Source organism: Myodes glareolus, chromosome 21, assembly GCF_982192425.1.
Source record: "Myodes glareolus chromosome 21, mMyoGla1.1, whole genome shotgun sequence".
NCBI lineage: Eukaryota > Metazoa > Chordata > Mammalia > Rodentia > Cricetidae > Myodes > Myodes glareolus.
Window position 1 is genome coordinate 18,559,821 of NC_142046.1, and position 278,015 is coordinate 18,837,835.

General features: G+C 49.5%; 14 protein-coding genes, 1 long non-coding RNA gene and 4 other non-coding genes across 32 annotated transcripts; 8 read left to right on the top strand and 11 right to left on the bottom strand.

The window, feature by feature from the left end:
- Positions 1–601: 601 nt before the first annotated feature.
- On the bottom strand, positions 602–33,188 carry Adamtsl2 (ADAMTS like 2). 3 transcript variants are annotated; one of them, XM_048431832.3, is made up of 19 exons: positions 32,977–33,188; positions 31,027–31,117; positions 30,313–30,455; positions 29,574–29,649; positions 28,347–28,479; positions 27,574–27,719; positions 27,326–27,449; positions 24,362–24,442; positions 21,831–22,006; positions 18,008–18,350; positions 16,062–16,434; positions 11,476–11,573; positions 8,574–8,700; positions 7,004–7,217; positions 6,764–6,919; positions 6,010–6,180; positions 5,109–5,285; positions 2,088–2,232; positions 602–1,295 (listed from the first exon to the last, which is right to left on the bottom strand). In XM_048431832.3, the coding sequence occupies exons 2-19, from the start codon at positions 31,114–31,116 to the stop codon at positions 1,177–1,179; spliced, it is 2,892 nt and encodes a 963-aa protein (XP_048287789.3). In that variant the 5' UTR covers position 31,117; positions 32,977–33,188; the 3' UTR covers positions 602–1,176. The 3 variants fall into 3 exon arrangements, with proteins under 3 accessions (XP_048287789.3, XP_048287788.3, XP_048287790.3); XM_048431831.3 differs by having other exon boundaries at positions 32,972–33,188; XM_048431833.3 differs by having other exon boundaries at positions 28,377–28,479; positions 32,972–33,187.
- Positions 33,189–40,174: 6,986 nt separating this feature from the next.
- On the top strand, positions 40,175–50,068 carry Mymk (myomaker, myoblast fusion factor). The gene is made up of 5 exons (XM_048432291.3): positions 40,175–40,389; positions 44,873–44,987; positions 46,519–46,667; positions 49,315–49,431; positions 49,847–50,068. Exons 1-5 carry the CDS (start codon positions 40,255–40,257, stop codon positions 49,994–49,996), a joined length of 666 nt encoding a protein of 221 aa, XP_048288248.1. The 5' UTR covers positions 40,175–40,254; the 3' UTR covers positions 49,997–50,068.
- Positions 50,069–71,574: 21,506 nt separating this feature from the next.
- On the bottom strand, positions 71,575–72,273 carry LOC146890500 (uncharacterized). Its single transcript, XR_014998922.2, has 2 exons — positions 72,091–72,273; positions 71,575–72,021 (listed from the first exon to the last, which is right to left on the bottom strand). It is a non-coding gene; the product is annotated as an uncharacterized LOC146890500 (long non-coding RNA).
- Positions 72,274–82,826: 10,553 nt separating this feature from the next.
- Positions 82,827–89,575, top strand: Slc2a6 (solute carrier family 2 member 6). 3 transcript variants are annotated; one of them, XR_014998921.2, is made up of 10 exons: positions 82,827–83,007; positions 83,537–83,699; positions 84,661–84,867; positions 85,460–85,559; positions 85,997–86,205; positions 86,472–86,619; positions 87,231–87,339; positions 87,635–87,820; positions 88,014–88,159; positions 88,834–88,972. XR_014998921.2 is itself a non-coding variant. In XM_048431826.3 (10 exons), the coding sequence occupies exons 1-10, from the start codon at positions 82,919–82,921 to the stop codon at positions 88,987–88,989; spliced, it is 1,518 nt and encodes a 505-aa protein (XP_048287783.3). In that variant the 5' UTR covers positions 82,830–82,918; the 3' UTR covers positions 88,990–89,575. The 3 variants fall into 3 exon arrangements, 2 of the variants coding, with proteins under 2 accessions (XP_048287783.3, XP_048287786.1); XM_048431826.3 differs by having other exon boundaries at positions 82,830–83,007; positions 86,467–86,619; positions 88,834–89,575; XM_048431829.3 differs by lacking the exon at positions 83,537–83,699 and having other exon boundaries at positions 82,868–83,007; positions 86,467–86,619; positions 88,834–89,575.
- A 261-nt stretch (positions 89,576–89,836) lies between these two features.
- On the bottom strand, positions 89,837–99,644 carry Cacfd1 (calcium channel flower domain containing 1). The gene is made up of 5 exons (XM_048431830.3): positions 99,462–99,644; positions 96,571–96,643; positions 95,208–95,333; positions 92,174–92,281; positions 89,837–91,767 (listed from the first exon to the last, which is right to left on the bottom strand). The coding sequence occupies exons 1-5, from the start codon at positions 99,577–99,579 to the stop codon at positions 91,677–91,679; spliced, it is 516 nt and encodes a 171-aa protein (XP_048287787.1). The 5' UTR covers positions 99,580–99,644; the 3' UTR covers positions 89,837–91,676.
- A 311-nt stretch (positions 99,645–99,955) lies between these two features.
- On the bottom strand, positions 99,956–132,533 carry Adamts13 (ADAM metallopeptidase with thrombospondin type 1 motif 13). Of its 2 annotated transcripts, XM_087899826.1 has the most exons (29): positions 132,369–132,533; positions 132,020–132,089; positions 130,217–130,365; positions 127,984–128,067; positions 127,613–127,737; positions 127,346–127,492; positions 124,800–124,946; positions 124,187–124,349; positions 122,692–122,796; positions 121,855–122,006; positions 121,690–121,753; positions 119,488–119,614; positions 118,026–118,174; positions 117,451–117,571; positions 116,621–116,701; positions 115,660–115,841; positions 114,681–114,816; positions 114,471–114,600; positions 113,681–113,866; positions 112,016–112,202; positions 111,084–111,204; positions 108,121–108,250; positions 106,680–106,862; positions 105,298–105,502; positions 104,271–104,583; positions 103,442–103,588; positions 102,970–103,146; positions 100,936–101,120; positions 99,956–100,376 (listed from the first exon to the last, which is right to left on the bottom strand). In XM_087899826.1, exons 1-29 carry the CDS (start codon positions 132,483–132,485, stop codon positions 100,185–100,187), a joined length of 4,275 nt encoding a protein of 1,424 aa, XP_087755952.1. In that variant the 5' UTR covers positions 132,486–132,533; the 3' UTR covers positions 99,956–100,184. The 2 variants fall into 2 exon arrangements, with proteins under 2 accessions (XP_087755952.1, XP_087755953.1); XM_087899827.1 differs by lacking the exon at positions 100,936–101,120.
- A 5,890-nt stretch (positions 132,534–138,423) lies between these two features.
- On the top strand, positions 138,424–148,583 carry Rexo4 (RNA exonuclease 4). Its single transcript, XM_048431821.2, has 8 exons — positions 138,424–138,930; positions 140,685–141,028; positions 142,531–142,668; positions 142,870–143,063; positions 144,313–144,401; positions 145,997–146,071; positions 146,673–146,747; positions 147,659–148,583. Exons 1-8 carry the CDS (start codon positions 138,733–138,735, stop codon positions 147,776–147,778), a joined length of 1,233 nt encoding a protein of 410 aa, XP_048287778.1. The 5' UTR covers positions 138,424–138,732; the 3' UTR covers positions 147,779–148,583.
- An 83-nt stretch (positions 148,584–148,666) lies between these two features.
- Positions 148,667–168,191, bottom strand: Stkld1 (serine/threonine kinase like domain containing 1). 3 transcript variants are annotated; one of them, XM_085681481.2, is made up of 19 exons: positions 168,088–168,191; positions 166,580–166,672; positions 164,735–164,779; positions 162,702–162,776; positions 161,583–161,687; positions 159,639–159,709; positions 158,784–158,899; positions 157,446–157,564; positions 157,095–157,258; positions 155,906–156,036; positions 155,414–155,497; positions 153,422–153,538; positions 152,499–152,639; positions 151,795–151,923; positions 150,834–150,962; positions 150,631–150,759; positions 149,394–149,534; positions 149,140–149,219; positions 148,667–148,909 (listed from the first exon to the last, which is right to left on the bottom strand). In XM_085681481.2, the coding sequence occupies exons 2-19, from the start codon at positions 166,616–166,618 to the stop codon at positions 148,784–148,786; spliced, it is 1,941 nt and encodes a 646-aa protein (XP_085537607.1). In that variant the 5' UTR covers positions 166,619–166,672; positions 168,088–168,191; the 3' UTR covers positions 148,667–148,783. The 3 variants fall into 3 exon arrangements, with proteins under 3 accessions (XP_085537607.1, XP_085537605.1, XP_085537606.1); XM_085681479.2 differs by lacking the exon at positions 168,088–168,191 and adding an exon at positions 167,886–168,000; XM_085681480.2 differs by lacking the exon at positions 168,088–168,191 and adding an exon at positions 167,852–167,956.
- Positions 168,192–168,535: 344 nt separating this feature from the next.
- Positions 168,536–181,874, top strand: Surf4 (surfeit 4). Its single transcript, XM_048431813.3, has 6 exons — positions 168,536–168,696; positions 175,160–175,346; positions 176,277–176,353; positions 176,982–177,025; positions 177,438–177,624; positions 179,753–181,874. Exons 1-6 carry the CDS (start codon positions 168,649–168,651, stop codon positions 180,017–180,019), a joined length of 810 nt encoding a protein of 269 aa, XP_048287770.1. The 5' UTR covers positions 168,536–168,648; the 3' UTR covers positions 180,020–181,874.
- Positions 179,753–185,562, bottom strand: Surf2 (surfeit 2). 3 transcript variants are annotated; one of them, XM_085681485.2, is made up of 6 exons: positions 185,430–185,562; positions 185,078–185,236; positions 184,424–184,527; positions 182,939–183,121; positions 182,634–182,797; positions 179,753–182,190 (listed from the first exon to the last, which is right to left on the bottom strand). In XM_085681485.2, the coding sequence occupies exons 2-6, from the start codon at positions 185,212–185,214 to the stop codon at positions 182,101–182,103; spliced, it is 678 nt and encodes a 225-aa protein (XP_085537611.2). In that variant the 5' UTR covers positions 185,215–185,236; positions 185,430–185,562; the 3' UTR covers positions 179,753–182,100. The 3 variants fall into 3 exon arrangements, with proteins under 3 accessions (XP_085537611.2, XP_085537610.2, XP_048287773.3); XM_085681484.2 differs by having other exon boundaries at positions 179,753–182,187; positions 185,082–185,236; positions 185,430–185,556; XM_048431816.3 differs by having other exon boundaries at positions 185,082–185,236; positions 185,430–185,556.
- Surf1 (SURF1 cytochrome c oxidase assembly factor) lies at positions 185,491–188,345 on the top strand. 5 transcript variants are annotated; one of them, XM_085681483.2, is made up of 9 exons: positions 185,578–185,677; positions 185,914–185,965; positions 186,163–186,296; positions 186,376–186,458; positions 187,074–187,265; positions 187,560–187,632; positions 187,722–187,939; positions 188,077–188,156; positions 188,229–188,345. In XM_085681483.2, the coding sequence occupies exons 1-9, from the start codon at positions 185,603–185,605 to the stop codon at positions 188,324–188,326; spliced, it is 1,005 nt and encodes a 334-aa protein (XP_085537609.2). In that variant the 5' UTR covers positions 185,578–185,602; the 3' UTR covers positions 188,327–188,345. The 5 variants fall into 5 exon arrangements, with proteins under 5 accessions (XP_087755954.1, XP_048287766.3, XP_085537609.2 ...); XM_048431810.3 differs by having other exon boundaries at positions 187,722–187,884; positions 188,075–188,156; XM_048431809.3 differs by lacking the exon at positions 185,914–185,965 and having other exon boundaries at positions 185,558–185,677; positions 187,722–187,884; positions 188,075–188,156.
- A 56-nt stretch (positions 188,346–188,401) lies between these two features.
- Positions 188,402–191,196, bottom strand: Rpl7a (ribosomal protein L7a). The gene is made up of 8 exons (XM_087899829.1): positions 191,178–191,196; positions 190,856–190,976; positions 190,384–190,533; positions 189,621–189,761; positions 189,350–189,429; positions 188,980–189,110; positions 188,702–188,771; positions 188,402–188,558 (listed from the first exon to the last, which is right to left on the bottom strand). Exons 1-8 carry the CDS (start codon positions 191,178–191,180, stop codon positions 188,454–188,456), a joined length of 801 nt encoding a protein of 266 aa, XP_087755955.1. The 5' UTR covers positions 191,181–191,196; the 3' UTR covers positions 188,402–188,453.
- On the bottom strand, positions 188,858–188,924 carry LOC125399065 (small nucleolar RNA SNORD36). Its single transcript, XR_007231593.1, has one exon. It is a non-coding gene; the product is annotated as a small nucleolar RNA SNORD36 (small nucleolar RNA).
- LOC125399064 (small nucleolar RNA SNORD36) lies at positions 189,178–189,248 on the bottom strand. Its single transcript, XR_007231592.1, has one exon. It is a non-coding gene; the product is annotated as a small nucleolar RNA SNORD36 (small nucleolar RNA).
- LOC148118671 (small nucleolar RNA SNORD36) lies at positions 189,504–189,578 on the bottom strand. The gene has a single exon (XR_015735894.1). It is a non-coding gene; the product is annotated as a small nucleolar RNA SNORD36 (small nucleolar RNA).
- On the bottom strand, positions 190,617–190,690 carry LOC148118672 (small nucleolar RNA SNORD24). Its single transcript, XR_015735899.1, has one exon. It is a non-coding gene; the product is annotated as a small nucleolar RNA SNORD24 (small nucleolar RNA).
- Positions 191,197–191,317: 121 nt separating the features above from the next.
- On the top strand, positions 191,318–196,446 carry Med22 (mediator complex subunit 22). Its single transcript, XM_048431817.3, has 5 exons — positions 191,318–191,402; positions 191,519–191,699; positions 192,692–192,772; positions 193,483–193,691; positions 195,731–196,446. The coding sequence occupies exons 2-5, from the start codon at positions 191,577–191,579 to the stop codon at positions 195,918–195,920; spliced, it is 603 nt and encodes a 200-aa protein (XP_048287774.1). The 5' UTR covers positions 191,318–191,402; positions 191,519–191,576; the 3' UTR covers positions 195,921–196,446.
- Positions 196,447–198,348: 1,902 nt separating this feature from the next.
- Surf6 (surfeit 6) lies at positions 198,349–204,529 on the top strand. The gene is made up of 5 exons (XM_048431808.3): positions 198,349–198,521; positions 200,895–201,098; positions 201,403–201,491; positions 202,828–203,028; positions 203,173–204,529. The coding sequence occupies exons 1-5, from the start codon at positions 198,428–198,430 to the stop codon at positions 203,650–203,652; spliced, it is 1,068 nt and encodes a 355-aa protein (XP_048287765.3). The 5' UTR covers positions 198,349–198,427; the 3' UTR covers positions 203,653–204,529.
- Positions 204,530–262,969: 58,440 nt separating this feature from the next.
- LOC148118673 (histo-blood group ABO system transferase 2-like) lies at positions 262,970–273,412 on the top strand. The gene is made up of 6 exons (XM_087899830.1): positions 262,970–263,036; positions 266,932–266,998; positions 267,638–267,694; positions 268,082–268,117; positions 268,624–268,758; positions 270,819–273,412. Exons 1-6 carry the CDS (start codon positions 263,018–263,020, stop codon positions 271,507–271,509), a joined length of 1,005 nt encoding a protein of 334 aa, XP_087755956.1. The 5' UTR covers positions 262,970–263,017; the 3' UTR covers positions 271,510–273,412.
- The last annotated feature ends 4,603 nt before the right edge of the window (positions 273,413–278,015 follow it).

Consider the following 278,015-nt stretch of genomic DNA (forward strand, 5'->3'; position numbering starts at 1 on the left):
CTCTGCCCCTTCCTCGCTGCCTCCCTGGGGGCTGTGCGTGCACGTGTGTCTGCACACCCATGTGTGCTGTTTTCTCTTCCAGTCTCTACCACTCCAGAAAAACCAGTCTGAAGCAGCTCCATCCGGTAGCTCCCTGGTATCCCTGCACCCACAAGGAGCCACCCTGATGTGGGAATCTATGGCCCTGAGGATTGTGCTCAGAGAGTAGCGGATGACCATACATAAAACCTGAGCCCACAGCGGCACGTACTTTTGGTGGTCCGGTCCTGTATCTTCTAGCCTTTCTGTTCCCTCTGCTTCCCCAGCATTCCAATAGCCCCGTGTTCCATCCCCACAATAAGCCCCAGAGCAAGGGCAGCTAGAGATGGCTGGAGATTCATGTTGGATTCTATCTCAACACTGTCCTGCTGCCCATGGCACCCATCCTTGTACACTCCCCGCTCTTCTCACTGCCTTTTTTTTCTACTTTCTGTATCAGACCGCCCTGTTCCCACCCATCTCTGCACCCACTGTCCAGCAGAGGAACCCCCGTAAGTCTCCCTAAAGCTCCTGAGGCTGCCCACCATTTCTGCCCGAAGTGAATGAACCCAGCACACTGCCATAAATATAGCCACTTTATTAACATGCACCAGTGATCAGACGGCAGAGGCACCACTAGAACAGGGGCCGTCCCTTCCATCCTGCACAGGCACTCCAGGAGAGGAGGCACGGTGGCACTAATGCCTTAGGATGGGGTACCGTTGATACTTCCAGAGACGGGGCAGCCTGGGCTCCTCAGCTGACCCAAGGACCCCTCCTTGCCCAAGGCAGCCAAAGAAGGGAAACTCTCCCCTTCCTGGGTCGTCTTTAAGTCACCTCGAGAGGGTTCTTCCGCCTCAGAGAAGGGCCTGGAAAATGGGCAGGTACTGCCTACTCTGGGTTCTAGACTCTGGTCCCTCTGGTGTGGGCACAGACACAGGATCCTGGGAGTGAATGGATGGCTTCCCGCAGCAGGGTGTCTCCATATGAGAAGGGGCCTGTGGGCTCTGGAGGCTCTCCCCCAAGGCAGAGACAGGCCCACAGCGTCAAAAGTCCCTTCTTGTCGGGTGTGCTCTGTGTCACGTCCCCTCCTGCAGGGTGGGTGTCCAACGAGAGCCCCAGGATGTGGCACGCAGGTCTCGGGGGCCACAACACCAGCTAAGAGTGGGGAGGCCTGCAGGAGCGGCAGCAGGCTTTGCTGTAGTACCAGTGGCTGCAGAGGTTCACTTTGATGGCCAGTGCACAGTTGGTGCCTGGCTGGTCCTGGCAGCTGTCATCTGGGGATGGGACACAATACAAGTGGGGGAGGATGAAACTCCAGGAGGCCCCAGAGGAACTGCTCCTAGGGTCCCCAACTCTTACCATAGTATCTTCACAAAGTCAGGAGCTCACTAAGGGCATCCCAGAGTGACACAATGTATATGTCAACAGATGAGCTCCCCCCAAGCCTAGGTCCAGAGCACCCCACCTACTACAGATTTCCAGCTCTGTGTCTCTGCTACCCCTTCCCTAATCCAAGTCCCTCTCCAGGAAAATATGGATCTCACTAGGTGTTCCATCTGTTCACTTGGGGCGGGAGGTAAAACCCGGGGATTTTGGATAGTCCCTGGTCCCTCTGAGAAGTCCAAACCCTTCCAGGGCCTGTGGATTTCTCTCTCCTTGCCTCAGCATTCCCAAAATAGAATTCACCTTCCTCTACATTTTGCATCCACTTTGGAGACTGGATCTTGTCTGTCTTCCCAGGTACCCAAGCCAGAGACCATGCCTAGCTCCTACCTGCCTGTCTCCTGAGAGTCAGCACCTGCCGCTCAGGCCAGGTCATCTTGGTCCCTGGTATCCACAGCTTCCCCCAACCACATTTTAGGTCAGTGATTTTTCCAAGACACAGGTCTCTGTGTGGGGTCCCTGAACCCCATCGAGGCCCTCCCCATTAGAGAAGACCTCTCCTAAAGGCACACCTGTGTGTCTAACTGCTTCCCTTGCTAATGCCTGGTGTTCTGTCAGATCCTGGCTCTGCCCACAACTCCTTCCAGCCCCCACCACCCTGTGTCCGGCCTCTTTCTTCTCACCTGGGGGCTCTGTGGGACATGGCTGCAGGTCGCAGGCCTGCCTGCCCACAGGCTTCACCAGGGGGTCACATCCTCGGACGATGTCGGTTCCCTGATAACACTTCACGTCTCGCATCCTCACGCCTACTCCACACGTCTTGGTGCACTGGTGCGGGACAGACAGACACATAGGTCCATAGCAAGGCTCCTCATGGTAACAGAGACCGGGAATCTCATCACTCGGCACTCTCCCTTCTGCGCCCTAACCATCCACAGACTGGCCCAGGGCATGCCAGCACTTTGGAATCTAGCGCCTGAGCTGGGGCTGAACAGAGGTAACTGCCTGGCTCCACTGCCTCAGTTTTCCCAGCTTCACAATGGGAGGGTGCCAACGATGACCTACTAAGTGCTCAGGTCCCATCTGTCTGAGATTAGTGTCGCAGAGAGTTTGCCATGGGCTAATCAATGCAACTTCCAGAGCCATCACACTGAGTCCAGATGTTCCCCTCAGAAAGCCTGCTGAGCTGCCCAGAATACCAGGGACATCTGCTGACCCCAATTACCCTGCTCTTCCCCTGCCAAGATCCTGCAGGCAGTGGTTCCCTGATGTGGTAACCCCACATCACCCAGGCATGCCTTGGACCTGAGGTATGGGGAGGCCCCCGCCCCAGGCTCACCCCAGTCTGGTTACCAGACACAGAGGAGCTGATGAAGCTGGCATGAGGCCACCTGCCCGCTCACCCGCCCTGGAGAGAGGAGAGGCTGGCTTGGCACAGGCGACCAGAGGACACTTTGCCTTTGCAGATGCCTCTGACGATAAGGTCCTGACACCTGCTCCTCTGTCCAGGAGATGGATGGGACAGAACGATTGGGCGAACAAACACTGAGCTGATGCATCATGATGGGGCAGTCGTAGAGAAGGACACTGCCCCAGCCAGGAGCAGAAAGGACAGACTTCCACGTGTCCACCACTCACAGATTCCATCTGCTCCTGCTATCTCGTCTAGGTGATACGGGAAGCACCCCTTCCTTGTGGTTGCCTTGGGGATCCTCCTCATTCATTCTCTCCCCTCCCCATCATCCAACATGGTCCTTGACTTACTCGGCTGTGGCCACACAGCTACCCGAAGACCAGTGTTCTAAAAGCACATGAGGTTTTGGGCTTCCTAGACCGCAGATAGACCTCCATCTATAGTCAGACAGTTCAGAGGGGACCTTCATTCCAGAGGCACCTGTGTGTTTCTCTGCCTTGTTCCCCTAATGATACTTGTTGGTCCTCAATCTCTGCCATGCACCCTCTAGGCAATTGTGGTAGCCCTCCCTTCTTGCCTTCAGTGATTGGTTGGCATTGGTGGATACCACAGTCTCTCGGTCTCTCTCTATCTCTGTGTCTCTGTCTCTCTGTCTCTGTCTCTCTCTCTTTCTCTCTCTCGTGTGTGTGTATGTGTGTGTGTGTACAGAAGAACTCTGGAGTTCCCAAGTCCATGCTTGAGAAGGGCAACAACTAGGGCCTCACCCCATGAAGCCCTTAGACTTTCAAGTCTTGGATTTGTAACCCACCCATCCCAGCAACTGAGCCCAAGGAGGACCTATGTGTTGGGGTATTGATGCTGTACCCCCACAATGAAGACACTGGGATCCAGACCCCATCTGACACTCCACTACTGTCCCTAAGCATTCAGAGTTGAGTTATGTGGGAATCAAAACCATAGGCAGCGTGAAACCCCGGGCTATTCAGCTTGGCCACAGAAGCCCTGCGCTCATCTTGCGCATAGATGCTTAAAGATGGCTCTGGATCCCCCATGTCCTTCACAGAACAGATACTGTTGCTATGGGACAACATGGCAGATGCTGTTGCTATGGGACAACATGGCAGATACTGTTGCTACGGGACAACATGGCAGATACTGTTGCTATGGGACAACATGGCAGATGCTGTTGCTATGGGACAACATGGCAGATGCTGTTGCTATGGGGCAGCATGCAGGTGGAAATGGCTTCTAGATGTTGATGTGAGTTAATAAGAACTGACATCTAGGTGACTGCCTCTGTGATGTTAGGAAGGCTCATGATGCTGACGAGCCTCAAGGAGTGGTCTGACTTCTCAGGCAGGATGGAGAGTCGCTGAGGTGCAGTTACCTTGTTGTGCCAATCAGACACTAGAAAGGGAGCCCCACCCACCCCGTGGCTAGGGGACCTTCCCATTCCGCTTCCACGTCTCTGTCTGCCCATCACTTGCCTGTGAGTTGAGACTGCTCACACTTTAGGCTCCTTGCCCTGGACTCCTGGACTCCTGGGATGGACTGATTTGCACCTCCTTCCCATTGCAGAGTCCTCAGCCCCATGGCTAACACACCTTAAACTCTGACCTCAGGTTGGAAAACTCTCTCAACTTCAGTTTCTTCCTCTAGGTAAGTGATAATTGGAAAAGAGACCTTGGGACAAGTGCTGGGCCACAGCTGCCCTCAGTGACCTCTGTGGCAACAGGTGATGATGGCTCAGTTTCTGCTGCAGGAACGAGGGCTCAGCTCTATCCTGCCTAGCAAGCTAAGGAGCCTGTAGAACCAAACACGGAGTCAGGCTTGTGTCAGGACAACTTGCTGCTCTGCCCACTGACCTAGGACTCACCTTTTGCCGCTTGTATGCCCAAGTCTCATATCTCTGCTTTAGCTGTGACTCAGCCAACCTTACCCTCTGTGTCCACTGGGATTGGACTAACCTTTGGAGACTATCAGGTATACTTGCTACCAAACACAACACTTAAAAGCCTCAGTTTTTAAGCCAGAAGTGACCAAACCCAGACAGGCCCACAAAAAGAGTTGTAGGAACACCAGGGTAAAATCAGCAAAGGCTTCTGGGTAGTGACAGCTCTCCACCAGTGGATCTAGAAGCATCCAGGGACAAGCACCCTGGCTGACTGAGGCTTGGAGGAAGGCTTGACGGACATGGACCAAGATGGATGTTCCGTGGCAGGATCAGAGCTCAGGCCTGGTTTAAAGCAGCCTGGGGGGGGGGGGGCGGGAGAGCTTGCTGGGTACTCACCTCTGACCAGGGGCTCGTGTACCACTTGAAGCAAGGTCTCTCGAAGCATGTACTCTCCTCAGGGGGCTTCCTGGATAACCCACACTCAGGACCACTGCGCATCTGAGGCTTCCCATTGGCCAGCTCCATGCAGAGAACCAGCCGCTTTTTCACGCCACGCCCACAGGTCGTGTTGCACTGAAAGGGGCCAGCCAGGATGGGTCAGTGGGACAGAAGCCCAGAGAACCAGACCCCTGACCACAGCACCTCTGGTGGCCAAAGTTTGGTCAATGATATTTGGGTAAAAGTATAAGCGCTTTCAACTGGGGGACTGGCTGACAAGCGGTTTGTTAGGTAACCATTTGGCCCCATCCGGATCTGATCAAGAGCAATTAGGCCCCAAACCATCTGTTTTGAAACAAATTGGCTAATGTAATTTGGCCAAGGATGATTAGGCCAAAATCAATTCTGCAGAAAGCGATTTGGCCCAAGATTATTTAGTTAGCAGTGGCCGGCCTGAAACCATTGACGGAGAGCAATTGTCTGAAATGGCAAGTTGGTGACAAGGACCGGTGGGGAGAGAAGACAAATGGGTTGTGATAGCAAAAGGTCATCAAGGCCTGCGGGCTGAAAGTGTGCAGCCAGTACACCCTGTCTCTGGCTTTGTGTTCACCAGAACAGGGCCCCGTGAGAAGATACTGGGAACCTGCAGGCATCCCTGGGAGAAGGGACAGGGAGTGGTTTTACTACTTTTGGGGGAGCTTTTTATCCAGATTGTTAGTCAATTGTTCTTCATAAGTCAATTGTTCTTCATAGTTTGTCATGAATTTCTCATTGTGACCAGCCATTGGCACTCAGGTCAATTCCCCCCATCCCCTACGTGATCCAAAGATAGGCTCTATGCAGGCTCCTGGGTACTCACCCTCTCCCAGTCTTGAGCCAGCCAGTGGGCCGGGCAGTTCTTGTCCCCACAGGGGTGGATGGCCAAAGGCTTTGTCTCCATCTGGCACTGAGACTCCGGGACTACCCGTCCATCGCTGGTCTTACAGTACACGTGCCTGATCGTCCGGCCCTGCCCACAGCTTCCACTGCACTGCAAGAGAGGACAGCAGGGGCCGGTAGAATCTCAGGGGCTGTTCCACAAGCCCCCTGACCTGCATCATCCCCAAGTAAGAGAAACAGCATCCAGGGAAGTGTAGGGGAAGCAGTTTCCATGGCAACCGCTTTTTAAATAACATTTCTGTTCTAATTACAGAAATAACACGCTCCGTGCAAAACACACATGGAGGAAAAGCACAGCTCAAAAGGTCACCTGAGCCCCCACCACCGGAGACAACCCTTCCTCGCGGATGAGCAGCTCTGCTCCAGGTGAGACAGACAGATGGAGAAAGAGACAGGGAGGGAAAACAGACATGGGGAATCAGAGACGGGGAAAGACGTGCGGGCAGAAAGAAGAGACAAGGCGAGATGTATTCAGGAGAGGTGGAAACAGAGACATCATTAACGGGATAGTTATGTCCACTCTTGTTTGAGTTCCTAACAGAGTGGAAGGGAGGTCATTGTGCTTTTCTTCTCATGTCTTTATTGCAGATAGACGAGAACACCGAGGCTCGGCAAAGCAGAGTCCTCAGGTTCAGGGTCCCGTCCCTAGCCCCATGCCCCGAATCTGCCCTCACCGGTCCCCAATCTGAGACAGTCCACTGGCGGTCACAGGGAGGCCCTGTGCAATTCTTCTCTCCCACAGGCCTGGTGTTGGGGTCACACAGTTTCTCGTCCTCAGAGCAGCGGATGTCTCTGGTCACGACACTGCGCTCCCCACACTTGGCTGTGCACTGCAAGGAAGTCAGGGTGAGAGACATCCTGACACGCCCCATTCTGGGGCACAGGCCACCACCCCAGCGTCGGCAGGCTCTCACCTCTGACCACTCAGACATCTCCCACTGTGGCCCACAGGCCGGATTGCGGCATATCTTGCGCTCCTCGGGCCGCACAGCCTCTGTGGCCTCGCACAGGTCACTGTACACAGAGCTGTCGAAGCCAGGAGACAGCATCTTCCAGCAGCGCACGATGCGGAACTGATGGCCCTCACCACAGGTGCGCGAGCACTCGCTCCAGCTGCTGGTCTCCCACCTGCCTCGGGAGCGAGGACAGCCCTCAGTGGCCCCAAATCACACAGGCCAAGCCAGACTGGAAGGAGGCGAGACCAACCAGTGGGGGCTATGCCCATGATAACCCTGTGTTAGGTAGCCCCAAGCAGAATGCTGGGTGAGTGTCCTGCAAGGGCCCATGCATGGCCTTAGGGTGCCTGGCTACTTTCACCTACCCTCACCTTCAGGCCTTCTTTCTGGCCCCTTCCACACTTGCCACCCTTCAGGTCCATACTCCAGTGTCCCAGAGCCCCAGGCCTCACTTGCCCTGCTGGGTCACACAGTTGACTGTGGCCCATTCTGGACTCTGATTCTTCGTGAGCAATGGTGGAAGTGAACCTAAGGTCTGGTCCAGCTCTATACCCAGAGCAGGGCAGCTCCAGTGTGCGGGATGACCACCCATCTGCTCCCTGTGCTCTGTGGGTTATGAAAGACCAGGTTCCTCCGTGCAGGTCCTCTGAGAAGACGTACTTGGAGAAGAATCTAAATCAAGTTCAGGCCAGCTCTGTGGCCTTTTGCTCCAGCAGGGAACAAATGCTCAAACATAAGAAGTAGCCAGAAGAAAGGAACGAATGTGATCATGTTGGGGAGCCAGAAATACATGACTCCTTGGAAGCAACACCAAGGCTCTGCTTCTGCCTTGAAGACAAGATAGGAGACACAGGGACTAGAAAGATGGGGACCCACTCACATCCCAGGGTGTAATCTTCCCTCGTTAGCAAGTCAGCCCAGGCGCAGAGATATTGATCTAGTGTGGAGAGTAATGTGGAAAACACCCTGTGGTAGAAAGTGTTCAGTGGCCATCCCATGTGCTCCGCTCTGCTCCCCACATAACCCCACAGCTCAAGTCATGGCAGAGGCAAAATGGAGCCTAGTGTGAGCATGAGTGCATGCACATACACACACACATGCACACACACTCACATACATACACTCACATACACACACGCACACACACTCACATGCACACATGCGTACACACATACACACTCACACATTCACACACATTCACATACACACATGCACACACGCACACACACACACACATGCACACACACTCACATACACACACATACACACATGCACACACAGTCACACACTTACATACATACACATATACACACACATACACATACTCATACATGCTCACATACACATACACTCATACACACACTCACATGCACCACACACATACATACACTCACACACTCACATACACACATGCACACACAGTCACACACTTACATACACACACATATACACACACATACACACACACACACACACACACACATGCACACTCATTCTGACACCCAGCTGGGTGCTCGAGGACAGGTACCTGGGCTGGCACTCCCTCCCAGCGCAGAATTCGTGGACAGGCTCAGGACGAGTCAGGGCATCGCAGTAGCTGTCGTCCACCTCAACACCATCATAGCGGACACACATGGCATATGTGGACATGACTCCTAGGTTTGGGGCAAGGCAAGGGTTTGTAAACTGTGTGGTTAGCAGTACTTTGGATACCAGCAGATGGGTGAGCCTTGTGATCTTGGATGGGTCACATGACCACTCAGAGATCTGTTTCTTGGGTTGGGGTTGGTAAAAACCTAGAGCCGGATGTGGGGAAGCTCTGTGGGACAGAGTCTCAGGATCTGAGCTCTGACCTTTTTCTTTGCCCAGCCCAGGAATCTAGCTCACCTGCCATAAATCTAGATAAGCCTATGGAGGCTGAGGAAGTGCATCCCTGTACCCTGATGTACACTTGTCTGATAAACCCCACTGTAGGAGATGAACAGACAGGCAGGTAGAAAGAACAAACCACTGCCGTCCTTGACAGCCCTGCCCCCAGAAATCAGATTAGGTGTCCCAGCTCTTACTGACTTTTCCTGGGATTCCTGAACTCTAAAATCGCTTGGGGACAGGAAGGGTTACACACATAAAAGGCCAGCCTTTTCCTAACCATACGGATTCCCTGGCTACCCTGTCTCTCTTTTTCCCCTGGACCTACTTCCTACACCTAAGAGCAAACCTGCATGGCGTTCTCTAAAAGGTGAGCATCTCCTTCCCTCAAAGGAAAGTGTGCCAGGATTGTGGTTGGCTGGGGAAAGCCAGTGTGAAAGAGCCTCCTGGGGTTTTCAGTGTATCTATCTTCCCTGGGGTATCTGAGACCCAGCAGCCTTTGCTGTTTCAAACCCCAGCCCTGGACAGAACTATGGAGTCTGGAAAGAAACCATGTGTGTGTGTGTGTGTGTGTGTGTGTGTGTGTGTGTGTGTGTGTTTTCCATGAGGGCCAAGCCAGGTTGCAATTACTGGTTCCTCCCTTGCCAACCCTGGGCTGTGCAGCCTTCAGTGTGCCAGAGGAGGAGACAGCTTCCTGACCAGGTCTACTTGGAACATTTCAGGCCTCAGAGACACTAGCTCTGGGACCCAAGGATGTACAGACAGGGCTGGGGATCTGTGCAGTTGCCCCAAGTACCTGGTTATGTATTGACTTGTTATGGAATGGAAACACACAGACGAGAACCCAAGACCCACTTAGGACCACCAGACTTGTCACAGCCCCAGATTGCTCATCTTCAAAATGAGAACTTTCCAGAAAGGCTACAAGATCAAAATATCATTTTTTTGTCCTGGGCACCTTTTCCTTATACCTGTCTTGAGGAGGGAGCTTCTCAAAACTTCTTAACCACAGATGTCCATCCTCAGTAACAGTCCCACCAATTTCCTTGATCCTGGGAAGTTTTGCTGTGCCGTGGGAGACCGAGGGACAGTCTAGAAGCCACACCCCGAGTCCCAAGCAGAATCCAGGACCACTTGACAGCGTTGCTGTTCCAAAAGAACAGACTTAAGCTCCTCACCACAGCGGAGAGTTCAGGGTACAGAGAAGGCAGGCTCCACAACCTAGCACAGCCTCGAGAACAGATGTCGGCACGAGGGAAACGGAGAGAAGCAGAACACTCACAACTCCACAGAACATCTGCAGACATTGTGTGTATCCGCAGCTGGCAAAACCCACTAACATGGCCTGGCTTCTTCAGCATTAAATTTAAGCCCTGGCAACAGCAGGGCTTTCCAAACAATGAATGAGGTTACGCCAGAAGGGGCCGAGGCAGTGAATTGTCCACAGTATGGACCTTTCTCTGTCCTTTCTGCTGGTGTCATTCAATTGGGTCAGTGCCTCCTGGGCTGACAGGAGCCTCTCTGCTTTGACATCTTTGTCTAAGGCAGAGCTCATCCCTTCCCTAGTATCAGGCCTGTCCTATTTCCTTTCTTCCCGTGTCCTGCTCTGCACTGTGGGCAACCCAGAACAGCCCTGCTCCCTGTCCCGGCCACTGTCAAAGTGTTGAAAGACAATAGTGTCTTGCCGTCCCTGGAGACATCATCTAGCAGGGCTCATTCATCAGGCCCCTTGCCACCAAGGCTGCCTCAACCTGGAGACATCTCAAGTGATGTCACCTCCCCAGCCTCCAGAAAGTTTCCACTGTCACAACACACATGGGAAGCTCCCCATCCTGGATGGTTCGAAGGATCCATAGCGTGCCCACACCCAGCTTCAACAGACTCTGGGAAGTTGAGGCCACAGCACCTGCCATACAGTTTGGTCCTGACAGTCCATCCCTATGAAAGGCACCCTGCAGGGCTCATCTGACTTGCTCCTGGGCGAGGGCCAGCTTCAGCCTCGGAACCCACAGCAGGTCTGTAGCAATAGTGCTTGCTGGCTGAATTTAAACCAGACAGGTGGTTTCTTCTCATTCATCCCACAGACACCTTCGCCATGATACATTACATTTTACAGGTAGAAATCAGTAGTGGTTTGCTGAGAACCTGGTGTGTGATACAGTATGGTTTCCATGTTCCTCTACCCCAAAGTGTTTGTTTGCTTCCAGATTGTTAGGTACAGGGCAGCATTGTGTGTCTGGGGGAAGGGCCAACATGAGCAGACGCTGAAGGCTGAAGGTTCTCATCTCTACTCTGAAGAGCCCCTCTCCTGGGATGCCAGAGAATAGTTATGCCTGACAGAGGGGCCTGGACCTGCTTGTCATCCTGCATGCCATGGGAATAAGGATGCTTTTGTGACCCTCCAACACTGGCCATCCCACTCCACCTCCCAGGTCAAGAAACCATGCAAGCTCCCTGGGGTCGACTTGGGACTGCGAGTGAATAGGTGAGTCTCTAGCTAAGCCCCAGTCACTGTAAAGGTAGACTCAGCGAGGGTGGCCCAGTGGTTCCGGGCTCAGTACCTGTGGTGCACGTGGCGCTGCAGGGCTCATGGGATGAAAGCTTCCACCTGTACATGTCAGCCGGGCTCACACCTTGCTTGCGTGCCTTCGGTCTGGTCCTGCCACAAGGTCAGAGAATGGGGTGAGAGAGCTAGATGCTTATGGGCTTCATTCTTGGGTGGATGAATCCCCCACTGAGGCTATGCGCTCTCCTTAAAGACACACCTTCCTGGGCTTGAGTCAATACCCTCTTTAAAGACCTGGGCTCCCACCCTCTGGAACACACGCAAACATAAAAGGAGACATGCATATTGGCATTGAGCAAACATGGGTCATTTCCCATCTCCGGAACTGAACTGAACAGGCTGCCTGGGGGCACTCTGTTCTTTCAGAGGTGCACTAAACAGTGAGGATCTCACCAACATCGCAACCGCCCTTCAACACGGGCTCCTCGCTACATCTCACGCTGGTCAGCAGATTCCTTCTTCCCACCCCAGAAGGAATCTCAGAAGGCTCTTAGGGACTGAGATGTTCCGGAATTTTCCCCAGCTGCCTCCCTCGGCTGGGGCTCTGATGAATGGGGACACCAGCCATTCAGCTTCCAGCTTTCCAACTCACAAAGCCCAGCTGCAGGAGGCAGAGGGGTCTAGTTCCACACTGCGGCTCCGGTCAGCGATGGCTGCACAGGCCAGCTGACGGGAAGAGGCACGCTGGGGGCCGGCCAGCCAACAGCTATGATTCTTGGCCAGAGCTCTGGTGGCCACAGCCAAGTATTGTTAGGACTGTTAGCTTCTTTGAACCAGCCTCAACACCCCTTGTGCAGGCTATTTGGGACTCTGCAGGGGGAGGATGTGGCTGCTGCAGCATTACCTCCACCCAGGGTGTCTGCTTCAAGACCTAGTCACTCAAGTAAGAACACAGCCCCTGAGTCGCATGACCCCCAAAAGAAGAGCTTGGGGGACCAGCCCCACTGATAGCAGCTCCCTTAGGCTGCCTAGGCCAACTCTACTTTTCTTGGAATTAAGAGGAGTTAGCTAAGGGCTGTGCCCTGACACCTATTACAGTTCTTAAATGGACCAGTCTCTTTCCTGGGGACTACTGGAGGATTGTGGGTGTTATAGGCCATTACATTCTAAAAGCCATTCTGGCTGAATCTGTGGTAGGGACATCTGTCGGGACTGTTAGTCAAGTGGGTGAGAACTGCGCCTGTGTTTTGCTCCGATTGGCTCATGTCTCCCGAGGGAGTGCTTTGAGGATGCGCGCTGCCCCGATAGCACGTCATGCTCTGAGAACCCAGGAAATGATCCACCAACAGGAGCCCCAGTCAGGGGTTTACTGCTGTGATCTGTGAAGTCTCAGAAGGAGAGGGTGCCTGCCGAAAGGAGGGAGACAGGGGCCTGGGCCACCTCTGCGGGGAGCTCAGACCAACCCTTGAGCCAGGCTCTATGCAGGGGAAGTTCTACCCTCCTCCCTGCTTACAAACAAAACTTTAACATGGAGGGAGGGCATTCAAGACCCTTCATTTCAAAGAAAAGGATCCGGGACCTGAGCTCCACTTGGAGCACCAACTGCGGGTGGGTCAAACCTCTCAGTGGGGAAGAACTGGGGATAGGAATCAGTCCCTAAGACTTGACCCAGACAACCCTGGAGTTGTCTGTCCCCGCCCCCTACCACTGCTTTCAGCAGTCTTAAATTCCTTTCAAGAACAAAAAGAGAGAAGATGCACTTGGTGTAGAAGCTCCTCCATCTTTATATAATTACACACTTCCCAGCCACAGCCCGCATGACTCAGCCCTGACTCAAGAGCTAGCCGCCAGGTTCAAAATAACCCTTTGGATTTTAAGCCTTAAAGGTATTTCTGGAGGGGCTGTCTACACCCACTCTCCAGCACGTGTGGGGTGCTGGGTGCTGCATGAATCACAAGGCAGCATCTAACAGGTTTCCTTGCTGAAAGGTGTATCATGAAGCACCACGCCCTGGAAACCATCACCACCCCAATCTGGAAGGGCCCTGCCCTCGGCCGTGATGATTTCCAAGATACCGGTGGCCACTGCTTTTGGGTTCTTGCCCAGCGCCTGGTGGGACACAGTCTCCTGAAATCCCCCAGAGAGCAGAAGCTCTGAAATGACTGTTTATAGGTGAACCAGAAAGTCTCTTCCTACCCCGCTCCAGGCCTCAGAGAGGGATGTGTGCCTCTGCCTCCCAGACGCCTGTTCCCGAGGAGTCTGGTGACAGCCCCTCCCGGGATTGTTTGAAGCCTTGCTAGAAGATGAAAATAGCCCTTCCTTTCTGGGCCGCCCCTTTGATTTTGCCCGCTCCCAGAGCAGACTCGACTTCCTGTGTTTGGACAACACGCCGAGACGTGGCTATTTCGGCTTGGTAGTTTCCCCCACGGCCTCCCTCAGCCCATTATCTCCCCAGACCATCTTTGGTCCCCACCAGCAGCATCCTTTGATGGCAGCCGGTTGAGTATCTAACTGAGCTGCGCTTTTCCGCGTGTTGACAACCCATTTTAATGACTGGCTCTGGGAATCCAGTATGTCCCACAGGGCTAAGGGGACAGGAAAAGAAGAGACAGACACTTTGAAATGTGTCTTAGGGATTCTGGTTCCTGGGCACTCTAGTGGGACCTGCCTAGAGCACCCATTCAGATTAATCCAAACCTCTTGGGAGGTGGAGGGGAGTAACAGTCCCTAAGGCTTGATCCAAACAACATGAGACGCCTGATTGGGCCCTGCCCTGCTCTCAACAGCCTGTATGTGACATTGGTCTGTGAAGCATTGCATTGCTGAGCCACCAGGCCTCCGACAGACAGAGAAGTTGAGGCCTAGAAGAGAATGGAGATGTATCCACCTCCCAGGGATGACCTGCTTTTTCACTATGCCACACAACCACTCACGTAGCCTATATCACAGCTGAATAAAGGAGAGGGACATGGTGCCACTTGATAAATCTACATAGAGTCCTGGTTTTTGTCACCACTTGGGCTGTGGGTGACTGGGCGGTCCCTTCCCTAATCTTGGGAGGCTCAGTGACTAACAAGGAGCATCCATACCTAGGTCTTTGTTGTGTATTATATATGTATGTATATGTGTGTATGTATTAATAAATATATACATTCATACACACACACACACACACACACACACACACACATATCCTATGGTCCTCAAAGAAGATGCAGAGAGAGAGAGAGAGAGAGAGAGAGAGAGAGAGAGAGAGCCAGCAGCCCAGAGAAACTGACTGGGTACCGAAACAAGAGCTTTTTGATTCAGAACCACTTTGCCCCTCACCACTGCCTGTGACTTCTCTCAGTGTCTCTGATCCTGTCACCCCAGGGTAATAGCCTGCCATTCATTGCCAGTCACTGGGTCCCCAAAACCAGGCAGAGTTTCCCAGAAGCTTTGATGGTGCCAAGGTCAGGGTACGTGGCCAGTCCAGAATCCCATCTAGCCAGAGCTCATCAGCAGGGTCCCCGGTGTGCAGCAGCCCGTGGAAACAAGGCTTCGGAAGGCAGTGTGAGAGAAGAGGCAGCAACAGAACCTCCAGCTCTACTACCCTCAAGCCCAGAAAAGTGGGAGAGGGGACCTAAACCCTGTCACCTTAGAGTGACGGTCAAATCTCCCTTCAAGCCCCAATCTCAGCCTCCCTCCGTCTGGATAGAGTTCATCTCGAGATTTTGAGTGGGTTTCCAGAAAACAAAACACAGTTGCTGGACTGGTTCCCATCTTCAGTCCTCATCCACCCCCGGAGGCTAACAGCTCTAACCCTAGCTATTTGCACAAGCCTTGGTGCACACCCAGGCACCCAAGAAATAACTTTAGTAACTGGAGAGATTCTCTAGTACTGGTATGGAAGGACCAGGGTCACCACTAACCCAGGAGGATGAGACTTCAGGCCCCTCCAGCCTAGCCCTGGCAGTCCAGGCATCCCCAGGCACTCCTCTTGGTGGATCTCCAGCCTCGCTCTCCAGGCAGGGGTCCCCAACCCTGATTCTATAGTCCTCCTCTATCGTAGCTGCCGTCTGTCTGTGATGATGTCTTACTGCATAGACCCACCGTGCTGGCGGCTCCAGCCTACTTCTAACTTTGATTCAGGGTCTCCCTGTCAGGGGAAGAACCCCAGGTTCCGCTATCAACTTCTCTTTGGTTGGGGTGAAGGCTGCCATTGAGGCTCCACATTCACCTGCGGGCAGAGCTCATCTTGTGCCTGATAGCCATGTTTCAATGACTGTCCAGGCATACCCCAAATCCTTAGGTTCTGTGCACTTGGCATGGCCTCCCCTTCTGAGTTCGCAGGAACTAACACTTGAGGGTCGTTGTGATTACTCCCTGACCTATGCATCAGGAGGCTGCAAGCAGTGTACCTTCAGCAAGTTTCCACTCATGGTCAGCATCAGGAGTTGAAGCTCTCATAGCTTCATGAATCTACCTTTCAGAAAGGCATGTTACCATCCAGGCCCACAATCTCATGTCAGATTCATAGGGTGGCTGAAAGTGTGGTTTTCTCGCACTCACCTCCAGGTCCCTGCACCTTCTGGCTAGACCCGCCTGTAATGACTCCTACTCCATCGGAGCTAAGATGGGGCAAGGAGAAGAGCCTCTTACCTTGCCTTGTGAGTCCTGTTCCCAGCCAAGGTGGGGAGGCTGGCGCTGGTGTTGGGGAATGGGGCCTCAGAGGAGGTGTTGTTAATCCTGTCACTGTTCAGCTCCAGGTAAGACCCATTGACCAAGTAGGTAGCAGGCCCCTCATTCTCCTCATAGTCCACATAGAAGCTCTCAGCTGGGGAGCTTCTGGGGGTGCCCTGGGCAAAGATGCTGTTGATGGTCTCATTGAGAGAGAACTCTTCGGAGTCAGAGCCTGTGCCCAGGAGCTGATCAGAGATGGTGTTGGCTGAGAGAAGCTCCTGAGAGGGGAAACGTGTGTCGACTTCCCGGCCATCCTTGTCCCCCGAGAGAGCCACCCCAGTGGCATTGCGGTCTGCAGAGAGATGAGTGTTTCAACATCCAGAGCTGCTACTGTGTTGGTCTTTGCTGCCCCTCCTCCGCCACATCCCTGTGTGTGGCAGGTGAGTTACATAATGAGGATGACTTCGTGGGGTGGGGAAAACAGGCACCCCCAGATTCTACTCCATCAGACACAGTGGGCCAACATCAAGTGATGGGAAACTCAATGGCCATGGCAGATAGTTGGGCAGTATTCCCCAGAGACTAGGCTCAGCTGGAAGCTCAACCTAAGATCTGATTCAGAAAGAGGATCTTTATAGGCTCATGAAATAAAATAACCTGAATGTAGGGTGAGCCCTCAATTTATGACTAGCACCTTCCTAAAGAGAGAGAACACAGACACATAAGCCTCAAGAAGTCCAGGCCAGGAGAGAGGCATACATGAGCCAACACACCCGGGGCCATGAGCAATATCTATTTCCTGGTGCCCAGTGCTACCCAAGTGAGCCATGGAGCGGCTGCCCTTGACCTCCAGTTCCACCGGGTGGAAGAGCTGACAGGTTACCTCCTCTCTAACGCCACTCTTCTTCTTCTGTAGCTATGGGGTCAACATTCTCAGAATCAGAGAGTGAAGGACCAAAATATTTTGAAAAGGGAATTGCATACTGGCTGGGTCTGGTGGTACACGCCTTTAATCCCAGCAATGAGGAGGCGGAGGCAGATGGATCTTGATGAATCTGAGACCAGCCTGGTCTACATAGCAAGTTCCATTGAGATCCTGTCTCAAGGAGGAGGAAAATGAGGTGGAAGAGCAGAAAAAAGAGGGGAGGAGGGGGGAGGAGGAGGAAGAAGAATTGCATTTATGTTAAAGTGATTTTGACGGTTAATATTGATGGTCAGCTTGACAGGATCTAGACACGCCCAGGAGACAGTCCTCTACACTTGTTTATGAAGAATTTTTTAGATTAGGCTGATTGAGCAAGGAAGACCCACCAAAACTGTGGGCAGCACGATCCCATGTAAAAGGAGATCATGAACACCAACTTCCACCTCTCTCTGCTTCCTAACTGCGGATGCAATGTGACCAGCTGCCTCGAGCTCCTGCCGCCATGATGTACGGTATCTCCTGGCATCGTGAGCCGAAAGAAAACCTTCCTTCCTGAAGCTGCTTTTCTCAGGTTACAGAAACAAGACAGGTAACTAATCCATTGATGCACAGGGCCTGTCACGTATCACCTTGCCACAACTTGGTGCCATCACTACCCCAGCACACACACTGCATCTAGGTCAGCTGTGATGATCACTGGTACATGGAGGATAGCTTGAGTTCTATGCAAACACACCATTGTGTACGGGGATTTGAGAAGCTGAGACTTTCGGTGTCCAAGAGGAATCTACAGTCAATCTGCAGGTCACGAGCTATGGCTGTATAGCTCCGACTTCACACTGTGCTTGCCCAGAGAGAATGCAAGCAACTGGCAATTCTCTCTAGCCTCTTCTGCAGACTTCAAAGGGGACCAACAGTCCTCACTTGAGGCCTCTGTGCCTGAGGAGCCCTGGCCTTTCCCATATCCACTATTCCTCCTTCTCACCTTGGAAGCCCTTACCCCTAGGAGGTCCCTCACAGACCCCACCGCTGGCTCGCTCGCACACCTCGTTGGTCTCCTGGCCTCCGCTTGGGCCCAGCTCCACTCCAGGGGCCGGAGGCTGAAACAGCTGGTTATTCAGGCCCAGCCTCTCCGAGGAAGCCGGGCGGTAGAGTGAGCCATTATGCTGCATGAAGCCCAGGAGCCTGGCGCTGTCCAGCTCCTGGCCTTCGGTGCTCTCGGTGCTCTCGGAGGCTGGCTCGGAGAAGCTATAATAGACAGGCTGCAGGTGGTGCATGTGTGGTGGCTGCAGCAACGTGTACTCGAAGGTGATCGAGGGGCTCTTGCCGTTCTGGTTCCACACCTGGGGAAGGAGAAGAAGTGAGACCTGGCTTCTTTCCTTGCCCCTACTTAGCACCAAAAACCTCCCGAGACAAAAAGTGACCCTGATTACAGCTGAGTCTTTCCCGGGAATCACACTTGATCCAAGAATACGGCATCATGCATTCGTCTTAGGGCAGCTGGGCCCCGAAACCATGAATGAGACACACCAAAGGGGGCAGAGGGGCAAGTCACCTTAGGGACAGGGAATAGGGGACACACTGCATGTCACTGCCATCTCGGGTCAGCAATCCTAATAGCACTGGTCTCACTGCATCTGCCCAGGATTCCTAGAGCAACTAATGAGGTCTAGAACCCAGACCATGCCTCCATTCGGGACAGCATTAATGGATCAGCGCAGTCGTGGAGTTCCCGGAGATAGTTAAGGCCTCTGTAGAGACCACAAACCAGTGTGACCTCTCCCCTAGACAGACTTCAAAGCCATCCTTCAGAGTCCTAAGATCCGGAGGCTGGATTTGGCAGTGGATTTGGTAGATCTGAAGAACTGTGTGCACAAAGACCCTGAAAGGGTGACAACGAACAGACCACAGAAAGCTAAGCAGTTAACAGGACACCGGGGCAAGAATGGCCACCATTGGGATGACATCTCAAGTGTGGTTGGGGACGGGGCAGGGACTATGGAAGGCACTCCATTGGAACAAGATGGCAAAGAGAACCCAGCATCGTTTCAAGCTAACCAGATGGCTGCAGTATGGTCAAGGAACACTGATGCCTAAAGCTTCAGGGAATAAAAGGTGGAAGAAGCAAAATCCGGGTCGGCGCTTCACCCTGCTGGGTCTGCGGCACCAGACAGAGTCAGGCTGGGTCAGTGGGACCCACCGCAAAGAGAGACCTGGGTCAAGATGCTTGGAAATGGTGAAATCTCAAATGTCCCGAATGGTCTGGGACTGGGAAGGGACTGTTCTTCCTCAGCAGCTAAAGCTGTCTTAGAAGAAACAACATGAAAAGCTTCCCTTCCTAACCTTGAACTTCCCCTGGGCCTTGCCTGGCCTCTCCTGAGTGCCAGGCCAAAGGCGCTGGTAAAGGCATATCCTCCATCCAGCAGGGAAGTCTTAGAGAATCAGCGGCTCCCCCTGGGCCTTCAGGACCACCGTAGGCCTTTGAAGAATGCTCTTCTACTCTGGAATAACATGCTGGCCTGCTAACAGGGAGGGTGGACTGAGCGAGGCCCACACAGTGCAGACGCAAGGGGAGCGATTCAAGAACAGACAATTCACATTCTGTTCCCTTGGGGGTGGCCAAGTGAGAGGGACAGTGTGGCACACTCTCACATGGCAGGGCTGGTGGCAAGAGGGGTGGACAAGTTCTGAACTCCCCAGCAGTTGTAGATATGAGCAGGCCATTAATTAATAAAGGTGAACAGCAAAAAAACAGCAACAGGGCCAGAGAAATGGCTCAGAGGTTAAGAGCACTGGCTGCTCTTCCAGAGGTTCTGAGTTCAATTCCCAGCAACCACAAAGTGGCTCACATGTATCCATAATAAGATCAGATGCCCTCTTCTGGAATACACGCATACATGCAGACAGAACACTGTATATGTGTGTGTGTGTGTATATATATATATATATATATATATATATATATATATATATATATATATATATATGTGTGTGTGTGTGTATGTATGTATGTATGTATATACATCCTAAAAAAAGAAAGCAGTAACAGAGGGGCTGGATAGATGGCTCAGTAGATAAGTGTACATTTTGTGCAAGCATAGGTACCTGAGTTTAAAATCCCAACACCCATGTAAGAGCTGGGCGCTTCTGTAACACCACCGTCAGAGAACAGCAATAGGCAGATTCCTGGAGCCTGCTAGCCAACCAGCCTAATGCAAGCAATGAAGTTCAGGGTCAGTGAGACAGCCTGTCTCAAGAGAATAAGGCTAATGAAGAAGGTTCCTGAAGTCTTCCTGTGACGTCCCAATGCATTCATGTCCCCCCTACATGCCCCACTCACAAGGCAGATTCAGTATCTCAGTGGCAGTCAGTAAGAGTGACAAGACACAGAGACATGGCTAACAAAAGACAAAATGCCACACCCACACTTTGGGGATGGACAAATGGGCCAAACAAGGTCCTTCTTGATCGACACAGGTCTAAGGAGAAGGAGGCAAAAGAAGCTGTCCAGGCAAGGTTATGCTCCTTGCCCCCATTTATTGAACTAGTTTTTAGACTCAGAATCCACTCTCCAAGGGAGGGACCCACAGTTCTCCCCTAAAAGGCCAATAGCTGTCTACTTACTCAATTCCAGAGAGAAGGCTAGACATTCTGGAACCAGGTCTAAGTTGTCATTGGTGACTGTGGACCCTAACCACCACTGACTGTCGTCCTCATTGCAAGCAATTGGGTATGTGATGACCAGAAGATGGCCCAGGTCTGGCTAGCAGCGTGTTCACTGGGTCCCTCATCCCCAAATGCATAAGTGATGATCACAGCCCTCTGCTGACATTGCTAAGCCGACACACCTGACATATCCAAGAGAGCAAATCTGTGATGCCATTGATTCCTGCCATGCATAAATGTCGGTGCCATGCATCATGACCTCAAGGACAAAGGAGTAGGAAACACAGCCCACATTCAGTCTCACAGCTCAGGTGGCCCTGATAGGACTGAAATGACGTCAGTGACCTGCCATCAGAGCGCAGCTGAATGCTGTAGGCTCAACCAAGCAGTGGATACTGAGGTTTTTGGCAGGCGTGTTGACTTTTCTAGAGAAAATTAACATGGCCTTGGGTTGAGCATATTTGGCCCCGATCTCCTTCTAGTCCGCCAAGAGCCGCTTCCATCTACCTGGGTAGATCATAGCTAACGCACACACTGTGATCCAGTCCCCGTGTAATTTGAAACAACAGGGCCATTCTACAAGACACCATGCCGGTACTGCAGTGACTTGCATCTCCTGATACCAGCTGTGGCAAAACACGAGCCACAAAGCAGGTCCCAACTCTGTCCTGCTTGCTGCTCAGGGTCCTGAGAATCCAGGGGAGAAAGGGGCCACAAGCAACGAAAACACTGTAGTACCATTGGAGGCAGGATGAACCTAAGGGACATAGAGAGCCAACTGGAACATGGGAAGTGGTTCCAGCCACCTGTCCTTAGCTTCCCTTGAGGTTCCCAATGACCACAGAATGGACTGGCACAGAACAGTGGTGCTGATTGGAGGAATGAATGAATGAGAGAGAAAGTAAACAAGTGAATGGATAGATGAATTAATGAATCTATGAGAAATGAAGTAAATGAACTAAAATCCGAGTGAACGAATGAATGAGAAAGTGACCAGTGAATAGATGAATGAACAAGCCCCGTACACACACCACCACCATCCCAGGCTGCAACAATACTGATATGCGCTCAGGGTCCTCAAGCCCCAACCTGTAGCTGGGTTCTAGGAAGTCAGTACCCACAACCCTTACTGTCCCTGAAGCCTGTGGCACACGCACCATAACATTCAGGCCCTGGTTGGTGGGTCCCTGTGCCACAATGTACTCAATGCCAGTCTCATAGACATCCATGGGCCGGCGGTATTTGACCACTGTACCAGCAATGTTGAAGTTCTTGGGGCTGTCCACCTTGTAGTTACCATTGAAGAAGTAGAAGCCAGCTTCGTCTGCAAGAGCTGGAAGAGAAAAAAAAAATCACTGAGTCACATGGGCTAGACAGGCTGAGCAGAAAGGAGAGAGACATAGGGAGGAGCCAGCATACAGGTTCCAAGAATGGTGGCCAGCCTTGCCTTCCCTCTCCAAAATGACCCAAAGACAGGAAATTCAATGTCACAGGGAATCAGACAGACACTCTGCCTGGGGCCAGCATGTGGCCCTGGCCAGTGAGGGCCTAAGAGACACAAACACACTTTCCTATCAGTCTAAAACAAACAACCACAGGCCAGTCTGGGTAGTTGGAAGAGCCAACAGGGAAGGCTGGCCCTGCCCTTCTGGCTGCCTCAGATGGGCCAAAGGGATTGCAAGGTAATGAGCTAGCGCCATAGCCAAGTGACCAGTCTGGACCAGGAGGGTCTGCAATTGTGAACAACAGGTACCAGCCAGATACTAGACTAGACAGCACAGCCTGACTGGGACCCTGATTGTGGGACCAACTCGAGTTCCCTCAGCTGAGGAAGGGTCTCAGTGCCTCATCCAGGGCCCACTGACTGTGTAGCCCGCCCTGGCTAGTGTGGAGTGTTATTCAGAAGTCTTTTCCTGGGACCACCCCAAGATGACCAGCCCAGCCCTTCTTATTAGAAACAATGGCATTCAGTCATCCGACTTCACTGTTACCCGATCAATCTGTCCACTCTGCTGGGTTTAACACCTACTGGGAACTCAATCAGGCAAGGGCAGAGCTGGACACATCTGTCACCACTTCCCTTGGGCAGATATGACTTGGTACTTTCAGGACCTGGCTGGAAGCCATTGAAGCCAGGTTCAGAAAGGAATATGTCCATGACACGCTGACAGCCTATCTCTCTATTGGCCGAGGCCAAACACCAACCTGGAAGCTAGCCTTTCCAGAAGCTATGGGGACTAAGCAAAGGTCCTCTGAGCCTCCAGAGCTGGAGAAGAAAGGGAGGAGGCAGCCTCAGCACTGGGGGACATTCTGTCTTCTAGAGGGTGTCCTTAAAGCCCGTTCCAGGAACTGGCCCGCCAGAGGAGCGAGTGCTGTTTCCAAAGGCCCTGATGCAATCCGAGCAGAGGAGCCGGGGCAATTAATTTATTATCAGGCAGACGCAACAAGCAGGACGTGTCTGAAAAATACCCTTCACGTAATAACGTCAGAACATAGCGTCAAGTCCAAGTCCGGCTGGGGCCTGGTTATCCCGGCTCAGCTTCCAGATCTGCGCCCAGGGTTCAGCTCAAGGCCCACATCCAAAACCTGTTTCCTGACAGCGAGGACCCTTCCTTCCTGTGGCTTTCCCAGCCCTTGGTATTTCCAGTGTCTGCCTCAAGAATGAGAGCCTTGCAGCCAGCTCAGAGAACACAGCGTCTCCCGGCCTCCCTGCAGCCCTAGTGAGCTAGCAGACAGCAGAGCCACCGGCCTGGCTGGAGGCCCGGCTCTCTGTGCTCAACCCACAGATGTCCCCAGCAGTGTAGGCCTGGGGCCAGCCATGTGCAAACTTGCTGCGGTTGGGCCTTCAAATGCTCTAGGAGCCTGACAGGGGGCAGGAGAGCCTGGTGCTGGGCTCAACCTGAGGAGCTTCAGAACACACCCTCTCTTTCTCTACACCCCTGGAGTAGAGAGCTCCGTCATGCTCAGCTCCCTGAGGTGTGGGATGGGAGGTCGGGTGGGTAATGGGACACAGTATCAAGACTGAATTTGTTTCTGAGAACTCCTCCTTAATTAGGCTGGGCCCCAGGTCTGTCTCATACAGGGCAGAGCTAAGGGCAGAATGGCTCGTAGGTACTGGTACCTGCCCAGTGCCCTAGGGGCTTCAGCCACTAGGTCATGCCAACACTCCAGCTTCACACAGTACCCACGCAAAGGCTGTCATCAAGATGGGGCCTCATCACTGGGCACTATTTCCGGGATGTCCAAAGTAGCCATTTCTACTCTAGAGTGCCACCTCCCACAGGAAACTGGGCACGGTCAGCATGGCATCTCAGATAGATCTGTGAGCAAATCCTTCCTCAGGAGCTCATGGCCTTGGACTGACCACCCACCCACCACTCAGCTCTGTGACTGACTTCTTGAATAAACCCTACCTCTGTCTCCCTGGATTCTATCTGGGCCAGGTTCCCTAGTGATGGGGAGCTCACCACCTGATGTCAAACCCTGTCTTTGGTTTAACACCTTTAAGGACAAGGACCTTGCACACACGGGGTGAAGGAAGCATCTCCCTCCCCAGCAATCGGCTGTATCTCTGGCTTCCGAAGCTGTGCTCTGCGCTTGACTTGTCTCACTCTCCAGATAGAGGTCAAAGTGCAGGTGCTGTTCTCCACCCATCCACGCACACACACACCCAGTTCCACCTACTTACCCAGCACATCTGCTGACTTCTTCCTCTCCACGATCTGGATGTCTCGGGCCCCCGCTGGGATATGGGTCACCAAAGAGTAACCTGGGGAATAGGAGCGCCTGTGAGCAAAGCCAGGGAAGGCAGGATGCTGCAGCAGGGAGCTGCCATTTGTCCCCTGCAAAGCCACTCCTGGGTGTCAATATCATCTTTGGGCTCTGGAGAGGTAAGGGGCACCCGCCTAGAGGCTGTCCCAGCCATAGGTATGCAATCTCACCTAGTCCTGCAGAACTGCTCATATTGTTCGGGCTGACCCTCTTCCATCAGGACCATCGGCCTGCCCCAGTCCCCCAACAAGGGATACAGTGGACTGCAGAGACTTTAAACACGCTGAAGTCCACAGACAAAGATCATGCCCTACTTTATCACCTGAGAGACCTTTGGCCGTCGTTTTCTCATCTAGTCCAGAGATACGGACCCCAGAACTATGTCGACACATGGTTATTGTCAACTTGCATCTTCTCAGAACATGTGTTGATGGCCAAGGCTTGATGCATCCACACAAAGAGGATGGGTACCAGCTCTTCAGATAGAAGCCGACCACCCTGCAAGAGCTACTGTCTACAGGCCTGGGCTGTAAGAGGTGCTGCCGGCCATTTCAGATCCCATCACCCAGGTCTTGGTATAGTGGGGAGACAGTCATAGACAATTCCAAGTACAACAGGGAGTAGAGACAGGGAGCAAAGAGCCAAGGCTGCTAGTGGAAAGGGTCCTGGCAGGAAGGAGTTAAAAAGAACAGAGCCATCTCCTGGGAGATGAGAGGGATCTCAGGAGATGGTTTCGTAGAGTTGGTGTCCTATCCTAAATTCACCATAGAAGGCGGCAGAGGCCACACTCAAGCCACTGAGGGCCAGATGTTCCTGCCTTGTCCCCACCCCTCCCCTATGGGGGTCCTTGAAGAACCCACCCTGAGACAATCTCACATGGGGCTCCTTGAGAAGCAATGGTGAGGGGTCTGGTTTGTAGCACTGAGCTATTTATGTGCTACACACTGCCCCGCTGTAGCTGATGGAGGGTGCATTGTTCACGTGGTGTCTCCAGGCAGAAAGCAGGAAAAAGGTTCATAATGGCATGGCCATAAGACAAAATACCGACTGAGGCTTAAGGACTGGGAAGGGGTCACTTTGCTGAGACAGGGTCTCTCTATGTGACTCTGACTGGCCTAGAATTTGCTGGGCAGAACAAGGCAGCCTCAAACTTGCAGTGACCTTCCTGCCTCTGCCTCCCAAGTGCTGGGATTACAGGCACACACCATCATCTGGCTTTAATTTTTGGCCAACAGGGACCCACAACAGGCAACGCACCAACAGCCCCATAGGGTGCCGGCAAACTGAATGCGCGGATGAGCCAAGTGTATGGGGCGAGCCCCACAGCACCCAAGGGAGAGCTCCCACCCCTGACCACAACCAGCCTCAGAATAAAGGGATGGGAGTCTAAGGGAGCTGCTGGGTGAAGACCAGGGCCCTCCTAATGAACTCCCTATCAGCCCACGGCCTCCCACCTGGCTTTAATTTTTAAATTAGCAAGTGGTTCACAAGACTCCTGAGCGGTTAGCACTTGACTGCCGTGAGCTTCAGGACATGGCCTGGCCTTGAACATGGTTAGAGAGCACAGATCTTTCAGGGCAGACATGTGGTTCTGTAGCTAGGACCCAAGGCCCAGCTGCCCAGGTTGAGACCCAGGGCCTTCGACTCATGTCACCTTAGCCCGTTGCTTTCTCTGCAGCTTTGGGCACCAGTAGCAGCAGCTGCCTTATAGCGATGTCCCCAGAAGTGGATGAGTTAATGCTGGCCAGACCTGGCTCTGTGCCTAGTTGGGAAACACTCAGCAGCGTAAGAGGGATCTTTCTCACTTCAGCCTCAGCCTCCCCAGAAGCAGCATCACCCAGAGCACAGGCCCTGACTGGTGAGCCTTGCTATTATAGCACGTGGCATCTGACATGAGCTGAGTGCTCTAAAGGAGAGGCACTACCTGACCTCTGACCTCTGACCCCTGACTCCGTCTCTGCCTTGAGTCCAGCAGAAAATTGTGCAGCAGGCGTGTGGAAAGAAGGGAGGGACAAAGGAACAGCCCAGCTTTGCCACACCCCACCTTTCGTAGGCCTCCAAAGAAAGAGCATCTGCCCACCACACTAGGGAGACACTTGGCATGCAGATTCAACCCCGTACACACAAGCAGCTTCTGTGCCCACCTCTCCTTTGTCAGTTTCCTCCCTATGCCCTATACTGGCGCTTCATTCTTGGTGGCCTCCTGCAGGGACTCTTGGAGCCCACACTGATTCTGTGATGACCTCTCACGTGGGGGCAAGCAAGACTTCTTGGCTTCATGGGCCCTCTGGGGGTCTCAGTAGGACTCCCTTGCCTCCCTGGGAGAACTTGAGCCTTCAGTTCCCACACTGAGCCTCAGTTTCCCCATCTGCTAAGTGGATTTCAAGTTACCCTCCCTTCCTCTATAATAACTTAGTTTGACTCCACACACAGTTCTTGGGTCACAGAAATGCATTCTGTTGAGCACTGGCTATCACAAGTGATACAGGAAGGTCTGTCTCATGCGTGGATCCCAAACATAAGGGTCAGATCAGAGCCAGGTGCAAACACAAGGTCATTAAACACAACACTAGAGAGAGGAATCTCAGTCTGAACCCAGAATCCACCACGTCCAAAGTCAAGTCTCACACACTCCAAGACTTGTGCCTCAGTTTCCCCATTCAGTCCTCCCTGAAGACTGCCTCAAAGGTCTCAGATGATCCCATGCTAAGTGTCCACTGGTGTGCCGGTGATGTAAAGGGCCCCTTTTTATGGCCAGCAGGAAGGAGCCTTACACCTCGGCCTGGGCCTGGGCCGAGAAGGAGAGGACCCATGAAAGGACACCTACCTAGCAGGTGGAATGCAGGCCTACGCCCACCCAGGCTGCCACACCCTCTCTTACCAAGATGATTGTTGCCCTTCCGGTAGTTGCCCGTCACGTGGGTGCAGCTGCTCCCGTCCCCCTGGCAGACACCGCACTTGTCCAGCGTGTGGGTGGAGAAGAGCACTCCGTCACAGCCAATGGGCTGCAAGAAGCAAGGGGAGAGGCCGCTGGGGCGCTGGGACTGGCACAGGGGCGCCTCTGCCTCTGACAGGCAAGGTGGCCAGCACAGTGAGAACGGCTATACTTTTGGTACAATGTTTAACAACCTCACATTTTCCAGACACGCAAACCCCTCTCAGGTCGGTGAGCTTGCAGGAAGTGCCGTCGCGGGCGGGCACCATGAGCTGCCGCTGGCCGTCCACAGTGGTACAGTGCAGATCACATGGCTTACTGGAGATGTGGACATAGTCATCTGGGGGGATGAGGTAGAGAGTCTCAGGAGAGAGGGTGCTGGATCCGCCCCCTCCTACTAATATAGCATCTTTTCATTACACAGATGGGGCAGCTGAGGTTTGAAAAGGAAGGACCTGACAAAGTGCTGGTAGCAGAAATGACGTGAGCCCAGTCCAAGTGCTGAGTTCCTAATTCTGCCTCCTCGTGAGCAGGCGCCACACCTGAGACCCACAAAAGGGCTTCCTGTGGCAGAGGAGCTGGACACCTCAGTGTTTCCACAGGGTGGGGGAAGAACAGCTCATTTGCACTGTGCCTAAACAATTAGTTTCCTCTCCCATGGGGAGAGAGAGGGAGAAAGGTGGGCGCGGAACAACACGCAAGCCCCCAGTCCCATGAGACCTCGGCCAGTCCTCATTTGGGGTTGTCTGGGATGGTTCCTGTCTAACCCCTGGGGACAGTGGGAGAGTCCTGACCTCTGAGGGCAGCCCTGCCGGAAACTCAGCGCTATAGTCTGTCACCGGAGATGTCACAGGTCACGGGGGAGGGGAGGGGACAGATCTCCAGGCCCTCTTCTAGAGAAGCATAGATGACCACCACAGTCTTCAACAAGACCTGGCTCTAAGCCTTAGTTTCCCCACTTGCCCACCCGTAGAGCTTATTCCTGAAGCTCGGGTACCCGGGTAGAGAGGTTTCCATTGGTATGCCCGGCCGTCATACACACGGGAGTTGAAGGAGACACACTGCTCTTCGCGGAAGCTCCTCCCATCCGGTGGACACTCCTGAAAGAAGAAGGCGCACAGGCTCCAGGAGGAGCTGAGCAGGAAGTGGCTACAGATGACCCTTGGGGGAGGGCTCAGTCCATTTTGCCCCCTGCTCCCGGTCTCACTCCCCCTTACCTCCAACTACTCAGAAGGGGCAGTGATTACTCTTTCAGTACCACCGGGTACCAGCCTTCCTAATATTCTAGTTATCCCCTGACCTTGGAATAGATGGGACACTGGTGGCTCTCCCCACACTATCTTCTGGCATGTGTACATCTCCACACGTGTGCACACCTGGGCGCAACGTGCCTATAACTAATCCAGTGTACTTGGTGGCTACACACAGGGACTGGATCAGCAGGAAAGGACTCTCTAAGAAGGACCTTGGGCATACAGGGGGCAGTTGCTGATGCTGGAGCTGGACTCCAAACTAGGTTAGTGTCTGTCTCCTTCAGAAGCTCATGAATGACCTGACTCCATGATCCTGACTCCATGACTAGCCATAGCCACTAGATTCCCTTCAGTTCTCACACTCCACATGTGCACACAGCTGGGCAAGCAAGTAAGACAGGCAGACCTGGCACCTCTACCGCCATGCCCTGGTGGCTCTTAGATAGGCAGCCAAGTTTCAGACTGAGTTTGGTCCCATAGAGGGTACTCCTCAGAACCCCGGGCATGGAATCAATGCCTCCTCCCAAGCCTCGGCCATCTTGGCTTCAAGCCAAGGCTAATAAAACAGTGCCTGCGGGCACACCTAAGAGCTGGGGCAAGAGGCCTGGGATGGCTCCCAGCAAGACTGCTTCATAGGTGGGAAGAAGGGGTAACTATTGTGGCTTCCTGGTGTGCAAAAGTTCAAGGCATATTGGGACTGTGGTGGAAGACCCCAACTTCTGAAACTGTACTTAGATTTCCAGGAATAGGTGGGAGTTCAAGCCATCCTACCACTCCCAACGTGAAGGAGACAAAGCATGCAGCATCTGATGCATGATGGACCCGGTGTGAGCCTGGGCATCAGCCAGCCTATGATGGACTCTCCCTGAAAGGGTAGTGGCAGCAGAAGAATGTCTAGGCGGCAAGACCAAGACCGAAGTGTTTCAGGCATCTGGTCTCACCTGTACTCTGCAGAGCTGGTACCGTTTGGATGTGCCCACACAGGTCCTGTTCCCTGCTCCTGGAACAGACTTCCTCCTGGTGGGAAAATGCGGTACCAAGCCAGGATTGGAGTGGTAGCTATGGGTCCTGACAGCTGTTCTGCCATCTACGAGCTTCCAGTAGCTTCCCAGACTCCTAGGATGGCATCTGATTCCCCTCTGTATTCCCAGTATCCCCAGTATCAGCCACAGAGTTATACTATAACAACCTTGTTTGCTGAAGCCCGTACTAACATGCAAACACATGTGATGTCATGTGTGTCCAGAAACATGAGCTTGCTTCATGCTCTCCACATGATGCCATGGATGAGGAAACCGATGCGCAGAGATTAAGTGCTCTGTCCAAAGTCACACAGCTTAGAAGTAGCAGAGGCAAGACTCAAACCCAGGACCCTCTGAGAGCAAAGGTTCTTAAAACCTTGCCTGTGCTCTTCCCTGCTTCTATAGCTCATGCTTCAGAAGACAGGGGAGTCTCACTCCTCAGTGGTAGGGCTCTAAAAAACCAGAACTTCCTTTCTGACCCTCCCTCTCTGGCACCCCAGAACATTGTTGCTAAGGATCTCTTTGTAGCTCCATGCCCCATGAAGGCCAACGGGAAGAGGAGCCTGTATATACCAAATGCGAGCCCAGGAGAAAGGTCACCAGCTCATGGATCAGGCTGCCCCTGCTCACCCACCCTTGGGGCTTTCGACAAACGCACCTCTGTTGCAGACAGTGGCGCTCCTGGGATGTCACCCCGCCTCCACAGCTTCGGGAGCATGCTGTCCACTTGGTCCATTCCCCCCACCAGTAGGCAGTAGCATCGGCGCCACCCTCCAGGCTGTTGGATGTGGGGCTGTTGTCCTGGGTGAAAAGCCCCCCAACAGTGAGCAGAAGGTTCAACCACAACACAGGAGAACCTATACCCCAAACCCCACAAGGCATTGCTGGCAGCTGAAGGGAGCAGATGACGCATCCTCCTGAGGGGTTGCTGGCTGGGTCTCTCAGAAACCTGAGTTCAAGTTTCACAGATGACCAGGAGAGAACCCCACTGGAGACTACCTGTGGGCTGAACCTGGAGCATATCTGAACCTACCTTGCTTTCTTCCTCATAGGCCACACTACACCTGCAGGCTCCCCTCACATATACCTCCCATCCATGTGTTTTACTCTAGGCCCTTGATGGAAGGAGAGACACCAAACACACCTCACATTCTGGCTAGCTTGGCCAGGGGCTCCAGGATGGCCAAAGTCCCTGCTCGAGGGCAGGTCTTACGGGCCCTCTGTACAAGTTTCTGGAGCCTAAGGGAACACCAAGACCCCTGGGCATGTGCCCACCCTTACTGCACAATTCCCCAAAGTCAGACCACTTGAGAGGGAGCTCAACACTGACCGAGAAGCTGGTGGAGGGTGGGCACTGAACAATGCTACTCACCGATGCCTCAGTAGATGCCGTACCCCCAGCAACAACTGCCATGGCCAGCAAAGACCAAGCCCAGTGTAAATGTTGCCATCTGCCATCCATCCTACGAAGCAAGACCACCGTCACTATCAGGTGAGGCCCTGCTTTGGGAATAGACTCTCAGGGTTCTCCCAGTGCCCCATGTGGTAAGGTTATCTGGGATCCTGTGGTAGCGGCTGCCATCTGAGAGAGACTGAGCCATCCATCTGGGCTCAGCAAGCAGCTTGGTAAGTGATTACAGATGTCTGCCCGGCTTAGGCACAAAGGGATGATAGGAGTGCCAAGTCTGAGACACCCTTCATCTGAGGTCTTCTGCCAAGCTTTGCCCCTGGAGAATGGTTGTGAAGAACAGAGACAGCCAAGGAGTTTGGAGGCCCAGCCTGGTAGAGAGCGGTCATTATGAAGACAGATAGGAACTGGGCTCAGTCCATTGCCTTGTCCAGCGCATCTTGGGAGTTTTACCTGCTTAACGTGCAGGCCACGTAAGAGAATGATCACCCCATAAAGTTCGTGAGCTGTAGAAGGGGTGTCCTCCCTTTCCTCCCTGCCTTTACTTGTCCCCTGCCCCATGATCCTCAGGAAATGGCAGCCTTCCCTTGTCAGAGGAACATCCTCATAGCCGGGTATTCAGTATTCTGGTCCTCGGGTGGGGCACAATCGAAGAATCTGGGCCCTTCTCTCTAGAGAGAACATGGAAGTGGGGGAGGTGCAGGAGGCACAGCTTGTGCCTGTGTATGTAACCGGCCCAGGACCCCTGTTCTGACTCCTTCCCAGCAGGCTAACACCTGAAACCCCAACACCCACCTTCATTTGAAGGTGAATCAAATGAAGGAGAGCGTTCAGCCCTGATACCCCAACTCTCAAAACTGCTCCCCTGAGCCTCAGCATAAACCTTGTCTCTGCAGGGGAGCTAATGCCGTCTATCTAGAGTTTGTCTCAGGTGGGTGTCAGCCGCCAGTGAGTTAGACAATGGATTTCAGAAAACAGTAAGTCTAGAGAGAAAAGTCAGCATGCCCAAAGCCACACAGTCGGGCAGCCTACTGTCCCCATACCCCACAGCAAACTTAGGGGCCCAGCCCAGCGCCCACTAATTCCAGGCAAGAAAGTCTGGAGATTGTCTGCACTCTTGAAACACTGACACCAACTGTTCTCTCTCTCTTTCTCTCTCTCTCTCTCTCTCTCTCTCTCTCTCTCTCTCTCTCTCTCTGTCTCTCTCCCTCCCTCCCTCCCTTCCTTCTTTTCTCTCTCCCTCCTTCCTCTCTCTCCATTCCTTCCTCCCCAAGCACCTGCAGGTGTGTGGGAGCTAAGCCAGCAACACCCTTACACCCAGACTGCACCCAGACAGACCATGCATGCAATGATACTGTGGATCCTGAAATGGGGAGCTTCATCCTTGAGACCCCTCCATCCCACCAGCTGCCCACCACCTCCCCTACCCCATCTGTCTGCTCTTCCCCTGCAGGTCTCCATCTGCATCCCCATTTTCACTCCGACACCGAACCCCCATCCCACATAGTCCCATTGACCTCCCTGGTTCCCCAGTCCCTGCCGCCCGCCGAAGACAGGTGCCCAGTCAGTCTCACACTTGGTTTTCATTAAGACTCCCAGACACTGCTGGATTCCAGCCAAGTCCAGCTCAAACAGGATCCATCTCTCCCTAGGGTCCAAAACCTTCACTAGGCCCACAGCAGGGGTTTGCAGCACAGACAGCAATTGCTAGCACCAAGGCTGTAGCCTCAGGGCCACCCTGCCACTGTGTGGGGCAGCTCGCTCCCCCTTCCTCTGTAGATAAAGACCCTCCCCAGGGGCTGGGATATCCCCCAGCCCCATTCTGAACAGCTGTCTGGCCTGGGCTGGGCTGCATCTCACACCTCCCAGAGACCACAGTATGAGCTGGGACAAGTATGTGGCGTCCTACCTCACCCAGGGTCAGCAGGTTGTCCTCCCAGAGAAAGGGGTGAGAGCTAGCTGCCAGGTGCACCGTGCAGGAAGATGAGGGCAGAGATGTGCGGGCTCTGGCTGTCTCTTGTCCTGCTTCCCCAGCTGCCTCCCTCTCCCACTTCAAAGAGCATTCAAGGGAGGGGGTTCCCAGGAGGGGCGCTCAGCCCAGTGGCTGCTCTGTGGCCGCAGCTGCCTTTATAGCTGTCAGGCAGACGGGGAGGAACTCACACTTCCCACCGCTGCTCCCCCGCCCAGCCTGCTGGCGGCTGGCCGGGCGCACACTTTAACCCGCTCTGCGCCTCTGGAGCATGGCCAGGCTGTCCAGCTGCCTGCTGGCTGCTGCCGCCACAGTCCAGAAGCAGTGAGTGAGCCTGGGACTGGCTTGCCTGGGTCCAGAGTGACTGACCCTAATGGAGCAACTAGCCGGAGGTCACATGGAAGGAGGTTGACAAAGGTGGAGGAGAACCCCTTGCCCCACCCATCTAACTTCAGCTTCCATAGGAGCCTGGGAACCATGGGCTGTCCAGGCTGCCAACTCCCGTTCACAGGGAGACACTGAGGTCTGGAGGTTGTGTGCGTCCAGGTCGCCATCTATCCTTGGAAAACAGACTTGAGGAACTGAGGGGCATTCAGAGATCAACCAACCAATGACTCCAGGGAGAAGAAGTGGCTACAGCCTGCTGACCAGATGCCTAGGAGGATCAGGTTGAGGGTAGGCATTGGGTATTCGGCAGATGTTTGGCATCAGTTTGGCTGGACCCCCACACCAGCTGGGCAGCTAGTGGCAAACAAGCTGGACTCTAGGGTTCTGGTCCTGCTGAGCTGGAGCTGAAGGGCGCCCAACTTCAGTCCTACCTATGAATTCTAGCAGACTTTGAGATGTCTGCTCTGATGTGTCTGGGTCTCCGGAGCACCCCATCCTAGAAAAAAAGGCCCCTTCAGAGGGCAAGTGATACTAAAGCATCCCATAAGATGGCTGAGCCATTTCATCCATGCCCCTGCCTCCACAATGTAGGGACTGGAAGTCCTCTTCTTCCCTCTCTTCCTCCTTCCTCCCTCCTTCTGTGCTGGATGGTGAGCTTCTTCAGCTAACTCCTTAGGCTGCTCAGCATTGTACCCTGGGGAAGTACTGTCTGAACACCAGATAAGAGTCCAGAAACAAAGCAACCAGCAGTAACAATAAACACTCAGCCTTGTAAGGGGTTGCATTGGGGAACAAGCATCTTCATTATCTGTACTTTACGGCTGAGACACTGAGGCTGGGAAATGGAGTGACCTGCCTAAGGCCACACATGAAAGCTGGGACAGATATGAGAGCAATGCTCCTCTTCTGCCCTCTCCTTCTGCCTGCTTCTTCAAAGCTGCCAGCTGACTCTTCCATCTTAGACCCTGATAGGGGTCAAGGGATCAGGTCTCACTCTACCCTTCTTCTGTAGCAGCTGACCTTAGGGTATCCAGTTTCTGCTCGTTGGCACCCTGACCTCCCCTGACCCTTACCCAGGCCCACACTGCCCCCTGGGGCCAGCGAACTGAAGCACAGACATTCTATTACCTACCAGAAAGCGCACACGCATGAATGCACGTACACACAGGATCTCACTCAGACACAGATCAGATCTCTCTTATTCTGGAAGCCTCTGCCAGTGCTCCCCTCCATCCTGGCTGACTACCAGGCCCTGCACAACCTGGAACAGACCCAGCCTCTCCTGGCACTTCTGGCTCCCACATGCCCCAGTGCCAGGGTGACTAACAGTTTCCCTTGGGAGGGACCCCGCAGCCCAACTGACACAACCACCTAGCATCTTCCCTCATCCTGGCAAAGCACAGGCCACAGTCTGGCCACCTGGAAGACATACCCATGGGGCCAGTATTCCACTGGCCTTGTGACCTCCACCAGTGTGTGACCCTCTACACTCTGGCTCCCTGCATCAGCTGTGCCTTCTTTCCCCTACACCTGACTCTTTATGGCTTCCAGATTCAAGACTCTATAGCAGCCATGACAGAACTACCTGGTCCACAGTGGGTTGAGGATTTCAGAGAAACAGAAACAGACTCAAAGAGTCCCCCACACCGCTCTTCTTCCGCACAGTGATAACTGCTACTCTATCTTCAGTGGATTCCCTCACACTTGTGAGCGGGGATACTTTACTGTCAAGTGTCCCATATGATAAATATGTCATGATGTGCCAGGAGAGGTGCACTGAGAAAGAGAAAGTCTTGTCCTGCTATCCAAATGGGGCATTTTGTACTGAGTCCCATAAATCACCTGTCCATGTAGTCCAGGGAGCCACTGTATCCCTGTTCTTGGTTCCACCTACTAAACTTCTGGGGCCTGCGATAGCCTAGAGCTACCAAAGGAGCCAGCGGCTCCAGGCCTCTGGTTTGGCTTCTATCCGACTGCCTCAAGGCCCTGCCTCATCACTCTACCCCACATGCTGAGGCCCCCAACATGCTCCTCTGAGGCTCCTTTCCCTGGGAGGCTCCCCCTCCCCCAATTTGGCTGGAATGGCCTCTCTGACTTGAGGCTGGGACTCCCTCTGGGATTTAGCTCAAAGCAGAAGAAAGGACATTCTTGAGTGACTACCCCTCCACCCACTGTAAGCTGCCCAAGACAGACAGGAACTGCAGGCCCCTGAGTGACAAGAAGGTGAGAATGTCCTGGGTCAGACCACCACACAGACTTCTGAGTTCGCCACCCATTCCATCCAGGAATACTAGCTTTTGGGGGAGCCTACACATGAAGCTTAAGTGGAAGAACCCAGCCTCTGGCTAGGTAAGACTCCTCAGGCTACTGTGGTCTGAGATTCCACAAAAAGGGGGGTTCCTCTGCCTCTAAGCCTAATCAAAGACAGGGTTAGAAGCCCTAGGGTGACCAGAAGTGACCGGTTGCTGGCACTCCATAAACAGAAAGCTAAGAATCTGGACACCCAGGCTCATGCTAGCTGGGAAATGTTGGTAATGCATTTGCATTGCTCCTGGGACATCACAACTTGCCCATGGTCGGTATGGACACAGTAGCAAAAGTCAGGGACAGCCCAGGGGACCTGCTAATCCAGGAGAAGGTCTCCTGCCCAAGGGACCCATGGGCATTTCCACCAACTTCTATACCACTAGCCTGAATAAGGAATGATAGAAAGTTTGATTAGGCCTTCTTGGTTAGTTAGGGCTGTTGAGGCCCAAGTAGGAATGGCAGAAAGGTTTTGAAATAGTTATTTCAAGCCAGATTACATCTAGAAGCTTGAGTGCTATATTAAAACTTAGAGTTAGATCTTTTTTTTTTCCCTCGTAGAGAAGATTTACAAGTTATGTCCAAGTTCCTGGGTCCACAGAAAAACCTGGCCCGTGGCTGTCTCCTCTGGCCACATGCAGCGAGTATCATCTGCCAGACAGTCTGGGGGTTAGGTAACAGCAGGGAATCTGGAGGCGAGACCCAGCCCTGCTCCAGCACCCAGCTCCAGAAGATAGCCAGTGTCTTCCCATGGTGAGACAGGACTGGCCTGCCCTGAGCCCCTCGGCCTTGTGCAGGTGCCAGCAGAAGTTAGTGGGGCCACACAGCAGACATTTGCAGGGCCTTCTAGCATGTTAACAGGCCTCAGTGTCCTGAGGTCCTCGTGCTATGACAGCTGCCAATCACAATCCCTGTGTTGCACACAGACAGAACCCCAAAAGGCAGCCTAGGCACAGACCTCAAAGATAGAAGTAAAGAGAATTGAAGCTTTTTGTTGTTGTTGTTGTTGTTTTCCTGTCAGGTAACTTCAGTAGACCCCCAGACAAGAACAAGGCTTCTGTGCTCTGAGGTGACCCACTACTGTGGGCCGAGTGTTCAAAATTTGGAGGAGGCCAATACAGCAGCTGGCACAGCACTCCTGGGCTGGGCAGACAGACAGCTGTCCTGAAGGCTGAGAGCTCAGCATTCCATGCGTGTCAGCACCTCTATAAAACCCAGCCACTCCCTCAGCTGAGGGGCTAGGGAAGGGGGGGACCAACTGGTCAGCCCTCACTCCAGGCTTTGTGGCCTAGAGGCTGACCCTTACATCGTCCCACTGGAACCATGCCACCTGCTGGGCAGAGAAGGGATGCCACCTGGAACTCTTGGGCACTGAAGCCAGGTCATGCCAAGAACCCACTGGGCCCACCCATGAGCCAAGACAAGAAGGCAACAGCTCGGGGCCCCTCCAGTCTCACAGCACAAAGGAAAATAAGTGACAAGACCTGGCAGTCTGATGTGGCTGAGTGACCTCGAGTGAGACCTCGATCTTCCCTGGGCCTTGGTCTTTTCCTTATAAAAATGGTAAAGGCCGCAGTTGGCACCTGCTGGTTGCCAGAAGACCCATGAGGCACAGCACGAAGAGCTCTCTGTACATGGCTAACCCTGGACAAGCCCTGCGTGTATATGTGATTTTCAAGACCTATGTGCACAGGCAGAGCCATGGGCAGACAGCCACGCTCTGAACCAGGCTGTGTTCTGAAGGACACTCATGGTTTGATGGCACAGCTGTTGGGGTCTGTTGGGCTAAAGCACAGAGCAGGTAGGGAGTTGGCGGGTGGGGTGTCGAAGGTGGGAAGGACCAGGGTAGCTGACTCTGTTGGCCCTGAGCCTGCCCAGATGGACCCTTGACCCCTTCCCTAAGTCTCCAGGGGAATGCCTCCTCCCAGAGCAGCTTCCTGACTTTCCATTCTACTTACCTCAACCCCAGCCCCAGGGAAAATCACTTCCCCTGGTCCAGAGAGACCCAAGGGTCATTTCAGTCCTGTTCAAGACTGGATGCCTTCTCCAGAGTCAGCTGGTCTGCGGCCAGGCGGCCAGGCTGGGACAGGAGCCACACACGTCCACCCCCTCGGGGGGCAGCACCCCAGGCCCAGCCACCTGTCTCTCTGCTTTGGAACATCTTCTCCTCAGCACCTTCCTCTTTAATGGCTATAGCATTTGTACAGCGCCACTTCCTTCTCCTTCCCGCCCCCCACCCCCACCCCTCTCTCTCTTCCTGAAGCTTACAGCCTGGCTTGGAGTTCGTAGCTGCAACACACACACTTGTGCACATACCCACACATGTGCGCGCTCACACAGCTGTGGAATGTTTCCCTGCTTCTGGGGTTTATGGCTCCAGGGCATGCGCTCCTTGCCACCTCCCCAAGGCCGTGACATCTTGTCTATTCCTTCTCCCCCTTTGAACTCCTGCAGGGAGATGAGGCTGTGGTAGAACTGTGGACCACTGAGGGGAGACGTGGGAGGCATGGGAGACCCCACCTGAGTTGCTCAGGGGCAACCATGAACCGTCCCAGCCCCCATCACCAGTGTTCATACAGCAGGGACTGGTTTTCCCATTTGGAAAGGGAACTGGCCCCTAGAAAGCCAGACTGAAATCAGTCCCGCCTCCCTGGATTTTCATTCATTCTTTTAACAGCCATTCATTTCTCTGGTATTTGTTGAAGACCCACAAATACTAGGTTGGGCTTGAAGGGGCTATGGCAGGGAGCCAGGCAGACAGATCCCCTGCTCAAGACCCAAGCAGTTCAACACCAGCATCTCCATCAGAGTGGTGAGGGCCAGGATAGGAAGGCTGTGGGGTTGGGGGAGGGGCAGAGGAAGAGCGAAGGAATCTCTTGGCTCACTATCTGTCAGTCACAGAAGTCTTCATCTCAGACACACTGTCCAGGCTGGGAGTGAACCAGGCCTTAGCCGGAACAAGGGACTGGAAGGGCTGTCCTGAAGCGGAAGCTGGGGGAGAAGCTGTATCTGACGAGAGAGCCTAGCACGTGCAAGGGCTGGGGTGTGCATCTAGGTATGGATATGGGCAGCTTGGGATCTCTTTGAGTTGTTAAGCTTCCTCCAGGGACTGAGAGAACCTTGGAAAAGCCTTAAGCCGAAGAACGACAGGGCCAGGTGTGTCTCAAGTTGGCTATTTCATTGTGAGCAGGAGAATTGGATCTCAGACAACGTCAGGCAAGGGGCTTCCAGAAAGGGATGTGGGAGTTGGCAATTGAGTAGGGGTGGAGCAGCCAGGCCTCACAGAGACAGGAAGCCCACAACCTCTCCTAGAAAAGCCCACTAAGGGTGTATTGGTACTTGAGCCTGCTATACCCTAAGGTCTAGGTACCAGGGTGAGGGAAGTAGGGGATAGCCTTCTGGCCCATCCAGCCACCAAAGGAACTGGAGCAGAACAGCATGGACAGATCTCGGGGTCATTGTACGGGAGCCAAACTCTGAAGAACACACACTGTGGGACCCACTCTTAAGTTCTATGAAGTCAGGCCCAGGCAGAAATCAATAATGGTGGCTGCCTCTGTTAGGGAGCAGGGAATAGCTTACTAGAAAGGGCATAAAGGGATGTCCTGTTCAGGAGTCCTGGGAGTGAACGCTGAGTGCCACACAGGTGTGTGCACCTGCCAGAACCCTTCAGCCTATGGGATTAAACCCTGTGCACAAATAGCAAAAGAGGCTGATCACAAACCTGAGAAAGAGCTGGCCTGAGACGCTCAGACCACACACCCGTTGTTCCTTGGCTGGGGGTTGAGGGGTCCCTGCCAGACAGTTTCTCTAAGACATTTTGCAACAGGAGAAGGTGATTTCCTGAAGTCAGGCCAAGGAGCTGTTGTTAAAAGAGGGAAGGAGAGCTTCAAGAACAGACATCAGCTTTCGAACGGAGAAGGTCCTGTCTGCTTGCTTAAGGTAAGAAACAATGTAACTAAGCAGAGAAAGTGGTGGGTAAGCGATTGAGTAAAAAGGGCCCATGGGCAGGTGACCCGGGAAGCTTATGTGCTGGTCCTTTGAAGAGAATTGGTTACGTTTTAAGTTTTCTCACCTCCTGCACCCCTTTGACGTGTGACCCAAATAGCAGCACCCTTGACATGTTCATCCTAGGACAAAGACCTGGATGGAAAAGAACAAGAAGGTGGAGGATCTCATTTATAGGAACTTGCTCCCCCGGCCCTGAGAGTCTTACCTCTAAAGGAAGAAATACAACTTCATTGAGGGAATGAGAGAGAGAGAGAGGGGCGGGGGAGAGAAAGGAAGAGAGAGAGGGGAAGGGAATCAGAGGCAAGTGCAGGCCACATGGTACAGTGCATCAGCTGTTGGACCTTCTCCATGTGTCATTGGACACATGCTGCCTTGGGGCACTTAAGCCCTCCTTGTGGGCGCTGCCACAGCTGCAGTCAGGGCCGCTGAAGAAGCGAAGAAGTGGACTCCTTTTCTTCCGGCCCTGGAGACCGGGAAGGCCTTCACCACCTTCTCCCCAGCCAGTGCCTTCCTCCTGGTCCATGGGGGCAGTTGTAGCCAAACTGCTCCTGCCTACGCTCAGCAGCCTGGCCTTCCTCCCCACCGTGAGCATCGCGGCCAAGAGGCGGTTTTACATGGAGGCCATGGTCTATCTCTTCACCATGTTCTTCGTGGTGGTAAGTGGGAGCCTAGGAGGAAGACCTCACAGGGAGGGTCGCTACCACTGTCTTGTGCCAGGCAACGGAGTAACAGGATTTGGAAGAGAAAGGTATGGGTGGGGGTATCCCGTTGACTGGTAAGAAAGGTTTCCTAGTGTCTGTCTTCCTCTGTGGACCTCAGTTTACCCATCTGTGCCAGGAATCTGGAAGAGGGGAGTGGCTGACCTGTGACTGATGGCCCTGTGTCAGTTAGTTGAGGAAAACCTTTGCAGGCTGCTTCTTCTTGGGCTCCCCGCACCCTCCTCTCTACCACCTTTGTCCCAGGAGCTGCTGAGCCGGGGAGGACAAGGGGTGAGTGAGCAGGCCTAGCAATAGACCCACTAGGTTCAGGGAAGGTAGGTAGAGGACCTGGGTGGATCTGACTCCAGAACCGGAAGTTCCTCCATTGAGAAGGACCAGCCTCTCTCTGAGTCCTTTCTTTTTCTTCCTGTTAATGTGTCTGGCTAGCTGGCTGCCTCTCAGTTCCCTCTCCCCCCTGTTCCCTGGTAACGTCCTGGAGTGAGTCTCTTGTTTTTCAGGGGCATGTCTGGCACTGGCCAGCTTCTCTGAAGCCTGATGTCAGGGCCTCTGCCTCTCCTCATCCCCACCATGTGTCTGTCTCTCTCCCTCTGTTTCTCTCACTAGTCCGATGTCTAGTTTTCTCTCCGCCTCTGTCTCTCCTTTCTCTGGGTCTGTATCCAGCTCTTTTGATTACTAGAATTACGCCCCCATGGAGTTCACCCTCCTCTTCTCCCTGATTTGTCCTTCTCTCATTTCTTCTCCTTACCCTCTCTGCTTTATCTACCTGTCCATCCAACTTGCTTCTGTCTGTCTATCTAATCTGCCATCTATCTAATTATATATTTATCCGCCATCTATTTATTTATCTTTTGTCTTGTTCTAATATACCTATATATTCTATATAATATCTTTATTCACCATCTATCTATCATCTGTCTACCAATCCTCTCTCCCTGTCCATTCACCTACCCATCTATCCTCTCTCCATCTTAAAGCCCCCATCACTAAGCCCCTGAGTTCTTCTGAGTACCCCTCACACTGGTCCTCACTGCTGCCCTCACCAGGGGCCACGCCACCTCCCTCACTGCTCCATAGCCTCTGTTTCTCTCTATAACACCCATCCCTCAGGAGTTTGTGTGGTGTGTGGCCCACACGTTGGTAGGATATGTGCCCAGGGCTGGCAAGCAGCCTGTTAGTCTCCTCCTTAAGGTAGACAAAGCTTTGAAAAATAGTGTCCTGTCCCTAGGCCCACCTCTTCCAGCAGCAGGGTCTCAGTAGGCAAGAGCCTGGAGTATGTGGGCGTACTCAGCTGGTTGTGAGTGAGGCCACGAGCACACACACACGTGTGTTCACACATCACTCGATCTCCTGAGTAAGCCAGAGTGACTGTCTAGTAGTGGGAGAAGCCTCCAGCGCTTGTGGGCTGACAGCATTCGGAGAGGGGTTGGCACATCTCTACCTCCTGGTTGTGGTGGTCCCAGCAGTGAGTTTCTCCAAGGAACTGGAAGCTCTAGGGTTCTGAGTTCACTTTAGGAGGGGAGGATATTAGACCATGACACGCCACAGCAACCAGGGTGGGGAGGGGCTCACCATCACTCATGAGCCTAAGGTAGTGGTTTACATTTGATGTAAGAGGAAACTGAGTTTCAGAGAAGCTGGACCGCCAGTGTCACCATGAATACCACTGAGATCCTGATCTACCTACTTTCCTGCTCTGTCACTTGTTCCTTCCAAGACCCTGGTCAAGGTCAGAGCCAAGATGAGACCTAAGGTCAGGGACAGAAACCAGGTTCTTGTGGCCAAGGCCCACGTTAGATACAGCGCAGAAAACACACAGGCTCCGGTTAAGTCACCCCTGCCTGCCTGGGCTTGGGCTGGCCTGGGCTTGGGCTGGCCTACAGCTGCTTCTGTGCCAGCCTCAGAGGCCCACCCCGCCCCGCCCCACCCAGAGTGGCAGGGCCAGCTGTCTCCTATGACAAATGTCCCCTGGCCTCAAAGCCACAGTCTGTGCCTCCCAGAGTTCTGCCTTCCACGTGGCTCCTCCAGGACCCTCCATGGCAACCACCAGTCGTGTGGTGTGCTGGTGCCGAATACAAGGATGGCTCTTGGTGTCAGTTACCCAAGAGTGGGCCTGATTTATTCCATTAGGCTCCTGTCCTAATATTATAGGCATCAAGTCTAAAAGCGGGTTCTAATCTAAGAATCTCGGACAGTAGTGTCCTCTTCATATGTTGAACAGCGCAGCAAACATGCTAAAAGAAGGATCTGAGTCTTAATCTTTCCCGGGAGTCTCACAAGGGAGACAGCTGTTTCCCTGAGCCCATTGACTCAACAGCACACAAAGCCACAATCAGATATTATGAGCCTATGCCCACATGTTGCTTTCAACACGCTTTTGAGGGGCCTGGGGGATGTTTTTCAATGCTTTGCTGATTTTAACACGTGGTCTTAGCCCTGGCCACCACATCTCACACAAACATACACTGCTCTGAGTCAGGGGTGTAAAAGAATCACAAAGGAGAAACAGAGAACATAGAACAATCAAAGTTCATACGTTCACCTGAGCCTGTAGGACTCGGTTACACTAGAAATTCAAAGGTTGATTGCACTGTTTTTCCCAGAGGTGAGTTCATTCAGAGAGGAGGTGAGTACAGTGAGCTAAATGATCTCAAAGCACAATATTAACTTGGTTTTGGGTTGGGTGAAAGTTTGATTTGTAAAGGCAAACTTTAAACAGCATTTCCCAGAACAAGCATTCCCTTGTGGGGTGTTGTGCTATGCCGCTATCATCAGGGTCTCCTGGCCAGCCCCGCAGGACAGGTGTGCTCACTCCCTTGGACAGAGGAGACCCCGAGAGACCAGCCTCTTGCTTGCACCCCTCTGCTAGATCTGCTGGATGAACAGCAGGGTTGGAGCTTCTGCCACACCCCATTATGTCCTAGCCTAGCCCAGGTTGGGCCAAATCCACCTGCCCTCTGGGGAGGGAGTGTACCCATCACTGCCTTGCCTCCTCGGGCAGGAGATGCCCCAGGGAAATTCACAGTCACACATAGCCCAAAAGAACCTCAGGGCCTGAGGACAGTGAGATCCCCTGCAGGAAAACCTCTGGCCTTCCCACAGGCAAGCACTCTATGCTGGGATCCAGTCTAGCGAGGCTCTTCTCCTCCTCATGGGGGAAGGTATCGATGTTTCAGAATCTTACAGTTTTACTCGTTCACGGGGGCCTATACAACAAAAGGGAGCACAGATGTTACAGAGAGTGGGCTCTGGTTGAGTGATGCGGCTTTGTAAGGAGCCGGAAGAGCGGGAGCCCCTCCCAGAGCTGAGTTCCTTTCCTCTTCTGCTCTAGAGCCTCCATCTGGCCCCACATGAAGCTCGTCCTCCCCTGCGCTAAATAGAGCTCACTCCTAGTAGGTTAGCCTCCTCTTCCCCAGCGTCCCTTTAAAAAGGTGCAGTGCCCAAAGCTCAAGGCAGCATCAAAGCTCTGGGTGAGGCTGACCCGACCCAGAAGCTGGACCACCTGCCTCCCTCCCTTCTCCTGGATGCTCTCAATTGACTGACAGTCCACGTGCAACTGCGATCAGCAGGAGGTCTCCAAGCTTCTAAGGCGGGCCCCCGCTTGCTTGACTGACACATCCATCACCCAGGGTCCCCAGCCCCCTGTGGTGCCCCTGCTGCCTCCAGACAAGAGCTGTTTTCCAGCTTGCCTGCGCCTCCTGCTGAGTTGGGCCCAACCAAGAGTCGATTGTGTTGGCTCCCGGGCTTGTTTGTGCCGGTCGCACTTGTCAAAATAATTATGTCATGTAATTAAATATTACTTAAAACGAGGGAATGTGAAGCAAGGGGAGAGAGAGATGCTTTCTGTAAGAAATAAGTTGACTGCTTGGAAATACTTCATATAGGGCCTTTTGCTTTAGAGCAAATCTGTTCAGCTACACGTCATGAACATGCCTGCTAGAGTATCGGAGAGAGGTGGAGAAAAGAGAGTGTCAGGATCAGCGCCTGCTTGGGGGTGTCTAAGGTCCTCCTCCTTTTTGAAGGGACAAGGGTCCAAGATTAAAGGTTCACATGCAAAGATTGATGCGGGAACACGTGTGCACTTTCACGTCAGCCCAGGGGCAAAAGGTGTGTGTGTGTGTGTGTGTATGTGTGTTGCTTTAGGGTCCCCTCCTTAACAGGCTTCATCTGTGTGACTACCAGCTTTGGGCCAGTGGTACGAGAGTCTGAAAGTGATATTTAGTTCCAGGCCTCCTGAACTCACCTGTTTAATCTCCACAAGACCTAGCTGGGGAGGAGGTATCCAATTGTGTGCCCTGATAACAAGGGGAAGCTGACACACAGAGCCGCTAAGGTCTCGCAGCAAGTGAGGGGTCTGTGGCTTGGGACCAGCTCTCGCCCACCACTGATGCTCATGGCCTGCTCACCTGTGATTTTCCCGCAGTTCTCCCATGCCTGCGATGGGCCTGGCTTGTCTATGCTGTGCTTCATGCGCCGTGACATCCTGGAGTACTTCAGCATCTATGGGACGGCCCTGAGCATGTGGGTCTCACTAATGGGTGAGTGGCTGTCTCTGCCAGTGGAGGGTGGGGGGAGCCAGTCCCCAACACCAGCCAGAGCCCAGACCATCTCTGAGATCCTCTCCCTCCTTTCTGCTTTGCAAAGCCAGCAACTTAATCTACTGAAAAAAGCACGCACATTTCTTAGCTGCCTACAGTCTTGCTTTTCACGTCCTTCAACGATGCCTGTAATAAGCACTTGTGACACTGAAAAAAGCAAAGGCACACAAAGGAGAGAGAAAATGTGTCCCCACACTCAGTCCTGCAGAGACCACCATGCCCTTAGTTCCGGGACTTCATCTCCCAGAGCATCCTCCAGGCTCAAGGGAATATTTGCTTTTAGGGGTCATCATCAGCCCTGGGTTTAGGCGTGGGGTCATTCAAAATCATCATCTTGGACCTGGGGTAAGACTTAGTGGTAGAGCACTGGTCTGGTGAGCAATAGGTCTCATCCCTTGGTTCTATCTCCAGCACTGCAAAAATTTGAAAAAGAAAGAAGGAAGGTGTCCTAGTTAGGGTTTCTATGGCTGTGAAGAGACACCATGACCACAGCAGCTCTTAAAATAAAGGAAAACATCTAATTGGGGCTGGCTTACAGTTTCAGATATTTAGTCCATTATCATCGTGGTGGGAAGCATTCAGGCAAACATGGGCAGGAGAAGGAACTGAGAATTCTGCATCTGGATCTGCAGGCAGCAGGAAGAGAATGAAGCACACTGGGACTGACTTAAGATTCTAAGACCTCAAGCCTACCCACAGTGATAGGCTTCCTCCAACAAGACCACGCCTACTTCAAAAGTCACACCTCTTAATAGTGCCACTCCCTGTGAGACTATGGGGGGGGAGCTTTTTTTCAAACCACCACAGAAGGGATGGAGGGAGGAAGAAAGCAGGAAGGGAGGAGAAGGAAGGGAGAAAGGAAGGAAGCAAAGAAGGAGGGAGCAAGGGAGGAAGGGAGGAAGGGAGGAAGGAAGGAAGGAAGGAAGGAAGGAAGGAAGGAAGGGAGGAGAAGAAAAGGAGAAAGGAAGGAAGAAAAGAAGAAGGGAGGAAGGGAGGAAGGAAGGAAGGAAGGAAGGAAGGAAGGAAGGAAGGAAGGAAGGAAGGAAGGAAGGAAAGAAGAGAAAGAAATGAAAAGAGAAAGGAAATAAAGAAAAGGGAGAAACCAAACACACTCAGCCTTGCTTCTCAGGGATGCTGTGTTTCTCAGGGTGGCCGTGTTTATCTGAGGCTCCCTCCTGAGACCCAGCCCTATGCACCACTCACCACCCACTCACATATCTCTGGTCTTGAGCCTTTTGTCCCAGGATTCCCAGGAAATACTGACTACTCGATCTACCGTGTAATTCCAGCCACCCTGATCCGGGGAAGCAGCATCCCCCGTTTCCTCCAAATAAACCAAAATTCAGACCCTGTGGGGGACCAAGCTGGGCCTTTGGGTCCTTCAGACGGAGAGGACACCCAATGGGTCCCCAAGGGTGGAGGCACAGCCAAGGGGAGAGAAGCAGCTCACCATTCCCATGCCTCTCTCCAGCCCTGGCCGACTTTGATGAGCCACAGAGGTCAACCTTCACGATGTTCGGTGTCCTCACCATCGCCGTGCGGACTTTCCATGACCGCTGGGGCTATGGGGTTTACTCAGGCCCCATAGGGACAGCCATCCTCATCATCGCTATGAAGTGGGTGAGTACTGTGTGTGTCTCGGCTGACGGGGTCCAGGGACCCTACAATTCTCCCATGACCTTGCTTCCTCTTATATGGGGTCCTATATCTCATACCCCTATATGAAAGTGGACTAACATAAGAATTGAGCCAAAACCCCTAGAGTCCCTAGAAATGGTGACTTGTGCTTAAACCCTATTCCCTGATGGCTCGTCAGTAATTACTGGTCCTCAGTAAAGCCAAAACTCCTTTTTCTCTGCTCTGTGTCCAATACCCATAGAGACTGTTTCTAAACCCAGGCACACATGCATGGCTTTTAATGCACCCAGAGATGAGGAGACCACTCATCATCACGACCATCTCTGCCATTATTGTGTCAACATCATCGTTCTCATTCCGAGAGACAGTGGCTGCTTACAACACCAGTTTGGAGAGCAGCTAGGTTGAGCTGCCTGAAGGGAGCAAGCTTTGGATATTGTGAGGAAGGAAGGTTTGAGGTGGGGGTGAAGCAGAGTTTTAAGAAGGACTACCCCTGGAGAATGCCCTGGTGCCTGGCACTTACTCTGCCTTCTGTAGTTCCAAGGCAATCTTGGCTGCAAGGCTACAAGCTAGCCATCACGAACAAGGGTCCTGACGGCAGACTAGACCCAGGGATGTCTCCTCGGCCCCCCTCAGAGCAGTCAGTCCCAAAACACAGACCTGAAAGGTCAACAGGCTTTAGATGAAGCAGGTGGCAGCCCAGGCCCCACGTTCTCACCAGGCCTGTGCATATTGCCTGCAACACCACTTTGGATCTCAGGGTTCCCCTAAGTAGAGCCTCAGCAGTGCAGAGCAGGGCAGGCAGTGCTTCGGAGGGAGGGAGGGGTCCTCCAATTCATCTGCAGCAAAGGGACAGCCGGTAAAAGCAGGCAGGAAGCTTCCAAGCTGTCTCCTACTCGTGCAGGCCCGGAAGAACCCAGGCTTATTCTGCTTTTTAGTTAAGGGTGAAGCTAAGGTACACAGAGTTCAGGAGACAAACCTGCAGCCCCAGTGAGCAGTGGCTGCTGGACTTGGCCTTTACGGGGACAATAAAGAGCTTCTGCCTTACTCTGATTGGGGTGAAGCTGGCCTTGGCTGACCCTGGAGGCCAGAGCCTCCTGTGGCAAAGGTGCTGGGGTTCTGCACAGTTAATTAACAAGCTGGAATGCACAGACATGAAGGCTCCCTCTGATGTTGCTTCCTTGTCCCACCCATCATGGCTTCTTTGCTACCCATGGCTTAGTCTGGATCTGATCACATCTTTTTAAGATACGTCTCACTTTGTACCTCTGGCTGACCTCCAGCTCACAGAGATCCGCCTTCCTCTGCCTCCTGAGTGCTGGAATTAAAGCCCAGCATGCCCATCCTGACGGATAGCATACATGTGTGTTAGTGTCCCCCCACTAAATGCCAGGCTTCCCAGGTCTCCGGTGAGAATGGGAGTGAGAGAGGCTGTAGCCATCCACATCTGGGGCGCAGATCCCATCTCCTAGACCAGTAGATATGTAGGTTTGGACTTGCTTCTTAGAAAAGGGATAGCATTCCTTCTCATGTCTCACCCTTTGGGGGAATAGGTATGGGAACAACAGTTGGAGAGCAGAAGCTGAGTTAGATAGAAAACAGGGGTACCCAGGGCAAGGAAGGCCCTTGGGTGATCTTGGATATTCTTCCCCTCTCTGGGGCCCCAGTGTTACAATTGCGGGATTGGCCCCATGAAGGCTTCCCACACCACTACCGCCTGCACCCAGGCTAATTAGCTTTACCCACAGCACTGACACCATTCACTGAGTCCTCCACTCCTGTCAATAATGGCAAGTTTTAGAAAACTGGAAACAGTGTTTCGCCGCTCATTTGCTGGTAAAGCCAGCTCTGGCCAGCTGTTGATGGCCTTTGTGTTTCCGGTGTGTGCATTCAGTGGGCATTCAGTGACGGGTGCAGTCAAGGGCTGCTGCCCTGTGCCCACTGCATGCCCCGTATGGTGGTATGTATAATGGTCTACCCCCACTGAAACCTGAACCATCCTGCGTCTAAAATACCTCCGGGCCCCAGGGGTCTGCATTCCACAAAGGAACCACAGGTATTCCATCTCGTCTGTGTAATACCTCGTCTTCCCAAGCTTGAACACACAGCAGACCCTTACGTAAGGCAACGGGGCCTGAGAAATCAGGGTTAACGGAGAAGGACCACTGAGCTGGTAACGTTGATCATATTTGTCTTTGCGTCACTGAAGTCCCAGACTGCCACACAAGCCACCTGGAGAGGAGTACAGGGCTCATGGGTACCAAATAAGCTGATACCCTTTCTCTGTTAACGGTCTCCATGGAAACACCCTCTTGCTGGGAGATAAGAGTGCATCAGTGGCCTTGCTCCCTCTCAAAGAGGCAACAAGGGCAGTGGGGTCCCAGGGAGAATTGGCCTAGAGATTCCCAGCCCTATCTCTCAGGCAGAGATCTCTGTCAGTTTTACTTCAAGGAGGCCCAGTCCTTGCAGAACTGACAGAAGTGCTCAGGCATGCAGAGGAATGGGGGTGCGGCACTTCTATTTGAAGATGGTAGGGGACGGCAGTGGGATCATGCCCAGACAACTCAGGAAGGGACCCTTCTCTGTGCTGCACCTCAAAAGCCTTAATATTCTCACCTTGCACCCACAGCTGAAGAAGATGAAGGAGAAGAAGGGTTTGTACCCGGACAAGAGCATCTACACTCAGCAGATTGGTCCTGGTCTCTGCTTTGGGGCACTGGCCCTGATGCTTCGCTTCTTCTTTGAGGTACCAGGCCTGTGGGGAGGGGATGGAGCCCTCTGGAAATGGCTCAGCTTAACAGAAGGATAGGCTGGCTTTACAGGGAGGCTCTAAGCCATGCATTCTGTTGTGGTGGGAATTGAAGTTGGTACTCCCCATCCCCAGTGTGCCAGCATCATAGGCTGTGGGGACCTGAGGGTCACAGGGAGTCAAATCAGGCCCTGACTTCAGGAAGTTTGCATGTCCTAGAAGATCCAAGATGCATGTCCTGGAAGAGACCAGCGGCTGATGCCCGGAACCTAGGGGACAGGGGACAGAGGGAGGCAGAGAACCTTTCTGCCATCTTCTCAGAACGGGATGACTGACAGAGGCACCAGGTGGCTAGCAGGGCTTAGTTGAGGGAAGGGGCCAAGGCCCCAGACTGACTCTCTCTCCTCCACAGGAATGGGATTACACCTATGTCCACAGCTTCTACCACTGTGCCCTGGCCATGTCCTTCGTCCTGCTGCTGCCCAAGGTCAACAAGAAGGCTGGGAATGCGGGGGCTCCTGCAAAACTGACCTTCTCCACCCTCTGCTGCACTTGTGTCTGACCACAGTCCTTGTTCTGGCCCCACAGTCCTTTCTGTCTGGCAGCCCCACCATCTCTCTCAAGAAACTTCCTATTCTTTCCCATGTGGTGTGTCAATGAGAAATGGTCTCTTCTGCACCCCAAGAGACCAACAGACTCGCTACACTCTGCTGAGTGCTGATTAGGGACCCTTGTTCACAGACTCCTTGTTCACCAATTGCTTCATTCCAGTGCAGGAAAACAAAAAGGGAATTTTCTCCTCCAAAACCTCATAACCATAGGTGTGCCTGGCAGAGCTCTAGGTCAGTAGATACTGGTCACAGTCCCAGCCCAGTAGCATACACAACAGGGGTTATCTTGTCCCCAGATCCTGCCTGCCTGGATTTCTGCTTTCTCTAGAAAACTGGTATTGCCACTTCTACCCCCTGCCCAGGTTCTGAAACCTCCCCCACCCCACCTTTTAGGAAGCTGGAGCCAGTAAAACCAGTGTTGGCCTGGACCCAAGCTTTAGCCAGGTCTTAGATCAAGCCACTCAGAGTAAACTCCTAATCAGCCAGTAGTCATTAGCCTCCAAGAATACCTTACATACACCTGGTTCCTAGAACAAGTCTGTACGCTAAGTGTTACAGTTCCGGTCTTGGGGGAGTGCCTGTCAGAATCCCTAAGGGCAGTGCTGGTAGACACAGAGCTAAGTCTGCTGCTGGCGGGGTACACTGTTGGTCTTCAGTTTATTTTACACCGTCCTGGAGCTTCCTCTGGGGCCCTGAAGGAAAGGTGGGTGCAGGCGATATCCCTGGGCCAGGACTTGCTGGGACTGTACCGTACTGTAGGCAGTCCTGTCTGTGACAGACTGGGGACCAGGGCATGGCAGGGCATGGCAGCCACCACAACAGCTTTCAGACATCACCTCACAAGCCTGCATCTCCCCAGCACCCCCTGTCATTCCCTTTCCTGATGACCCAAGGCCCAGCTGTCATCAGGAAGTTACCTACACCTGTCTGGGACTTATTAATGTCTCCAGATGGTGCCACTTCAAGGGAGCAGCTACCCACATCCGGTCCCCACCCACGAGGCCCTGGCAATCTCTCCTAGGTCACCTCCTGTACCTCCTAAAGAAGCCAGCTCCACCACTTGGTTTGAATGTTCCTCTCTTCCTAGCTGACCCTTCAGCCTAGCCTTCTGGGGACCTACCTTCACGAACACCCACAACTCCATGTTTCTCAGCTATCTCTACCTGTCCCTTCCCTGCCACCATCCCCTCCATATGGTAGACAGAGGTTACCCATAGGCCTCACCCCATCTCTGGCACCAGAGACTTTTAATGATAGAACAGCCTATGATGTCATGGGGCACCTCAGAAAGTTCAAACCTGGCTCCTAGGGACTAGGATTCGTTTACCAGGTAAGGAAGACACGACACATAGTCTGGCCTCTGAGGCTCCTAAGAAAAGGAGTAGAGGGCTGGAGAGACAGCTCAGTGGTTCAGAGCACTTGTTACCCTTCCAGAGGACCCAAGTTCAATTCCAAGCACCCACTCAGCAGCTCACAACCATCTGTGAATCCAGATCTAGAGGATGTGATCAAGATGAGATCCCTCTTCTGGCCTCCAAAAGACCAGGCACGCATGTGGTACATATACATACTTGGAAGCAAACACCCATACACACAAAAAAGTAAAAATAAATAAACATAAAAACCAAATAAAATCAAACTCAGAGGGAGAAGACCAGGAACAGAGCAGGGAGAAGGGCCCTGAGATATGGAGGCCTCGCTCACCTTGCTGCTAAGCCCTCATCTGGTCTCCAGTCACATACAGGCTCACACCTCACAGGCAGATGTAGACACACGCCTACATGCGACATATGCCTATGTACCTTAGACACATATCACATGTGCTTAATACACCAGGGAGACACAGAGTGTCCTAGAACCCAGGCTTCCTTTGGGTCACCTCTTACTTCCATAGGACAAGCAACTGAGTCAGAGCTGCTCACCCCAGTGAGAGGCAGAGATGAAACAAGCCAGGTGAGATGTCTGGGCCCCTCCAGAAGAAGGTGCCTGCAGGGTGTCCCCAGCACATCACTTCTCTGTCTTGCCCCACCCCCAAGGCCAGCAACCCTGCCTCCAGCTCTGCAGCCACTCTTGGGAAACTAGAGGCCGCAAGATGCCCTTGAGCAGGGAGGGGCCAAAAAGGGTCATACTGCCGGGCTCTCCCCGGTGGTGCTGCTGATTTATGAGAGCCTTCTGGGCACCTGGCCAAGGCTGTAAGTCACGGAAGATTAGGAGGCGCACTCCAGCCCTCAGCCCAGCCACTGCAGCCTGTGCCTGACTTCAAGGGCTCCAGAATGAACCCTTACCCCCTCCAAGCATCTCAGATCCCATGCCTGCTTGTGAGGGCCCTGGACACAGTCCTGAGCCCAGTTTGCAGATGAGAATACTGAGGACCACAGATGCTAGTAACACGGGACAGTGGCTGCAGACCTAGCAATGGCACTCAGGGCTTCCCCTCGACACTCCACTTGTGGCCTCTTCCAAGAACTACATTGACATCTTGGGACGCTAATCAGGATCAGGAGGGGAAGACAGGAAGGAAGGAGCCACTGTGTTCCCCAGTGACTACTGGCACTTCAAAACTAGCAAGAAAGGACCAGCTCTTAGATGCCAATGACTCTGAACCCTGCTGCTGTCCAGCCCAGGGTCTCTGTATCCCTGGAATTTGGGAGTCATAGCATGTGGAGCCAAAGAGGGCTTCCAAGGTTATCCAGCTACTTAGGACTCTAGACAGAACATCCTCTCCTATCTCGCATGTTGGGGAGACCCAGAAGCATGCATCCTGATATCCCTGTCTCCAGAGTGCTTAGGAAAACCACTATGGGAGCTCCTAGGAGTTGAAGGACCACACTGCCTGAGGAAACCTGCCGCTGTATGGATATAGGGTCCCCTCATAGGGCAGCTGATCATGTGCGCTGTGGTTGTTGGTAAACTGAGTCAGAACTGTAAGTAGCAGCAGTCATAAACAGAACTGCAGAGACCAGGGGGTGCATCTGAACTAAAAGTCTATGGTACAGAATTAGACCTCCCCTCCCCCCACACCCACAGAGACGGGGAGGAGATAGTGTGTCAAGGACATGATAGAGGACCCTCTGCCTCAGTGATCGTGGAGGTGAAATGGTCACAATGCACAAACTGAATGGGCCAAGTTCTAATGGCGGCATTCAGATGGTGGAGATGGGGAGGCCACTCTGAGAGACATCAAGCCAGCCCCTGATAAAGACAGAGACGTTTTTTGTGTATGTGCAGGAGTGAGCTAACGTGGACAAGGGCAGACCCTGGCATGCTGTGAGGAAGAACCTCCAGTTCAACTGGGGAGCTGTACCCCCAGGTCCACAATGAACACTCAGCTTGTAAAAAGAATGGGCTGCTGTGGCTGCTGAGGAAAGAGTAGCGTGGATACCCTGTGCTCTCAGTGGGTAGCCTTCCCCAAGCTAAAGCCTTAGCCCTGCCCTTGGTTCCTGTGCATGTCCCCGTCTCCAGCACACTTGCCAAAGACATACTTCATTTCAAAATCAGACATGGTCCTTTTAAGCTCAGTTTGAACCTAGTGTCTTATGCTGTCCCCCAACCCCACCCCCCACACACCCACAGCCCTGTTTCTAAGTTCCCTGGATGTTCAGATTTGAGAAATCCCAAGTTAAGACAAGGGGCAGAAACAGAGAGGCTGGGACTCCCGGATCTGGCTGGGGCTTCCCTGACAGGATATGGGTGGGAGGGTGGGGCCCTCCTCCTAGTCTGTCACATCTAAATCTGGGAAGATGAGCGGGCACAGGCCCATCACAGCCATCCTGCGCCTGAGCATGACCACAAGTCATCTCAGTGTCCAGGGCAAAGGCATGCTTGGTCCCACAATAAGTGTGCACACATACCCTCCTGGCACACCCCGTTGGGGCCCCACTCAGGGCGAGAGTGTGCCCTACCTTGGACAGCGAGGCAAATGGAGAGGGATAGTGTAAACATTTACAGCTAGGTAGACACAACAGTCCATTGTGGCAGCAGCCTGGCTTCCCCCAGCAGGGGAGAGGCTGTTGGGGAGCAGGAGAGCGCCTGGGCAGCCGCCAGGACCTGCGCGCAGAGGTGTTTTTGTCTGAGGCCGTCTGCGCGCTGCCGCCTGCCTCTGTCGGTCTGCTACTGAAATTTCCTGTCTCTGTTATTCTCTTCTTCAGGAAGAGATCTGAAACCCAAAACTTTTATTGCTCCTTTAAAAGGGCTTTACAGCTCCCCACCCGCTTCCCAGACTTGTCCGGCTTGGAGAGCTGGGATTGTCGTTGGGGCAGCATGCTGGGCACTGGGTCTCTGTGGGCAGGCCAACCACAGGGTCTTGGCTGAGGAGGAACAGAAAGAAAGAAGAGGGGGGGAGCTGGGGAGCTAGAGTGGCCCAGGACAGATGGAACTGGCTTAGCTGTTCTGCGTGTCCTTCCTGATGGCTGATGAGCAGATTATGCACAGACATGGGGACCCAGAACCATGTACCCGAACACTTTAGCTGACCTCAGCCCCCTTTTCTACCTCTGCAAACTGTTTGTTTACCTTTAAAAACAGAATCAGCAGCCTCAGCCTGCCGTCCCTTGGAGAGAGTTAAGTCAGAACCAAGTCGATTTGGAAAAGGGTTAGGAAATTAAAATCAGAAAGAAGAGAGCTGGGCGGGTGGACATAGGATGTAGACTAATCCAGGCAGGTCAGGTTCCAGCCTTCTCTCTACAATCTCAGGCAAACGTCATGGGTCCTCTTAGCCTCAGTTTGCCCGTTTAAAACAGGGTCTGACATTTAAATCTTCTCAGGATTAGATGAAGCAGACAGGGGCTGGGAAATAGTGTAGTGGACTCAGGTGTGGTAGCTTTCCATTTTTAGATATTTTTATTTAGTGTGTGTGTGTGTGTGTGTGTGTGTGTGTGTGTGTGTGTGTGTGTAAGGGGGGAGAAGAGATTAATAGGCGAGCATGTAGGTGCACACACGCCACAGCACATGCATAAAGGCCAGAGGACAGCTGTTGGGGTGGGGTCCAGGGATTCCATGGATTGAATTTAGGCCATCAGGGCTGGCGAAGCAAACACTTTTGCCTACTGATTCTCTTTGCCATCCCAGAACAACATTTTTAATAACCCTTTACAATGTTTTTAAATCTCTCTCCCTCCCTCCATCCATCCTCCCTCCGTGTGTGTGTGTGTGTGTGTGTGTGTGTGTGTGTGTGTGTGTACATCACTGGAGGCCACTGGAGGTCAGAGCACAATTCAGGTGTCCACCCTCAACTTCCACCTTGCTTGCGACCGGGCTTCCGTTGTCTGCTCTGCACATCAGGTTCTCTGGCCGGTGAACGTCCAGGCTTCTTCTCAGCTCCGTTTCATTGTCTCGCATGCACCACCATGCCCTGCTTTGCAGTAAATTCCAGGGATCTGAATTCAGGAGCAGCAAGCACTCCGCCAGCTGAGCCACCTCCATGTCCCTTTGATGACACTTTTCAATGGTGACCATCACCTTCTTTCATGATCTTTGTTGTGGTGGTTTGAACAAGAAATGCTCCCCCCATAGGCTGAGGGATTTGAAGACTTGTCTTCAGCCAGTGGCACGGTTTGGGGAGGTTTAGGAGGTGTGGCCTTGCTGGAGAATGTCCATCACTGGAGGCAGGATTTGAGAGTATTTAGTGCCACCCTGTCTTCTGTTTGCTTCCTCTGCTTCGTGTCTGCTGCTAAGGACATGACCTCTCAGCTCCCTGCTCCTGCCACCAGGCCTGCCATGTGCTGCCACGCCTCCGCCTCACCGTGATGGACTCTCATCCTCTGGAACCATAAGCCAAAATAAACTCTCAATTCCTTAGGTTGCCTTTGGTCATGACTTGTTATCACAGTAACAGAAAAATAACTGACAAAATTGTCAAAGGCAAAAGGGAAATATCAGCCCCAGTGGAGGTACGAAATGCCCCATTTCCACAAAGTCAACAGGCTCTAAATTAAGAATTATAGATTGAATAACTCAGAAAGGGTACTGGGAAAGATCAGATTTGAGACTGAAGGCGGAAAAGCAAAATGGCAGGGGCGTGAGCTTTGCATGTGGGCTGTGCTGGGAATCATAAATGGACTTGGTTCCAAGGTCTGAAACTTCAGGGTGACTCTGGCCTGAGTGGAGATGTGGCCAGAAAGAGGTGTGTTCAGATACCACCAGGCAAAAGAGCAGAGAGGAGAAGAGAGTGAGAAGGGCTTCCTGGCTGCCCTCTGAACTGTGTGTGCCCTGGAGCCCAGCAGGTCCTTTGATGCTGGTGACCCATTAAAGAGATGTGTCCACACAGTGTCTCTCAGCCTTGTCCCCAGCCTTCCAGGGCTGTCCTCTACTGGGAGTACTGTTGAAGCCAGTTGTGCCCGAAGTTTTTGGAGCCAACTTGTTTTGCAAAGCACCATGGCCACTCTGTCTCTTTAGTGTCTTGTTCCCCACACCTTAATGGGGCAAAAGGGAGAGGGAAGGGATACTTCAACACAGAGCACAAATTACACACGCAGCCCACCGCCAGGCCAGGGGACATTGGAGACCTGGGGATGTCTGGAAGCTTGGTTGTCGTGAGGCCATCACCTCAATGTGACGTCCCATGTGGGTTCCGTGCTCTGGAGCGACATGTCAGGCATAGATGACCGGGAGATGGAAGGGTAAATTCTCATTCCTGCCTTGCTGAGGGTGGGCTTCTGCCGAGGCGGTGAGTCCACTCTCAGCAAATGAGCCCCTGATCACAGAGGCCTTGGTCCATCTTGACCTGTGTGCTCCCTGGCAGTTCTGAAGTGCCCACCCCATGGCCCCCAGCACCCCCAGCAGCAACACCTGCTGCTTCTTCCAGAGCCCCCCAAATCAGACAGCGGAGGTATGGGGGCCTCCTGCTGCCCCCAATACATCCAGAGAATTCATCCCAACTCTGGGCCAGGTACACATGGAACACCATCTTGTTGGCACCAAATTGTCCAGCTGCGTTTTATGCAAACTCCACCTCCCCAACCAGCATGCACCGTGACCATAGAAAGGATGGGGACTCTGGTCTGTCCACACGATAACCCCTTTGGTCGGAGTTGCTGGAAGATGGCTGAGCACCCCGCGTTCAGAGTCAAGTAGGCAGCCTGGCAAAGGCAGGAAGTCACACGAGGATGAGAAATGAGCATGGCACTGGGCTGGCCTGGTTAGGCCTCCCTTTCCTTTCCCTTCACTTCGTTTTGCTTCCTTCCCTTCCAGAAGCTGAGTCTCCCTCACCTTCACCGGGTTTTGCTTTCCTAACAGCTTGGCCAACTGGAGCCTAGGACCCCAGGCCACAGCTGGAGCCAGGCTATCGGGTGGCTGTAGCAACATCTGGAAGCTGTTCCAACACACACACACACACACACACACACACACACACACACGCAGCAGCAGCAGCAGCAGTCAGCCACAGAATAGCAGCCGATAAGCGCTGCCCCCAGTTCCAGACTCCTGGGAAGCAGTGGCCTCAGACCAAGCTACTGGAGCCACTGAGTCGGAAAGAAGAAGGGAGCAGGCTATGGAGCCTCACCCTGCCTCCAATCAGCCAACTGACTCTAGAAATCACATGACAGAGACCCTGGAAGTCTGGGTAACTCCGAGACCCTGGAGGTCTGGCTCATGACTCCTAGAGACACTGGCTCTGTTACATTGGTCCCCCAGGAACCACATCCTGCCCATCCTCATGGTCACTCCACAGTGGACCACAACCCTGAGGTTACTCACATTTGTGACCTCATTGGGCATCTCAGCCATCTTGACTGTCCCATTTTGGTGTACCTGAGACCATAACCTGACAGAGCTACAACTGGCCCTAGCTGGAGGGCATTTCTAGTCCTGGTGCTGACCCCTGCCCCCAGCGCCCTGTTCTGGTAACAAATGGAAGACGTTGCTGTGACCATCTAAGCGGCTGTGCATTGCTTACTGGATGGTGAGCACTGGGAGAAGTTGGCTGTCAAGTCTATGTCGTCATCTGGGAAGTAGCTTCTCCTCACTGGACAGGAACTGCAGTGGCCCCCTGCCCTCTGACCTGCTGCGTGTCAGGCAGTGATCTGCAAAGCCCCGAGTGCACAAACCAGAAGCGAGCAACAAAGCAGAAGTGAGCAGAAGTGAGCACAGGCGCACTCAGCTCGAGGCTGCGGGCTCTCACCAGGCCGGTGAGCTGTGTGAATGGTGTCTCTCAAGATGCCCAGCTCCCTAAGGGACTGGGTGGCCCTTGCTTAAATACCGCTGCGGTGTCTTCTTGCTTAATGTCCAGAAAAGGGAGTTCCTAAGCCATTTTACCAATGGCAGTCACTCACTTCTAACCAGGGCTGAGGTCTGGGAAGAATCTCCTAGAAGCCAGTCCTTCAGAACAGGCTACCTTGTTTGTGACTCTCTTGGCTGACAATGTGATCCCAAAAGAAGGGCTTGTTCTTCACACTGAGGATTTCTTTTACTTGTGTGTGTGTGAGTGCACGCATGGGCACACCTTGTGAGTGTAAGTGTCTGTGAAGGCCAGATGAAGGTGTTAGATCGTCCCCTGAAGCTGGGGTCATAGGCAGTTATGAGTCCCATAAATGGGTGCTGGGGACTGAACTCGGGTCCTCTGGAAGCACAGTACTAGTTCTTAACCGTGAGCCATCTCTCCGGTTCCTCTGAAGATTTTTGTTCCCTACAGAACCAGAAAAGGGTATCAACTACCATAGAGCTGTAGTTACATCAGTTGGAAACTGACTAACATGGGTGCTGAAAACTAAATTCAGGTCCCCTGCAATAGCAGTACATGCCCTTAACCACTGAGCCATCCCGCCTGCCCCATGTTGATTGCTAAGCCATCTCCCTGGTGCCATCTTAGCTGCTAAACCTTCTCTCTCGCCACTGTCCTCCACACTCTGCATGAGACCCTCCCATCGAACGTATTGCTTGTGTTGCGTTGATCCTCTATAATCTCCCCATGGAAATCCTTGCTTTCTGTAAGTGACCAGGGGAGGGCACAAGACTCCCTGCTCTGGGAAAGAAACCCTTTAAAACAAAAGATGCCAGGTTGGGTGTGATAGTATGCACCTTTAATCCCAGCACTTGGAAGGTAGAGGCAGGCAGATCTCTGTGAGTTTGAGGTCAACCTGAGGCCAATCTGGTTTCTACAGAGAATTCTAGGACAGCCGGACATAGTAAGACCCTGTCTCAAAAAGTAAAATAATAATAATAATAATAATCAAAGGATGCCAAAACCAGTGGGTGTCCTTTTGCAAAAAGAAGGGAAAGTCTGTAAACACAGCACTTGGAAATAAGAGTCAAGAACTCAGTGAGTTTGAGGTCATCCTGGCCTAAATAGTGAGTGCCAAGGCAGCCAGAGCTATACAGCAAGACCTGTCTCCAAAAATGAATGAACAAAATAGGAGAGAACTTCGAGGTGTCTCAGAGGACAAAGGCACTTCCCGTGCAAGCCTGGCCCAGAAACCACTGTAGGGGTGGAAGGGAGAGAAGTGATTCCACGAAGCTGTCCTTTGACCTCCACACAGGCACTGTGATGGGGGCACTACTCCTACATGCACGTCTGCGTGTGCACGCGCGCGCGCTCACACACACACACAACACACACACACACCAAAAATAAAGTGGAGAGTCACAGAGGAAGATAGCGTGAAACACTGACCTTCACACGCTCCCACACGCATGTATCTGTGCACACCCTCACACGCACATACATCTGTGCATACCCTCACACAATACACATCCACGCACATACACTAAAAAAACATTTTAAAGAAGCAAAGAATCCTCGCCTTTTACTTCACCCCAAACTCTAAAATTAACTTGAAAAACTAGAAACTTCTACATGAAAACATAGAGAAGAGCTTTGCGGCCTTTGATTAAGCAAAGAGTCCTAGGTAGGAGGCCAAGTGTGAATAGAAAAAAAAAATTGTTAAACTGAAGTAGCGTGATTTAAAATGTTTGCCCTTTAAAATACATTGTAACAAATTTTTTTAAAAACCTTTTAAACATTTTAGAAATTCATTTTGTGTGTATATGCACTGCATGTGTCTTAGTTAGCGGTCCATGCTGTGAGAAACACCATGGCCACAAGCACCATTTCAGCTTAGAATGTGTCGTCCATCATGAAGGGAAGCCAGGGCGGGAACTCAAAGCAGGAACCTGGAAATGGGGACTGGAGCAAAAGCTGTGGAGGAATGTTGTTAACTGGCTTGCTCCTGGTGACTTGCTTAGCCTGTTTTCTTACACAGCCTGGGACTTCCTGCCCAGGGGTAACACGACTACAGTGGGCTGAGCCCTCCACAGCAATCATTAACCAAGAAAGTGTTCCACAGGCTTCCCTCAGGCCGCTCCAGTGAGAGTATTTTCTCAGCTGAGGCTCTCTTTTTCCAAATGGGTCCAGCTTGTGTCAAGTTCACATTAAACTAACCAGTAGAGAGCGGGTGGGTGGGGGTACGCACCGGCCACCGTAGGTGTGTGGAGGTCAGAGGACAACCTTCAGGGGTTGGTGCTCTCCTTCCACCACGGAAGTCCGAGGAACTGAATCTCAGTCAACAGGATTGACAGTAGATGCTTACTGTCCTTTACTTAAGTTTTGTGGGGGGTTTTTGTTTTTGTTTGATTGTTTGTTTTGAGATACACACCAGAGAAAAACAATATTTGACAAAGGAGTTCTATACAGAACACATGAGTAAATTCTCAAAATCAATCACAAAAGATACAAAACCCAATTTTAAAATGGGCAAAAGGTTTGAACAGACATTTTGCCAAAGGCTAACAAACAGCTCGATGTGTACAGACATGGTGGAGAGCTTCTATTTTGTTCTTATGGTTCTTTTGTCCATATTTTGTTCTTATGGAGCCCACAGCCTCACACACACCGGGCCAGCCCTCCGTCCCTGAGCTACGTCTCAGCTCCAGCTCTCTTAGTCAGGGAGGAAAGCACTGAGATACAGCTTCACACCCAGCAGAGCTAACATCAGAAAGACCACTTTCTCGTGAAAGGAGGCCTCCCCAGACCAAAGCAGAGTGATGGGTGTCAGGGCTGCACAAGGATACGAGAGAACTCCCGGAGGTGACCGAAACGTCTGGAAACTGAATTGCCTCCAGTGTCATAAAAACATAGAGACCAGGTGGCTGTGGTGGTGCACGCCTTTAATCCCAGCACTCAGGTGGCAGAGGCAGACAGATTTCTGAGTTCAGGGCCACCTGGTCTACAAAGAGTTCCAAAACAGCCAGGGCTATACAGGCAAACCCTCTCTCAAAGAAAACCAAAAGAAAAAAAAAGCCAAACAAACAAAACATACAAATCCTAAAGCAATGAGTTTGTAATGTGTATTTCCATAAACCTGACTTGTAAATGACTCTCTTATTCTCACACAAAAAAAACTTAGAATCTCTTGTTTTATTATTAATTTATTGTATTATGTTAATTTAAACATTACTACATTTATGGTGCTGGAGAGATGGCTCAGATATTAAGAACACAAGCTGTTCTTCCAGAGGTCCTGAGTTCAATTCCCAGAAACCATATGGTGGCTCACAACCACCCATAATGAGACCTGGTACCCTCTACTGGCCTACAGGCATATATGCAGACAGAATACTGCATACATAATAAATAAATAAATCTTTTTAAAAATTGCTACATTTATTTGTATGTGTGTATGTGTGTATACACATGCATGTCATAGCACACATGTGAAGGCCGGAGGGCAACTAGCAGGAATCAGTTGTGTCCTTCCATGTGAATCCTGGAAATTAAACTCTAGCTGTCAAGCAAGTGCCTTACCTCACTAAACCATCTCATTGACTCAAATTTTGCTTTCCACATTTTGAGGGTTTATTCTTGAGCACACTCAAGGCAGAAAGCTATATCTTCCCAACAGATCACACTATTTTAAGTACATGAATCTGTGGTGCGCGCGTGCGTGTGTGTGTGTGTGTGTGTGTGTATACAAGTGCCCAGTGAGGCCATTGCCCAGAGCTGGAGTTACAGGTGGTTATGAGCTGCCCAAAATGGCAGCTGGGAAGTGAATCAGGTCTGCAAGAGCAGAGTGTGTTCTGAAGCTTGACGTCACATCTCCAGCTTTTCTTCTACCTTGTTCCTTTTTCTTCCCTTTCCTACTCAGTAGTTGATTCTTCTCTCTCCCGTGTTGCCTTAGTAGGTGTGCACTGTTTTCTTCACAACTATTGCTCACCAGAGTCTACAGTAGAGCAGGAGAGACGGCTCAGCGGGTAAAGGTGCTTGACGCCAACCTGAAGACCTGAGTTCAAACCTCAGGACCACATGGTGGAAGGCAGTAACTACTTTCCACAAGTTGTCTCTTGACCACCACATGTGTGTTAGGGTATGTGTATGCACAATCCATCCATCCATCAATCAATCAATCAATCAATAATGGCTGAAGAGTTGAATCAACAGTTAAGAGTATTTGTTGCTGTCTCAGAGGACCTGGGTCAGTTCCCAGCATCCCCATGGTGTCTCACCACCATCCGTAACTCCAGATCCAGGGGATCTAATGACCTCTACCAATCTCCAAAGGCACCAAGCATAGGGTGCATATACAAATACATAACACAGACACCACACAATATACACACAAACCATATACACATCCCACCCATAATTCCTACCAGATCCACACTTACCTCCCTGCCCACTCCATTTTGAATCTTCTTCTTCTATAAACCCATTGCATAAACACAAATGCAATTTGTTTTCTCCAGCTTCTCTCAGGACTGGGGGATTTTCTCAGTTCATAGATGAGGAAACAGAGGCATGGGGCATTGCCTAATTCACTAAAAGCCAACAAATCATCAGTTCAGACTTGAGAAGCCAGTCAGCCTGATGCGGGTCGTTAGTATTACTGCCATTGTCAAATGAACAATTATTGAGCCAATTCTTCAGTCATTCTTCCCAGCCAGCCTTGTTCCTAGTCCTGGAGATGCAGTTGGAAGTGGCAGCAGCATTCCCCTCTGTGTCTCCATGACTGTGGCAGTGGACGCAGGGTTGGAAGGAAGGCTCCTTAGGGACAAAGCTACTGTTGGAACACACAGCAGTGTTCAGAGGGGCCCACTAGCTACCCAGCCTCAGTCTCAACGGGGTTCCCCTCTGCTAAGTCCCCAGAGACAGATCCCAGATCCCTGGGAAATCATCACATGGAAACCCAAAGCCCAGGGGTGGCTTGCTTGTGGAGGTCCGCAGAACAGTCGAAGACTTTCCATCTTGCCTTCGAAGATAGATGCTGCAAACAAGACTGGGGGGCAGGGGAGGCTCCGACCAGAAGACTCCTCTCTGTAAGCAGAGAGGATGAAGGTCACAGTGTCTTTTCTCTGCTGTAACCTTAGAGAGTAGAGACATGAGTGGCAGGCCTTTGACTGACTTTGTAAGCCTGAGTGAAGGGTACCATCCCACAGAGCTGTAGACACAACTTCTGCCATTCCCCAAACTCCACAAGCCAAAAGATCTTGCCCTCTGTCCTATTACTCAGGGGTCGTGGGTCCCTTAAAAGGCCCGGCACCTGTGGTGGGGGACCCTTTGGTCAGCAGAGCTGCTGAGGAAGACACAGACATCTCCCACTGTCATTCAGAGAACAGCTGGGCACAGCTGCATCCAAGTACACTGCTCCAGCCCTGCCTGGAACACAGGGTCAGACACCATTCCCTTCGTGGGCCTCTCTCCAGCAAGCCAGGCCAAGGGACGGCGTGTCCTCGGGCTTGCCTGGCCCTATCCCAGCTTGACAAAGCAGTCCCCCAGCCTGTGGTGGGAGGACAGTTCTATCCCCAACCAGAGGAACGTGCATGCTTTTCTCTGAGGCCTTCCCAAACTGGGGCTGACTGTGAGGCAGGGTCAGGGTTCTGGCATTCTCCCAGAGTGGCTGGGGGATAGCTAGGGAGAGCTTGGGAGTCGTCAGAAGTCTCACTGTGGGAATTTAAGAAGTGGTCAAGCTGTCCCCAAATCCTGTCTTACATGTTCCACAATGCCCAGCCTTCTTCTGTTTATGAGCCAGGGTTCCCACTCATCCCATAGGTCACCCCAAACACCCATCCACTCTCCACTCCTGATCCCTGCTCGGAAACTTCCCTGCAGCTCTCTGCTGGCCCACTCACGTCTGGATGCCTCCTAGCGACAGAACCCTCATTGGTTCCTTTTGCTGTATCAAATACTATGACCAAAAGCAGGTTGGGGCGGAAAGGGGTTTATTTGGCTTACAGGTTACAGTCCATCATTAAAGGAAGCCAAGGCCTGAACCTGGAGGTAGGAACTGAAGCAGAGACCACAGAAGAATACTTACTCCCCATGGCTCACTTAGCGACCTTTCTTACACAGCCTAGGCCCACTGGCCCACGCTGGGCTGGGCCCTCCTGCATCTATTAGAAATCAAGAAAACACCCCCACAGACATGCCCACAGGCCAATCTGATGGAGGCAATTCTTCCGTTGACCTTCCTTCTTCCCAGGTATGTCTAGGTTTGTTTCAAGTTCACAAGAATTAAGCAGGCAGCATCACCTACTTTGTCACTGAGGCCTCACGGTCTATCCCCCTTCAGCTCACAAGCAACACAGTCGGTGACGACTCGGGGAGCTCAGAAACTTGCTCAGCTGCCATGTGTGGCAGAAAACCACAAGCACATGGACAAACGAAAGTCCACTACAGCAGCCTGCTGATGCTGGGGTCTGCCTCTTTGGTCCCTGCTGCTCCCAATCCATTGCAAGAAATGGCCCATCTTACTTCTGAGATGGCCCATCCTGGTGCGTTGAATTGCCACCCTGATTCCACAGCTAACGCTTCGAAAAGGCAGGGAAGTTGGGTGTTGTGCCCCAGGTCAGTGGCAAGTGTGACCCTAGCCGTGACTGCCTAATGTCCTTTGTTCTGACCACCACAGGCTTCCTGGCACACATGGGTGTCCTGTCCCAGCAGGGTCCCTCAAACACCCTGTGTCCCTGCAGTGTGATCTATGAGTGCTGTCTTCCCATCTGCCACTCCCAGACCACCTGGTCAGCCAGAGCAAGATGGGCAGACAGGAGTTCCCAGGAGGGCGCCTGTCTTGCAGGGATGCATGCCCTGCACTGTGGCCAGCCAGCCGCCACCACACCCCAGGCATCCTTTCCAGAGGCCTGACCACTGCTGGCCAGCAACTGGAGGAGTCAAGGGTTTCGGCTCCCGCTGGGGGGAAGGCCAAGTCAGCTGCAGCTGGGCTTCCCAGAGGCCAGGAGCTGGTTCCAGGTCATCAGGGCTGCACCAGGCCAGCCAGCTTTGGAGATGGGATGGGGGAGGGAGAAGTTCTGCAGATGCCAGTCCCGCGCAGCCCTGTGAGCAAACAGAAGCACGGGGCACTTCATACAGATTAGATGGAGCACGGGACCTTGGAGTTGGGGGTCTGAGGAATCCAAAAGAGGGCCTCCTGAGTTTCTAAAAGGTTACTTGGTATGGGCTAGCCTTCATCCGAGAACCCACAAGTTCTGGAGTATCAGTTACTCAAGACAAGTGTGTGGGGCTGTTTACATCTAGATCTGGGAGAGAAGATGTCCTTTACATAAGTCCCACATTCCACATATAGCTGGGATGGATTTTCAAGCCAGAGTACCGCTGAGCTGCAGGCCACCCCATGCAGCCATTCCGTAACCCAACCCCTAGGGCCTGAAGGGTTTAATGAAGATATGTTGTCTAGTCTTCTAAAGCTATCAGGCTGGAAGTATGGAGACGGACCCATAGTACTACCTATAAGAGAAGAGAGAAGTAAGAGAGAGACTGGCCTCTCCAGCCTGGGTGCTCAGCAGTGCTGCTCAACCCGCCACATCTCAGTGGGCCCTGTGAACTGCCAGCAGTAGCGCTCCAGGCCCAACACAGAGGCGCCCCCTGCTGGCCACAACTCCTTCTGTGGGGCCCTGCGTTGCACATGATCATAGGGGAACAGGCCCCAGCCCTGCACACCCATTTGTACAACTCACCAGCCCCTGCACACTAGGACAGGCAAGGCTCTCCCTTACAGTACAAGGAGCCTATGATTTTTTTTGTCTCCCTCTATATCTAGATAAACGGGACTCAAGAGAACAGAGAAAGCCAAGGCAGCGTCTCCACGGAGAGCTCCATGACATGCCGCATTAGTGTGGCCAGCCCACCTTTGATACTGGGATAGTATGTTCCCATGGGCGCCACCCACACAGCACTCTGGAAGACTGTGGCTGAAGGGAGAAGGCCAGGCAGCTGTGTATGCAGACGGCTGGCCTGGTGAACGCAAGGCTGGGCTCCGCTTCACCGTGGAGGCAGGAGTCCCAGCGTTCTAGTCCCTTGATGCTGCTCACAGTGACTGTCTGGATAGAGGAGACAGAAAGAGGCAGGGAGATCAGGTGGGAAGGGATTCCAGCATAGAGCGCACCCACGAGGCCAACGCAACAAATGTTCACAGTGTGTACTGCAGCCTAGGCTATCCAGGACCTGGACCAGCCTGGTGGGGCCAGCTAGTGATGCTATGTCCCAGTGTCAACATCAGGGCTACCATTACCCAGTGTGTCAGGTCACAGACCAATTCCCAGCCTTCCAGAGCCTCACTTCCAAGGGTTAAGGACGCTAATTAGTGGGTCCCTGTGGAATAATAATATTCCCTAGGGCAGCCCCCTCCTACCACTAGCCAGCTAGGATGTGCTGTCCTTTTAGATCGGGGAATTCACCCCCACCTCTACCCCAAGTAGTGTAGGTAGGCAGCAGAATCCAGCAGTGTAGACATTTAGAAGGATATGTCTGTCTGTCTGTTTGTCTGTCTTTCAGCTTGCTGATAAGGAGGAAGCTGTGGGGGTAGAAGCTGCCTGGGGCCTGGGTGAAGAAGAAGGTCTAGGACCCATTCTATCTGGGTTCTGGAGTTTTCCAGTCCCCACCTAGCTTACCCTCAGTAGGGTCAATGCTACCCATAGCTCCTGGAGCAGGGCCTGGCCTCCCTGCTAAAAGGCTTTCAGAAGTGTGGTTAAACCATGGGCACCCCAGGTTCCTCTGTGTAGGTGGGAGGCAACGCCCCCTGCTGGCACAGGACAGAGAAGAGGAAAAGTGTGGAGGCAGATTAGGCAGACAGGTCACATCACAGTTATAAATAAACAGACCTCACTTGCCCTGACCATCTCTGTCTCATCAGCCACACGAGGTCCCTTCCGGGGGAGCTAGCGCGCCCACCTCTGCTCCCCTGAAGTGCCCTCAGGCCTCCCGGCAGAACATTTTTTGGCATAATCTAAACTGTCGGCAAAACAAGATGAAAATTTAGTAATTGCTTTTGGCTAGGAGTCCACAGGCCAGCTCTAGCCAAAAATAACTCAAGAGAAATATCTCAGGCCACCTGTGGCCCCAAGCCTCCATCTGGCCTCAGTCTGAACAAGGAACCAGAGGGGTCTTGGCCTGACCCTGACATTGGCTGGTCAGGACAGCAGGAGACAGGTTGAATACTCAGGGAAGAAAGAGGAGCAGAGCTGTGGGGCTGTTGCTCAGCCCACTTCCCGCCAGGAAGTATCCAGACATCCAAAAAATGTAATGTCATTATTGAGCAAGGAAAACAGCTGCAGCTGGGTGGTGGCGGTGGTACAGGCCTTTAATCCCAGCACTCGGGAGGCAGAGGCAGGTGGATCTTGAGTTCAAGACCAGCCTGGTTTACAGAATGAGTTCCAGGACAGCCAGGACTGTTACACAGAGAAATCCTGTCTCAAAACGAAAGAAAGGAAGGAAGGAAGAAGGAAGGAAGGAAGAAGGAAGGAAGGAAGGAAGGAAGGAAGGAAGGAAGGAAGGAAGGAAGGAAGGAGAAAGAAAAAGGAGGGAGGGAGGAGGAAGAGAGGGAGGAAGGAGAGAGGGTAGAAAAAAAAGAGAAACAGTTGCTCCACTACTTAGTGGCCATAAAGAGTTGGCAGCACCCAGGAGAGGGTGTCAGCTGAGGCTACAAGGAGGTGGGCCCCAGGTGGGTATGACAGGTATTCATGAACTTTTCACCCTTTTGAAATCTGCAGGCTTGGCTGGTCCCATCTTATAAAGCAGGAAACTGAGGTTGTAGAGGGAAGACTTCACTGTGAGGGCCCCATCCTGGGTCCCCTGGCAGGGAGCTGCCCCTGGAGCCCCAGGTACAGTGATGGATGGGGCAGTGGAGGGGACAGAGGGGCCTCCCCTGTTCCCTCTTCCTGACCCTATACAGGATGTACACAGGACCTGTAAGTGGGTTGGAGTTCCATTAAGGTGCCAGGAGTGTCCAGTTTGGAGGGGACATACAAGAAAACAGAGCAGTCTCCCAGGACAGGGCTCCCAAGCCAGTCTCTGCCTTTCGAGGAAGACCATAGTCCTCCACCCCGACCACCTGCCTCTGTACAGTCGCCCACCTGCAGTTTGTATGCTGATCCCTATCCGTCCCCATCTCTACCTCCCTACAGTCTGTGCTCCTCCAGCACTATGAGTGGACCTTGCAGGTGATAGCGAGGTGACAAAATAGATGGGGACTCTACATGGTGCTTGGTATCACATGGGTCAAAGACGGGGCACTGCTTACCACCTCTCCAGGGATTCAGCTCCCTGCCTTGGGTTGTCCTCCTCCTTCTCCTCCCCCATGTCTTTCGCCTCTTGGAGGACTGCTGACCCCCTGGAGACAGGCAGCCGCATAGTCAGACTGTCCTGAGCCACCTCTGCCTGCTTCTGAAGACAGCAGCACCCCCCTCCAGTGCCCCCCGGGGTGCACAAGTGGTGCGGGGAGGGTTACCAGCTGTGGAGCACACTACAAGCACCTTACAGTGCCCACGCCCTTTGTCCCAAGGGAGAAGGAAGTCAACAGTCCTAGCCTATCAGATAGAAAAGCTCCAGGATGTTTCCAGTAAGGGCCTAGAGCCAACCCTGCCCAAGAACCCAGCCTGCTCTTCATAACTGGAAAAAGACATGGTACTGAGTGCTGCCTCCAGCCGCTCTCCTGAACAACAGAAAGCCACCTCTGCCCCCAAGGAAGCATTGGCCTTGCCCCACAGAGAGCCCCTTGAGCCCTCCCTGTAAGTGTTCTCCTGTGTTTGACCCGGCTGGTAGACAGTCTATCCGTTTCCCTCCATACCCAGCTCCTGAAGAGAGCTACACACGCCCCTCACCCCACCCCTGCTGCTGCCACCACATGGACACAAGCATACAGAAATACACATGTACACACACACACACACACACACACACACACACACACACTCAGTCTCTCTGCAAACCTCTGGAGGAGGACTCCAATCAGCCCCACTCCCGGATTCTCTGACACACCTGGTAAAGTCCCCAAGTCCATCCTGCCACCCTCTACAACCCACCAAAAGTGCATATTTTCCTAACCTCAGGCATCTGGCCGCCTGGTGCCCCCTGGAGGAACGGGAGGCAGGAGAAAGGCAGGAAAAACCCCAAGGCAGACCACAATGTTTACAGCATGGGCCACTGCATTATACAAAACAATATTTTCCTTGCAGATTCTATGTCTTTCCAGCCTGTGCTCTCTCCAGGTACTTGTGGTGATGGCCTGGGCATGTGAGAGTTCAGGAACGGGGCCAGATGGTGCAAGCTGGCCGCTGGAAACATGGAAACCACAGGACATTTTCATGAATCCTGTTACACAGTGTATGCACATGCCCTGGCCTGCATGGCGGCTTGCTGGCCCTAGGCCTATGGGTGGAGCCTGGAATTCAGGCAGACAGGTCTGGCTAATCTTTTGCCCACTGCCCAGCTCTCCTGAGCCTGGATATGCCGATACAAATGCCTGAAGTGTGCAACATTAATCTCAGCCGTCGGGAAAAAAAGGATGCTTGTCTTCTAACTCTGCCTCTGGTGGGTGGTGTCAAGAGGGAGGAGGGAATTGGGATCACACCTGACAGAAAAGTGACAACCTGCGCTAAGGTCCGAAGGGATCAGAGTTGCCATCTAACCGGCTGCACCCAAGGGGACAAGAATGAAAGCCCAGGGGACTGGAGAGATGGCTCAGTGGTTAAGAGCATTGCCTGCTCTTCCAAAGGTCCTGAGTTCAATTCCCAGCAACCACATGGTGACTCACAACCATCCGTAATGAGGTCTGGTGCCCTCTTCTGGCCTGCAGGCATATACAGAGACAGAAAGAATATTGTATACATAATAAATAAATAAATATTAAAAAAAAAAGAATGAAAGCCCAGGGAAGAGGAGCGACCAAGTGTCTTGCTGTGGCGTCTCTACTCCAGCAGGGGTAGGGGTGAGAAAGAAGAGGGTCAGCGGTACTGGAGCCATGAGACTCTGTCACTGCTCACACTCAGAGGCTTGTGGTAGGGTCAGTCCCACAGTAGCCCCTTGAGAGTCCCGCCTCCCTCTTCCCCTGGACTCCCCTCCTCAGCAGGCCACCTCTTACCCCTGGCTAGTGAAAAATATCACCCAGCCTTTGCCCTTGGAAGCCATTGCTTCAGGCACTACACCTCCACCCCTCCAAATCTCTCAGGCCTCCTAAAGCCCCTGCCCAGGCAGACAGGGCCCAAGTGTTGAACTGAGGCCTTGTTGGGTCAGAGGAGTTTGTCCCCAGGCGCTTCAATGCCCCCGGGAAAGAACAGCACCCTATGCTGGGACCCTGACATTGGCAAAGAATAGTTCAGACATCAGTGTTCAAGGCCTCTCTGCCACTCACTTCCTCCCCTCCTGCTTCTGGGAATCCCCCAAGACCCTGAGTCCCTGGAAGGAAGATCAGCATTTCGAAAGCAAGAACAGTCTCTGCCCTTCCCCCAGTCTAAGACAGGCTTCCTGGAAATACCCCCTTCATACCCCAGAACCTCCTGCCAGCCTCTGGCCACCAGGCAAGCCATAGTAGCCCTGGATTATCCAGCCCATTCTCCGCAAGCTTCAGTAAACCCTTCCTCCAGGCTTGGCAGAGCTGAGATCCTGTGGGATGCAGATGCTTGCGGGGTTCTTGAGGTAGGTTTGCTCCAAGGCTTGCACTTGCAGACCCAACCTCGGCCCTCTTGACACCACCCACTAGACGCTTGCCTGCCGATCAGTCCCAAGAGGAAGGTCCCTGGGAACCCAGGCTGCCTAAGGCAAAAAAGCACAGCGTCCTGAGAGGGGAGCCACGAAGTATTCCCTCCACGCCCTCCTTAAGATAGGAGAATTGCTCCCTCTCTAGTGGCTTTTAGAGCCATCAAGAGACAAAGAGATGGGGAACAGACATCAGTAGCTAACGTCAAAGTAATTCTCCCTGGGTAATTGGATCCATGCTCATTCAAAATCTCAAAATTTCATACCACAAAACAAAACTGTTTGCCCATCCATTCCTGGAACACCTCAAAGGGAAAACTCTATGCAGGTGCAATTCTATTTTCTACCACCAGGTGGCAACTGAGACCAGTACATCTTTTGGAAGCCTCGCCTATGCCTATGAATCTTCTGGGTAAATGCTGTAGAATCAGACAGAGACTGGCGACCTGGGGGATTATATATACAGAGGTGACGACAGAAGGCCTTCCCACTGGACATGCTCCTCAAAATACCCAGAAGCAGGCACTGCCATCCTACCTTGAAGACTGGGAAAGCTGAGGCCGCAGAATGGAGGAGTTGACCACACAATTATCCCCACTCACCGACACAAGGGACTGAAGTCATTCAGCTTTATCTGAAGTCCCCAGCATGGCTGTACAACGATGGGAAACATGACTAAAACCAGGCATCAAGGGAGCTGAACCAGGTGAGCATGAGCTGCCCAAACACAAGAGTCCAGGCTGGAGCCCCCACGGGAGTCTCCTGCCACAATTTCCTACAGCATTGAGTGTCCTTGACCCAGAGTAGGGCTAGAAGCCCAGCTGTCCTGCTGCCCTCCATTCAGGAACCCTCTTCGTAGGAGGTGTGGCAGCGTGGCCAAGCCAGCCAGAATGACATTAGGAGGAAGAGTAAGAGGAGAGCTGTACCCAAGGTGACAGAGGGCATCAAGTCTGAATCTTCTATACCGTGAATGTCGTCCTCAGGAGCGTCTCCAGGGGCGTCTGGAGCCCCGGACAGCTGGGCGTCGGAGACCTTCTCTTCTGGGAGTCCCGGGCGGCCCATCTGTGTGCGGGAAGGAGAAAGGGTGAGGGACTGGACCTCATCTAAGTAAACCCCTGCCTGTCCACTTACCACTTTCTTTCTGTCCAACTCTCCGGCTAGAGTCATAGACCAGAGTGGCCACAAGACACCCCACCACTGCCCTGGACAGTGATGCTGGACCTGTTCTCTCCTTTGTAAAGGGACTGTTGACGGCCCCTGGGAGAGCAGGTGTCAGGTGAGCCTCCTTCTCCACCACCACCACGGCTTCATGTCTTATCTTCTTACCTCCCCTTGAGGTGCTGGAGACCTTAGCCCCAGAGTCACAGTCCGGGAATGCCACCCTGCCAGTTCCTCAGGCACTTAGAGGTTGTCAGTCTGGTCTGGAAAGACCTTGGTAAAGCCTGGTAAGGAGCTACACTCCACCCTACCTCCACATACGGTGAGGATTCCAGGATACATCGACCTTATAGACAAGAAACAAGAGGTTCCAAGACTCTACAAAGGTGTTTGTGGCCACCTGAGACTTAGATTATGGCAATAGCTTCCAGGCAACTGGAAGAACCTCTCCTCTGGGCAGGATAGGACCTCGCACGGAAGGATTGTTGGGATCTAGTGCCCTGGGGTGGCTAGTGTGGGAGACAAGGAGAGGAGGTGTTTCCATTCTGGGATCTAGCTCAAGCTGGATTCCCAGGTCCCTCTCTCCTCTCACATGGACCCTGTGTGCCCCCCCCCCCAGAGCAGTTACCTTCCAGCCACAGGGGTCTCATATCCTGGGAGAGCAAGCCCCTCTTCCACCTCTTCTGAATGGATCCAGTTGAGGCCTTTGCCCAGCAGTACCCATCTCAGGGAGCATCCTGAGGAGGAGCTAGATGGAGCTGAGCTATGGGAAACTGAGAGACCAAGCTACCCGCTCCACCCTTGTGGGTGTGTCCACAGAGAGGAAGAGCCAGTGTCTCAAAGCAGAGCTGGGACCCCTCCCAGGCTAGCCTTCATCCCCTGCCTATAATCCAGAGTCTCACATTGGGGAGTGCAGGCTCAGGAAGGGAAAGAGATCGTGGGTTCAAGCGAGCAAGGGGCTTCCAGATGCTGTTGTGCCCAGGGCTGTGCAAGACACAGGGTAAGCAGAGGGAAGGAGACCTTCACACCTAACCAGAGGCTAGGTCCCCAGACACCTGACTGAGTCAGATCCAGGCAAGAGAATGCAGGAAGCCTCCTAGCAAGAGGGTTAGGACAGCCTCAAAGATCCTTGCAGAGGTCAATAACCTTCAAGATAGATGATCATCCAATTGTTAACTTAAAACAGGAAGTTTTGGATCCATGGGCCTGCCTAGGTCCTCACAGCTTGGGTAGGTGGAAAACAGCTGTAGGCCCACTTGGGCCCTCATGACCTGGACTTGCCTAGGCCCTAGCTGCAGCCAAGGGTCATATCTGGGGTTCCTGTACCACTGAAGGCTGTGCGGACGCGTGGGGACTGAGCTGCCAGTTGGAGCCATGTTGGTATCTGAAGGTCGCACTGCAGCCGGGGCCATACAGATCTGAGTGTATGGTGACATCCAGGCCCGAGCTGCAGCCAAGGGCCATGTCTGGGTTTGTGGTCGCTGCAGCTAGGGTCTGTGTGATCTCCATGGCCCATGTTACCACAGGGGTTATAGGAACCCTGCATGTTGAAATCCGAGGGCTGTGCTGAGCCAGCATTACCCTTTGCTGGCCCTGGAAGAGTTAGTCCTGCCCCTGCTTGGTCATTGCAGCAGAAGAGTTGGCTCTGCCCCGTCATGGGAGATTGACCCCATACTCAGAGAGAAAATGGTCCCACCCCTCACCACAGGTGTGGGAGAGCTGGCCTCTGTGGCATGGGGACAGATGAGCTGGCTCCACCCCTCGCCTGAGGGGAGCAACCCCAGCAGCCCAGACTAATCAAATCAGCTACAAGCCAAATCCACATCCAGGACTTTGAGTTGGTCCACCCCAGCTTCTACCCCATCGATGACCTGCCAGAGTGTGTGAAGGGACTGGTCCTGCAGAACCATAGCTGCAGAATCTCTAAGACTCAGGGCAACAGCAGGAGTTTTGGTGAGGGTCCAGTACTGATGGTGTACCAGAAGCCAGAGGCCCTGAATCTGACAAACTCAATGCAATGAACATTTGCAAGTAAAGTTGATTGGACAGAGGGGTACATTTCATGACACACTGCAGCTTTCAATACCGCTAAGATGAATGAAGAGGTGTTGGAGAGGCAGGAAAGATGGAGGAGCAAAGTGGGCTTTTTGTTTGTTTGTTTTGCTTTGCTTTTAATTAATATTTGTTAAATGTTCTTTTGGGGGAATGCTATAGGTGTGAGGGGAATGAGCAGGATTGGGGTTCGTGATATGAAATTCCCAAAGAATCAATATACATGTGTGTATGTGTGTGTGTGTGTGTGTATAAGTGTATACATACATACATACATACATATACATATATATATATATATGAAATGAACTGTGAACTGTTTAATAAATGCTCACAACAAAAGACCACTAGCAAATCAGGCGTCATTACTCAGCAGAGGCAGGCAGAGCCTGGGGCCCCTCACTGGCTTACCAGCTTCCTGTTAACCCTAAACCAGAAACACCTGTCCACCTAAAGGCAGCACCACTACACCACAAGCAAAACGAACAAACCTTAAAACCACAACACAGAAGTGGGTGCTTTCACCTTCCCCCACTCCACCCACAAGAAGCCTGAGCCAATGGGCACTGGACAGTTGCAAGCCTATGAAGCTTGCCTATTCTGAATCACAGCACACAGTCTTGGTGAGGGCTGATGGGGAGAGGGCACAGTCATGCAAAAGAATCTAAGGCAGTAGTAATGCGTGTCTTGGCTGGAAGTTTTCCCAAGTTGTCAAACTCATGAGTTAGAACCGAATGTGAGCCCTTTTTGTCGCCTATAGATTACACCTTAATAAAGTTGGGGGCTTGGAGGGTTAGTTTGGTTTGCAGCAGGGTCTTATTACATAGCCCTGGCTAGCCTAGAACTCTCTATGTAGATCAGGCTGGCCTCAAACTCAAGACATCAGCCTGTTTCTGTCTCCCAAGTGCTGGGATTAAAGGCTTGAGTCACCACACCTGACCCAATCTTATATTTTAGGAGGTTTAAAATGTTACAGAATGTTATTTCTCTACCCAGGGCCAGAGACAGAGCAGAACCCATTCCTTCCTCTTTCTTTCTTTCTTTCTTTCTTTCTTTCTTTCTTTCTTTCGTCCGTCCTTCCTTCCTTCCTTCCTTCCTTTCTCTATTCTTTCTTTTTTCTAGATCCCATTCTTTTGCCAAAAAAAAAGTCAAACCATGTAACCAAGTAGACTGAAAGGAAAGGAAAGGAGGGAGAGAGGAAGGGAGGGAGGGAGGGAGGGAGGGAGGGAGGGAGGGAGGGAGGGAGGACGTCTAAGGACAGTAAGATGGCTCAGTGGGTTAGGACACCTGATGGCTTGAGCTCAATCCCTGGGACCCATAGAGGAAAGAAGAGAACCGACTTCCACAGCTGTCCTCCGCCTGTACTCAGTCACCAAACATGCTTGCAGACATGCGTGCAAACACACACACACACACACACACACACACTCATGTAATAGTGAATAAATCTATAGACCAGCCATGTTGACAAGCAGGAAATAGTTCTCCACAGTGGGAAACAGCCCTGCTTCCACAGCCCTCCCCTTTCATACAGAATTTTCAAGCTTGAGCAGCATAAGACACTCTCCATTCTCAAAACTCAGTGTGCTGCCAGGGAAGAGGAGGTAGACTCCAAGCCTGAGTGACCAAGCCTGCTAACGTCTGGCTTTTAATAGTTGCCTAACAGTCCCACTCAAAAGATAAACACTAGAATCATCTAATAAGTTGATCTGGATTCTTCAGACTGAAACAAGGTAGAAGGGTTTAGGTCTTCAATCCTGCTGAACTTCAGGCGTTGGGGGAAGACCAGAGGACCCAGATAGCTGGACTTCGGTTCTCAAAGGACCACCTGAGGACTGATCAGCTCTAGACAGGGGATAAAGTGGCAGTTAATGGCTCCAGAGGCAAATAGGATTGGGAAAAATATTACAGTAAATAGAGGTTGCTTCAAACTTTCCAGACAACTGGGGTTTTCAAGACCAATGAGGGTGGTCCCAATTCCCTCAGATTTATCTGTAGGCTGAGGGACCTAGGAAACAAAGCTGTCACAGCTTTGATGAGGTCTTGGGAGAGACAATCCAGGGGTGATTTTAATGGCCAGCATTGGTGAGCACCAGTTAAAAGCTGATCTGGAGGTGATGTACTACTCAAGGGTCCAGGCCAGAGAAACACATTCAAGCCCCTTAATCTGCTTACTACTGGAGTGACTGTGATTAGCTACCTACCCTGTTAGTAGCCCATAATTAGGATTTGTTGGGGAGCCCTGTTCACAAAAAGGTATCTGTCACTGAGTGCCACTGATGGCCATCTCCAAGAGTCAAAGGCCAGTTGTAAACAGAGGTAGAGCTTTTCTTTTCTCCTACCAGTCCCCAATAATCACACAAAAACTTATATTAATTATAGATTGTTTGACCTATAGCTCAGGCTTATTACTAATTAGCTCTTACAACTTAAATCTACCCATTTCTATTAATCTACATTTTGTCACACATGGGAGACTTATTGCTCCTGGATCAGTTCCTGTGGGAGATTTACTGCTCCCTTGATTAGTTTTGCCCACCCTGTTGTGCTTGGCTTCTCCTGCTGTTCTGATCTGTCAAATACGAACTCTGCAAGGAGCTATTGCTCCATTGTTTCTGTGTTCTGAACATTCTGACTTTTCTGCAAGTTGTAGTTAAGGACTTTCCACTTGACCATTAGACCATGGTTAGGTTGCCTAGCAAATTGCTTAGCTACCCATATACACAAGAAGAACTTCCTCATTTCCCTTACCCTATATTTACCTGGATTATTCCCTTGAATAAACGAGACTTGATCAGAATCCTGTCTTGTCTCCATCTCTTGTGTCTCTTGTCCCATCCCATTCTCACTCCCCCTCTAGGGACTCCGTTGACTTACCTGTGGGCTGAGGGCAGTCACGTGGCTTCATGACTTTCCTTGTTCTCTAGCACATCTTGCTTCCCCTGAGGCTAACTCACCTCTCCCGGACTCCGCCCTTCTCCTCTGTATTTTCAGTTTGGCCTTCCCGCCTGACCTTATTCTGCCTTGCTATAAGCCAAAGCAGGTTCTTCATTAAACAATGAGAGTACATATTCCCAGTGTACAGAGGGATTACCCGGAAGCAGCCAGAGTCCTAAATAGAGATAAGATCTGACTTAGAGCGGTGGTGGCGCACGCCTTTAATCCCAGCACTTGGGAGGCAGAGGCAGGCGGATCTCTGTGAGTTCAAGACCAGCCTGGTGTACAAGAGCGAGTTTCAGGACATCCGGCACGACACAGAGAAACCCTGTCTGGAAAAACAAAACAAAGAACTGACTAGAGGGGTACTATCAAAGTTTACCCAAAGGTTAGAAGCTACTCAGGGATTAAGAGCATGGGGTGCTCTTCCAGCAGACCCTGGTTTGATTGCCAGCACCAACATGGTGGCTTACAACCATCTGTAACTCCAGTCTTGGAGAATTTGAGGTCCTTTTCTGGTCCCCTTGGGCACCAGGCATGGATATGGTACACAGACATACATGCAAGAAAAGAGCCCCCCAACACACACACGCACGCACGCACACATGCACGCATACTAAATTTAAATAGATAAATTTCAAAAACAAATATGGTAGTTGGCCTGCAATTCCAGCACTTAGGAGGGGAAGTGTCCTAGTCTGGGTGACTACAGTTGTGAGGAAGCCCCATGACCAAGAGAAACCTGGGGAGCAAAGGGTTTATTTGGCTTATACTTTCAGATCACTGTTCATCACTGAAGGAAGTCAGGGCAGGAACTCAAAAAAAAAAAATAGGGCAGGAACCTGGATACAGGAGCTGATGCAGAGGTCATGGAGGGGTGCTGCTTCCTGGCTCGCTCACCCTTACTTCTTATAGAACCCAGAAGCATCAGCCCAGGGATGGTCCCACCTGCTGCCAACCACTAATTGAGAAAATTCCCTACAAGCTTGTCTACAGTCCAATCTTTTGGAGGCATTTTCTCAATTGAGGTCCCCCCTCTTCTCTGATGACTCTAACATGTGACAAGTTGACATAAAACTAGCCAGCACAGGCAGGCAGGAGTGAGGATTGGCCATGCTTGACCTTGGCAATGTGGTAGTGACTCTAAGCCCAGCCTGAGCTACAGCAGACTGTCAAGAAGAGAAAAGCTCCATGAGAGGCCAACTGGGGGCCAGGGCAGAGGTGATGCTGAGATCTGTCTAAGGGTCCTTTGATTCGGGGGAGCGCAAAGTGACTTAGGAAGGTACTCTACATCAGGCAATGTCCCTTTTGGTGACCTGTGTGTCTCCTCATTTCCTCAAGAGGAGCCAGTGACCATCTCAAGTTGCCTGTTCTCACTCCATCTTTTCTTCAATAGCTTTAGCTTCCTCTTGTCTCCTCTGTTCCTTCTCTAGACCTGGATAATGAAACAGAATTTGTTTATTTACTTTATGTTTTCGGGTACCCTAGCTTTACCATTACATTATTTAAATATATTATATTAAATATTATATGTTAATTATATATAAAATTCCCAGCATACACACACACACACACACACACACACACACACACACACACAATCCATGGATCAGCTAGCCTGGACTATATACCAAAGAAAAAAAGGAAACTTATTGACCTTGTTCCATGGAGTAGGAACAGCCAGAAAATATATCGGGTACAGCCACATCTCTTTTGGGAAAGTACTTGAGTCAGGTTACTATGGGCATAGCAGGAACCAGAAGAACACTGGGAACAATAGGAAGTAACTGGAGGTGAGTCCTCCTGAAAATGGGAAAATAAGGGAGATTCCAGAGCCAGCAGAGATGGCAAAGGTGGAGGGAAGTGGTAAGCAGAAAGCAGCCTCAAGGTAAAGGAGTCCACACCTTGCCGTGATGGAGAAGGAGTTCTGCTCACAGCTAGTGGGAACAAAATGTCACCAGCACTTGCTTTGGCTTTGTCTTGGCTCCTGATCCTTGGTTTCACAAACTACCAATGGGGCAGGAGCCCACTGAAGAACAGGGAAAGAAGGGGAAGTGTGTCCTGTTTGTGACTTCACTCTTGTTTTGGGAATGCATGAAGGAACTGAGAAGAAAGTGGGCAGAGATGACCTTCTCCATGTTGGTGAGGCGGTCAAGTTCTCATAAATACACTTAACCAAAAAACATTTAACCACTGCGGAACGGTGGTGGCGCACGCCTTTAATCCTAGCACTTGGGGAAACAGAGTCAGGCGGATCTCTGAGTTAGAGGCCAGCTTGCTCTATAGTGTGAGTTCCAGGATAGTCAGGGCTACACAGAGAAACCCTGTCTCAAAACAAAACAGAAAAAAACACTTACCCATGGCTTAAAGTCTCAGCTGTCTTTTTTTAATATTTATTTTTTTATTATGTATACAATATTCTGTCTGTGTGAAGGTCTGCAGGCCAGAAGAGGGCACCAGACCTCATTACAGATGGTTGTGAGCCACCATGTGGTTGCCGGGAATTGAACTCAGGACCTCTGGAAGGTCCCTGCTATGCCCATAGTAACCTGACTCAAGTACTTTCCCAAAAGAAGTGTGGCTGTACCCGATATATTTTCTGGCTGTTCCTACTCCATGGAACAAGGTCAATAAGTTTCCTTTTTTGTCTGGAAGAGCAGGCAATGCTCTTAACCACTGAGCCATCTCTCCAGCCCCCAAAACTTTTTTTTTTCCGATTTTTGATAAGCGATCGATTGTTGATCTATCAATGTACCAATCACTATTAGCGCCAGGTGGGACTAGAACCCGGGTCCTCTGGCACAGGATTGTTAGGCGCTCTTAGCCACTGAGCCACCGCTCAAGCTGCTAGGTCTCAGTTGTCTTGTATGGGAAATGTGCTCAATTAGAAAAGCAACAGGGGCCAGTGAGATAGCTCAGTGGGTAGAGGCCCTTACTAGAAAGTATGAGGGTCTGAGTTTACGCCAGATTGGGGCAGGCTCCAGCCACTCTGTTTGCTCCCTTCCCTTCCCTAAACTTGAGCCAGGGTCATTCTAAGTCATGAGAATGGTGGATGGGGGAAGAAGAAGGCATCCCAAGGAACCAGGAAGAAGGGAGAAGAAGTTAACTGCTTTACCCACCCACATCACACTACACAGCCACTGACCACAAAGGAGCATGAGAAAGAAAAATCATAAGAGAACTTGCCTTGCCCCAGCAGAATATAGCAGCCTGCTTTGTCCTGGACTGGTGAGATGGCTCGGCGGATAAAGACACTTTCTCCTAAACCAGACAACCTGAGTTCAACCCTGGGAACCCACATGGTGGAAGAAGAGAATCAACGATCCCCAAGTTGTTCTTTGACCTCTTCAATCTCTATGGCACATGTGCACACACACACACACACACACACACAGAGAGAGAGAGAGAGAGAGAGAGAGAGAGAGAGAGAGAGAGAGAGAGAATTTAGTTTAAAAAATTTTTGAAGACGGTCTTTAAAAATATCCCTGGCAAGCCACTAAATATTTTCAATCCCCTCTCCCCAAAAAAACTACTAAACTAGGTTGATGGTGCACACCTTTAATCTCAGCATTCAGGAGGCAAAGGCAGGCATATTTCTGTATGTTCAATCCCAGACTGGTTTGTATAATGAATTCCAAGCCAGCCATAGCTAGAGAGATCTTGTCTCAATTTTTTAAAGAAGCAACTATGATACTTCCTTTAAAAACTGCATCGCCAGGATACAGGATATGTATACAGTTTGGATATGTATACAGGATATGTATACAGTTTGGATACATAATCCAAAACTGATTATGTGAGAGATGTCCTCAAAAATCACCAAGCTTGCTAATCCCAGGTACTTGGTAATCTGAGGCAGGGGTATTGAAAAGTGTCTTGGTGAAAGATGTCTCAAAGAAAGATAGGAGCTGGAATGTAGCTCGGTTGGTGTAGTGCTTGCCTGAGAACAATCCCTATCACAGAATGAAGCCAGGCCTGCAGTACCAATTGAGGCAGGGGGATAAAATTGAAGTGGTTGGCTAACTAGCAAGTTTGATGCCAGCCTGAAATACGTAAGACCCTGTCTCAAAACAGGGGGATAAAGGGTGGGGGGAGCTGAAGAGATGGCCCAGTGGTTAAATGACTAGGCTGCTTTTCCATGGGATCCAAGTTTGGTTCCCATCAGCGTTAGGTGACTCACACCTGCCTATAGCTCCTGCTCCTGGAAGTCTAACGTTTCTAGTCTCAGGAGCACAAACTCACAAACAGATAAACATACAATGGAGATAAATCTACATACCTTAAATTTTTTATGTGTGTGAGTGTTTTGTCTCCATGTATGTCTGCATCACCCACGAGCTGAAGCCAGAAGAGGGCACCAGTGACCCTGAGAATGGAGGTACAGAGTGGGCTGTGCACCAGCATGTGGTGCTGAGGGTCAAACTTGAGTCCAGTGCAGGGACTGGAGAGATGACTCATTGATTAAGAACACTGACTGTTCTTGCAGAGGGCCAGGGTTCAATTCCCAGAACCCACATGTTGACTCACAACTGTCTGCAAATTCAGTTCCAAGGGATCTGACACCTTCACACCAATGCACGTAAAATAAAGTTAAATAAAATTTTCAAAAAGAACAGCCAGTGCTCTCAACCGCTGAGCCATCTCTTCAACCCCTAAAATAAAATCCAAACAAACAAACATGCGTGTTCTGAGACTGGTATGAAGTGGAATGCCACTGAGAAGTCACACTCCCCTGTTAGGTAACAGACATGAAAGGAGATACAGGAAGGAAAGAAGAGGTCTAGCCGGGGTGGGCTGTGGGAGATGGGTGGTTTCCTGGCCTCTTGTCCTCTGTAGTACTGCTTCTACTGTGGTAAAGGGGAACTAAGACAGCTACACATTGCCCTTTACTGTTTTAATAGCCTGATCATAAAGGGCCAGTTTATAAATGTGAACGGGAAGTGAGTCCACACCCATGCCTGAAAAGACTCAAGGGAGAAACGGGCATCATGACGGTGGCTTTTTTCCACACCCTAGAATAGGCATCCAGAGAAGTTTCTGTTTCAATTTTTCTTTATTTCATTATTTTTATGCCATTACTGGAATGATTTTGAACTATACCAGGCTATTTCGACAGTCAGGAAATCCCAGAGGCTGGGAATGTAGCTCAGATTGCTTGCCTAGCAGAGAGGCCTGGGTTCTGCCCCAGCTATGGGGTGAGACACCCCATGGCACCTGCTGGAGTTTCCCCAAATTGTCTCTACTCAGGCATCCTCCCCGCACTGCACCCACCCAAATTTGTTCAGATTTAATTAGGGTCAAGACGGAAGTAGTGGGGTGACAGATATAGAAATGACATCTATATGACAGGAGAGGGCACAGAGTAAGGCTGAGTGAGACAAAAATCCGTCATGTGACCTTGGCGAGCTTCACCTCTGTGGGCTTGTTTGTGCTGGACCTGGTCACAGAGCGGTTCACGCCCTTGACACAAGCCTGGCGGAGTGGGGCTCAGAGACCTTGGTCGCTGGTCCCAGGCCACCCTAAAACAGGTGTTCGCTAGAGCTCGCCCTCCCTGCGCCTTGCCCTTGGAGCGGGTTTCCCCGGCAGAACCCAGGGCCTCAAAGCGCACGCAGATGGACGCGCCCCAGAGCCCGACCGCATCCTGCATCCGAGACAAGCGACTCCCATTGGACAGCACGGCCCTGCAGCGCCGCCCTGCAGCCAATCGTAGCCGCAGGGCGGAACTTTGCCTGACGCGCGCTGGGGGCTCGGGCGGATGCTTTAGCTCCGCTGCTCAGTCCAGCCTGCTTGTACTCCAGCGTCGGCACTGACCATGCAGGAGCCCCTGCTAGGATCCGAGGGTCTGGACTATGACACCTTCCCCGAGGCGCCCGCGTCGCCGAGAGAAAGGACGCGGGCCGGGTGAGAGTCGCAGGGCGTGGGGGGTGGGAGGTTGGAATGGCCTTATCTCCAGTAGGCTGTCGGCACACATCTTGGGCTGCCACTGACTTCTGGTGAGTGGCTACTAAGAGTCATCTGGCTCTTTCTAACCGCATGCTCGCAAGTCCTATTTAAAGAGCTGATCTACCATAAAGAAGTGGCCTTCTAAAGGAATAATGGGTGGGGACCCATCTGTCACAGATAGGAAGAGGATGAGGGTCTTGCCTGAGATTACAGAGCAAGTTTTGGGCAGCACAGCAAGAGAGAGAACCCATGATCCCTTTTCTGGAGAAAAGGGGACCCCATCCCCAGCTGGCACCCTGGGGATTTCCTAGAGCCGTTGCTCAGGCCTTAGGGAGGTACCAACTTGACTGGCCCTGGACCCAGGCTTCTCCCTGCTATCTGCTGAGCTGGATGACCACGAGGCTCAGGGAAGGCAGCAGTCTGGGAACCTAGGATCCAGCTAGAGGACTTGACCCTGGTCCTTTGGTTCCACCCCATCCTCCACCAGGGTCTTGCAAAACAGAAGGGTGTTCCTGGCCACCTTTGCTGCTGTGCTGGGCAATTTCAGCTTTGGGTATGCCCTGGTCTACACATCCCCAGTCATTCCTGCGCTGAAGCTCTCTTCTGACCCAGAACTACACCTGGACAAAAAGCAGGCATCCTGGTTTGGGGTGAGACCTGTTCTCTAAGCCAGGTGGGGTAGTAGGGGAGCATGGGCCCACTCAGCCTGTTTACCACGGAGAACTAAAATCCCTCAGTCTTGGCACCTCCCCTAAAGCCTCCCTCACACACTCCTGTCTGCTAGGGGTGATGGCAAGACCCATGAGGAAGTGACATCCTACAGAGATGTGGGGAGGGGCAGATGGGAAGATTTCCCAATAGCATACCCAAAGCCAGGCTGCCACAGCAGAACTGACATCTTCCAGGGTGTCTGGAGGCAGGAACACCAGGTGCCAGAGAGATGAGAGGTGTCATCTGGAGAAAGACATAGTATGGCCAAATAGAGAAGAGCCCAGGAGCCCAACAGACTGTAGCATTAGATGTACAGTAGACCCTGAGTTAGAACTGCAACTTGGCAACCGAGCTGGAAAGATTTAGGGTTTCTTGAGCATTTCAAATGGGGTGGGCACGTGCAGGGAACACACAGCTCAGATACTTGGTGAGACAGTTGTACTCCTGGGGTCAACCTGTGCTCTCCCCATTACACAGCTGAGAAACTGAGGCTTAGACAAGCCAAGCTGTGTAACAGAGTCCAGGCAAATCCTTTATTCTCCAGCAATTCCAATGACTCCCAAATCTTAAGTCACAGTTCTCTCGGGTAGGGTGGGAGCTATGGAGAACGGCGTTAATCTCAGGACTTGGGAGGCGGGGGCAGATGGCTGTTTCTGAGGCCTGCGTGGACACTCCTGAGCTGAGCCACTGTGGACAGGTGCCCCCCTCCCCCGCACCTCTAGAGCCGAACAGTAGCTGTGGTACCCTCCCGTACCGTTGTCCGCAGGCTGCTATACACTCTGACAGGGGGCTCTCGACCAATGAATGCCCGCCTTATGGGTCAGCCCTGGGGGAACTATCTCTAGGCGCCGATGGGGGTGAGAACGCTTAAGGCCATTGTATCTTCTCACACCCCTGCAGTCCGTGTTCACCTTGGGTGCCGCAGCTGGGGGCCTCAGTGCTATGGTACTCAATGACCTCCTGGGCCGGAAGCTCAGCATCATGTTCTCGGCTGTCCCCTCAGTCATTGGCTATGCACTCATGGCTGGTGCCCGTGGCCTCTGGATGCTCCTGCTGGGGAGAACGCTGACAGGCTTTGCCGGGGGACTCACTGCTGCCTGCATCCCGGTAAGGCCGGATGTCTCCGCTGCCTCAGGGCTGTTCTGGGCCACCCCTGCCTCTGAGCCTTTGCTCGGTAGAGCGTGTGGGGTCTCCTCACCTCCCTCCACCAAAGAAGCTGACATCATTGTCACCGAATGCTTCCTATCCTGTGTTTTGACCTCAGTTCTATGCATTGCTCAACTGAAGAAAATCTGCATTGAGCAAGGGATGTGAAGGGAAGTTCCTGCCCCCGCCTCCTCCCCCTCAGCCCCAACTGCTTACCTCATGTAGTACTCTCTACAGACACCTGTTCTCTGGTCAAACCCAGAGGGAAAAGGGGGCACTAAGAGAAATACAGGCACCTGACCTGAATACTCTGGGCTTGGTTGGGTCCCAGCATCATAGTTCATCTGTGTGTCTGCCTCCCCACCCCCACCCTATGCCCATCAGAGCTGAGTGCTTTTTCATATTTTCTTGCTAGGGAAAGGGAAGGTCAGAGCTATGGTCAGAACAAGTCCCCTGCCAGTTTCTCCAGGCTCCCAGGCCCCTCTCTCACCCCCAGTGGGCCCAGAAACATGCATTCCCACTAAAGCCCCAAGTGGAGGCGTGTGTCTTGCAGGTATATGTGTCTGAGATTGCACCCCCTGGTGTTCGTGGGGCTCTTGGGGCCACACCGCAGCTCATGTCCGTGTTTGGATCCCTGTCTCTCTACGCCCTCGGCAAGTATCATCCTGCAATTCAGCCTGCAGGTTCTGGAGGGGCGGGGGGGGGGGACTCTCCCTGAAAGAACCCAGCACTGATAGGCAGGACATCTGGCTTCCTAGCTCCCATGGGTACCATATCTCTGAGCAGTGAGGCAGGAGTCTCAAACCACCTTCCCACAGCACTAAGGTTGTCTAGTATCCTGTCAGTCATGAGGGACGCCCATACAGGAGCTTGCCTGCCTGGGTGACAGGGGTGAGAGCCCCATGCCCAGCCTGCCCTACCCTCTCCCATTATACTGTAAGAATCTCACTCTAGTACCAGGGTCCAGGCAATCCCTGCAGCCCCTCATTGCCTCTACCACAGAGACTTGGGCAAATCAGGGGAGGCTTGGCCAGGAGAGCAGTGAGGTTACTCAGAGACCCCAGCCCCTCACTAAAGCCTCTCTCACCAGGTCTTTTGCTACCTTGGAGATGGCTTGCTGTGGCCGGGGAGGGGCCTGTCCTCATCATGATCTTGCTGCTTAGCTTCATGCCCAACTCGCCTCGCTTCCTGCTCTCAAAGGGCCGAGATGAGGAGGCACTGCAGGCACTGATCTGGCTGCGAGCTGACTCTGAGGTCCACTGGGAGTTTGAGCAGATCCAGGACAATGTGCGGAGACAGGTGCAGCATGGGTGGGGCTGACTGATCCGAGTCCAGCTCGCAAGGCCCTCTGGGGCCTTGGGCATTCACTGGGCCTCTTTGAGCCTTGACTGCCTTTCCTCGGAGTGATTCTTCCTAGTGTGCAGAGCCCAGGCAGCCTCCGGTGGCTGGGTCTCTCTTGGAAGAGGGAAGGAGGTCTCTCTTAGACCCACAGGTGCCAAGACAGGGTGGCCAAGGTTGGAGAGCCTGGCACAGCTCCTCAGCAGCAGCTTTGTGTTCCAGAGTAGCCGAGTGTCGTGGTCGGAGGCCTGGGACCCCCGTGTGTACCGGCCTATTCTCATCGCAGTCCTGATGCGCTTTCTGCAGCAGCTGACAGGCATCACGCCCATCCTCGTGTACCTGCAGACCATCTTCGACAGCACGTCTGTGGTGCTGGTAAGAAACACACACACACGCACATACACACACACACACACACGCTGGCCAGCACTGTCCAGAGTCCCGTGAGGTTGCTGAGGAGAATACAAGGAGGACAACCAGGGAGCTGGGAGTTAGGTGACAGAGACCTGGAGACTTCTGATTCACACCCTGCCTCAATTACCTTTTCCTCAAGTGAAACTTAAGTGTTTTAAAATATACAAATTAACGAAGGAAAATAATTTAATAGAATGTGGGACTCTTGGGACCATGGCTCCAGACTCAGATCCCAGGTGGGGCCTATGAGGTCCCCGAGAGCCCAGTTCCACCCCCACGTTCTTCCTGCAATGAGGTTTGAAGATGAGGATGACTCCGGTTCACCATCACTGCCCAGCCAGGGGCTGTGTCCACTAGGACTAGCAGTGGACATAGTGTATATGCCTGTGCTGGGGAATGCCCCCCTCCCAGTAAAGGGTTGGGTGCAGAGAAAGTACCTAGGGCTCGGTACTTGTGATGGCTCAAGGCAAAAAAGGACAGTGACCCTGGACTTAGGTCTGAGTACCCTGAAATGAATTAGGGTCGGGGCAGGACACAGAACAGGTCTCTCAGCCCAGTGTCTTGCCCTACAGCCCTCCCAGCAGGATGCAGCCATAGTGGGTGCCGTGAGGCTCGTGTCTGTGCTGATTGCGGCTGTCACCATGGACCTGGCCGGCCGGAAAGTCCTGCTCTATGTGTCAGGTGAGTGTCCCCACTCTGATGTTTGCCTCTCGCTCCTACGGCCACTGGGTGGACTGTAATCTTTGGGCCATACCCAAGCTTCCCTAGCACATGGTAGCTGCTCCAGACAGATCTGCCAGAGCTCCAAGAGCAAAGGAGCCCCCCCCCATCTAGCTCAGGGCTGGCAAGAGACCCTGAGCTTGTCATTCCGTGTTGGGGGTGGGAGGACCTTGTTGCCCAGAAAGAGGTGCTGTGGGGCTTGGGAATGGCCTCAAGCTTGGAGAATCTTGGTCCTGAAGTGCCCGTGTGTCCACAGCATCCATCATGCTTGTTGCCAACCTGACGCTGGGGCTGTACATCCACTTTGGCCCAAGGCCTCTGACCCCCAACAGCACTCTGGGACTGGAGATCATGACGTTGGGGGGCACAGAGCAGCCCCCAGCTACATCCTTCAGTTACCTCACTCTGATACCACTGCTGGCCACCATGCTCTTCATTATGGGTAGGAACACCCTGGCAGTGGGGACACCTGGGATGGGCTGTTTGGGTGGGAGCACAGGGGTCTATTGCTGTCCTGGTTTGCCTGAGGGGTTGGGGGGTTGGAGAATAAGACTTCCTTACAACCCAAGAGACCCAGGCAAGACAGCTTGAGGGTCCCCAGGGCTTGAGCCCAACTGTTCCCCTCTTCTGGACAGGCTATGCCATGGGCTGGGGGCCCATCACCTGGCTCCTCATGTCTGAGGTTCTGCCCCTGCGTGCCCGTGGTGTTGCCTCAGGGCTCTGTGTGCTGGTCAGCTGGCTTACAGCTTTCGTCCTCACCAAGTACTTCTTGCTGGCAGTGGTGAGTGTTTGGCCCCTGGACTCCCAGCAAGGTTTCTCCATCAGCAGTCTTCCTTCACAGGTCCTTTAGCGGCTAAGAGTGGCCAAGTGATAGCACAGCCGGGGCCATGACAAGAAACGGGATCACACTGCAGGGTGGGGGGTGTTTGTGGGAGTCAAGTGACCTCCCAGCCCAGGGATACAGCCCAGACCAGCTGCACTGTCTCTTGACCTACTGGATGCTAGGCTTCTCCAGTGTAACCCTGGTACCTGATTATAGCATGGTGAGGTCCCTCCTAAATATACTTAGCTCCCAGCTCTGCCAGTCAGCAGGCCCTAAAAACACCTAAACGCTGGCCAGCTCCAGACTCTATCAAGGCAATCCAGCTGGGTCAGCACAAGCCAGAACCTGCCCTCCTCCCTCAGTGACTGGGGTTAAGAGGAAGGTTGACACACATGCTTCCCACCAGGCCCTGTAGGCAGCCTAGAGCCTGGGTGTGGTACCTAAGAGAGCAGAGTTTCCAAGGACGGCTGAGGGCAATTTGGGGATAGTAGGGAAGGCTGGGAGGTTTCAGAGCAGAGCAGTGGCCAGATGAAGGCCACCCCACAGGCTGTCAGTACTGGCTGCTGAACCCATGAAATTCTGGCTGGGGGCTGGGTCTGCTCAGTGACTCTCTCCCCAACTCCCCACTGCAGAGTGCCTTCGGCCTCCAGGTGCCTTTCTTCTTCTTCTCGGCCATCTGCGCGCTCAGCCTGCTCTTCACAGGCTGCTGTGTGCCTGAGACCAGGGGCCGCTCTCTGGAGCAGATCGAGGCCTTCTTCCAAACTCGCAGGATGTCCTTCAGGCCCTAGTCAGGGGCTTGGCTCTAAGGGACCAGATCACCCAGGCCAGGCCTTTGCACTGGCCACAGATTCACACCTGCAACCAGGAGCAGCAGCATCCCTGCCATCAGCCAGAATGCAGAACACATTTCCACGTCCGGACAGGCAGTTCACCAACTATGGGCTGGTAGGCCCCAGCTCAGGCAGCCTGCGGTGCTGTAATACCTCAACTGAGACCTGCAGGGGGAGCAGGCAGTCCAGCCCCAGACTGAGCAAAGGCTGTGCCCAAGGACAAGGCTGTCAGGGGACCTGGCGCTTAGTTTCTCACTCCTACAAGGGACACTTCCCATGCAGGGCCACGTTGAGAACAGAGAACAGGGCTGGAGGTGGCAAAGTGGCTCTGTACAGGGGCATCATCACATCCTGCTGTTCTGATCGGCTGGCCATGGGAAGGACAGGGTCCTGCACCCACAAAGGTCTGAATACCTTGGGGGGAACACTGGACTTCCAAAGGCCAGAGTACAGGACCCATTCCAACCTTTGGATACCTCTAGTCTGAAAACTGTTCACTGTTTTTCAAAATAAAGGAATTGGGCCTGCTGCCTCAGGGAGGAAAGGGGAGTGGGATCTATTCCAGGAGCTCCCTACCCCCGCAGCCAGGCTACCCTCCAACTCAGCCCAGACTGCCAGGGCACTCTGGACGTGATCATAGTGCAGAGAAAGCAGCAGCCACCATGGGGTTGAATGCCAGCTTACCCTTTACAGACAGGCTACTCAGACCCTGTGAGCAGGCTCGGGCCAGGCTCAGCCCAGCAGGCGTAGACAGGGTCTCCCTGCCAGTCCCAGGCACTGAAGACAGAAGGTGACAGACAGACTGTGCAGACCAACTATAGCTTTGCTTTACTCCAAATGTAAGCTAACCAACAAACAAACCAGGGGGTGGGTGGCAAAGGGAGCCACAGAAGACAGCCAGACACAGGCAATAGGGGGGCCTAGTCTGGGCTAGAGAGTGCCTGTGAGTGCTCAGAAGCAAAGCAATGGGCTCCAGAGCCACCGTAATTCAGGAACCTCAGGATGTAAATGTCCCACTCTGGTCTGTATCCATCTCTCTACCTTTACACCCCACCCCATGCTTTCCCAGTACAAAATCAATTTTCTTATTGGGGTCCAATCTTAACCACAGATGTAACCATTGAATTTCAATACCAGGGGCAGAAGGCCTGGGCAGAAGTGACCTGAATCTTATGCCAATACAAGTAACTAGAGGGGCAGGTAGGGCCTTTGCTCCTCCTGGGAGGTAGACAGGTCTTACTGTGAACATGGGCCCTGACACACCCCAACATACATACACAGAGCCCTTGAAGCCCATTCCTGGCTTGAGAAAAATAGCCTTAGATAAACCTTGAAGACACATGTCCCGCCAAGCCAGCTACACTGTGACATCTCTGCTACTCTGGGGTTCAGTGTGGCCAGGCTCTCTGAGAAACGAACAGAGCCCACATATCAAAGAGCCTCTCTATCCAAAATAGAATGCCCACTATTCCTGGCTCCAAAAACTGTTGAGCTAAAGATTCCCTAGAGACTCAGCAACTCCTAGGCTGGGTCCCATGGAGCAGGCCCAGCTGAAGTCCTAGTGCAGGAGGGAGGCAGGGCTTAGCATCTCTCATGCCATCTTCAGTCAGACCACCAACATGTGCCTAATGTCTAAGGTCCCACCCACCTAAGCAGCCACTAGTGCCAACATCACAGGACAGTAGGAAAAGATAGCAGTGCAGGATGGGGGACAACCAGGGTATGTGCAGGAGGACTAATTCCAGACTCGCTCTCCATACCCTAGCCATGCAGGTTTACTCACCAAGGTCTAGTACCTGAGGCAGGGCCAGCTCTGTGTGAGAGGTGACTTTAGTCTCTGCTCAGCGCTTCAAAGGCTACAGGATGCCAGGGGCAGGTTGGGAGGAATACCTGAGGTCAATCCCTACAAACAGTGAGCCTGCCATCACTGATAAAGAGGCTCTCACTGCATATTAGCAGGAGTACACGCCCCCAGCGCACAGCACACACACACACACACACACACACACACACTTCCTAGCACCAAAGCCTGAGCTGGGGGAGGGGCAGGACCTGGAGGTCAAGGTAAGGCCCATGGGAGATGGAACAACAAGGTGTCTGGAATAGCTTGTCCAAGGCACCAGGGGACTTCCACCCAGCCCTCTGGCCACTGCCAAGGCTGCTCTTCTGGCCAGGAAGCTGCATCCTGGGAGCACTGTAGATTCTCAAAAAGACCAGCCATCTCTCCTGCTCCTGGCAACAGTCGCTGGCCTCAGGACACTGCTGTATTCATCCTCTGCTCTGAGGACAGGTGCATGGGACAGAGGTGAAGCCTCAACTGCCAGCAAGCTCGGACCTGAAGTGGCAGGAGCCTGGGTGACCAGCCTTAGGTCTGGGAAGGGTGAGCAGCGCAGGAATCTGCACCATAGGCTGAGGAGTGAGTTCATCCCGTCGTACCCTATGGCCCAGGTTTTCAGGACCAGTGGGGCAGGAGCTCCAGGCTGAGTAGGTCCAGAGAACGGGGTGGGCACAAGACGACCTGAGGCATGATGACTCGCAGGGCCTCCTCTCCCAGGCCACTTTACAGACTTGGGGCTCCGCCTTCTCCAGACCTCACACAGAACCCAGTGGCAGTGGGCAATGAGGGTAGACCACCCTGGGCCACCTCACAGCTCTCCCTCCAGAGTCTCAGCCAGCTTCTCCTCATCTGCCTGCTGCCTCTGCTGCTGGATCCGAGCGTAAGAAATGGCATCACCCCTAGGGGGAGAAAAGAAGCTGTTCCATGGGCCCAGCCCTCCCACTGCCAACTCCCAGGCTGCAACCCAGATAGGACCTGTAGACGTGTTTCCCCAGAGGTCACCGTCAAAGGGACAGAGGCCTTGCTCCTCTGAGAGGGGCACATGGTCCTGGTACTGACAAAGCAGAAGGGGGGAGGTGGCAGTTGGCTAGTGTCTGGTGCATACCTGACGGAGTGCAAGCCAGGCAAGAGGGGCCACCTACATTATCCCCTGAGTTCTTGACTCTGTTCCTAAGAGCACAGGTAAGTCACTTATGGCCACTGTGCATAACTAGACAGAGGGTTCCACCCAGACCTTTCCCACTTGAGATGGGGTAGCAGGGGCAGCAAAGGAGGCCCCACCCTGGGGTTGGGCTGCAGACGCACTTTTTGCCCAGGGCAGATAGTCCGTACAGCACCCCGGTGGCAAAGGCGATGGCGTTGCCCAGCAGCGTGGTCAGGGTCAGGCTCATGACGATGGGAACGATGGCCATCCTAGGAGAGAACAGAGGTCAAGGGTGCACTCCCACCCCATGTGTTGGCCCTGTGAGGTCCTCAAATATCCCTTCTGGAAGCAGAATTTAGAACCATATCAGGTCTTCATGGCAAGATCTGTGACCCACAAATGGTTAAATAACAAACAGCTGGGTATATGACCCTGCTGTTCATTAGAACAGAGAGGCTGGGGCCAGAGGATGGGGGTATGGTCCATCCGTACAGTCCTGTGACCAAGTTAGCTTCTCAAGGCTCCATCTCCACTATATAGTGGGGTCAAACCTGAGATCCTGATGTCAGGTGAGGACTGCTGGCCACTTATCCCACACCCACCTCACACTGAATGAACACTCTCATCAGTACAGCAATCCTGGGCTAGCTGTACCTCAACAAGCACCACCATCCCACCCCACCCTGACCCCCAAACCCCGTTCATGCCCAGGAGAACACTCTCAGTGCAGCTCTAGCTGGGGCTTCAGTAGCAGGCTGGCACCACCTGGTGGTGGGTCCATTCCACCTAGGACTCCGCAGATCAGGCTTGAGGGATGGGATTTTCCAACAGGAGGTGAGTCCCAGACAGGCTGACTCAGGAAGGTTCTGGAGCCTACAGCCCAGTCCTCAGTCCAGCCACTTCTGGAGAGGAGGCACCCGGAGCAGGAAGATGACACACACTCAAAGCCAACTTCACTCCTTGAACTTCCGGTGTAGATTTCATTATAGCAGAAGTGCTTCAAAGTGTGGAGGGTCCTTGACTATAGTTGACTACGGTCCATCCATGGTTGTGCTTGCGGTACTCAGCAGACATTGGTTAGAGTTCTGAGTCCCAAGCCACCTTATGAGGCACCATACCAAGTCACAATGCCCAGTGTCAGGGCTTGAAGCATGGTGAAGCTTGGTAACAGCTGCGTTTGCTAGGTGAGGTGTGCTACCATGTTTTCAAGAGGATATCTGTTTTATCAAAACGGAAACCCGTCTTAAGTTCAGGGTTTTCTATAATAAAATAATAGTTTATCTCAGGTTTGACTCCACTTTTTCGAGGAAAAAGATCACACGAGGAAAACCATTAACACTAAAGGCAAACAGGCTGGAAAAACCAGAATGGGAAACATAGCATAGGAATCTGAGGTCTTTAATACTGAAAACACACAGCCTGCAAAGTCAAACATTAAAGCTCTCAAAAGAACAGGACCAGAGACCAGAAACCTTTTGAGAAAGAAAATGAATGAGAATATACAGGAGGGTATTTTACTTCCTAGACAATAAATATAAACATTAAAGTAGCACTGTGGGGGAGGGGGGACACCCAGATAGCCTCTTGGGAAAGAAACTGAGTCACATATGTTAAGATCTTTTGAATGACCATAGCCTTTGGCCTGGTAATTTCACACCTGGAAACATCTCCTAAGGATGTCATCATGGTAGTTTTGGCAGACAGATGTTCACCAGACTTGACTGACATCAGCTAACAAACTAAAACAAAGGCACTATGTCCAGCTGAATAAATGTGTTTAACATTAAAAGGAAGGTCATAGTCTTTGTGATGACACTGAATATGAATACTACAGCAAGTCAAAAAAGCAGGTTCAACCTTTATAAGCATGTTTAGCAGTCATAACCATGTTAAAGATGAGCTTCAAAAGTGTCTGGATTGACTGGGGAAACACAATAGGTAGTGAGGTCTGGAGTGACCATTTTCTACTTTACAAATGACTTTTGCTAAACATACTACTGTGAACATCATGACAACACATCTTAAAAACTCAAAGAAAGCCAGGTACGCTGACTCACGCCTTTAATTCCAGCACTCAGGAGGCAGAGACAGATGAATCTCTGTGAGTTCAAGGTCAGCCAGGTCTCAAATACAAAGGGTGGGGAAAAAACCGAAGGGGTGAGGAGACAGCTTAGTTGGTAAAGTGCCTGCTGCATGTGCATGAGGCCCTGCTTGGATCCCCATAAAAACCCAAGTATTCAGGGCTGGTGAGGTAGAGACAGGCAGTCGAGCCAAATTTGTGAGCTCCAGGTTCAGTGAGTAACCCTATCCTTAAAAACAAGAGAAAAGTGACTGAGAAAAATCCGCACACATGTGCACCTACATATAGGTATGCATGCGTGTGTGTGTGCGTGTGTGTGTGTGCGTGAGTGCATACACACACAAACCAAAGAACATCATGCTAGCCTGATTAGAACTTTGTGATCCTACGATCCCTTTAGATTTAGACATAACAGAAAACCGCCAGCAAGCACACACTCATTGTATATTCTCACTGCCGAAGCCGCTGAGCCTTCACCAAGCTTTGGTCTAACCTGATCGTAAAGATAAATTGTGATAAATATCACTGCCTAGCTGGGCCTCTCATGAAAAAAAAAAAAAAAAAAAAGCCCTTCTCTTAAGCTTCTGTGTATTCAATTTATCTCGGAAGTGGTGCAGTCTTATGACACTTGTCAGAACCAAAAGGAGAAAACGTATTTAGAGGAAAATGGTGTTTTCTGTTCTTCAATCTCATGTCTGAACTTCTAGGTTGGTCACACTCCTTTCAAGGCTGCATAATGCCCACACAGATCTACTATGACCTACCTGGCAACTCCCAGCTGCTTCCCTGCCCCCTCTCCCCACACTCGCGCACACACACACACACACACACACGCACACACATACACACACACACACACTGCTGCAAGCACCACAGATCTTAGAACACTTGTGTGGCCATAGCTGCCAGCTGAGCTCCGGCAGGCAAACACTGGGTCCCGCTCTTTAGCAGCTGTTACTGGGTGGGCCAGTGGCTGTGTCCACAGCTATCCAGTGAAACTCCTGCAGGAAAGAAAGGCCTCTACCTGTTCCTGCCCCGCCCACCTCTCCAATACCTGCTTTAGTCAGTAAGAGTTTGGGGAGCCATGCCATAGGTCCTGCCCAACAGCCCCTCACCCGCAGTAGAACACAGCCTTCTGCCAGGAGCGCAGCCGGTCCACCTTCTCAGCTACTGTGTTTGCAAACTCCACGAACTGGCAGCAGAAGGGTGCCTCGCACAACAGCAGGACGAAGGCATTCATGCTGCAGGGGCAAAGGCAAAAAGGACAATGACAGTTGACAACCTGGGGCTGCAAAAGCCTTCATGCCAGTGGTTCAAGGAACACCACTCTCCCACAGGCCCTCAGAAGTAAGCACCTAGATGCTACAAAGTACCTGTTTCTGTCAAGCAGTTCAACGCCCCCACCTCATCCCACTGCTGTAGTAGCATCCTTAACTGCCCAAGCATGCTGGAGGAAGAGCCTGGTATCTGATCTCCTTATCCTTCCAACTGTGAAATGAACTCAGTCCCTTGCCTTGATGTTTTCTTGAGCCAGGAGCATATTCATCCACAGAACTTAGCCATAGTGCCAGCTGCTAGGAGTATTATCATAGTCACCAACACTGCCACTGAGGGCAGGCTGCCCCCAGTCACTGAGGACCGCTCATAGCCTGAGGCCTATGAGATCTGCCTGTGGGTCAGGCAGATCGAGGCAGGGCAGTGAGCAGTCCATGCTGGGAGCTTCTTCTCAGGTGGCTTCAATCCTTGCCCAGTTGCTGGGAGCAGCTAAGCTGCTGGTGCTGAAGGCCTTGGCTTCCATTGGTGGGTAATGGTCATGACCAGACCACATTTGGAAGAAAGTGCTGTTGACATAGCTCTTGTAATTCTTGACCACTGCCTACCCACCGTGGCTGCTTGTCTTCCAAATATCAGCTCACTATTCTGCCAATCTGTACACAAGCTCTACAGTTCCCATCCTCACCACCTTGGGCCAGCACAGGCCTCTACACACATTACCACAAGACCGAAATCACCGTGGCCTAGGCCTAAGGCAGGACCTGTACCCTGCCCCAAATGACTGTGTAGGCACTAACAAATGCTAATGCTTCCCCTGCGCCTTGAGCAGCCCTCTCTCTGGCGCCCCCTCCTGGGATGCAGCTGCCAGGAAGAGGGTGATAAGGAGCGCACCAGTGGATGCTATAGCCACCAGTTACATCTGCATCTGCCCCCCTAACTAGCCCTGCTCACCGCCTCACGGCTGGTCGACCACCCTCTTCTCTCCCTCTTAGACCCCCAACTCTGACCTTACACACCATGGCTCTGGAGCTCCGAGAGGGAAGATCCCATTGCAGTGGATGAGGAGTCTACAGTGTTGAGCGGGGTAGATAAGGGCTCAGCCGGCTGTCCCCCTGGCCCATCACTGGTGGGAGCAGGGCGGGGGATAAGACCTGCATCCCAGACCTCAAGCCCCACTGGGGCGGGCCATTCCCAGCTACTCACATCATCCACACGCCAGCTGCAATATTCAGAGGGTGGATGGTGACACAGTTGAAGAGTCCAGAGATGGCACAGGCTTCAAAGCAAATGACATGGGCAGGAGTTAGCGGAGTATGTGGCAGACACGGCAGAAGGCTGTCTGGGCAGACACTGAGAACATGCTCAATAGTAGGGCTTCCCTCAGCCACCCACCCTCACCTGAGACAGCTAAGAGTAAGACTCAGTAAGCCTGTTCCTGAACCTCAAATCCAGCTACTTTCACACTTGGAGGGATGGTAAAGGCAACGCCCTTCTCAAACCTAAGGCTCTGATAGGCCAGCTCTTGGTTCCCAGCTCTTATCAAACCCCCGCTCAAGAGGTCAGGCCTGTTCTGCTCTCAACAAAAACCTTAGCAAGGGCCACCAATCACAAACTAGGCTGCTCAAAAAGCCCTCTGAACTGGAAAATTCTACTCAGATTTAGTTGAGCTTGTTTGTTGTTGTTTAGGCTTGCTTAATTAGGGTTTTGTTTTGGGGTTTTTCCTCCTGTTGAGACAGAGTCCTGCTCTGTAGCCCAAGATACACTATCCTGCTTCCTCAGCCTCCTGGGGGCTGGGATTACAGGCACGTGCCACTATGTCTGGCTACGGCTTGAATTTGGGTCAGGATAGGGATGCTTCTCATGATACACTGATGGGCATCAGGTAAGATCCAAATGACAGCTCCACATCTAAAACACCAGCCAAGTGATCCATCCTGGGCACGTAGCCCCCTAAGCTCATTTTCTCTCCTACACATGGCCATGCTGTGTCCCAATTCTAGAACAGCAAGACGCCATGCAAGGACAATGTGTCCTCTTCGTCCCCATCATAGAACTTGACTTCAGTGTGGAGCCTGAGGCTCTTCTCTGTCAGCACCTCAGGGATACAGTCTGCCACACCCACTCACAGCCTGCAGCTGGCTTCACCAGGAAGTCCCTCACCAGGAATTCTGGGAGCCTCTGAGGACATTCCTGGGAGTTGCCCAGCTTGGTAGGACACAAGCCCAGATTGTCGCCAGGGAGGGGCAGAGTGTTGGCCCTCTGAGGCTGCAATTAGCAACCAACTCATTAAACTTGCAGCAGGCCTATGGCACCTGATCCCTCCACTGGGCCTGGAATTCCACCGTTTTCCTCTTTCCTGTGTTACACTATGTAAATGGAAGCTGATGCAGGAGAATGGAACTAAGTGGCCCAGCTCCTATGCCATAAAACCTCCTTCTCTAATAAAGAACCCAAGGCAGCACTCACCATGTGTGGCTCTGGCCGCAAAGCTCCTGGGGACACAAAAGTGAGGGACTACGTACCTCCTGCCTGTGTGGAGTGGGCCTGGTCTCGCCTGAGGGGCCTACACTGCTGGCATCAGCATTCCATCTGTGGCTCCACTTCACCCAAGCTGTCCTACACAGACAGCTTTGGGGAGGACCAGGTCACAATGCAGAGAAACGAAAGTCCTCTGACAACCAAGGACTCAGATACATCCACTTGGACTGCTACTACTACGTCCTCCATAAAAGGCGGATGTCACTACGCAATCCTCTCTTCTTTATCGCTACTGTCTACAGATGCCTTTGGGACCAGAATAAAGCCCGCCAAGGCCCTTCACTCTAAGAGAAGGCAGCCCTATGCCAAAAGTGACTGGCTAAGACACAGCTCTTGTCGAAACCCCCTACTGAATTTCTAAAGCAAATACCACTTTGCCCCTCCCCCCAAATCTGTAGGCTCAGGGGACAGTTGAAGTTAGTGCCACGGGTTTCCCCTAAGATTTCAACTATGGTTCAACCCAGAAGGAGGGCTGCGTTGGGGGAGACCTTCTGGAGTAGCATAGACACCCACTTTAGGAAGCACAAGATTGGGTGGGATTTCCAAAGTCAATCTAGAAGTCACCAGGGTCACTGATGGGATCACCAAGATGGAGGGAGGGCGGTAGCACGTAAGTCATGGTCAGGATCTTCCTTGCTCCTGCATCCCCTTAACACCACCTTGAAATAGCTAACTGCACTGGAGAGGATTTGAATTCAACCTCAGCAAATTTCCTCTGGAACTGCCTTGCCAGGGCAGCACACAACTAACCCCACCCGATCCGCCTGAACTTCTAGCGGGAGCCTCTGAATAGATGGGGCTCCTAGTTACTCCTTCAGGCAAGAAAGCAGATGGGTCTGCCCTACCCACACAGTTTCGGCTCCTGTACCAGGTAGGCAATGGGATCCTCGGACCTCCCTTTCCTGAGACCAGTATTCCCCCTGCGCTTCTAGGAATTCACAATGAAAGGGACAGGCAGGATTTAGGAAACACATTCCGTTCAAAGGTCTGGTTTGGAAGGCCAGCAACACAGCTGCACATAAGAGGCAGACCTGCCTTTCTCTTTTATCCTTTTAGAGCTCTCTGGGACCTAAGCTCAGGGGGTGTGAACCACGGATTGGTGTGGAAGATTCCGTGCCGGTGAGAAGCATTAGGAGTGTGAACAGCTGAAGAGCGGGGGTCTAAATGGACAGTGAGAAACCAATGAGCTGCCTCTCCCGCAACCCCTGCCCAGCCATCCTTTAGGGCCATCTACACCCCCCCCCCCCCCCGCCCCCGGCACCGTCAGACTCTCAAGCAAACTTGCTAGCCTGTGGCGACCTGCCCCCGCCCCCACTTATGAACAAGCTTTGCCCAAAGGCTGAGAATTCGGCAGTCCCACCCCAGCCCAGGTAAGCATCGCCAGGCCGAGAAGGACCAGGAAAAAGAGAGACGCGCGTCCTCTGAGTCTCGGCTCCTCTGGACAAGGCCAGGTCAGCTCGGCCTCTGGCCACCGCACTTCGGGTGGCAGAACACAGGCCCGAGGCCAGGAGCCATGGCAACCCCGGGACGCCCGCTCCCCCGGCCGCGGTACTCACACACGGCCCCCAGCACGCCCGCCAGGCGGCACAGCCAGCGGTACCACCATGTCATGCCCTCCTCCTGCGCCGGCGGGGCAGGGCCCGTGGCCGCCCCGGCTGCGCCCGAGCCGCTCATAGTGCTGGGACGCTACGCTCTAGGCTGTGCGCAGCCCCAGGCACGCACAAAGGGACGTGTCCACCCGCGCACGGCCTTGTGGGAGAGGCAGAGATTAGCATAGGGGCGGACCCGCAGGCCTGTAGTAGGCGGAGGGCGGGGGGGGGGGGGGGACAGGCGTATATTAGCATAAGGGGCGTGTTTACAGTCGTTAGACTCTCCTTGTCGCCGAAACCCAGCAGGTACGCAGGATTCGGACTGGCCTTTTTGAGTCCCAACATTGGAAGACGTCGTTTAGAAGTGGCGAAGGCCCTACTCAAATGGCCAGGAAACCCCACCTTGCAGTAGAATGAGCTTTCAAGCCCTGCTGGGACAGGTTATGGAAGGAAAACGCCAGTCAGGTTTCCTGTATCCTTTATTAGCAACTGGGGCTGGGACTGCATTTCCCGATCTCCACCTCCCAGCCCCAGCCCTTCTGCACCTGGAAAAGCCCCTAAAAGAGATTCCCCAGGGCTGGCAGGCGTTAGAACCTCTCAAGAGGCTAGTGTTGCACTCTCCAGGGCTGGTCACTTAAGTGGAGAGTTGCCTCCCTTTCTGGCGGTTGGAGAGAACTTTCTGGCGGTTGGTCAGGACAGAGTCAAACTGTTGTCCTGTTCCCGTGTCCTTGGTGGGATGGTCCAGTACTGACCCTGGAGGCTGGTATGAGCCTCCAGGAAACCAGGACTAAACTCCAGTTCAGCCTCGCTGCCTTCAGACTCCCAAAAGAGTGCCTGCTGCCCCCAAAATGTTGTGGTCCTCAGGCTGTGGATATCTCTGATCTGGGGAGAAGCAAGTAGCCGGTAGAAACCATGAGTGACCATTATCTAAATTTATAGACTCCTGGCTACTCAGAACCATGTTTGATTCTCACAGGAGCCCCCCCTCCATGAGGGACATGCTGTTCTAACTGCAGTTCAGAGGCTTGGGCTGCTCCCCTAGGATACACAGCCAGGAGCCAGAGCTGGAATCGTGCCCAGGCCTGATTATGGGGTGATCTGATATCTTGTAGAGCACACAAATCCACAACCCTACCTATGCTCTTCTGGAAAAAAAAAATTACCAGGCCTGAACATGATGCTTCCTCCCTGATCAACAGGCAGTCTACCCCCAGGAAGGTTTTCCCTCTTGGTTCTTGTAGGTGGAGTAGCAAGCATTTGCTGGTGAGTTAGTGTGGAGGAAACCCTCTTTCCCGTTCTTTCAAGTAATTTTGAACTTTGGGGTGAGAAATAAACTGAAAGGGTTCCCTAAACCCAGCATCTCCGTTCTCCTTCCTAGAGACAGCTCTCCAGAAGCATATTAAAAGTCACCCCATTTCTGTCCCCATCCTGGTGACCTCACCGAGACATAGTTGGCATTGATCCTCTCAGAGGCAGTGCCTATGTCACTGGCCAGGGCACGGATAGCAATGCGGGCCTGTGGGGCCACACTGATGAAGAGCCGGCAGCTCCTTGCATTCCTCCCGTCTGGGCTCCGTTGGGGGCTCACAATTTCACCCCGAGGTCCAAAGAGCTGCCTGTCACATTCTACAGGCAAGAACAAGCGGATTGGCTGGCTGTGGACCTCCAGAGGGAGACTAAAGATTCCAGGGTGGTCCCTAGCAGACTCCCTCCCCCAACAGCTGCTGAGCCTTCATTCAGACCACTTCGAGCATCAGGCAGTGATCTGGAAAGGGGAGGTGAGGATGGCTCCACAGGCGAAGTGCTTTGTGCAAGCCTGACAGCTTGAGTCTGATTGGTAGGACCCTCACGGTGGGAAAGAACCTCTGACACCGCCCCCTGCCCAACAACACACACAAAACAATTTTTTTAAGGGAAAGGAGAGCTTTCCCTTAAAGGGAAAGGAGATAGCTCAGTGGGTAAAAATCTTGGTTCTTGCCACACAAGCCTGACAACCTGAGCTCAGTCCTAGGAACTCACATAAAGACAAAAGGAGAAAATCGACTCCATGGAATTGCCTCTGTCCTCCACACCCACACCATGCCATGTGCATGCCCACACACATGCATCACACACACACAATCATAATACTAATAATAAATTATAATAAATTGAAGGGACGGAAAGACTCCAAGCTTTGGTTCTCTCTGCTGTGAGGAGGAGGGAACAGTGGCATGCTTTAGGCAGGGAATTTTAAAAGAGGATTCAATGGGGACTGGAGAGATGGCTCAGAGGTTTAGAGCATTGACTGCTCTTCCAGAGGTCCTGAGCCAGCAACCACATGGTGGCTCACAACCATCTATAATGAGATCTGGTGCCCTCTTCTGGCCTGCAGGCATACATGCAGACAGAACATTATACATTTAAAAAAAAAAAAAAAAGGATTCAATGAACTTATACTCCAAAGTACTTAAAATACAAAACTGGCAGAAAAGTTGGGCTTCAGTTATGCTGTCCACAGCTATCATCGGTAGTTGGTGAACCCCACTTGCCTGCACCTAAGCTTCCTGTAAGACAGATTGTCTGCATGTGAGAAGTGAGAGGCACTGAGAAGGAAGTCAACCCAGGAGGAACCCAGCACCTGTGCCCTTAGCCACTAGCACAGCTTACTGCTGGTGGCAGCTGTGGGAAAGGGTGACACAGTCACACTAAGCTTTTGCAGAGGCCATGCCCTGTTGTACCACTTTCAGATGCGGCTTGGGCCATGCGGAAACATCTAGAATTGGCAAGGTAAAAGACATCTTCAGTCACCTTGGGCTTCTACATCAGACCTCTAAGGAGATCAAGAGGGCTCTCCGAGGACACTGTTTGGGCTCTGGGTAAAGCAGAAATCGGTGCGATGCCCTCTGTCTGAGCAGTATGTAGTGCGAGCATCTTTCTGTGGGTGCTAGCGAGCACGTATAAGTCACAGAAAGCAGGCTGAGGGAAAGTGGCTCGCCGACCTGAGAGGACCTTGTAAGCGTTGAGAACCAAGGTCGGGGGAATGGGGCAGTGGCCTGAGGGATGGAATAAGGACGTGGACCATATCAATTCCATCTATCCAGCTTCATGGCCACAGAGGAACCCCATCCTGACCTTTCGGAAGACATCACCTGCTCCCAGTTTCCAGCTTGACCAGCTCTCTCTTGGCCTGCCCATGACCCTGTTGGAAATGCTCTGTGCGTTGGCTGGAGAGATAGCTCAGAAGTTAAGAGCATGGGCTGTTCTTCCAGGGGTCCTGAGATCAATTCCCAGCAGCCACATCGTAGCTCATACCATCTAATAAGATCTGGTGCCCTTGTCCAACATCCAAATATATGTATATATATACAGGCAGAACATTGTATATATAATAAACAAATAAACCTTTTTTTAAAAGGAAAGAAAAAATGCCCTGCCACAGCAACACAGCCTAGCTCCCCAGTGAGAAGGCAGGAGGCCCAGGCACCTGGCATACCTCTGTAGAAGGTCCCTGGGGCAGGCTGGCTCCAATACCGTAGCAGTACTCCCCGTCCTGGCTGCACACGATGCTGCCTCACCACCAATGTGTTGGTTTTGGTGCTAAAAGTCATGCCAGACATCTTCCAGCATATCTTTCTCCATGTGAACCTGCCCCAAAGCAGCAACAGCTCCCCTAGAAAGGGCAGGAGAGTGAGAAACCAGCACCCCACTCAAGTCAGCAACAATGGCTCAGGGCTGAGTTCAAACCACCACTCTCTCTCTTACAGGCTAATGTGGCTACATAGGGGGCATGTCACCAAAGCTCTCATCCCCCTAGTTTCCTGCCTTATAAAGGGACATCCCCACGTGCCAGTCATGAGACAGCCTTAAAAATGCCAAACAGGGATATCCTGCCAAAAAATGGGATGTGCTGGAATTGTGCCACAGGGCCCCAAGCTCAGCAGTTGCCCACCTGCCTCTGGATGTACCTGCACTACACTTGAGGGTGCTCTCGAGGATTTGGACGGTCACCACTTCACCTAGAGGCCGCCCAATGGCCACCACACAGTCTACCTGCCCTTGACCTCGCAGGTCAATTGTTCCCGTGGGTTCCAGGTACTGCCTTCCACAGGCACCTACAGAGGGCGAGAGGGAAGTGAGGCGACCAGAGCAGAGCAGGGCTGAAAGTGAGGGCTGGCAAAGGGTGAGGAGGGGGCTGTGAGTCAGAGCACCAGTCACCATGCCGGGCACTAGGCCACTTCTGTGTGCTTCAGGGGAACGGAGGCAGTGTGCTGTGTGGGCTTGGGGCTACACGAATCTGAGCCCCTGACCCTGCAACCTTCAGGTTACTTGAAGGGGACAGAAGTAAAAGTGTGACCTCTGAACTGGAGAGATGGCTTAGTCAGTAAAGTGCTTTCTTGAAAGCATGAGGACCAGAGTCCAACCCCCAGAACATACATTTTAAAGGGCGGGTATAAAGGTGCACATTTAGTCCCAGCACTGAGGAGGCAGAGACAGGTTGATCCCTGGGGCTCAGCCGGCCAGCCTAACCTACTTGGGTAAGCTCCAAGCCAATGAGAGACCCTGTCTAAAACAAGATAGACAGCTCCTGAGGAATGACACCCAAGGTTGTCCTCTGGCCTACACACACACACCTACCTGCACCTATGTACACATAAACACAAGCGTACACATTCAAACATGAAAAGCAAAGGAGGCCCCGGACCCAGTGGCACATGGTCTAGTGCCTGAGCGCTTGCCCAGGCATGCCCGGTCAAGATGTCAACCTCCCCAACAGGAGGCAGGAAGAAACCTAACCATACTCTTCCAGGTTTTCCTGGATCCCCAGAGACTGGGAGACTGGAAAGAGGGTGTGGCCTTGGGCTTGGGTCTGGGACCACTCCAGAGAAGCAACAGTAACAGCCGCCTGCGTCTGGCTGGGAAGAGTAGCTTCCTTGTGGGCCAGTGAGCTGGGGATCTCCTGCCCTGCACAGGGTCCAGCCCAGCAGCCTCTCACTGTCACTGGCTTGGGTAGGTGCTGGCAGAAGCTGGCTGGCACAGGCACTTGGGCCTGGAGTCCAAGGCAGGTATCATGCCGGCGCTGGATGCCATCCCCACAGGAGACAGAGCACTGTCAGGAAAGAGGGGGAAGATCATGGTGACCCTCTCAGAGAGACCACAGGACAATGTGATGTGATGTCACCCCTTCATATCCTGGTAAATGGCAGGTGTCTCTGCTGTACAGATGAGGAAATTAGAGCTAAAGAGATGCTTTTGTGGGGCCTCATGTGTGTACAAGACCTGAGATTTTGGTCTCAGGGTCCAGCTATCACTGTCTCAGCCTCTTTGTCCCTCAGAGCCGTAAAGAGGGGTCCTGGGTGACCTTCTCTACCTATAGCTCATTTGACCCTAAAGTACATGTTTGTCCTGCCCTCCTGCAGTTCCTTTCTTTACCTGATGTCCAGATTCCTTCCGACTTCCGACCAAGGTCAGGTGAGGTGGGGAGCAGGCCCCCAAGGGCTGCAGTTTATCCTGTCTGTTCTGTCTGTGCTGTCTGCCACCATGAGTGAGCTCCTCCCAGGGGGACCAACCCTGATCTCTCTGGTGATTTTCTGGTGCTTGTCACAAGATAACACTGGTCTCTGGTAGTGAGGCTCCCAGTATCTGCCGATGCCAGGCTTCTCTCAGCCCAGCTGGGGGTCTCCATGCCTTGCTGTGTCCCTGGCTCAGTATGCACCACAGTAGGGTCATAATGAATCAGCACCACAGGCCCCCTCATGCACAGACCCCTTGTGGATGCCTTGCTTAGCTCCAGCTAGAACTCCTGGTATCAGACTGCCCTTACCTCTGTCCAGGTGCTGATGTGCCACCGGTAGGCACAGTCAGTAATAAGGCAGGGGACTCTGGCCTGGGGCCGCACCAGAGCCTTGCAGAAAGTTTCATCCACCTCACTGTCATGGCCTTGGTCAAGCTGCATGCAAGCCACCGTTCGTGTGGCAGTGCCAAGGCCGCAGCTGGCTGAGCACGGGCCAAGGGACAGGATTTTCCATCTGCAGGAAGAGCAGACCCCAATGACAGCTGGGGCTTTGTGAAGGCTAGGTCACTTGTGGGGGACTCTTGAAGAACCCCCCGTTCCCTCAACAATTGTCTGCACACATTCCCTGGCCACTGAAATGCCTAGCTGGCCGTGGGTTTCCACTGACCTCATGAACTACAATGTTGCCCATGTCATTGGCTGGCCCAGTACTGCTCTGGGACCCTGGGACCCAGGGCAATGGTATGAGCCACACCAAAACCCCACCTCAGGGGCATGTGGCCTACACCTTGCCACCAGTGGCATCTAACCCTGCATGGCCCTTTGTCCTGGGGGGGGGCCTGTCCTGCGCCCTGCATACAGGCATGACCAGCTTCTGCCCACTAGGAGCCAATAGCAAATGTCCCTAGTAGTGACCATTAAACTTAAGTTGTCCATGTGCTCTTTGAGGCAGAATCATGCCTGGCTGAGAAACTAGGGCCCTAGAAAGAAGAGAGACCACAGACAGATCGGTGCTCATTACAGTGGCCACACAACATCCCAGTGGTAACCAGAGTTCATGTGTGCACGCTGTTCCCATTTAAAAGACAAAGAAAGAAAGATTTAGCTGGGTGTGGTGGCACATGCCTACAATCCCAGCACTTGGGAAGTGAAGGCCTGAGGCTCAAGAATACGAAGTTTTCTTTAGCTACATAGAGAATTTGAGGCTAGCCTGGTCTACATAAGACACTGTCTTATAAAAAACAACAACAATAAAACCAAACCATAGATCATTTGTAAATATAACATGCAAGAAAAATACAGGCATACAGACTGTTTAGCAAAAACAAAGGATAAGATACATGTGCTTTGGGTATCAGGTAATTTCTAAGCTATAAAATTTTAAATCTTTGCATATACCTGATGAAAAGAAAACCTGACAGGCTGTGGTAGTAGCTCTTCCATTTCTGCAGGGAATGGTATCCCTGCCTTCCCCATACACAGAGCCTGCAGGCTTTCCCACAGCTGTGCCTGTAGAACTGACAACCCACCAGCCATTGTACTTGAACCTCAGCTCCCACATCCAGCTTGGTCTACCAAGCAGCCCTGTTGTCTGCAGTGTCTGAGCTATTACTGTGCCTTGCAATCTCCAGGAGTCCTGCCTGGAGTCTGTGCACTGGGCATACCCCTCCCACACTATACCCCACCTTCACCTGGGAGGACAGGGCTCCGGGCTGCAGGTCTCGTGGGACTCGGGACGAGGCAACCCCTGGCACTGGGTATCAGGCAGGATCTCTTCATCGTTATCCTCTCCATGAGCCTGGGCACAGTACAGGATTCTCCGTGCGAGCCCTCCTCCACAGCTCACACTACAGGCTGCCAGCTTATGACGCCACCTGGGAAAAGTTGAAGTTAGCGGAACCCAAAGGGCCACATACCTTCCCCTCATTTCTCCAATGGGAAGAAATAGGTTGGAAAGGGCATGGAGAGCTTTTGCTCCTCCAGGAGGCTCAGGACAGTGGGCAGAGTATTCAAACCAACCCACTTCACAGAAGGGGAAGCCTAGGGCAAACAGAGGTTGGATCTAAAAGGCAGGAGGGGAAAATTTGGGGTACCATAAGGAACCTGCAAAGGTGGCTGTCTGTAATGGAAATCCTAGCACCAGCCTCACCCCGGAACCTGCCATCAGCCATGCCAACTTTCCTAGCCACCACGGTTGACTCTGTTGCCCCAAACACTGTTCATCACACGGTCTCATTCATGGTCCATCACCCCCAGTGTCTGTTTCAGGAGGGCCAGGACATCTTTCTCCTTTGTCATTGCTGTGCCCTCTGGATGCAGATAGCACCTGGGCATAGCAGGTGTTCAGTAAAGAGCGTGCAATGAATCACTGTTCCATCAACATATGTGGTTGAATGGGCCAGGTCACACAAGCCTTGGGAAGCTCAGGCAGAAGGGTCATAAGTTAAAGGCCTACCTGAGATACATAATGAAGTTAGTGCGTAGCTTAGTGAGACCATGTCTTGATATAAAAGTAAAGGGGGAGCTGGGAATATAGCTCAGTGATAGAGTGCTTGTTTAGAAGTACAAGACCCCAGTATTAAAAAAAGAAAAAGTGGACATGAGTGGGGGAATACACCTTTGAGGTAAAGGTAAGTAGATCTCTGTGAGTTCTAGGCCAGCCTGGTCTACACAGCAAATTCTAGGCCAGCCAGGGCCACACAGTGAGATCCTGTCTCACAAAAAATTAAATAAATAGATTTTTTAAAAAAAATGTGCCTGCATTATTACTATCAGAGACCCCACAAATGTCCATCATCTGGGGGTGGTGGCAGAGCTGAATGCAGATCCAGGACTGCCCATCTCCCAGGCAAGGTACTCAGGGACAGGTTAGGTTAGCAGGACAGGACTCAGGGTTGCAGTCCTTGAAGGGGGATGGCCTAGCTACTGGCCAGCACTTTGAGTGAGGTAGAGATACAGGGCAGCCATGGTCCAGCTGCATACAATGAACAGGCACTGGCACCCATCCCCCTCCACAGGTCCCTGGGCATGGTGCCAAGACTTGTGCCTCCCACCCGAAGGACAATTCCAAGGCTTCATAGGAGACCAACCCCGGGGTCAGACTTCTTTCCCTGCACTCCATTCCCAGCTCACCTAGCAGGACATGGGCCAGCCTGGCAGACCTCCCACCGACTCAAAGGCTTGCTGGCCAAGTCGCATAGCTCTTCCTGGACAGGCATCTTGAGGACAGAATCCATGCACAGGAAATGCAGCTCCATCAGACCTGCCCGGGAGGAGTAGGGATGCTGTTGACCCAGTAGGCCAGCTTGTCGAGGACCACAGCATTTGTTCTCTGGTCAGCTCCAAAGCCAAGGTCCATCTGAGACTTACCAGCTGTGTGCACCTGGACAACTGATTTAACCTCTCTGATCCTCTGGTTTCCATATAACGGTATCTACCTAGCAGAATCACTTATAGAGATTGCATAATGAAGGGAGTGAGATGCCTGCTGCCCGGAGCTGCTGTTGTTATTGAAGCACATTAGCCATTGCTGTAACATTGTCTCTTGGCCTCTACCCGTGCTCATGTAAGCAATCCTACTTAAATGTGATGGCCACAAATAAACAAACAAAAATATATAAAAGTAGGAGGGGGACTTGCTATAGAAAAAATAACATATATACACGTGTGTATGTGTGAAAAAGTGGAAGAATAAGAATAAATAAAGCCAGGCAGTGGTGGCACACACCTTTAATCACAGCACCTGCAAGGCAGAGGCAGGTAGAGCTCTGTGAGCTTGAGGCTAGCCTGGTCTACAGAGCTAGTCCCAGGACAGCCAAGGTTACACAGGGAAATCCTGTCTGGAAAAAAAAGGAGAAAAAAAAGAAAGAAAAGGAAGGAAGGAAAGAAAGAAGGAAGGAAGGAAGGTAGGAAGGAAGGAAGGTAAGAAGGAAGGAAGGAAACCAAAAAAAAAAAATAAGCAAACCAAAAGGAAGAAGTTTTTTTTTTAAGAGTATCTTTTGAGGGCCAGGGTAGAGTGCTTGCCTGTCATGCACAAAGGCCTGGATTCAATCCCTAGCACTGCACAAAAACTGTATATGTAGACAGGAGAGGAGAGCGGTCTGTGGTTAAGAGCTCACTATGCTCTTTCAGAGGACCCACGTTTAATCCTCAGAACCCAAGTCAGGCAACTCATAGCAGCCTGTCACTCCAGCCCCAGGGGTTCTGATGTCCTCCTCCGGCCTCTGCTGCACCTACACTCATGTGCACAAACCCTTGCACACACACACAAAAACACACATAATTAGACATCTAATAAATAAGTACTATGCATGCTGGCACAAGTCTACAATCCCAACACTCAAGAGATGGAGGCAGGAAGGAATTCCAAGTCATCCTTGACTACATAGTTAGACAGCAGCCTGAACTACCTGAGATCCTGCTGTGTCCATCAAAAAAGTACTGTTAGGGTTGGTTTTCCCCATCCATCCCTGAGGAATCTCTTTCTGGTCAGTTCTAAACAGATGTGTTTGGGTAAGCAAGTGGTTAGGGTTGTTTCAGGACACTGTGTGTCTGCTCACACCCTTCTCAGTCCCATAGAATGGCTATTGAAAACTCAGGAAACAGCAAATATTAATAAAGATGTGAAGAAACTGGAACCCTGTGCCCTGCTGATAGGGATGTAAAATTCCATTCCAAAAACAAAAAAAAAATCCACTCCAAAAAGCAGTGCAGAGGGGTCTGCAAAACTTAAGCATGGCTTGGCAACATGACTTTGCAATCCCTCTTCCTGTGCTCACCAGAAGAACCAAGAATCAGACTGTGGGACATAGGCGCATGTCCAGAGCAGTTGTGCCAACAAAAGCGGAAGGGAGGCTGCTAGCAGGTGTCCGTCCACGCACAGGTGACAGAAACAACACAGTCCAGCTCTACAGTGGAATACTCTTTGGGGCCAAGAAGAAATTCTGACACCATTACAGCATGTATGAACCTAGGTAACAGAAGCCAGTCACAGAACGACGCATTCCACATAGCTGAGGGCTGTGAGAGTCAAATTCACAGAGAATGAAACTAAAATGTGGAAGATCAGGGGCTGGAAGGTGGTGGGTACTGGTGTTTAATGAAGACAGGGTCTAGTTTGGAAGGGTGAAATGTTCTGAATGGATGGTGATGGTGGCTTCATAACACGGTGGATATGAATGCCACTGAGTGAGACATTTAAAACATTACTGGTTGGGGCTGGTGAGATGGTTCAGTGGTTAAGAGCGCTTACTGCTCTTGCAGTGGACATGGGCTTGGTCCCTGGCGCCCCCACCCGGCAGCTTAGAGTCATCTGTAACTCCAGTTGGAGGGAATCTGATGCTTCTTTGAACCTTCATGGCTGCACATACATGATGCACAGACATATACACAGGAACATAAACACAAATAAATATTTTTACATGGCTAAGGAGTATGTGGGCGTTTTCCACAACAGGAAAGACAGAACACTTTTTTCTTGTGGGATACTTGATCACACGATGAACGCTGAGATTGTGCTAATTAAATAAAATCAGCCTCGGGTCAAGAGGTAGAGTCAGCAACTAGTTGACAGGAAATAGCCGTAGAGAGTAAGAGGGAGTCAGAAGAGCAGATAGAGACATGCGCAGGAAGTAGTAGGGAGGGACTTTGAGTTTGGTAGTCTTTCTGGTTTGGGACAGCTGAAGAGAAACTCTCTTTTCTGGGACATTGGCTAGGAAGAAGGTCAACTGACTGCTCCTCGGCCTCTCTGAGTGAGCAGGTTTCCACCCTAGCATCTGACTCCTGAGTCTTTATTGGTAAAACTGTATGACTGAGGTTTAGTTTTAGAACAACACCTTTCATTTAAATGTACCTTTAACAGCTTTCAACTTTGGTGGTTGGGTTGCGCACAGCTCTGTAGGACTTAAGGGACACACTCTTGGGTGCCAGTCTTTCTAGAATTTATCTTTCTCTTTCAGTCAGGCATGAAACACATTTAGAGGACTTACTGAGTGCCATAGTCACATAGTTTGTCTTTCTTGGTAGCCCTCCTTCAGCACTGGTCTAGGCAGGTTAGTAGATAAGAAGTAAGAGAGGTTCCGTGACTCGAGTCTCACCTCGCCCACAAGAGGTGGAACACAGCCCCCTCATAGGAGTCCACACATGCACTGCCTGAGCTCCTGGCTTGTCACTGCCCGTAGTGGTTGAAGCCTCCTCTCCCAGAGACACGGTGTCTGGCTAAAGAAAGCAATGAGCAGGTGAGTGTGGCATTTCACCTCTCCCTCTGAGCTCCCAGCTCCCCAGCTCCTCTCCATTTTGGGAGGCAAGAGGGAATATTACAGACACACCAGGGATCTCCCGCTTCTGTTCTCTAGAGAGGTTTATGTCATGTCCGGGTAAAGCCCTCACTGTGTGCCTCACTTTGGCCTGTGCAGGGTCCTTATCATTCCAAGTGTTTTCTGTGGGATGGGGCTGGAAACTAAGGATCAGGAGTGGATTTGTAAGCATGCTTGGCCCTGCAGTCCCTAGCCCATAAGAATCCAGGGCCTTTCAGCCTGAGAGCAACATCATCAGCCTGGGTGATGGGCAAAAGATAGAAGAATTACTCGCATAGCAACTGGATGAATTCTTTGTTTGCTGTGCCTGTGATCCCTACAACTCAGGAGGCCTGGGCAGGAGGATTGGAAGCTCAGTGGCTGTGTGGGCTATAGACAGTTCAAGACCAACTTGAGCAATTTAGTGAGACACTGTCTCAAAATTTAAAATAGATGAAGAAAAGGACCAGGGATATAGCTCAGTAGTAGAGTGTTTGCCTAGCATGTTGAAGGCCCTGGGTTTGGTTCAAAATGATCCCCTCTCAGATACTTCTAGCGGGCTCTATTTTTTCTTAGCCTGGCTTGCCCCTTTCGGAGGCACTCTAAGTGTGTCTGTCCTGAGAAGGACAGAGTCCTCACTCTGGCCTGCAGGAAGATGACAACCTATATTTTTCATCCTCCCAGCTAAGAAAGGACCCAGGAATCCTGGCCACCCTCCTTTCCCATCCACTCACCTGGCCCCAACCTGGAGAACATGTGGTCCTGAAACAGGGCTCCAGCGTAGGTGCAGTCTCATCTGTGAGACAGGGACCTGCAGTGGCTGCGTCCTGCAAGTCACCCACTCTGGGCACACATGTCACATTTCTTGAGGCCAGATCTTCACAGGTGGGCATGGCAGGGTCAGGGTCTGATACCTCTGGTCTGAAGATAACACGTGGCTGTCATCAGGCTATGCCCCTGCTGTCTAGTGGGAGGTGCAGCCTAACTCCTGAGGGTGAATAGGAGTATCTAGGATTCCAATACATAGACCCCATTAAAAAGCAAAGCTCAGGGGCTTTCTCTGAAGCACTGGTTCAACACACCTCAGGTTTTTCTCAACAAGAACTCTGTATCTTTGGACAGTGAGATGGCTCGGCGGGCAAAGGCATCTGCCTCTACCCCAACAGTCGTCCCAGGGTCCCAGGGTGGAAGGATAAAACTGTTGTAAGTTGTCCGCTGAGCTCCACTCTTACACCATGGCTCACTCACAGGTGTGTGTGTGTGTGCGCGCGCGCGCGTGTGTGTGCATACGTGTGCATGTGCACACATAGTTGTAATTTAAAGATTAAAAAATGAACTTAATGCATGCCAACCACACATTCCACCTGTGGCTCAAGGATGGGAAGGCAGAGCCCTACTCAGCTGCCCTGAAGAAGCAAGGGTAGCCCCTCCCAACCCACCACCACCACACTTCATGCCCAGTTGTAGAGAACAAGAAACAAACAAGTGCCATGTGCATTCACAGTACCAGTTGAGGCGTGACAAATGGTTCACTTTATGTCACCCATGTGGCTGCCTAGAACACCTTAATGTCAAGAAGGCTGAGGCTGGATCACACCTCTGCAGGTGTGGTGGCTTGAGTAGGAATGCTCCCCACCCCAGATTCGTATGTTTGAATGCTTGGCCCAAAGGGAGTGGCACTATTAGGAGGTGTGGCCTTGTTGTAGAAGTGTGTCACTGTAGGGGTGGGCTTTGAGGTCTCCTATTTTCAAGCTACACCCAATGTCACAGTTCACTTCCTGTTGCCTGTGGATGAAGATGTAGAACTCGCAGCTACCTCTCCTGCACCATGTTTGCCTGCATACTGCCATGCTCCCCGCCATGATGATAATGAACTAAACCTCTGAAACTATAAGTCAAGCCCAGTTAAATATTTTCCTTTATAAGAGTTGTCATGGTCATGGTGTCTCTTCACAGCAAGAAAACCCTAAGAGAGCAGGTAAGAGTAGGATTGCAGTGTTGGCCATGTGTGAGAGAAGAGGAAGGAGCCAGGGCCATTGGTGGGCCACCAATGATACAGGGCTCTCCCACTGGGCAGACAGATGGGGGACTCATGCTAGCCATTCAGCCCGTGATGACCGGTGATATGAGCTTTCCGTTCCCAGTGTCGTGCCATCATCACAGCCCTTATCCCCACATCACCCAGGTGTTAGAAATTCAAAGATGGAGGTAAGCAACCCAGCACCTCTTGAACAGTGAGCACCCCAGTGTTTATATAGACCAGGCCCCACCATCTGTCACCAGGATGGAGCCAGTCAGTGAGAGCCCTCAGGCAGATAGGACCTTCTACAAGGGCTGGTCTTGGTGCAGGGACAAACCCTGCCAAGGAGCCCTGCTGCACCACCCCCCAGTATGCTCACCTGGTGGGACAGGGCTGGGAGTTGCAACTTTCCACCTCTGGGGCTGGCTTCTGGGCTACTGCTTTGCACCGGGCTGGTGGCAGTGTCCTTAAGAAACCATCTTGGGTCTCCACACAGTGCACTAGCTGCTCCCGAATACCCCCGCCACAGGACACGCTACATGGGCTGAAGTCTCCAGTTGTCCAACTAAGGAGGAAAGGGACAGAACATCAGGCCCGTGGCCAGGTCCCCCAGTTGGCTCAGGGGCATTGGATGGAAGGCAAGCAGGTCTGTCTTGCTGATCCCGATGAGATGCTTCCTCTGGTCTGGTCCAGGCCCTGTGTTTCCAAGCTGCTGTTCCAAGACCAACCTTGGAGACTGCCCCTAACATACTTTTGAACCTGAGGCAAGGTATTTATAGTGATGGCTGGGGGCCTTCTTAGTCCCACACACAGTAAGATGGCCTTGTCCTATCACTAGTCTGTTACCAGGTGGCAGAAGCCAAAGGAAGCCATGTGCTGGCCCTGCCACCGTTCTCCCTGGTAGGGTACTCATCTTGCAATGAGAACCTGAGCTCAGAGAGGCCTCAGGACATCCAGACAAGGTGGCAGCGGATGTGACCACACACCTAACTGTGTCTGTGACTGTGTGTACTCATGTTTTGGTGTCCTCACTCGCAGAATGGGGACACTGACAGAGCCTGGTCCACAGAGCAGCAGCTAAAGTTGTAAAACAACCCAGAGAAGGTTCCCAGTCTGCCCAGGCCCCAGGAGTCACCACAGGCCAGGTGTCTGACCAGCTTAGTACTTACTATGGAGGGCAGGGGGCAGGGACACAGGGCTCTTGCCATGCAGGTGGCTGTGGGCTCCCTTGGCACAGGGAGCTATTCACCCCCTTGTTTTGAGCTTGATCTTGGCAGCTGTAGGTCACCCAGCGCAGCCCTGGAAGGGCAGAGCAAAGACTCAACCACCTCCACATGAGGTCCAGCAGAACTTTAGGCAAGCCTTACCCCGGGTCTCACCTGCCCCACAGCTCACTGAGCATGCTCCACGCACAGCAGTCCACACCCAAGTGGCCCGCTGCTTCGGTTGAAAGTAGGTAAAGGTGATGTCTGGGTGTGTGAGATCCCCATAGTCCCCTCTATATCGTCTGTACACCTGCACCAGGACAGGCGAGAGCTCAGGCCCTGAACAGGCACACCCTGGGGTGTCTGCCACATCCCCCTGTCCCGAAAGCATTCGATCATTTCATTTCCTCAGGTCCTATGTTTCCAGACTCCAAGAGGCAGACAGGACTTGAGTGTCAAGTAGCTCTGAGTAATGCGGAACAGAACAGGGATGTACCAAGAAGGCGGTACGTTTAGGGTGGGGGTGGTATGGGAGTGTTGATGAGGTTGGGGGCAGTCTACAGCTAAGGTCATCAGGAGTAGTGTCAGGGCAGGGAGCAATTCAGCAGAAGGGGTCCAGGTCAGGATGGAAGGTGAAGGTGAAGGTGAAGGCCATTTTAGCTTTGGTCCACTCCTACATGCATTTAGCAGAGCACACGGAATGAGGTATTTCTTGCATATCCCTACATGAAAGCTTTCGGGGCCTCATGTGCTCTGACTGCAAAGAAAAAGCAAGAGCCACCCTCGATCCCAAGAAGGGCCCCACATGCCAGCTCTTACAGGGACTCCTTGGCCCATGCATGGCCAGACCTTCAGCTCCACTGTGCTTTCCTGCTTGGAGGGCAGTCCCTGATGCCAGCATAAAGTCTACCCTCTCTTTCACTCTCAGGCCTCTGAGGCTTTCTGCGTGCCCTGGACACTGGCACATTTTATACTGATTTGCAATACACTAATCCTGTTGAGTGGCTCCTGCTGCATTTCACCTTACCCAGAGCCCGACTTGTAATAGGTCTCCAAATAACTACTGCAAGGATTAATGAGTGAGTGAATACAGATAAATAAGCAGATATCCAGAGCCACCACCCCACACCCTGCAGCCAGGCTGATCAGTGACCTGGATCTCCACGTCGTCCCGGACAGGTCCCCGGATGTGAATCTCCTCTAAGTGGGGCAGCCGGTCCTCAGTGAGGGTCACTCTGTACTCCACACGGCAGTCCTCCAGAAGGGAGGGGTGTATGATGCTAGGTGAGATGCTGGTCTTCCCTGCCACGATGTAGTGTCCCTGGGTCCTCACAGCTTTGAGAACAGGGCCATCAGCACTGTGCAGTGGCCACCATCCCTCCTCATAGACCAGCAGTCTATTTGGTGGGATGGGACCACTCTTGAAAGGACAGGGTTAAAGATGGCAGCAAGACAAGGGGCAGGAGGATTTCTGCCAACAGGGTCTAATCCCCAAATCATGACCATAGTTCCTACCAAGGTTCTAAACCTGACCCCAAGGAACGGTCCTTCTGGTGTCTCATTTAGATGGCATCTTCATGAACTAAACCCCTCCTTCAGAATGCACACCTCTGCCACATACAACCCGCCCAGGAAGCTTTCCCAGAGTGGTGGCTCCAGCCCTTTTTCTGGAAGCTGGTGAGGGCTGTGACCTCTGCCTCCACTGAGTATGCTCACATAAGGCTTCAGGCTCTAGGACCCACGGCCAAGATTCCCTCCATGGGGTCTAAGTTAGCCTCTGAGACACTCGGGACAGGATCTTCAAAAGGAGTCCTCTGAAAATAGGCCAGATTCCTGGCATGGTCATCGTCTGGGAATATGTCATATGTTCCTGGGACCTGGAGCCGACCAGCCTGGTCCCCTCCACGCTTAGCTTCCATATTCCTTTTCAGGCAATTTTAACCTACACTCTTCCCCCACCTACCAGATAGGCTTAGCTGTGAATGCATCAGCTCTCGATGGGGTCTGGGTATCTGGGGATCCCTTCCACCTTGCAGTGGTGTCAGGAGCGAAGGAATCTCAGAGACTAAGGACATGGTAGCTAAGGGCAGGGAAGGGTTCTTCAGTCCTCTCACCCAAGTGTGTGAAGAGAGGCCTGCGGTTCACAATGTGTACGCTGGTCATGTTGGGAGTAACTGTCAGGAACGTGACATATTCTAGGGATAAGCAGAGCAAGAGGGCTGCTTGGGCTTCATGGTCACCTACACCACTATCAAAGAAGACAATTCTAGATGGGACAGAGACATGAACAGTGTCGTAGGGCTGGTTTCAGTGGCAGTGAATCCCCGTCATGGTAAGAGCTCAACACCAGGCTGCAGGACCAACTGCAAAGACACTGGCAAGGCCAGGAGCATAGACCAGACCCAAGGATCTTGGCTACAGGCACAGTTAGAGAGGCAGGGCCCAAGTTCTCTGCTGATCTTGCAACTCAGTGCTGACAAACGACATAGATAGATAGATAGATAGATAGATAGATAGATAGATAGATAGATAGATAGATAGATATAGAGATAGATATATTTGAGATATATATCAAAGTCAAGCAAATTTATATCCCTGTTGTCCAGGGTACTCTCCCTGCTGAGACACCTGAGTAGGAAGGAAGAAGTGACCTGACAATTACTCAGGGTGTTACTTGTTCCCTCTTATTCCCCCCCCCCCATCACAGCTACAGTGAGGGAGTTACTGAGGTGTTACAATCCTGGTTGCCGGGGCAATGTTACTGGAGTTTGAGTCTGCCGTGAGAAGACACCAGAGAAGGAAGAATGAATTGAAACACATGGGAAGGTACCCGTAGCTGAGCCAGCATGTGGGTGCTGTGGCCTGAGTAGCCCAGGTTAACACTTTGGATGCTGGGTCCCTGTAGACTGCTGGGAAACCCACCCTCCATGCAGGGCAGGCCTACCTCTGGCTCTCCCGGCCGTGAAAGAGCCATTCTGGGAGCTGCACGTGCTGTTGTCTCCTCCACATACCTGGCACGCATCCCAAACCTTCTGGGAGTCCATCCTGCCATCACAGCCAAAGGTCTGTGCAAAGGGTGGGGTTTGAAAGGCCTGTGTTATTAGGGTGCTGTTTTCTTTGGTACCACAGCTCTGCCGGCTGTGAGACTCTGGATTGACATAACTCTCTGTAGCTTCCCTATAGAGCAATGGCACCTAGCAGGCTCCCATGATGACTTGCTTAAGGTCACAGTTTGGACTATAATATAGGCTGTCTCCAAGTTCCATCCTGTTCCCAACGATACTCCCCAGCAGACACAGGGCAGCAGGGCAGCTCTACTGACTAGCCCCATATATCACCTCCCCCTTTTCCTAGAGCCTTCTTTTGTTATTTTTTTTATTCATTTTACACACCAACCATAGTTCCCCCTCCCTCCCCTCCTCCTGCTCTCCACAGCTCCCCAACCCACTGCCCCAGAACCTTCTACTGTATCAGGAAAGCCTTGAGTTCACAAGGACACTGGGTTGTCCATATACCTACCCTGCAGCTGCCCAACACACACAGACTCAGGGTCCCATCTTCCCGAGGACCATTTGGCACACAGCGGGTCCCGTCTAGGAAACTGTTTCCACGGCTCACAATGAAGTTCTCTCCAACAGCCCAGCACATGTGTCTGCACAGAGTGTCCCCTGGGAGGGCAGAGTGACAAGGGTCTGGTGCTCAAAGGTGAACAAAGAGGCCAATGAGCTAGGTAGGAAGCTCCTCTGGGACCTGCTATCACAGCTCTGCCAGACAGGGTCAAGTGGGCTGTCCTCCTAGCAGCCTCAGCTAACTGTACGCATGTGTGGCCAGGACCACAGTTCACCTCCAAGGCCATATTATATTCTGGTCTCATAACCCTGACTCCCGGATTATGAGCCAAGAATATGCTAGGATTTCCCCTGACATATCTCCCAGAGTCTCTCTAGCGCGCCCAGAAGAAGACACGTCTAAGATAGAACCTCACTGCTTACTATCTGAGGAGGCAGACCAAGCCAGAGAGCAACATATGGCCCCTGGAATGCCAGAGCAGGAGTCAAGTCCTGCCCAGCCAGCACTGGGGTGATGGAGACTAGGATGGTTCATGCTGATTTTAACTGAACAGGATCTATAGTCACCACTTAGGAGACAAGCCTCTAGAGATGCCGTAAGAGATGATCTGGATTAGGTTCGCTTCTGGTCCCATTGTGAGGGACTCTCTTGATTAGATTAGCTGAGGGAACACCCATCCTAAAAGTAGGCAGCATCATTTTATGGACTGAGGTCCTGATCTACTGAATAAGAAGGAGAAAGCATGCTGAATACAGATTCTCTCTCTCTCTCTCTCTCTCTCTCTCTCTCTCTCTCTCTCTGTGTGTGTGTGTGTGTGTGTGTGTCTGTCTGTCTGTCTGTCTGCCTGCCTGCCTGCCTGTCTGTCTCTTTCTGTCTTTCTCTCTTGGTCCCTCTTTCTCTGTGTGAGTCTGTCTGCGTGTATCTGTCTCTTCTCTCTTGTGTATGTGTCTGCCTGTCTGTCGCTCTCTCTCTCTCTCTCTCTCTCTCTCACACACACACATACACAGAGACACACACATGTGTGTGTGTGTGTGTGTCTCTGTGTGTCTGTCTGTCTGTCTGTCTCTCTCTCTCTCACACACACACACACGTGTGTGTCTCTGTGTGTGTGTGTGTCTGTCTGTCTGTCTGTCTCTGTCTGTCAGCCTGCCTGTCTCTCTCTCTCTCTTCTTCCTGGTTTCAGGTGCAATATGACCAGCTGCCTCAATCTCCTCTGCTAGTTTCCCTGCCATGATGACTGTAACCTGGAACCATGAGTCAGAATAAACCCTTTCTTCTGGAAGTTGCTTTCGTTGGGGTGTTTTATCTTCTATCTCAGCAGTAGGACAAATAACAAAGACACTAGCCAACCCCAAAAGCTCTGTCTGGCAGAGGGCTCCAGGGCCTTGCTCCCTCAGGCCCCACAGCCCACCTTGACTATACCGCACAGCGGTGTCCCAGTGGTAGAAGGAGGCATTGCCTTGGGGAAGGTGCAGTGGCTGGCTGTCAGTCTGGGCACACTGCTCGGACATGAACTCCAGCTGAGTCTTCTCACAAGCCTGGCCAGAGGAGGCAGAGGACAGGTACAGGCAGGGTCCTTGCCAGTGGGAGACAGCATGCACCCTGCGTGCAGGGTCAAGAGATGGGGATAACTCAGCCAGCCCCGGGCTGTGCCTTATCTCAGCTCAGTAGTCTGTGGGTGACCAGATCTGCCTCTCTTTGCCCATGGGAAAACTCCAGATAATCTGTAAAGGACACAGCAGCAGCAGGAAGAAAAACAGGAAGTAGTGTGGCACTTGGGGCCTCTGGCTCCAAGTCCTCAACCTGAGGAAATGTGGTCGAGCTGTAGATTCTGTCACAGGTGCATGCGGGGCAGGAAATGAGGAACTGAGACCCAGAAATGTCACTCTGCCTCACTGTGCTGGGAAGAAAGGATTGGAGTTGACCAGCTTCGTCCTCTCAAGGTCTGAGGAGGCCTTGGGCATTTAGCAAAAGGCAAGGAGCAGGATAGGGGTGTGTCACCACACGTTGAATGCTCCAGCAGCCTGCAGACTTCTGAAGCAGAGAATACATTCTAACTCAACGGGACAAAAAAAATCATTCTCCCACCTCACGACAGCTAGGGCAACCGGAGCGAAAACCCACGTGCAGAAGAGGACATGGAGATATTGGAACCCTCACACACTGTTGGTAAAAATAGAAAAATGGCCCCTGTGTGAAGAGAAACAGTTTGTTAACTTAAAGTTAGGTGTGGTGGTGCATGCCTTTAATCTCAGCATTTGGGATGCAGAAGCAGGTGGGTCTCTGTCAGTTCAAGTCCAGCCTGATCTATATAGTGAGTTCCAGAACAGCCAGGCTAGATAGATCCAGTTTCAAAAAACAGGGAGGGGGTCTAGAGAGATGAATCAGCAGTTAGACATGCTTGGCTGCTCTTGTGGAGGATTCAGGTTCGGTTGCCAGTCATGTCAGGTGATTTGCCTGTAACTCCAGGTGATCCCACACCCTATTATGATCTTGAAAGGTAAATACACAACATGAGTGAGTATACACACACAGTCATGCACACATGCAGAAACACACTTGAAAAAGATAAACATGACCTTTTAGAAAGAGGAAAAAGTCTAAATTAAGCACAGAATTTCTATACAAGCAGCAATCCCAATTTTAGGCATTGTGGTTTTCCAAAATTCATGGATGCTCAGGGCCCCCATGAGGCAGGACCAAGAGGTGTGGCCTTGAGAGGTAGCAAGGGCTCAAGAACTCTGCCTGAATAATTAGGACTGGACTCTTATGAAAGGGCTGGAGGCTCTGTTGTAGGACTTCTGTTACTTTTGTCCCCTCTACCATGTGAGGACGATCTATTCTGAGCCTCTGGAGAACAGGGCAACAAGGACCATCTGGGAATCAGACACCAAGTGCAGGACTTCCAGAATCATAAGAAATTAATTTCTGTTGTTGATAAATTACTCTGCCCGTGGTGGTTTGTCACAGAAAACTCAAGTCAGCTAAAGTCAACTCATTGACAGCAGCTGGGTTCGCTGTAGCCAAAAAGTACAAATGACCCAAACAATAGAAATGATGACAGAAAAACAAAGCACTCTGGTCGTATCATGGACTGTTCTTCCGACCCCGAAAGGAAAGGAAGCATTGACTCATGTACAACACTGAACAATGCCATACTGTGTCAAAGGAGCCGGCTCTTGCATGACGATGTGTACACAAAGTGTTCAGAATAAGTAGATGCCGGAGAGAGAACACAGCTTGGAGTTGCTAGGGTGGGGAGGGAAGACTGCTCACTGGTGTGGGCTATTCCTCAGGGATGAAGTTTGGAACAGCACTCCCAGTGTGCTCAATGCCTCTGCACTGTGAACTTTGAAATGGTTGTCTAAACAAGATGCATTTCACATCAGCGTCTGAATGAAGTACTTCGCACTGTGTGCTCCAAGGGCCGTTCCCAGAGTCAGTTCTCATCATAGAGATGTTATCTCAAAGGTGAATAGATACTCTGGGAGGGAAGCAATCACATAGGGGCTTTGCTAAACCCCCACGGGTTAGCAAAGGGAGGCATGAGACCATGGGTCAACCATTCTGATGGCTAACTCCTATCCGCCTCCCAGCTAGGAGACCAGCCTACCTGTGTGTTGCACATCTTAGCCTGGAGGTCCTCACCCACACATGGACGTCCCCCAAAGGCAGGCCTGGAAATGCCCACAAAACAAAAGGGGGGAAAAGTGACCACAGCTGCAATGAGAGAATGGGGTGCAACCTCCCTCCCTGCGGGGAAGCCCTCTGTAGGTACCTGGGATTGTTGCACCACCGTCTCCTGGTGACCACACCTCCTCCACAGGAACGGGAGCAAGGACTATAGGGCCCCCAGCTAGACCAGCGTCCATGTACTGCTGCCACGGGGGTTAGCTCGGCTAGGGAGCGGCAGCGAGCCTTGGAGCACCACTGCAAAGCAGGGCAGCTCTGTCTCCCTCTCCCACAGGGACCCAACACACATAGGATGTGGTTAGCACGCACAGGACCGCTAACACCCGAGGGACCCTCCAGAACACAAAGTTCCCCAACACACATAGAGACTTCCAACACAGGAACAACGTTCCTCATTAGAATCCTAACACACACAGGGATCTCACTGACAGGAAGAACCCCAACAGTACATAAGGGCCGCACTCCTTATGCGGAGGATCTCCCAGTAGACATAGAGACCTCCTGAAGCATACAGGTACCTCATCCACAGGTGCCCTCCACAGAGGGACCTCCCACATTGGTCACAATGACACCTCATTCTATTTGGGAAGACAGCAGGTTGCCAACAGAGGAAGGTACCCGGTGAAAAGGGGAAATTAACCCCAAAGAGATGATTCAGGCAATGAAGGCAAGGGCAGTCTGAGTGGGGATGCTTGGACCTTGCTGTCACTCAACAAATTCATCTCTGTATGAGAGAGGGCTGGAGGATGGGGTGGGTGAGGAGTGGTCCAGTGCCTTGGAGTGAGAGCCCAATGAGACCCTACTCAGGGAAGCAGGGGAATGCAGAGCGGAGGCTCTGGGTGTTCTCTCCCCACTCTCCCCTCCCTCAGTCTCTGTCTCTCTCTCCCCCCCCCCATCTCTCCATCCTTCACACTGCTCTAACCTTCTCCACACCGCATTCTGTCCCATCCAGGAGAGGAACAAGGAGCCGGCTGCAGCTGCTATGGTCCAGCGGGTCTGTGTGGCAGGACAGAGCCTGGCATACATCCTAAGAGAGGTGGACAGGTGGTCCTCTGAGAGCTTGCCCACTTACTGTCCCTTCCAGACCAGTCAATGCCCTGCTCTCTGGGAGATCAAACCACAGCCGACTGGCTTGTCCATCAGAAGCAGGGATGGACCTTGCCAGGGCCCATCATCACACTTCTAGGGGTCATGAGAATGTCTTAATATTTAAAATCAGAAGAGAAAAACAAGCTTTTAAATAAAAAATAAGCTTTCTGGGGCTGGAAGATGGCTCAGCGGTTAAGAGCATTGGCTGCTCTGCCAGAGGACCCTGTTTTAATTCTCAGCACCTACATGGCAGCTCACAGATGTTTGTAGCTCCAGTTTCAGAGGATCTGACACCCTCCGACAGACATACACACATACAAAACACCAATGCACATAAAATAAAAACACATCATTTAAAAAGAAAAGAAAAACAAGCATCCTAACATGGATCATAAATATAATTTAGAGATTTTTTTGCATTTTCCAAAAATACTTTCAAAAATATTTTTAAAATACAATATCTGTATCCCAGGCTAGCCTTGAATTCCCTATCTAGCCAAGGATGGCCTTGACTTCTGATTCTTTTGCCTGTACCTCCAGAGTTCTAGGATTATAGGTATGTGCCACCACAGCCAGTTTGTGTGGCCCAAGGCCAAATTTGGGGTTTTGGATATACCAGGAGAGCAAGCACTTTACCTACTAAATTGCATCCTCAGCCCCTAAATACAATTCTTAATGCTTTTGTGGAGGGAGGGAGGAAGGGAAGGAGGAAAGGGCTCACCAGGGCAAAGGGGTAAGGTCCTACACCTCCCAGGCAGGAAGTCTGAATTGGAGGACCCTGGCCTTTCCATTTCCCAGCTCTTGTGAGCCACATTCCTACTCTCTGGGGAGCCTGGAGGCCTCTGCCTCCTGGAAGCCCTTATGCTGAGCCCACCCGCAGAGATTAGATGCTTTTGTGCCAGAAACCACTACATAATCTGTAAATCAAAATCAAAACTGTGGGGACTTTAGTTAAAAAAACAATATTTAATACTTCCAAAAGGAGGGGGGAGATGGGTAAAAGTGATCAGAACACAAACCTAATGACCTGAGCTTAATCCCCAGAACCAATGATGGAAGGAGAGAATCCACCCTGCAGAGTCCTCTCATCTTCACTAATGTACTGTGGCACGCTCACACATGTGTGTGCACTCGTTTCTTATTTCACGATACACTGAACACAAGCATTAGACAAGATCAGGTACCTAACTGCTGGTTGTAAACTGTGCATGTTAAACCAAGTGAGCCCTGGTGTGGTCCTCGGCTGTGCCTGGCACCCAGCAGGTGGGGTCACTGTACCAGGGGCCAGGGAGTAGGGTGTAGTGAGACTAGTGAAGGGTGGGACTTACCAGACCCTCCCTGGAGAAGGTGCAGGCGACAGCCCCGGAGCCAAAAGCCACGCGGCACTGATCATCTGCACTGTAGTAGAGGCCAGGCTGTGCCTCCAGCTGGTGCCTTGAAGGTCCTGACTGCATCCCAGGCAGGTCCCGGAAGCAGTGCATTCGCCCTGTGCTGTGACAGATCAGGCAGGGCTCAAGACCTGGGTGGACACCAGTGGGATCAGGGCAAAAGAGCAGAAGTGGAGCGGGGGCCTGTTAGCTGGGCAGAGACCCAACAGGGATGGTTGTAGAATGAAGCACGTGGAGGGCTGAAAAATGATGAAGATCAGAAATGGCCTGGCATGAAAGGGCGGAAGTAGGAGGTAGGGGAAGTAGAGAACAAGGGGGCATTGAGGGATGGGCCCGGGGTGGGATGGAATAGAGTAAGTTCAGAAAAGAATGACGGAGGAGGGATGGGAAGGGATGGAGGTAGCGACCAGGGAGCAGAGCGGGCTCTGGGACAGGAAGTACAGGGAGCAGAGCGGGCTCTGGGACAGGAAGTAATGGCAGCAGAGTGGGCTGGGGTAAAGATTGCTGTGCAGGATGAGAGTGACAGCCAGCACTGTCCAGGTGGAGGCTGTACCTGAGCAGGTGCCGCAGCTGCCTTTGGCTACAGGTAGACCACTCTAGGGCCCCTCCAGCAGGCATTGCGCCATCAGACGCCATCACATGACCACTGGCCTCACAGGTGCTGCCAGTGCCTGGAGTACCATCATGATCCAGGCCGAAGCTGTTGGGAGAAGAAACTCCGAGAAGAGCCAGCTGGGGTTGTGTCCCCTGGACCTGGACTCTGCTACAAGCTAAGTCAGCCCAACAGAAGGAGTCCTGGAGGCCCTGCCTCCGTTTCCCATCTATATGAGGAAGGGAGGAGAGCTGGTCCAACAAGGAAACTCTTTCCTCCTTTGGCTAATAAATAGCAAAATGCTTTGACCATAGACTAACTGACCTAATCCACGAATCCATGAATACAAGTCTGGGGTGTAAAGATGGGAACTGGGGACTGGGAGCCAGCAGATTGCCCTCTGGTGGCCGGCCTGGGTGTGTTCAGCTTTGGGAGAACTATCCACACTGAAGCTGTCTTGTGGTTGAGAAGCCCGGGGGCTGCTGCTGTTTTCCTTCCTACTCCTAGGGAGTGGATTATTTTCAGGCAAGGCCTGAATATCCCGGCACTTCAAGCAGAGCAGACCCTAGGAGCCTAAGAGGCTGGGGGTGGGGCAGTGGAGGAGCTGCTGGGGTCTGGTCCTCTGGGAGATCTGGAGAGCCTGGCTTCCACCCCCAGGAGCCCACACCACTTCAGAGGGAAGGTGGGCTGTCAGGAGGGAAACTTTCTTTTTTTTTTTTTTTTACTCTGCAAATTTCCATATCATTTGACATTTTTACAACAATTGGACTTTATTTGCCTAACTTAAAAAATCCTAGAAATCAACAAGAAAAGAAACATGTCACTCTAAATAAATTGATAATACACAGGAATAAAGATTTGCCTACAAGAATACACAATACACACAGCATCAAGGGATCAGAAATACCCTAGCTGTTCAACCAGAGGAGATTAAGTTGCGGAATGTACAAAACAAAATGGAACAAAATATAAGAGACCTGTGAGCTGAGAAATGTTTGGAATGTATAGCTACTTAAAAGGACTGGTAACAAATACCTGTAATCTTACCCAGCATTTGACAGTTGGCTAAGCAACCATATGAGGCCCTGTCTTAAAAATCACAATAGAATCAAAATAACAACGTATGCCACAATCCTGGTGTGTGCGCACTAATGAACAAAATAGCAAAATTAAATATAACGCTGAAGAGACATTTCTGTAAGTGGTGTGTGGTAGTTTAAATAAGAAAAAGCCCCCTGCCTCCGCCATATATTATCATGTTTATTGATGCACTGTTTGGAAGGATTAGGAGGTATGGACTTTTTAGAGAAGCTATGTCCTTGGAAGACGTGTGGGTCTGGAGGTGGACTTTGAGGTTCCAAAAGTCCATGCCAGGCCCAGTGTCTCCTCTCTCTGCTTGTCTGCCTGTGAATCAAGATATAAAGTTCTCAGCTTTTGCTGCAGCACCATGCCTGCCTGTGTGTTGCCACGTTCCCTGCATGGACTAATGACCATGGACTCACCCTCTGAAACTGTAAGCAGGACCCCAGTTAAATGCTTTCTTTTATAAGCGTTCCCGTGGTCACGATGTCTCTTCACAGCCTTAGAAAAGTAACTAAGACATGGAAGGACTTAGGATGATCTTCAGTTTTTTTCTTTTCTGTTTTTTTAAAATATTTATTTATTTATTTGTTTGTTTATTATGTATACAATATTCTGTCTGCAGGCCAGAAGAGGGCACCAGACCTCATTACAGGTGGTTGTGAGCCACCATGTGGTTGCTGGGAATTGAACTCAGGACCTTTGGAAGAGCAGGCAATGCTCTTAACCGCTGAGCCATCTCTCCAGTCCCCTTCAGTTTTTTTCTTTATTGGAATTTCCTATAAGACTTATTTTCTGACTGGTTCAGCGGGTGAAGGCACTAGCTGCACAAGTGTAATGACCTGAGTTCAGAACCTGAGTAAAAGTGAGAACCAATTCCACAAAGTTGTTCTCTGACTTTTACATGCATACTGTGGCATGACCCTCACCCCACATCATACACACACACACACACAGAAACACATACACATATACACACATACATATACACACACATACACACATGTACACACACACTTTTTTTAAATTTTAAAAATTAAATTATTTTCTAACTACTGCTTGTTTATTCAGGTTTTTTTTCAAGACAGTGTTTCTCTGTGCTACAGCTCTGGCTGTCCTGGAACTCACTTTGTAGACCAGACTTGCCCTAAATTCACAGAGATCCTCCTGCCGCTGCCTCCTGAGTGTTGGGATTAAAGGCGTGCGCCACCACCGCCTGGTTGTTTGTTCATTTGGAAAAGAAGAATTTATGTTAATCACTCAGTAATCAGAAAGCCTCAACTTTTCCCTGCCAAGACACTTGTGTTCAGGGTATAATCTTCTGACAGACTCTGCAAAAGGTTCAGGCTGCCTAGGCCACAGCCCTCCACATTGGAACTTACACCAGCTGTCTGACCAGTCTGCTGATAGCTGGTGAGGCTACATACCTGTGCCCAATCTCATGAGCAATGGTGATCCCTAGGTCGAAGCCAGTGTCCTCAGTGATGAGGCAGCTCCAGGAAGAGGAGCAGGCACCTCCCAGCTGGGTGACCCCCCGAACCTGCTTGTTACCATCAGGCAACTCCAGGTCAAACCTTGATAAGGGAAAAAGAAGCATATGGAAGGCTCCACCAGCCATGCTGCTGGTGCATAAAGAAGGGAAGATCATAGGCAGCCCTCCCAAGCAAGCAGCACCCCGTGGGGATCTCAGTTACCTGGTTATATAGAGAATCAGGTCAGCATGACTTGGATCCTGGTCATCGTGGGGGTTGATTGTCTGGCTCCACTCACAAACACTCATCAGGGATGAGGTGATGTTGGTCGTGATATTTGGAGTACTCTAGGAAGCAACCAAAGAGCCTGTCTCTGCGGAAGTGGTACCCAGGATGGCGCTGACTGTTGCCAATGTGCTTCTCAATTGGTCCACATTATAACAATCCTATTGCTATCCCACGTGACAGATGGAGAAACAGAGGCTCTGTAAAGTTTTGGGAGAGCCATCCACACAACTGAGCCCCACAGTTACCACCCCCCTACCAGTTCTGCAGGAAAGAATGAAGATCACAGAGTTAGGGGTTGTCCCCACCTCTGAGTCAGAGAGAATGATCAGCTTCACCAGGTGCACCTGAAACTGAGCCCCCAGGGATGGGTCCATCAGCAGCTCTGACCCCTGCAGAAGGCAACAACAGAGACAGTGAGGCAACACACGTGTTCAGAGTCGGTCCAGAAGCCCCAGTGGCAGGACCAGTGGTAAAGAGGGCACCCCATGGGGGCTAGGGGTGGTGGAAAATCTTGTCTGTGTGCTGGAAGCCAACTGTAGACTGTCAGAGGAGCCTCTAGGCCTCATACCTAGAGGTGGCTCTCTAGCTCATGCCTTGGGAAGACCTGAGTTTGAATCTAAACTCTGCCTCTTCCGAGCTATAGGCTCAGGTCACCAATCACTAAGCCTCAGTTTCCTTACAGGCTTTCTGTTTTATAAGGTGGAGATCAAGCCTTGCCTGGCTAGCAGATATGGAGAATAAAATTAGATACTCTGTTTCAGGTACCACCTGATCAATGGTTCTCAACATTTCTAATGCTCTGACCCTTCAATACAGTTCCTCATGTTGTGGTGACCACCCCCAGCCATAAAATTATTTCACTGTTACTTCATAACTGTCATTTTGCTACTTTATTCATCATAATGTAAATATCTGTGCTTTCCGATGGTCTCAGGCAATCCCTGTGAAAGTGTTGTTTTATCCCCTCCCCAAAGGGGTCATGACCCATAGACTGAGAACTCCTGTTCTAATGGCATGTGAAGAACTCAAGGGAGCCTGGGTTTGGCAACTTAAAATTGGAGGGAGGGACCCCAAAATTTAAAGACAATGGTTTCCAACTGGTATAAGGAATCATTTCGTTGAAAAACCATCACCCCAGGGGTTTTTAGACTAAAAGCCTACACAGGTTTCTCTGGACTTAGACCACAACTGTACGTAGGAGGGAAGGCCTGGGGTAGACAGTGTGGTCGCACACAGACAACCTTTGGCGCCGAGACTGGTGAGGTGGATTCAGAGAAGACTTTTCCTTTGACCTGAAAAGGGTGACCAGGCTGACGCCTGAGCCGTTCTAGAGAGAGTGATAGTGACTGGGACCAAATGCTGTTCCAGAACCACACCTAGGATCTCTTCATGACTCCCTGCCCAGCCCCATCTCTGTGGCAGACCTGGGAGAGGAGGAGGAGACTGCTGGGGCTGTCAGTCACTGGCCGGAACTAATTCCTAGAGTCAGTTCATTAAATTTTACACTTTTTGTAGCATACGTGCATACATATGGAAGTCAAAGGACGGCTTGAAGGAACTGGCTGTCTCCTTCCAGCATGTGGGGTCTGGGTTAAGTTCAGGTTGTTGTGTTTGGTGGCAAGCACCTTTACCTATTGAACTATTTTTTTTCCCTTCCTTTCTTTCTTCCTTCCTTCCTTCCTTCCTTCCTTCCTTCCTTCCTTCCTTCCTTCCTTCTTTCCCCTCTTTTTGGGACAGCCCAATAAGACCAAACTGGTCTCAAACTTGTGACCTTCCTGTCTGAGTCTTCTGGATGCTGGGCTGATAGTGTCTGCTACAACCCCCAGCTTAGTTCATCATTCTTTTGAAGACATTGCTCCAGCAAATAGACCCAACCACTCTTTTCACATTGGGTCTAGTGACACCATATGAATGCTCACGAATACCATTGGTCCAGTGTGAATTTCTGAAGGTCTGGAACTGTCATACCACACATATGTCTTATGTGCACTGTACGAATGTCCTCTCTGAGGAAAGCTTGATATTGCTTGTGTCTTGGCCATTCTGACATAAGGGTTAAGGGTGTGAGGCGCCTCTGCTCTCCCAACCATCAGATCACACGGAGGAGGTGCCGGTGAGAAAGGGAGCCTCACATCTCCAGGCAGAACAGCATCTGTTCACACCTAGAGTGCTCATCTTCTCTGTGCCTCTGAAGAGGGAGCAGTGTGTGCAGACTGCACTCACTGTTGGCCACATGAACACTGGGGCAGAACTGAGAGACTGGGGGGAGGAGTTATTGAAAGGGATTCCCTGATTTTGTCCATCTCTGCTGCAGTGGAAATGAGAGAAGAGGAAGACAGCAGTGACCTCCTTTTCTCTTTAGGGCCATGAGCTCCGCAGACCCTCAGCTTCTATGCGAGTTCAAACATACTGACTTTTGGTCACAATCCCCGAGGGTGGGGCATTATGTCCAGAGGCTCAGAGAGAGAGCCCACAGACCCACCAGAGACCCTGAGCCCACCTTCCTGGACCAGCCATTGCCAGCCCACCACCACTCACGATATTGAGGTTGGTAAGCACATAGCGTTCTGTGTCCTCCCGGTGAGCCTGGTAGACGTCGGGACCCACAGCTACCAGCAGTTCTAGGTGCAGAATGTCCCCCACAGTCCTTCTCCATCTCAGTCTCTGGAGGAGAGAGGAAGGATGGCCTAGAGGGAGGGGGAGGATGAGGACAAAGGTTTTGAAAAACAAGTGCTGGGAAGCTAACAGAGATGGGGTAGCTACTCCTGGAAGTCAAAAGAACAATTTCATGTCCACTCCCAGGGTCCAGTTCTCAGCCTGAGGAAGGTGGTGAAGGAGTGGGTACAAGGCCCAGTTCAGGCTGAAAAGAGAAAGCGAAGAGTTCTCCTAGGACCCCACAGCATGATTCTCCAAGGCTGCTCTCACAAAGGGGAGCAGGGCCTCAGTTAATTGAGGCACTGCAAGAGGCAAGATCCACTTCCTTTTCCCTGGCCCCTCCCACCTGGAACTCTCCTGCTAAGGCTAAGGAGTTGAGGATTCTCTCTTGGGTGAGAAGTGGGGAGGAATAAAGGCCTGGAGACAGGGTCCTGCTTTAGAATCCTGCTCTTTCAAGCTCCAGAGAGAGCAGACTGCAAGTTGTCTACTGTCTTTAGATCTTGCCTTGGGGCTGGATCAGTACTTAGCAAAGCAGTCTCAGCCTTGAAATAGGTGTTCCATAAACAAGCCAACAGGAAGGCAAACACCTCTGGTCCCTGGACCACAGGAGTCCTGCAGTGCTCACTCTCTTCTGGAATACAGAAGGACTAGAAGCCCAGGTGACATCGTCCTAGCCCTTCAGGAGTCCAGAGGCAAGAGGACCCAAGGATCCAGACAGTGTGTATCCCACCTAGGCCAGAGGAAAACCGGTTGCAGGCAGAAGCACATCCCTAACCCTCTTCAGCCTGACTGCTAGCCCCATCTGGATCTTGCCAGTGTCTGTGTGATGTTGAAGGAGGCCAGAAGTCAACTTCAGGAGCCACCCACCTTGTTTTTTAAGATAAGATTTCTCACTGAGACTCAAGGCTCTTCAAATAGGCAAGGTTGGCTGGCCAGCAAGCCCTGGGGATTTTCCTGACTTGTGGGCAGGATGGAAAGGATGAGAAGATATTCCATTGTGGCCAGTTTTTCTGTGGTCTGGGAAGGATGCACACTGTGCTCTGCCTCTATTCAGCATGGGAATTAGAAACGTGGGCTACCATGCCCAGCTTTTTTTGTATGGATGCTGGGACTAGAACTCGGGTCCTCATGTTTCCACAGAAGTACTTTACCAAGTGAGCTAGCTCCAGAGTCCATCCCCCAACCATGGTTTTAATCGAATCACCAACTGCTCTTCTGGGAAAAGGGATGGCATCCTGAGAGACAGGGTCATAGGTCATGGGAAAGCCTTTACCATGAGGAGATCTACAGGACAGGAGCCAGAACTGCTTGGCCTGGCACCTACCTTGTTCCCAAAGAAAGAATAAATATTTACAACTATGACCAGAAGTGACAAGTTCCTGAAAATCGGCCAGCTACATGAAGGCCATCCACAGGCCAAAGAGGCCAGCCGATGAACGCCCCCTCCCTTGTGATACTAAACAGAAGCCTGGAGTCAGGATTCCAGGGCAGCCAGAACACCCGAAACAGTTTTTATCAAGTTGGCAGGAAGCAGTGAAACTAATTAACAGAGAGACACAAAGCGTCTCTGACCTCGTGCATCCATGGCTACCAGAACCCTTATGGCACTGATTTGGTGAAAACTACCTTAGACCCTCACCCAAGGCTCAAGAAATCCCCCTGGCTTAGAGCGCGCAAGACAGCTACCTGTGAATGCAGCAGCACGGTGGCCAAAGTAAGAGGATGCCTCCTTGGGTTCCTGATCTTGAAGAAAACTCTGCAAAATAAAAAGACATGGAGGAGAAGGAGAAAGGAGACAAGACCAAGGGAGAGAGGATGACGGGAGATATAGAGACAGAGAATGAGGGGTCACACCTCGTCATGGAGGAGAGGAGAGAGGTCCATAGAGGTCTGCAACAAAACAGAGCCTGTCATCTTCACCAGAGTAATCAAATTTCCTTTTCTGCCAGCAGAAAGACCACAACCACTCCACCCAAGAGCTTTGGCAGCCCCCTCTCCCAAGTGATGCCAACACCTGGAGCTCATGTAATCCCACCTTCTGGAAATCAGAGACCCCGCAGCAGCTCAGAATGAAGAAGGCACCGGTGAGGGCTCCTCTGATACTGGCAGTATGAAACGTTTGGCATGTCACCGATAGGCAAAGCTGGCTCATCCTTGGAAAAGGCAGGGGATGGCTGGACAGGAGCCCTGGTGACTGGGAGTCTGGTTAGTGTGGAATGTGACAGACTTCTCTTGCTGGCTGGGCGGGACATCAGGCGGTGTTTACTCTTCTAGTGAATCTTCCTCCCAGGGCAGGGCTATGGGGCAGGCAGCAAGCAGCTTCTTCTGCTAGGAACTTGCCTGGTATGGTTCCCAGTGAAGAGCATCCCAACTATGTCCTGCACTAGGAAAGTCCTTCTGCTGTGCACACCTATCCTCCTGGGAGGGTCTGGCCTAGCAGTTCAGTCTGGACAGGAGCAAGCTCTAGATAGGACCCCTGGGTTGTGGGTTCATGTGAAGTGACAGGCCCTGGGTGGCTGGAATCGCTGACTGACCAAGGAGAGGATGCTCTAAGGATGTGACAGCTTTGGCCTCTTGGCCTGCCTTTCCTCTGGCGCCTCCATTTCCAGGCTCTCTCTAGCTCTCCTGTCCCTTTACCCTTGGCAGAGTTTGTGCCTCTCCCTGCCCTGTACTTGCAGACACCCTGTGCCCTCACCTCATCTCCCTGCCCTCATCCCTACTATTTTGACACTGTCCACCTGATCTGCAGCTGCCACCACTATCCTTTGATGACATCAGAATCCAGCTTCTTTGATCTTTTGACACAGAAGGAAGGAAGACCAGTGACTCTCTAGGAATCCTCCAGACCTTCAGTGCCATCTAAATGGCCTATTCAACCTTACAGACTAAACAGTTACCAGGTTCTCAGCCTCCTGAGTACACAGATGACCATTGTTAAACTACCTAACTGTGGGAGCTATTCTTGGTTGTCAACTTAACTACATCTGGGATTAACTAAAACCTAAGTTACAGGGCACTTCTGTGGGGGTTTTTGGTTAACTGGATAATTTGAAGTAGGAAGACCCTAAATCTGGGTCATTCCTTCTTATAGCAGCCTATAAGCTGCTATATAGCAGACAAAAAAGAAAGAGAGAGAGAGAGAGAGAGAGAGAGAGAGAGAGAGAGAGAGAGAGAGAGAAACCTTTGCTCTTTGCCTGTGCGTCTATTCTCTAGATTCTGATGGTGTATACTGAAGACCAAGACTGACTGGGACATCCAGTCTCAGGACCGAACAACTAAGACCCACCTACACCAAACTACTGTATTCTTGGACTTCCCGTTGGGAGACAGTCATTGTTGAACTGGCTGGATCACAGCTTGTAAGTCACTCTAGTAAATTCCCTTTAGATAGATATATAGAGAGATGATAGATAGATAGATAGATAGATAGATAGATAGATAGATAGATAGATAGATAGATAGATTCATTCTATCAGTTCTAGTCCTCTAGAGAGCCCTGACTAATACACTAACTCATACCATGTAAGTCAATCTACTAAATGCCCTTTGTGATATGTATTCATGCCACCCACTCTCTTCCTCTAGAGACCCCTGACTGTATAGATCTCAAATGTTTCTTGAAGGCCCATCAATTGGAGGTTTGATCACCAGTCTATAGAAGCTGGTGGACCATTTCAGATATGGGACCTAGTGGGAAGAAGTTAAGCCATTGAGACTGTGGCCTTTAAAGATATTGGGTGGCCAGTTCTTTCCTTCCCAGCGCAGGGTCTTCTGGTGGTTATGAGGCCAACAGCCTTTCTCTGTCATATCCTTCTGTCATGATTCTTTGACTCGCTACGGGCCTAAGCAGCTATGACTTAAACCACAGGCTAAAATTAACCTTCCCTCCTTATAAAGTTGATTACCTCAGATATTTTGCCACAGTGATAGGCAACTGACTATTACTTCCCAATGATGACTATCTCTGTTTCCCCAGCTAAATCTGCAGCCTCGCTTAGCCCCTCAACGGGGAGGATATGTACCGACTGTGCTGGGCTAGACTGACTCTGGGTGCTTTTCTACTCTCTTGCTTTCTTGAGGTGTATTTTTTTAATGAAAAATATTTAGTACATTTTTATTTGTGTGCATATGTGTTTCTGTTTGCTTGAATGTGTACCACCATGTGAGTGTAGAAGTCCAAAAGAGGTGTTGAATCCCCAGTGTGAGTGCCAGGACCCAAATGCTAGTCTTGTGCAAGATCAGGAAGAACTTTTGACCATTGAACCACCTCTCCAACTCCTAGGCTTTTAACTTTTATTCTTGAATTATGTGTATGTGTGTTATCACTGTGCGGGGCTGTGCGTGTGAGTGTGAGCACTCTGAACGGATGGACCAAGCCTTCAGTCCCTCTCTCTGAGGTGGTGCTCCCTCAGCACTCCTCTTTCCTGCTTGCGTTTTGCCTCTGCCCCTCCGCTAGATTCACCCACTCATTCATCCAGATGGCATACATTTATCTGAGCTCCTGCAAAGACTAAGAAAGGCACTGTGCTAGACTTCAGAAAAGTGGCTATGAGCTGATCAGAGAACCACTGTGGCTGCTTGGGGGAGAGAAGCAACAACAAACAAACAGATATACCCACCATACAGTATACATAAGAGACCTTAAATAACACCTTGCATTCTCTCTGACCATTAAGATTAAAGCTAGATGTCAACAACAAAAGAAATGACAGAGAGTATAAAAAGTCATGGAAGCTGAGTGGCTCACCACAGAACGAAATTGGGTCAAGACAGAAATCAATAAGAAAATTTAAAAACGTTTTAGAATTGAATGGAAATGAAAACACAACATACTCAAACTCAAACCTATGGAATATAATGAAGGCAGGCCTAAGAGGCAAGCAAGTTCATAGCGCTAAGTGCCTATGAAGCACAATTAGTAAAACTCAGAGATGGAAATTGGGGTTCAACCTGAAGGTCAAAAAAGCAAAGCAGCCAGCCATTGACTATTACCTTGATCTCAATCAAAAATGGCAAGCCTGCCTCCAGGATCCTCAGAATGAGACCGAGCCTGAGAGCTGTCTCTTTTTGTTTTATAATCCTCTCTAGTTCTGGGATTAAGGGCATGCACCAGTTTGCCTGGCTTCTACGGCAAACTAGTGTGGCTACTGGGATTAATGGTGTATGTTACTGCTGCCTGGTCTGTAAGGCTGGCCAGTGGGGTTGTTTTAATTTTCTGATCCTCAGGCAAGTTTTATTTATTAAAATACAAATGAAATGCCAGTACAGAGGTATCTCATGTTTGTAGTGACACATCTGAAAACTCTAAAAATACAAGAAGAAACAATTGCCAGGCAGTGGTGGCCTCCTCAGCACTCAGGAGGCAGAGATAGGTGAATCTCTGAGTTTGAGGTCAGCTTGGTCTAAAGAGTAAGTTCCAAGACAGCCAGGGCTATTCAGAATAACCCTGTCTCAAAAAACCAACCGACCAAGCAAACAAACAAACAAACAGAAAAGAAAAATAAGAAGAAGAGAAAGAATTAATCAAACTCAGGTTGAAATCACCAAAAGAGAAACAAACAAAAACAATACAAAGAGTCATAAAACAAAGAGTTGGTTCTTTGATAAAAGCAACAGATATTTTTGCCAAATTAACCAAAAGATGGAGAGAAGAGTCAAATTAATAAAATTAGAGATGAAAAGAAAAATAATACAACAGATGGCAAGGAAATTCGGAGAACCATAAAGACATTTTCTAACAAACTGGAAAACCTAAAAGAAATTGATGAATTTCTTGAAATATAAGGCCCACCAAAGTTAAATAAAGATGAAATAAACTAAACTAGTTATGAGAGAACCAACCACCTTCTGATTGGACTGAAGGCCTACTCCATGAGATGGGACCCATACAGTACACTGCTAAAGTGGCCAAGCACCTGAGACCAAATACATCATAGGCCTAGAGGAAAAACTACTACTGTTGTTCTGCCAAAGGAACATAGCAATAAAATGACTCCTAATGACACACTGCATCTCTCAGCCTCCATCAGAGACACTTCTCACAGTAAATGGGAATTAACATAGTGACCCACAATTGGACAATGTGTAGAGAGTGAGAGACTATGGAGCACTTAGCCCTCAATGCAATTCAAAATTCTCCCGTCAAGGTTCAGGGATCTATGTGGAATAGGAAGTGGAAAGATTATAAGAGCCAATGAATGACTCCGAGGAAACAGTCTCAGATTACAACATACAGACTCATACAAACTCACAAAGACTGTGACAGCAAGCGTGGGGCCTGTGCAGATTCAAGCCAGACAAAATTCCAGCACTGAGAAAGAGGAAAATGGACACAAAGTCTCATCTCTAACCAAGAAGTTATTTGCAATTGATAACCTGCTGGGAAAGGTAGAATAAGTTTTCTCTAGTGGAATGTCACACTCCAGGACAGGCCCAGTCCAGGAGTCAACACAAAATGGATTCTATGGGGTTTTCTGTGAGATTTTTGTTTCGTTTTGTTATTTGTGTTTATTTTGATTTTTTTTTGTTTTTTGTTTTGTTTTTTTTGTTTTTTTGTTTTAGGGAGAGATGGGGAAGGGAGGGAGAAAGAACTTGAAGTTTGCTGGGGAGTAAGATGTGGGGGAGGGTATGGAGGGAGATAGTGGATAGAAAAACAATAAATTGTATTGTGTAAAAATTTTTTAAAAAAGAAAATAAGGCCGGGTGGTGGTGGCACATGCCTTTAATCCCAGCACTTGGGAGGCAGAGACAGGTGGATCTCTGTGAATTTGAGGCCAGCCTGGTCTACAAGAGCTAGTTCCAGGACAGGCTCCAAAGCCACAGAGAAGCCCTGTCTTAAAACAAAACAAAACAAAACAAAACAAAAAAGAAAGAAAGAAAGAAAGAGAAAAATAAAGAAAGAAAAAAGAAAGAAAATAGGATGAAAATTAACATTGCAGGACACAGAACTCAACAAATGAGTTTAAATCTCAGTTCCTACACTGGAAGTATAGAGGTAAAGAGTACTTGATTAGCATTTATAAAGCCTTGGGTTTGTCAGCACCAACAGAAAAATGAAAATAAAGAAATCCTAGCTCTGCTATAGTAACTATGTGACCTTAAACAAAATATTTAGATTTTTTTTCTGACTTTCTATTATTCCAATCAGTAAAAGTATTAAAACAACCATTTCTGCAGGGTGTGGTGGTGACACTTTTAATTCCAGCACTTGGGATATAAAGATAGGCAGATGTATTGAGTTTGATGCCAATCTGGTCTATACTGCAAGTTCCAGGCCAGCAGAGCTATATAGTGAAACTCTGTCTCAAGGGGGAAAAAGGCACTTCATGTATTGTTGAGATTGCATAAATCAAAGTATGTAAAAGCAGTCGACACACAGTAAATGTTCAATAAATGGAAGGTTTGGTTACTACCAAGAGGTCTTAACAAGAGGGCATTCTGTATTCTGTATCATAAAATGTTTAAAAGAGATTGAGTTCTAAGCATATAGTACCTTGAGAGGGAAAAATACCCGCTTTGATTCTAGAGCTCGAACTACCACGGATAATTATGTAAGTGCAAAATTTTCAACTTACAAAACTTCTTTTCTCTCCTAGTCATTGAACTCATCTGGATCCCTTGGGTCTTTAAGAAGGAGAGGGAAGCCAATCGTGTTCAGCACATGGGTCTTCACCACCACCAAGGGGCTCCCTGACCTTCCTAAGTGGCATGTAGATTTGCTGTGCATCTTTAAACTTTGAAAACCAAGGAAGGAAAAAACTACACGATTGTGGAAGTCTCATCTGTGTTACTGTATCGCACTATCAGGGTCAAATGTGGATTTCCGGTCATTTTATCACGGAGGTTAAGAAAAATATATTTACATTATCACAATTAAAATCTTGTTTTACCATTATTATCAGAAACAGCTGGCGCGCCTTTGCAACCCTAAGATTGGGTAAACTGGGCTAGCAAGCGCAGGGAAATCCTGAGTTTCCGCAGACTGTGGTTGTACACAGGGCGACCAACACGAGCTCCTTCCGGCCTCCCGCGGGGTGCCACATCGAGAGTGGTCCCCCAAGCCTTTTCCGGTGTCCCTGCTTCTCGTCATTCCCTCCCTCTCACGACTCCTAATCTTGGTGAAGGCCTGGGTTCCCTTCTGTCAAACTCTATGTTGTCAGTCACGGGGACGATCTCCAGGTGGGTAGCAGCCTGTATGGTGTTAACTAGCGATCCGGTCGACGAGTTCGCAGACGTGCGGAACCAGAGGTGCAGACTCGGTTTCCAGCAGGTCGCGAAGAGAAACACCACCCGTGCTGCTTCAAGCACTGTAGCGGTGCGCTTGCTTTCTGTGGTGTGCTTCCGTGGTCCGTGCTGAGTTCGAGTCTTCCCTGCGGGGTCGGGCTGCTGAGACCGAGGCGATGAAGGCGAAGGCCACCACGCCGGTGCCCCAAGCGGGGCCTGCCGAGAAGCTCGCTCGGAAGAAAGCCAAGAAGAAGTTCAAGAAGAGGAAAGCGCAGGGAGGAAGCGGTGCTCCGGGAAGCAGCCCGCCAGCTATCGCAGGCCGGCCGCCGAAGGCCCCAGAGAACTTTTCTCAGAATTGGAAGGCGCTGCAAGAGGTGAGACTAGCGACAGGCCACCTTCATCCCGGACTTTTGGTCGGATAGCCACAGACCACGAAGGACTACGGGTGGTTTCAAAACGTGGAGGGGCAGCACTGCACGGACTCCCTCACGGGATCTTCGGGCTGTAGGCATGGCGGTAGTTGTGGCTGTCTGACCTGTTGACAGTTTTAGTAGTGGCCAGTGCTTCCACATTCTATAGAGTTTTCTCTCTGTTTCCCTCAAATTATTTTTCTCAATCACAAATCCCATATCTCTGTTGCCACCCTGCCAACGTGTTAAACAGTTTCCCAGAACTCTGGCCAGACTGTTCTGGAACTTGTGTAGCTCAGGATTTCCCCGCACTAGTGGTAGTCCTCCTACGTTAGGTAGCCTCCCAAATGCTGGATCATAGGTGTGAACCACTATACTCACCCTCATTCATAAATTCTTACATTCTAGTTAGATGCTGTTACTGTCCTTGTTTCTTAGAAGAGGAAATTGAGACACAGAGCTTACGGGGTTTAAGGGTGGTCACATAGCATATAAATAGCAGAACTGGGATACTGACCATGAATTTTGATCCACTGACCTCCAGGCAATCCTCTGGAGTGTATGACATGGAGCCTCAGTTCATAAGAGAGCATAGAACTTCTTGAGCTCCATAATGCTCCACCTGTTCCTTAGTGTGGATTTTTCTATCTGTACACACAGGACCAGCCAAATCCTGTGGACAGTCCCAGTTCTTGGTTTTTTGTTTTTGTTTTTTTTCTCCCAAGTTAGTAAAGTGAAATTAAATGCCTGGAATGCATATTTGCTATAGGGAACTTAGAGTTGGCTCTGGTTTCTACAAGAATCAAAACCCTTCGCATCTCTTGATTATTAGGGGAGCGGGTAAGTAGAAATCCATTGCATCGTCTCTCAGTTGGATGTCATCTTGCTTGGGTCTTAACTGGGGATTTGAATACAGGGAAGAAATAGCTTGCCTGGATCTCTGCCTCTGCCTGGATAAGATCAAAGCTATGGCTGTTCTCATCAACCATCTCTGGTTTGATAGGATTTTTTTTTTCTTTCCATTGAACTCCCTTCCCTTGGGTCTTCCTCAGACCCTGAGCTGTAGCCAGCCTCCAGAGATAGTGTAAAGGAAGTGATCATTGTGTCCCAGCATATAGACCATGGAAGTCACTCTACATGCAACTCCAGATTAAAGAAGGGAAAATGATGCTCCTGCCCCAGAATGAAATGCTCTGGGTGTTAAGCCACTCGGGTACACATGGTATAGAGTTTGAAATGCAGAGTGAAGAAGCAGATGCCAGCTTGTGCATTGAGATAAGCAAAGGAAAAGAATCTCAATGCCAGTGACTTAGTGAAAACAAGGCTTTTCCAGGGGCTGGAAAGATGGCTCAGCAATTAAGAGTGTGCATACTCTTCCAGCAGACCGTGGTTTAATTCCTTGCACCCATGTGGTGACTGATTCACAACTGTCTAACTCTAGTTGCAGGGGATCCAGTGTCCTCTTCTGCCCTCTGTGGGCACCAGGCATGCATGTGGTGCACAGACACACAGGCAAGCAAACACCCATACATATAAAAATAAATTTTAAAAGTAGAAAAAAGGGTTTTCCCAAGAATTTTCTATTGGTGATGGTGACTGGAAGTGTGTGTGGGTGGTAGATACATGTTTGTGTATGCATTTATATACATGTTTCTTTAGTCTGTGCTTTGTCAGTTCAAAATTTAAATGTGGCATATATTTAATTTTGATCCCATTAGCTGCTGAAACAAAAGTCACAGGCCCCAGAAAAACCTCTTGTCTCTCAGAAGGATGACAAAATGCATTCTCAGATAATCCAGCAGAACAAAAAAGAAACCTCAGAAAAGTCAAAGGGAGACAAGAAGAGAACAGAAAAAGACCAGCCCACTAGGGGTTCTGTTACTTCTACATCTAAGAAGGACAGGAAGATACTAGTACCTCCCACAAATACCTCTGGAACAGAACTGAAGAAAGGAGCCAAGAAGAGGACATATAGTGACATCTCTTCTCATCAAGGTGACACCAAGCATAAGCGGAAAGCTAAGGAGGCAGCTGTCGTCTTGAATCAGTCAACACCTACTGAGTGAGTATCAGCTCTGCTTTGGTGACTGGTATGTCCTTTGCTACTGGGCCACAGATACAGATGGTCCTTACTGAGCACCTAGTCTCCACGTCTTCAGCACTAAGAAAACATGGTCCTGGTGCAGTCTTCCTCTCTGACCCTATGGGGTTTGTTTACTTGTCATCTGTTTCCCCTAGAGTGTGGGCTGCTGAAGGCAGACCCTGTCCAGTCAGTGACCCCAGCGTAGAGCTTTGCACAAGGGGAAGGCCAGCAAAAACTTTGGCATAATGTGCGCTGGAACCAGGAGTCCCTGTGAAACCCAGTGCTGCCTCTTGCCAGTTGATGGCTTTGGGCATGTTTCTGCATCCTTTCTTCTTCGGTGAGGCCATCTGTATAATTAGGGGAACTGAGGTACAGCATGTGTTCGTGTCTTTTGGCTACTTAATGAGCACTGTGGTGACACTGCTCCTCGAAGGGATGTGCTTATAAGGCGGTCTGGCTCTTGCTACCTGAGCCTTTCCTTCTCTTTAGCTTAAAGAAAATCTGGGCCCTGGATTGTGGGGAAGGAAAGCATCCCCTTGGGAATCAGTATAGAAAGTATGTTTATGACAGTTTTGTCAAGTCAAACTAACTGAGACCATGACAGACTAGACTACAGGACATAGTGCTGAAGGGTAAAGGATATGGGTTTGTCTGCCTCTTCTGAGCCCTACAGGCAGGCTGGATTAGAGGGGCAACAAGGTCCCTCCTTCCTAAGGCTGATAGAAGTAGGGGAGATACTTATGTTTACTTTAGCATTTGTATGGGGGTGATCAGGGTAGCCTAGTGAAGAAGGCAAGGAACACAAAACAAGAGGCCTGTTAGTACATTGACATCGGATAGCCATGGAGCATCTAATATCGACTCTTTCTCACTCTTCCAAAATGTGGAGACAGTGCAAGGCATTGGCTTCTGTGTCATGCAGTCCTCCTGCCTGTGTATCCTGATTGATAACACATCTATTATTTAATTAGAAGATGTCAGTGGTCAACTCTATTGAAGTGGGTCACGTTTCTGTTTACATTCTTTGCGTTTTATATGTAGTCTTTTTTATATGTAGTTTTATATGTAGTTTTTAAGTCTTGGATAATAGATACATTTGCCAATATAAAAGAACAACTGTGAGGGGTTGGAGAGATGGCTCAGTGGTTAAGAGTACTGGCTACTCTTTCATAGGCCTGGATTCCCACCTGGAAGTGCACAGCCTTATTATATAACTCCGAGAGTTTCAGGGGATCCCGTGCATGCCCTCTTCTGGCCATCCCAGGTATTAGAGAAAGAAAGAACAGCAGTAAAAGGAAAGTGCAGCAGGTTCAACTAGAGTGAGTGTACAGGGGCACAGTCCTGCCAGCCCTCACGGTGCTGCCCCTCACTGCCAGCCCTCCTGCTCCTCACAACCTACCAACAGGGAGAGAGATTCTTTCAACAGGCATCCAGTGCCCCATGTCTATTCACCACCAGATACTCTCATCTTTGCCTCATAGGGAAGACATCTGGTTTGATGATGTGGATCCAGATGATATTGAAGCTGCCATAGGCCCAGAGGCAGCCATGCTGGTATGGAAGCGGCTGGGGAAGGGCAAGAGTAACATCACCCTGGAGAAGGAACAAGCCTTTAGTGGGTAAGCTGTGCTCGGGCCATGGCTGCTGGGAATGTTCTGCCTTCTGGGGCTGTAATCTCTCCGGGGAGGAGGAGCAAGCACTGAGCCATGACTGTCCAGCAGGTCTTAGTGGGTGCAAAATAGTGATGAATGGGCTTGGCTCACTGGCCTAGAATCCCAGTCCGTGATATTTATTACACTGGGGCCTTTGGTTCCCCTCAGCCTGACAAAAGCCTTGGCCCTGGACTGTGAGATGGTAGGCGTGGGCCCCAAGGGGGAAGAGAGCATCGCAGCCCGTGTGTCCATCGTGAACCAGTATGGGAAGTGTGTTTACGACAAGTACGTCAAGCCAACTGAGCCCGTGACAGACTACAGGACAGCAGTCAGTGGGATACGGCCTGAGAACCTGAAGCAGGGTATGATGCCCGTAGGATTTGAGTGTAGCGATGGAGATGGTCGCGGGACTCATTTCTCTCCTCCTTTCCCCTTTGTGTTCTGGAACAAGGTGTGACAGGGATCCTGGCACTGCTTACCTCTTCCTCAGAGTAGCATACTGTGCAGATACAAAAGGTATCTTTCCTGGCTGTTGTCTATTTGTGTCCTTGCTTCTTTGCCTCCTACCCAGGACAGTAGATTTCTTTCTGTTGGATTCTCTTGTATTTCTTTCTGTTGTATAGCAGTGGGGAATAAAATGGAGTGTGTTAGGGACCAGGAGGGAAGCCATGAAGGGTGAGTAGGGTACATGGGAGCTGGGAGACAGATCACAGGGTCTGTTTGGGAAACTCTAGTGCAGTGTTAGCAGTAAGGCCTCCAGCAGGACATTGAGAACAGGGTGGAGATCAGAAGACTGGTTCTGAGCAGGGGTTGGATAGGGAGGTGGCTGGAAGAAGTGACCTAACATAGCAGAGACTAGGTCTGATTTATAATAGGAGAGGACATCTAGGATGTTCTGAGCCTGCCTCCTAGAGAGACCTGGAGACCGCTAGAGATGCAGCCTTGTGATCTCTCCCCCACTCCTCACCACACACTGCCTGTTTGCTTCTCTTGGTATCCATGGCCAATAAGGTGTCTCTGTTGAACAGTAGGCTCTTGCGTTCTATCACAGGAGTTTGGTCCTATTAGCTCTGAACAGAGTTGGGCAGTGAAGTGGTTTTGGTAGGAGTGGGGGCAGGGTGGTCCCCAGAGGATGTCTGCTGGGAAAGAGCAGCAGACAGACTCAGGTTCATGCAGCCCTTCTTGTACTGTCTGTGGGAGAGATGTAGTCTGAATCCACTTGGGAAGTCAGAACTATGAGTTGTGTTGAATGGGAAGCATATTGTCAGGCATACCTGAGAGTCTTAAATGCTCTCAAGCTTCTCTGGGAAGTTGCTAACTGCTGCCAGTCCCCTGGTTGGTTTTGAGTAGAACTTGTCCCTTTTTTTTTTCTTTTTCTTTTTCTTTAACTGTCCTCAAAACTGGGAGCAGAGCACAAGGCACAGTGGGTCTCCTAGCCTTTTCACATCCCTGGGTCCAGCGAGACACTGTAAGGGTCTACCTCTCATCGAAGCTCTGTGTGTCATTAAGGGCCTGACCTGTTGTCATCAGTCTGACCAGGGAACAGGAGGAACTTCTGTGAGAATCTTGGTGAGTTATGTGTTGTTAACCACTTCTTTGCTTGGTTTTCAGGAGAAGAATTTGAAGTTGTGAAGAAGGAAGTGGCAGAAATACTGAAGGGCAGAATCCTGGTGGGACACGCGTTGCACAATGATTTAAAGGTGCTGGTCTTGGGGCCATAGCTCTTTCATGTGAGCCACACACGGCCTCACATGCCTGTCTCTAGAAGCACCACTCTGGGGGATTTTTCATTTTGAATTTTTATCTTGACTTGGAAGTTCTCTAGGAATAGTATCAGGTACCTGGGCTCTTGCTGTCTAAGAGACCATATTAGGTACTTGTTTTTAGAGTCCTGACTACACTGGTTCCAGTGCCAGAGTGCTGACAATTCTATGAAGAGGACTGTGAGTGTCCCCTGTCTGATCTGGCAGACGGCCTGATGTCTAGCTGTATGCCCCATGACCAGAGACAAGTTTCTCTACACTGTTAAATCCCTGGGTTTCTTGTTGTGTGTCCAGTTCTTATCTAGGCATGGCTGTGGTGCTGGAAGCCCAGCCTCCCATTCTCCCCTGGCATCTGAGGAAGACCTAGCCTGGGTTTATTACATGGGTCACTTTAAGTTCACAAGCAAACTGCTGTCTGGTCCATTGGAGGAAAATGGGAGCATAGTCTACTCGGCATACCTCTGCTGCTCTCTGGTGTAGTGGACGTCTAATGCCAGGCATCAGAACCTTACTGGATGCCACCAACAATCACACAGTGTAAGCGGATCTTGTTTAATCCTTTGGAGACAGGGATTAGGCTTATGAGTGGCAGAGCTGAGTTTTGGGGTATTGAGAGATGGCTCCATGACAGCAGTGAGTGCACACCCAGATACCTCCCCACTGATCCTCAGCATCCCAGGTTGGCAGAGCTGACCTGCTGCTGCTACTTCAGCTGTCCCTAGTGGTGAGGATCCTCTTGGGCATGTTTCCTCCATGTCATTCCAGCTAATCACCTCCCTCGAAGGCCGGCCACACATCAGCCAGTTAGGTGACTGAGCTCAGAGACCGCCCAGTGCTAGGACATCTGACTTGTAGCTGTCCCCCTTAGAAGCCTGTTGGGTATGAACTGTGGTGCCACTTTTCTCACTGTTTCAGGAACCTCTGGATGGGAGTTTAATTCCCATTCAAATGTATCGGTCTAGGCACGTAGCTCAGTGGCAGGATGCATGCGGCCCTGGGTCTCATCCCGCACCACCAATGTTTAACAATTGAAAATAAATGAAAGTTACCTGCCTGCTGATATGTTGAGTCACCTTAGAGAAGACTGTCACCAGGGACACACATGCTTCCTCTAGTGGGTTACTTTTTTTGGGCTATGTGAATCTAGAAGTCTCAGAGGTTGCAGAGTAAGCTGTTAACTTTCATTTTGTGCTTCCCCATGAACAGAATCAGCTCAGATAAAGAAGGTTGCGGGTTAATTGACTTTTTCTCAACATCTTGATGTCAAACTTCTATTCTATTCTTTTTTTTTTTTTTTATCCACGCACCCCCACCTCCGGAGTGCTAGGATTAAAAGTGTGTACCATACCTGGCCAAGATTTTATTTTTATTAGCATGGTTCTTAATATTGGGTCTCTCCTTAAGTGAGAATGATTAATTGAAGAAGCTCTGCCTTTTTCTGAGTGTTACACCTTCTGGTTCTTTGGAAAAGGGGAAAGGGGGCTCCATGACTGCGGACTGAAATGAAGATACTTGTCATCATTTTCTTCTAGGTACTGTTCCTTGATCATCCAAGAAAGAAAATCAGGGACACCCAAAAATTCAAACCTTTCAAGAGTCAAGTAAGGGTACGTAATGAACCGTGGCCGGTCCCTGGCACTGACCCCCCCGTGGCTAAAGGTTTTAGTTTGTTTTGGTTTCTCATTTTAACCTTTAAAAGAGGGCTTGCTGCCTGAGTCTGGCAACCAACCTGAGTTTGATCCCTGGAACCTGCATGAAGGCAGAAGAGAACTGGCTCCACAGGTTTCCTCAGACGTGGCTCACGGGTTAAGGGCACTTGCTGCTCTTACAGAGAACATGTGTTAAATTCTCAGCGCCCGTGTCAGGTGATCCACAGTCATCTAGAACTCCAGTCCAGGGAACCTGACACCTCTAGCCTTTTCAGGCCCTGCACTTACCTGCAGATAGACATATCTCTGTGTCACTAATAAAAATTAAAAAATTGAAAGCACTCTACCACTTGGTAGATCTCCAGCCCCCAACTCCTCCTTTATTAGCTGATAAGTAATATCATAAGCCACAGTGGGCTAATGGTTGCAACTCCTGGTGTATGCCATAGCTACTCCTGGTGGAAAGAAAACTGCAGGACTGAGGTGTGGCCAGCTGCGTCCTCCTTGGGCAGAGCCTATGAAAGCAGCACATTCAGTGATATGCACCTTCTCTCTACAGAGTGGAAGACCATCTCTGAAACAACTTTGTGAAAAAATTCTGGGGATCAGGGTCCAACAGGCAGAACATTGTTCAGTAAGTATCATTGGGTAAGCCCTGACCTTAATACCTAGGTTCGTATGTATCGCTTGACAGTAGACACAGAAGAGAGGATCCTAGGCAGATCAGGCTTAGGAAATGTTGATTATATCTTAAATATTTATATTTAACTTGAACTCAATACAAAGAATAATACTCTGTAAGAATTTGAAACAAAATTCACCAGTCTAATTGAAGACTTTTAATGTACTTACAGTATTTTACTGAATAACTGAGGTTAGGGACTTCATGGTAATGAGGCTTAGTTGATCAGAGAGATGTCAAGGAGGGAGAAGCAGCGGTTCACTCTTGGCAGAACTTATTGGTACCCCAAAAATTACCTAATGTGCTTCTAGCCCCCTTTGACCTCCCACTAGGCCCCAACGCTGCCATTACCCCTATACTGCCATATTGATGACTTACGCTCCAGCACTTGAGCCATGGAGGAACAGAGCCTTTCTAAACCTAACAAAGGTGCTTTTTAGGACTTCATGGCTCTGAGCTCTCAGTTCCAACAGTGCCCCCCACACACACACACACCGTGGCCAATCAGTTTTTTCTGGAGAGCAGGTTCCCCTGCAGTGCGGCCTCTAGTTCTTTGAGCCCTTGTGCCTATCTCAGCAGCTTCCTGCTGCTGTAAGGTGTCCCTTTCTGCCCTTATGTTTAACAGAGTGACTGAGTCTGAAGCACGGGAGTTAGCTTTTGCTCTGGTGTTCCAGCCATTTTTCATGATTTTCTCTTTCATCACCTTACCATGGTCACCCTATGAAGTATGTGCCTCTCTTGGCCATGTAGCCTCAGTGCTGTAGCTATCCTGAAGACTCAGTAGTCATAGGGTTGCTTTTGTGGCCTTTGGCCGCCATCTCTTCTCACTAGCTGGGTAGTCAACATTGCTGTGTGTCACCCAGGTCCAGGATGCCCAGGCAGCAATGAGGCTGTACATCATGGCAAAACGGCAGTGGGAGAGCATTACTGCAGACCGGCGGCCCCCAGCCACCACCCCAAAACCCTGCAGCGAGTACGCTTAGCACCAGCCTACTACTGCCACCTCCTCTACATCCTTCAGTGACTCCTCAATGGCAGCTGGGACGGGATTATGGAGCCCCATCAGATTTCTGCACAGCAGGGACTCACTCTGAGCGTTTTCAGAGCCATGGCTGCAGGGGTGTGACATGTGAGCTGCTGAACTTCCTCCTCCTGAACTCTGCTACCAGGACCTGGTCCTGCACCTGTGTGTCGAGGTAGACTAGTCAGATACCAGGACAGAAGTCCGGGTGTGGCGCAGGTTCAGAGGAAGGAGAGATTGGAATGGATGAGTGTGCTGCAGTGTCTGTGTCTGCCAACCACCTGCACTACCGCTTAACACCGAGCACAGCTGCATTCAGCCAGGGCACTCAGCACCTTCTCCTAAGGAGCAAGAAGTGTCTCCTCTTGTGGGGAAGGGAATAAGCACTGCTGGACCTAAAGGATCCAAGGGCCTTCAGTCTGCTTCAGTGAAGTGGAGGTACTTTCTCCTATGTTCCTTGCTTGGCTCAGTCATCTAAAAATGCCAACATCCAATATGGTGTTCTCCACATAGTCCTTGGGGTGAGACTTGGGGCACAGGTACCCCTGGAGGTGTAAGATCCTACCACCCTGATGCACTGCAAACAGGCATCTGCCTGCTGTCTTCTAGCAACAGGTCCAGAGTGAGCAGTAAACTTTATGGACCTACTTGACAACTCTCGGAATGGAACTGTGGACTGAGGTGTAACTCAGAGCACTTGTCTGCAGTGTACAAGACCCTGGGCCCCATTCCCAGTGCTGTCAAAAATAAATGGATGGATAAATGGAGTTTGTGAAAGCTTAGCTTCTTCCCATCATCTAGAAGTTTCTGAAACCCTGCAGTGTAGGACCACTGACACCACAGCCAGGCATGGTATGACCAACTTAGGGCTTCTTTATTCACCGTGGAGTACAAAATACAGTACTGGTGTGCTGATACTCTCCAGGGCCAGAAGGGCAGCATTTCAGGGCTAGAAGGTAGGATCTTCCTAAGGTGGGGAGGAGACCTTGGAGGCTTCTGGCTCTGAAGCAGGTTCAAGCTGCTGCTTCTGGGGATTGGGGCGTGCAGCTGCTTCCAGTGCCTGAAGTACTGTGTCAGCATAAGAAATCAGCTCCTGGAAGGAGGAAACAAGTGAACCATTTGTTCCGGGGTTGTCAGGATCCAGGAATTGCTTTGATGACATAGCCCCCTGACGGCTGGAATCTTTGAAGTGGTCTAGCTACCCTTCCCCCTTGAGATTGGATTCAGCCCTGTCACAGGAAGAGAGTAGTAGAAAAGCATGTGGAGCTCTGGGTCAGTGCCGTGCACGTGTTCTGGCTTGATAGAGGTGTCACCGTGATTTACCAGGCTAGAAGTAAAACGTCCCCGGATCGTCCGGACTATGTCCTTGATGCCTCCAGACTCCAGCTCTGGCAGGATCTCCTCTGCAGTGGAGCAGAGAAGGTGATGAGGCTAGGATCCCTACCCTCCAGCCAAATAAGGTCGGATGGGTACCACTTTTGCTTGGAGTTAATGAGTGGGAAGTCACAGGGGTTTGAGACCAAGCTCTGGGACTCCTTCCCTTCCTGCCAGGGAGAGGACAAGGAAAGGGTCCTCACTGTAGGAGGCCAGGTGGGCCAACAGCATGCAGAGGTTCTCAACCACCTCAGGGTCATCCTTGTAGAGATGGTAGATATCTTGGAGGAGGTAGAGGCCGCTGCTGCCCTCTTCCAGTACTGCTATTCGGAAGGCCACCAGTTCTAGGGAAGGGACGCAAGGGAGTCTGGGTTTTAGTATAGAGTGTAGCCCCTTTGCAGCTGCCCTTACTTCTCAGCCCCCTGTACCCACTGTCACTGGGAAGTAGCATGACCATGGTCATAAGGCTGTTGGGAGAGCTCTCTTTGACCAGGAGTCCCAGCCTCCTGTGAAGGAAGCTCCTGATCAGGGCTGTCCTCCCTTGCTCTGTAAAATTGTTCCACTTTGCCTCTCTGCACCTGTTGGCAGCGAGCCCCACGCCCAAGGGAAATATAGCACTTGTGTTCCTCTTCTCCTCAACACGGAAGCTCTGCTGTGGCACTGTGGAGAAGGGTCTCCTGTACAGGTGGCCCTAACATTCTGCATTAGTTAACAGGGTTCAGAGGGACTGAACCCTCCCCACAGGGTGCTGTGTATAAGGATGTCAGGGATAAGTCAGGAGGAGCTAAGATCCCCAACTGCTTCCTGGAGGTCCCAGCTTGGGTAGCTCAGTGGACTGGCTTGAGGAGAACCCAGCAGGAGTGAGACCAACGAGACAGTTCTTAGAGCAAGGGAAGTGGTTGTTACAGACCAAGGGTGGGAGCATCCCTACCATTCACTGCTGCTGACCGTGGCCCATTCCTGGGCCCAGAGTTCTCTACAAAGGACAACTGCCAGTGCTTAGTGTAAGAGTTGGCCTAAGCCTGGACTTGGAGACAGACCTATATGTAGGAAATCCATGCAGCTGTGGGATGTTTATAGGTGGGGAGGTGGTCCCAAGACACCAAAACAGAGAAGTCCCAGTGGTGTTTTCCGAAGACTGGTTTTTCGTGTTCCAGTTTGGGGTCACCTGGTAGACATCACTGCAGGGAGCTAGCTTTTTTTTTTTTTAAGATTATTTATTATGTATACAATGTTCTGCCTGTATGTGTCCCTGCAGGCCAGAAGAGGGCACCAGATTTTTTTATTACAGGTGGTTGTGAGCCACCATGTGGTTGCTGGGAATTGAACTCAGGAACTCTGGAAGAGCAGTCAGTGTTCTTAACCGCTGAGCCATCTCTCCAGCCCCGACTAGCTTTTGTCCCACCTCCATGGTGGCAGTCTGTCTTGTCCCAGACTTACCAGACACCTTTGCAAGGCTGGCCAGGCCACGACAAACATAGTTCACCAGCAGAACTCTGCCAGGGCACAGCTGGATGCTTCTCAGGAATAGCTCTACCACCTTCTCAAACTGACTCTCCTTTATGCAACCTACAGAGCACAAGCCTTGTTGCCTTATGGGTCCAGGGTCGCCCTCCCTGTTACCAAGACCTCAGGCTGCTCACCCAACAAGGACAGCAGCCAGAGCACCGCACAGCCAGCTTCAGCTATTTCCACGTCCTCATGGTGTATGGTCAGCACCCAGATGACCACGTCTGAGAGCTTCTGCAAGGGCTCTTTGTCCACAGTGGCAGCTAGAATTAGGACAAGGGTGGGAGACACCATGCCAGGTATAAACAGGGGTACCCGCTGCATGTGTACCCCTCCACACTACTCTTCCCCCAACAATAGCAAAGGACAATCAAGGGGAGAGAGGGCCTCAGAGATGGATACTGGGGCTTTCCAATGCCAGAGTCTACTGGAGAGTCATCAGGAGAGATGAGGACTTTCTGCACTTGTGGCATTAGCAGGATCTCTGCAGTTTTTTGGAGCTGCCGTGGCTTGGAGCCCTCTCTCCTAGAGCAAAACAGTGTCTAGAAGAGGGGGAAGGACAGGCCTCGGAACCCTCATCTTAAAACAGAAACCAGGATAGGGCATCAAGTTCTGGCTGATCTCTAAAGCCAGGGTTGCCTACTCAGTGGACAGGCATCCTGAAGGCCTTCCTCTTATCTCACTTGTGTCTCACTGTGCCCATGTGTTAGGCTCTCAGAAGAGCCCCATAGGGCTGGGGTTGCCCTCCTGTGCTTAAGGAAAAAGATAGAGAGCTGATGTTCTCAACCTGTAGGTTGTAACAGACTGAGAACTGCTGATATAGAGTCTTTACTATGGTGGCTCTCAACCTTCCTAATGCTGTGACCCTTTGATACAATTCCTTGTGTTGTGGTGACCCCTAACCATAAAGTTATTTCATTGCTACTTCATAACTAATTGTGCTGGTGTTACAAATCATCATGTATATCCATTTTCTGATGGTCTTAGACCTCTGTGAAAAGGTTGTTCAGCCCCCAGAGGGCTCACAACCCACAGGTTGAGAGCCGTTGCTTTAGCAGGCCTCATGCAGTTGGGCTAGTCAAGGGAGGGCCTCACCATCTATCAGGAGGGACCAGAGCAGGCTCAGGATAGCAAAGCAGATGTCCTTGTCCTCCTGGAAGTGGTCCAGGTGCTCTTGGGCAAGCAGAAACAACCCCTCCTCCTCCAGCTCTTCAGAGATCATCCCTGTGGACAACCACAAACACTTGGAGGAAATCTAAAAAGACATTTCCCAGTGGGCTGATGCAATCCCTAGCCTGCCTGGCTGGTCTATTTTTTTTCTTTCTTTCTTTTTTTTTAATATTTATTTATTTATTTGTTGTGTACACAATATTTTTCCTGTGTGTATGCCTGAAGGCCAGAAGAGGGCACCAGACCCCATTACAGATGGTTGTGAGCCACTATGTGGTTGCTGGGAATTGAACTCAGGACCTTTGGAAGAACAGGCAATGCTCTTAACCACTGAGCCATCTCTCCAGCCCCCCTGGCTGGTCTATTTTATACCTACCTCTAATAAGCCTCTCACCCAAGTGGGCTTAGTGTAGGTGAGAAGCCAAAGACCTGGAGTGACTCAGTGTCTAACCTTGACCTGACCTATTAACTACCCATTTGATTCTTGGCCACTGTCCTCAGCTTCCAAGTAGTACCCATGGCTGCCATTAAGAGCAGAGAACAGTATGGCTATCCATCTTGAGAATGGGCTCCTCTCCTGCTTATCTCCCAAGGCCTCTGTTCTGTCCCTGGATTTTTAGCACACTCACCTTGGCTGGAGATGATAGTGAGCAGGTTGTAAATCATGGTAATAAGCCTTTCAGAATCAGGGTGGCTCCTCAAGGCACTCATCAGGAAAGAGATGATAAAATGGTCCCTTGGGATCTCAGCTTCTGGGTCTTGTGCCAGTGCTGATGGGGCCAGACAAAGAACGTGGGTTAACTCCACACTTGTGGCTCTAAGGTAGAGCCTAGTGGGTACAGCATCATCTCTTTGAATTAAAGAAACAAATCTGCCTATTATTTAGGTACTGGTTGGGTCTTTGTAAAGATGGGGGCCTTGCTCACCAACAAGCTATAACATCTATTTCCGGTTCTGGCCTCCAAGACCTTGCTGGGTCCTTCCCAATGAATATTTAGTATAAAGTATTTGTGGGCTCTTGCTTGGTGGTTTATTAGTGCTTACCTAGTATGCAAGAAGACCTGGATTTGACTACCCCCTCTTCCTTGAAAAAAGACACAATCTGTGTGGTGGTTAGGCCCTCAGTATTAAGACTAGAAAGGTAAAGGGGTAACTAGATGCTCCAGGCTTAAAGATGTAGCTTGTTTTCTTCGTGTTCCTGGGTGCTGGGGGAGCTCAGCGGCAGAGGCTTCTACTAAGGACTTGAGTGCAGTACTGTCCCCCTGCTGGCAGTCACACCCTCCAAGCCTCTCCTGGCTAAGCCCACTAGACCATCCTGTCTAGCTCCTATGGTAGAGCTGGGGAACAGCTGAGAGAGACAGGCTTATCTAGGGTCTCTGGCCCCATGTAGACCCGGTGAATTCAAACTTTAATTATGCCCCGTCTCACTCTGAGACACAGAACGAAACAACAGACTGGAAATACAGATGCTGGGGATGAGTGGGAAGTTGGAGGAGCTGGTGAGGCAGAGGACCCAGGAGGGTGAGGCTTTTCCATCCAGTCTGGTGCCTACCTTGGCCCAGAACACGCAGCAGCAGGGAGCAGGTGCTGAGCAGAATGTCCAGGATCCTCTCATGCTGTTTGATGATGTCGAGCACCTCCTCCACCAGCTCTGTGGGCCATGGCAAGCCTGTACCACACACAGCACAGTGAGGCACAGGAGCAGCTGGGTGGTGTGACCCAGAGGCTGCTGGGAGCCCGCTAGTGAATACAGAGCATCCATGTGGGTGAGCACAAGGGCAGAGAAGGATCACCAGCCCGTGTGTTCATGGAGCTCATGAAGCAGACCGTCTGCCAAGGTCCACATCCTGTGTTGTCCAGGCTAACTTGGAGTTCCTGGGCTGTAGTGGTTTTCTTGCCTCAGCCTCTTGAGTAAAAGCACAGACACAATGACACCATGCCCAGCTCTGCCAAGGCATTTACTTGGAGCATCTTCAGGAAACAAATCTTCTCAGCTCACTTTCAGATAACAAAGCCGAGAGTCAATGATGAGCATGCAGCATTAATGGCTGTATCAGGGGGCTGGAGAGATGGCTCAGAGGTTAAGCGCACTGACTGCTCATCCAGAGGTCCTGAGTTCAAGTCCCAGCAATCACATGGTGGCTCACAACTCTCTATAGTGAGATCTGGTGCCCTCTTCTGGTGTGTATATGCATAATACATTTTTAAAAAATGGCTGTGTAAACCCAGCCCCTGTGGCTGTCACTGTTTTAAGACCTGGCTTATGAAAATGATGTCAGATTCACCCAGGAAATAGCTACAGGAAGTTCACTCTGATGAGGCTGAGGAAGAGGCAGCTCTGGGGTGGTGGATGAGGCCCACTGTTGGGCTTATAGCCCCTGTTATCCAGAAAGACAAAATCTGCCTTGTCCTGGGCTTTATCTCGGCTACAGTCTCACTATAAAAGGGACTTCGGGAGAGTAGGGAGAGTAATGGCCAATATGAGGGGTCTGTCAACTCACTAGGAGTCACACATCAGCCTCCTGTAACCTCTGCTGTCCTAACCACTCAAACAGATCTTTAGTGTCCTCTGGATGTGTTTTGTGGATGGACAGGTATGAATAAGATGGGTGAGTGAACAGATGGAAGGATGGAGGAAGGAAGGCAGTGATGAACTCGCTGGAGGGAAGGGTGTATGACATTTGAGCAGGAGAGACAGGAAAGCATGTCTTCAGATATTTAAAATTTCCCAAGAAGCTGAATTCCATCAGAGGTAATGCTGGAAAAGAGCTGTTCTCAAGCATTCTGGTAGGAAGGCAAGTTGGTGTGCTTGTGGAGGATGGGATGTAGCATTTACACTCTGATATCCAGAGGTACAAGCACGTGCACCACGCATATGCCAAGTGACCAGTATGCCAGGTGATCAATCATGGTGCTGTTTATAAAAATGGAAAATGAGAAATAACCAGATGCCCACTGTAGAGACGGTGGGACAGATGGATGAGTCTTCAACCAGGTGTGATGGTGCACACTTGTAGGAACTCTAGGGGCAGAGGCAGAAGGATCACAAGTTCAGGGACTTTTTGGACTACGTGGTGAGTTTGAGACCAGTTGAGCAGCACGAGCAACTTAGTAAGACCCTTTCTTAAACTTTAAAAACAAGCAACAACAACAAAAGCCCCCAAAGAGCTGGGGAAGTAGTTCAGCAGTGAAACAGTTAACCAGCATTGTACAAGTCTCAGTCTGTAGTACACTACAACCCCCAGAAGTGGTCCATCTTTTCTGTTTTTAAACAAGGCTTTTCTCCTATAGTTCAATTTGTCCAGATCTCAGTCCTCTTGCCTCAGCCTTCCTAATGCTAGATGGATTTCCTGTTGACCTGCTGTAATTATGCAGAGAAGCCAGTCTCTCTCCTACTCTCCTCTGCTAGTAAGCATGGGATCAGGAAGACTTCCAGTTAGCAGCCTGAAATGAAAGGCTGGTAGTTCCCACCTCCATCCACCCTGCTCCATTTCCACCTCCCAGCCTTTCCTGGGAGCCTTGGGGGAGGTGCCTGCACCTTTACCTAGATCTTCCTCTGGCATTGTCAGAAGCTTATTAAGGGCCCTGAGCTGGACCTCTGGTCGGATGGAGAAATTCTGCATGACATCTGCAGGAACAAGAACATATAGGAAGCCTACTGAGAGCCGTGCCTGCTGTCATACACTCTGGCACACAGGAAGCACACAGCCTGAGTGAGGAAGACACCCGGCGTCCAGGGTGTGGAGTCAGAGGGCATAGGACTCTGGACAACATGAGCACTGAACAGGTCTTAACCACACAGGGGATATATCCAGTGAGAGCAGGGGATGGAGGGGCGGGAAAAACACAGGCAAGGCTAGGCTGCTTAGAGCCAGGGAGAGTATACAGTGTGTACAGGGAGGGACCTGGAAACTGACTACTCACTAATCATGCATAAGCAGCAGGTCTAGGACTAAGCTGTAGGAGACACTAAGCCTCTAAAACTAGTGCCAGGGCCACAGTACCTCCCAGCACTGTCCCGTGTCCCCACTGTCACCTAAGACGTTGGCCACGTTGCCTTCCAGTAGCACATCAGTGATGAAAATGGGAACCGCCTGCCGGTTCATGTTCAGAGCCACACAGGAGTTTCTGAAGGAGTTGCTCATGAAGGTGATTCGGATCACATCCCTGGCAAAGGGACAGAGAATACAGGTGGTTTTCCGTAGGAGCCTCCCTCTGCCTTGGGCTGTGGGTGACCCATAGTGGCAGATACTAAACAGCAGTCTTCCTGGTGGATAGGGCTTCACTGTGGCTCATGTGTAGCTAGTAACCATCTTTATAGTTCCATTTATAGGAACCTGCTCTACTCTATGAAGTAACAGGACTCTATCGGTGGAAGGGCCCTCAAGGATGGTCCTGCGTCCAGAACTTTGGCTTTATGCCCCTTTCTTCCTTAAAAACATGAACATTGGGTGGTGGTTGCACACGCCTTTAATCCCAGCACTCAGGAGGTAGAGGCAGGTGAATCTCCTGAGTTCTAGACCAGCCTGGTCTACAAAGGGAGTTCCAGGACAGCCAGAGCTGCACAGAGAAACCCTGTCTTGAAAAAGAGAGAGAGAGAAAGAGAGAGAGAGAGAGAGAGAGAGAGAGAGAGAGAGAGAGAGAAGAAAATAATAAATAAGCCAGGTATGGTGGCACATACTTTTAATCCCAGTACCTGGGAGACAGAGGCAGGTGGATCTCTGAATTTGAGGACAGACTGGTCTACAAAGCGAGTTCCAGGATGGCTAGGGCAGTTACAGAGAAACTGTCTCCAAAAACCAAGCCAAAACAACAACAAAAACATGACAGGTTTTCTGATTGACATTATTAGAATAGAAACGTCCTGGGCTCCTGAAAGTGATTCGTATCCTTGAAGTTGTTCTACACTCAGTGGGAAAGTAGAGCTGCTTGCATCTTTTTTTTTTTTTAAAGAAACATATTCAAGCCAGATGCACACACCTTAATTCCAACAGTCAGGAAGCTGAGACAGGAGGATCACTATGGTTTCAAAGCTAGCCTGGGCCACAGAGTGAGACCCAATTTAAAAAACAAAACCAAAAAACCCAGCATATGCTCTTGATTAGTGGCTGCTAGGTACGTGAGGGATATATGTGGACCAATCGGGGCAGCTTTCCGTGTGCGAAGGTGGGAAGATGCTCAGAGGTACACTGATAGGCTAAAAGAAGACCCCGCCCTGGGCTCACTTGATGGTTAGTCGATCAGAGGGATTGATGTGCAGCATGAAGGGCAGAAGCAAACAGAAGACCTCTGAAACAGGGATCTGCTTTTCCTTCATAGCCTTCAGGATGGGCTTCAGGCTGCCTGGGTGATGGCGGATGGCCTTCCGCAGGTGCATGGCTTCTGTGTCCTTCAAGGGAAAAGAGAATCTGACTTGGACTTCTCTGAGCCACTGCTGCTAACAGTGTTCCCTCACCAGGCTGAGCAAGAGCTGAGGCGGGGGCCTGGGGAAAGTGAGCATCCTATAGCCTATATGGAACAGAGAGAAAAGTCAAGGTAGAAGAAGGAGGGCAGGTGACTTTCCACAAGACACTTACATCCAGGAAGGAGCAAGTAGCCATGTCTAGAATGATGCAGCCTAGGGACCAGATGTCAGATTTGCAGGTGAAAGAGAATTTGAGAGTTTCAGGAGCCATCCAGGACTTATGGCAGGGGTCTGTGGGCAAGATCAAGGTGGAAGAACCACTGAGTCCCTTGTTCCCTGGGGACAGGGAAACAGAGCAGAGCAAATCTGCCTCAGCACTACCACTCCCCTTTTGGGTGTTTTGAGAGAGGATCGCCTGTATCCCATATTGGTTTTGAACTCCCAATCTTTCTGCCTCCCAGTGCCGAGACGTCAGGCTTGCTCCACCACACTCAGCTACACTGTCCCCACTTTAGTATTCCTTTGCAAGGGCTTACGTCAGGAACCCTTCAGTCACCCTCCTTGGGCCAGATGAGAATTGCAAGCTGTAGCAGTGAGCCCACTGTTGGGACAGCCCTTCACCTCACCAGGGAGGCGTGTCCATCTGGGTGGTATCTGGCAGGCTGGCCCGAGTGGCTGCCTATCAGTGCGACAGCAAGCAAGAGATGGGAGAGACATATTCCAGAAAAACTAAAGTGTGGCCCTCTTTGAACAGCTTATCCCTTCTAAATGTCTGGACCTCAGGGCAAAGTTCTGGCTGTCCTGCCTTATTCCTAAACCTGAGCCCTGCAGAAAGAACCGGAAGTACAGGGCCCTTGCCCTGTTCTATCAGCATGCCTGGACTCAGGTAGTCACTTCATTTCCCAGTCAAACAGCAAAGGTCAGACTCCAAGGACACACACCATTGACACCTCCAAACCACCCTTCCATGTGCCCACCTAATTGCCAATCCATGCATCCATCTGTCTGCCCGTTCATCTACTCACCCATACTCTGTGTGCCAAGGACAACCTCTGCCACCACAGGACTCTGAATTCTCTTCCAGGGTTGCTCTGCCTATCTGGGGCAGCTGCTAACAGGCTTGATACTCCACCCCTTTTCCCCTACCATCTTTTTTCATCCCCTGGGCTATTTTGGGCCTCTGTGGACCCTGCATGGTCAGTGCCTACATCCCAGAGGACTTCTGTAACACTAAATGCAGCTTCTGTCCTTCTTGGATGCTCTCTTCCCCACAAGAATCAACATTTTTAGAGGCCCACAACCATTGCTCTGCTTCTGAGGGCTTCTCACATGCTGGCGTCCTTTGCGCCCTGCGCCCTACCCACAGCAGCATGTCTACTGTGTTATGTCCTAGGTAGGAGGTCTCTGGACCTTCTGAGCCATAAAGCCCAGCCCTAAGAGTAGCCATTGCCCTCTGGATGCTAAGAGTCACCACCTCCCTTGCTGCTCACCCCCACCCCTGCCCGGCCACCTTCTTCTGCTCGGACATTCCACTTGGCTTCATGTGTCATCAGTGCCTGGGAGCTCAAATCCTGCAGTTTGCAGTAGTTGTCGTTGACAAGGGCGATGTTTGAAGGCTTCAAGTTCCTGCAATTAAAAGCAGGGACCCCTGGTGCCATGTAGCAGCCTGGGTAGGGCTAACACATACCCGAGCCTTAAGCCTGTTCTCCCAAACCAGGTCCAGCCCTTTTCACTCTTCAAGAATATGCCACGCTCAGCCCACATATTAAATAATTGTTTCTTAAAATATTGGTGTGGGACAATTGTTCCAGCAGGACAGAAACCCAGACAACAAAATATGACTTCTCTTCAGCTTCTGTACATTAGGGAAGACCCCTTCTCCACTGAAAGTACAAGCACTGAGGCCCCTTATTAGAGGAGGTACCCATTATTCTATACAGCTGGTGACATTAACATGGGCTCCCATCCACTTTGCACATACGGCCCATGTTGGTGGAACCTGTTTCCCAGATCTTCCCACTGTGGATCTTGGGCCTGAAGCTGGGTGCAGGGGTCAAAGGATAGGCCTGGATTGCCCCGACTCATACTGGCCTGTCCAGAGGCTGTGCTACTGCAGGCAACCTCACCTGTCTTCGTTGGCATCTTATCTCTGTTTCCTTGCCCTTTAGAACCACCCCGCCCGGCCCCCACACTCACAGCCCTGTGACTCTGGGGTGAGTCAGGCGATCAGAGGCTTCATGGGGAGGAGCCCTGTTCTCTCAGACAAACGGAAGGGGAGTTCAAAGAAGATGCCCCATCCCTCTCAGATCTGGGCCCCGGGCCTTGGCATCTGGATCTGGGAGTTTTGGATAGTCCCCATCGTCACCTGTGAATGATGTTCAGCTGGTGCAGGTACTCGATGGCATCCAGCAACTGGCTCAGCATGGTGTGCATCCACTGAGGAAGAAGTAGGGGATGCAGTGTTGGAAGGGGCCTGGGAACTCCCTAAAGGGCGGTCTCCGCAGAGCTGGGTGCATATGACCATACAGTCAGTGGGGCAGTGACATGCTGGAAATGCTGGGTGCCCTGGGGCCGCCAGTGGCCACTCTGTGGAATGTGACCCCTGTGGGTACCGCAGATGCTAAAGTCTGCAGTGCCTGTCGGAGCTTGCACTTTATGCTGTCAGAGTGGAAAGAGCCTGTGAGAACACCATGGGAGAAACAAAATGCACCTAGTGCTCATGGCTGCCATTTTCAAACAATGTACCTAGGACTCCTGAGACCCACATTTGAGTCCAGAGACACCCTGAGGTGCCAGAGACTGGCTGGGTAGCAGGAAGTCCACATCCTCCCACTGTGGCCCCTATCCTGATAGAGGAGCTCACTTAATGGTTCTGTGAACATTTCTGTTTCCCAGATTTCTACCAATGTCAAAGGTGCAAGCTCACCCCAGAGCCTGCCCCTGAGGTGCAAGCAATGAAATGAGCTACATGCCTCCTCTGAGCCTCTCGGGGAGATGATGTCTGGCCCACAGGTGCACAGAAAGTCTCAGAGAGAAAAGCATGCTCAGATCATCTCTGGAGGGTACTAGGCCCAAAGGTAAAAGTGAAAGCTTATAAGGTTCTAGAAGAAAACTAAGGAAAGCCCTGTGATCTCTGACCAAAAGGCCCTGATCGCAGGAGGACATCCATCAACTGGCCTCCATTACACCAAGAACTACCTATCACAAGGTGGTATCAAATAAGTGAACTGGCAAGTCCCACACTGCGTAGAGATATATGGCACTGATATCTACCATATGTAAAGAATGTCTACAAATCAACAAGAAGAAAATTTGAATGGGCAGAGGAGTTAAATGTGCAGAGGAGTTAAACATGCAGAGAAGAAAAACTCTGAATGCCTAAAAATGTTGCTGGAGGCCTATAATTCCAGAACTGAGGAGGTGGAGGCAAGAGGATCAGTTCAAGATCATCCTTAACTAGTGAGTTCATGGTCACCTCAAACATAAAGCAAAACAACAACAACAACAACAAACCACAACATAACAAACAAAAGCACATATCTAAAATGTATTTTCCGGGTCTAATGATAGGAAGGTGCAAATTAAAGTCATAACAAAATGTCATAGCCCCTGAACTCTTGACAGGGAAAACGCAGGCCCCATGATAACTGACCAGAGGACCAAATGGAAGGGGAACCCTCTTTGCTTCTGGGAAAGGTAAACCCTGACCAACTAGCTTCTTCTAGAATGCTTACTGAAGCCACATCTTCTGCTGTCGGGTCCAGCAACCCAGTCCTGGATGATTAGGCAAGAAACAAGACCCTCCCCAATGCTCCTGGCAGACTTACTCGGCAGCTCTGACTGGGGGTGGCCAAAGGCCCATCTGTGCAGGAGAGGCAGACCCACTGGTCACTGCCTTGCCATGAACAAAGGTGTCTCGCTGACCACAGGGAGAAGTAAGTCATGGCTAGACCTGAAAGGCATAGGGCTGAGTGGACAACATGTATTCAGATTCGAGCCACACACGGAACTCACCTCGATGAACTCTAGGAAGTGCATTAAAGTCTCTGGAAGCAGAACCCCATCGGTTGCTTCTGCCCTGCAACCTTCTGGGTGCTAAGGATGTCTAACCCTTAGCACAGGGCTGCTGGTGGTGTGTGCACAGTGCATCAAAATATGCAACTGAGATATGTGCATATCGTGGTGTAATGCCTCCATACATGGAAGAAAAACCTAAGGCCAGACCCTTCGGCTCCTCTGTCTCCTACTGCACCAGACTTGGTGCAGACTTAGGTGGCCACCAGACTTGGTGGCTCAGAGTATCTCTTACCTCAGAGTCAATAGTCTCTTTTTTATTCCTCTTATTCTCCAAGACATCCTGGAACGTTCCTTTGATGTTATAGTCCATCAGCAGGCAGAGGAACAGAGAGGAGATCTGTCAGAACACAAGGCCCCTTAACCAACTGCCCAAAGCCTGGGTTTGGGGGCTATGTAGGACCCCTTACTCCAGGGCATCTTCCAATGGCCACCATGTATGGTGTCAATGAATGGTGGCACTGCCCAGTGGGGCCCCCTTACTTTCTTGTGCCCATTCCTATGCCATACTGCAGCGAGCCCTGTGGTTGTTCCTGGCCTCTGTGCATGTAAAGCCCTTTGTAGAACTGTCCTTACTCCTCGATTGGTGAACAATTCCTCTCTTAAGACTCTGGGAGCTCCTCTGAGGATCCCATCCTGCTCAAGGCCCAATATGTAGCCAGTGGCCAGCTCTGTTTCCTTCAATGAAACGTCCTCTCTGAAAGCAGCAGGGTGCCTGGGAAACTCTGAAGGGTGTGTGCAGTGAGTGCCCTCCCTAGCCCCTAGTTGTCAACCCAGCAGAGAAACTGATGTGGAGAAGGGACAGATTGGAGGCCCCTCAGTCCCCTCTGACCCCTCTGCAGGTGGGCTTTAGGAAATCCCTACTCATTACCAAGTCAAGAAGTCCTTTGCCAATAGGGCATAGATCTGGGAAGCCCAACTCAGGACCCACTAACTGTGAGGCACGGGGGCTTCAGACTCCATCATGAACTGAGAATAGTGTTCCCACCCTGCTCTCCTACTTAGTAACTGTTCTGGAGCCAGGGGAGTAAGGAGTCCACAGCGTTGGGACAGTCGAGGGAGGGGACAGAAGAGCAGCTTCCCAATGTCAGCCCCTTCCGGAGAAGCCAAAACCCCACCATTAAAGATGCAGTCTGGAGCCTAGCGCCTGACCTCCTGTTTTAACTGACTTCTACCCAAAGTACCCGGAAGTGGTTGCTCTTAGCCTCAGCTTCCCACTGTGTGAAAGGGGCTGATGGGGCTCCTGTGCTGAGGCTGTTAGGGGAGCATTTGAGATCACACACAGGAGCCAGGCGATGCCAGCCTCTCAGTGTTCCGTGCTGTCAGTGGCTGGGCTGTAGGTGCTCCAACCCACCTCATTGTTCCACATGATGAACATCTCACGGTACAGAGAGATGTTGGGGTGCTGGAGCTTCATCAGGAGCATCAGCTGTACAGAGAGGGAACAGAGTGTCTCAGTCAGTACTGCTCTGCTACATGTTCCAACCAAGAGGTGGGCCACCGGCTCGGGTGGGGCATGATGTGTGTGCAAGGAAGCTGTGCAGCCTGCTGGAGAGAGGCCAGGAGGCTGGTGTGGGACTCCAGAGTGGGTGCCAGGAGAGAAGAGAGCAGGCTGGGCTGGAGACGGTACTGCGCAAAGTCACAGTGAGAAAAGTACTTAGGAACCAAACCCAGTCAGGCAGCAGAAATGGCCTCCTGGACTCTGTGGCCAGATGGGCAATAGTTTTGCCTGGAAGCTGGGTGGGAAAGCACCCGGCCTGGTAGACGTGATTGAGAATGGACAACATGTCCGTGTGGTGGTGGACCCTCCCATGCTCTTTCCACATGTCAGAATGTGACTAGGTCCTTCTCTGCCCCAGTGACGTTGTGCATGACACAAGAGATGTCGACTGGCAGCGTGCAGGGACAGGCAACTCCAGGAGGAAACCAACCAGCAAGTGACCATCATGGAGGAGGAGACGCGTCTCACCTCGGGTGAGATTGCTAGCAAGGCCCAAAGAAACTGCTCACAGCCGCTGTCTATGAAGCTTGAAACTGCGGCCATCTGTGGCTGTGAGGGTAACCTACAGCCCACCGTCATCCCACCTTTCCCTGACCCTTCCTTCTTTGGTGCCTCGCGTATGTGAGGCTGGTGCTTTCCCACAGCCCCATCTCAGCCTTGCGTCTGAGCCTCACATGCAGTCCGGGGCTGCCCTCAAACTCAAGACCCACTCAATGCCAGGACTGGGTGTGCACTGGTACGCTCAGCTAACGGACTGGTTTACGTTTTCTTTGTAAATATTTTCTCTGCGTGCCTCCAAAATTTGTATTGTTCTTCTTTTATAACTAGAAGGAAAAAAAATCCCTTTCAGTGCTGGGGATAGAACCCAGGGTTCTGAGCAATTGATGCACAAACCCCGCCACTGAACTACAGACTCAACACTGAAGAAAAATATCTCCAGAAACTGTGAGATGACTCACTGAGTGAAGGTACAAGAAGAGAACCAATCCCCCAATGATGTCCTCTGAACTCCTCAGACCTGCTATGAGTCACGCATATGCACACTCACACACACACTAAACAAATGTAAAGAAAACAAGAACATTCCCCCCGCCCCCAGACAGGGTTTCTTTGTGTAGCCTTGGTTGTCCTGGAACTTGCTCTGTAGACCAGGTTAGCCTTGAACTCTGAGAGCTTCCTCAGAGTTGCTGCCCCCTGAGTGCTGGGATTAAAGGTGTGTGCCACCACCATTCAACAAGAAGATTTTTTAAAAAGATAGTTAAAGTGCTTACTTTGAAAACTTGACAATCAAGCCAGGTGTGGTGGTGCACGCTTTTAATCCTAGCACTCAGGAGGAAGCAGAGGCAGGTGGGTCTCTGTGAGTTTGAGTCCGGTTTGAGGGCTACACGGTGAGCTCCAGGACAGCCAGAACTACATGGTGAGCTCCGGGACAGCCAGAACTACATGGTGAGATCCTGTCTCAAAAACAAAACAACAACAAAAACAGAAACAAAAAAGGAGAGAAAAGAAAAAGAGAACATGACGATCTGAGTCCAGCCCTCAGAACCCACGTGAAGGTGGGGAGAGAGAACTGGCTGTGCCAAGTTGTCCTCTGACCCCCACACTGGCTGTGCAATGTGTTTTCTGTCCCCCTCCAACAATAATAAATAAATACATAAATACACACATGCATAGATATATAAATAAAATTAAAAAAGATGGTTAGGGCAGAGTAGCCATTAAGGCACAGAGTCCCAGGTGGCAATTAAGAAGTGGATGTCCTGAGCATGAACTCCCTTCATGACTACTGCAGGCTTCCTTCACCCTGTCACTCGGGAAGTGGGCTCACGGTGTGGTTCCTGTATTTGCTGAGTCCTGATCCTCTCAGGGGACCCACTCATTATTACCTCCTCCAGGGCCTCATTGGCGTGGTGCTCATCAATACACTCCACCTGGAGGGCATAGGAAGATAAGGCTCAATTAGCAGAAGTGTAGTGAACAGTGACTGCTACTTACTGTCCCTGCTGTCCCGATCACTATCACCGCCATTACCACAGGTATCAGCACCACCCCTCACCTCCAAAACCACCCTAGTCATGTACTACCACCTTCATCACCATCTCCACCACCACCAGCTCTCCCACTTTTACCTTGGTCTTCTCCTCCAGCTCCACCACTAGTATCGTCATTGCCACCACTGCCGTTTATAGGAAAGTTAGCCAAACATAGTAAAAATCTTTCACTGGGCATGGCGGCATGTGTTTATAATCCCAGTGCTTAGGAGGCAGAGGCAGGAGATCTTTGTGAGCTTGAGGCCTCCCTTATACGAAAAACTTAGTCCAGTCCTGCCTCAAAACCAAACCAAACTTATTCTAAAATAACATAAAGAACAAATTGAACCAGCGATGTTGGGGACAGGATTTAGCTCAGTGGTGTAGTTCTGCATGCTTTTAATCCCAGGATTCTAGAGGAAGAGGCAGGCTAATGGATCTCTGTGAATTTGAGGCCAGTCTGGTCTACAGGACAGCCAGGGCTACATAGAGAGGTCTTCAAACAAAGCAAAACAAAACAAACAAATTGAACCAGTAAAATCTTTCAATGGTTCCTGAACTCCTACTGCATGGATTTTTTTTTTTTCCCTAAGGAACTTATATGTGCTCAAGAGAGGAGACGCTATAAAAATCTCTAAAGATGTTTATCACAGTTGTTTATTCTGCGGAAACACAAATCTAGCTAAAGCCATATGAGAGGACAGGCTGGGCCATGTACAGTGCTGAAGCAGCACTAGCTGGGAGGAAACACAGCTGTCAGATAGGGGAGGAGGAAGCCGCGGTGAAGGCGACTGTGTCAATACATGAGATGTTATCAACCTCCGTACCCTTCTTACAAATACACAAGGGACAGGAAAGACATGCAGACTCCTGCCTATAACCCCTCACCTGATTTCTATTTAGAAAAACCAAGCTGACCTTGAACTCCAGCTCTAAGTGGTCTTCCTCCCAAATGCTGTGAGTATATAGTGTGCATCAAACCTGATGTGGCTAGCTTTAAAAAAACAAAACAAAATAAAACTCTTTTAATTGCTTAGAAGACAGGCAGCTACTTAGGCCACTGGCTTGCGAGACAAGGCAGCTGATCCCACAGCTAGCTAGCAATAAGGTACATAAATGCTCCAGCCCCCGCCCCCTGGGACTGAAGCTGTTGGGAGACCTAGCAGAATATGGTCAGGCCCTAATCCCCAAGATCCTTGTCACCACCCCAGAGGAAGGTGTACAAGGGACTTACACAGCAGCCACTCCTCGTAGGGTGCTCCTGTGGGTCTACATCCCACCCCAGCTGGGCTAGTTCTGTGTCTTTTGCTCAGTCTCTGTGACACCCCCCCCTTTTCGGTCAGATCAATGGTTCTGCACTAAGTAGTACTGTGTTACTGCTTATCAAATTCAAATCCTCTTGGAAGCTGCAACCCTGGTGAGGATGGACTCCTGACGGGGTTGATGAGGCCAGTGAGATGACAGCGGGCATGCAGACAAGCATTGGGGTTAGCAGAGCCAAACAGTGTCTCTCCTCACCAAAGCGTGTATGCGTGGGAACAGAGGGAACTCGAGAAAGTCTCACGATACAGCCTACCCCACCAGACTTCCCGGGATCCTGGGCGTCGGAGAGGCCTCTCTAACCTGGGGTGGTGAGCTTGGAACTGGAAAAGCCACGGTTACAGAACCGTACCCCATGGCTCACAGAGCTCTGTTCCTTACCTGCTTTAGCACGTACTTGTTGTCAGTTTCCGCTTCCATATCTATCACTACCAGGTTCACTCCTAAGGCCCCAGGACGGAACTTTTGCAAAATCTACCCTCGAGAAAGAGAGAGAGGCTGTGAGGAAGTGCACACTGCTCTGTTTCCCATGGGTGCTGACTGCACACTGGGCCAGCCAAAGCAAGCATCTTCTCTCAATCTTGCTGTGGAGGAAACGGTCTCAGGTGACTCGGAAACCCTCCGTAGTGGTGGAGCGAATACAATCTCCCTGGAAACTCATTCTGGAACGCTTAATTTACAGCCTCATGACCCTCTTCCAGTCTGACAATAAGAGCAAGCTGCCCTGGGACACGGGTTCTAAACCACAGCAACCCCATCTTCCAGCACCCCTCTCCAAAGAGAGCATCCCAACAAGGCTCTGTGAGCTGTGAAGCTGGTGCTGTCACAGCCTCCCTCCGCGCTCAGCACTACAGGAAGTACTGTGCGGCCACCCCTGGTGACCTGCGCTGGTGCTAGCTACCTGGGAGATACTGAGGCCCAGGGAGCAAGGTCCTTGCCTGAGTATAGCACTCTGGGGTCTGAGCCAGAGCTTGTGATGGAAGCCACACCCTCAGAACTGGCCTGCAAGGTCAGGGCTGTGGGGTAGAGGGTGGCTGAGTTCTCTGAGTGCTGAGACAGTTATCAGGGTGGGGGGAGGGGACAAGATACCTAGAGGAAGTGCTGGAAGGATAGACAGAATCAGGGAGTCCTAGGAGAGCTGACCACAACATCAAAACTATGTTATTATTTTTAATTTTTTTCTTTAAAAGTTCCTGTTTGACTAATGCCTGTAAACCTCAGAGTCTCCTGCAAAAGGGAGCAAAATCTAACCCACGAAAGCGAAGCTTTTATTGGCTGAGTCTAACTTTTAATAAGGGTGACATGGAAGGGTGGGAGGGCAGTTTTTGTGTTTTTGGTTTTTCAAGACAGGGTTTCTCAGTAACTTTGGAGCCTGCCTAGTACTAGCTCAGGCTGACTTCGAACTCACAGAGAAAAAAGGGCAGTTTTAAAAGAACATCCATTCAGGTTTTTGTTCCTAGTGTTCTGCCCCTAGACCCAAGCATACAGACACACGGGGGGGGGGGGGTAAAAGGCATATGCATCATTCTCCAACCAGAGGTCAGATTGGGGGTTGGTCATCATTTTAGAGAGGGAAAATGAAAGGCGAAGCACTCGAAGAAAGGCACTAGCGGGATTACGGGGTCAGATTGTGATAGAGGCTGGTCCTCGGACCTGTCCCCCACTGTCCACGGACGCTGGGCAGCACCTGATACTTATCCATGGTATCTTGAGGAGACTGCCTCACTGACAGTCTGCTGAGAGAAGACAGTAGACCCTCGAGCCAGGGCGGTAGACAGACCCTCAACTGAGCATGCTCAGTAGTGACTACCCCGTCTGCCCACCCAACCCCCCTCCCCCCCGCCCCCCCAGCTCCACTATCTGACTTCGCCGACCCGGGGCGGGTCTACCTAGGCCTTTGGCACGCACGCGGCGTCCTCGTACTCCGCCCCTTAAAGAAGAAGCAGCAGAGCATAGGGCTCCACGGACCGGACGGAAGGCGGGGTCCGGTGTGTTGGTAGGGTGGAGGGCGGGGCATGCACTGTAATGACAACGGTAGGCGGGGCTTCAAGGTCTAGGGGCGGGAGCTGTGAGCGGGGTCTGCTGGATGGTGAAGGTGCGATGTGGGCGGGGCTTCAGGTTCTAGGGGAGATAGGGCTGTGATGGCCCTCAAGGGCTATATGGGGCGGGGCCTGGAGCAGAGGGGGCGGGACATATGCGCGAAGGGCGGACGCAGGGGGCGGGGCCTTCCCTTGAAGGGCGGAGCACCGACGGGCGGTCCCTCGAGCGTGGCGGGCGGGGTCTGGAGCGTGAGGGCGCGCGGCAGGCGCGGCCCCTTTAAGGCTTGGCCTACGTGGCAGCTGCTAGAGCCGCCGCGGCACAGCGAGGCCGGCCGCCGGGCACTTCCTGTGGAGGCCGCAGCAGGCGCGAGCGCCGAGGACCCGCCAGCTGAGCCCGCTGCCGCCGCCGCCATGGGCCAGAACGACCTGATGGGTACGGCCGAGGACTTCGCCGACCAGGTGCGACCCGCCCCACAGCCCTCCGGCCCTTACGGCCCCACGGACGCTCGCCTTCGCCGTCCTGCCCAGCTCCACGGAGAGATCCGCGGACCTCTGGGCGGGGGTCGGCAGGGAGACTCCCAGGGCCCGCGGTGCTGCGCTCTGTCCTCTGCCCTCTGCACCGCGGCAGCCCCTTGGGGACTTCTGGGGATGGGGATACCCAGTGTGCACCCCGCTGCCCACCGTCGGGGACCATGCTGCCCCTCCCTCTTGGTGTGGACTCTGCCCTGGTTGCCCGGCCTGGGTCCACGACATCGGAGGAGAGGAGTCTACCTCTCGGCTCTCCTTCCCTAGTACAGGTGGCGAGTGAACCACAGGGAAGGCCTGGAACGAGCCTGGGCCCCAGCGACTAGCCGGGCAGGATTAGAGCCCGAAAGAGGCGCAGGTAGCACCCACTTTTTAAAATTAAGTTCGACAGGAATGGGGTGGGAGTTGTGTAGGTGTGAGCCTTTGACTTCTGAAATTGCCCCGCTAGGTCTCCGAAGTAATAATGGAGCCTGAACTAGCACTGTAGGCTGAGTGGTGCCGGGCCCACCCGCCAGCCTATTCTGGTTCAGTTAGTGTGTTCGTGGCTATCGGTGATCAAAGAAGCATTTTGTGGCCTAGACTACTGGAAGGCTTGGGTGTGTGTGAGCATCTTCAGATGAACTATGGGGCAAATAAGCTTCTTTACTCCTCCTTTTGTGGGGAGTCATCTCTCATGTTCTCATTCGGTTCTGCTGAACTACTTTCGTGTGAGCTGTTATTTTTTAAAGTCATTTTCACCCCCTTTGGAAAAGTTTTTTTTTTTTAAAGATCATGATTTGGCACTAAAGACTAACCTTAAAATTGTATTCATCACAAAGACACCAAAGTTCTCAAGGGCCAAGGTCTTCCTCACGTGCTGGGTTTCATTGACATAATTGTCAGTGACCCATTTTTATCTCCCTGAGTAGCAGCTCTCTAAGAAGGTGGCTTCATAGCCAGGAGAAGTTTGTGAGCGGCTCACCTCACAATCTTCTGCTGGAAAACACTCCATTTTGCAAGTGGATTTCACAACCTGACCCAGATAAAATATCCCCAAGCAGCTGCCAACTATTGAATGATAGGTTTCAACTAGAGGAAAAGCTCATCTTTTATGAAGTCCTCCATGAATTTTGTTTCGATTTAAGCGAATGGAGCCAGAATTTTGGCCTGGGCACACTTTTGTGGGGAACACAGTGTCCACCCCCGTGTTTGGTTGAGGCTCTTGAACTTGGCAGTGACCACCACCCCAGAAAGAAACTCTGTGGGTCTCCTACCACAAGCCTGGTGTCCAGGGCAGGTTCCATTCCTGGCCTGGAGTTGTCTTTGAGCCACACACCAGTGTGACGAATAGCACTTCAGATGGCCTGTTGCTTAAAACCAGAATTCCCAGTGAAGGTTCCTGATTGCAGGTATTAGCTTCGGAACCCACCTGGAAGATAGCAAAGGCCCACGGGTGCGTCTGAGGCTGTCGGGGCTGTGACTCCTGCTCTTCTGAACCAGTGTCAGGACCTGTGCCGCCAGGGTGTCTTCCACAGTGATGCCCTCCTGTGGCCTCAGTGTGACCAGTCCTGGGAGACTTTTGTGTTGAATATTCACCTGTAACATTGAGGAAGGTGCTGCTAGTCTGTCCAGGTTTCTAGTGAAAGGATCGAATGTGTTAGGAATAGGGTATTACCTCTAAGGTGTTGCCAGACAGTGTCACACATCCGTGTTTTCTAGCCTTGTCTTTAGAAAGCAAAAGTAGAACTGACTTTGCACAAACAGATTTGACCAGAAAATCAGGCTTCTCATCTGAAACCTGAAAAAGTGTTTCCGATAGTGATGACAACACTGAGCCATTAACTGGGCATCCCTACCTTCCTGGGGGGCTGGCCATCAAGGTTCCATCTTCCTAGAACCACAGAGAGGTTTGTCATGATCTGCACAGTCCTGGTCTTGTTACCAAGAGGTCAGCTTCCCGCTATGTTGGTAGAACTCAGCCATTCCCTTTGGTTTGGTGGAGGCTGGGCCCTGCAGGCAGGTCCCTGTGAGCTACATCTCTGCCCTGGCATCAAGCTCCTTGCCCTTGGCAGCTAGGGAACGTGTCCTCTTGCTCCCAGGAAGCCAGGCCCTGAAGAGTGCTAAGTCTAGGAGATAGGCCTTCAGAGGCCATCAGAACCCAGGTGGAAAAGAGCCAGGAACTCAAAATCAGACTTGTGTCCTGTGGCTGCTGCTTGATTCAAGGTAGGCAGATTGTAGCTTCCAAGTGAATTCACACCAGGAACATTAGTGCTTAATGGATTCTGCCTGATGGCTGTTACCAGGTGATAGGAAGGCTACAGGGGCCTTACTTTCCCAATGTGGACTTTGGTGTGTTGACTTGTCCTTAAGAGTGACAGAACTAGACCAAGGAGCTGGTGTGGGCCTTTGTTGAAGTGCCAGAGTGGGCCTGATGAGGTTCCTTGCACCTAATTTACTCATTGACTTGTAATTGACACCATATGGCCTGGGTAGGGCCTGATGTTGGGGTGGGGTTGGGGGGGGCTGAGCCTTTTATTTCCCAGTGCTTTGTCTTTTTGTACCTCTGAGACCTTTAAGGATTGGGGGAGCTGACTCACGGCTCTGCTTGCTGGTTTTGACTGGAGGTTAAACAGTGCCCCCTTCTGGGAAAGTGAGGTAGAGACATGGGAGGCTGGTTAGTGCCCGCAGGATGAGGCCCAGTTCTTACTGTCTTTGCCCTCTTTTAACTGCTCTAGTTTATAGAAAAGGAAGGTGGTCTTGCAGCCTTTCTGCCTGTGGTGCATTGGATACCTGTAACAGTGCTTGGGGATATTTTCTGGAGGTCCCAGAATCCAGGGAAGCCCCCAAACTGTTGAGCTGACCTTGCCTGCCTGTTGCTGTTCTCAGCTCCTGAGCTTGTGGGTCTTTTGAACAGAGTTCGCCGAGGCAGAAATCTAATGCAACATTTCCTTAAAGTTCTCCCAAACCGAGGGCAGCAGCTGCCCTGGAGCCCTTTCTGTCCTGAAGACGAACAAGGAGGTTGGTGTTTCTGCTCTGTGTGAGGGCAGCAGCACTCACTGTGTTATCCTGACCTGTTTCCTGGGTCCTATCTCAGGACAAATACGATTATATCCTAAATCCCCTCAGTCCTCTCCCTGAGGCAGATTTAACCATCCTCATTTTTTATTTTACTTTTGTTTTTGATTGTGTATGAGTGTTTTGCCCGAGTCTATGTCTGTACCACTTGTGTGCCTGATGCCCAAAGAAGGCTATATGAATAGGGTATTGGATCGCCAGAAACTGGAGTTACAGATGGATGGTTGTACGCTTCCATGTGGTTACTGGACCCAAACTTGGGCCCTTTGAGCTTTTCATTACTGAGACTTTTAGTTTCTTATGCTAGCTGGTTGCTTCACTGCCAGTGAGCACATCCTGCTTGTTTGCAAAGCTCACAAGAAGCCTGTTTGTCAAGGTGGGTTGATTTGTCTGCCTTTCTTTCCACAAGCTTTCCTCATCAGCATCCACCGCTGGCTTTTCAGGCCCTGCAGTGAGAACTGTGGTTATGGAGTTTCTTTGCTCTTGGTATTCATGGCCAGTGCGAGCTGGGACACTGGCAGGGCCTGCAAGCACAGAAGTGATATGGCTGTGAACAACATGCATGTGCAGGGCCCTATCTTTGTTGTTAAACTTGGCTTTTCTCCTGCCTATGTTCAGATGCACATCAAAGGAAGGCTGTTGACTGGTGCCCTGTGCCCACCTGACAGAGGCTTATCTTTGGAAAGCAGAGCCCAGCAAATGTGCTTAGTTCAGCACATATTACCTGCAGTTCTGCACTTTCCCCCAGAAGCAAATCACTGCCGTGGTCTCCCAACCATGCTGGCGTGGAAAGGAGGTGTGACTTGTCCCTCCCTCCATTACTGTCTTCTACTCTTTAATCCTCTTGACCCAGACACTCCAATTAAGAGGAGCAGACTCTTCGGGACGTTTTAACTATATCTAGTGGATTGTGCTGGATTGTGTTTGTAGCAATTGAGCATCTGTGGTGAGGTTCTTGAGGGAGGAGCAGGGCTGGGCTGGTTCACTCAGTGGGTGCAGCATCATTGTAATTGTGTCGGGTAACAGTTCTCATTTGGAAGCAAGTCAGAACACCTCCAGTGTCTGTGGCTGCCTGAGAGTCCACACCCTCCTGTGGTCTGCACAGCTTCCGTTAGGTGCTTCACAATATGAGGGTCATTTCTCAGGAGTGCGCTGAGAGCCATGGTGGTGGTCTTTACCTTTTTCATAGAATATTGGTGATTGCATCACTGCTGGCTGCTTCTAGAACACAATGGCCATGAGGCAGAAACTGGAAGGGTAAGTGGTGTCACTTGTCCCCTCACCTAACAGGATGTAGTATGTGTGTTCTCTACCAGGGCCCTAAAACTCAAGCACATTTGGAACTTATTTTCCTTTTGTATTTATTGTAAGATTGGGTCCCTATGTTGCTAAATGTGGTCTTGAAATACTAGGCTCAAGTTTAGTAATCCTCCTGCCTCAGCCTCCCTAGAAGCTGACGTCACAGGCTTTGCATCATCATACCTGGTTACTTTTCCTGTTTTAAAGCATATCTTCTCTTTTTATTCTTACAGATTTTCCACTCTGCAGATTGGGAAGGAATCTTAGCAGCCAGTGATTGTGTGGTCCTTACTTATTGAAGGGTAGCAACCCCTACCCTATCCAATAGAATGCCTGGAGCACATTGCTGGCCAGGGTCAGAAAAGATCGGTTGGACAGGGTGAAAACAGTGACCTGAGTGCCTGTGCTCAGACTCCCAGAGTTACTGACTGGTCTCTGTTGTGCCATCAGTGTGGCTTCTGCCTCTTCAGTAGGGCTGAATAAGCACCTGCAGATACATGCACATCAGGGGCATAGGCTGTGTGTCTAAAGGATGTGGGTATCAGTACTGTGACTTTGCTGTTCCTTGCCCCAGATGGAGATTGTCTGCACTGTTGACCAGGCCAGCCAGATCTGGGCAACCCATTTGTGGGCTGAAGGCTGATCTGACCATGCAGGACTTTGGAGTCTTCCTTCCTTCCTTCCTTCCTTCCTTCCTTCCTTCCTTCCTTCCTTCCTTCCTTCCTTCCTCTTTCTTTATTTCACTCTCCCCTCCCTCCTTTCTTTCCTCCCTCCCTCCCTCCGTTCTTTTCTTTTCTTTCTTTTTCTTTTTTTTCTTTCTTGACAGGGTTCTCTGTAGCTTTGGAGCCTGTCCTGGAACTAGCTCTTGTAGACCAGGCTGGCCTTGAACTCACAGAGATCCACCTGTCTCTGCCTCCTGAGTGCTGGGATTAAAGGCGTGTGCCACCACCGCCTGGCTTTTAAAATTGTAAATTTTAAATTCTTGTTTTTTTAAAGGAGAATTTGGAAGTACTCCTTATATACATCCTCATCTCTTCCAGCAGCTGGTTTAGTCACACAGCCCATGTTCACTCCGCTGCCCTGGTGAGGTCAGACTCTGCCCTTTAGACTCTTCTTGACACGTCAGTCCATGGGTGGCTCCTTGATCTTTCTCTGGGCCTCTATGATATCCTTGGATTTCTTCCACCTGCAGCTCAGCTCTGACGAAAAGTATGGAGTTCACCTACATGGCATTTGCACCTAGCTTCAATAGAGTATGCTGGCCTCCTAATCAAGCGTCTTCACAGGGACAGAAGGGAGCCATGAATGTGCATTTCAGAACTGCCCTTTGCTGGTGATTTTCACACTTGAGTTTCACTGCAATCATTGTCAGTCTCTCATATTTGGCAGTTGTAACCTTGCTTTGGTCATACAGCCTGTAGCATAACTGTTGATCTGTACCACAGTTGCCCTATAGGATAGTGAACTTTCTGTAGGGATTTTGTTGGGGTGGGAAATAGTGGCAACAATAGAGGCATTTGTTTTGGTGCTATAATTGGGAATGCTGCTTGTGGCATCTTGTGGGTGGGGATCAGCGATGCTCTGCTGATCTGTACTCTTCAGTGCTGGGGGAGATAGCCCTGGATGTGATGGGGCTGAGGTGGGAGAATCCCTGGGCTGGAAGATCTCTGAGAGCCATTCAGATAGTGTCTGTGCCTCCTACTTGTTAATGCCCCTCATTGGGCATGGAAACTGTGTGTCTTGTGGCATTTCTCCCTTGATGTCTCTGGAGGTGGAGCAATGCTGGTAAATAGTACTGGACATTGCCTTATGGTTCTGTGCCAGATGCATGTGATGATGTCTTTGTCTCTGGGGCTGAGTGTTGGATCATCACATATCCAGATTTAAGAGTGGGGCACCTAGGGCAGGTGCTGAGCATCTGCCCTGGGAAGGCACTGGCACTGCTGAAGGCCTCTGCCTTGCACAGAGCTGGCTTGTTCCTTCGTCCTGTTGCCTACATATTGAGGGTACAGCCACCTCACCAGTGTGTTTTGTGGTCCTGCAGTTCCTGCGAGTCACCAAGCAGTACCTGCCTCATGTGGCACGACTCTGCCTGATTAGCACCTTCTTGGAGGATGGCATCCGTATGTGGTTCCAGTGGAGTGAGCAACGTGACTATATTGACACCACCTGGAGCTGTGGCTACCTGTTGGCCTCATCCTTCGTGTTCCTCAACCTCCTGGGACAGTTGAGTAAGTGGCTCTGAGCCTCTCTAATATACTTCTGGGGCATCTTGTTCCCTTGAATGATACTCCCAAAACTTGTGGTTGTTGGCCATTGAGAGGCTGTGTGTGAACTTGAGGCCTGAGTACCCCCTTCTCAGGCTGTAGACTGATGGTGATGAAGACCCAGGTGCTTGTCATCTGAGATTACAGCTTTAGCCATGCCCTGGGCTTTGAAGCATGACAGCCATGGTTCATTTCTGTGACCTTTTGGATGCATGATCCTTACCCAGTCTTGTGCTCATTTATTTTGCTATAGAAATTGGACACAAGCCTGGTGTGGTGACTCACACCTTTAATGCCAGCATTCAGGAGGCAAAGGCAGAGGCTGCCTCTTTTGAGCTCAGGGTCAACCTGGCCTATGTAATAAAGCAAGTTCCAGGGAAGCTGGGTCTATATAGTGAGACTATAAATAAAGAAAAAAGTTGGACACGGTCTCTGCTTTGTAAATGCAGGAGCATATGCTAGAGCCAGGGCAGTTAAGGTAATCAAAGAAGGAGGTATCCAGAAAGGATAAAGGGTTTTAGTCAGCAGAGAATCAGGGCTTTTGGATTCACATTGATCTTCTGACATCCCATCTTCTGGTGACAGCTTTCTTGCCTTTGCTTGTTAGGGGGTGAGAAAGGACTTGTGCTTTTTAAGCATTTTGGATGGGCTCCATAGTGGAGCAGTCAGTCCTGCACTGGTGGCCCTTGGCACAAAGAGCTATGGCTCTCCACAGCAAAGTATGACCTGGACCAGTGTGGTTCAGAAGCTGGGCAGGCTCCAGGGCATGGGCTTTGCCTGCCATCAAGGCTCTGGGAAGGTGCTTTGCTTGGGGTGCTGCAGCTCAGCAGCACTGGAACAGAGGTGTTGTCTTGTCCTGGATACATGCAGCCCCTAACTCTGTCCTCTTTCTAGCTGGCTGTGTTTTGGTGCTGAGCAGGAACTTCGTGCAGTACGCCTGCTTTGGGCTGTTTGGAATCATCGCACTGCAGGTACACAGACACCTAGTGCTTCTCTTGTTAAGTACATGGGTTGTGGGGTAGGTCTCACTTTGCTTTGCTTTGGTGGAGCTATATATTGTGTCTGGTATCTTCCCCCTTCATCTTATCCCTCCTGTGTATCTGGCTGTCCAGAGCTGCTTTTCCTTTTGGAGAAGTGACTAGTCTTCCCTCCTAGGTAGGGTTTAGGAGCAGATAGCCCCAAACAGATGTTAGCCATAGGTACTAGGCCATCATTCCCTTTTTCCTCAACTTCTGTGACAGAGACATAGGCCACAGATTGACTGCAGCTATATATAAACTGGGAGTCACTGCATTTGACAGATAAGAATACCTAATTAGCCAGAATGGCATGCTTAAGCAGGATAGTTCAGCCTATACTTGCAGATGCTTTGTGTTCTAGGACATTATAGTACAACTTTGTTAGTCAAACAGGTCCAGAGGCTACACTGTGCTCTGTTAGAAATTCTGAGCTAAACTGTCCCAATGATCTGCCCTCAGTGTCTTAATAGTTTGTGTATTTTATGTTCTTATCCCATTGGATGATCCTACCTCATACTGCTATGAAATCTATAGACATTAGTGTGAAAATGCTAATTCAATTTTCTCTCTGTTCCTTCAGACAATTGCCTACAGCATTTTGTGGGACTTGAAGTTTCTCATGAGGTAGGTGCATTTTGGGTGGCAAAATAGAGTACTTGGCCCTCTCACTGGAGCACCTGTAGGCTAGTGCCACCTTCCTTCCGTAGTTCCCACTGTGCCTCTGAGAATAAGGGTTTCAATGGGCACAGCAGGCTTTTACCCTGCAGCTGGAATCCTGGCTTGATAGTGAGGATTCTTGATGTCTAGCCCCATATCGCATGGGTGTGTAGACTGAGGGTTTGAGTAGAAGTGAGTAGAGACCAAAGCAAGATTCCATGTTTATACAGGTTTAACTTGAAGCTGGTCCTTTGTATTCAGCCTGTCCTTGTCCCATTGAGTGGTGGTTTGTTTTAAAGAAAGGAAGGGTGGACTTTGGTGTGCTCTGGCTTGGTAGATAATACGCTTGGTAAATGTAGGTGACATTTCTGTTCCTCAGGAACCTGGCTTTAGGAGGAGGTTTGCTGCTGCTCTTGGCAGAGTCCCGCTCAGAAGGGAAGAGCATGTTTGCTGGTGTTCCCACCATGCGTGAGAGCTCCCCCAAGCAGTACATGCAGCTTGGAGGAAGGGTCCTGCTGGTCCTGATGTTCATGACCCTCCTTCACTTTGATGCCAGCTTCTTTTCTGTGAGTACTCTGAACCATGTGCTGCCTGTTGGCACAGCTGTACCTGAGCACAGCCTGAGGAGATGAGTCCATGCTTGTAAACGAGCCTGCCCAGCTCTGCTAGGGAAAGGCCAGTGCCCTCTCTGCAGACTCCTAACTACTCTACTTCAGAGTTCAATTCACACTGTTGGCCAATACATTCTGATTTTATCTGTCACACATTAGAAGTTAGCATTGTTGGAGGCAGGGAAGGAGTGCTTTCCAGCATGGGTTTCTAGGCGGGTGTAGATGAAATGAGCTCTCAGAGTTATGGTGTAGAGACCAGGGGAGCACTTCAGCTGTTAACTCATCTTTCCCAAATAGTCTACACTGAAATATGGTGCCTGGGGGCTGAGAGATGGCTCATTGGCAAAGAGTGGTTTTTCTGTGATCAGTTAGGACCAGAATTCAAATCTTAGCACAAGAGTAGCTATCTGGTGTCTAACAAATGCCTGTAATCTGACCTTTTAGGAGAGCAGAGGCAGGATTGTTCAGATTGCTGCTTCCCGTAGCTGAGATGAGCTCTAGGTTCAGAGAGAGACCCTTCAAAAAGAATAGAAGATATCCAGCACCCTCTCCTGGCTTCCACCCTCCTCCACATATGCATATACTCAAACACAAATACAGACAAATCTTTCTCTCTCTGTCTCTGTCTCTCTTTTAATGTTGCTTGGCCAGTGTGTCACAGACCTAAAATCCTAGTGCCTGGGATACAGAGGCAAGAGGTTTGTAAGTTCAAGGCTAGTTGGGGTTACATAGAGAGACCCTGAAAAACTATCTTTCATTCTCTACCACATGGCCAAAGAACTTCTCACATGTCCTCACATTTTCCTTGTTAAAAATTCAGTCTTTGCACCCTTATTTTACTGTAAACAATCAGGATCAAAAGCAGCCACATAACAACCTGAATGCTTTGCTACTGTAGGTTTCTTCTGCCAGATATAAGTTCTGTATTCTGTAAGGTCCTAGGCGTGGACACAATGCAGCAGAATTCACTGCAGCTTATTTCATGATCAGCATCATTATTCTAGATTTTCAAGACAAGTTTTCTCTCTGTAACCCTGGGTGGCTTGCTGGCCTGGAACTCAGAGATCCACCTGCTTCTGCCTCCTGAGAGCTGGAATTAAACGTGTGCGCCACAACACTCGACCTAATTTTGTTGTTGTTTTGTTTTTTAAGAGACAGGGTTTCTCTGTATAGCCCTGGCTTCTTGGAATGCTCTTTGTAGACCAGGCTGGCCTTGAACTCACAGAGATCAGCCTGCCTCTGCCTCCCAAGTGCTGGGATTAATGGCATGCACCACAACTGCCTAACGCATTGCAGTTTTCTAACAAGAATGGCTTTTCCTCTGTTTTACAAACCCTTGTTTCATGTTTACTGTTCTACATGTGCTGCAACAGGATGCTCGCCAAGACCATTGAACACTACCAGTGACATTCCGGTCTTTCTTTTGTCTTAGCTCTTCCCAGAGTTGCTGTCACTACTCCATTCATTTCAATATGGTTTTCTAAATGTCTCCAATTTCTGATCATTACCCTGTTCTACAGTCAGGTGCTACTTTAGCAACAGCCTCACTTCTTGATACCAATTTTCTTAGTTCATTTTCTGTTGCTGTAACTGAATACCACAGAAGGAGCACTTTATAGAGAATGATGCTTATTTAGCTTAGGGCTCGGGTGGCAGGGAGACCCAAGGTGAAGAGGTCACATCTGGTAAGGGTCTTGTGGTTAAGAACTCTGTAGAGTACTGAGGGAATACAGGGTATCACATGATGAGGAACAAGCCTTCATTCACAGCCTAGTTACTCACCAAAGTTCTAGCAGGCAAACATCACTGATAGGATTTGGGGAATTTTCCAGCACATGGTATTTGGGGAGTACACGTAAAGCCAAAGCATCTTTAATAGAGATTTTTTTTTTTCCTGGAAATTAGTATTGATACCCCCACATGCAAAAAAAAAAAGTTTTCCGGCTTGTGTGCTCCCTCTGCCTATACAGTCTTCAGCTCTCATCCTGCCCTGGTGAGAGCTATATGAGCCTAGCTCAGATACAAGTGTTCACAGCTTTTTCCTGACCTTTAGCCTGAATGTTTTTTCTTTGAATCTGTGCAGATCGTCCAGAACATTGTGGGCACAGCTCTGATGATCTTAGTAGCCATTGGTTTTAAAACCAAGCTGGCAGCTTTGACTCTCGTCGTCTGGCTGTTTGCCATCAACGTGTATTTCAACGCCTTCTGGACAATCCCGGTCTATAAACCCATGCATGACTTCCTGAAGTATGACTTCTTCCAGACCATGTCAGTGATTGGAGGCCTGCTCCTGGTGGTGGCTCTTGGCCCAGGGGGTGTCTCCATGGATGAGAAGAAGAAAGAGTGGTAACAGACAGATCCCTTCCCTCCCTGGCTGAGGCACAAGGCCCTGGACTGGTTCAGGGTAGTCAACAAACTGCCAGCGTTTATGTGTCCTCTTCCCTTCCCTTCCCTTGGTAAAGGCACAGATGTTTTGAGAACTTTATTTGCAGACACCTGAAAACTGAAGGTAAAATCTGCTTTGAAAACAGTCTGGAGTCTAACTATCCAGGGCTGGGCAGCTGGATGGTCATTCCTTAGCCAAGGCTTCAAGTAGACAGTGTGGTGGGCTATGGCCTCAATCCTGTCTTTGAGTTTCTTTTGAGGGATGAGGGCCTTCAAGTTGTACTGAGCTATACTTTATCATTCAAAGCAGTTTCCCTTTTAGTTTTAAGTTTACATCCTTAGTTCAAACTACTAAATGACTTAGGATGGTCCAGCCAAACACCAAACAGTTGAAACCTCCAGTTCAGAATCCTACCAGTGGCCCAGCATTGCTTCTGCCCCTATATTTTATAGGATCAGTGAAGATGTTAGAGAAACCCCAAGCCTAGAGAACATAAAGTATTAGAGAGGTGGCTGCTACTGCTGGCCCAAGTCCTTGGTGTCAGCTGGCTGAATGCTGTTTCCTGGGTCAAAGGTACCTACCCTGGCTCCAAGCAGGGATGGGATGGGTCAGGGGCAGGAAGTTCTTGGAAAGCTGCTGGTTTAGGTACTGCTATCCCCTCCAGCTTGGTGGTGGGAAGGGCAGGAGATCCAGCTGCTCACAGGATGGCCCACCATGGAACCAGCTTGGGGAGCAGTAATGCCATGGGGCCCAGAGGTGAGGAACCCCAGTACTGAAGACACCCAGGCTCAACCCAGTTACCTCACACTTGATCTTCTCAGAGCAAGGCCTGGACCCCACAGACCATGCTCCCCCCAGCTTAACTCCTTGTTCTAGGCTGAGTTTACCCCATTGACAGCCCTGATGCCACCATTTCCCTGAGGCTGTTGCTTGCTCAGATTTTTGTCAACTTGCTCTGCTGGATGCAGCCAAGATACTTTTTACAATTTGTGATGCCTTACCAATTTGATCTCAGTCCTGTATTTAAAGTTTTCTAACATTGCCTTACACCGTGTTTCTCTTTTTGGGGGGTGGGGAAGCTGTCTAATGCTGTGGTCCTGCTCATCTGTATGGTAGTGCCATGAGGGTGGTTGGGCTCCTCCTCCACCTTCCCCAGATCTGTTGGAGGAGACAGGTAGACAGGCTTAGAACCCCTGGAGAGGAGCTGGCAGCTCACTCACCCTTAGGTGCAGAGTCCTAGAGGTGTCCTCCTTTCTGGCATCAGCTGGGGAGGCAGGACTGTGTCCTCTTGAGTCACTTTGGGTCAGTCCTGCCTCTTCCCCTTGCCTCACGGGCTCTGCAGTCTGAATTTACCTTCTCAACACCCAGCCCGTGTTCTGCAGCCTTACAGCTGGCCTACTCCTCCCTGTGTGAGTTCTAGCAGTGGCTCACGCCATGACATTTCCTTACTACCAAGTCCCTTGACAAGCAGAGCTGACTCAGTGTACACCCACCTGCTCCGTTACCTGCAGTGGCAGCCCCATAATATTCCAGTTTGTGGAATGGGCAGACCCTAGGAGGCAAATGCATGCCTCTCAGCAGCGGCCCCCATCCCAAGGATACCCTGGCCCATCTACCAGCTTTCTGTGGGCTGTGCCTGGGATGGGAAAAGAAAAAAAAAGATCTACACATTGGTTTGGCAAAACAGTTTCTGAAAATGCTTTAGCTTTATGTGGGAATAGGTATAAACCTCATTTTTATGCTGTATTTTATATCTTAGTTGTGTTTGAAAATGTTTTGATCTTTGGAAACATCAAAATAAATAATGGCATTTGTGGTATATAGTGTGATCCTATGTGGTGACCAGCCAGGGTGCGAGCCTGGCAAAGTCAGGATGCTATAGTAAGTCACTGAAGACCACAGAAAAGCCATGCACGGAGAGGAATCTTCAAATCCCTGCTGCTGTCACCTTCTGAACAGAACCTCCAGGCCCATTCTGGGCAACAGCCAATATCAGGACATCAACGGCCAGTTCCAAGAACACTCAAAGGCTTTCTCTGCACATTTCATTTTCCCAGCTGCTTAAAGGAAGAACTGAAGTTCTTGGGCTTGTGATGATGGCTCTTGAACTTCTTGGTCAACGAGGTGAACTGCTTCTGTGAAAGCAGAAAATAGTGACCAGGGTCTTTGCAAGTCCACAGGGAAGGCACTGTGTGTCTAAGGCTGAAAAGCAGTCTGCGTTCTTGACAGTTTTCCCTTTTATGCTGGGTCAGTGTGTGGCCAAGGAGTCACTCCAGACATTGTCCACCCGGCTTCTTTAACAGAATCCTCATTCCTGTCACTTAGAGAAGTGGTGCCCAGCAGCTAAGTTCTTAGTCCTGTGTTGTAGGGCACCTAGCTCAGAGCTGAGAAGCCATTGGTTAGGACCTGCTCCTGGAGACCTTCTGAAGTGGCCTCGGCTTCCATATTTATAGGCTGTACATTGACAGTGCACTACTTGCAGAATTTGTTAAAACCATGGGGAGCACTAGCTGTCCAGCCTCACTCGGCCTGGGCTGTGTAGCCCTCCTGACCTCAGCACTGTGTGGCACACACTCACCTTTCTGAGTTTACGGCTCCTCTTGTGGTCCACTTTGACCTCTCTCCTCTCCCCAGTGCCCTTCTCTCTCGACTGCTTTGGCTTCTCTTCCTCTTGGTCTGTCAGAAAGTCTTCAGTAGTGTCGTTCTCAGGCTTGCCCAGATCTTTTTTTGTGAACAGCTCAGCTGGAAGGAGCAAACAACCTGGCTGAGCTACGCCACAGGTAAAAGCATCGCTTTCCTGGGAAACCTGGCTAACAGAGTAGGACCACAAGATACCTAGCAGGAGGCGAACAGGAGGGCAGGAATCGGGCTGTGCCTACTTACGTGGGTATAGGTCTGTCATGCTGTCATCACTCAGGGATCCTCCCTCGTCACTGGAAGCTGGCTCCCAGAAAGCTGTTCTCTGGCCAGGTAGCCCATCTCCATCCATGTGGTCCTCCCTCTTCCTCTTCTTGTGCAATAGGCAGGCAGGGACATATTCCACACCTTGTTTCTGACACTCCTCATCTAAGAGACCAGCAAGGTTACTTACACCGGTGTTCTCTTGGTACAGAGCTAAGCTATGGGCTGTATTATGGCAGTGTTTTATTATTCCTCTACCCTACTGGACATGCATGGACAACCTGGAGGCTCTGGACCTCAGGGGAAGCTGCCTGATCTTATCCTGAGTCTGACTATGGAAGGCCTTGCTAGGGTTACCACTGCTGTCCTCAGATACTAAGGAGGCATAGCTTCTTGGGCTTCCCACTTGGTCCAGAACCATCTCCCTGGGTGGGGGACACCAGCTCTAGCCATCATTGATCTTGGGGTGACAGTCTAACTGGGACCTGGCATCTCTAGGGTCTTCCTCCCACTTCATCTCTGCCATCTGCTCCCAGGACCACTATGGTCTCCTCATGAGTACCAGCACAAGGTCGTCTCCCAGTGTCCTCAGCAGGCCACCACTATGAAGTGGTCTCACTGCCTTCTGGCTCCACCTCAGCTCTTTGGTATAGCTTTATAATTCTCTCTCTTATGGGGGATCCCTGCCCAGCACCTCCCTGTTACAACCCAGCAGATGACAAAGCTAACAAGGGCACATCCAAGCCGTAGCTCCAAGATATGTGGGAAGATCTGGTTGTGCTGCACAGGACACGTCTGCCCGATGGCCAAGAAAGAGGTAGTGCCATCCCTGAAGCCTTCCACTTATCCCCAGCTTCTGCATCCCCCCTACCTCCCCAGCCCTCCTTGCCAAGGCCTGACTCTGCCCGTAGCCTCCAAATGACCTAATCTCAATCACTTTCTCACCCTCATCGCCCTGTGGTGGCATGGGAGACCTTCCTTCACGTCTCTAGTCCTCAAGCCGGCCTCATCTCAAGTCTCCTGGCCTGGCACCATCCTCCCGCCCTAACCCTCCTGGAGGTTAAAATACCACAAGAGTCCACACTCTCAACCACTTGGGATGTCTTCCCACCCCTGGCTGCACCCATCAAACACTAGAGGTCTGTCTGCAAGTCCCTCATCCTCTGCAGCCTAGAGGGCTGTTTGTCCAGGTCTTGACAACAGTCCCCAAGGCTCTCCTGCAGTATCAGATGAATGGATCCTGGAGTTCTGGCACTGCAGCCTCAGCCTGCTGTGCAGCAGCAGGCCTCCATACCACTCACCACAACTCCTTCCCAGCCCACTTCCAGCTTTACAGTGGTGAGGTCAGGAGCCACTACCCTCTCACATGCAAGACCAACCAAGTATAGCAACAGTGGACAATAAAGGAGGGTCAAGGCACCTTTCTGGTTGGGGGCAGGGGACATGCATCCTCAAGTGGTGACTTACATTGATGAAGTGCTCTCTGATACCTCCGGCCCTGGACATGCCTCAGCACATGCTCTGGGGACTTGTTGATGTGCCTCAGGGTGAGTTTGCAGAACAATTGGTGCCTACAGAGCAAACAGAGGGGTATGGGGTAACAGTGTATACCAAGGACCAGACCTGTGGGCTCCACCATGACTGCAAGCTGCAAACACCTGAAGTTTTCCTGGGGGAAGCTCTGCATTTAGTGTCAGTGTCTGGACTTTGAAAAGCTCCCCAACCACAGGGCATGGCAGTCTATAATCCCAGCACTCAGGAGGCAGAGAGGCAGGCTGATATGAGTTGAGGTCAGCCTGGTCTACATAGCTTCCAGATCAAGCTACACAGTCTTACTTTCGAAAACAGCTTCCCAAACAATTCCACTCAGCATCTGGGATTAAGAACCTAGATTGTCACCCAAGAAAAAAAGCGGCTCTAGGGTGCATGTATGGGGAAATGGCTCAGGAAGTCCCATGTGAGGATATATCAGCCACACAACCATAGGGTCCCCAAACGGTGAAAGTGGCACTGTCCAGCCTGGCCTCGGGTAACTATGCAAGGGGAAGTGTCAGTAGAAGACCATTATATATTCAGAGCAGGGGAACAGGCTCTGCACCCAAGCGCTGGCCGGCCACCTACGTACGGATTCTTTGTGCTGGGCACGATGTGTGGCTCGAACGCTGTGTAATCGAAGGCCGGGGAGGCTCTGGACAACCGCTGGTATTTCTTGCCGCTGGTGTAGACCTGAAGCTCCGGCAGACGGCAGGGTAGCTCATGGCCGGTTAGAGAGCAGCGCACCTGTGGATGGACCGCCTGTCCACAAGTGGTTCTTGCCAGCCACGCCCCTCCCCTCCCCTGCACTGTCCTCCGGGTCCCACTGCTTTCCAGGCACAGTACTCCCGGGTCCCACTCCTCCCCGGCACGGTCCTTCCGGGTCTCACTCCTCCGGAGTCCCGTTCCTTCCTGGTCCCTGGCACGGTTCTCCTCGGACCTTGTGAGTATTCGGCAGCAGCCTCAGGCTGGGGTGCTGGCGCAGGAAAGCCCGCACATCAGCCGGTAGTTCGTCCATGATCGGAGATGCCCCTCTGACGCCGCTGCCACCACGTGGGTCAGAGCGCCGTCCCGTCCCGGAAGCAGATTTCTCAGTCCCGGAAGTGTTCAAAGATGGCGGCGGTGAAGGCTTTCTCTATGCTGCGGCAGCGCTTGACGCGGTGGCCCCAATGGTCCTGCGCGCGGCTGGTGAGCGCGGGGGCGGGAGGATCGAGCCTGGAGTGGAATGGGGCCGAAGAGGACCCTTCCCAAGAGGGCTTTGCCTGGGGTGGAGCAGGGCCAGGGGTGGACCGTGCCTAAGAGGCTCTAGCCTGGGGTGGTGCTGGGTCGGGAAGGACCCTGTTCAGTACCTAGCCCAGAAGCACGCGTTTGGCGTCCCTGAGGTCCCTGAGCTTAGAGCCCCGCGGCCTGTTCGGTCCCCGCAGGCCCCGCTCCCCGTTTCCAGAAGGAGCATCCTCGGGCTTTCTTTCCGCTCAGGTGAGAAGGGCTCAGACCTGGGTGCGGTTGGACACCTGTCTCCATTCAGCCCGCCGTGGTCTACTGGGAGCGGATTGGATGCCCCTTTCCCTACATCCTCTGTGGGCATAACCTAAGTCTTCTCGAGGAATTGGCCACCCAGTTCTGTTTGTTCTAGGCCTTCTGACCTCATGCCAGTATTGTAAAACTCCCTCCAGGGATGGTGTGGAGACCAAGCAGGTGCTACAGTTCTACTGCTGAAGCAGCCGCAGCTAAAGCAGAGGACGACTCTTTTCTCCAGTGGTTCCTGCTTCTCATCCCTGCTACTGCTTTTGGCCTGGGGACTTGGCAGGTGAAGACTGGGGTCTAATTTGGGTATCTCTGAGCCTTGGACCCTACTGATGTTTGCTTAGCTTATGTTGTTTCTGTAGGTCCAGCGTCGGAAATGGAAGCTGAAACTGATTGCAGAATTAGAGTCTCGAGTCATGGCTGAGCCCATTCCTCTGCCTGCCGAGTGAGTGTGGCTGCCCACCCAGTCAATCCCACATAGGAGCAGCGTGGGGACCTGGCTTCTGTTTGGTGTCTTCTCAGTAATTTCTGCCCTTTGGCAGGGTCCTCAAAATTTCCCACCAGACTGGCTGCTGATTGCCTTTATGAAACTGCCAAAGAGCATGGAACATAAATAGGAGGGATGTATTTTTGATGCCAGATTTCCCTTTTCAGGTCTTTTAAGGATCCCCCATGGTGGTGAGTTCCTTGTAGCGTTGGTGGGTGTTAAGTAGGTCTCACTATGAAGGTGACATTTTTTAAAGTGTCCTCTAATTTATTGTACTGCCCTCTCGAATTTGAAAGTTCTGTCCCAGAGAGATGTACAAGGCTTAGGTACAGGTTACAAAATAGGTAACAGGTGAAGTTTGACTCAATCCATACTTTCCTTGCAGATCCACGTTCTCATATGGCATCAGAAACTGGTGCTGAGATCACCCCTATGGAGGACACAACTTGTAATCTGATGATCCTCACTGGGCCTTTCTTACCCTTTCTGCCTGGTGGGGCTTGGTAGCTTTGCCAACATTCTTATAAGACACGCCTGGCTTGCCCACAGCCCTTCTTCTGCTTCTCCTTGTAGCCCAATGGAACTGAAAAACCTGGAGTACAGGCCAGTGAAGGTTAGGGGGCACTTTGACCACTCCAAAGAGCTGTACATGATGCCTCGGACCAAGGTGGACCCTGCTCGAGAGGCCCGTGATGCTGGCCGAATCTCCTCCTCAATGGAAAGTGGAGCCTATGTAGTTACTCCTTTCCACTGCTCTGACCTAGGGTGAGTAGGCTATGGCCTGGCAGCTTCCCTCACCATGCTCAACCAACCTTCAGACCCTGGGGAGTCCATGAGATTCAACCAATACGGCCAGATCACTTCCAAGATTTTCAATTCTGACATTAAGCAACTTTCTTAGCCAGTTCATTGATAGGGCTTGAGTCATTGAGGCTTAGTGTTGGACTGATCCACAGAACAAGCAATTCTGTCAAACTGTCTGTACACGTTGCAGTGACCATTAGTGATGATCTGTACTGGAACCCTTCTTCACCCAAAGGAACACTTTTATTGTTTCAGAGTTACCATCCTGGTTAACAGAGGGTTTGTTCCCAAGAAGAAAGTGAATCCTGAGACCAGACAGAAAGGCCAGGTAGGGCTTTTCAGCTTGGGGTATTAGAGTAAATTACCCATTGTCCATGTAGGACTTCTGTAAGATGCAATCTCACCCTTTCTTTTTAGGTTCTTGGAGAAGTAGACCTAGTTGGCATAGTGAGGCTGACAGAAACCAGGAAGCCCTTTGTCCCTGAGAACAGCCCGGAACAGAATCACTGGCATTATCGGGACCTGGAAGCTATGGCCAAGATAACAGGCGCAGACCCCATTTTCATTGATGCGGACTTCAGTACGTTGTGGCAGCCTGGACCCTCCCACTTCCCCTTCTTTCTTTGGCACCTACAGTTTGGTATGGGGCAGAGGAACACCCAATTGGCTTTTAGTAAGGAACCGACAGTAAACTGGGAACTTATCACACAAAAACGATAGTGCTGAGGAGCCCCACTAGAGGTGGGCATTAAGTTCTATTGTCTCTGCAGAGAGTACAATCCCTGGAGGACCTATTGGAGGGCAGACAAGAGTCACTCTTCGGAATGAGCACATGCAGTACATCATTACCTGGTTAGTCCTCCTTCTGTATCGTTACATACCCCACACTGTATGAACAGACAACTAAATTTCTTTCAATCACAGGTATGGACTGTGTGCAGCCACATCATACTTGTGGTTTCAAAAATTTGTGCGGCGGACACCAGGTATATGAAGTTAACAAACCTGTTCCTATAAAATAAAGGTTTTTTTTAAACCCTGGCTTGTTTTCAAGACATTTTAAGCACGTGCTTACATCAACCCAAATAACCAGACCATTAGATGGAAGGTTTGTAATTATATTTATGTACAGAAAACTCAGCAGTACATTTAACCCAGTTTAGTGGCGAGTTCTTTGGCCTTTGCCTTTTCCAGCTTGGCAATCCGAGCCACAGATTTAGGACCCAGGACGTTGCCTCCCCAGTGGCGGCGGATCTGAAATACAGACACAAGTCAGTTTGGCCTGATAGCCTATCCTCTAACACACGCATGCATCAGCTAACATGCTATATTCACTCAAATCCAACTGCTAAAAGCACCGACCCAACGAATCTCATGCTCTGTATAGAGCTGCTCACCTCATCATATCTGTCGTTGTAATTGGTCCTAATAGCTTCCACCAGCTTGGCCAGAGCACCCTTATCTTCCCTGGCAAGGAAGGGAGAAAGGCCTTGTTACTCTTTAGGATGCAGACACAGGGATAATTTTTCTGATACAAGTGTCTTTTTTTTTCTTTTGCCTCAGACACATAATGACCACACGGCTGATTCAGGTGAAGAAATTCTTAACCATCATTGGCAAATGGTCCAAAACGTGGGAGGGCAAGGGTAGCTTAAGGACAAGCCTGAATACTCACGAGTTAACCTGTGTGAAGGCAACAGTGGTGCACGTCTTCCTATGGACTAGCCGTCCCAGCCTGGCCTTTCCCTTGATGATGCAGTAGGGGACCCCCATCTTCCGACACAGGGCAGGCAGAAAGACCACCAGCTAGAAGCAAGGATGAACTGTAGGCACTTGGGAGCAGAAGCAGTAGCCATCCTGCTACTTCGTGGCAAATGCTCAGGGTTAAAAAGCTCATGTAATTGCACATCAAAGCATTTCAGTCAAAGATTCACATCACTGCAAGAGCCACACAAATGGATTCCTTATCTTCAACTCACAAAACCAACCCCACCCCCACAGGACCCTGGTAGTACTGCGCTGGATGCTTGACCCACCAGACCTACCTCAATGGGGTCTACGTCGTGGGCAATCACCACCAGTTGAGCCTTCTTGTTCTCTACCAAAGTGGTGACTGTATTGACGCCTGGAACACACAACATACACTTTTCCTGAGTGCTTGCTTGGGGTTGCTAGAGTCACAGAAGAAGTCCCACGAGCTGTGACTCAGGGTTAAAAAGCTCGATTTCACTCTTCATCGTGCTTTCAGGTGAAGAAATTCACACATCATCGCACAGCCTGCCCCTACCGCCCCTCCTTTCCCAGGGGTTCACTTACCGGCTCGAAGGACAGGTGGTCTCTTAGTCGGGACATCTCCTTTGCCAGCAGCTTTCTTCTCAGCACGGGCCAGCAGCCTTTGCTTCTTCTCCTGCTTTGTCTCTGGCCTGTACTTGTGGGCAAGTTTAAGCAACTGGGTAGCTGGGAAAACATTTCGGAGTTAGACTAGAGGCTTGAGTCTTTAAGCCTGCTATGAAGCTTCCTGAGTGCTGTGGTCATGTGGGGGGCACAGTCACATGCTCAGGCCCAATTCTAACCTCTGTCCCTTAGAAGGCATTTTACATACAGGCCTTGTGGAGGGTCTCTGAACCCTTGTACAACTGTGGCATAAAAGACCTAGACAAAAACCCCCTAACTCAGCCTCTAGGAAACGGGATTTCGAGTTCAATACCAGCCTGGGTCTACATTTTGAGCCCAGAACAATCAGGATTACAACAAGATCAAGAAACCCAAAGTACCCTAGTGTGCTATGTGCAGGTGAGAAGGCTACAGGTCAACCTTGGGCATTTTCCACAATAGCTTCCCCACCTTACTGAGCTTGAAGATAGCTGGCTGTCTCGGGTAGAGTGACTGGGGACCCTTTTCAACCCTCCCCAGCCACTGTATAAGGGCTCCGAGACTCCTCAGCCTTCATGCCCGCGCAACAAGCACCCTTTTCCTTCACTAACGTCTTAGTGTGATGACCACCATATAAATGACAAACTCAGGACCAATCTCATGCTCTGGGGACACGAAACTGGCCGTTTCAGAAACAGAACCTCACCTGTTTGCCGGTCCAGGGCCTGGGTGAACTGGTTAATGGCAGGAGGAACTTTGAGCCGCTTATAGAGGATGGCCCTCTGCCGCTGCAGCCTAATGTAGCGGGGCCATTTGACGAAGCGTGTGAGATCTCTCTTGGGCTGGATATCCTGCCCTGGGAAGTAAAGAGCGACACTACGAATCAGGAGCCATTGCCGTGCCGGGCTACTTCTGGGCGCTCAGGACGGTGGGAGCTGGTGCATCAGCGATCTTGGTGGTTATAATGTCATCACCGCTTTTCTGATAGCAAATATTCTTTTACATCATCTGCACACAACGCCACATCCCGCTCTAACCGGAAGCCACGGCCTGACAGCAGGCACGGTAGCCGAAGTGCCCGCTTGGAAACGGAGCCCGGTTCCGGCCGGAGTAAACCCCAACCCCCAGGTCCCCTGCAGTCACCGCCGTGTCCTCGGGACAGCCCTCGCCCCACTTACCAATGCCAAAGTTCTTAGGCCTCTTCTCAAACAAAGGATTCACCACCTTCTTAGCCTCCTGCTTCTTTACGACGGCGGGGGCCGGGGCCACCTTCTTCCCCTTGGCCTTCTTTCCCTTGGGCTGAATACAAGAGAGAAAGCCCGTGAGGCTGTGTCCAACGTCGTCGCCATCCCATCGGGCGGCAGGCTCGTCCCCGAGCACTACTCGCCGCCGCTCCCTTTCAGCGCTGGGTTCCGAAGCGCCAAACGCGGCCGCGGACTCCGGGAGACGGCGGCGGGCGGCGGATGGAAGCGGATGAAGCTAAAGAACCCGAACACTCACCATCTTGCCGGGCTGGAGGAGAGAGAAAGAAAAAGGGGATTGTGGGTAATATGTAAGCAGCCCCGGAGATCGCGAGAGTTGGCGCCTGCGCGAGATTTCGGATTTAAAGCGACTGGATCATTTCGCACTCTGTCGGCGGAAGTAGGGCGGGAGCGGAGGCGGGGCCTGGGCGGAGCGTGCAGAACGACGACTGCGGGTTCACTGAGGAGTGCAGGACCGGGCAAGGTACTACAGGTCCCGAGTGGTTGGTTGTGCGAGTAGGGAACAAAAACCGCGCGCGGTAAGGGCCCGCGTTCGCGTAGGATGCTGATGTAGCGGAATCCCGCTCCCCACCCCCTCAGGCTCTGTTTGCTCGGTTCGGGTCTGACCGGACTGTGGCGGCTGCCACCCGGGTTTGCCATGGCCCAGCAGAGAGCCCTGCCCCAGAGCAAGGAGACGCTGCTACAGTCCTACAACAAGCGGCTCAAAGACGACATCAAGTCCATCATGGACAACTTCACAGAGATCATCAAGACCGCCAAGGTGTGTGGTCGCTGTTCCGAGGCCAAGGGAAGGCAGGAACTGGGGGCGTTCCCTGGGGTTTGGGTACATAAGTTTGGATACTGTTGAAGGGGTGGGGATGCATTGGAATGTGATCAGTTTGGTGCGGGTGTGGGCGACGAGGCGTCAAAAGTAAAGATCAGCAGGTGGATAGTAAAGCCAAATAATGACAGGCGTGGGTAGAGCAGAGTAGAGGGCTCTGGCCGAATTGCCAGGGCTCTGCTTTAATTACTGGGCACTGTTTCCCCATTGCTGTAGATTCTTGTGATGACTGATGAGTTTGCTCCTTTAATACAATTCCTCATTTTGTGGTGACCCCCAACCACAAAATTGTTTTCGTTGCTACTTAATAACTGTAATTTTGCAACTGTTATAATGAATCGCAGTGTTGTGAGCTGCTGCTCTATGTCTGAGATGCCTCAAGACCACTGAGGTCTGTGTCCGTCTCTAACTGGTCTAACTGTAAGCTGAAAAGTCACTTCCTGCCTGGGAATATGCTTGTCTAGCAGTTACAAAGCCCTGTGTTCAATCCCTAGCACTGGATAAACTAGATGTTGGCACAGCTCTTTACTGTCAGGATTTAGGAAGCGGAGGCAGGAGGATCAGAAGTTCAGGCCAGCCTGAGTTACATGAGACCCAGCCTTAAAAACAAAAGATAATAATAATAATAAGTCTTTTTACTTCTTTATTGAACATCTTATTTTATGTAAACTTTCTCAAAGAAGACTTGGCAGTGTTCTTTTGATGTGATGAAGTCACCTACTGTCACCCACAGAACAAGAGAGGGTTGGAGTGGGCATTGCCAGCTGTCTAGATAGGAAGTAGGGTTCTGGGTATGCAGGAAGGCCTGATAGACAGACTGAGGTGCTGGCTCTTGGAGTGGTGGTGGTGGCTGTTAGCTGTTGGGTTCCTGTCAACCCGGCTAAGCCAGGTGACTGCCTGTGCTGATTCTAAACTTTTTTATTTGTCCCCAGATTGAGGATGAGACACAGGTGTCACGGGCCACTCAGGGTGAACAAGACAATTACGAGATGCATGTGCGAGCTGCCAACATTGTGAGTGGCCAGGGTGGAAAACACCCCTGTAGGAGTCCCCGATGGAACGAAGGAAAATGAGACACAATGGGGCGGGGCAGAGGAAGTTGCCTCTAGTGGGTACTGCGGTGGGTGGGTGGGTGCAATAGACATATGGCCTTGTCCATCCTGTATAGTAGTCAAGAGAAAGGCAGCCATTCTTGCTGACAAAGGTTCCCCAAGGCTGGTTGTGACTGGAAAGGCAAATGGCCTTTTGGCATATGTGAAATGGCGTATGTGAAGTGTGAGCCCCTCTTGATGTTCCAGGGAAAGCCCAATAGGCCAGTGTCTGTGCAGTGGGTACCAGCAAATGACACTGTGTGGGGCAAAGACCCCAGTGAATTCTGCCCAACTTGCAGTTGTGCCATCTCTGGGAAGGAATGGGTCAGAAGGAACCCCCAGGGCATGGTCTTCTGTTGACTTTGAGTTGAGTGCATGGGATATGTTCACGGTTGGGGCCGGAAAGTTCCTTGAAGTGAGCAAACTTTTCCCACCTGTGGTCAGGGTGGGTTCTGATCTTGCCTTCCCAGCTCTCCTCTGTCCTCACAGATGACTCTGTGCAGGCTATGACTCTCTGCTGATCACGAAGTTGAGACTTGCAGAAACCCCCCTGTTGGCCCAGCACCAGTTACACAGGGCAGGGCCACCATCTCCACCTCCTCTCATATTTATCATGATTATAATGGTGGCAGGTCCGAGCTGGTGAGTCACTGATGAAGTTGGTATCTGATCTCAAGCAGTTCCTGATCCTCAATGACTTCCCGTCTGTGAATGAAGCCATTGACCAGCGTAACCAGCAGCTGCGTGCCCTGCAGGAAGAATGTGACCGCAAGCTCATCACCTTGCGGGACGAGGTCTCCATCGACCTCTATGAGCTGGAGGAGGAGTACTACTCGTCCAGGTACAAATAGGGCTGGACTCACATGCAGGTGGTACCTGCTGCCTCCCCAGGCTAACTAGGGCCTTCAAGGGCCTTGTGTTTTTCCAAGTCCTCCTTGGCAGCAGAGCCCCTGACTAGAGCATTTGATGGACAGACAGTCACAGCCGGCCACCAGCTGGTGCCCAGGCCTTCCCCTCAATGAAGTGGGGTGAAAAATCACAGGACTTGGTGTCGAGGCCAGAGAAGGGCATCCCCAGGGGGCGAGGAAGTCCTCCTGGGCAGTTCAGTCTGCCTTACTGCTCTAAATCTCTGTCTTGACACTTCAGCCAAGGCTGGATTGGCCCCTTTTGGCCTCCTGGGTCTATAACTCTGTCCACTCCCTGGGACATCACTGCCTACTGCTTGCCCAGAGATTCAGTTCTATGCAGATGTCATCAAATTCTACAGTGTAGAGGTGGGGAACACTGGGAAGGAGGAGGAAGGAGTTCAAGCAGAGTGGCTCTGAGAACTGTACTTGGATACTTGGATGTCCTGTTTCTGGTCAGCTTGGCCTTATGGGGCTGGAGCTTCCTGGTGTCAGACCTAGGATAGTGTAGGTAGGATCTGTCACCTAGTCCTCTATAGGCCACTTGAATCCTGACAGTTTCTGAGCCGGAGAAGCCCTGAGAAATTAAGAGTACAATGTGAAATATGTGGGAAACTGAGGCTGGAGAATGGAGGCCTGGCTCACATCCCCTCAGCTTGAAATTTAGGTTCCGTCCAGCAGCACCCTCTCCCGGGCAAACCTGGCAGTAGATTTGGGCTCCTGCTGCACAGAAGCTGCAGTGGATGTCCAGAGCTGGGTAGTATGTGATCTAGGGCTTGTTTTTCCCGTCCTAGTCTTTGGGGTCACTGCCAAGCTGGAGCAGTTTTAAAGTTTTCTAGAGAGTTCTAGGGCTATCCTTGATCCCAATATTCATCAGCTTAGCAAATAAATGGGACCATCTCCTCTACCCCCACTCACCAGGATGAATTCTTCCTGTCGCTACCCTTTAGACAGTTACTGCTTCAAGGGCCCTGTGTGGATCAGTCGTGGGGCAGTGACTTAACTCTGCTATAGGAGTTGATGGAGGAGGGGATGAAATTGCTTAAGACAGAAACCCAGTGTGCCAGGTTTCTAAAGCCTCAGTCTCTGCATGGGTTTCTGAGACAACCAGTGTTCCCTTTGGACAGTCACCTTTTTCATATTCCTCATGATACGGCAGCTGCCCCTCTGCCTATGAATTACTTTAAGTGGTAGGGCTCTTCTGTGCAGGGTCAGTGGGTTTCATCTGTACGTCCACACCACCACCAGCTGCCCAGCTTCCCTTCTGCACAGCTACTCCCGCCTATATCCTCACTGCTTGCTGATTCTGACTTTGCCTCCCCTCCACTCTCCTGGGATGCTACTCTTTTGGGCAGTTCAGAGAGGGACTGTTGGGGGCAGGTATGTGGCTAGGGCCTTGTGCATATTAGAAAGCTGCAGAAACAGATGTGATCTAGGTAACCTGCCATGACTGCTGAGGCTTAATCCTTGCCTCTTTCCACCTCTGGTCTTCCCTGTGTAGCATGGGAAGATGGAATGTGTGAAACGGTGGAGCTCGAAGCTGTAGGGCTGGAGCAGTGGTGTGTAGAGAAATGGACCTCTGTTCCTGACTTTTTAATTAGGCCCATTCCCTGATAGGAACAGACAGGTCTCTGCCATGTTGAGCCCTTTGTAAAGTCTTATCACTGCCATACTGTTAATGGGTGGGCAGTCATGATAGGAGGAGACCCACAGGGACAGGGGGAGTCCTAAGTGTCAGGAAGGACATGTGGTCCATGGGGAGAGCTTGCCTAAGTCACTCGGCCTGTTGATGGCATCTTTCTTTGGATGCAAGGGCAGTCAGAACTGGTAGCAGAGGGGCCAGCACAGAGGAGGAGAGGAAGGGGAGGCAATCGGGTGATGTTCATTTCTTAACTCTGCATCTGTCTTGCTTTCCCCTCCCTGGCTTTCCTCTGCCTGCTCCTGTCACTCCTGGGGGTTTCTTGTGGTGGCAAAGCTCAAGTCTCTGCGAAGCTAATGACCTGCCTCTATGTGAAGCTTACTGGAGGCTGGACCTCGACACAGATTCTGCTGATGGCCTCTCAGCCCCTCTTCTGGCGTCCCCGGAGACTGGTGCTGGTCCCCTGCAGTCTGCAGCCCCTTCCCACTCCCATGGTGGTGGCCCTGGCCCCACAGAACACACCTGAGCCCTCCCCAGGGCCCTAGTTTATCAGAAAGGAAGTCCTGTGGGTGCCCACCACAGCCTTACTTTTTTCAGTTTAGCTCCCACTTGGGGACTTCGGGATCAAGAACCACTGTAGCCTCAGGAACCTGGCCAGAACAGAGCCAGTTCCCTGATAGTTCAGGAATGCTGTTCAGTTATTTACAGGCAGATGGCCCTTCGTCTTTAGTGGCTATTCCTGACTGCCAGATGGAAGTTGGTCCCGTTGAGGACCTTGAATAGGGAGGATGGCTGGTGATAGGAAGCCTCAGTTTGTTGAGAATTAGGAGGTGCTCAGTGGACCTTAGCCAAGCCCAGCCATCCGTATTTGACTCAGACTCCTGTATAGAGAGCCCTGTCCACTGCTCGGTGCCTGGAGCACAGTTGTTTGTGCCACCGCTGACAGTCCTAGCAAGGCGGAGGCAGCTAGCCAGGGCACCTTCCTGGGTTCTGCCACCATTTTCATTCTGCTATCTTGTGTGATGAAACTGTTGAATAAAACATTACCTTTTTGTGCTGTTCATTTTTCTGTCCTGATCAGTCCAAGATTCCCCTTGGGTTCCTCAAGCAAAAGCCCCAACTCTGATGTGGGATTCCCCTCTGTATGCTGTGATATGTTTTTATTACCATTGGCTAATAAAAGAAGCTGCTTCAGCCTGTGGCAGGGCAGAATAAAGCCAGGTTGGAAATCTGAACAGAGATATACAGAGAGAGTAGGCAGAGTAAAGGAGACACCATGTAGCTGCTGAAGGAGAAAGATGTCACCGGAACCCTTCTGGTAAGCCACAGCCTTGTGGCGATACACAGATTAATAGAAATGGGTTAATTTAATATGCAAGAGCTAGCTGGGAATATGCTAATATGCTTAAGCTATTGGCCAAACAGTGTTGTAATTAATCTAGTTTCTGTGTGATTATTTGGGTTTGGGCGGCTGGGAAATGAAAACAGTCTCCGCTTACACTCCTCCTTGTATATCCTTGGGCTCCAGGGTAGACCCCTCTTCACTAGCATCTAGTAGGTCCTTGACATTTAGTAAAGGAATGGAAAATCTGCCATTACTTCAAGTTATAAGAGTGCAGCATCTGTACCTCTGGTGCCACCTATTTCTGCCACCTCAACTTAGTGCTGTCATGTCTGTATCTTGGAGTAGGCATGGGCTTGAAGGGGTGTGTCATGCCTAGAGCCACAGACTGAGAAAGTAGGTGGCAAAAACAACTAGGAACTCAGACCCCATTGCCTCTCAGTACCAGGCTCAACACTGACATGCAAAAACCATGACGCTGGGGCATGTGTTTGCCTTCAGCCTGTCACCCCTAACTACCGTGAGCATGCTTCATTCATGAAAGTAGTCATCCCGGATCTATGAGGAACATGGGCTGGTCACCAGGTGGCCCAGCACCTACATAACCAAACAGAAGGTAGCACACAAGTGGGTAGCTGGGGAAGTCACTGACCCATTGATGGAGTTTTCCATCAGAGTGTTGTCTGCAATATGTTAACTGTTGGAAGAACTTAAGAGTGTCACTGAGAAAGTTTAGGCACAGGGTAGAGGAGTTGGGGGAAACACCAGAAGCATCAGTTCGGAAGCATTTCCAAAAACCTTAATGAAAGACTGATTCTTGTGTTTTATTCTGTTTGGCCAATTCTGTCCTTTATATTTAAAAGCAAAGCTTCTCATTTAAAGGACACCACTGTCTTCCTTCAGCTTATGCTGTTGGGAGCAGAACTCCCCGGAGAGATGAACTTCTGTGTCACCATTTTTATTTTATTTTATTTTCTAACGAGCATTAACTTGTGAGTGATCCTAGATTAACTACATGCTACGTAGCATGTGTACAGCAAGGCCTGTATAGGCCCTACTAAGGACTCGCTCTTCCCTCCATTTCCTCATATATAAGCCATTTCAATGCCATCTGCAAGTCTGCAAGGGGATTTTCATCCATAAAAGCTCAATACCATCAAAACAATTGAGATACATGACTACATGTAATCTAGGATCCACGCCATACTCATGTGTCCTCCCCGCCAAGATACCGGTTTGTGTTTTGCTCCGTCTGGCGGAGTGGTCGTGGGGTGCTGGGCATCCCCTGCAGGCTGGATTCTGGGCTTCCGGTTGATTAATTGGGAAGGAGCTAGAACGGTTTCCGTTTTCTGTGGCGGGGCGGGCTGGCCTGAAGTCCAGTCGTTACAGGTTGCTTCTTTCAGAGGAACGCCTCCAGGTTAAGGACTAGCCGGCCCCTCAGGCCTGGCTAATCGAGCTCCGGGTGGGCCGCGGGTGCGTACAACGCGGCTTCCGAGGCTGACTAGCTTGCTAACCGAGAGTGAATTGAGACTAATACTTTGGGTGGTGACTTCCGGTGCTCCTGAGCTAATAGCGAGCGTTGACCTGGCGGCGCCTGCGCACTCGATACTCCCGGCGTGGACAGGCTGAGCAATCGAGCGCTCTGCTATCGGCGCCTGCGTTCATGGTGTCTCCGAGCGTGGTCTCTAACCATGGCCTCTCTGCAAGCTAAGGATGCGTATCTGCAGGACTTGGCCAAGAAGATCTGCGCAAAGCCTGGCCCCGAGCGGCAGGGGAGCAAGTGGGGTAAGGCAGCCTACCCGAGCAGCCTTTGGGAGTGGATGCCGTCGCACTGGCCCGCTCTCCTCGGTCGGGACCCTCCACGCGTGCTACAAGAGTGAGCGGGTACCGGCGGGGACAGCTACGGCTCCTGAGGGCGCTGGGCCGTGATGGAGGGGAAGGTAGTTAGGGAACTACCAGACTCGAACGGAAAGAAAAACGTGCCCGCTAGTGAAGTGTGACGAGGTCACCGAGTTTTCTCACTGGCATGTTTGTCATCTCTTGTCTGTGCGGTGATTCACGCATTGAAAGAACGTGCACTCACTCCGTTCTTGGGCCTTTAGTTTAAAATGCTAATATTTCCTTATCATTGGAAGTGGAAATAAATCTTGCGTCATAAAGAGTTCATTGCCGCTGGGTGGGGAGCCTAAGGCTGAGGACCCCGAGGGTAACGGCCCTGCGCAGGCCTGTCTGGACTACACGGTAAGTTCACCTCTGCATGGGCAACTTCAGGAAACCCATCCAAAAAGTAAAAAAGAGGGGCTGGAGAGATGACTCAGCGGTTAATAGCACTTGTTACTCTTGTATAGGACCCAGATGCGGTTTCCAGCAGCCACATGACAGTTTACAACATCCCTAACTCCAGTTCCGGGGGTCTTACGCCCTCTTCTGGCCTCCACTGGGACCAGGCACGGTTGTGATGATGCACAGGCACACATACTTAAAACACTCATAAAATAAGAGTAAATGAGTCTTTTGGGGTGGGGGCGGGAAACAGAATCGTGGTCCACGTGCCCTTAGTACCAGTATTGGCAAACAGAAGCAAGGCAGATCACTTTAAATAGTTTATTCTGGAGCCCATTTCGAATGACTGTGGCTTGGGAACACGGATTTAGGTTGCCCCAAATTCCAGTTTTCAACACAGAATGTTCTGGAAGCAGTTTCTTTAAGTTTTACAGAACAAAGAAAGCCAAGGCAAGTTTAAAATACATTGGTGTGTGTATCAGGTGGTTATCGTAATATGAGGGAAGCCTTTTTAGGCCCAGATGCTGATAACATTTTTGTTTTTTGTAACAGGGTTTCTCCCTTGGGCAGTGTTGATGCATGCCTTTAATCCCAGCGCTTGGGAGGCAGAGACAGGAGGATCTCTGTGAGTTCAAGGCCAACCTGGTCTATGAGAGCTAGTTCCAAGATAGGCTCTAAGGCTACAGAAAAACCTTGTCTCAAAAAATCAAAAAGAAAACAAAAAGAAAGAGGGTTTCTCTGTGTAGCTTTGACTGTCCTAGAACTCTGTAGACCAGGCTGCTCTCAACTAGAGATCCGCCTGCCTCTGCCTCCGGCTCCAGAGTGCTGGGATTAAAGGCTGTTATGCCCGGAGCTGATGATATTATTAACTTTTAGGTTGATCTGCTAAGTTAATAGATTCTCAAATGGTTTTTTTATCTGTTAGTCACAGATAGAGGTGGGCAAGGATTGAATTATTTATGGGACTAGAGCTAACGTGAGATGAGGTCATTATGCTCTGGACCTGCAACATTCCAGCCTCTCTACACCACTGGGTTCTGATGAGTCCATCAGTCTTTGCGGACACAGCAATGGCGGGCCAGAGTATGAGTACTATCGAAGGCCAGTGTGGTTATCCAATGAGCTTTATTGGGGGTGACTTCTAAGAGCAGACATGATTACAAAATAGCTTATCACCAAAGCCCACCCCAGCATGGGTGGTGGCTCTGCAAAGCTGGAAACCTGGAGTGCACTGCACAGCTTGCAGCTTAGCGGATTGGACAGTGTTAATTCCATGTGGTCCTGCTTGACTAAGAGTCCCTTGGCCTCTCTCCTGTAGAGTCTTGGGGAAGAAGGGCCTAGTGAATCTGGTCAGTTTCAGGACTTCCTGAAGCCTTGAAGTTTAGTTCCTGAGCTTACGGCGCTTCCCTCCAAGATGGAAGGGTTTGTCTAGGAGGAACTTGCTATCGATGAGCCCAGGGTTCAGCTTTGGGTTCGTGCCAGTGTCCTCGTTTGTTCCTGGAAGTGTATTTTGGTGGTGATGACTGAAACCGACTTTGCGTTTCACTCCTCATATGCAATTTGCTGGGTCAAGTGCATGAGTACAGTTTGGACTTTAAAAAAAAAAATGTTAGTTTATTTTTGTTTTTTGAGGCAGGGTCTTGCTATGTAGCCCAGCCTGGCCTCACTCTCAGCAATCCTGGTGCCTTAGCCTCCGAACGCTGGGATTACAGATTTGTGGCCACTGTTGCCCAGGCAGTTGGTGGTGCTAAGCTCAGGATAGGTGGCACTAGCTTAGCAACCTGGTCCTCTGCATCACAAGGATCAGTGCCTCTGCAGGACCTTTCTTTGCTGAGTTGGTCAGAGAAAGGGGATTCAGCTTGCTTTGCATTTCAGCTGTCAGAACAAAACGCTTGGAAGCTGCCGGGCCTCCCAAAAAGAAAAGGAAGAAAACACAAAAGAAATCTCGGGAACAGGAACAGAAAGCCGCAGAGCACAAGACTCAGCCCCCGGGGAAGACGGCTCCCACCTCTGCTAGGGCTAAGAAACCGATGGTATCCAAACAAGAGAAGAGCTCCAGCTCCCTGGAGTCCCCTAAAGGTGAGGGAGCATGCATGATCAGGTCTGGGATGGGGCCTAGAGGCCAATGTCCCCACTGCTCAAAAGTACCAACAGTGAGGGAAGATGATAGGGAGCAGAATGGCCGACAGGGCACAAGAGCTCTTGATGGTCCAGTGCCACATGCCATGTCATGTGACAAGGTGACAACAAGCACTATTTTTGGAGCTGTGCTGGAACTGACTGGCTTGTAAATCCACAAGCGGCGCTGGGGAAGGGAGAGAGAGAAATATGGTGGTGGTTGCTGGGGAGAGCTCCCCTTTCAGCATAGGCTCCTTCCCTGCAGGTGGCCAAGCCACAGCACCCGACTCTGTCTTTGCACTGGATGTCCTACGACAGCGGCTGCATGAGAAGATGCAGCTGGCCCGGGGCCAGGTGAGTGGGGAGTGTTCCTGGGCTCCTGGAGCAGGCTTGTCGAGTGCTCCCCCCCCCAGTTCTCTGCCAACCTGGGATGTGTGACACTGTAGTTGGTCTTTTGTTCTACTCTCTCTCTTTGGGGGCCCACCACTCAGCTCCCAAATACTCAGAGACTTATTTTTACTTATGAATGTCCAGCCTTAGCTTGGCTTATTTCTAGCTAGCTTTTCTTAATTTAAATTGTCCCATCTACCTTTTGCCTCTGGTCTTTTACCTTCCTAGAAACTATATACCTCTCCTTCTTGCTCCATGCCTGGTTGTGTGACTGACCCCTGGGATTCTCCTCTCCTCCTTTTCTTGTTCCCCTTCTTGCTTCTCTTCTCTCTGCCTGCCAGACCCGCCTATTTCTCTTTCCTGACTTGCTATTGGCTGTTCGGCTCTATTAGACCAATCAGGTGTTTAAACAGGCTTTACAGAGTTAAACAAATGCAACATGAAAGAATGCAGCACATCTCTGTATCATTAAACAAATATTCCACAGCATAAATGAATATAACACATCTTTAACTAATATTCTACAACAGGGCACCTCTTGGCTGAGGTAGCAGGTGTAGTTCCTTTCTTGAGTACCTCAGTCCCCAGAGACATCTGCCTCCTGAATGCTCTGTGTCCCTCAGAGAAGCGTAGCCTCCTTCTTTTGGGGAGCTGCCTCCACTGATGCCACATGGGTAGAGTATAGCCTGAGTTGTTCCTCTAAAGATTAGTGTCCAGAAGCGAGGTGACCTGACTAACCTTGACGTAGTGCTACATGGTCCTGACTACCTCTGTGCCCATCCCCCACCCTCCCCTGCTGCTCTTTCTAAGGCTTTTCTCTTGAACTTTAACTTCTCACCATCCCAATATATGCCATTCACCATCTCCAGGTTCCTAAGGTCAAGGCTCAAGGCCCTCTGTCCTGCAGCACAGGCCTCGGTTGGTCAGATGAAAAGCACTCTCTCTGGCTGTGGTACAGGAAGGGGTAGAGAGAGCACTCAACCTGAGTCCATCATGAGCAGAATATACAGTGGTTAGGACAGACTCTCCATAGAAACCCAGTCTAAGTACTGAATTCTAGGACAGTGCAAGATGAAGCTCTGGTGTGCTTGGGGGTGGGGGAGGCTGGGAACCGGAGCAGGGGTTCTTCCTAGGGCTTCCTCACCACTGGTGTTATTTGGATCTGGGGAACAGGTCAGATGCTGGTGAAGCATGGACTTGTGGCCTGTGTGAGGATTTTTTTTCTCATCTCAGCCATATGCAGACAGGACTTCGAGATTGAATGAGTTCTCATCCCTTATGTTTTACCCTTTTCCCTCAGGGTAGCACCAAGGAGCTGTCAGCTGCCACGCTAGAGAAAAGACAGCGGAGGAAACAGGAGAGGGAACGGAAGAAGAGGAAGCGGAAGGAGCTTCGAGCAAAGGAGAAGGCTGCAAAGGCTGAGAACAAGGAGGAGCCAGCCAAGGCACCCCCAGATGTGGCCTGCAAGGAGCCGCAGGAGTCAGGGCTTATCTTTAATAAGGTGGGGGCTGCGCGGGCTGAATGCCTTTGGCCTAACTTTGCACCTTGTTGTTGGTATAGGTGCATGTTGGTGACTCATCTAAGGGAACAAAAGCCATGTCATTGGTCTATGTCACTGCCTCACTGATGTGCCTCTTACCTGCAGGTGGAAGTGACTGAAGAGGAGCCGGCCAGCAAGCCCCAGCGGAAGAAGGAGAAGCGGCAGAAGGTGAAGGGGAACCTGACACCACTAACGGGCAGGAACTACAGGCAACTGCTGGAGCGTCTGCAAGCCCGGCAGGGCCGGCTGGAGGAGCTGCGAGACCAGGATGCAGGCAAGGCCCAAGAACTGGAGGCCAAGATGAAGTGGACCAACTTGCTGTACAAGGCGGAGGGTGTGAAGATCCGTGACAATGAGCACCTGCTGCGAGAAGCCTTGAAGCGCAAGGAGAAGCGCAAGGCACAGCGGCAGCGCCGGTGGGAGAAGCGCTCAGAGCACGTGGTAGAAAAGATGCAGCAGCGCCAGGACAAGCGGCGTCAGAACCTGCGCAAGAAGAAGGCCGCGAAGGCCGAACGGCGGCTGCAGAAGGCCCGCAAGAAGGGCCGGATACTGCCACAGGACCTGGAGCGTGCAGGCCTCTCCTGAGCAGCTAGCACCTGCCACATTCCTGGCCAGACACCTAGGTGACAGACCGAGGGTCTCCTATGTGAGACTGGTGCGTTCTTGCACCACACAGCCATAGTGAGGGCTCCAGTTGTGTGCTGAGATGTTTTGCCATCGTCCTTAATTAGAACAGTGTCCTCCAGCCCCTGGGAGGGATGAAGAGGATCTGTGCCCAAGTCTTGTGAGGGTGTATGTGTGTCTGTGTCTGCCTGTCTGTCTCTGTGTGTATTCATGTTTCTGAAGGCTCCAGAAGCAAGGTAGTAGCAGTTGAGGTGAGCTGCCCACCTGTATTTCTGGTGACCATGAGAACCAAAGGCCTTGACTACTGCTTCTGTGTTCACAAGTCCCTGGCAACAGAAGAGAGCCCACAGTAGTTCTTGGGGGAATCTGATCCAGTTAGGTCTGTCTCTGGGCCAGAGCTCCGAAACCCAGAGTCTGGGATCTGCAGGATGTGCCTTGGGTAACATGACCTCCTGTGAGCCAGTTGGTGTCAGAGGCTTGGGAAGTAGTGGTGTGTCGGCTAGTTTATGTCAGTTTAACACAAACTAGAGTTATCTGAGAGGAGGGAGCCTCACTGAGGAGAATAAGACAAACTCACTAGATTGGCCGGTGGGCAAGTCTGTGGTCCACTTTCTTTACTGGTGAATGATGTGGCAGGGCCCAGTTCATTGTGGGCAGTGCCACCTCTGGGCTCGTCCCGAGTTAGATAAGAAAGCTGGCCATGGAGAACAAACCAGCAAGCGATGTTCCTCTATGGCTTTTGCTTTAGTTCTGCCTCGAGGTTCTTGCCCTGACTTCTCTTGGTGATGTACTGTTACCTGGAAATTAACATGAAATAAACCTTTTCCTCCCCCAAGTTGATTTTGGTTATGGTGTTTTCTGTTATGACAGCAACAGTAAGTCACTGTGGTTTTGGTGGCAGGGAGTCTGGGCAGAATGGCTGCTGGGGTGCTGGTCAAGGCAAGGTTGTAAATGGGGGTGGGACTACTGTTAGCCAGTGAGAAGAATGACGGACTGCAGGTGCAGAGTCACCCTCCCAGGGGAGCGAATGGGTTCAGGAGTGGCTTGTTGGACTGAAGTATCTTTGTAGTTTGTAAAGACTAAGCAGATTAAATAATTGTTGGGTGTTATGACATGTGCCTTTAGTTCACAGCATTCAGGAGACAGGCAGGTGGGTCTCGTGGGTTTGAGGCCAACTAGGGCTACAAGAGACCCTGTCTCAAAAGAAAAATGTCATCTAGACAGAAGTGGTGGCACACTCCTATAATCTCGGCACAGGAGAGGCCAAGGCAAGATGGTGGTAAGCAACAAAAAGAAATTCAAACTGTCCTAAAAAATGAACAGAGCTGGGGCGATACCTCAGCTGGTAAAGCAGTAGCCGTGTGAGCCAGACAACCCAGCTTTAATATTTGGAAAACTTCAAAATCCAGATGAGTGCACCTACAATTCCAACACTCACTGAAAGATGGGAGGTAGAGCCAGAATTTCCCTGGGAGCTCTTAAGCCAGCTTTCCGGGAGTACGTGGTAGCAGAAAGAGGAGAGAACCTGCCCCAGCAAGATGGAAGTCGGAACCAACTCCAGTGAAAGTACCTAGGCACATACACATGCCCACCCCAACAAAAGAACCAAAAGCACCAGGTGAGATGGCTCTGGGCAAAGCACTTCCTGTCGAGCCTGATGACCTGAGCCCCATCTTCAGAGCCTGCAGTGAGCAGAGCACTGGCCTAAGCATGGTGCTCTAGTACACGGGAGTAATGGGAAAGAAATCTAGAATACTGGACAGATACAGTTAGGCAGGGGCTAGAGTTCTAAGTTTTTGAAGGTGTAAAACGTAATGTGTATTGTAAACCATTCCGGGAGAACCACTGGTTATGGTTTGAGTCCATAATGTCCTCAAAGACTGAGTCTCCTAGTGGTGTAGGTGTTTGGTGGGAGGTTCTGTGGTGAAAGCTTTTTTCTTAACAAAGGTGGTTATCCTGATGAGGGCCTTATTCCTTGGGCTTCCTCTTCCCCCTCGTGCCATCTAGCCAGATTTTGTAAAGAGCCTGCCAATGAGCCACCTGTGCCTGGATTAAAGGACAGGCCCCCTTGCCCATGTATATGCAACCCCATTTGGTTTTTGGTACATTTTTTTTTCTTTTTTTACAAATGGAAAGTGTTTTGTTGATTTCTTTCACTATGTGTCTTCCTTTGTGCAACACTGAAATTATTTTCTAACTGGTACCCTCAGAGGCCAGAAGAGGGGGCCCGATGCCCGGAACTAGAGTTAAGGACAGTTATGAGCCACCATGTGGGTGCTAGCAACCAAACCCCAGGTCCTCTGCAAAAACAATAGGTGTCTTCTGAGCCATTTCTCCAGTCCTGCTTGTGTACCTTTGATAGAAGGTCTTTTTGTTGTTTTGCCAGACATGGTAGAGAATATCTATAATCCCATGAGGCAGAGGGATGGCTCTTTGAGGTAGCTGGTGGTCACATCGTAGCAAAATTCAGGAAGGAGAAAACAGGATTTCAGGAAGGTAGGTTACACCCCTCAAGGTCATCTTCAGTGTCCCTTCTCTGCCAGTCATGCAGGTGACCCATATAAGTAGGGTCCTTAAAGCCAGTAAAAGAGGCGGAGACAGCCCTTCTTCCTGCTGTTAGGAGTCCCATAAGAGGACCAAACTGTGGGACCCTCACCCCTTCTTCTCAAAGGGTCAAGAAGAAATTTCCTAGCAGAATATTTTCCCAGGAAGGTAGTGGCCTTCCCCTCTCCCACCCAGGATATTCTGAGCACAAGGTCCCTTAGCTCAGCCCAGCCAGCCACCTGGTACAGGCTGATAAAGATGGCCTAACTCAAGCCTTGCTCTAAAAACAAGAAAAAAGCTTACTTAACAAAATGTGAGGGAGCAAAAGTCCTTGTACCCATGCCAAAGCAGCTTCAAAGATTCTCTTTGTAGTTATGCCTTTAAAAGCTTACCCAACAGAGGAGATACAGCTCCTCTCTACCTTGTTGTAACGGGGATGGAGATGAGTTCCAAACATGTTTGTATTATGCTGATTAAACCTTTCTTATTACAGTCTTATTACAGAGACCTCTCTGGGGGGTCGTGATCTGGGCACAACACAAACTACACAACTGTAACACGTATGCAGAGTGTCTAGGTCAGTCTCTTGCGGGCTCACTGACTGTAGGTTCAGTCTCTGTGAGCATATGTATGTATTTCTAAATATAAATACAACGTGCTCAGTCTGCGTAATATTACCTGTGTTATATGTGATTTCATGGTTGACTACTCGGTACTGAATATCCAATTTGAGGACTCTTTGCGAGGCCAAAGTTACATTTTAAGTTTTAATGACTATGCCCGAGGCCAACAAAAATGCCTCTGATCTGCAAGCCCCTTGCCCAAGGACAGAGAGTTCCTGAAATGCTGGAGGCTGTGGTTTATGGGAGATGACAACACACTGCATGTTTTCACTCCCCTACACAAGTTTGTTTGACCCGTCTGCACCAGATGTGCATGCATGATCACATGTGAGGGTCACAGGCAGGAAACACATCAGGATGCACGCTTGTGTCCGATTGATTGGATGCAGGCTGGAGGTATGCTAGGATGTATGCTTGCCCCTGATGGTACTTGATGGGAAATGCAATGAATTATGGGTTTTCCTTCTTAATCCATGGTAAACCATGATGTGGGGGCCATTTTCCAGGAACCAGTGTCTGAGCCTGGCCAGTGACCACTCACCTGGTCAGTACTTAATTAAAGCTTCCTTCAAATTTGGCTTTAAATTGTGGTAGTGATCTTATTCTCGATCAGTGGGGTTAATATCTTCTCTGAGGAAAACTATCTCCCACTCTGAGCATTCCTTAGGTGCATTTAAGGTGCCAGGAGATTCCTCCCGCTTGCTTGTTAGCAGATCAATTGCTGCTCTTGTTCAGATCTTGTTTAGGCAGCCGTGTTGATGAGACTTCAGGGGTGTAGCTTCTAGGAGAGGAAACCTTACCACAAACTTCCTGTTCCTCTGTCTCTAACAATTCTTCTTCTCCCTTTCCTGCAGTGATCCCTGGAACTTAGGCACAGGATGCAGCAATTAGGGTAGGGAGGCACGTGGTTGTTCTTTGCAATTTGATCAGTTGTGGCTTTCTGTTATGGTTTCTGTCTCTCGCAAGGAGAGCCTTCTGTGATGAGGGGTTATTTTTATTTTTTTATTGGTATTATTCTTGCTTGTTTATTTCCCCAAAGATTTGTTTGTTTTTATTATATATGAGTGTTTTACCTGCATGTAAGTGTACTGTATTCATGCCTGGTGCCTGTGGAGGCCAGAAGAGGGCGCTAGGTCCCTTAGATTGGTTGTGAGCGGCAGTGTAGGTTCTGGGAACTGAATCTCCATTCTCTTCAAGAGCAGCAAGTGTTCCTAAGCGCTAAGCATTTTCTCTGTTCTTAACAATTAACTCTTGAAGATCTGCATTTTAGCTAGTTTGGTGTCTCATGTCTTTAATGGAAGGCAGAAGCAGGTGAATCTCTGTGAGTTTGAGGCCAACTTGAGTTACAGAGTGAGTTCTGGGACAGCAGAGTTGTTACACACACCAAAAAAATTCCTGTTTCAAAAAATCCAAAACAAAAATTAGTTTTCTTAGGAAAAAGGGGGGAGGGCAGCAAACAAATAAACCCAGTTGCATGGATGTTTCTTACCCTGCTCTGCACTGACGTAGTCATACTTTGACATCACTCTTCAAGTACCAAGTCCTCTAGTGACATTCCAGGGACAGCTGTAAGAAAGTTCACCAGTTCCTGGTGACCTAATTGGCTCACCGGTGCTGCTGCTGCTGCTGCTGCTGCTGGGGAAGGCACTGAGATCCGAAGACCATACCAGGGTTCTTGTCATGATACTGGTACTTCAGAGGTGAGGTACAGTCAAGACCTGGGAGGGAGTTTTTATTACAGACTGAAAGTATGAGATAGATAGATAAATGAAAGAGAGAGAGAGAGAGAGAGAGAGAGAGAGAGAGAGAGAGAGAGACACTCTTCAAGAGAGTCACAGCCTCGAGAATTTTGCGTAGCTCTGTCTTATGGGCAAACTTTCATACTTTAACAGAAAGGAAGATTATTCATGAACTGAGATGGGAAGAAAGGCAGAAAATTTAGCAATTTCCCCTTAAGATTTTTTTTCTGTCTTCACATTGAGTTTTCGGATGTGTCACAGTGTCAGTGCATGATGGGGACAATTCACAAGTATGAAGACGCCATTATGATAAAGCAAAGCAAAAGATAGTTAATGGCAAGGCATCTCAGTTGGCCATGTTGTCCCACTTGGTTTTGGGTAGTCTTGTCTTCACTGTCACTGGGATTTTTAGAGCTAAAGTCTAGGCACAGCTATCCAACCTAACACATTAATGAAAGAGATGAATCATAATGAAAAATAGAGAAGAGGTTTGCTCAGCGCAGCCACACTGGGAAGATAAAAGGGCCCAGGGATCCCCAAGCCCTTCTTCAGGATAACCATCAAGAGGTTTGGTTCGAGGAAATGAAACAGTTAAGCCAAACTGACCAAGATGCAGACCCACAAAACGTTGTCTCAGCTCCAGTCCTGCAAAGAGATCTGATGGACTGTTACTCTGTTGGTAGCTGTCTTCCCCGGGAAGACAGACCAATCTGGTTTCTACACAATGATTACTTCTGTTCCAGAGTAATTGTGCCCCTCTGGGGATTGTGGGGGATTTATCCTGTGAGGGTTTGCTCTTCCTGAAATCCACAGTAACTCCAGAGGAAAAAGGTTAAAGGCACTGTATGCCTAGTGTGGTGTTGCACACCTTTAATCCAACACTTACGAGGCAGAGGCAGGTGAATCTCTGTGAATTCAAGAGAAGTCTGTCCGGTCTGCATAGCGAGTTCCATGGCAGTTAGGGCTATATATAGAGACAGTATCTCAGAAGAAACAAACCAAACAACCAACCAACCAAACAGAAAAAGATGATGTAGCTCTGTGCCCTCAGCCCAAGTGAGGCCAAGATAAGGCAGAGGAGCCAGGATTTCATCTTGTGTTCAGTTACCTTGTGTGCCTAAGAGCGTGGTCAGCACTTTTTAGCAAAAATAGCACATAGTTGGTTCAGTTCTGTTCCATCATCCACATGGGGCTGAGGCAACACAGCTCTGAGGTGACAATAGCCACTGGCCACCTCACGGGTTCCTTTGCGTCATATGCCTGTTGTTACAGCCATTTCTCAACTTGATTGTTTTGGAAATGGAAAAGAAATGTGCTGCTTTCCACCAGAGAGCCTTGCCTTTAAAGTGTCAAGCAGGCATTTAAATCTGTGCATCTTTTTTGTCTCAGGTTCACTCTTCCTGGAGGGGCCTGTTGTCTAAAAAAACCCTGTGAATTCTGTCAGGTTCCTAACCTAACATTTGTCTAAGATCAGAGCATGCGTGCGAGGTTCCATCCTGTTCTCAAGTGTAATTGTACATCGCTTATCAATTGTACTACTTTTAAGTTTTTGTTCGTGTTTTAGCAGATCACATGTGAGGCCAACTCTCAACCACAGTGAAGAACAGGACCCCCTTTGTATTAGCAATGAAAACCCAGTGGATACCGGGCAGTGGTGGCACACCCCTTTAGTCTCAGTACTAGGGAGGTAGAGGCAGGTGGATCTCTGAGTCTGAGGACAGCCTGGTCTACAAAGTAAGTTCAAGGACAGTCAGGGCTACAGAGAAAAACCCTGTCTCAAAAGACCAAACAACAACAACAACCAAAAAACATCTATATTTTCACACACGAATATGAAGAGGTCAGAAGAGGGCATCGGATACCCTGGAGTTGTAGTTTCAGGCAGTTATGAGCTGCCTGATATGGGTATTGGTGCTAGGAAGTTTCTGACCCCTGAGAAAAGAGCAAAGAACAAATCCAATTATAATTATATTTATTGATTAGCCATTAGCAGTAAAACAGCTTTAAAGACAAATCCCAGGTATGTCATGAAGAAGAGGTGTGGGGAAAGGCTTTTTTAATGGGAAACCCACAAGAAGACCTTCAATATCTACACAAGCAAGCAACAATTGGTCTATTCTGCCAAGGTAAGTGGTTCGGGCAACTCAAAATAGTATTTGGGTGTCTGTGTAAGCAAGTTACAGAAACCAAAATGCAGTTGGTCATATCGTAACAAGTAGATGGTCATGGCTATAGATTTCAATGTGGGGGGATCACTGAGTCAGGGTTATTTGGAACTTATTTTCTGGAATCTGGAGTCAGAGGCAAACTGCTACCAAGATGGCTGCCCGGCAAAATGGTGTTTCTTTATCCATCACACTAGAAAGCAAGTTCAGGCCCAGTGGGAGAACAGGAAGTACTTTTAATTGCTGAGCCACCTCTCTCAGCCTTTTCATGTACCCCTTGATGGTATTAGTAGGGTTTGAGTTACTTACGGAGTAAAGAAACTTAGAAGTCTGCGGCCTGGGGAAAGATGAGGTAAAGAAGGGAACTAATTTGGGGTCTGTGAATAATCAAATTTTACAAGATTCCACAGAATACATCTAGAAAACCAGAAAATGGGCACTATCACTCTAGGGGTGAAATTTATAACCATATGATTTCAAAATGCCGTGTGAAGGTCAGGGGACAACTTGCCAGAGTCAGTTTTGTTCTTCTGATGGTTGTGCAAATTTAGGGCCAGGGTATTCTCATCCTTGGCCAGAAACAGAAACGTCTTTGGTTTTGTCTTATCTGCACGTCCAGAGTCAAGGACAGGAGCTCTGATCTTTGTGGGGTTTTTGTTTTGTTTGTTTGTTTTGTTTTTTTGAGACAGGGTTTCTCTGTAGCTTTGGAGCCTGTCTTGGAACTTGTTCTGTAGACCAGGCTGGTCTTGAACTTACAGAGATCCGTCTGCCTCTGCCTCCTGAGCCAGAGATTAAAGGCGTGCACCAACACCACCTGGCAGGACCTCTGATCTTACAGCCCCACAAGCGAATACCCTTGCTTTGTGGCTGTATGTGAGGGTATAAGAAAAAACTCCAGCCACCAAACCCTTTTGGTGAATGCTGGGAGGTCTAGATTTTCATGATGGAAATGGATTATATCTATCCCCCGGTTTCAACTCATCTCCTAAGTAGTTCTAGGGTCTCAACTTTTTTTTTTATGCTTGAAAGTTCAGGTTAAATTTTTTTTATATATTACACATTTAGTGCCATTGTACAAAACACTACATACTTGAATAGATCCCATTGTCTATTTGAAATTCAAATTTCAGTTACCCTCTTGTGTTATGCCTGGAAACCATAAGATAAAAAAGGAATCCCAGAAATATAGCCTACCTGTAGACAATGCTGTCTGCAGACACTGACCTTGCTATGTCACAGTGTAAATCTAAGGCCTGCCTACAGCCATGTGTCTAACCACTTTTTTTTTTATTAAATTATAAAAGTTTCCATTTCAGCCCCTCCTCCCAACATAGGGTCTCAACTTTTGAGTGAGGAGTGTTACAGTAGTCTTGGGGACCACTGAAGGCAGATATTCAGATATTCAGGGCTCTGCTGAGGTTCACTAAAGAAAAAGCTATTTCCTCTTGTTTAAAAAAAAATGAAATTCATCTCAGGTCTTGGGTGGAGACATGATATTCTGATTTGCCCCCAAGATTAAAACATCAAATACTATTGACTTCTCTTTCAAGAGTTAATTTAGCTGAGCCTACCAAGAGACCACCCCTCAGAAAGACTGATTCACCCAAAGCCATTCTAAGTATATGGAATCTCCAGCTTGGGCCCATTCCAGTTCCTGTCCAGGGTGCGAAGCAAAGGGACCCTCCCCTGGAGTTGCCTCAGTCCCTTTTTCAGAGTTGCCCCTGAAAAAGCCTGCCATTGGCGGTTCCACCCCTGGAGGGCATTACTCCCCACCCCATTCATGTAAGTAAATCTTGCTGATGGCCAGATTTTGTAATTTAAGAATAAACCCCTTGATATTGATTTAAAACAGTAAATTGTTTACAATGTTAAAACTTGGTTTTGCCTTCTACCTATTAGGATTATGGTCTAGGTCCCAGGACCACAAAAGACTAGAGACTAAAATATTCCTTCTTATCTTGCCCTTCCTAACATTGGTAAGCTGTAGCTGATTGGGTAAACTGTGTGTCCAGATTTAACTTAATTGTCTTATTTAGATATACCTGACAGGTATTGGTACCCTGATCCTCAAATGCCTTTACAGATCTGAGAGCGTGGCATTTAATAAAAAGAAAAAACTTTTTTTAAAAAAATTTATTTATTATGTATACAACATTCCTTCCATTTCTGCCTGCATGCCAGAAGAGGGCGCCAGACCTCATTACAGATGGTTGTGAGCCACCATGTGGTTGTGGGAATTGAACTCAAGACCTCTGGAAGGGCAGTCAGTGCTCTTAACCTCTGAGCCATCTCTCCAGCCCCAAGAAAAAACTTCTTATAATAGAGACACACCAGCTCCGACAGCATCCTCTGTCTCCAAGAAGACACATGGCCACAGAAGAACTTCCACCTGAAGGCTAGTTTTAGATGTGACAAATTCAGCCACACAGCGACAAAATTGCCTTTAACCTCATCAGCTGCATGGGCCCACCTGGACTGGACGACAGAACATGGGGGATCGATTGTCTCATCCTGCCAAGACAGGTAGATCAAACCCTACCCCCACAGGAAGATCTGTCAGGTCTCCTGGGCTTAGCAGCCAAAGGCAAGAACTGGCTCTGAGACTGGTGTTCATCACAGACCATGGAGAGACTTGGGAGTGCTTGGGTAGCTGGAAAAACTGTCTCACGTCTGCCCAATTACTTATCCCTCTCAGATCTCTCTGATGGCATTTAATAACTTAGGGTGGCTCATTAGTTTATTAGTTAAGTTTCCTGCCGAAAGCACAGAGAGGAGTGCCTCTTTCACAGGCTTCATAGTCCGGATGTAAATTCAGAGGTTCAAACGTTTAAAATGTCCTTCAATTGTCTTCTAAAGTGTTCACGCCTTTTAACCTAAAGCCTTAGCCTTTTGCTATAACACCGAGATCTAAATCTGTTCCCGTTGTTTTACAGACACCTTCAGGTTTCCGGGAAAAGGGTTCTGCTACTGTATCAAGAATTCTGGTCTGGTAAAAACTATCAGTTCTCCAGAGCTTATTTTGACCTCACCCATTTTTTGAGCATATTTTACAGGTTCGTTCCTCAGACCTGGGCCAAGACCAACCTACAGAGGCCCAGATAACACCAGCACCTGCATCAGCTCCTGGGACTTCACCATTGGTACCACCTCTCCAGGCTCAAATGGGCACCTACCCAGCAACTGAAATCTGGTTTTAAAGGGCAGATCTGCTCTCATGTCTTGCTGATTCACCTGTCCTCTCCTGTACAACCAGGACACTTCTCCAGTCCATTCTTTACGGCAGTTCCCTTCCCTTGGCTCGCCCCGTTCATACGGCCACTAATAACAATCTGTTTTTTTTCTTCTAGCAACCTGCCTTCTCAGGTCCCTCAAGAAACAGATGCCCGAAGTCTCCAGGATGGCAATTAACTGAATGCTTCTTCACCCACACCTCCCACTGAGTGTGAGCCCACTGCCTCCTAACTCCCCCTCCCCACATTGTCCCTTGTCAGCAGGAAGAAGCCAGATTTGAACCTGCGCCCCTATACCCAAGGAGTCTGGGATGTTTAGGTGGAAGCCCTACTGACGTCTATATCTATCCAAAATGGTTGGGATGTATGGAATCTCCAGCTCGGGCCCATTCTGTACCCTGCCCTCAGGATGCCAAGCAATGGGACCCTCCCCTATAGCTAGGTTTATTTCCAGGCACCAGCATCAAATGTCTCACAAGCGCTATTAACTGTAGTTAACAGTAGTGACCTGATGGTCCCTTCTGGCATCTGCAAGCAGCTGCACACGTGACATGCACACGGACTAGCAGGCATTCACACACACAAATAAATTAAAACAAATGGGAAAGTATGCAAAGAGATATAAAAGCAAAGGCTTTTACATGCTCAAGCCATGGGTGTGGGCTCAGAGAGAGAGAGAGAGAGAGAGAGAGACACTGTCATGTTTAGGTGTCTCTACAGTGGCTATATGTTAATAAAAACTCCTATGTCTTTCTAAGTTACCTTACTCAAAGAGTGTTTTTTATAAGAAGGTTTGTTAAAAAAGGTTAAAATTGCCAATGTGTGAGGCCCTGTCCTCCCTGTTCCTTGAGGCTAAAACACAGGATGCAAGTAATGTTTACACTAACCAGCTAAGCTTCCTGCTAAGTTCTGTGCTTGCTTCTGCTACAGCCTGGTGCAATAGCCTGAGGGATCTATTTTACTTTAAAATGGTAATTTCTCAACCTGCCTGAAAGAAGCTAAGGCCCCAAGGCCCATCTAACCTGTCTGACACTGCCTTGTACCCTCGACCACCTGCCTGGGGAGAAGCTCTCACAGATGTCAGTTTCCCCAGCCCCCTCTGGGTGGGAGGAGTTTTTCTTTACTGGGGCCAAAAGTGTTTAACCCTGGATTAAGTTGAATAAATTGGGCATTCTCTTCTTGAGGATGACTGGAACTCTGTATCTGTGTGTGTGCGCGTCTTGTGTTTTAACCCCTAGGACAATATGGAACTCGTGGGAGGTGGGTGGCGTGGAACGGCAACCCCCACACCAATGACCTAATAAGTCAACTGAAGATCAAGGGAGACAAGAAGAGTCTGGCGAAGGCGGAGACAAACACAGCCTGAGAGACATTCCTTTCAAGTATGCCTGTCCCAACTGTCAGAGGAAGAGGAAAGTATCATAGGCGTCAGTAGCTCTCTTCTGACTTGATTCAAAACACTATTACTCTTGTACAGTCTATCTAAATGGTTTGCTTCTCGAGGCCAGGAGAATGTAGCAAAGCTTCTGATAGCACCCGGTGACATTGTAGCACTCATCCTTGTCCCGGATTGTCCCCGGGATGGATTGGCAGGTGCATCCTAAGATTCCCTTAGACACGGAGTTCTAAGGGTTCCCGGCACCCAAATGGCACTTCACAACATCTGTAACTCCAGTTCCAGGGGATCCAGTGCAGTCTTCCGGTTTCCATGGGCACTAGTCATGCATGTGGTATACAGACATACATACAAGAAAAGCATTCATACTCATAAGATAATTAAAAATGAATACAGGGAGGGGGTAATGGGGCCCTATCGTTCCCTCAGAATTTATACGTTGTTACTGGTTGACAGGTGAGAGAGAGAGAGAGAGAGAGAGAGAGATTTCTTCAGTGCTGTAGCCACTGATAAAGTGCGCATTGCTTCTGTGAATGAATTTTCACCCATGCTTCTATAAACAATTCTAATTAAATTCATCCATGCACACACACACATACACACACACATACACACACACATACACACACGCAGAATATGAATGTAGCAGGGGGGTTAGATGGGAGGATGAATAGATCAGTAGGAGCGGGAAGGGATGATGGTATAACAGAGATGTGAATATCATAAATCACATTGCGCATATGTACGTAATTATATACATAATGAGATCTGTTAGGAATTTTCCTAACGTGAGCTCTCTGCCGATGCAAAAATCCCAATCAAGCCAAATCACAACAAGCCAAATTAAAAACTCTCCAGGCCTAATAGGATTCCTGCGCTCTCTGGGGAGGGGGGGGGGAGATGGGACACGGGGACCATGAGGGAACTTTCTGGGGAAGCAGTTTAAATAGGCTGAGGGAGTGGTCAAGGCTTGGGGGGGGCACAGGGACGGGGCCTCCAAAGATGGAGGCCAGAGATGGGGCTTACAAGACCCACTGTTATGTATAACTAATATATGCTAATAAAAATCATTTTAAAAAAGAACAGGCTTGGTGTTCTCTAGTCTGGTCCAGCTTAAGGAGCTAACAACAAGTCACAAAGATGAAAGTGACATCACAAGACATGGTGGCGGTCAGCTAACTGGCTTCAGGGGCTTCCTTAGTAGGGGCGTTTATCTTCTCTTTCTGATGGTGGTTCCACCTTCAAAGGATCTTGCAATAACGTATTTCTGTGTCACCAGTGAGTGGGGACCCTAAACTCTCCCGAGGCAGAGAGAGACTAAGATTAAGGAAGCATGAGGACAACACTGTCACTCTGTCACCTGTCATTGGAGAGTTCTGTCCTCTGTGTATAGCGGCTGCCACCTTCATCAGAGCAGCTTGCAAGATACTTCCAAGATCAGGTTTGTCGATGGATGGTGTTCCTGCATGGAAGGGATGTGATCCTTACCCGAGGTTCTGGCCACTCCCTCCTGTAATGGTTGTTCTGTCTCTTTAAGAGACAAGCTCCTTAGTCTCTCTCTCTCTCTTTTTTCCACTTTCCTCTCTGAGAGGCAGCTTCAGTTTCTCCCCCCTTTCTCTCTCTCTCTCTCTCTCTCTCTCTCTCTCTCTCTCTGTTCTTCTCCCCTTCTCCCTTCCCTTCCATAACCACTAAATAAATATCCAACCTCATTATGCATGGTGCGCCTGTCAGTCTCTCTCCCTGGCCGCCACATGGGCCACAGTGGCTCTTCAGCGACCTGCGGTGTGGTCTCAAGCACAGTCCCTGCCTAGGACTGGCTGCTCTCAGTACCCCCTGCCCACTGCCCACTGGCCCGGGATCCCACAGCAAGCTACTCAGGGATCTACAGCAATTTGTAATAATCCATTACACCTCCTACCCCTCCTAGCCAGTTGTATATAGTTCTGCTGGAGGAGCATGTGGCAGCTATTATGCGGCCATTTCCTTTAATCGAGCAGTTCCCTCTGGAAAGGAGTGAAAAGCTCAGGAAGTAAACAAAGTGATAAGTCTGGGAAATGGAAACTTAGACGATTCTGGAAGGCTCCTTCCTGTCTTTATAGAAGGAGGAAACAGCTGTTGGAGGAGGCTATCAGATCAGCCAGTCCACAGAGAGAGGACAGTCTCTGACTGGAGAACTGCCTGTAAGCTGGAGAGAGCACCAGGGCTGCAGCCTTCTTGAGCTGCCACCATGTTGGGTGGGCTTTTGGTAGTGTAGGTGCTTTTGCGTCTCCCCTGCTCCTGTATGGAGCTCCTCACCCATACTCCTGTTAGGAACCCCAGTAAAAAAAATGCTTGCTCACCATGGCTTGCTCAGCCATATACACAGGGCCATATACCTAGGGATGGCTCTGCCCATAGTGGGCGGGGCCCTCCAACTTCTACCACTGACCAAGAGAATGCCCTACAGCACTGCTTATAGGTAATCTGATGGAGGCAGCTTCTCAGCTGAGGCTCCCTCTTCACCTGACTTCAGCTTGTGTCACACCTACCAAGACTAACCAGCGATGTCGCCGAAAGAAAAAAGTTTTCTTCTGTTTGTTTGTTTGTTTGTTTTTCAAGACAAGGTTTTGCTGTGTAACAGCTCTGGTTGTCCTGAACCTCATTTTGTAGACTAGCCTGCCCTCAAACTCACAGAGATCCTCCTGCCTCTGCCTCCTGGGTGCTGGGATTAAAGGCGTGCGCCACCACAGACCAGCATAAAACAGTTCTTGTATGGCAGTTTCTGCCAAGTTCAAACATTTGGATGGGGAGGCTCCTGAGACTCAGAATAAAAGGGGGGCTTCCCCAGGGACACAGAAGCAGAAGACAGCTGGGGAGGGGACTCTGACCAGCTGAGCTGTCAGGCGGAGATCCTCGGACCTGACATCTGCCTTGGAGCATGCAGAGAGCTGCAGCGCTGCAGTCTTCCCTGTGCTGGGCAGACTTTCCATTGATGTGGCTGCTTTTGTGTCCTCCCTGCTCCTTTGTGTAACCCCTTCGCCATAGTCCTGCTGGTAAACCCAAAACTGTCGGTTTGTGAAATTGGACTTGGGTGCAATTGCTACTTTGGTCTGACATAGGTTCCATGTCTAGGGTGAGTTGACGGATTTGCCCTGCAGATTGTAGTTCATAATCAAGAGAAGCTAAACAAGGAACTCCAGACAGGAAGTAAAATACTGGCTTGCTTCTGCTGGCCATTTTCCTATATCACCCAGGCCCATCTGCCTAGGGGAGACACCATCCACAGTCGCCTCTTTCCTCCCACATCAATCAGCAGTCAGGAAATGCCCCTCAGACATGCCCACAGGCCAATCGATGAAGTGGCTTCCTCAATTGGGGTTCCCTCTTCCCAGGTACTTCTAGGTTTGCATGTTGACAAAACTCACTAAGACGAACCTCCAAAACTGAAAGATAATTTTAACAGCTTTTTAGGAATATCTGGGTTGTGCTGGATTTGAGTTTTAAAGTTTGGTCTCAGGGCTGGAGACACAACTCAGCAGTTAAGATCACTTATTCCTGCAGAAGACCCAGGGTTTATTTCTCAGCACCCACATGATAGCTTACAACCATCTGTTTTTGTTTGTTTGTTTGTTTTCAAGACAGGGTTTCTCTGTAGCTTTGGAGCTTATCCTGGAACTAGGTCTTGTAGACCAGCCTGGCCTCAAACTCACAGAGATCCTCCTGCCTCTGCCTCCCGAGTGCTGGGATTAAAGGTGTGTGCCACCACCGGCTGGCACTTATAACCATCTGTAACCCTGGTTCTAGGGGATGCCTCTTCTGAGCCCTGTGGGCACCAGGAATGTTTGTAGTGAAGATATACATGCAAGGAACACACACACACACATATAGAATAAAAGTCTCTTTTAAAAAAATATATATATAAAAGATAAAACTTAGTTCCACAGCTGAACTACTTTATGAGGCCACACCCTTCCATCCATCTCCTCTCTTAAACCCCTTTCTCGCCACCACTCTCCTTTTCTCCTTCATACACCCGCGTTCTCCTGTCCCCCTTCCTTAGTAGCCCCCTCCCTATGAACATGTCCCTTTAACAAGAGCATTGCAAGAGAAAAGGGGAATCAGTCCTTACTCTGACTGTGAGTACACCACTCTAGCCCTTTGGGCTCATGCTGTTATGAGGGAAGCGAGAAGGCTCTTGACGGAAAAAGGTCCCCCCAGTTAGCTATGGCCTTGGAAGTGTGTGCCTTTAAATATTATCAACCCCTCACACAGGTGGCGGTGAGGCACATAAAGGGTGCCAGCAAAGCAATTCCATTATTGTGTGTGTGTGTGTGTGTGTGTGTATGTGTGTGTGTGTGTATGTGTGTGTGTGTGTCGGGGGGATGGGCTGCACTCCAGGGACTAAAGGAGATGGCTGGAACTACCCTACACAGATACAGATTAATCAAAAACAGTTGTTGGTTCAAGGGAAACATAGTATTCTGCTGGCCCAAGCGGATCCATGGAAAGTTATTAAGGGATTTCTTGACTCATGTCACCTGGGAAGAGAAGCCTTAGCTGCTCTCGTCACTATTGCCTCTGGAAGAGATTAAGATCGATACTCTCAGAAGTTGTCAGGGCATGCCTCTGCATCTCTGTAGTAACCCAAGGGGCGGGGCCAGCTATCAGCTTGAACACACAGCACAAAGAGGCAAATATTCACAGAAGATTAGCAATTAGATTTTACCATAGCCACGCTGAAGAGACTATAATACCCTCTGGGGCTTGCTGATGCTTTTTCAGGGTGCATTGAGGCCTGTCTAGCCTAGACCAAAAGACTCAAAAAGCTGCCAAGACTATTTTGGAAGAAGATTCCCCCCACCATGAGCTCTCCAAATCACTCCAAAGTGACAATGGGCTTCCATTTACCTTTAAAGTAACCCAAGAGGTCTCACAGGCCTTGGACATATCCTATTATCAGTACACTTCTCTTTGGGTAGTGTAGACAGGACAAAGTTACCTATTAGGATCTTCCTATCCAAAATATGCCCAGAAGCCCTAGGGATGTGGTTATCTTAGCTTTCTGATGCTTTATTAAAAAGTAGAATTAGGACAGATGTGGTGGCCCAGGCTTTTAACCCTGGCATTTAAGGAGGCAGATGGTCTTTGTGAGTTTGGTGGTAACTGCTGAGTCTACATAGCGAGTTCCAGGCCAGTTAAGATTACACAATGAGCCCCTGCCCAAAGAATGATAAAACTCTTAGATTATAATAATCAAGCTCTTTCAGCTCCTGAGAATAAATCCTGTGAACCACAAGGATAGTCAAGAAACTCTGTGTTACTGAAATTCTGGGGGAGGAGTCCCTATCAGATCAGTTTTGTCTGAGTTGGAAGGGCCCTTTCCAGAACTGTTGTAGAATATTATTTTAAGATGTGACACATTTGTTTATGCTGTGGAATATTTATTTAATGATGCAAAGATGTGTTGCATTCTTTTATGTTACATTTGTTTAACTCTGTGAATCTGTGTTACCTTGCCCATATAAAACACCTGATGGCTAATAAAGAGATGAACAACCAATAGAAAGGCAGGGGAAAGAATAGGCAGGGCTGGCAGGCAGAGAGAATAAAGAGAAGAAGAAATATTGGAGAAAAAGATCAAGGAATGAGAAAAGAAAGCATCAGCCACCCAGGCAATGGTCAGACATGGAATAAAAAAGAAAGAAAAGATATACAGAAATAGAGAAAGGTAGAAGTCCAGAGGCAAAAGGTAGTGAAGGACCCCAACTTCATTGGGGTCACAGTTAAAACTGTGGTTTTAACTTTAACCACAGTTATAACGCTCTGCAAAGGTTTTCAGATAGCAAAGACACCATTAAAAGGCCTCCGGAATGCAGGGCCTCCGGAAGACTGAACACAGATACCGGAGGACAGCCTTAACTGGCGGCGAGATAGGGGTTTATGGACTGGCCATAGAGACAAACAAAGAAAGGATTGCGAGGCCTGAGTCACGTATACAACAGGACTCTCAGACATCTAGTCGCCAGCCAAGCTAGGAAGGCAGGAAGAGATAAGAAAAACAAGTAGCACAACCCCCTCTTTGGTATCCAGGTGGGTCTGCACAACCCCCTCCTTGGTATTTAGGTAAAAGGTCAGGAGTGTGCCACTCAGCTTAGCCTTATTTAAATTGACCAATGAAATGAAAGCTTTTCTGCTTCTGTACCCGCGCTTTTGCTCCCCTATAAAAACCCCTTATCCCCAACCTGCAGGCGCGCAAGTCATCCGAGAGACTTGTCGCCCAGGTACCTGTGTATCCACCAATAAACCTCCTGCTGTTTGCATCCGGCTGCGTGTTTTCGACTGATCTTTGGGGCACGGGGCCTCTCCCGAGGGAAGACGCCCTGAGGGAGTCTTTCATATGTGTGTGTGTGTGTGTGTGTGTGTGTGTGTGTGTGTGTTCATGAATACAGATGCTTGAGGAGGCCAGGCATGTCAGATCCCTTGTAGCTGAAATTATAGGCAATTTGACCTGCCAAACATGGATGTTGGGAGCTGAACTCAGGTCCTCTGGAAGAGCAGTAAATGCTCTTAGCTGCCGAACCTTCTCCCCAGTGCTGTGCTAATCAGTTTTTGTCAACTTGACACAAACTAGAGTCACCTGGGAAGTCAGAAACTTAATTGATAGAATTGCCTCCATCAGATTGGACTGCAGGCATTTTCTTGGTTGCTAATTGATGTGGGAAGGCTCAGCCTGTGGTGGGTAGTGTCACCCCTGGGCATGTGGTCCTAGGTTGTGTGAGAAAGCAGATGGAGTGAGCCATGATGAGCAAGCTGGTGTGCACTGTTCCTGCCTCCTGCCTCCAGCTTGAATTCCTGTCCTGGCTTCTCTTGATGATAAACTCTAACCTGTAAGATGTAATACGCCCTTTACTCCCTGATAGTCTTGTCCCTGTTTCACCACAACCAGAAAAAGCAAACTAGAACAAGCCCAATTCATCTTTAAAAATAATTAAGCAGCCAGGCAGTGGTGGTGCATACCTTTAATCCCAGCACTTGGGAGGCAGAGGCAGGCAGATCTTTGTGAATTTGAGGCCAGCCTGATCTACAAAAGCTAGTTCCAGGGCAGGCTCTAAAAAAACTACAGCAAAACCCTGTCTCAAAAAAAAAAAAAAAGCATTTCTTTGGTTATCCAAAACCACCAAATGGTCAACCCTGAAACTATATATGCAAGTAAACGACATTATGGAGACTGAGCAGGGTGTATTTAGGAGTGTGTGTGTGTGTGTGTGTGTGTGTGTGTGTGTGTAGCAATAATTCATGAAAAATAGGTCCTGAATTTGAAAGAGAGCAAATATGGTTATATAGGATGGTTTGGTAAGAGGAAAGAGAAGTAAAAAATTATATTACAATATCAGAAATAAATTATAATAAAAATTTTGTTTATTATGGCTAGAGACATGGTTCAGAGGTTAAGAGTACTGGTTGTTCTTCCAGAGGACCCAGGTTCGATCCCTAGCACCCACATAGTGGCTCTCAACTGTCTGTAACTCCAGTTCTAGGGGATCCGATGCCCCTTCTGGTCTCTATGGCATGCATGGCATGCAGATGGTGCACAGACACACATGTAAGTAATACAGTCATACACATAAAATAATATGGAAGTTTTGTTTATTATTTTATGTGTATGGGTGTTTGGCTGCATGTATGCCTGTATAGTATGTGCATGTCTTGTGCCCTCAGGATCATTGGATACACTGGGACTGGAGTTACAGACAGTTGAGAACCACCATGTAGGCACTAGGAATTGAATCTGGGTCCTTTGGAACAGCGGCCAGTGCTCTTAACCACTGAGCCATCGCTCTTGCCTCTCACCTTTTTTGAGGCAGGGTCTCTCCTTGGCCTGGAGCTCACTGACCAGGGTGTATGGTTGGCTGGGGAGTCCCAGAGATCTTCCATCTCTACTGCCTCAGTCCTGGGGTTACAAGTAAGTGATTCCCTCCATGCCTGGATCTCTTACATGTGCTCTAGGGATTGAACTCAGGTCTTCATGCTTGCCCAGACAATACTTTATAGAGTTTAGCTGCTTTCCCCCTAGATTTCCTTGTGTTTAGACATATTCTCAGTATTAACCAAGGATCTGTGTTTGAAGGTTTTCTTTTCTTTTTTGTTAATTGCAGTAAACCATGTATACCCTGAGCTTAACTCCTTTCTAGTCTGGACCCAACAGTATGTTAGCTATGTTACTAAAAGTAATCACTGGATTTGGGGATGATTGCCATCTTTAGTGTTTCTGGTCTGCCGTGTGGGTTTCCTCTTTGCAAAGTCAGGACTGAATACATGTCATGTACTCACCGAGGTGAAGCCACCAGAATCAGTTACATGCTAAGCAGCTACCGTGTACAAATTCCCTATGGTCCATATACACCATCATTTTGGACATAAGAAGTGTTTAGTTTTTTAAGCAGAAACAAAGTGCTTATAGCCCAACAGCAGTTATGTGACATTCAATCGAGTTTCCTCTGAACTGGAACAGCCTTTTCAGGAGGGAGGGAAAGTTTCTGAGAATCAGGAGGTAGACAAACATCACAGGTCTGGAAAAGCAGAAACTCCGAAGATTCTTAAAGCCCCCTCCTCAGCTTTATAACAGGAATAAACAGCTTCGGGATTGTTGAGCTGTCTGCAAGCTGTGCAGGGAGCTCCAGGGTTGCAGCCATTTTCATCACTGATGTTGTGGGGTGGACTTTTTGGTGAAATAGTTGCTTTTTTGCGGGCGGGGGGTCATCCCCGCTCCTAGAAGTAAACCCTCATATATTCTATGGTTAATAATCCCAATAAGAACTCACTTGTTTACCAGGCTGAACCTTGCTGTGACCATGACATAATTATTAATCACTTTGTGTTCCCCTCCTGGAGTGAGTAGACACATAACTTGCATTTTAGGAAAGAAAATCTCTCACACGACATGGGACTCTTGTTTCTAAACTCCTTAGGGTCTTGGCAGATAGTCACAGAGATAAGAAATGGGGGCTGGAGACAAGGCTCAGTGATTAAGAGCACTTGCAGAGGACCCGAGTTTGGTTCCAGCACCCAAACATCAGACAGCTCACAACCGCGTATAACTCCAGCTCCAGCGGACCTCACGCCCTCTGTTGGCCTCTGTCGGTATTGCTCTCATGTAAACCTCCCTCCCTCCCTCTCTCTCTCTCTCTCTCTCTCTCTCTCTCTCTCTCTCTCTCTCTCTCACACACACACACACACACACACACACACACCATATAGGGGAGGGAAGAGGCTCAGCAAGTGGTTAGGGGCACTGATTGCTCTTCCAGAAGACCTGGGTTCGATACCCAGTACCACATGGTGGTTCACAGCTGTTTGTAACTCTAGTTCCTGAGGATCTGATGTCCTTTTCTGGTCTCCTTGGGCAATAGGCATGCATGTGGTTCACACACATACTCTTGTGGGGTATTCACTGAGGAGACTGCTTGGACATGGGTTTAAACCAATAGAAACTCTTTATTAGCCCGTCAGTGACTACAACGGGTGTTTGGGATCCCAGTGTAGACCTGAATTTTTCTCAGGGTTGCTTTTAAGGATAAAAACTATATCCTGGGATGACATACTTTAGTTAATAAGAACATTCAGTCTGAGGCAGAACTACAGAAGCCAAAAGCAAGGTCAGTACATTTCGAGACTTTCCCAGGACTATGGACTTTGATGAATTAGGTCTTTGCTTTTGTTTTGGCAGGTGGTGCTATCTGTGTTCTGAGATTTATGGCCTGAATGGTACTCCCACCATGAAGTCAGTTGCCTTAAGGTCTGGTGCCCTACAATAATCTGGGGTCCTACTATGGTCTGGGGACCTTGTACACATATATGCAGGCAGAACAGTCATGCACATAAAATATTAAAATAAATCTAATTTAAAAATGGTCAGACATGGGTCTTTAATTTCAGCATTCTGGAGGCAGAGTGAGGTAGATTTCTGTGAATTCAAGACCACCTGGTCTCATAGTGAGTTCCAGGACATCCAAGGCTGAATAGTGAGATGTTGTCTCCAAAAATAGCTCCCAGAACTCCCTTTCTTAAAATATGAGGTGCTTTTTTTTGGGTCCTAGACAATTAGAAAGTGCCAGTTATACACATGGGAGGTAAGGGCCATTTGACTGTAGGGTATCTTGTCTCTTCTATGTTTAGGCTGTTGCTACATCTTAACTGACCAAGATCCTGATGTCCTCCAGAACTGTTTCCATAGTGAACTTCCCTTCTTCACATACTGGGACCTCTGCTGGAAACACTTACCCTTGCATTCTGGGGTATGTGCAGATTTCTGACCTTCTGAACACTCCTCTGATCTTACACCTATTCCGGGTAGGGCATCTTTTACTTTACTGGGAGTGTGGGAAACAACTGCAACACTGAAGTAAATTCAGTACTGAGGTGAATATAGTACTGAGTAGATACAATATTGAGATGGATACAGTACTGAGATGGATACAGTACTGAGGTGGATACAGTACTGAGCAGATACAGTACTGAGATGGATACAGTACTGAGGTGGATACAGTATTGAGATGGATACAGTACTGAGCAGATACAGTACTGGGATGGATACAGTACTGAGTAAGTACAGTATGGAGATAGATACAGTACTGAGTAAGTACAGTATGGAGATGGATACAGTACTGAGGTGGATACAGTACTGAGTAGGTACAATATGGAGATGGATACAGTACTGAGTAGGTACAGTATTGAGATGGATACAGTACTGAGATGGATATAGTACTGAGTAGGTACAGTACTGAGATATGTAGACAGAAGTTTCTGTCCCACCTTGCCTTGCAACTATTTAGTCCCAAGGAAACACACAGAGACTAATATTAATTATAAACTATTTGGTGTATTAGCTCAGGCTATTATTAACTAGCTCTTACAACTTAAATTAACCCAGAGTTATTGTCTGTTTAGCCACATGGCTTGGTACCTTTTCTCAGTGAGGCATTCTCATCTTGCTTCTTCTGCATCTGGCAGGTGACAGCATCTCTGCCTTTCTTCTTCTTCGAATCCTCTTACTTTGATTGCCTCATTTATACTTTCTGCCTGGCTACTGGCCCATTAGCATTTTATTAAACCAATACGAATGACAATCTTTTTTTAAAAAAATTTTCTTTTCCAACATAATATTTTTATTGATTATTTGGGAATTTCACATCATGCATCCCTATCACACTCATTTTCCAGCCCTCCCATGTCCACCCCCATCCTTGTGTTTGCCCCTCCCCACCCCCAAAAAAAAGAAAGAAGAAAAGAAAAGAAAGCAAGTCCAATTTGTGTTGCCCATATACTCACTGGAATGGTCAAACTCCCAGTGGCCAGACCCTTAAAGAAAACTGAGTCCTTCTCCACCTGCACCCCCACTATTAGCCATCAATTACAGAGAGTCACACTCCATTCAGCATGCTTACCACAATTTTTTGGAGTTCTCTTTGATAATTTCTTTTGTAAGTTGTTGCTTTGCGGGGGTGTTGAGTTGGGTAGGGGTTGACACAGAAGCCTTCTATGTCCCTCTTTCTCAATTGTGTGTCTGTAGTCATCAATACCACGGCGAAAGTAGCTTCTTTCCCTTTGCTGTCAGCGAGAGCACAGAACATGGGCTTCTACATGGTTTCTGGAGACAGCACGGAACTCGAGCATCCACATAGCCTCCAGCATCCGTTCATGCCAAGGATCTCTGCTTTGTCTCCAGCGGCAGAACAGATCATAGGCATCAACACGAGAGTGACAAATATTTACAGTGTACAAGAGAGTTATCCCACAGCAGAGGTGTATACAGGCAGAGTAGATATACAGTACTGAGTAGGTACAGTACTGAGGTGGATACAGGCAGAGGACTTGACTCTGTAATTTCAAGACCTCCTGAACTAAGGTCTGCTGAAGGGATGCATCTATGGGCATCATGCACGCCTCTGGAAAGTCAGAGTTCCTGGGCTCTACAGGAATGAATGCCAGGCTGATAGCTCCAGAACTGATCCCCATGCTGGCCTTGGGCTCAGAGCTGCTTATGTCTAGGTTCATGCTCAGGTGATGAGATCTGTCTCTGGACCGCGCTGTGGGATATCTCTGCCTATGCACTTCCCAGCTTGAGCCTAGTTTCCTGCTGCATGCAAACCATGGTTTGCCAGAGTCTAACCCTCTTTTTTTTCCACAACTGAGGCTCCTAGCCTGTGGATGCTCCTGGACTCAGACCCTGGGGTAGCTCAGTTTTTAACAACAGACCCTTCACTTGATGGCATCCAGTCATGGCCTTCTGATTCCGAGTGGGATTTTCCTCCATCACTGACTTGCAAGCTGGAGAAATAACTGTCTCACAGAACCCCAAATTAGATTTGAGGCTTGAGAAGACTGGAAGCCTCTCCTGAGCTCAAGGCCTCATCTTCATCTGGCTTGCTTTTTTGAGGTGATTTCTGTTTATTCTCTCCTGCCAGTGGGCTGCATGGCTGAGGGATAAGTCTGCTTCTCATTTAACACACCTCTCCTGGCTGCCCTGTCTCCCTAGTGGTTTCCTGTGTCCTTTCATGAGTTTCCACAGCTCTTTCTCTTTGTTTCTTGGAATAAAGTCTGTTTTCCTTATTCTGACTCACTCATTTATTGGGTCACATGAAGGAAGCCTGTAGTCTGCATCTTACATGGAAGTCTTCACTTTCTCCTTTTTCCTCAGTGTGGGTCCCTAGGCCATGGAATGCTGAATTGGGAAGAATGCAGTGTTTAGGCGCCATGTAACACAAGTGGTCTCCAGCCTAGTGCGGGTCCTCTGAAACTTCATAAGCTGGGCTTCCACTGGCTACATTTTTCTTGGTAATTTTGGTCTCCCAAACATTGACCACTAAATGGCCCACTAAACTCACTTCCAACATTGTGGGGCTTCTCTGGCCTGCATCCCCACTTTCTTTCACACTTCTCACTCAGATTAGCTCCAAAGGCCTTCAAACCACATGGTCAAGTTGGACATGAAGACTCTTATCATGTTTTCTGAGTTCTAGCCAGATGGAGAGATACAATGAACACTCTGACTTGTCTTAAGCTTGCTGAACAGACTTCTTGCAAGAGCCAAATGAAGAACAAAGCCAGAAAACTATGTTTGGTTAACATTTTTGTACCTGTTGGTCAAGGATTTGCTGGAACCTGTTGCTAGTCTCTCATAAAACCTTCTCCACTGTCTGCTCAGCTCCCATGGAAACCCCTTCATCTGAAAGGAGAGTGTGAAGCGTCAATATTTTCTTTAGTATCTTGACCCCTAGGTCTGAGAGAGTGAAGAAATCTTTTGCACGCCCCAAACTGCTGCTAGTGTTTGCGCTCTCATGACTCTGGCCTCAACTTCTCCCATACATCAGCACTGATTTTCTCTGTTAGCTACTTTCTAGTTGCTGTGGTCAAGTGACAAAAACATCTTGAGTATGAGAAGCTTATTTGGACTTGTGGTTTGAGGGGGCCGTCCATCATGGCCAGGAAGACATGTAGGAGGCTGATCACATGAAATCCACAGTTGGGAAACACAGAGAGATGTTTGCTGCTGTTCCTCTCACTTTTTCCTCTCAAGATCCAACCCACGAGACCATGATGCTCAAATTAGGAGTGGGTCTTCTTCACCACAGACTAAAGCTGGATTTTAACAACAGAAACACCAGAAAGCCTATAAACTAATGGAAGCTTAATAACTCTCTACTGAATAACTACGGGGTTAAGGAAGAAACGAAAAAAGAAATTAAAGACTTTCTAGAATTTAATTAAAATCCAAAAATTAACAATTTTCTTGATAGATAGCACTTACTAAAATTAAATAAATGTCAGATAAACAATTTTAACTCCTAACTTATAACTCCTAAGAAAATAGAGGGAGTCATGAAAAGTCTCTTAGCAAAAAAAAAAAAAATTCTACTGGATTTTCAAAAAAGAGCTAATACCAATACTACTCAAATTATTCCACAAAATAGAAACAGAAAGAATACTGTCAAATTATTTCTATGAGGTCATAGTCACCCTGATACCCAAATCACACAGAGTCAACCAAAAAAGAGAATTACAATATTACTTATGAACATTGTTGCAAAAATACTCAATAAAATACTTACAAACCAAATCCAAGAACATATCAAAAAGATCATCCAGCATGATCAAGTAGCCTTCATTCCAGAAATGCAAGGATGGCTCAATATTCAGAAATCTGTCAATACAATTCAACATATAAACAAACTGAAAGAAAAAACTCACAAGATCATCTCATTAAATGCTGAAAAAACTTTTGACAAAATCCAAAATCCCTACATTATAAGAGTATTGGAAAGATCATGAATACAAAGGACATACTTAAACATAATAAAAGCATTTTACAGAAAGCTGATAGCCAACACCAAATTAAATGGAGAGAAACTCAAAGTAATTTCACTAAAATCAGCAACAAAACAAGGCTGTCCACCCTCTCCATATCTATTCAATATAGTAATTAAAGTTCTAATTAGAGCAATAAGACAGATAAAGAAATCAAGGGGATACAAATAAGAAAGGAAGAAGTCAAAGTATCATTATCTACAGATGATATGATAGTATAAGTAACTCCAAGAATTCTACCAGGGAACTCTTATAGCTGATAAACACCTTCAACAAAGTGGCTGGATACAAGATCAACTCAAAAAATTTAGTAGCCTTCCTATATATAAATGACAAATGGGCTGAGAAAAAGATTAGGGAAACAACACCCTTCCCAATAGCCACAAATACTATAAAATATTTTGGGTAATTCACCAAGCAAGTGAAAGATATGTATGACAAAAACTTCAATTTTTGAAGAAAGAAATTGAAGAAGAAACCAGAAGATGGGATGATCTCCCCATGCTCAGGGATTTGTAGGATTAACATAGTAAAACTGGCCATCTTACCAAAAACAATCTACAGATTCAATATGACCTCCATCAAAATTCCAACACAATTGTTTAGAGACCTTGAAAGAACAATACTCAACTTCATAAAGAAAAACAAAAAAACTCAGTGTAGCTAAAACAATCCTCTACAATAAAAGAACTTCCATAGGTATCACCATCTGTAATTTCAAGCAGTACCACAGAGCTATAGTAATAAAAACCTCATGGAACTGTCATAAAAACAGACAGGTTGATCAATGGAATCAAACTGAAGACTCAGATATAAATCCACACACCTATAGACCTGTTTTTTTTTTTTATAAAAAAGTCAGAATTATACAGTGCAGAAAAGAAAGCATCTTCAACAAATGGTAATGATCTAACTGGATGTCACCATGTAGAAGAATGCAAATGGATTCATATCTATAACCCTGCACAAAACTCAAGTTCAAAAGCATCAAAGACCTTGGCATAAAACCAGATACATTGAACCTGACAGAAGAGAAAGTGGGGAATAGCCTTGAACACATTGGCACAGGAGCCAGCTTCCTGAACAGAATACCAATAGTGCAGGCACTAAGATCAACAGTTAATAAATAGAACCTCATGAAAATGAAAAGCTTCTGTATGGCAAAAGACATTATCAATAGGACAAAATGACAACTACAGAATGGGCAAAGATTGTTACCAACCCCACTTCTGACAGAGGGCTGATATCCAAAATACATAAAGAAATCAAGAAACGGGCTGGAGAGATAGCTCAGAGGTTAAGAGCACTGGCTGTTCTTCCAGAGGTCCTAAGTTCAATTCCCAGCAACCACATGGTGGCTCAGAACCATCTGTAATGAGATCTGGTTCCTTCTTCTAGCATGCAGACATAATGCAGGCAGAACACTATATACATAATAATAAAATAAATCTTAAAAAAAGAAGTCAAGAAACTAGATATCAACAAATCAAATAATTCAATTAAAAATGAGGTATGGACCTAAACTGAGAATTCTCAACAAAAGAATCTCAAATGGCTGAGAATCACTTGAAGAAATGTTCAACATCATTAACCATCAGGGAAATGGAAATCAAAATGACTCTGAGATTCCATCTTACACCTGTCAGCATGGCTAAGATCAAAAACACTAGTGACAGCTCCTGTTGGAGAGGATATAGATCAAGGAGGGCACTCCTCCATTTCTGGGGGTAGTGCAAACTTGTATAGCCACTTTGGAAATCAATATGGCAGTTTCTCTGAAAAATTGCAATTAATCTACTTCAAGACCCAGCTATACCATTCCTGGGAATATACTCCAGAGACACTCCATCTTACCACAAAGATGCTTGGTCAGCTATGTTCTTAGCAGTTTTTTTTTTCATAATAGCCAGTAACTTTGAACAACCCAACTAAAGAATGAATTTAAAAAATGTGGTACATTTACACAATGGATTATTATTCAACTCTTAAAAAAATAACATCATGAAATATGAAGACAAAATGGATCAAACTAGAAAAAAAATCATCTTGAGTGAGGTAACCCAGACCCAGAAAGACAAACATGGTCTCTACTCAGATTATAAGGATATTAACTATAAAGTAAAAGATAATTATGCTAAGGTCCCCAGACCCAGAAAGTCTAGTAACAAGTAGGGCTCAAATGGGGGATGCATGAATCTCCCAGGAGGGAGAAATAAAATAGATATCGTGGGTGCACTGGGGGTGGGTGGGGCCAGGAACAGGAGGAGGGGTCAGCTGGGTGAGGATGGAAGGAGAGAGTGCTGAGAGATACAACTGGCATTGGGGGGTCAATTCTGGGGCAAGGCAGAAACTTAGTGCAATGGAAACTCCCAAGAAAAGAGGGTGACCCTAGCTAAGACCCTACTGGCCATCTCCTATAACCAGGCAAGACTTCCATCAGAGGGGTTGGGACACCAATCCAGCCACAAAACCTTCAACCCACAATTTGTTCTGTTTAGCAAGATGTGCTGGAGTAGGGGGTTGGAGAGATGGCTCAGTGGTTAAGAGCACTGCCTGCTCTCCCAAAGGTCCTGAGTTCAATTCCCAGCAGCCGCATGGTGGCTCACAACCATCTGCAATGAGGTCTGGTGCCCTCTTCTGGCCTTCAGGCATACATGCAGACAGAATATTGTATACATAATAAATAAATAAATATTTTTAAAAAAGATGTGCTGGAGTAAAGGTGGCATAGAAATTATGGTAATGGCCGACCAATTGACTAGTCCAGTTTGAAATTCATGCCACGAGAGGGAGCCCACCCCTGACCCTGCCTTGAGGACCAGAAACCAGAGGCTGGATGGCCCAGAGACCCAGGATAGAACCAAACACACCTTTTGAAAAGCAAATGAAATGATTCCTAATGTTATTCTGTATACCTGTAAACAGGAGCCTGGCATAATCACATCCAGTGACTGATGGAAACAGATTCAGAGACCTACAGCCAAACATTAGGCAGAATTCGGTGAATCCTGTGGAAGAAGGGGAGGAAGGATTGTAGGAGCCACAAGGATCAAGGACACTATAAGAAAACCCACAGAATCAACAAACCTGGACTCATAGGGGCTCACTGATACTGAAGCAACAATCAGGGGGCCTGCATAGGTCTAATCTACACCCTCTGCATATATGTTTTAGTTGTGTAGCTTGGTGTTCTTGGGGGACTCCTAACAGGAGTTATTTCTGATGCTGTTGCCAGCTTCTGGGTTGCTTCATCTAGCCTTAATATGATGGGAGGTGCCTAGTCTTACTGCAAATTGATATACCATATTTGGTTGATATCCTTGGGAGGCTTGCCCTTTTCTGAAGGGAAATGGAAGAGGAGTAGATAGGGAGGAAGGTGGCAGGGACTGGAAGGAGAGGAGGGAGGGGAAACTGCAGTATAGATGTAATATCTGAGGGAATAAATTAATAATAAAAAAGAGGGTCTTCTCTCCTTCATTAAGCCTCTGTGGAAACATCTTACTGGATACACCCAGAGGTTTCTTTCCATGGTGATTCTAAATTCAGGCACATTGACAATGAAGAGAAACCATCATGGTGCCCAGCTGGATTAGTGCAGAAAGGCAAGTGTGTCAGTCACTTTACACACCGCTGAGACAAAATACCCAATGAGAGCTCCTTAAGGGCACCATGAACTCACTGTAGGGAGCGAGATGGAACTGTGTCTAGTTTTAGCTATTCTAGGGAACACCTACCCACCGCACTTTCAAAGCACGTGCCATGTCACTAGAAACTTTCCCAATGAACTAAAACAAAAAATGAGACAAAGGTGTTCACTTTCACCATGATAATCTGTGTTCTGGAGAACCAGGTGTTGTGGAATATTAGTTCAAGATGTGTTATGTTTGTTTATGCTGGGAAAAGGAAGAGCCAGGAGTGAGAAAAGGAGAAGAAGAGGAGGATGTCAGGGGCCAGCCACCCAGCCACACAGCCAGTCATGAAGTAAGAAACATAGAATAAGGATACATAGAGTAAAGAAAGGTACATAAAGTCTAGAGGTAAAATGCAGTTAAAGAGAAACAGGATAATTTAGTTAGAAAAGCTGGCTAGAAACAAGCCAAGTTAAGGCCAAATATTCATAAGTAAGAATGAGTTTCTGTGTATTTATTTGGGAGCTGGGTGGCAGGACCCCAAAAGAGTTAAAAAAAACACCCAACAACTTCATTTTGGCATTCTAATGTGGGGCTCAAATATCCATGTAAGGTCTGAGAAAGCTGAAAAAAAAAAAGAAAGAAACTCTGCCACACAGCAGAGCCCTTAAACAGCCTTTCCCCCTCATACTAAGTAGAAACAGGAAAGTAAGAACATCTGTCACAGTGTGTGGCACCCACTTCCTAGAGCAGCTCCTGGTCACACACCTCCAGTGTCTTCACCCACAGACAACAGGAAGAAGTCTAGAGAAGATGATGCCCACATTCCCAAGTGGTTGTTGGTTATTTGGTGGGTTATGGATGTTTGTTATCATTTAGGAGAATATAGAAATATAGGATAAAAAGACAACTATTAATATCAGATTTTTTTTGGTATGGATTTTGGCATATTGATGCAAATTTAAAGTTATTTTTTGTTGTACTATATATATGTTTCTACTCTTGTTTGGGGTATTGTGCTTATGCAACTCATTTAAACATGCAACGTATAATAAGAAATGAGGTTAGCAGTTAATTTATAATAATCAAACTTGCAGTCCTCTTAGGTATGTTTTCAAGGTTGAACAGGTTTATTTTAGACAGGTAGATGATTTTCAAAGACCTATAGAATATGACAGTTAAGATGTTTAATAACTTAAGGTTTTTCATGACAATGAGACACATCTGCTCCTGGCAGCACTAATTTATTTCATAGAAGGATAATGGGCATTGAAGAAACTCCATAAGGAGTTTGCTTTCAATGTGGCAAGGCTGGCTATTTGGGCAAGAAACTGCTCTTGCCTTGACTGCTGACAGCATGCTGCACAGACTGGACAAGTGGGACACAGGAAAAAGACTTTAAAACTTTTCCAGGACAGGGCATGACAGTCCTTTGAGATTCCTGTTTCATAGAAAAAGCTGCCAGACATTCTGCAGGACACACAGGGAAATGACTGCTGAACTTTTCCAAGACTAGGTGGGATAGTCCTTCAAAATCACTGCTTCATGGAAGAGTCTGTCAAATATTCTAGACCTCTCGGTCAAAGTTGAATGTTCCAATATTGCAGAGAAACTTTGGGCGATTGTCCAGGCAGCCAGATGTCTTTATTGTTAGATATATTACATCCTTTTGTGATCTTTGATGGAGTTAAAGAATAAATAGAGTTATAGTTTTCCTTAGTTGTGATAGAAAGTAAATTTAGTATAAAAATTGGAATCATGAAGATAAGATAGATAATTGAGTTTTTCTCAGAATTCGCTAAATATAAATGCACTGAATATTGGAAATATAATTCTTAGTTGATAACTGTTTTGTTGTATATAGTTTTACTATGTTAAATGATATAGATATGAATTATTTGCATTGGTATGAATTTTGCTTTATTGATACAAATTTAAGGTCAATTTTGTTATAAGTATATATATTTCTGATCTTGATTAAGGTATTGTTATTGTGTAGTTCATTTAAAAATGTAATGTATAATTAGGAAATATAGGTTGTTAATGTATAATCATCGATAATAGTCAAGCTTGTAGTCATGTTAGTTACATTTTCTAGATATGTAGAGATATATTTCAGTTAAATAGGCATTCTTCATATCTTTCAAAGACTACAGAATATGGCATTTAAAATGTTTTAATAACTTAGTGCTTTTCATGACAATAAGACATGTCTGCTCCTGGCAGCACCAATTACTTCAAGAGAAAGATGGGCATCGAAGAGGCTCCTTATGGAGTTGGTTATCCATTTGGGCAAGAAACTGCTCTTGCCTGGACTGTTGCATAAACTGGACACAACCTGCAGAGAGAGGACTGCTGAACTTGCCTAAAGGTGAGATAGTACTTTGGGGTTCCTGATTCATGAAAGAGTCTGTGGGACATTCTGCAGGATACAAAAGAAAGTGATTGAACTATCTTTAAAATTTCCTGCCTCATGGAAAAATCTGCTGGATACTATGGGCCTGAAGGCTGAAGATGGATGCCCCAGTGGTACAAAAGAACTTTGGGTGACTGTACAGGCAGTGAGATGTCTCTGTAATCTCTAGAGTTTTGGAAGTTGCTTACTTCTTGTTTACTTAGGTAATATTATATATTTCTGGAGTCTTTGATGGAGTTCAAGAATAGATAGATATAGTTATAGCTTTCCATTGTTATGATAAAAGATAAAATAGATATAGATATTTTAACTTATTCTTGCTTGATAACTGTTTTGTTATATGTAATTTTATTATGTTAATGTTAAAGTCTTCCTTTTTGTTTAAACAGAAAAAGGAGAAATGGTGTAGGTTCTTCTGTTTATGTGTTGCTTTCATTGGTTGAATATAGAAACTGCCTTGGCCTAGTTGATAGGGTGGAACTCAGGTAGGCAGGGAAGACAGAACAGAATTCTGGGAGGAATAAAGCAGAGACAGGCAGACACCATGAATCTTTGGCCTAAGACAGATGTAGGTTAGAATATTGCCAGTGAGCCACAGTCACGTGGTGATACACAGATTTATTAGAAATGGGTTAAATCAAGATGTGAGATTTGGCCAAGGAGAGGCTAGATATAATGGGCCAGGCAGTAATTTAATTAATACAATTTCTATGTGATTATTTCGGGGGTTAAGCTATCTGGGCGGCTGGGAGCCGGGTGGCTGGGATGAAAGGCAGGCCTGTGTCCTCCTACTACAGTTAAAGTCAAAACTACAATTGTTACAGCACTGAAGGGAAAGGCATCCTGACTTGTTGGGAAGTCAGGCTATACCTACAGCTGTGAAGGGAAGGTATCCTGGATGCCTCCAGCCCTGGAGAGAAAGGCATCCTGAATTATTAGGAAGTTAGGCTATGCCTGAAGCTGGGATCCATTGGGGGATGGTCTCCCCAAAGTATGTGGCAATCCTGCTCCTCTCCAGGAGAAAGTCATTACAGCTGATCTCTGATCCATTCCCCTAATGGAGTTTCCCAGCAGAGGTAACTAACCATTTCTTCTCAGCTCCGGTCCAAGATGGTACTTCTGCTTCACTCTGCTAAGTAGGAAATCCCTGGAGAAATGTGGCAATCTGCTCTGACTCCAGCAAAAAGTTGTTACCTCTGCTCTGCTCCCAAGGGAGTTTCCCAGTCGAGGTGTCCGTTGTTTCTTCTGCTCTGCTCCCATGAGGGATCTTTCCAACAGAGATTCTGTTCTGAGTGGTGAAAAATCTTCACCCAAAATTCTTCCAAGAGATTTGTTTGGGAAGGGGAATCCAGGAGAGTGACTGCCTCTGCCAGGGTGCAGGAGGACAGCTGCTAACTGAACAGGTGAAGGGGTTTATATAGGGCTCCTTACGGGTGGAGCTTTTCCAGGGAGAAGATTCTCAGGGAGGGAATTGTTCAGATTTTGATCCCCTTGAATTTGGACAAACTCAGATTGGCTTGATTTCGTGTTCAGGGTTAGTTGGTTTTCTGCTCAGGGATTGGCTGGTTTTCTGCTCTGGGATTGGTTGGCTTCATATTCAGTTGGTCAGGAGCATATCTGGTTCTGGTTTCAGGGCCAAAATGTGTGTTTTTTCCCCTTTGGATCTAGTTTCAGGGCCAGGATGTGTTCTTTTATTGACTCTGGTTCCAGGGCTAATGTGTGTTTCTTTGCTTCTGGTTTCCAGGCCAAAGTGTTTCTTTCACTGTCTCTGTGTTCAGGGCCAGTGTGTATTTCTTTCACAGATTCTGGTTTCAGGGTAAGGTTGGATTACTTTGGTTGGCCCTGTTACCTACAAAAACCTTTTTATTTTTATTTAGACAAAAGGTGGAAATGTTGTGGAATATTAGTTTAAGATGTGCTACATTTGTTTATACTGTGGCATATTTGTTTAACGATTCAAAGATGTGTTGTATTCTTTTATGTTGTATTCTTTTATGTTGCATTTGTTTAATTCTGTAAAGGTGTATTACTTTGCCTAAAACACCTGTTGGACTAATAAAGAGCAGAATGACCAATAGCTAGGCATGAGAGAGAATAAAGGAGGAGAAATGCTGGAAGCAAAGACCTGTATTTTGAGATCTGTATTTTGTTTACAGCCATCTTAAGTTCAAAGTAAGATATTCACCTTTGCAGGGCAAGTTCAGGACCTAGGACATTAGCCTAGTGAGACTTGCAGGCACCAGGCTTTTAGAAAACATTGGCATTTTCTTAGTCAACAATCAGAGACCCTCAGTATTTATTTATCAGCTAGGGATGTCTCCAGGCCTGAATTCCAGCAGACCTGACACATCTCCCCTCCCCCTTGCCCATTTGCTATTAACAGCTTCTGAGGAATAATAAAAAGGAGGATTTGATCAGAAACCCTGTCTTGCCGTCATTTCTCGTGTCTCTTGTGGTCTTCTGGTGTGGGAGAATTGTCTGTATTCTGTCAATCATGTTTTAAATAAACGCTGATTGGCCAGATAGGAAATATAGGCAGGTAAACCAGATAGGAAGTAGAACAGGAGAATTTTGGGAAGGAGGAAGTTGATTCTTCCCAGTTCTGCACAGACTCCGAAGAGGCAAGATGTGACCTGCCCTGCTGAGAAAGGTACTGAGCCATGTGGCTAGCATAGATAAGAACAATGGGTTAATATAAGCTACAAGAGCTAATAAGTAGCTTGAGCTAATGGGCCAATCAGCTTATAATTTATGGAGACCTCTGTGTGATTTTCTTTGGGGCTAAACAGAATTTTTTTGTGGGAATCGGGCAGGACAGAAAACCCAAACAAGCAGGCCTTCTTGTTACATCCTTCCATTTCTCTTCCTCCTCTAGGTTTATCAGGGACTCCCATTTGTATCCCGCTGGTCGGGATAGAGAAATCTCAGGAAAAGAAGAGCCAGGAGTGAAAAAAGTAGATGGAGAGGAGAATGTAAGGGACCAGTCACCCAGCCACACCACCAGTCATGGAGTAAAAAGAAAAAAAAAGGTATATAGAATAAAGAAAGGTATAAGCACAGAGGCAAAATGTAGTTAAAGAGAAATGGTGTAATTTAGGTTAGAAAAACTAGCTAGAAACAAGTCAAGGTAAGGCCGAGTATTCATAAGTAAGAATAAGTCTCCATGTATTTATTTTCGAGCTGCGTGGCAGGCTCCCAAAGATCAAAACGTAGCATAACAAAACAAAAGCAACAACAACAACAAAAAAAACCCCAAAAAACAAAATGAAAAAACACTCCAAAAACCAACCAAACAAACAAACAAAGAAATACAAACAAAAACCCAACTACAACCAGGTAACAGCTGATCCAGACAGATGTGTTAGTAGAGTGTGGCAAGCGGGTCTGACATTTGCAGTGTTTCCAGCTGAGTCCATGTGGGAAGGGATTGACTGTAGGGCAGCCAGGGGAGCTGACTGGAGCCCCTTCTGTCTGGGGTCCAGGAAACAGAGCCTCATTCAGGAGGAAGTAAGCAGGACTGACTGCAAGCAAACTCTCTAAAGCTTTGCCCTCCCAACGAAGGGAACAGAAGGTTCCAGAAGAACAGTTTGAAGATAATAGAGTTTCTGACTGGTTTGTTTCATGGGTTTAATTCAATTAGATGATATTTACTCTTCTGGCAGTGAATTTTCTGGTTAGTTCATAATAACTGCATAGGAAATTATATACAGGCAGAGTGTAGTGTAGCGGCCTGTATATATTTTAATCCCTGCACTCGGGAGACAGAAGCAGGTGGATTTCAATGAGTTTTGGTCTACATAGTGAGTTCCGGGACAACCAGAGCCACATAATGAGACCCCATCTCAGAAGGAAAAAAAAAGAAAGAAAAAGGAGAGCAAATTAAATGTAAAAAATTATTAATCCCATAATTGACAGATGTATTTTACAGATGTGTACAGATATGTTTCAAAAGGCGCTCTATGTCTCAGTCATGAAAGGTATTTGTATTTTCACAACATTTCAGCACATAATATTGAACTAAAATGTGTAATGAGGGCTCAGGATATGCTTCGGTAGGTAAGATCTCTGACTAAGTATGAAGGAGGACCTGAGTTCAAATCCTCAGATCTGTGGAGGGCAGAGAGGAGAGAATTGCTGGGGTTTGCTGTCTGCCGGACTAGACCCAAGTTCTGTGAGAGCTCCTGTCTCTGGGGAATAAGGTGAAGAACGATAGGACAGGACACTGGACGCTTTTCTTGGCCTCTGGACACGTGTGTAGGCATGTGCACTTACACACACGTGTGCGTGCCCTCCACCCAATATGGCATGGAATAAGAGAGATAAGGCCTTGATGTTCTGATAGAAGAGACCACTGAATGATCTCTGGTATGGTACTCGAGCAACATCAGCATGTTTTGGTGCACACTGTTTCCAATTTGATGGTGATCACCTACTCAAAAATATGGAACTAGGGAAAGGATAAAAGGTGCTTGTACAAGTTATTAAAATGTGGATGCAAGTATTAGAATAACTGGGAAAAATAAAATTACCATCTCTAGGGCATGTGGTCGAGAGGTTTGGAGCTAGGATAAGAGCCAATGATTGTGAAGAGTGTTGCTGATCTATAAAGTGATGTGTGTGTGTGTGTGTGTGTGTGTCTCTGATTAAAGAATGACCCAGAGATGCAGGTGTAATGAGGGTCTGTGGAGACACCTGTCATTTAAGAGCTTTGGAGATGTGGTGGACCTGGCAGTCTGGTTGAGACATGGACAGAGAATAATAGCCTTTCAGGTGTGGGCTGGGACCATGGTGACCACTGTGGTCTTGCTTTCTCCTTGAACCAGCGGGAGAAGTTCTGTTTGTCATGTTCTGGACACACTTAGAATTCTTTTCCCTCCCTCAGTCTCCAAGGCTTTACTCTGAGAGGAATGGGGGTGGGGAAGGAAGAGGGTCTTGTTTTCCCGAGTGTGTCTAGAGTACCCCACAGCATCAAACAGATGTGCAGATGTGCTGTGGGTGTTTAGAAAAAAAAATCCCAGGGGAAGTACAAGGGCAAATCCAAGACTGGTGGAAGATGCGGGGGGGGGGCATGGTGGCAGGAGCCTGAGGTGGCTGGTCACATTGCAGTTACAGTCAGGAAGCAGACAAAGGGGACGTTGGTCTCATACCTCAGCCCAGGGAGAGGGTCCACCTATATCCAGGGTATGTCTTCCCTCCAGAGTCAAACCACCCTGAAATGCCCAGAGGTTTGTTGCCCAGTTTTTTTCTATCTTTTTTAATCATTTTTAGAGACATGGTTTCTCTGTGTTACATCCTAGCTGTCCTGGAATTAGCTCTTGTAGACCAGGCTGGCCTTGAACTCACACAGCTCCACCTGCCTCTGCCTCCCGAGTGCTGGGATTAAAGGTGTGCATCACCACCGCTCAGTCTGTTTCCCAGTTTTAACATTAAAAATACGGGTCTTGCCTCAAAGGGGGAAAAGAGACTGTTTATTCTGGATCTCAGTGTGAGTGACCATGGTCTAGAAACACAGACTTTAGGTTCCTCAGATTCCATGTTCTGACGTGGCTACAGTTTGATACAGGTTTTATATTAACAGAACAAAGAAAGTTACCAATCAAGGCACTTCTCAAACATCAGATAGGGAGCTAAAGTACACTGGGGAAACCTTTCCTGTAAGTCTTGTTTACTATCTGATGACATTCTCAGTCTTTTGGCTGGGAGCAAGAATGGTGCATTAGCTTAGTACATTTTTAAAAATTTTTTTCTTTTACTTGTTAGGCAAAAAGATGTTAGGTCTGACACAGAGTGGGCAAGGAATGGCTATTAAGGAAGGTGGAGATAGCCCGAGGTAAGTTGTGATTAGACTCTGGACTGGCAGCATTCCAACTCCTCATAATCAGTTAATCAACCTTATAGAAGGTACTTGGAAGGCTTAGCTTCTCTGGGAACTTTGGTTAACATTAGGTTTTTCTAAATCAAGTTGACAGGATTAGCCAGCAATTGGGAGTTGGAGACAGGAAGATCTCTGTGAATTCAAGGCCAGCATGGTCTACACAGTGAAGTCCAGACCAGCGAAGGGATTCATAGTGAGACCCTGTCTCACAAACAAAACAACCAACAATGATCAATACCCACAACAAATGCCGGAAACCAAACCTAACCAAACCAGAAAGAACGCCACAGTTTATCTTCAGTGTTTAGATCACGGAGTTAGGTTTTGTGTGGTGTGGGGGCGTGGGTGACACAGAGGGTTCCACAGCTGACTTCTGCCCTTGCAGCGTGGTCCTGACCAGAGACCCCACTTTATCCAACAGACGCAGACTGGGGACGTTGAGGGGATGTCAGGGCATGTCAGGGAGTAGCATCACTCACCCATGAAACAGCCCACACATCCCCTGTGACAGATGAGGGAGCTGACCCTCCCCCTTTCCAGGTGCAGCACTCGGGAAAGCAGGTCCTGTACCTCGCCTGGGAAACACAGCATAGCTGACCCTATTGGCAGGGGTACTGGTGAAGCAGCCCTGAGAACATGGCGTGGAAGATCTGGCCATGCCCCTCTTCTGCCATATGGTGGTGTGGGCAGGGGAGTGAGTTCCTCCCCACCTTGCCACCTGTGGTGGGTGGGAGAGTGGCCCCTGAACCTCACCTGGGCAACACAGAAGAGCTGGCCCAGATGGTATAGGTGTGGGAGAGCTGACCCTGAGGGTGTGGAAGCAGGAGAACTGGCCCCGCCCCTCATTGCTACAAGGGGTGAGCTAGCCAGGGCTAAGCTGGAGAGCTCACCCTGGTAGTGAGGATGGGGGACAGCTGGTGGTCTGACCAACCCTGCAAATACTCAGACCCAGAAGCAGGCTTATGAGTTGGCCCACCCCTACATCCCCCCTATCCATGATCTGCGGGAGCACGTGAAGAGGACGGTCCTCCAGATCCAAAGCTGCAGGATCTTCACAACACAGGGCAAAACCAGGATATCCAAGAGGAGTCCCAGTGAGGACCCAGCATTGGTAGAGTAGCAAACACCAGAGGCTTTGAACCAGACCAATGGCTCTCGGCAATGAACACTTGCAAGTAAAGATATATGAATAAAAGGGCTTACTGTGTGGCTCATTGTGTCCCACTGCAGCTTCCGTGATGAGATTTTCTCTTTTTTTTCCTCTTAACCTTTATTTTATCTTATTTTGGGGAGGGGAGGTTGCAGTGGCAGAGGGCAAATACAAAGGGATGGGAAATGAATGGAACTGAGACGCTTGATGTGAAAGACACAAAAAATAAATAAAAAGTTAAAAGACTTTTTTTTTTTTAAAGGAAAGAGAAAGAAAAAGAAAAAGGAACAGCCCACAGATCACCAGCGCTTTTAGCCGTGAGGAGCTGCGTTGATTGAGAGTGGAGACCGGGGAGAAGGGAGCGCCTCGCTGTGCGTTCTGGGCAGAGGGGCCACTGCCCAGGGCTTCTGCCTCCTCCTGGCCTGTACCTCGCCCTCTGCTAGGTGGAAACCTGTAGGGCCCGGGTCTACCCCTGCTCCTGGGGTTACTTGAGGACAGTTTCTGGTCAGCCAGCTAAAACACTGTTCCAGTGTTCCCTCTGCCCCACCTGGTGATTAGCTGTAGGGCATTGTTTACTCCATCTTGGGTGTGGCATTTTCCCACCTGCCTGGGCAGAAATCCTAGTGCAGCAGCTAGGATTTCCTTTGCTGATCTCCTTTCGAATGACCCAGGTCTCTGTTGTGTTCTTTCAATCTCCAGGCCCTTGCCCGGCTTGCGTAAGGTACAGTGGTGCGTGAACTGTACCGAGAGGGTAACACAGAATCGGGTGTTACAGAAGCCTGCGTTGAAAGTACAGATTGTGGGGCAGTGAGAGGCTGCCTCACTCTGAGTTGCACAGTGACCATTCCTGAATGGAGGCCACAGCTGGAAGGGCCTGCACCAGCTGAGCTCAGCTTGCTCTTTCTCCCGAAGAACCAGGTCACAACAGCCTGTCTTGATGTTTCCCTTCGCCAACATCTTCAGAACCCAATGTGTCAGAATTGACTAGGACCAAGAGTTTTCCATCTAGATGTAATTCCAAGGTGTGGAGAGTATCACTGACCTGTGGGTTGTTTCGTGGATGTAGATTCAAGGTGCTCAGGGTGGGGAAATGATGCCATGTTGGAGTCAGGAGAAGGAGGACTGGGGACATGGGTTCCATTTCCAGTACTGGGTAAACCTGGGGTGGTACTGCATGCCTGTGATGGTGACATTTGGGAAGGGGAAGCAGATGAGATTCAAGGATGACCTACAGAGTGTGCTCAGGACAGCCTTGGATACAGGGCACCCTGGCAAGAGATAGAGAGATAAAGAGAAGAGGGAGAGACGTGAGAGGAGGAAGAGGAAGGAGAGAAAGAAAGAAATGAGACGGAGAGGAAGGAGAGATGAGAGAGAGGGATGCTAGGCAGTGGTGGCACACACCTTTTATCTCAGCCCTTGAGAGGCAGAAGCCGGAGGATCTCTGTGAGTTTGAGGCCAGCCTGGCCTACAGAGCAAGTTCCAGGATAGTCAGGGCCATTATACAGGGAAACTCTGTCTCACAAACAAACAAACAAACAAATAAACAGAGAGGTGGTGAAGGGAGGTAGAGGAAGGGAGGGAGAAAGGAAGAGATAAGAAATGAGAGAAGAGAAGGGGAGGGAGAAAGATGGGAGAGAATATCCTAAAACAAAACAGGAGAGGAGAACTTTGGGGAGGGTTGGTGGAGTAGGAAGGAGCCAAAGCTGAAGAAGACAGTGGGGGCAGATTTGGGAGACCACAGCAAAGGCAGCGGAGCCTGACAGCAGGAGGAGACATCCACAGTGCTTGGGATCTGAGATGAGGGCGAGATAATGCCTGTGCCCACGGTGATACCTGGCAGAGAACACCTGGTTCCGGTCCAAAATTCACCAGAGTTCTTCCTCGCCCACAGGTGTAACATGGAGGGCCAGCTTGCTTGTTGGGGCTTCTGTCCTGCCCAGTAACCCCACAGCTGGCAAGCCCCAAAGAAAATCACACAGAGATCTCTATAAGTTATAAAACTGATTGGCCCATTAGCTCAGCCTACTTATTAGCTATTACAACTTATGTTAGCCCATTATTTTTATCTATGTTAGCCACACAGCTCAGTACCTTTCACCGCTGGGAAGGTTACATCTTGCTTCTCGGTGGTCTGGGCAGGAATGTGGAGGGAGCTTCCTGCTTCCCAGAATTCTCCTGTTCTCATTGCATTGCCTCTACTTCCTGTCTGGTTTTCCCGCCTATACTTCCCACCTGGCCAATCAGCGTTTATTTAATACATGATTGACAGAATATAGACAATTCTCCTACACCACACAGGTGTTCAGGACTGAGCTTTCTCTCCTGAGGGTGGGTCCTGCTGTGTGCCTGAGGTCTGGGCTGCACCTAAGGATTTACTACTACCCAGAAACTGAACCATTCTGGGCCCTGCCATGGGCCTCTGGGATGAGCTGAGGGGTGAGGAAGGGACTGTGGGGTCCCCCTGTTTACTACTCACCATCTGATCGGGACTGCTTTCCTGCTGTACCAGGGGCTCAGAGGCAGCAGGGCCAGGCCTCCTGGGCTGTCAGAAAACCTTAAGGCCCTAGGATCTGGTAGTTTGCGCATGTGTATGGTGGTGGGTGGGTGAGAGGCAAGTGGGGCAGAGGCCTGGGTCGTAGCGGGGAGTCCTTATCTGAATAATGCCGAAGGACATTGAGTGCAGTGACCTCTCTGTCTCTTTATGGAACATCCTCTTTTCCCCCTGCCTCGGCATCCCAGCACAAAGGTGGTGGTCAAGGGCCATGAAGGTCCCATCCAGGAGCTCAGAGGAGTCCTGGTCGCCTGTTGGAAGAAGGGGAGTAAGGAGGCCAAGCAGAAGCATCTCTACGTGGCTGAATGGCCAGTAATCCTACAGGGCTGGAGGTGGGCTGGCAAGGAGGTGGTTGGGAGGGAGGATGAGGGTGGCTCCTCAGGCCTCACCTGGTCAAGCCACGATCATTTTGATAGAAAAGCATATTCTTGGTGTTATACGAAGAAATATATAGACAATATAAAATTAATTCAGGAAGGGAATGTCATTTTGCAAAAGTGGTGTGCTTTGTGTGAGCAGGGGTAAGGGAGCAGGCTTAGTGTTTATTCTAGCGCCAGTGGAGACTGTGACCCAGCCATTGGTGGGGCCCGGGCCTTACAATCTGATGTCACTGGCTAATTCCTAATCAGCACAAAGGGTAAGGGCATGGTAGAATTAACAGGCACGCCTGTCAGAGTTTTCCAAGATGAGAGAGGTTGCAGAGTGTTGGCTTTTTAACAGCTAACCACCTTAAATAGGAAAGAAACTTATTTCTCGTACTCCCCTTTTTCTCCCTGTGGGAAAATACAAATAACAAAATTACCAGCTTAATTGTAGCCCTCCCCATAACAAAGATGATAAGAGTTTTATTGTTTATTTCTGTGTGTAATGTGTCCACGTGGGCTTGTATGTGACAAAAGATGATAGAATTTTATTGTTTATTTCTGTGTATAATGTGTACATGTGGGCTTGTATGTGACAGTCAGAGGACAACTCTGTGGAGATGCTTCCCTTCTACCTCCTGGGCTCCAGAGCTCAGACTCGGGCTGTCAAGCTTATGCAGAAAGGCTCTACCTACCGAGCCGTCTTACTGGCCAATCTGAGCAGTTTTAAGTGCAAAGCTCAGTGTCTTTAGACACTTCCACACTAAGGTCAGCAAGGTGAGTTTGAGGTGTGGTGAAAGACCAGTGCTGCCCCCTATTCCCCAACAAGGGAAACTGAGGCATGACAAATACCCTGTGCAGTCTGGATGCTGCAGGTCTCCCATACTTTCATGGCAGGGCCCAGGATGGTTCAGTTTCTGGGATGTGAGCTGGGATGAGGTTGCAGCTGGGAGAGAAAACAAGTTGTGTTGAAGCTGTAGTCCAGGATCAGGCAATGGAGGTGTGTGTGGGGGGCAGGGTGATCCAGAGAGCACTGAGGGTGCTGTGGGGTCAGGGGAGCAAAGATGATGCAGAGGAGAGACCAGAGCAGCAAAACCAGGAGAGTGTGGAGGGCTGGAGGCCCAGGGGAGCCAGTTTGTCCTACTCTGTCAGCCATGGCTGCTGTGTAAACTCTCAGAGGACAGAAGAGAGAACCAGGTCAGGGCTGCTCAGGTGCCAGGGAAGCTGGGTCAGAGGCAGAGGGGAATGAGCAGATGCGAGAAAGGCTGGGGCCCTGATCTGGGCAGAGTGTTCAAGTGTTTCTACAAAGGCAAGCAAGGCCAGGCATGGAATGGGGTGGCGCCAGGAGGGAGCGTGGTGGAGGAAACGTCTCCGTTTGCTGTCGCAGAGCTCAGCTTCCTGTCTGCCCTACTTTCCACCCCGCTCAGCTCTGACATCTCGTATGACTCTCGGTCACCGATCACCGAGCTTTTGTGTGCCTAAACTGCTCCGCTTTTACCTGTGCATCTTGGTGTAGGAAAAGCCAAAATAAGCCGTCAAGATGTGAAAGAGAAAGACGCATTGCCAAGAGCAGCAGGGAGAGAAGAGTCATTTACAACACAAGGCTCTCCCTGAATCAACTAAGCTTAGGGTTTCAGTGCCTGCACACAGTCATGGAAGGGCCAGCCCACTCCTGAGCATAAGCACACGCGCGGACACAGACCATTACTTGAATGGGTAGCTTTGAGTTGTAATTTAGTGATAATCTCTATACTGTTACCACCCCCAACCTCCAGAGATGGTCCTGCAATAGTTCCAAATTCTATCCCGAGTGGGGGATGGGGTAACCCACCCATAGCCCACTTCATAGAGTTATTGGGATGACTCACTGTGTGGTTAGACTGTTTCACTTGTATTGAGTTTCTATCCAAACATCCGATTTTCTTCATTCCCCAATTCTCTGTGTGCTCCCTAATCTGTCACCTCTCTTTTAGTCATGTTTTTATTACAAGGATGTTTGGGAGACCACCTTAAGAGTTTACCTGTGGGGTCCCATTGCCTACGATCAGAACAAGAAGGTCTATCTGGAGTATAAATGACCTTGGGAAGGATCAAAGGCTCAGATTCCCAATCTGTTATAAATGTTAGCATAGCCATTTGATCTTTTCCAGGTACACAGGCAACCAGATTTGCAATCTGTCTAAGTGATATCTAAAGAATTTAATGGCAGCAACATATAGTGGAGGGGAAATATAAAACCAACAGTGTAAAGAAATCCATCCATGGCTGTTGTGGCAAGTCAGGGTCAGGGTTCCACATTATTTAAAACTACACTCAGGGAGCAACAACCAAGGGACAGGATGAATGGTAGAGGGTTTAGCAATATATGCCCAGTAAGTCTGCTCATCATCAGAACCCACGGAGGAGAAGATGAGACCCTCACAATGGACAGATTTGCAGGGGAAAAGGCTGGCCCAGATCTCTTACTTCCTGCACCCCCTTATCACTTTATGTCTCTTTTCCTTGCCCCCCCAGGCCAGGGGCAGGGTACTCAGCCAAAGATATTTTGTAGATTCTGTGGGAGGCTCTGCTGCACCAGAATTGGACATAGGCTTACCCCACACCCCAAGACAGAAGGTCTTGAGGGTCTTTCCCGTGTGTCATCCCGTGGAAAGCCTGTGGGTAAGGGTCAGAATGAGAGGAGGATGCTGCACAGTGCTGTTACAGAAGAATACCTGTCACTGCCTATAGGAAAAGAAAAAGGGTTATTACTGCTAGGGATAATAAATCAATGGGTCTGAGGGATTAGGCCCGCTTCTTTTCTGAAGCTGTGGTCTTAATAGTTTGTTGGGCAGTTCAGCAATAGCTTGTCCTGCGGGGTTGCCAGGGACGTCAGTTTTGTGAGGAACACCTGCAAAGGAAAAGCTTGTGGAGTATAGATAGGTTCCTTATTTGTTTTGATCATGTGAGAAACTCCTAGAGCAACAAACGTAGCCAGACAGTGACCTTGCATTTGCTGAGTCATGGCCTAGGTAAATTAAAAGTGTATGGGCAATACTTGTAACTTTGTTGTCGTTATGTCTCTGGCTGACCAAACCTTTCCTAGTGCCTGGAATGCAGCCCTCGCTGTCCCTAGCTGCCTCTTCAAGTCTGAAATAATTCCGTCCTTTGAACTGAGGTTTCCTCCCAGATAGACAAAGTTGACTGCTTGCTTGAGGTTCTGCTTTTTTATTACAATGGTAAAATCTTTGTGCACCCTTCCAACGCATTGTATTTCAGTCTTCTTTGTAGTATGACGGGCCAGTTTGTTGGGGTTTCTGTCCCGCCCAGTACCCCACATCCGGCAAGTCCCAGGAAAATCACACACAGGACTCCATAAGGTTATAAACTGATTGGCCCATTAGGTCAGGCTTCTTGTCAACTCTTATAACTTATGTTACCCCATTATCCTTATCTACATTAGCCACATGGCTCCGTACCTTTCTCAGCTGGGCAAGTTACATGCTGCCTCTTCGGTGGTCTGCGCAGGAGTGGAGAGGGAGCTTCCTGCTTCCCAGAATATTCCTGTTCTCATCGCCCCGCCTCTACTTCCTGTCTGGTTGACCCACCTATACTTCGTGCCTGGCCAATCAACGTTTTATTAAAATACATGATTGACAGAATACAGACAATTCTCCTGCACCATTTCCCTCTTTTTTTTTTAAACAAAGGAAAATACCCATAATTCATTTGTTGGGAAAGTGGACGTAGTATTCCAGGCTACTTCCTGCTGGTTGGGCACGCTGATAATCTTATGGGGACCTAAAGAAAATTTAGAGTTATAATCATGTCCTGACTGGAGTATCCTGTGAGTCTTGATCATCTCAGGCAGTAGTCTTGAATCTGTTCTGGATGTAGAACTCTGTCATCTGGGCCATCTGTTCCTATCGGAGATTTCTCAGGTGGTTTTCCTTTTTCGAACCTGATTTTTCTTAACTCAGAATGAATCCACAGCCTCTCATTTTCTGTGGAAACAAAAGCAAAAGCTCTTCTCCAAAGTAACATACCTTTTGACTTCAGTTTTGAAGCCAAGGTATTTTCAAAATACCTATCTTGAATTAATTCAGCAGCATTTATAAGCAAATATCTTTTAGCAGCTGTTGCTCCTTTCTCAGCATTCAAACAATTCAAAGAGAGCATAATAGCATACAGTATTAAGATTCTCTGTCTATTTTCCATCTTTATTCGGCTTTATTTTAACTTCTATTTCTTTTATTTTTACTTTTACTTTTTGAGACAGGTTCTCTGTATATCTTTGTCCTGGAATAACTCTGTAGACCAGGCTGTCCTTGAACTCACAGAGATCCCACTGTCTCTGCCTCACCAGTGCTGGGATTAAAGGCGTGTGCTACCACACCTTGAACTCACAGAGATCTGTCTGTCTCTGCCTCCCAGGCATTGGGATTAAAGGCATGTACTACCACACCTTAAAGTCACAGAGGTCAATCTACCTCTGCCCCTTGAAGTCACAAAGGTCAATATACCTTTGCCTCCCAGGCATTGGAATTAAAGGTGCGTACCACCACACCCTATGTCTCCCTTTTCTTCTTTTTTATTTTTAATGGCTTTAACCTTTAGCCTGCATATATTTTTAACATACTGTAAACCAGTTAGAGGTTTTCTTCCTCTTTGAATCTCTCTTTACTGTATATCTCTCTTTTTCTGACTACATGAGCCTTTAATTTACTAAGCAATATGAAAAGCTGTGGCTTTGATGGCTAGATCCAGCCCATTCCTTAGCTTTCCAGCCTCATGGCTGAGATACCAGCCAGAGCTGTGTTCACTGCCACAACTCTATGGTGTTTCAAAGTCCTTGCTAGCAAGCAAGCTGTAGTATTCTGCTCACAGACCACACTCAGTCGGACTGCCTGCCTAAAAGAGTCAGAGCTTGCCCTGGCAGGACAGCCCAGAAAACCAGCATTTTAAAACAGCACAGCTTTTTTCCTGCTAAGACTGAAAACCGAAAAGCATGCATTCAGCTTTTCATCAACACAGTTTAAGTGTTTTGTGGCAGGACCTCTTAATGAGCTGCAAAGTTTTGCAGCTAAAACTGAGTCAGGAAGCCTCTCTTAGATGAGAGCATTTGCTTGCCTCTAGCAAGCAGAGCAGACTCGAGAAATTGCTGCTACCAAGAAAATATGCTTTACTCTATTCTTTCCCAAACTTTCTCAGGCTTTCTATGGAGTCAGCTATTCATGTCTGGGTGCCATATGTAACATGAGGGGGCCGCTTGTTGGGGTTTCCGTCCCGCCCGGTACCCCACAGCCGGCAAATCCCAAAGAGAAATCACACACAGAGATTTCTATAAGTTATAAAGCTGATTGGCCCATTAGGTCAGGCTACTTATTAGTTCTTATGACACATATTACCCCATTATCCTTATCTACATTAGCCATATGGCTTGGTACCTTTTCCAGCGGGGCAAGTTACATGCTGCCTCTGTGGTGGTCTGCGCAGGAGTGGTGGAGGGAGCTTCTGCTTTCAGAATACTCCCAGTCTCTTTGCTCCACCTCTACTTCCTGTCTGGCTTTCCTGCCTATACTGCCTGCCTGGCCAATCAGCGTTTTATTAAAATATGATTGACAGAATACAGATAATTCTCCCGCACCACTTCTTCATGTTTACTTTCATACCACGGTTTTTGCTGATTTCCATCACTCTATGTACCATGAGTGTACATAGGCCTGCAGCTCATTTGGACTTTCAGCAAGCAGTGCTGTATCGTCAGCAAAACACAATTATTGATTCACACCCCACCCATCTGCACATCTATCTCCTCATCCTCCAGGGCTGTTACTATTATTAATTCCAGGAATATATTAAAGAGTAGTGACGAGAGGATGCATCCCTGCAACACTCCTACGGTTGTCTTAAACTGATCACAGTTCTCCACAGACTTTGACTGATGCAGAGGTATCTTTATAGGCATTTTCTAGTATTCTTATGATTTTCTCTGGGTACCTCATTGTTTCCCAAAATCCTTTCCCCCAAATATTATCGAATGTTAGTAAAGTTGATATAACAGACATATAAGTCTTTTCCAAATTCTTCATATTTTTCTGTCAGTTGCCTCAAAGTGAAGATCAGATCAGTTGTATTTCTGTTAGCTCTGAATCCGCATAGGGCCTCTGCTAGGATTTCCTCTGTTCAATCCTTGATAATGGAGGATAATGGAGGAGATCTTGCTGCTTGTCTTGAGCTGCCTTCTTTACAACTCTGAAACCTGGACAATAAATGCACCTCAGAACAGCGACTGAATGTGCTTGAGATGAATGTCTCAGGAGGATTCTAAGTGTCACACAAAGAGATGGGCTGCGCAATGATTGTAGGAGCAGCCATGATAAGCTAAATAGAAACAGACCACCCAAAGGAAGTTCTTTACTTTTACTTCCAACCATTATCACCTGTCATAGTAGGACTCAGCCATCCATAAGTTTAATGGAAGCCTGAGTCTCAGTAGTTTACCCTGAAGCAATACCTGGTTGCAGGAAGAACCACAAACAGAGATTACCTGAGCACCACCCAAGAACAGACCATCCAAAGGAAATGCCTAACATTCCAACCGCTGTAGATAGGATCACCTGCCAGCACACTCACCAGGAAACCCCTAGACAAATGGCAGCCAATCGGGATTCTGAACCTCAGAAACCCCTCACCCCCTTTACTGCTATAAAAACCCAATTCTAACTGAGTTCAGGGCTCTCCGATTATTCCAATATGATGGACATGTGGAGAGACCAAGTTTGCAAACTTGCATAAAATAAAGGTTCTTTGCTTTTTAATATGGAACTCAGTCTCCTTGTTGGTTTTTTTGAGGGGCGGGGGACTTCGTGGATCTGGGCATAACAGTGATGACTTTAAGAAACATCTCCATCTATGGAAGGAGGTAGACTACAGAATACAGCAATGGCACTTGAGATACTTCGGGCATGCTATGAGAATGAATGACAGCTGAAGGCAGCACTGCTTGGAGGAGTGCACGGGATAAGGCGAAGAGGAAGGCCTAAAACACGCTGGATAGACAGTGTAAAGGAGACTGTGGAAGCTTGGGTATGACAATAACACAAGCATCTAGGACTGCCCAGGACAGGAACAACTGGAGAGCTGCCATAAACAGGCTGCTTGAGCATTTGCTGGGCATCAATGATGGTGATGAATGATGATGATGATGGTGATGATGATGATGTGTACCAGGCAAAAGGCAAGAGGAAGGATGGAGAGAGAGATCCCAGGGAGACACTGCATCTGACCTGAATTCAGGAGTGTTAGCACCTAGGCTTTTAGCTGCCTTTTGTGATTGTTAACTTTTGTTTGAAGCGTTTAATTTTTATTTGAACCCTTCCTCAAGGACCTTAGGTCTTTGTAAGGCTTAGTTAGGAGAAAACCTGGGAAACCAGGAGGTCTCATGACTGATAACCGCTTATGCAAATGGTTCCTTCAACAACTCCAGATAAGATATCAGGAAATTGTTTGCTAAAGGTGTAAATTGTGTAATAATAAAAAAGCATTTTTTTAAATTTGCTAAGCAATGGGTAGTCAGTTCATCAGAAACTGATTCAGCCTGCTGTCTTTTCTAAAGCCTAAATTCATTCTAGAGTGACCCTAATTCTTCCACGAACCTGTGCAAAACAGGACAAGAACAAGGAGGAGGCACATGAACATCAGGAGAGGTGTGTTGTGGGAATTGTAGAATCTTCTCTCTGGGTAATGATGCAAGATCTATCCTGTAGACGAGAATACTTGTATTTGTTCTGGGGGAACAAAAGCATATAAAGCAATAACTTGGGAGCATCAAAAAGGACAATAAAACCTGGATTTTCATATCTGAATTGACCTATCTGAATTGTCTATGTGACACAAAATTAAATTAATGTAAGTGGATAACAGTCCTTTGATGTTGAGATGGCAAAATTGTCCCTTTTAGGATGCTTAGGACAGGGGTCAATTGAGTCAACATTCCTGTAGGAAGTACAGGTGTATTCAAAATATAAAGGGACACAATTAACAGTGAACTTCCATTGATTGAATATTTTGATTAGCTTTCCCAATCTCTACACAGGGCGTGAGACTTAGCAGTGAGGATACACAGAGAGGCTGGGTCAGAACCTCCATTAGCAACATAAAAAGAGGTTGGTGTTTACCTGTGAAAATGTGTAGGGGTCCTTCACATAGTTAATATCACACGATAGTTTTCAAAAATTATTTCATGTTTCTAAGGATGACATTTGAAGCTGTACCTTTGGAGGTATGCATCCCCAGTAAATATCAACTATTGAAAAGGTGCAAACGGTTTCATTTTCTGGTGTGAATTTAGGGGATAACCCTTCCAAGACTGTTGGCTGCACTTTTCTGTGAACTCCCACACCCGATTCAGGCGCGCGCCTCCCAAATCAAGTCCACGAGAATGGATAAATATCCTAAGGGTTGAACAGACACACACAGAGACCGGGCTCATTTACCAAAGGAGTAAATGGCAACTTTATTAAGCACAAGTCGGGCATATATACTATGGGGCAGAAGGACAACAGCCCCCTCCCATCCAGGGAAAGAAGAAGTCAGGCGATAGCACCCAAGGTCAGAGAGCAGCTGCGGGCGGGCGGGAACCTTGCTTGCAGGTGGAATTACCATAACAAAAGAGGGCGAGTTCTCTCTAAGCTATACCCTCAGGCTGGTGCAGTCACCTCAAGCAAAGGGGAAAAAACCTGGGTACCGACACAAGACAACTAATAGCATACTGTGTTTTTGACCCAAAGTCTACTGTAGTGGATGTGTTGTGTTAGGCTTTGGGTTTGGCATAGACTTGTGAAATAGACACGTACGAGTCGAAGCCTGATCCTCAAGTGCCCTTGGATTGCCTTTTACAAAATCTTTTTAAAGAAACCCTGTCTTGAAAAGCAAAACAAAACAAAATCTTTTTAAATTGGGGCTATCTGGCACCATATGTCCTTAACGCCTCAATTTTTTTACCAGTGTCCAAACAAGTAAAGAAACCCCATGTGCCCATGGTTTCTGGATGCTGTGCGCCCACTCCCCTTCCCCCTCCCTGCTTCTCTCACTGCTTGCTGTTTGTCTGCATTCCTGGCATGTAATCTGTTCATGTTGGGATTCTCCCTACAACGGATCCGGTCCCCCGTTCTCCCACTCTAAGCTGCACAGGTGTGTAACATGGAGGGGAGGGGCCTGCTTGTTTGTTGGGGTTTTCTGTCCTGCCTGCCCCCCCCCCCGCTGTTTAGTCCCAGAGAAAAATCACACAAAGATTTCTATAAGTTATAAAGCTGATTGGCCCATTAGGTCAGGCTACTTATTAGCTAATTCTCACACCTTGATTAACCCATTTTTCTGATCTATGTTAGCCATGTGGCTTAGTACCTTTTCCAGTGGGGCAGCTCACATCCTGCTGCTTCGGTGATCTGGGCAGGAGTGGGAGGAATCAACTTCCTCCTCCCCAGAATTCTCCTGCTCTCCTCACATCATTTCCACTTCCTCTCTGGTTTTCCCGCCTACACCTCCTTCCTGACCAATCAGCGTTTATTTAAAACATGATTGACAGAATACAGACAATTCTCCCACACCATAGGTGTTCTGTCCTTATGTTTCTCTTCTCCCCTACAGCATCTGCTGATCTGGTCCTTAATGGAATCACCTGTGTGCTTGCTTGGCTTCTGCAGCCTATACCAGGATTTTAAGCTTGTCAGCTGACAACAGTTTCCTGGAAAATGTTTTGTCTGTCTGTTAATATATATATATAAATAATGTGGCCACAGTATGCTTGTTTTATGTCTCTCTCTCTCTCTCTCTCTCTCTCTCTCTCTCTCTCTCTGTGTGTGTGTGTGTGTGTGCTTGTTTTAAAACCTGTAAAACTTGTAATGACAGATTACAACAGCTCTGGAAAAATACAAACACGTGAATAGCTGCCATTTTGGTTGAGGTCAAAGTAAAAACCTCAGTTCCATCTTTGGTAAGAGTACCCATGTATTCCAGTCCTACCAAGGAGACATTCTGCCTCCAATATACTTTGGCTTACTAAAATATTCCTTCTACCTGACAGGTAATGGTACCCTGACTCCCAAGTGCCTTTACAGATCTGAGAGTATGGCATTTAACAAAAGAGCTTCTTATGACAGAGAGACATGCTAGCTCCTGCAGCACCCTGTAGCTCCTCCAAGAAGATGCTTGGTTGCAGAAGATCTTCCGCCTAGAGGCTTGCCTTTGGTTATGGCAAAGCCACCCACACAACAAAAAGCTGCCTTCCACCTCATCAGCTTTCTGGATACTACACCGGGGCTCAAACATCTCAACCTGCAAGGGTAGATGGGCTGAACCCTACCCCCACAGAAAAATCTTAGGGCCTCCTGGTCCCATCAGCTAAAGGCAAGTCTGCTTTCTAAGACTGGTGTTTGCTAAAGACTATGGAGAGACTTGGGATTGCCTGTGAAACTGACTCATTTATTTATCCCTCTCAGACTTGTCTGATGGCATTGGACTTTCTTTGTTAAGTTTCCTGCTAAAAATATAGACAGGTGTGCCTCCTTCACAGTTTTCACAGTCCAGGATTAATAGGCTTCATGTGTATCTTTAGAGGTTCAGAGTTTCCAATTTCCTTTATCTGGTCTGATAAAAAACTAAGTCTCCAGAACCTATTTGAAACCCACCCATTTTCAAGCATATTTTACAGGCCACTTTTGCTGTCTGGGCCAAGACTAGCTTATAGAGGGCTCTCCAGATAATGCCAGCACCTGCACCAGCTCCTGGGACTTCACCCATTGCTATCACCTCTCCTGGCTCAAATGGACACCTACCCAACAACTAAAATCTGGTTTTAAAGGGCAGATCTGCTCTCATGTCTCACTTATTCACCCAAGCCTCTCCTGTACAACCAGGACACTTCTCTGTCCCATTCTTTCTGGCAGTTAATCACTCTTCCCATGGCTAGCCCCATTCATAGGGCTGGTAATAACAATCTATTTTTTTTCCTAGCAACCTTCCTTCTCATCTCCCTCAAGGAACAGATGCCTGAGGTCCCCAAGATTGCATTTCACTAGATGCCTCTTCAGCCACATCTCCTGCTGAGTGTGAGCCCACCAACACCCTACTTTCTCCTCCTCCATGTTGCCCTGTGCCCACAGGAAGTAGCCAGACTTGAGCTGGTGCCCCTATATACCCAAAGAGTCTGATGATTTGAGTGAAAGTCCCATTCCAAGCCCCCTCCCCTGGGAGTTGTCTCAGTCCAGACTCCACCTCTGAGAAAGCCCACCAAACAATGACCCCTCTCCAGAGATGCTCAAGACCCATCTCATAGGCTATTTACATTGTATCTCAGAAAACAAGTGTGTTTTTCCGGTCTTCCTTCCCTGTCTCCTCTCTGGGAAGCTGGAAGGTCATCCAGGAGCACTGGTATCCATTAAACCTGGGTTTTTTTCTAATTTGGTTTGATTTGGCCTGATTTGGGTTATTGCATTGACGGAGAGGTTTATCAGGGTGCAGAAACTTTAGTTCTTGGGTATAAGGTAGTAACAGCAATGGAGGAATAGAGCATTTCAGGGCTTGTCAATAGGTAACATTCCTCTTGAAGACGTAAGTGTGGTGAGCCCACAAATGTTAGACAGTAAATGTACAGCTGACAAATCTACTGGACTATCCACGGTAAGTGTACACATCCACTCCGTCTGGAGAATCTGCTTTTGCATCTACTGGACTATCCACGGTAAGTGTACACATACACTCCGTCTGGAGAATCTGCTTTTGCATCTACTGGACTATCCACGGTAAGTGTACACATACACTCCGTCTGGAGAATCTGCTTTTGCATCTACTGGACTATCCATGGTAAGTGTACACATACACTCCGTCTGGAGAATCTGCTTTTGCAGAGCTGCAGGAACATTTTGTCCTTTGGATACGTCACTGTCAATTCTGTGAAAATCTTGTGACATCATGGCATTTCTCCCTTCTATAGCATACCAGCAGTGTACCAGTGTATAAACCTGACTTTTTCTGTAGGGCAGCTGGATACCTCCACCCACACCATGAAGCCATGGTGTGAAAAGAATTAAGTCAAGTCCCCATTCTCATAATCAAAATCTACGTAAAAATAGTCCCCCACAGCCTTTCTTTATTGACAGTAGTCACTGATACGAAAGGAACCTCATACAGGAGGTAATATGTCTGCTTTAAAAGCAGACTCAGAAAGGTGTAATCTACTGGTCTTCTGCTCTGACTTCACAGGCTACTAATATTCTGTGTTTACCCTTTACCTTGGTTTCAATTAACATAAGATCATAGCCCAGGAAATTAACTGTTTATACCGGAAAAAGGCCTGAGTCGCTAAATTCTGGGCACCCTGCTGGAGTAAAAAGAAGAGATTCCTTTTAACTCAACCAGCTAGAAGCTAATGCAAATCAAGCTTGTGGGTCAGTATAGCTACCAAGGCTGTGTTCCCAACTGCAGGGAAACTTCACAGCCACACCCCCTCTCTGATGCCTCCTGGCTAGATCCACCGGTTTCTTGCGACTCTGTGAAAATGCATGCTTGATATCATTGTTTCCACCTATGGTATTGTTAACTTGTCTGTGTGCCTATATAAACTGAAAGCTTTGTGGCGATCACACCTTAGCCTTATCTCTTACCTTTATACCGTACCCTTCCTTGTGTCTGATGGTTTGCCCTTACGCCTTATGTCCTTATGTTCATCTTCCCCCAAGGAATAAAGAAACTTGTGGGAAAAATGTGCCTAAGTCAGTCAGTTTGTTTTACCCCTCAGATCCCATTTCCAAGCCAGTCTTTGCTTGTCCCATAAGTCCTATTCTGAATGCCGAGTGAGTGCTGAGGCCGGTACTCAGTAAACCTGGACACATAAGTACCTTAATTTCTCCAGTTTAATCTTCTTCAGCTGCACCAGGAGCAGCAGAGAGTCCCTTAGATTGTAGACTACCTTCTGCCAAACCTGATCCTGTTGATTCCAGGGGGACTGCGCAAAGATGGGGACAGACCACCAAAATCTAATAAACTAGAAGCAGACTTTATTCCAGAAACCAGATTCCAGGAAAGCCAGAAGCAAACTGAAAAGTAAAAAAATAAAAAACACCGCGGGGCGCAGAAGCTTATTAGCTAATTGAGACCACAGCCAGACATGGTGTTTGTTAGGTGATGGCAAAATGCCAGTTTCTGAATTCACTTTTTTATAGTAGGGGGACCAAGCATTAGGTCCAAACAAAGGAATTTTTATTATCTTACCCTGACCCGTGGGTCAGTCAACGTAGACCCAAAGGAGGGGAGTGGGTTCTAATGTCCATGGGTAACTAGGCAGCTATCAAAAAATATGTTTTAGAGTAGATTACAGCGAAAGTCACTAATTGCAAGAAAATTCTGACTAATTGCAATTAGTCAGAAAAGGGACTGCTAGAAATATCAGAGGGTTGATAAGTCAGAATAATTGGTTCTTAGGCTGGGAACTTAGAAGATAGCAGAAAGCTTTTCACACTATCTCAAGGTAAAACTCAGATACAGACTGCCATACTTTATAACCTCCATTATCAGAGCTCATTAGTCAAACCAGGTGTTTGCACCATGGTCACTGTTTCTCCCCTTTAATGGTGCCAATTTTCCACAACAGAGACAGTGCCTAACCCAGAGGTCACGTATCTCTGTCTCCTAGAGGTTAACTCAGTTTATATCTGTCATTCATCAAGGATGGCCAGGACACTACTCTCAGTTTGCAGAGGGAAGCTTGGGCCTTGTAAATAGAACAGCCAGTTGTAAAATGAAATGGCCTAGGCTAATGGAGGCTTCTTAAGTGGTTGAGAAAATAGCTCACTGTGAATGACTGACCCTTGATCTGCTGAGAAATCTGCTGATAGTCTGTTCTCATCCCCTAGATTTATAACTTTATATTTCTTTATTTCTACATTCTTATTTTTGGAATCTACATTTTTATTCTCTTATTCTTGGACTCTTCAGTTACAGTCTTCATTTTTTTTCAGTTAAACTAATGTTTGTGCTTAACCTATTGCCTAACTTGGCACTTCCAGATAGTGTTGACTGTAGCTCTGTGCCTTCCCTTTGATGCTGCCAGTTTCACATAGCAGGGATAATGCGTAACCCAGAGGCCATATATCTATTTCCTAAAAGTTGACTCAGCTCATACCCGTAGGTAGATCTCAGTTTGCAGAGAGATACTTTGGCCTTGTGAATAGAGCTATGGGTTGTAAAGCAGAGTAACCTACTGTTAGTAGTTAATCCTTAAGCCCCTGAGAAAGCTGCTGACAGTCTCTTCTCATTCTCCTAGGCTTACAACTTTATTTCTACGTTCCTTTATTTCTACATTCCTATTTCTGGAATCTACATTTTTATATTCTTATTCTTGGACTCTTCAGTCCCACTGTGCCTGGGGAAAATAGGTCCCCAAAGTCCTGTAGGCACTGCTTGTGTGCCCATTGCAATAGTAAGATCCACATTCCTACCTGCTGGCAGGGCTAATCCTGCACCCCTTGAGGTGGCTACACTCCATTGCCCATTGGGTATTGTAACAGGGTAAAGATTTCTCCATCTTGTCTCAGCTGAATTCATTTTTGGTTTCTACCCCCTGTCCTGAAAAGGCCCGTGGGAAAGCACCCAACTCTATTCTAGAAAATCAGGGTTGAAATGTCCCAATAACTGCATATTCTTGGCTCTTGTTCAACGACTTGCTTGCTTCTCCATGAAACTGCCAACAAGGATGCAGCTTTTCTGTGATCTTTGTCTTTAAAAATCCCCATAACATACACTGGGGATGCTCTGTAAGAAGTGTTTCTCCCCAGACAGTTGCTGGTTGTCTTCGCAGAGACCCAGTTCGGACTTTGGTGGTGCTGAGTGGTCTTTGGGTCTTTACCCTGTAACAAGTACATTCCCTGAGTTGTTGATAACTGCAGCTATTTCCTGGGGTCACAAGAAGACAGATAAGGGGTCACTCATCCTTATAAAACTTGTTGTCCATTGATTAGCCAACAAGTGCAGAATTTGGCATGTTAAAATTGCCTTTGGCTGTCTGTGAGCCACCAAGCCATCTCCTCTGTTTTTCTGCAGGTGCCCTGGTTTCCCACATCATCAGAAACTGGCCCACCTAGTCTCAGTGCTTGCCTGTAATGGACAAAGACTTTTGTTTTGTTGGCTGAGTAACCACCCATCTTTTTTTTTTTTCTTTCTACTTTTGTAAGGCAACCAAGAAATCAGCAAAAGATTCCAAAAGGCCCAGGACTGTTTTGAAGGTTTAGGTATGTTTTGGGTAGTTTTTGCCATGTTTCCAATGTAGTCAGTGAAATGTGTTTCTTTCTCAAATGACGCTGTTGACAACAGCGTGGCTGTGGCAGTGGCAGCCATGAGAGAGACACACTTACCAGCAAGAAGCTAAGGGAGGAAAGCATGCACAAGGCTCTGCCCTGGACCCCTCTCTATCTGGGCCACTGCAGGAAGGTGATGTCCACTCAGTCAATACTTCCTGGAACCGCCTTCCCAGAGATGTGTCTTAGTCGATTCTAGAGCTTCGAAAGCTGATGGTACTCTGGTTAAGTAACCACAGCAGGGTTGGCTGGTCTTATATGGTTGGATCTTATGAGTTCTTTATGTACTTTGGATGATAGTCCTTCATCAGATAATTTTTTTTGCAATCTCTTTATAGCTTGTTTTTCCTCCTTTGTCAGAGAAGAAACATTTAATGAATGATTATTTTTTAATTTTTAACGATTAATTTTAATTAATGATTAATTAATGATTAATTTCAATCACTTTTTTCATGTACCCCGCCTTTTGCGTTGTATCTAAAAGGTCATCACCAGAACTCTCACGGTCTCCCTTTCCTCCTGAGCTGTCCGCTAGGAACTGTATTTGCAGTTAAGTCTTTGAGGTGAACTTGATTAACTTTTATGAAGGCTGGGCAGTGTTTTGCTTGTTTGTTTTGTATGCGGGTGTTCAACCAATCCAGCAATGTCCTTTCTCCGCTGTATTGACATGACTCCTTTGCTGAAGACCGGTGAGCTGATATCTGTGGGTCTATTTCTGGGTTCTAAAGTCTGCTACATTCCTCTACCTGCATCAGGGAGTGTGAGTCCTGAGGCTTTATCCCACATCCCTATGTCAGCTGTCCTGGAGGTTTTGTTTCCCCACATAAAATTTAAATTAATCTCTCTTTCTCCCCCCCCCCCCCCCCTCAAAAGAGGTGGGACTCACTACGTAGCCAAGGATGACCTTGAAATCTTGACTCTCCTGCCTCCACCTGCAAAGTACTGGGATCAAACTCTGGCTTTGTGAACTCTAGGAGAGCCAGTCTCCCAACCGAGACAAATTTCCACCTCTGAATCCGTCTTTTGATACTTACAAAATAACTTGCTAGAATTCTGACGGTGCCTTCCTGACTCCATATAGCAGGTTGGCGGGAGCAGGTATGGCCACAGCTTTGAGGCTTCGAGTCTTCTAAGACATAAGTGATCTGTGGTAGAGCAGGCCAGCTAGCTCTCAGCCAGGACTGGAAGCCTGAAAAGGAACGCCTAGGAGAGAAGCAAAGGTTGATAGATATGCGGAGGCCCTAAGGCCTCAGTATTCTGGCTCCCAGAGGCCCTGGGGCCCAGGCTTAACAAAGGTAGGAGGCTGAAGGCAGTTAGCTGACAGGAATTAGAAAGGGCAGAGGAGTAAGAAACGTGAATTAAAAAAAAGATATGGGGGTACCAGACTCTATTCTGCTCGACCCTGTCACCTCTGGGTGATTCTGTGTTCTCACCTGCTGAAACTGGATCAGGAGAAGTGTGAAGAGGTCTCTAACAGACCTGGAAACAGCACCAGCCTGAAAAGAGAGCCTGCTGGCACCATGGTCCTTACGCAGCCCCCATCCCTCTTCCATGCAGGGTACAGTATCAGTATCCAGCCCCGAGATCCTATCAGGCAGAGGACAAATCTCGATCTTGGGACAGGTTCATGGGTCTGGAGAGGCTGAGGGGTGCATCTGAGTCCTGCGCACTGGAGTTGCAGGGTGTAACCGACTGCTAATGCTAATGGCCTTGTAAGAAGCTGAGGGTCCCTAGGCAGGAACGACTCAGGATGCCCTGGGGTAGGCACCAATGGGAGAGGCACCGACCGGTGTACGTCACAGGCCGGGTGGGGTGGAGCTTCTCGGTATCAGTCCAACCTCTGGTCAACGGCTGTCCTTTGGAAGCTTGGGGTGTGGGTCTGTGTTCCCAAGTGGGTCCCTCCCTGCCGCCACCCGTCACGCGTCACCCGATGCTGTCGTGGTGGGCAGCTGGAGCAAGTGCGGCGGAGCGATGGCGGAGCTGTGTTTGGGTGAGTGACCTCAGCGGGACAGTTACAAGGGACAAATGCTGTGTGCTCCCTCCGAGGCTTCCCTCCTCTCTACACTCCCCTCCCTTTTCTAGTCGGCAGTGCTATCTCAGGTAGCTTCCGGTGTCCACAGGGAAATGGGAACTAAAAGCAGAGGAAAGGAGGCCACAGGGGATCCTGCAGGTGGGGTGAGGACCCACCCCTGCCCGAGGCGCACCTGGCTTTTCTTTAAACTTTTTATCTTCTTGAGCACTGGACTTAGCTTTATTACAGCTCCTGGTGCTCATTTTCTCCTCACACTGGACATTTTGTGTTTTTCTTTGTCCAGCTTGTTCCTTTTCACGATAAGTGATTACTAAAGACTTATTAGTTATTAACTAAAGAGTTATTAGCTCTGTCAATAGTAGGCTGACTTTAAATCTCCTCTTCTACACCATTAACCCAAAACTCTTCATTTTAGCCTCGGTCATATTTTTTTTTGGACAAGGGCAGAAAGCAGCTGCATTCTTTGCCAAAATATCACAAGAATGGCCCTTAGGCCACTAACATTCTTCCCGTCTGAAACTTGAGCTGGATTTATATCACTCTCAGCACTGCTGTCTTCCATGTCCCACTAGGATGCACATTAAACCCAGCTTAAAGAGTCCAACCACTTTTCTAGTCCGGAGTTGCAGAGCCCACATTCTGCTTGAAGCCACAGCAATACCCTGCTCCCCAGTATCAACTTCTGTCTTAGTTACAGCTGTGGGGTGATGGGGGTGGGGGTGGGGGGCAGGCTCTGGCAGTCAGGGCAGTTAGTTTTTTCTGTCTGAGGGGGATTAGGGAAAGAGGCACTCACAAACTCTCCTGGTAGTTTTCTCTTCTCTTCTCTTCTCTTCTCTTCTCTTCTCTTCTCTTCTCTTCTCTTCTCTTCTCTTCTCTTCTCTTCTCTTCTCTTCTCTCCTCTCCTCTCCTCTCCTCTCCTCTCCTCTCCTCTCCTCTCTCTCTCTCTCTCTCTCTCTCTCTCTCTCTCTCTCTCCCCTTCCTCTCATGCTTTTCCACAGCTTTTAAATCCCAACAGAATCTTTCAGTACAAGAGTCAAAACGGTTGTATTCCATTTCTTAAGTGAATGAACATAGGAAAAAAAAATTTTTCATCTCCCTCACATTGTTGGGTCCAGGGGAGGTCGCACAAAGATGAGAACACCACCAAGTCTAATAAACCAGAAGCAAACTTTATTCCAGAAACCAGATCCTAGGAAAACCAGAAGCAAACTTAAAAATAAAAAATAAAAATAAAACACCGCGGGGCACAGAAACTTGTCAGCTAGCCGAGACCACAGCCAGAGATGGAGTTTGTTAGGCTGTGGCATTGACTAGCTTCTGACCCCACCTTTTATAGTTAGGACACCAAGCATTAGGTCTGGGTAAAGGAATTTTTTAAAAATATTTATTTATTTATTTATTATATATACAATATTCTGTCTGTGTGTATGCCTGAATGCCAGAAGAGGGCACCAGACCTCATTACAGATGGTTGTGAGCCACCATGTGGTTGCCGGGAATTGAACTCAGGACCTTTGGAAGAGCAGACAATGCTCTTAACCACTGAGCCATCTCTCCAGCCCTGGGTAAAGGAATTTTTACAACCTTGCCCTGACCCTTGGGTTGGTCAACGGAGACCCTAGGGAAGGGAGTGAGTGCTAATGTCTAGGAGGAATTTGGAATTAACTGGTTTCTGGGCTGAGAATTTAGGAGGAAAAACCTTTTACACTGTTTTCAGGTAAATCTTCAGATACTGACTGTCATACTTTATAATCTCCATTATCAGAGCTCATTAATTAAACCTTTTTATTTATCCACTGTCTCCTGGTACCTCCGGGTGTAAACTGAGGTCATGCCTCTCCTCTGGTGGTGCCAGTTTCCCATAACAGAGACAGTGTCTGACCCAGAGGTCACATATCTCTGTCTCCTAAAGGTTAAACTCAGTTCACATCTACTGTTTATTAAGGATGGTCAGGACACTGCTCTTAATTTGTAGAGAGACACTCTGGCCTTGTAAATAAAACAGCCATTTGTAAAATGACCTACACTTCCCAAGCATCTGAGAAAATAGCTCACTGTGAATGAATGATCCTTGATCTGCTGAGAAAGCTGCTGATTGTCTGTTCTTATTCTCCTAGACTTATAACTTTATATTTCTTTATTTTTACATTTTTATTTTCTTATGCCTGAACTCTTCAACATGATTAAACATTTTATGTATTACGGGTGAAAGACAAATTATCCCAAGAACCCACATACATTCATACCCAACAACTTGCTAAAGAATAGCTGTGCTGGCAAGCAGAGTGTTCTTGTCAGGTTCTTTTACTGGTAGGCAACATTTTTGCAGTTATAGAGAAAGGGCCAATTATTATTACTTATCTTGAAAGATAATCTTGTAAGGAATCTTAAAGGAGTCACAAACCTAAACTTTTTTTTTTTTAGTAAATTTTATTAAATTATAAAAGTTTCCATTTCCGCCCCCCCTCCCAACACCCTCCCACTCCCCCCACTCCCCCCCTCCTTCCCCTCTGTCCCCCAGGGCAGTCAGGGTTTCCTGCCCTGTGGGAAGCTCCAGCTCCCTCCCCCTCCCTCCAGGTCCAGGAAGGCTAGTGTCCAAACAGACTGGATCCCCAAAATCCAGCATATGCAGAGGAAACAGGTCCCAGTGTCATAGTCAATGGCTTTTCAGAAAGACCCCGGGCCAGCCACAGTCAGAGAATCCGGCCAAATTCCGAGAATCTGGCTAGATCACGTCCTCGTTCAGTCCCAGTCCGACTGGCCCTGGTAAATTCTCATCAGATCCGTTCCCTTGTATCAGTGGGTGATAGCATCCCTCGCAGTACTGATTTCGTCTTTCATGTTCCTCCTCCTTCCGCTCCCCCTCCGGACCTCGGGGGGCTCAATCCGTTGCTCCAATGTGGGCCTCCGACTGCATAGCCGTCCTTCGCCAGACGAAGGATCTATGGTGATAAGCAAAATATACATCAGTATGGTCATGGGCCACGGCCGATTCAGGCACCCTCTCCTCTGTCCAGAGAGCAATCTGGGGGATTTCTCCTTGGAAACCTAAACTTTTATATATGAAAAAGTATCAGTCAACTCAGCTTTGCTTTAAATCTTTAGGGTGCATATCCATTCATTAGTAGTTTTTTTTTTTTCTATGTCAGGATATTGAGGGCAGAAATGGGTTTAAGGAATTGTCACCTTTGATCATCAACCAAACCTAACAAAGAGAGTAGTCAGCCTAAAACAATTGGGCTGCTTTGCTCTTGTTCCCTGACCTTAAAGGGTTCCACATTCAACTACGTGCCTTTCTCAAATGTCAGCATGTCTTCTTGGGCTTTTCACCTCAAAGTTATTTCACAAAAACATCTTAGTTTGACTACATTATTTTCAGAGATTTGCTTCAGCCGTGATGCACTCACTCTGAGACCTGTGAACACATCTCCCGACATGCAGGTTAAAAGAAAAAGTCCTAGAACAGGTCAACTGCTGGCTGTGTGGTTGTGAGCCTACAGGGGACAGAGGGGGAGCTGGCCCTAGCCTCCTCTGATGGAGCCGCAGTGACCCCAAGATATTCATTTGGTTCATTTCTATTTCCCCAGGGAAGGGGTGCTCAGTGGTGTGAGAACATGGGAGCCCTAGGGAACCTTGAGGGCCCAAGGGAGCAGCTGCAGTCAGGAGCAGGAAGTAAACAACTTTCTTTTCCCTTCGAGTGCTCAGCCAGCTGGAGCTCCAGCCAGCATGGGGCTGCCTGAGATAGGGCACAGTGTGGTCCTGAGGATGACCTCTGAACCCCAGGAGAAGCCTGGAGCCGGGGTCAGACCCAAGAAGGGGGTGAGTAACTGGATCCTGTGCTGCTGTCTTTCAGGAAGACAAAGATACAACTCACTTCACCTCGGAATCCTCCTCACAGTGTTTGTCTTGGTTTTCTTTGGGTAAGAATCCAGGCTGGCGAGGAACAGCTCTTGAGACCCTGCTGGGGACCCTGAGCCGTGAGCATGCCCACAACCACGGCAACAATTTGGGTACTCTTGGCCACTCCCACGGTGGCAGGTCCAGCTTTTGCCTGTCCTCATGGTGAAGCTTTGCTTGCTGGACAGTTGTCTTCAACTGATTCAGCAAAGGGGTCTGGGTCTGGACGCTCAGTCTTTGGTCCTAGCGGTGTTGGGGGGCTGAGGAAGGAGAGGAAGGCAGGCCTGGGGAGTGAGCTGCAGCCTTCTCTAGATGCAGATGGTCTGTGAACACTCACTGCTATGTCTACTGGGGATTCTGTAGACACGGCCAGGGAATAGTCCTTCATGTGACCTTGGGCAATAGGGACCTGGCATGGAGAAGGGGCTGCCTGCAACTGCTGTAGGCATCCAGATTCAGACCTGGTCCCCAGGGTCCTTCCTTTTGCCACCTCTCTTCCAGTGGAGGTGGGGATGCTTAGTCTGTCAGGTGGCCCTGCATCCCCACTGAGAACGTGTTTGCTCACTGTGCTGGGTGCAGTGGTACCTTTTGGAGGCGGGGACAACCAGCCGGTCTCAGGTCTGTGCCCTGAACAGCGGCTCCTGTACACACCCTTCCCACAGCTATGGGTTCCTGAGCCACAGAAGTCAGGAATTTGGAGACTCAGAGGCTGTGTCTAGGTGAGTGGGTGTCGTGTGTGTGTGTGTGTGTGTGTGTGTGTGTGTGTGTTGTCATATGACTGTGTGTGCCATGTGTATGTGTGTGTGTGTATGGGTTACTAAGTAGATGAACTTTCTGTTACTTGTTGCTGTGTTGCCTCTGACTTTACCTCTACGTGGATGGGTCCAATCCTTTGCTAGGCTGCCCAGAGCAGCCTCTGCTGCCCCCTGCTGTCTATAAAGGGAGAATATATTCGGGGCGGAAGCACTGCTGTCTTTCCTGTCTTCAACTTCATCCTCCCTTTTGTGCCTGCTCATTCAGATCTGTTTGCCTGGTGCACAGCTGCCGGTGACATGCATCTCCGTGACCTTCCTGTCACCTTGAGCTCCTGTGTTTTCTTTTTGCAGGAAGACCCATGCCCAGCCAAATGTTCTGACACCCAGGTGAGTAGATTTAGTCAGTGCATGTGTAGTGCAGGAGTCGTAAAGGTACAGAAGGACGATTTGCTTGCTCTGGGGAATAGTTCAGCAGCACACCCGAGGCCCTGGGTTCCCCAGCACTGGGGAAAAAAAAAACCAAACTCAGAGAAAACCAAAAGCCTGTTTATGCTTCTCATTGCCCTACCTCGCTAACCCTTGCAGAGTGTTCAGGTCATCTGATTCAAATCTGGAGCTCCGAGCATCTTCTGGCTCTCATTTCCTATCTGGGCTTCTGTTCATTGTTTCCTGTCTCTGTCACCAGGGATTTCAGAGATGTGGTGGCTGCAGTGGTAGTAAACTCAGTTGCTTATAGAGTGGGATTGGGGTAGTCAGTGAGAGCTGCTGCTGATTGGCCCAGCCCACACTCGGGGATGGTGGCAGCCCTGGGGGAAGCTGAGGGTGTGGAATCTGAGAAGGGTTCCTGCAGACATGTTTGGTCACATGTTTCCTCTTGCTCTCCTCCCATGTAGTAGAGAAGATGTCCTTGTCTTGACTCCCTGGCTGGCTCCCATCATCTGGGAGGGGACCTTCAACATCGACATCCTGAATGAGCAGTTCAGGCTTAAGAACACCACCATTGGACTGACCGTGTTTGCCATCAAAAAGTAAGCAGTGGAAGAGATGGCTAGTGGGTAAAGTACTTTCTTCAGGGACATGAGGAACTGAGTTTGATTCCTAACACCCATGTAAAGGCTGAGCATGAAGGCATGCCCCTGTAATCAATCCCAGTACTGTGGCTGGAGGGGAAAGACAGTGGATCCAGGTAGCTTTCTGGAGTGTAGTCAAACAGTGAACTTCAGTCAGAAAAGGGACCCTGTCCAAAGAACAGAGAGAAATGACAGAAGAAGACACCCAAAGTCAACTTCTGGCCTCCACACAGGCACACAGGCTAGGAAACATGAATGTATACAATGGGCACGTACACACACACACACACACACACACACACACAATTGTCAAGGTGGAGGCCAGGCATATCACATATCAGTTTTTATTTAGGATGCGGTGTGGGTGGGGCTGGTTCACTCTACCACCTTCCCAGGGGAATGAATCCAGCCAGTCCCCGTTCTGGAGCCAGCTGCCTCTCTCTGTGTGCTCACAGCCAGGTGCCATTTACATCCCTCAGTACACACTTTAGGTAGGGGTCCTCATCCCCACAGCTGGCAGCAAGAAACAGGATGCCAACCGAGCTGCGACCATTAATGTGTCCTCAGATGCAGGACAAGGTGGACAGCAAGGATTGCTTGAAACCTTTTCCCGCAGCCCTGTGAGCAGTGAGTGACAGACCTGTGAGGCCCTGAGACTTTGGGTCAGGTTGACTCCAGGTCACAGGCAAGAAGCTTCCCCTATAGGAGCCTATAGAAGGGGGGCAGTGCAACAGTCCCGTGCCAAAGGCTGTGGGGGACTAAGAGAAGTCATCTGTGCTGCCAGCATCTGAGAAGGGGCATTGTCCTTCTCTGCAGTGCTGGGTGAGATCCAAGGGTAGCTCTGAGCCCTTTGTACCAATCAGACATGAGCCAGGTTTGGGGCTCAGCTGGAGGGATCCTGGCACCTTGAGAAGTCCTGCAGTGCTAGGGAGAGAGAACTTCACAGTGACAAGACATACACACTACCTTGTCTGGGTGCTGCTGGGTACATGAGCAAGAGCCCTGCCAGGGGTGGGCAGGTGCTCTGTCTGTGGGAATAAGGCCTCTGAGGGAACTAGCTGAGGCCCCATGGCCACCTTTACACAGGGAACACAGCCACTTGCCTGTTTCTGACCTTGAAGTGGGGAGGCTTGGCACACTTGCCAGGTGATGGGGATTCCCCATTCCCATGGTGGTGGCACATGGCCCTGGGGGTCATCAAGGGAGAAGTCGTCATCCGAAGCAGGTGAAAACTTCTCGGGCTGGGAGAGGATACAGAACCTGGGTTCCAAGCCTTTTGACCTTGGACCTGAGGGTTTGGATAGACTTGCCCTTCTTTCTAGGGTGTCTGTCTCCCCTTCCCTGCATACTCAGATGATTTCTTCCTCTGGTGGAGTGAATGTGGAATGAGGCTTAGGGACATAGTGAGTTACTGAGTGCCTTGTCCCCAGCACCTTCAAGTCTCTGATGAGGAAGATCTGGGATACAGAGACCCCTTCCTTTCCTGAGACAGGGCCTGGAGGGTACCCCAAAGGAGGGATGTGGGTACCAGGCCCTTACAGATTCATCCAGTTTGCCAGGGTTTAGCAAGTGGGGCCCTGTTAGCACAGGCTCTGTTCAGGCCAATGCAAGGATATGGGATGTGGAATGTGTTGGGATGGAGCTGTCACTTTTGGTGGGAGGGTGACAGACTCATGGAGAGGTGGCCTGCTGAGGGGCCTGCCAAGACAAGAGATACGTACAGGGCATCTACCTAGAACCCCTGGTCTGGAATCATCTCCGCTGCCTGGCTGAAACCTTCCAGGGCTTCCAAGGAACCTCAGTGTTCCTTGCTAACATGTGCCGGGATTTGCACCCTTCTGCAACAAAGGAGGGTGAGGTGAGACATAGCCTGCAGACTTCTCAGGACAGCTGTAGAGTGGGGATGCTATTGCTTCAAGCCTCAGAGTAGCCATGGTTTCTGCAGCTGGGCCCCTGCCCTGGTTAGTCTTGACCTAGCCGTGTTAAACCTCTGCTTACCCCTCTGTCATCTTACACAGGTATGTGGTGTTCCTGAAACTGTTCCTGGAGACAGCAGAGCAGCACTTCATGGTGGGACACAAGGTCATCTACTATGTCTTCACTGACCGCCCTGCCGAGGTGCCGCAGGTGCCCCTGGGGGCAGGACGGAAGCTGGCGGTGCTGACTGTGCGCAACTACTCCCGCTGGCAGGATGTGTCCATGCACAGGATGGAGATGATCAGCCACTTCTCTGAGCGGCGCTTTCTGCATGAGGTGGATTACCTGGTGTGTGCAGACGTGGACATGAAGTTCCAAGACCACGTGGGTGTGGAGATCCTCTCCGCACTCTTCGGCACCCTGCATCCTGGCTTCTACAGAAGCAGCAGAGAGGCCTTTACCTACGAGCGCCGGCCGAAGTCCCGGGCCTACATCCCCCGGGACGAGGGTGACTTTTATTACATGGGGGCCTTCTTTGGGGGGTCAGTGGTGGATGTGCACCATCTCACCAAGGCCTGCCATCAGGCTATGGTGGAGGACCAGGCCAATGGCATCGAGGCCGTGTGGCATGATGAGAGTCATCTGAACAAGTACCTGCTGTCCCACAAGCCTACAAAGGTGCTGTCCCCAGAGTACATGTGGGACCAGCAGCTGCTGGGCTGGCCCTCCGTCATGAGGAAGCTCAGATACGTGGCTGTGCCCAAGAACCACCAGGCGATCAGGAACAGATAGCTGGATTCCTACCGGAGAGTCCAGGCTTATATCCTGGGTCACTCCAGGCTGTGTGGAACTGGAAGAATTTGAGAGACATTAATAAAGGGTCGCCTTCTACCCCACTTCACTTCAGGGTCTAACAGCCCTGGTACCAACCACTTGGATTACCACGCTGTGAGGCCCTGAAGTGACAGTCACCTTCAGCTCCCACTGTGCCCTAAACTCCTTCTCAGTGAGTTGCTAGCCAGTGCTTCCAGAACATGGGGGAAATTCTGTCATGCAGTTACCTGAGGGCCTGGGCACCCCCACTCAGCCTGTCCCTTCCTCTGCTGAGAGACTTGGCAAATGGCCAGTGCCCTTAGGAATAGGCAGGAGGGCATGGAGCCTGAGAGCCTGCAGGCCTCAGAGGTGCTTAGCTCCTGTTTAGCCCAGCTGGCAGGCCAGCAACTTCTGCTCATTTTTGGTTTGTTCATATTTGGGAATAGCTAGTTATTCATCCTGGGAATAAGTATATTTCTAGGTGATGTTGGAAGTTTTTAATTTTCTTTTAATTTTTTAAAATTTATTTGTTTATGTATTTTTTTAAAGGTCTGAATGCTCTGTCTGCATATACGCCTGCAGGCCAGAAGAGGGCACCAGATCTCATTATAGATGGTTGTGAGCCACCATGTGGTTGTGGGAATTGAACTCAGGACCTCTGAAAGAGCAGCCAGTGGTCTTAACCACTGAACCATCTCTCCAGACCTCTTTTTACTTTTTTGAGGTACTTGGGGTTGAACTCAGGGCCTCAGTGATGCTAGTCAGACATACTGCCCTTGAAGTCCAGGCTCTCTCCTAGAGACACTTGACTGAACTTACTGAGTGTTGATGAAACTTCAGTTTCACTCAAAATTTTCAGTATAAAGAGATTTTTACTTTTTTTCTTCAACAGTGTTGTGATCAAACTCAGTTCCCAGTATAAAATTTTACATTTTTTTTTGGATTTTTCTTTTTTAAAATTTGTCTTATGTGTCTTTTACATATGTATCTTGATCCCATTCATTTTCCTGTCCCTTTGCATCTATCCCCTGTCCCTGCTCCACCACAAATAAAACAATATTTAAGAGAAAAAAGGGTGGGGGAAGAGAAAAAATTTAAAATCTTATCATGGAAGCTGCAGTGTGACACAGTGTGTCACACAGTAAACCCCTTTGTCCAGATATCTTTACTAGCAAGTGTTCATTGCAAAGAGTCATTGGTTGGTTCGAGGCTTCTGGTTTCTCCTACACTGTTGATGCTGGGCCCTCACTGACACTCCTCTTCCATGTCCTGTTGTTGCACTGTGTTATGGAGGTCCTGTAGCTTTGGGTCTGTGGATCAGGCTCCTTCTTGTGCTCCAGTACACCATAGATGGGGTGAATGTTGGGGTCAGTCAAGTCCTAACCCCAGTTCTGGGCCTGGGCTGCTTCAGGGTTGGTCTGCCAGTCAGCTCTCCCCCATTTCACTACCAGGGTGAGCTCTCCAGCATTGCCCCAGATAATTTACCTCTTGCCGCAAGGGAGGGGGGGGACTGCTAGTTCTTCTGCTTCCACACCCTCAGGGTCAGCTCTCCCACACCTGCACCATTAGGACAACTCTATTGCGTTTCTCTGGTGTAGGCGGTCCTGTATTTGTGTTGTTTTCATTGATTAAATAAAGAAACTGCCTTGGCCTTTTGATAGGGCAGTACTTAGATAGGCGGGAAGACAGAACTGAATGCTGGGAGGAGGAAGGCAGAGAGGGAGAGCCGCCATGAAGTCGCCAGATCAGAGATGCTGAATCTTTCCCGGTGAGCCACGACCTCGTGGTGATACACAGATGAACGGAAATGGGTTAGATCAGGATGTGAGAGTTGGCCAAGAAGAGGCTAGATAGAATGGGCCAGGCAGTGATTTAATTAATACACTTTCTGTGTGATGATTTCGGGTGTAAGCTAGCTGGGCGGGAAGAACAAAAGGACCTGCTCCTCATACTATATTTCTCAGGTAAGGTAGATGGGCCACTCTTCTGAGTGCTGCAGCTGAGAAGGGACAGCCCTTCTGTTCTTATGATCCCAGGGCCAGCTCCTCCACCTGTCTCAGGGCATCTCTCCTCCACCAATGCTACCATGTGTCTGATGAGTAACTGGGACAGCTCTCCTTTGCTGGTAGCGTTGGGGCTGAGTCACCCTCCCCTCTGAGCACCAGGCAGATCTGCCATGCTGCCTAGGTGAGGGCCAGGGCCCATTTCCTGAGTGCTGCAGCTGGTAAGGGGGGGGGTCAGCTCTGTAGGTGGTAAGAAATGAGGGGTGGTGAGGGGTATCTCTCACCTTCCCATACCACCACATGACAGACTAGTAGTGAGGACAGCTCTCCCGTGCTCACAACTTTGGGGTTGCAGGAATCCTCAAGGCTGACCCCAGCTAAGACCCCTAGCAATCGTGGAGAGGGTGTCTGAACTGACTGTCTCTGGTAATGAGACTGGTGACTACCCTAATTGTCAGCAAAGACCCCCATCCGGTAACTGATGGAAGTAGATGCAGAGATCCACAACTAAGCACTGGGCCAAATTTCTGGACTCTAGTCGAAGAGAGGGAGGAGAAATTATATGAGCGTGCGTGCGTGTGTGTGTGTGTGTGTGTGTGTGTGTGTGAAGATCATGATGGGGAAGTCCACAGCTGACTTGAGCTTGTGGGAGCTCATGAACTATGAACTGACAGCTGCAGAGCCTGCATTGGACCATATTAAGCCCTCTGATGTGGGTGACAGTTGTGTTTCTTGGTCTTTTTGTGGGGACCTAGGCAGTGGGACCAAGATTTATCCCTGGTGCATGAACTGGCTTTTTGGAGCCTATTTCATACAGTGGAATACCATGCTCAGTCTTGATGAAGGGGAAAGGGGCTTGGCCCTGCCTCAACTTGATGTACCCAGCTTTGTTGATTCGTCATGGGAAGCCTTACCCTCTCTGAGGAGTGGGTTGGGGGTAAGGAGAAGGTGTGGGGGAGGGGGAGGAGGGGCAGGATGGGGAAAACAGGATTGGTATGTAAAATGAATAAAAATATTAAAAAATAACAGCTTTGGGACTGGCTCATCCATACCTCCACCAACAAGGTTGGCTCTGTTGTGTTACCCAGGTGAGGTGCAGGGCCTGCTCTCCCAAGTGTTGCAGCTGGTGTTACTTGTTTTTTTATTGAGGCAGAATCTCTAGTAGCTCCAGTTAGTTTCAGCTTTATTATGTGGTCAAGGATGGTCTTGAACTTCTGATCCTCCTGCATAAACCTCTGCAGTGCTGGGAGTATAAGCATGCTACCACACTTAGTTTTGATGTTCTAAATTTTCTTACAATCTTATTTATCTTGTTCCAAAATGGTTTCTGGGCCCTGAAGTCTTTTGTGTCCTTGTCTGGTTTTCCGTTTCTCACATTGTAAGGATCTTGTCTGTGACAGGATCCCTATTTATTCCTGACTGGCCTGGAATTTGCTACTAGACCTGGATGGCCTAGAACTCAGAGATCCACCCCCCTCTGCCTGTCACCACACCTGGCCAGAAATTTGTTCCCTCTGTTAAAAGTGGATAAGCCGCCAATAGTCAATATTCCAAAAACCTCTCCCATTCTGACACCCCATGTATGAGCAACCTGCAAAGCCTTGGACTCTCCTGAGACTTATCACATTCTTCTTTTTTTCAGCAATTATGATAGCCAATTATATCACATTCTGAGGTCCAGCTCCCACCAATGGGGTAAGACACAGTCGTGACCTGTGTTACCACAAAACAAGTGAACTTTCTATCTGGTGTGCTTGATCACTGTGTGGTAGGACATGTTCCTTTGATAGGTTGATTTCAATTCTTTGTGTCTTTGAAAGACACTGAGAATATTCTCCAACAAGATGCAAACTAGAGGGTAGTGTCTTCTCTTCTGTGATTGGTAGACTTCCTGAATTCTGAGCACTTTGCGAAGGATCTCCAAAATGATAAGCTAGAGGGAGCAGACAGAGTTCCTCAAGGCCAGCAGAATCATTTAACCTTGGAGATTTATGGTAGTTAAGAAAGGAGGTTGGGGATGGGTGTAGGGGTGGTTCAGATAAGGCTGGAGACTTCGAGGACCCCTTCTGGGAGTTTCTCTGACTCCTCTTCAATACCCCTCTGTCTTTATTTCCACTCAAGTTTGGGATATTTGGTGCTGGAAACAGAGTTGGGAGTCTTTAAGGGAACAGATAAAGTAAGGTACAGATTTGAAATTTAGTTTGTAGAAAGTCCAGTGCTTCTTTCTGTTAAGAGCTTCCTGGATGCCTTCCTCTTCTTGTTCTCCAAACTCCAGACAAGATCCCAGCTCCATTTTAAGAAAAATCAAAATGTCTCTACAAGGATGCAATCAGTTGGGACATGCCCAAGGTCCCTTGTCAATTCCATTTGTCCTGTTCCTGAGATTCAGCCTGGATTTTTGTTGTGTCCTGCCTCCTGCTTCATAGGTCCACACCAGAGAGGAAGAAAACAAAACAACAGCTTAAAATGCTGTATACATTGTATGTTGTATACAACTGTAATCATAGCACCCAGGGATGAGGAAGTGGGACAGAGGAGGGTTAGTAGCTCAAGGTCACTCTCAGCTTCTTTTTTTAAATTTATATTTATTGAGCTCTACATTTTTCTCTGCTCCCCTCCATGCCTCTCCCCTACCCTCTTCAATCCTCCCCCAAGGCCCTCATGCTCCCAATTTACTCAGGAGATCTTGTCTTTTTCTACTTTCTACTTCCCATGTAGATCTATGTAAGTCTCTCTTAGTGTCCTCAGTGTTGTTTAAGTTCTCTGGGATTGTGATTTGTAGGCTGGTTTTCTTTGATTTATGTTTAAAAACCACCTATGAGTGAGTAGATGTGACAGTTGTCTTTTTGGGTCTGGGTTACCTCACTCAAAATAATGTTTTCTAGCTCCATCCATTTTTCTGTAAAAATTCAAGCTGTCGTTATTTTTTCTGCTGTGTATTTTTTCTCCATTATGTAAACATGCCAAATTTTCCTTTATCCATTCTTCGGTCGAGGGGCATTTAGATTGTAACCAGGTTCTGGCTATGACAACCAATGCTGCTATGAACATAGTTGAGTGTATGTTCTCGTGGCACGATTGAGCATCCTTTGGATATATACTCAAACGTGGTATTACTGGGTCTTGAGGAAGGTTGTTTCCTAATTTTTTGAGAAATCACCACACTGACATCCAAAGGGGCTATACCAGCTTGCATTCCCACCAGCAATGCAGAAGTGTTCCCTTTACCCCACAACCTCTCCAGCATAAGTTGTCATCAGTGTTTTTTTTTTCTTTTTTTAAAAATATTTATTTATTTATTTATTATGTATACAATGTTCTTGTCTGTGTGTCTGCCTGCAGGCCAGAAGAGGGCATCAGATCTCATTTCAGATGGTTGTGAGCCACCATGTGGTTGCTGGGAATTGAACTCAGGACCTTTGGAAGAGCAAGCAATGCTCTTAACCGCTGAGCCATCTCTCCAGCCCTCATCAGTGTTTTTGATCTTGGCCATTCTTACAGGTGTAAGATGAAATCTCAGAGTTGTTTTGATTTCCATTTCTCTGATGACTAAGGATGTTGAACATTTCCTTAAGTGTCTTTCAGCCATTTTAGATTCCTCTGTTGAGAATTCTCTGTTTAGGTGTTTACTCTTTTTTTTTTTAAATTGGATTATGTGTTCTTTTGGTGTCCAATTTCTTGAGTTCTTTGTATATTTTGGAGATTAGACCTCTGTCTGATGTGGGGTTAGTAAAGATCTTTTCCCATTCTGTAGGTTGTTGTTTTGTCTTGTTGACTGTGTCCTTTGCTTTACAGAAGCTTTTCAGTTTTAGGAGGTTCCATTTATTAATTGTTTCTCTCAGTGTATGTGCTGCTCGGGTTATATTTAGAAAGTGGTCTCCTGTGTCAATGCATTCAAGTGTATTTCCCACTTTCTGTTCTATAAGGTTCAGTGTGACTGGCTTTATGTTGAGGTCTTTGATCCATTTGCACTTGAGTTTTGTGTATGGTGATAGATATAGGTCTATTTTCATTTTTCTACATGTTGATATCCAGTTATGCCAACACCATTTGTTAAATATGCTTTCTTTTTTCCATTTGATATTTTTTGCTTCTTTGCCAAAAATCAGGTGTTCAAAGATGTGTGGATTGATATCCGGGTCTTCTATTCAGTTCCATTGGTCCTGTGTCTGTTCTTATGCCAATACCAGGCTGTTTTCAGTACTGTAGCTCTGTAGTAGAGTTTGAAGTCAGGGATTGTTATGCCTCCAGAAGTTATTTTATTGTACAGGATTGTTTTGGCTATCCTGCATTTTTTGCTTTTCCAAATGAAGTTGAGTACCATTCTTTCGAGGTCTTTGAAGAATTTTGCTGGGCATTGCATTGAATCTGTCACCTTCAGCTTCTTATTAAGTTTAAGGGAAGTCTCAGCTACATGTGAACTTGTCTCAAAATATTAGAAAATAGGATAAAAAAATAAAAGCAAATGACAGTGTCAGGAAG

Coding starts and splice junctions, on each gene's coding strand:
- Adamtsl2 (XM_048431832.3), bottom strand. CDS start 31,116: ATGGATGGCAGATGGCAACATTTACACTGGGCTTGGTCTTTGCTGGCC. Junction 29,650..30,312: donor CGCCACTGTCTGCAACAGAG/GTGCGTTTGTCG, acceptor TTTTCCCACCAG/GAGGAAGTCTGTTCCAGGAG. Junction 6,920..7,003: donor AGATGTCTGAGTGGTCAGAG/GTGAGAGCCTGC, acceptor ACTTCCTTGCAG/TGCACAGCCAAGTGTGGGGA.
- Mymk (XM_048432291.3), top strand. CDS start 40,255: ATGGGGGCAGTTGTAGCCAAACTGCTCCTGCCTACGCTCAGCAGCCTG. Junction 40,390..44,872: donor TCACCATGTTCTTCGTGGTG/GTAAGTGGGAGC, acceptor ATTTTCCCGCAG/TTCTCCCATGCCTGCGATGG. Junction 49,432..49,846: donor TGCTTCGCTTCTTCTTTGAG/GTACCAGGCCTG, acceptor TCTCCTCCACAG/GAATGGGATTACACCTATGT.
- Slc2a6 (XM_048431826.3), top strand. CDS start 82,919: ATGCAGGAGCCCCTGCTAGGATCCGAGGGTCTGGACTATGACACCTTC. Junction 86,206..86,466: donor AGGACAATGTGCGGAGACAG/GTGCAGCATGGG, acceptor TTTGTGTTCCAG/AGTAGCCGAGTGTCGTGGTC. Junction 87,821..88,013: donor CACCATGCTCTTCATTATGG/GTAGGAACACCC, acceptor TCTTCTGGACAG/GCTATGCCATGGGCTGGGGG.
- Cacfd1 (XM_048431830.3), bottom strand. CDS start 99,579: ATGAGCGGCTCGGGCGCAGCCGGGGCGGCCACGGGCCCTGCCCCGCCG. Junction 96,644..99,461: donor GGGCGTGCTGGGGGCCGTGT/GTGAGTACCGCG, acceptor TTTGCTTTGAAG/CCTGTGCCATCTCTGGACTC. Junction 91,768..92,173: donor CTATCTGCCCTGGGCAAAAA/GTGCGTCTGCAG, acceptor TTCTCCCCCTAG/GGGTGATGCCATTTCTTACG.
- Adamts13 (XM_087899826.1), bottom strand. CDS start 132,485: ATGAGCCAGCTTTGCCTATCGGTGACATGCCAAACGTTTCATACTGCC. Junction 127,738..127,983: donor TCATTCTCTCTGACTCAGAG/GTGGGGACAACC, acceptor GTTGCTTCCTAG/AGTACTCCAAATATCACGAC. Junction 104,584..105,297: donor ACATCAGCACCTGGACAGAG/GTAAGGGCAGTC, acceptor CTTTCCTGACAG/TGCTCTGTCTCCTGTGGGGA.
- Rexo4 (XM_048431821.2), top strand. CDS start 138,733: ATGAAGGCGAAGGCCACCACGCCGGTGCCCCAAGCGGGGCCTGCCGAG. Junction 138,931..140,684: donor ATTGGAAGGCGCTGCAAGAG/GTGAGACTAGCG, acceptor TGATCCCATTAG/CTGCTGAAACAAAAGTCACA. Junction 142,669..142,869: donor AAGGAACAAGCCTTTAGTGG/GTAAGCTGTGCT, acceptor GGTTCCCCTCAG/CCTGACAAAAGCCTTGGCCC.
- Stkld1 (XM_085681479.2), bottom strand. Junction 155,498..155,905: donor CAACGTGGCCAACGTCTTAG/GTGACAGTGGGG, acceptor TTGTTCCTGCAG/ATGTCATGCAGAATTTCTCC. Junction 148,910..149,139: donor GACGTTTTACTTCTAGCCTG/GTAAATCACGGT, acceptor TCCTCCTTCCAG/GAGCTGATTTCTTATGCTGA.
- Surf4 (XM_048431813.3), top strand. CDS start 168,649: ATGGGCCAGAACGACCTGATGGGTACGGCCGAGGACTTCGCCGACCAG. Junction 175,347..176,276: donor CAACCTCCTGGGACAGTTGA/GTAAGTGGCTCT, acceptor TCCTCTTTCTAG/CTGGCTGTGTTTTGGTGCTG. Junction 176,354..176,981: donor TTGGAATCATCGCACTGCAG/GTACACAGACAC, acceptor CTGTTCCTTCAG/ACAATTGCCTACAGCATTTT.
- Surf2 (XM_048431816.3), bottom strand. CDS start 185,507: ATGGACGAACTACCGGCTGATGTGCGGGCTTTCCTGCGCCAGCACCCC. Junction 183,122..184,423: donor TCAGAGAGCACTTCATCAAT/GTAAGTCACCAC, acceptor CTGGTCTCTTAG/ATGAGGAGTGTCAGAAACAA. Junction 182,798..182,938: donor CATGACAGACCTATACCCAC/GTAAGTAGGCAC, acceptor TGCTCCTTCCAG/CTGAGCTGTTCACAAAAAAA.
- Surf1 (XM_085681483.2), top strand. CDS start 185,603: ATGGCGGCGGTGAAGGCTTTCTCTATGCTGCGGCAGCGCTTGACGCGG. Junction 185,678..185,913: donor AATGGTCCTGCGCGCGGCTG/GTGAGCGCGGGG, acceptor CGGTCCCCGCAG/GCCCCGCTCCCCGTTTCCAG. Junction 186,459..187,073: donor CCCATTCCTCTGCCTGCCGA/GTGAGTGTGGCT, acceptor TTCTCCTTGTAG/CCCAATGGAACTGAAAAACC.
- Rpl7a (XM_087899829.1), bottom strand. Junction 189,762..190,383: donor GGCCCTGGACCGGCAAACAG/GTGAGGTTCTGT, acceptor ATGTTTTCCCAG/CTACCCAGTTGCTTAAACTT. Junction 188,559..188,701: donor ACAACGACAGATATGATGAG/GTGAGCAGCTCT, acceptor TCTGTATTTCAG/ATCCGCCGCCACTGGGGAGG.
- Med22 (XM_048431817.3), top strand. CDS start 191,577: ATGGCCCAGCAGAGAGCCCTGCCCCAGAGCAAGGAGACGCTGCTACAG. Junction 192,773..193,482: donor ATGTGCGAGCTGCCAACATT/GTGAGTGGCCAG, acceptor TAATGGTGGCAG/GTCCGAGCTGGTGAGTCACT. Junction 193,692..195,730: donor GAGGAGTACTACTCGTCCAG/GTACAAATAGGG, acceptor GTGGTGGCAAAG/CTCAAGTCTCTGCGAAGCTA.
- Surf6 (XM_048431808.3), top strand. CDS start 198,428: ATGGCCTCTCTGCAAGCTAAGGATGCGTATCTGCAGGACTTGGCCAAG. Junction 198,522..200,894: donor GCGGCAGGGGAGCAAGTGGG/GTAAGGCAGCCT, acceptor TTTGCATTTCAG/CTGTCAGAACAAAACGCTTG. Junction 201,099..201,402: donor CTCCCTGGAGTCCCCTAAAG/GTGAGGGAGCAT, acceptor CCTTCCCTGCAG/GTGGCCAAGCCACAGCACCC.
- LOC148118673 (XM_087899830.1), top strand. Junction 266,999..267,637: donor TTTGTCTTGGTTTTCTTTGG/GTAAGAATCCAG, acceptor CCCTTCCCACAG/CTATGGGTTCCTGAGCCACA. Junction 268,759..270,818: donor ACCGTGTTTGCCATCAAAAA/GTAAGCAGTGGA, acceptor CATCTTACACAG/GTATGTGGTGTTCCTGAAAC.